Here is a 288,358-nt window from a genome sequence, read left to right as displayed (position 1 = left end):
GTTTTCAGAGACTCCTCAATGTGCTTTTCCACGTATGACGCCAGGAACTCAGCACGGTCAACGTTCGAATGCACGGTCCGTGTGCCGACGACTTTACAGTGCTGTCGTTACACCGTGTCAAATGGCGGCGGAGCGGAGCACAGAGGGTAGCAATAGCTACGGACGACCGAGGGCTGCATACCATGTGTCAGCTATGCGATCAAAAGTATCCGGACACCTGGCTGAAAATGGCTTACAAGTTCGTGGCGCCCGCCATGGGTAATGCTGGAATTCAATATGGTGTTGGCCCACCCTTAACCTGGACGACAGCATCCACTCTCACAGCACGACCCCGTACACAGACGCCCCGTCGCGAGGACAGAAACCTCACGGACGTGGCAGCAATAGGCTGCCCGGCGGATGAGCGGCGTGCTAGCGGGTGGGTCACGCCACCGCCACCTAGAGAGAAGCTGCCATATAACGCTAAAAGTATTTCAGAAATTAATTATTTTTTACGGAACAGATTCTGTAAAACCGTTTGACAAAGATTTGCAGGCCGTGCGTCTCGATTCTTTCAGCGCAGCGCCAAGCCAACCCTGGCCCGCTTTGTGTGACGACACAAGAGCGCGCTGCGGCCTTCTCTCTAAAACGTGGTGGTGGACGCGCAGCTAGGCGGTATCAGCGTGGGGTGCGGCGCGAACATGTCGGCCGGCAGGCTTCCCTCGGGAGCGGTGTGGGCCCGAATACACTCGCGGGCAGCAGGATAGGCAACGAGGGGGTCCACTAAGGACAGCGAGCCTATGCCGTTGATGAGGACGCTGGAGCGGCACAACACGGCGCTTGTTCCTTGCGGGCGACTGTGAAACAGCGACACACTATGCATGGCAACAGTTGACTACGCACAACACGACACCACAGAGCATACAGGTAAGAAGAGAGGACTTTCCCGTGGGGAAGAACCGGACGGCACGTGCCTTGAGCCCCCATACCTTGGGTACCTACCACACCTATAGTTCAATTCTTTTATCTTGGCGGGTCGCGCATGCCCGCCCAGACGCGGGAGATTGCTGCGTTGCCAGTTGCAAACGACGCACGCGCCAAGAGAAGCAGCGCCATAGTATAGTAGAGTTCGCAAACTTACGTTTAGAGGGGAGCGCGCAATTTATGAAGTAAAGCCACCACGGCCGCATTAACCCTTCCGCTGCTACAGAGACGTGCCCCTGCATTCCGCGCTGTGCGCGATTTTGCCATCACTGCACTGCTCGCCTGTGCAGACACATGGTGTTCCGACTGCTTTGACATACTTATCATTCGATTTCACAAAAACTATTTGGCCCAAAAATTTGATTTTTACACATCTTCTTGACTGATACCTTCCCCCCATAAATGACTTAATTTTGTTTCGATGTTCAACGCAGTCATTGTCCAGCATTAAATGTAGTAAATCATTGCACAAAATTTTGAAGAGTTTGCAGAGGCATAAGTCCAGAGCGTATACTTTCCATATGGTCGATTTTAGTTGCCACAATGTTGAGAATGAAATGTCGACAAGAGACCAAAATTCCATATAAAATTTACTGTATAACAATATCTGATTTAATTTAAGTACCAGATAGGTGTCGTATGTAATATTGGGAAATATTCCATCTTTAGCGACTGTAATAAAACTTATTTATACCAGAGTCATTTAGCTTTTTTCTAAAATGTTCTGATTAAAACAAATTTGGCGAAGTACACAAAACTGAATTGTGGACGTAATAAAAAATAGAAACTAGAATATATTGCCAGTGAGGCGCAGTGCACAAACAATTTGTGTTTGTCACAACAAACAGCAAATACTTGCCAAAACAATAAACATAGATCAGTCGACGAAAACATTGAATATGATGTTGCCAAAGCAGCGAAGCAAAGAATTGCGTCAGACAATCAAGTAGCTCGGTAACGTACGAGCCGAAATTCTGCTCTAAATAATACTTTTAATACTGTCGCAAAAGAATACATCTCAATATGAATAGTAAAACAGCGACTGCGGAAGAGAAGATATACAAACAAAACACATAACATGAATATTGTATGTGTGCCTTTTCACTGATTTTAATTGCTGTGAAAGGAAATATTGGAGGACAAAATTAGAAAAACCGAAAACAAAGCACTAGAAATTTCAAAAAATTACATTGAAACATATAAAATTCATGAAGTACCGCACTTCGATATTGTTTATAAATAAAGAAAATATTTAGGATAAGATTTTGAACTCAGACCCTTTTGCTTAGTAGCCAACCACCATAACCATTACACTAACGCAGCTCATCGTTTGAAAGTTGTCCTGGAGGATTCTAAAATATCACACGAAATACCGACAAATACTATCGGTATGACTATAAATTATTCACGTTTCGTGGAAGTACAATAGGAAATAAACAATTACTGCTGTTCGTTATTGCGAAAAAGCGGTTCGTGAGAATGATACAAACACCTTTCCTTGCTATCGCCAGAATTAGGAGGGTTATTGTATAAAGAATGCTTTTTCCAGACTTTGTATCAAAGAAAGTCTGCTATCAAGACATTGCTTTTGTTCAATTACTTTATTTATGACTGAAAGTTTCTAAAACTGAAGACAATCGTCCGTGCTCTGCACTGCAGTCGAACTCTGGCAACGTCGTTCTCTGTTCATTGACTGACTGTGTTTTGTGACGTCAGATGCGCAGAACGAACCTATACTCGGCCGTCATCAATAATGACGTGCACTATAGCGCAGCATCAATCTCTTTGCTGTCTTCTCTGCGTCTGCTTGTTTGCCCATACCTCATCTCGCCTTTCTGTAGGGTATGGTTTAGATAAGTTACTTTTCAAATTATGGTAACTGTTCATTTTACAAAAGCTGACAGCATAAGACGGTACTAAACTTTGTTTACGTATAGACGAGGCCGATCGCTCGACAACACACAATTCACGCCACTTGAAACAGTGTATCTGATTATTTTCTGGAAATTGTCTTAGATGATTAATTGTGCCATTTTATGCTCGTAACATGCTTTTCTTCCTCTTGAATTTTACTATTCTTTAATAAAATTGGAACTGAAATTCAAATAATTTGAAAGGCCGCTGAAACGCTCCATTACAATCATGTGATGAGCTCGCTACTCCTGCTATTATAGTGCTAATTAACAATCATGTCTTATTTCGGAATTTACGTTTCGAAAAATGGGTTACAAATTGTGTGTAGTGCCATACTGTACAAGTACATCTATAAAAAGTTATCGAAAGTTATGGTTGGATGCTGCAGAGAATGAGAAGATGCGTATAATGTGGTTGCACTGTACCAGCAAATTGCCAGCACGCCGACGCAGAAGTTTACTAATTTGCACTGTGAAGTTAGCCTTAACTTACCTTCGAGGTATGCTCTCCCACTATTACAAAGAAGGATAGCGTCATTCAACGAAATTAAATTCGTAGTGAAAATTGTCGTTTTACCTAAATACACCTCAATTATTCGGTAGCTCAATTGTTAGCTCAGTTGTATGCAGTCGAATTTTATACACACATCAAAAAAAGTTTGCATCACCCCAGTTCCCAGAACTACTGAAGATGGACGATGATTGTGGATATTGTATTACAGTCCCTTTGACTGTTCAGAGATGTCATTAACCCGCCCAAAGATGTAAAGAACCATGCATGAACAGTGCCTATTAGACGGAGGGGGGCCGACTGCCCATCAGTTTGAATCATTCCACAAGGAAGGAGGAACATAGCTAGTTTTGTCTGTAGTTCAACCATGGCTAGATGGTCAATACCGCTGTTCGATCGCGTCCGCATTGTTACTTTGTGCCAGGAAGGGCTCTCAAGAAGAGAAGTATCCAGGCGTCTCGGAGTGAACCAAAGCGATGTTGCTCGGACATGGGGGAGATACAGATAGACAGGAACTATCGATGATATGCCTCGCTCAGACGCCCAAGAGCTACTACTGAAGTAGATGACCGCTGCCTACGGATTATGGCTCGGAGTAACCCTGACCGCAACGCCACCATGTTGAATAAAGATTTTCGTGCAGCCACATGACGTCGTGTTACGACTCAAACTGTTTGCAATAGGTTGCATGATGCGCAACTTCACTCCCGACGTACAGACATGCTCAAAAGTATCCGAACGACCTGAATTGCATTTCGCATGATTCGAATGCAACCCACATAACGCAGCTGTCTAGCAGGTCCTCTAATCGCTCCTTGGTACAGTCGTTTGACTATTGAAAATGGTTCTAACAAGTCACCACTAGAAGACACTACTCTGTATCGCAATAACTCAAGATGTAAAGTAATACTACGACACTACAAACATCGGGAACACATTATCACAGGTAAGACTATCCTTAGGGGTTGTAAACTCAAATTTGTTACAATAAATGACATACCTGAAATCTTACCACTCTCATTATTACGTCAGATAGGTAATGCACGTAGTAAATTCGTCGTATTCATGATTTCCTCAGTAAAGTAACATACCGTACTTATTATTTAACATAAAATGACATTAAAAACTTAAGTTATTCACGAGCAGCTAGTTGAGAATATGTATGAACTTCAAATGACATGACGAACCGCCTCGTTCTGCATATGGATTCAAACCCTGGCCATGCACACTAAGCAAAGATTTCGTGACTGACGAAAACTAACAGTCTTGTCTGATCAGGCATGTAGAGAGTGATATACCTCGATTTTAGACAGTATCAATTAGCAAATAACATCTTTAAATTACATAACGCAAACATTTTTAACGGTCGCAAATTAATACCCAGCACCTATTCTCCCTGTTAACGAACTACGAGAGATGTTAAATATTGCTTCTTAGCAACTCACTTACTTGAAATGCCGTGAGGTAAAGCTTTGTGTTTGACAGGGATTCGAACCCAGAACCTAATCAGATAGATATCGAAGCACAATCAACTGTGACATATCGCACTTTCTCGGCAGTAGCTAGATGTTTTAAGTGAAATGACGAGACGAAACATTAATTTTTTTTTCTTCCCAGGACTCCAATCCAGCACCTATCGCTATTTTATTCCAGAGAAAACGAACGTTAAATATGGGTTTGTTGCACCAGCAGCGACATGTGAGCATCTTTGAACTAGAAATAATATGACGAAGAGTTCAGTGCTGACTGGGAATAGAGCTCCACGCAAATCGTTGTTGACTACACACAAAGAGACGTCAGCTACCGAATTTTTCTCCACCAGCTGCTCGGAATAACATTTTGAACTTACAGTGATCTCGCAAATAGTTCTGTGTCTCACTGGGAGTGAAAAACGTCGAATATCGTTAGTGCTGACAACGAATGAAAATACATCAAACACCGAAATTATTATCCACCAGCAGATAGGTAAACAACAAATTGTAGCCAAAGTGTATTGTCACGAAGGGAACAAGTTCCACGTTAAGGGCGGTATGAGTTTCATTCCTACTTCAGAACCAATTTTTTCGACATACCGAATCTCAGATAAAAGATGGAATAAATGTCTAGTGTTACTACATAGCCGACCGCGGTGGTCTCGCGGTTCTAGGCGCTCAGTCCGGAACCGCGCAACTGCTACGGTCGCAGGTTCGAATCCTGCCTCGGGCATGGATGTGTGTGATGTCCTTTGGTTAGTTAGGTTTAATTAGTTCTAAGTTCTAGGCGACTGATGACCACAGATGTCAAGTCGCATAGTGCTCAGAGCCATTTGAACCATTTTTTGATACTACATAGCGTTTGTTTCGTAACTAGAAATAAATAACTAGTATAAGAAAGTTTACCGGTGATAGAGTTTCTACATGTCTCCACTCTAGACTTTATTGTGGCTCAACCTATATCTTCTTCACTTGGTGTAGCCAGAAGAGAATGGAATCAGTCACTCTCTATCTAATATCACTAACTGAAGTTGGAACCAAACCCAGGCCGCAGATATATGAACCTATCATCAGCCCAACAGACCACCAAATCCTCTTCTCAGTCGCTCATTTTTCTATTATAGCGCCGTTGTGCCACACTGACTGAGAATTCTGACACACAGGCTCCCTGTATCAATTTGCAGCATGTGCACTTACTTGGTTGACCAAATCACCATGAACTAGCTGCCTCGGCTACGCAGTGCATACATTCAAATTTATTTTGTAATCACCAAAATAAAATCACGTAACTGCCACCAACACAGAACTGCCAACAGTGTAGGATGCAGAAATTTAAATAGGAAGTGTTCCTTTCCATTTGAGCTACTCTATTGCGCTAGCTGTTTGTTGACATCGTGAAGTGCAAAAGAAAAGGTATAACTGTTTGTCTCTCATAAGCATTGACCTGGCGATATGCATTATCTCACAGCACTGTGGAATGCAGGAGTTCTGGAAGAATTGTTGTTGACTTCTGGAGCTGTTATAGCTACGTGTCATCTAGTAGCGTAATGGTAAGTAGCGCGCACGGTAGATAAGACGTCGCGAGTTCAAGTGCATTTACTGCTATATTTTTTAAAACGCAATTGTGCTGTCTGCTAAAGTTATCAATCTAATGGAACTTGTAACATAATTCCCTTCACTTCTCAACCCAAAATAGTCGTTTGAGGAAAAAGGGCTAACTTCTGCGACATTTTGTTCATTTCAGGTTTAACCGTCAGCTAGACAATAGATGCATCTCGAAACTTTTGTAATATGTATGGGTAGAGCGCATCGTGCCAAAATACATTGGAAAAGTATTTTCTACATTAGCTGTCGTCTGGTAGTGGCATTTTATTCATCTTCAAACCTTGTTTGACAGCTTTAACTCAGAACAAGTTTTCTACATGCATGTAATCGATATACAGCATGTGCCTTTTCAGACTGTTATAGATAACATCAGGGAATTCGCATACATCGTTGACGATTAATTTCTCTCTCATGTTTACTATTGTTTTAACAACACTAAAGGAAACTTTACGAAAATTGTGATCTATATTATAAGAAATGTAATCAAACTTCTAACAATAACCTTACGACGAAAGTCTGTTTTAATAAAACTGAGTATCTGTACACAAGCATGCCTCTATCGATACGAATTGGTAAACTGCTACTCACTTAGATTTTGATTGGGTCTGTGTTTAACTGGTATGCTGTGTCAAACTCAAGAGGTATGCAAGTGTGGCATTTCATAAATAAAGTTATGTATTCCTAGAAACCCAAAATTTGCTTGTCATCAGTGGAAAGAGGCGTTACCTGTTGTGCAGCATTGTAAGTTTTTCGCCATTGCACTATGAGACGAAAGTATTTTCTTGCGATTGCCTTATCGATGTTTAATCTGACTACTGTAGTTCTTTCACAGAAGGGATAAAAACGCTTCACTGAGCGAGACTGGAACTGCGAACCATAACAGACGCTATTTCACAAGTCAGCACGTTACCACATAGCTAGCGAAGAAGTATGGGCCTTCGTTTCCTCTTACAAGACTAAGTTTGGGTAGAAGTCGTAAACCGCTTTTTGAAGGACGAGATTAGTTGCGATTTCCACGTGAAACGACTTTCCACGGCTGATAACCGTAAATTTACAATCTTTTGTTACACCTCAAGCGACAATACCTCAGATCATTCAATGAAAATGACAGGTAAAATCAAGTGAACTTTGAGGCTTAATTCCGTGGATACCAGGAAGTAACTCGTCCATCACAGAGTTGCCAAACATACATTGCCTTGTTGCCAAATCTTAGTTACAGTACCAACAGGAAGAAGACGAATCGATGTGATCTTACAGCGGGCTGGGAAGTGAACCACAGCTGGTGTCTCCAAGTCGCGGCTGCAACGGCTTGGAATACGTAATGCGTCTGATTCGCATTTCTGTATCTAGGTTTAGGGACTGGAGCATAGTTACTAATAATACTCTACTATTTCTTTCATAAGTTTACTCAAAACTAAGGAATTCATTCACAGACGTCTTCGTGCCTCGCCGATAGTCGAGCACAACAAACAAATAAAAAAAAAGAATGTGTGTGTGTGTGTGGGTGTGTTATATATATATATATATATATATATATATATATATATATATATATATATATATATATAGTTCCACATCATTACGAAATATCGTATTCAAGATCTATGAAGCAAGAATTAATCTAATGTAATGTAATCTACTCATATCTTATTGATGAGGCATGAAGAGTCATGAATTACCGATGTTTTTGCCAATACCAGTAAAAAAACTAAACTTGAAAATAATAGACGACAATTTTTGTAATAAACCTGGACTTCTGTCAAGACCCTTTCGTCCCTTTTAATTAACCACGAAAGATGTCTGATATACCTCTATTCTGCAGTAACAAAGTGTGCATGCATTTGAAGATGAAGTACACGATGTGAAGTGCTATGACAGAGATACGAACCCAACACGGTTCTTTACCTGTCTACGGAATCCTTTTCATGTTAATATCAAACATAAGCAATTACTCGTAGATTACATTAAAACTAAAGTAATTGATGAAGACGTTACTTGATAGCAAAAGACGCGCTGCCTTTCTTCATTTACTTGCGCCTAGAAATGGCTATCGAGTACTACCAAACCAAAAGGCAAGAGATCTTACTGCTTTCCGATATACGTCACTGTCAGTTCTTCCATATGACTTGGTCGACATGACCTGTTTCAAGTTGTGTATGACAATGTTTTAGAAAATCAATTGTTTTCCTTTGCAATAAACAGAAAAATTTTCATTATAAGCTATCCAAGTACAAAATTTTTGCAATATTAGTTCAAATTTAACATTCGTTTCTATAATGTAGGAAAGTGTTTCACAGATGCAAAACTCGCATCCGTCTCATTGATCTTACACTTAGTCGCTGACCATAAATTCTAAGCCGGCTGGATTGGCCCAGCGGTTCTAGGCGCTACAGTCTGGAACCGCACGACGGCTGCGGTCGCTAGTTCGAATCCTGCCTAGGGCATGGATGTGTGTGGTGTCCTTAGGTTAGATAGGTTTAAGTGGTTCTAAGTTCTAGGGGACTGATGACCTCAGCTGTTAAGTCCCATAGTGCTCAGAGCCATTTGAACCATAAATTCTAGCTCAGAGTGACAGCACTTTAAGTAACCTAATGTAGCGAAGACTGTTTGCCAGTGCTCTTTCTCACCGGAAAATACGCAATTCAGTCATTGGGCTCCATAAGTACACTGTAACAGTTTCTGTTTGAATGCAATACATACGGACTAGAATTTAGTGGTCCTCTCTCTTCCACTTATGTAGACAATATTCCTGACCTAAACAGGCCCTTTATCATTACCGGCCCTGGGCACTGCAACATCATACTGACAAAATTAATGTGCTTATACTGACAACCTGACAGTTCTCTTTACCTGATTTTGTAATCATTTAAATAAACCAACATGACCTTCCAGTAGGAGAAATTTCGTCCCTCTTTTTCTTCTGTGAAATTTGTCAGTAAGCTTTTTGCCTTCCAGCCAGCGAAATGTGGCACAGTACGGCCGGTAAACGATTCACAAACCACGATTTAGTGCCGTTAAGACGATTTCTTTAAACATTGTCGTAGCTGAAGGAATTTAGTTTCGTCTTAAATCGTCTTAAGCAGCAATGTTCACAGACATCTCAAATAGGAAAAAGCTCATTATCCAGGTACAAAGGTTGTAAAACAAACTTCCCACAGTTTGTGTCAGGTTGATCTTTTCGTCTGATAGCACTGCGTAAGCATTTTGTATATGAGGTATCACAAGTAGTGTTTCTGTAGCTGTGGGAATCATTGGTTGAATACGAGTTTAACACCAATGGGTACAGTATTGCTAAATATTCAAAATGATTATCAACCTAAGTCTGAGTGCATCCGCAAACTGAGGCGAATTTATAATATTGAAGCTAGACTGTGTATCCCTGGTTTCCGTGAGTGGGCATTGAAAGGCGTTTACACACACGTATACAATACTATGAATACTTGGAACGCTATAGTTAACGTTGCTCTCATAAACTACTTTTGTTTTTTAATTCTTCTAGGTCTTCAGCGTGCGTATGTGTTGTAGATACACTCTTAGAGCAAAAAATTGACCGCCGAGTCGTTCACGTCAAGGTACTATTTCGCTGCACCTGTCCGCCGTAGCGGCGGGCAGTAACTGCCAGCCGTAACTGCTGACCGTCACTGCCTGTGTATTTCGTTGAGACTGCTGACCGCAGCGGCCTCGCCACTCAGTGAGTTACCTCTGTGAAAGGAACACGCACGGAAGTTCGCAACGTGGATGCTAACACTGTTCTAGGTTTCTGGTGGACGAGGAAGAAGAAGAGGTAATTATTGCAATCCTTACAAGATCTTCTCCCCAGAGCATTTTCCAAACACGGGAAAGTGAAGGAATTTATGCTAACTTAGTAACGGTGACTTGCGAAACGATGAAGAGAGGTTCAGAAATTTCTTTAGACTCAGTTCGATTTTGTTTTAAAGTCTGGTAAAAGAAGATAATAGCAGGAACCAGTGCAGTGCAAACTCCAATAGAAGCCGACGAAAAAGTGGCAGTGACTTTACATACGTTTTCATCAACAATGGTTTAAAATGGATAATTTTGTATCTCTATGAAATAACATAAATTTGTATTAAAATAATAGGTTTATTTGGAAACGACTCAGAGCCTGTACAGTTTGTTGTCTATTTTTACATTATCTTTACACTGTGTTTACATTATGATTAGTAATTATTTTCAAAAGTAGTATCACCTGCTTGTGGTTCGACGTTTATTAATGGGGTGAAAGTGTACGTATCGTCTCCAACCGATGAAGTTCGTTCGAAAGGGGATGTAAGGGAAGACGAGCCGGAAGGACTGCTGCTGATAGGTAGTGGCACAAGAGATGATTCTGAAGAACTGCCAAGTCTCGTAACATAGCTTCCATTAACTGACATCAAGATGTCATTTGTTACAGTAGGCGACGAGGCATTCCGCTTGCGAAAGCATATTCTCAAGACTTACACCCGCTCGTCTGCCCAGCAAGATAAATCCAAAGCGACCTTCAACTATAAACTGTCACGAGCGCGTCGAGTTTCTGAAAACGCTTTAGGTCTTTTGTGTCAGGTATTTCGAAACTTCAACCTAACACATGTGATAAACCCGTTACAGCTTGTTGCTGTCTACACAATCTCCTCAGGGACGCCTATTTAGAAAAAAAGAGGACGAGATTTTTATGAACTTGACCATGACGTGAGTTTACCACTGAACATTATTCCCCTGCCCCGAACAGGGGGATTCTACTTCTGTGAACATATAAATCAATGATTACAACCCGGAAAAGAACTAAGGCACAAATAAAGGAAATAAATTATTGTTACTACTCGTAACGACTATTGTTGTAATCGTTTAGTGACAGAAAGAATGAAGTATTGTTGTAGCCTCCATATTGTACAATTTGTCACAGTAGGGAAAAAAACATAAATAAATGAATGTCAACATGCAAAACACTTACCATCTTTTTTCATTGCTTCTCCTATCTTCTTCCACACCTTATCCTTTGCCATCACATTTCTGAAATCTGTATGCTTATGATCATACGGTATAGAGTATCTGCTCACATACTCCACTAACTGTTCTTCGTCGTCATCGTGAAAACCTTTCTTCGACATACCGCGTCGTTGATTTCTGCAGTCGTCGCACACATAGCAGTCGCGGCCCAACTGCTTGACTGCTTCTGCAGCGGCAGTCGCAATGACGTCACGACCGCTGACTGCCGAGCAGTTACAACGACATATGCTCCGTTGCTTTACCTAAGAGCAGTAGTCAACTGCCCGCAGTCAATGCCGGCCGCTACGGCCGGCAGTTGCAGCGAAATAGTACCTTAAGGTGGGCAATACAGTCGTGCTCCTCTCAGAATCCTATGTCCGGCAATATGCTCGATCTGGCAACATTGTAGACTGAGGCACCTCCCAGAGGAAGTCTTGACTTCAGTCTTAGTAATTTATTCTTGACTACGACCGTAGTCTTGAAGAAAAACCCGAGACTAGCTAATACGACGTATGGTAACTAAAAGCACACGTCGACTCTGGCAAATTGCTTGTTTTGAGGTCTATACCTTAATTAATGGAGAAGTGAACGCTATTCACAAGTGATATTTAAAATATTAAATTGGATTTAAGGCAAAATTGCCCATATTTGAAGCTACCCAGAGAAAAAGTAAGTTGCTAGAGCCGCAGTTAGCAAATGTCTGCAGGGAGTTCCTAATTGCTACTGTGTAAATTTAACATAGAGGCCCTACAGTAATCAATAGATCCATTGTTCATTTCCTTCATACTTATCACCCTGGCATGTGAGTCTTAAGTGAAGAACAATATTGAAATTCATATCGCTGATGGGCGATTCGAATTTCTTCAGAGCTGGTATTGCGAAGCAGCTTGGCAGTCAGAAAGCCAAGATCTATGACCGTTAACACAACTTACTGAGTCGAACTACCTCAAGGATTTTATGTGTAAAAGTTTTCTTCCTATTTCGATACAGAATTTTTTCTGGAAATTCGCAGCTCCATAAAATATATCAGAAAAAAGCTCGCATACGCTGGCCCCTACCACGGTTAGAACTGACGACTGATTGAACCATTTTGACCCCGAGACACGGGCGGTACCACCGGGCTACGGACACACTGCTGCCTGTACGCCACTCTCATGGTATTTGTCGCTCAGCCTCATAACGCATCGTGAAAGATAATAAAAGTTGTCACTTATGTGGAGAATAGCATTTCTTTAGGCAAAAAATTGAATTTTCTGTTTCAGTGTCTTACTTTACATGAGGATTATATAGCACGAGTCATTCAAATGGAAAGGGAATATCAAGTGAATATAGCGAGTCAATTCAGTACCATACGCGGAAGCGATTGCACTGTCACAGTGTTGCCTAATGTTTGTGACAATGTTGCCAATTCTCAGTTGTGCTAGGAACAGCTCTGTAGCGGTATGTGAGGAGAATCCCCTCCTCGTGTCATAGGAGGATATGGAGAGGAGGCGCGGGGTTTGATTAATATGCAGCGTTTTCTCCTACCAGTTGTGTCAAAGATTCAGGTGTATAATCTTCCATCACGATTACAGTTTCCTACAAAATATATACGAATAAAACATTTACCTTGTTACTTTGTGACAAAAGATTATTTCAGTAGAATAAAAAGACTTTAGAAATAACTTGTGCCCACCTCTCACAAAAGTAAGATAACAAACTCTTTGCACCTCGAAATCGATTGCACCTATGTGCACTCTTGTAACGCTTAAATAAGTCGTCTTAACGGCACTGAATCGTGGTTTGTGAATCATTTAGTGGCCATACTCTGTCGCATTTCACTGGTTGGAAGGCAAAACGCTTACTGACAAATTTCACAGAAGGAAAAGGGGGACGATATGTCTCCCACTGAAAGGTCATGTTGTTTTATTTAAATGATTACAAAGTCAGGTAAAACGAACAGTCAGATTGTCAGTATAAGCACATTACTGTTGTCAGTATGATGTTGCAGTGCCCAGGGCCTGTAATGATAAAGGGCCCGTTTACGTCAGGCATATTGTATACAGAAGTGGAAGAAAGAGCACCACTAAATTCTAATCCGTATGTATTGCATACACACAGAAACTGTTACAGTGTACTTATGGAGCCCAATGATTGAACTGCGTATTTTCCGGTGAGAAAGAGCACTGGCAAACGTCTTCGCTACATTAGGTTACTTAAACTGGTGTCACTCTGAGCTAGAATTTATGGTCAGCGACTAAGTGTAAGGTCAATGAGTCGGACGCGAATTTTGCAACTATGAAATACTTTCCTACATTATAGAAGCGAATGTTAAATTTGAACTAATATTACGAAAATTTTGTACTTGGATAGCTTAGAATGAAAATCTTTCTGTTTATTCCAAAGGAAAACAATTGATTTCCTAAAACATTATCTATCATACACAACTTGAAACAGGTCATGTCGACCAAATCATATGGAAGAACTGACAGCGACGTATATCGGAAGGCAATAAGATCTCTTGCCTTTTGGTTTGGCAGTACTCGATAGCCATTTCTAGGCGCAGTAAATGAAGAAAGGCGGCGCGTTTTTGTTATCAAGTAACGTCTTCTTCAATTACTTTAGTTTTAATGTAATCTACGAGTAATTACTGATGTTTGATATTAACATGAAAAGGATTCTGTAGACAGGGAAAGAACCTGTTCTTGGGAAACTACTTCTATAGTGACCAAAAGGCAACAAATGATCTTCAAGTACAGTGTTCCAGCAGCGGTATGAAGAAAATGATAGTAATAATGGCGGTAATAATCGAATTATCCGGTAACTTCACACTTCACTGTGCATTTTCTCGAACTAAGAAATTTGCTGAATTTGTGAAAATTTCATAATTGCTTCACATCGAGGCTATGATGCCTAGAAGAGTCTTTACATCCTGCTGACATGAGAATAGCATAATCTCCACGTCAGAAGCTTGCTTCTATCTAACTATTTAATAGACTCTCGTTTTTTCCACCGTGACTAATTTTGTAGGCTAAGCACATCATCTGTTGCAGCACACCCCTGGGACTGGAGAATGTTGCCACAATGGTCTGGCGGAACGAACTTCACAGGTGCAATGCGTGGCTTCAGGTATTTACTTTTGAGAGGCACAAACAGATGTACTTTACCCCTGGTAACATCAAGAGAACGTCGTTATAATCCAGAATCCGCATTAAACATCACGTTCCTATTACCAACTGGGCAGAGCCGGTTTACGTTGGGAAATGACATAGCGGAAGTCATGGTAAACAGAAATACAGTCACCAGTAAACTTACTTACATTAGAAAATTTTATTTTATTTGATGAACCGATAGCCATTTAAAGGAACAGGGCTCTTACTTTACTTGATTGAACTAGAGACGTTGAAAAATGTGGCACTGGACTGTGACTCGAATTCCTATCTTCTCTTTCGAGGATCTGAATCTCTCGGAACAGTATAGTTCAATCATTTTGTTCCTTTTCTCAAGACTGCAATCTTCTCCAGGGTTCCTTCAAAGGTAAGTATGTGGGTCCGAATCCTAATCCAGTACAAAAATATTCATAATTTCATTCCAAGCCCTACACGAGCACACCGGCCTGTTAGTGAAAATTAACGTACATTTTAATGTTTTTTCATGTGTTACCAACAGTCGCAATAGGTATCGTTATTTCTGGTTAAACACGCACACATCTTACTATTGGTGAGTAAGCAACTGATACTTAAGCTATGTTCGTGGAAGGCACGGTAGGTGTGCAGTTCGATTGTCGCACAAATGTTTGTATCCTTATTTTAGATTCAAACACCTAGAAGCTGGTAAGAAAAACCAATACGAAACATTTGATTGTACTTAGTTAGCAACCCGATTATGTGTTGGGTTCGTATCTCCGTCACAGAACTTCACATCATGCACTTCATCTTTAAATACATGCACACTTTGTTACTTCAGAATAGAGGTATATCAGACATCTTTCGTAGTTAAGGCCTGGCCAGACAGAATCCGGCCTGCCGCTGCGACTGACGGCGCAGCGGTGGGCCGGACCCGTCAGAGGCCAGGGACGCCACACAGAGGGGCCGAAACCTTAAGCTTGCATCCGTAGCGCGACTGTCTTGCGTTAGACGATTTGGAATCTTCACGCGGGACACGTTATCTTTGTGCAAGTTGTTTTTTTTTTTCAGTCTTAAATGATGATGATGATTTTAACTGCAGAAATGAGTAGCTTGCACTAGCGATACGAAATGGCACTAAGAAGAGGAGATGTTGGGTGCACGACATTGATAGCAAGAGAGAAAGCTTAGAAGATTACCATCGTCTGTGTATTGATCTAGAGTCTGACGAAGATAGGTTCTTCAAATATTTTCGTATGTCGCGAGAATGTTTCGAGGAAATGCATCGTCTGATAAAATGGGTAGCACCGAGAAGTGCACAACGAACTAGAGAAAGCCAATTGATACAAGGCACAGACAAGCCGTTTGTTTGAGGGAAGTTTTACCGTTTGTGGCCTCTTTGTGTTTGAAATAGAAGTCATATAAATTATTCCATTTTAGTTTTGCTGTATCATATGAAAGGTACGGCTGAAGAAATTGCTATCCCACAACGTAGTTACGAGTGGAGTGATAAATTTATCTGCTGTGTTTACGAATACAGCAAACGATAGTAACATCTAGTTCCGTATGTCCCGCTAGAGAGAACTTTCTACCTAATAGATTGTTTTGTTTCATTGTATTCATAACATTGTCATTGAATTTAAACAAACGTATCTTTGGTCGTTAACTTATCTATTCGTTCTACCGGCATAATTGATTTTAATATTTTCCAGATATTTGACTACAGGTGACAGTCACCAGAGCATAGCTTTTTCTTTGCGGTTAGGACGTTCAACAGTCTCAGATATTGTGAAACAAGTGTGCCAGGCAATTTAGACTGTTCTACAGCCCAAGTATTTTACTACAACAGAGATGTGGAAGAAACCTGAAGAAGGATTTGTATAACTGGGGTTTCCGAACTGCCTTAGAAGCATAGACGGAAAGGCAATCAGGTTAAAATGCGCGAAGGATAGTGGATCCCAGTTTTTTTGCTAGTTCTCCCGGCGATTGTTGATCCATACTACCGAGTTTACAGTAGTTAATATTGGAAGTTATGGACGTCACAGTGACAACACTATTCATCTTTCTATCAAGAGTATATCGAGGATAAAAGTATTCTACCTCCAAATCAGGATCGCGTGTATCATACAAAAAGTTGTATTCTCTCACCTCCTCTATAAGTCTTTCTGTGTCCATGATGCATGCACTACGAGCTGCAAGACAAAAACCGCCACACGCCGTTGCTTCCAGTGTGACCACAGAGCAGTTGAATGCGCCAACAGAGGCAAGCAGCCGCTCCGGCTTGCGGCGAATCTGTAATCTGTGACAACCCGGCGGCGGCAGGTGCGGTAGACCGGCTGCCGGTGCGTCAAAGCCGCTCTCTGTGTGACCGCCGGCGTACAATAACGAGCGATTCAAGAGTGCGGCCTGCCGGCTGCGGTTCAAGGCCACAGGCCGGACGGCCAGGCCGCATTCTGTCTGTCCAGGCCTTTAGTTAACAGGGACGAAATGGTCTTGATACAAGTACCGGTTTATTACAAAAACTGTCGTCTTTTATTTTCAAGTTTAGATTTGGTTACTGGTATTAGCAAAAACTTCGGTAATTCATGACTCTTCATGCCTAGTCATCAATATGATATGATTAGATTACATTAATTAGATTAATTCTTGTTTCATAGATCATGAATACGATACATCGTAATGATGTGAAACATGTCATTTTAAGAATGATTTCTTTACATACCAGGATTCAATGTCCTTACAATTTTTTACTCTCTCATTCTTTTTGACTTTTATCTCTCTCTCGCTCTTTCTCTCTCTCTCTGTCACACACACACACACACACACACACACACACACATTCTTTTTTATTTTTATTTGTTTGTTGTGCTCGACTATCGGTGAGGCACGAAACCGTCTGTGAATGAATCTCATAGTTTTGAATACACTTACGAAAGAAATATAAAAAGAACTATGAGAGTTACTGATTTATGATTCTTAGTTTGCAGTCAGTTCTGAGTATTATTAGTAACTATGCTCCAGTCCCTAAACCTAGATACAGAAATGCGAATCAGACGCATTACGTATTCCAAGCCGTTGCAGCCACGACTTTGAGACACTTCCCAGCCCGCTGTAAGATCACATCGATTCGTCTTCTTCCTGCTGGTATTGTAACTGAGATTTGGCAACAAGGTGATGTATGTTTGGCAACTCTGTGATCGACGAGTTACTTCCTAGTGTGCACGGAATTAACCCTCAAAGTTCACTTGATTTTACCTGTCATTTCCATTGAATAATCTGAGTTATTAGCGCTTGAGGCGTAAATACTTTCGGCTCATAGTGCAATGCCGAAAACTAACAATGCTGCACAACAGGTAACGCCTCTTTCCACTGATGACAAGCAAATTTTGGGTTTCCAGGAATACATAACTTTATTAATGAAATGCCAAATTTGCATACCTCTTGAGTATGGCACAGCATACCAATTAAACACCGACCCAGTGAAAATCTAAGTGAGTAGTATTTTACCAATTCGTGTCGATAGAGGCATGCTTGTGTACAGATACTCAATTTATTAAAACAGACTTTCGTCGTAAGGTTATTGTTAGAAGTTTGATTACATTTCTTATAATATAGATCACAATTTTCGTAAAGTTTCCTTTAGTGTTGTTAAAACAATAGTAAACATGAGAGAGAAATTAATCGTCAACGATGTATGCGAATTCCCTGATGTTATCTATAACAGTCTGAAAATGCACATGCGATTTATTAATTACATGCATCTAGAAAACTTGCTCCAAGTTAAAGCTGTTAAACAAGGTTTGAAGAAGAATAAAATGCCACTACCAGACGACAGCTAATGTACAAAATACTTTTCCAATGTATTTTGGCACGATGCGCTCTACCCATACATATTACAAAAGTTTCGAGATGCATCTATTGTCTAGCTGACGGTTAAACCTGAAATGAACAAAATGTCGCAGAAGTTAGCCCTTTTTCCTCAAACGACTATTTTGGGTTGAGAAGTGAAGGGAATTATGTTACAAGTTCCATTAGATTGATAACTTTAGCAGACAGCACAATTGCGTTTTAAAAAATATAGCAATGAATGTACTCCATCACGAGACATCTTATCTACCGTGCGCGATACTTACCACTACTCTACTAGCTGACATGTAGCTATAACAGCTCCAGAAGTCAACAGCAATTCTTCCAGAACTCCTGCATTCCACAGTGCTGTGGGATAATGCATATCGCCAGGTCAATGCTTATGAGAGACAAACAGTTATACCTTTTCTTTTGCACTTCACGATGTCAACAAACAGCTAGCGCAATAGAGTAGCTCAAATGGAAAGGAACACTTCCTATTTAAATTTCTGCATCCTACACTGTTGGCAGTTCTGTGTTGGTGGCAGTTACGTGATTTTATTTTGGTGATTACAAAATAAAGTTGAATGTATACACTGCGTAGCCGAGGCAGCTAGTTCATGGTGATTTGGTCAACCAAGTAAATGAACATGCTGCAAATTGATACAGGGAGCCTGTGTGTCAGAATTCTCAGTCAGTGTGGCACAACGGCGCTATGATGGAAAAATGAGCGACTGAGAAGAGGATTTGGTGGTCTGTTGGGCTGATGATAGGTTCATATATCTGTGGCTTGGGTTTGGTTCCAACTTCAGTTAGTGATTTTAGATAGGGAGTGACTGATTCCATTCTCTTCTGGCTACACCAAGTGAAGAAGATATAATGGCATTGTAGTCTGAAATTCACAATAAAAATTATATTCCCTCTCTACCAAGGAGGCGTTAGGTTGAGCCACAATAAAGTCTAGAGTGGAGACATGTAGAAACTCTATCACCAGTAACCTTTCTTATACTAGTTATTTATTTCTAGTGACGAAACAAATGCTATCACTGGACACTTATTCCATCTTTTATCTGAGATTCTGTATGTCCATAAAATTGGTTCTGAACTGGGAATGTAACTCATACCGCCCTTAACGTGGAACTTGTTCCCTTCGCGACAATACCGCTTGGCTACAATTTGTTGTTTGTTCAAAGTGCAGTTTCCTCAACACCTCCACATATTGCGCGTGCACTAAAGATTACATTATGTATTATCAAGCTCTACCATGAGAACATCTATCTGCTAGTGGATAATAATTTCGATGTTTAGCGTATTTTCATTCGTTGTCAGCACTAACGATATTCGACGTTTTTCACTCCCAGTGAGACACAGAACTATTTGCGAGATCACTGTAAGTTCAAAATGTTATTCCGAGCTGCTGGTGGAGAAAAATTCGGTAGCTGACGTCTCTTTGTGTGTAGTCAACAACGATTTGCGTGGAGCTCTATTCCCAGTCAGCACTGAACTCTTCGTCATATTATTTCTAGTTCAAAGATGCTCACATGTCGCTGCTGGTGCAACAAACCCATATATAACGTTCGTTTTCTCTAGAATAAAATAGCGATAGGTGATGGGTTGGAGTCCTGGGAAGAAAAAAATTAATGTTTCGTCTCGTCATTTCAGTTAAAACATCTAGCTACTGCCGAGAAAATGCGATATGTCAGAGTTGATTGTGCTTATTAGGTTCTGCGTTGGAATCCCTGTCCTATACAAAGCTTTACCTCACGGCATTTCAACCAAGTGACTTGTTAAAGAAGCAATATTTAACATCTCTCGTAGTTCGTTAACAGGGAGAATAGGTGCTGGGTAGGAATTTGCGACCGTTAAAAATGTTTGCGTTGTGTAATTTAAAGTTGGTATTTGCTAATTGATACTGTCTAAAATCGAGGTATATCACTCTCTACATGCCTGATCAGAAAAGACTGTTAGCTTCCGTCAGTCACGAAATCTTTGCTTAGTGTGCATGACCAGGGTTTGAATCCATATGCAGAACGAGACGGTTCGTCATGTCATTTGAAGTTCATACATATTCTCAACTAGCTGCTCGTGAATAACTTAAGTTTTTAATGTCATTTTATGTTAAATAATAAGTACGGTATGTTACTTTACTGAGGAAATCATGAATACGACGAATTTACTACGTGCATTACCTATCTGACGTAATAATGAGAGTGGTAAGATTTCAGGTATGTCATTTATTGTAACAAATTTGAGTTTACAAGCCTTAAGGATAGTCTTACCTGTGATAATGTGCCCCCTGATATTTGTAGTATTGTAGTATTACTTTACATCATTGGTGTTTTCTAGTGGTGACTTGTTGGAACCATTTTCAATAGTCAAACGACTGTACCGAGGAGCGATTAGAGGGCCTGCTAGACAGCTGCGTTATGTGGGTTGCATGAGAATCAGGTGAAATGCAATTCAAGTCGTTCGGATACTTTTGAGCACGACTGTAGATGGCGAGGTTCATCTTTGCAACCACGACACCATGCAGTGCATTGCAGATGGGCCCAATAACATACCGAATTGATCGCTCAGGATGGGCATCACGTTCTGTTCACCGATGGTTGTCGCATATGCCCTCAACCAGACAATCGTTGGAGACGTATGTGGATGTAACCCGGTCAGGCTGAACGCCTTAGACACATTGTCCAGTGAGTGCAGAAAGGTGGAGGTTTCCTGCTGTTTGGGGTGGCATTATGTGGGGCCGCCGTAAGCTGTTGGTGGTCCCATGACCATGGAAGGCGCAATAACGGCTGTACGATTCGTGAATGCCATCCTCCGACCGATAGTTCACCCATATCGGCAGCATGTTGTTGTTGTTGTCTTCAGTCCTGAGACTGATTTGATTCAGCTCTCCATGCTACTCTATCCTGTGCAAGCTTCTTCATCTCCCAGTACCTACTGCAACCTACATCCTTCTGAATCTGCTTAGTGTACTCATCTCGTGGTCTCCCTCTACGATTTTTACCCTCCACGCTGCCCTCCAATGCTAAATTTGTGATCCCTTGATGCCTCAAAACATGTCCTACTAACCGATCCCTTCTTCTAGTCAAGTTGTGCCACAAACTTCTCTTCTCCCCAATCGGTAACATATTGGCGAGGTATTCGTCTTTATGGACAACAATTCGCGCCCCCATCTTGCACATCTTGTGAATGACTTCCTTCAGGATAACGACATCGCTCGACTTAGTGGCCAGCATGTTCTCTTAACGTGAACTATAGCGAACATGCCTGGGATAGATTGAAAAGTGCTGTTTATGGACGACGTGACCCACCAACCACTCTCAGGGATCTATGCCGAATCGCCGTTGAGGAGGGGGGCAATCTGGACCAACAGTGCCTTGAAGAACTTGTGGATAGTATGCCACGACGAATACAGGCATTCATCAATGCAAGAGGACGTGCTGCTGGGTATTAGAGGTGCCGGTGTGTTCAGCCGTCTGGACCACCACCTCTGAAGGTCTCGCTGTGTGATAGTACAAGGTGCAATGTGTGGTTTTCATAAGCAATGAAAGGGGCGGAAATGATGTTTATGTTGATCTCTATACCAATTTTCTGTACAGGTTCCGGAACTCTCGGAACCGAGGTGACGCAAAACTTTTTTTTGATGTGTGTAATATGAAGTCCATAGATCGCTTGTTCGATTAACCCGAAAGAACATTTTAACTTATTTGTAAAAGAACTCGACAGTCCTCTCATATTAAAACCAAATCACAATTACAACATTCCACCGCACCAATTAGAAACGGAATATTATTGTGTTTTCTTTACTGCTTACTTGCGATTGCATTTGTAATTGCTGCTTACGCATGTCACATTCAGAAAGATATTTTCTATTTGATGTCACCCCACAGTTTTTTCTTTGTTAGAAACAATGTTTTTACCTTCCTACTGTCCAGCTAGGATCCCTATTGTTTGAACTTAAAAGATGAAGTAACTCTGCTAAACTCACAAACGATGCACTCCATACGTTTGTGTCACCTGCACGCTTTATATCTCTCCACATAACGTCATCGTCTTGCACCTCGTACTGAGGGAGTATGGCGCTTGTCTCTTCACTGCTAGCAATGCTTTCCAAAAAAGTGATTTGCTTGTTCGCTAATGCACATATCCTCCACCGAGCGAGGTGACGCAGTGGTTAGACACTGGACTCGCATTCGGGAGGACGACGGTTCAATCCCGCGTCCGGCCATCCTTATTTAGGTTTTCCGTGATTTCCCTAAATCGCTCCAGGCAAATGCCGGGATGGTTCCTCTGAAAGGGCACGGCCGACTTCCTTCCCTGTCCTTCCCTAATCCGATGAGACCGATGACCTCGCTGTCTGGTCTCCTTCCCCAAAACAACCAACCATTTATCCTCTGTTGTCCGTTTCTCAGATTAAGACTATTGCGAAGCTATATACACTGAAGAGCCAAAGAAACTCGTACACCTATCTAATATCGTGTGGGGCCATCGCGAGCACGCAGCAGTGGTGCAACCCGACGTGGCATGGATTTGACTAATGTCTGAAGTAGTGCTGGAGGGAAATGAAACCAGAATGCAGTAGGGCTGCCCATAAATCCGTAACAGCACGTTGCAAGGCGTCCAAGATGTGCTCAATAATGTTCATGTCTGGGGAGTTTGGTGGCCAGCGGAAGTGTTTAAACTCGGAAGAGTGTTCCTGGAGCCACTTTGTAGCAATTCTGGATGTGTGGGGTGTCGCATTGTCCTGCTGGAATTGCTCAAGTCCGTCTGAAGAACAATGAACATGAATGGATGCAGGTGATCAGACAGGATGCTTACGTACGTGTCACTTGCGAGAGTCTTACCTAGACGTGTCAGGGGTTTCATATCACGGGTACTGTACATGCCCCACACCATTACAGTCTCCACCAGCTTGAACAGTTTCCTACTGACATGCTGGGTCCATGGATTCATGAGCTTGTTTCCATACCTGTACACGTCCATCCGATACCATTTGAAACGAAATTCATCCGACCAGGCGACATGTTTCCAGTCGCAACATTCCAATGTCGGTGTTGACAGGCCCAGGAGAGGCGGTTAGCTTTGTGTAGTGCTGTCATCAAGGGTACAGGAGTGGGTCTTCGGCTCCTAAGCGCATATCGATGATGTATCGTTGAATGGTTCTTTTTCCAGCCGAAGTGATGTCGAAGATTTTATTTTTTATCGGATTCCTGACGTTCACGGAACGTACGTGAAATGGTCGTACGGGAAAATCCCTATTTCATCGATGTGCAGGCTGATGCGCTATTCGTTGTGCCACCGTTCGCCTACTAGGGGCAGTGTGTTACACACTGGAAATCAGCACGAAGTTCTGCGAAGAATAATTTCATTGTGCTTTGAGCCGGAGCTCATGACTGATAGTCGACAATTAGTTATAATATACGGACCCATTTGCAGAAGTTCTACAATTCCTCAGTTTTTTTAGCGAGTTTAGTGATGTTGCAGGGAGCAGGAAAAAGAATGTCCTTCGTTGCACATATCGCCGCTCTAAATGGATGAGCCGGCCAGTGTGGCCGAGCGGCTCTAGGCGCTTCAGTGTGGAACCGTGCGACCGCTACGGTCGCAGGTTCGAATCCTGCCTCAGGCATGGATGTGATGTCCTCAGAAGTTAAGTCCCATAGTGCTCAGAGCCATTTGAACCATTTTTTTGCAGAGAAAGTACGTAAAAACATCGTAACTTCCGCTAACGCTCCTATAGCACGCATATCTACATCTACATCTACATCCGTACTCCGCAAGCCACCTGACGGTGTGTGGCGGAGGGTACCCTGAGTACCTCTATCGGTTCTCCTTTCTATTCCAGTCTCGTATTGTACGTGGAAAGAAGGATTGTCGGTATGCTTCTGTGTGGGCTCTAATCTCTCTGATTTTATCCTCATGGTCTCTTCGAGAGATATACGTAGGAGGGAGCAATATACTGCTTGACTCTTCGGTGAAGGTATGTTCTCGAAACTTTAACAAAAGCCCGTACCGAGCTACTGAGCGTCTCTCCTGCAGAGTCTTCCACTGGAGTTTATCTATCATCTCCGTAACGCTTTCGTAATTACTAAATGATCCTGTAACGAAGCGCGCTGCTCTCCGTTGGATCTTCTCTATCTCTTCTATCAACCCTACCTGGTGCGGATCCCACACTGCTGAGCAGTATTCAAGCATTGGGCGAACAAGCGTACTGTAACCTACTTCCTTTGTTGTCGGATTGCATTTCCTTAGGATTCTTCCAATGAATCTCAGTCTGGCATCTGCTTTACCGACGATCAACTTTATATGATCATTCCATTTTAAATCATTCCTAATGCGTACTCCCAGATAATTTATGGAATTAACTGCTTCCAGTTGCTGACCTGCTATTTTGTAGCTAAATGATAAGGGACCTATCTTTCTATGTATTCGCATCACATTACACTTCGCTATATTGAGATTCAATTGCCATTCCGTGCACCATGCGTCAATTCGCTGCAGATCCTCCTGCATTTCAGTACAATTTTCCATTGTTGCAACCTCTCGATACACCACAGCATCATCTGCAAAAAGCCTCAGTGAACTTCCGATGTCATCTGCCAGGTCATTTATGTATATTGTGAATAGCAACGGTCCTATGACACTCCCCTGCGGCACACCTGAAATCACTCTTACCTGTGCCCTTTTCCAATCCTTTGGAACGCTTCGCTCTTCTAGAGACCTACGGTACACCGCTGCAAGGAGGGGGGCAAGTTCCTTCGCGTACTCTGTGTAAAATCGAACTGGTATCCCATCAATACCAGCGGCCTTTCCTCTTTTGAGCGATTTTAATTGTTTCTCTATCCCTCTGTCGTCTACTTCGATATCTACCATTTTGTCAACTGTGCGACAATCTAGAGAAGGAAGCACAGTGCAGTCTTCCTCTGTGAAACAGCTTTGGAAGAAGACATTTAGTATTTCGGCCTTTAGTCTGTCATCCTCTGTTTCAGTACCATTTTGGTCACAGAGTGTCTGGACATTTTGTTTTGATCCACCTACCGCTTTGACATAGGACCAAAATTTCTTAGGATTTTCTGCCAAGTCAGTACATAGAACTTTACTTTCGAATTCATTGAAAGCCTCTCGCATAGCCCTCCTCACACTACATTTCGCTTCGCGTAATTTTTGTTTGTCTGCAAGGCTTTGGCTATGTTTATGTTTGCTGTGAAGTTCCCTTTGCTTCCGCAGCAGTTTTCTAACTCGGTTGTTGTACCACGGTGGCTCTTTCCCATCTCTTACGATCTTGCTTGGCACATACTCATCTAACGCATATTGTACCATGGTTTTGAACTTTGTCCACTGATCCTCAACACTATCTGCACTTGAGACAAAACTTTTGTGTTGAGCCGTCAGGTACTCTGTAATCTGCTTTTTGTCACTTTTGCTAAACAGAAAAATCTTCCTACCTTTTTTAATATTTCTATTTACGGCTGAAATCATCGATGCAGTAACCGCTTTATGATCGCTGATTCCCTGTTCTGCATTAACTGATTCAAATAGTTCGGGTCTGTTTGTCACCAGAAGGTCTAATATATTATCGCCACGAGTCGGTTTTCTGTTTAACTGCTCAAGGTAGTTTTCAGATAAAGCACTTAAAAATATTTCACTGGATTCTTTGTCCCTGCCACCCGTTATAAACGTTTGAGTCTCCCAGTCTATATCCGGCAAATTAAAATCTCCACCCAGAACTATAACATGGTAGGGAAATCTACTCGAAATATTTTCCAAATTATTCTTCAGGTGCTGAGCCACAACAGCTGCTGAGCCCGGGGGCCTATAGAGACATCCTATTACCATGTCTGAGCCTGCTTTAACCGTGACCTTCACCCAAATCATTTCACAATTCGAATCTCCGTCAATTTCCTTCGATACTATTGCACTTCTTATCGCTATAAACACGCCTCCCCCTTCACTGTCCAGCCTATCTCTGCGGTATACATTCCAATCAGAGTTAAGGATTTCATTACTGTTTACGTCTGGTTTCAGCCAACTTTCTGTTCCTAGTACTATATGGGCGTTGTGACCGTTTATTAATGAGAGCAGTTCTGGGACCTTTCTATAGACGCTCCTGCAGTTTACTATTAGCACATTAATATTGTTATTCCTTGTTGCATTTTGCCTACTCCTGCCTTGCCGCGTCTCAGGAGGCGTCTTGTCGGGCCTAGGGAGGGAATTCTCTAACCCAAAAAATCCCCATGTGCACTCCACACGTACTCCGCTACCCTCGTAGCCGTTTCCGGCGTGTAGTGCACGCCTGACCTATTCAGGGGGACCCTACATTTCTCCACCCGATAGCGGAGGTCGAGAAATTTGCACCCCGGCTCTCCGCAGCATCGTCTGAGCCTCTGGTTTAAGCCTTCCACTCGGCTCCAAACCAGAGGACCGCGATCGGTTCTCGGAACGATACTACAAATAGTTAGCTCTGATTCCACCCCGCGAGCGAGGCTTTCCGCCTTCACCAACTCCGCCAACCGCCTGTACGAACTGAGGATGACCTCTGAACCCAGACGGCAGGAGTCATTGGTGCCGACATGAGCAACAATTTGCAGTCGGGTGCACCCAGTGCTCTCTATCGCCGCCGGTAGGGCCTCCTCCACATCTCGGATGAGACCCCCCGGCAAGCAGACAGAGTGAACACTGGCCTTCTTCCCCGACCTTTCCGCTATTTCCCTAAGGGGCTCCATCACCCGCCTAACGTTGGAGCTCCCAATAACTAATAAACCCCTCCCCCCGTGTGCCTGCTCGGACCTTGCTGAAGGAGCAGCCACATGTCCACTCACAGGCAGAGCGGGCGATGCCACACGGCCAGCCTCCACATTGACCCTCCGCCTCGTGCGCCGCGAAAGCCGCTGAACCCGCCACTCCCCTTGGGGAGAGGGTGGCCCAACCGCGCCCGGTACCCGCGAAGATGTCTCGACAGCAGGGACAGTGGGTGAAGCATCTAACACCTGGGGTGCACCATGCGGCGCACCAGACTCCCCACTGCCGCTACACTCCGAGGCAGCAGCCTGAAGACGGCTGACCGCGGCCATCAACACGCTCAGCTGTTCGCGAAGAGTGGCCAGCTCCTCCTGCCTCCGTACACAGCAGCCACACATCCTATCCATCCTAAGAAATCAATTTACTATAGAGTGTTAATCAACTTTTAATTAGACTGCTAATTCACTAAAGGCGGTTGATTATTGACTAAACTGTGATTGCTAACCACTTCTTGTAGAAACAAGGAAAATAGCACTACCTGTCTCTGGACGGTATTGAAAACAAACACTAGCACTACTAGCACTATGGCTGACTAAAGGGACTTTCTGACTGTATTCAAAACAAACACGAGATCTATGGAACACTTAATAGCACTCTACTATTAAAGCTTCCTAAAAGCAAAAACACGCAGAAGAAGAAGTGACAAGTAAGAAAAATACAGATAATACTTAAATTAAGGTAGCTCGCTGCACAGCAGACGTGAAGCAGACGGCGGTGTCGTCACCAGAGCATCAGTTAATAAGGGAGTGTATTCGTTTGCTTAACCAGATACTGATATTTAATGCTTTTTAAATTTCAATTACATAAAAATAACACATATTTTGTGAGAATATTGACCCTAAGTGCTATTTAAATGTTATAACCAATCAGTATAAGAACGATCCGAAACATATTTACATAGGAAAATAGCCTATTGTTCAGTCACATTATAGTCATGGTGCTTCACTACTTTTGTGTATTCTTGCGTGTTAGTGTCTGCTGAAATCGAGGCATCACGCAAATGTACATTATCGAAGAGTACACTCAGATGGCAAAGTGTTGATAAATAATGTAGTTCATTCTGTCGAGAAAGAAAACAAAGAAGCTAGCTTCGTTTTAAAAAATGTAAAAATAGAACGTTCCTGGTTGAGATGGAGGACATTGTAGCATGGCGTTTTTTTTAGAACAATTAGAGAAAACGAGAAAGGTGAAAAGAAATCTAAGACTGTGATCTGAACCTCAAGTCCAGTTATTAGGTCGTAAAACAGCAGTTTTTATTTCGTACGCTTCTCTGTAGAAGAGTATACTAATAGCAAATGCATTACACGTTAGCTTCAGTTGTTAAATAGTTTTATTCTTAGTTCCCTGTAGAAGAAAATATTAAAAGCAATATACTATTGTCTCTTACACGCACAGCTGCATTGTTCGACCACAAAAAAGAGTTTATTTTCATATTGTTTATTTCGATGTTTTTCTGTAGAAGAATATGTTAACAGAATGCATGTTTGTTTCATTTGCTGCACGCACACCAAGTACAGTTCAGAAAACGTGTTACATTTTGGTAGAGCGCAGTTATATCGGTCGTACGTCCTTCAAAACAACCAAAGCACAACACAGTTCGCGGCAGGTTCGGCTGGAACGGCAGTTGTGAAGTGAGCAGGTGATACATAAATGAGCGCATAAATGCAGTACTATAAGTAACGTTGTGAACTTAATAATATGGGTAACTTTTTTTCTGAAATCGGGTAGTATAGGCTGTAAAAACATACGGTGCGCATGGCTCATGGTGTCTATTCATTTTCATTAAGTTCCTCTTTAACTTGCAGCTCTAGTTAGTACCGGCACACTGTAAGAACAGAAACGTGAGGCATCTCCACACTCCACATAGCAGCCGGCAGTAGCTACGCGTGTGCCTCGTAGGCGCCGACCTCGTCGTGAACAATCTCCAATATACTGGGTGATCAAAAGTCAGTATAAATTTGAAAAGTGAATAAATCTCTGAATACTGTAGATAGAGAGGTACAAGCTGACATACATTCTTGGAATGACATGGGGTTTTATTAGAACCAAAAAAATACAAAAGTTCAAAAAATGTCCGACAGAAGGCGCTTCATCTGATCAGAATAGCAATAATTAGCATAACAAAGTAAGACAAAGCAAAGATGATGTTCTTTACAGGAAATGCTCAATATGTCCACCATCGTTCCTCAACAATAGCTGTAGTCTAGGAATGATGTTGTGAACAGCACTGTAAAGTATATCTGGAGCTGTGGTGAGGCATTGGCGTCGGATGCTGTCTTTCAGCAGCCCTAGAGATGTCGGTCGATCACGATACACTTGCGACTTCAGGTAACCCCAAAGCCAACAATCGCACGGACTGAGGTCTGGGGACCTGGGAGGCCAAGCATGACGAAAGTGACGGCTGAGCACACGATCGTCACCAAACGACGCGCGCAGGAGATCTTTCACGCGTCTAGCAATATGGGGTGGAGCGTCACATCGTACGCTCTAGCAGGTGTTTATAAGCCAGGCTGGGGATGATGTGATTCTGTAACATTTCGACGTACCTCTCACCTGTCACGGTAGCAGTTTTGCTGTCCAGCGCAATCTATCGGACATTTTGTGAACTTTGTTTTTTTTTTTTTTTGTTCTAATAAAACCCCATGTCATTCCAAGAGCAAGTATGTCAATTTTTACCTCTCTTTCTACATTATTCCGTGGTTTATTAAGTTTTCAAATTTATACTGACTTTTTGACCACCCGGTACTTGCAGTGTGCTTAGCTGAGTGCCGGCACGCTAGCTCAGCGTGTCCATCAGAGAGATGGCTGCTCTCTGTAATCAATAAAACTGAGTGAGGGGATCAGCAAAGAACATCGGAGATTTTCTTTACTCGTGGACTGGGTGTTGCGTTGTCCTCATTATCATTTCATCCTCATCATGTGGCCCCATGTGGCGTCGACTGAAGTAAGACTTGCACCCGGCGGCCAGACTTCCCTGGATGGGGCCTGCCGGCCAACAATGCCACACGCTCATTTCACTTTTTCCAATATACCTCACGTATTTTCTAGAGAATGGAAGGAGGTATGACTCCTTCCACCATTAAAAGTAATTTCGATGTGGTAGCTCACATTTTGTACACAGCAATGCTGAACATAAGCACCAAACGTGAACTGGGCAGCGACTACTTTTCTATACACGAAGGTGAGTCAAATGAAAACCTTAAATTTGTAATAACAAATCGAAATTCCGCGCCGTTATCCTCTAAGTTGGTAAGCGTGCTACAAACAGCGTGCAGAATGAGCTGTAGGTGGCAGCATAGTGTAGATGCACACGTACCGTCGCAGTATCAGTATAAAGATGGCCGTCTCACTTGCGACTTGCACCAGGGAAGAACAGCGTTCTGTTATTCGGTTTCTGCGTGGTGAAGGTGTGCAAGCTATTGAAATTCATCGACGAATGAAGGTTCAGTACGGCGATGCATGTTTGTCACAGCAGCAAGTCTACGAATGGAGCAGGAAGTTCACAAACGGTGTGACTTCAGTGGAAGATGTTCCTCGTCCGGGTCAGGCACGAGTCGTGACTCCACAGAACATTGCAGCAGTTGAAGCCATAGTGAAGGAAAACCGCCAAGTGACACTGAATGACTTTGCAGCATGTTTACACAACATTGTGCATGATGTGCTCCAGTTTGACAAAGTGTCTGCAAGATGGCTGCCATGGCAGCTGACTCCTGAAATGAGAGAATGACGTGTTGATGCTTGTGAAGAACTTCTTCGGCGCTTTGAACGAGAAGGTGATTGTTTCCTTGCAAGAATCGTTACTGGGGACGAAACCTGAGTTCACTTCCACCAACCGGAAACGAAGAGAGCGAGCAAGGAATGGCACCATTCTTCATCACCAAAACCAAAGAAGTTTCGAACAGAACCATCAGCAGCGAAGGTTATGTTGACTCTCTTTTGGGGCGAAAAAGGTGTCATTTTTTTAGCATTACATGCCTAGAGGGACCACTGTCACCAGTGCATCACACACAGATCTCCTAAAAAATCATCTGCGGCCTGCAATCAAATCAAATTGACGTGGATTGCTGTCAGCAGGTGTCCTTTTGCAACGTGTCAATGCAAGGCCCCACACTGCCGTACAACAGTTGCAACAATCACAGAGCTGCATTTTGAGTGTCTTTCTCATTCACCATACTCACCTGATTTCCATATGTTTGGACCACTCGAAGACGCAATGGGAGGAAAGAAGTTCCGGTCTGATGAAGAGGTACACCACGCAGTGCATGAGTGGTTGCGCGGACTACCAAAAGAATTTTTTTCTGAAGAAATTTATGCACTTTGTAAGCGCTGGAGGACTTGCATTGAGCATGGGGCAAATTACGTTGAAAAGTAATACAGCTTTGTACCACTTCTGCACAATAAATAATATTTTTAAAAATATTTAAGGTTTTCATTTGTCTCACCCTTGTATGTGGGGTGTTGTACTTTGACGTGTCACAATAACTATGGACAATAATGAAAACGAAACAAGTTCATTATCAAGCTGCAATGTATGGCTCCAAGATGCGGAGAAAATATTTTCCTACCGAATAATTTCCTCAAAATCGAATCAAAAATATTGCATAGTGGAGAACACGCGCAAGTCACAAAACAGTGGTTTTATTTTTTTACGAGAAAAGTATAAGTTTTACTGAGAAATTAACAGCTGTGATGGACGTGGTTTTGCTTCATCTACATTAAGCAATTTTTTAAAGGCAAATGGGATGATTTGAAATTTTAGTCCCCCTGTATCGTGCTTAGAGCGATATCCACCTCAGTGTTTCTGGGTACCCAGACGGATACCGGCCGGTGTGGCCGAGTGATTCTAGGCGCTTCAGTCTAGAACCGCGCTACTGCTCCGGTCGCAGGTTCGAATCCTGCCTTGGGCATGGATGTGTGTGATGTCCTTAGGTTAGTTAGGTTTAAGTAGTTATAAGTTCTATGGAACTGATAACCTCAGATGTTAAGTCCCATAGTGCTCAGAGCCATTTGAACCAACACAGAGGGATGGGGAATTTTGACAAACCTTGTGCACCCCAAAGGCCATTATATTTACTTCTCTGCTCTGTGCAGGGTAACACACCCCGCAAACGCGTCCCTCCTGGGGAGGGGCAGGCAGCAGGTTGGAGTCTGCCTCGGGTATTAGAATACGCCAACGTGCTGTGGTATCCAGCATGCGACAAAATAACAGTGGCGAGTACTTCTGACCAGTCACACAACAGTGACGTGGAACCAGTTTTGATGCATACCCTTCTGACCGAACGGTATGATCCAAGGTTCTGATACCAAATTTACAGGGGCGCATGCCTGAGACATGGAGGCGACCCGTGTTAAGGATGGGACAGTGGGGTGTCGGAAGGGATAGCTATTTGAAATGAAAAAGAAAAATTCATTGAACTTGGGATCTGTATTCTCAATAACGGAGTGCACTGGAGCTCCTCTTGGGGAGTGGAAGTTACGGGATGGCTGCCAGATTAAGAACTGGGTGTTACTACAAGAATTAGAAGCAGGAAAAGTGGCGGTTCAGGTCTACGCAGCCAGTGGCCAGTCCTGGCTAGTGCTGACAGAGGCAGGCGGCACTGAAGTCTAGAAATTAAGAGAGATAGGTGCTCTAACTGAAGTCTGGATTACAAGAGATATCAACGACTGTGTTCTGCTCTTCAGAGCCGTCCATCGATCACATATGTGACCCACATCCTGTACCAGTTACCTGCTAAACTTATGGCGTGAATTCGCCATCAAATTCAACGGATACCTGAAGGCGTCTCTTGTCAGCGGCTATTGAAACTTAATAGTTTTTACTTCAACTGCTGAGTGAAACATCTTAATAAAAATTTTAATTAAACTGCCGAATGCTTATCAATGTTCTTAAGCTGCTGAGTGAAATTCAATTCAAGTGTCTCTTTGCTTGTCTTTATCATTTCAACACTGACCTACAGAATTTGCTCAAGGAAACAGAAGTCAAACTTGTCTCATTCATTACTTACCCTCAATATTCAAGGATAACGCTATCTGACTGCTTTAAAATTAACTCAGAAGAATGGCCCTGAATAAGAAGAAATCCTAACAATAACCTATTCATTTCATAAGTCACTTACCTCGCAAAAATCTTCATTACCCGAACTACAGCAATGCCGCAAGCACCAATACTGCCATCTAAATAAAAGATTCTATCTAATGAAGGCTCTAACTGCTGATAGGCATGTGGTTAGCAAAGGAAAGATTTTGTTGCATAGCAAACAATGTATTTACCTTAAGAATGTGACAACCAGTTCAAAAATTATATAATCAGCAGTAATAAATCTCAATGACGGATATACATTCAAACCGTCTGCTCGTGCTAATACTGCAAACCTCCAACACTGCTAATTATTAACTTCTAACCTCCATCACTGATGACTATTCATTCCCAAATTCCATCACTGCTGGCTGATTACCACCAACTCCCATCACTGCTGGCTGTTCACCTTCAATAGTCCGATCAGCCACAGAGTCTCTTACAGAGTGCGCACAGCGCTGTCAGAGTTATTAATGCAGTCTATTGCGCTGCCAACATACAGACACATAAACAGAGTACTTACACTATAACTATGAGTGAATGCTGAAAAGTAATGCCTCCGATTTTTTAGTCAAAACTTTTAAAGCTTAAATGGTTATTAATGGGTCAATGGTTATCTGGACAGTGATTCGAAAGCAGAAACTGGGGGAAGTTAGCTAATTTGAATCTCTACAGTCTACTGTAAGTTTCGTGCGACACAAATTTTTTTGGGTCGCCACCTAGTTAAATTAAAATTGGGAAAACGTCATATAAGAACTTAATTAATCACTGAATAGGTAATCATAACTAATGTGTTAACATTAATAAAATGATCCAAGTGAATATGTGGAATGAGCATGTGGGAACAATTTGAGCCCAACCGTTAAATCAAATAATTCAGAGCTATCAGGAGCTTAAGCCTCGACAAAAAAATAAGATAACCATACAAAGTCTACAAATATAAGGCCTGTCCTTAGCACTTCAGAAACCCCAGGTGGGATATATTACAATAACCTTACAAAATGGAATGGGTTTGTCTGAGAAACAGTCATCACAGGTTCGCGGGTGAGCTTCTGTTAAGATTGGAAGGTAGGAGACGAGATACTGGCGGAAGTAAAGTTGTGATGATGAGGCGTGAGTCGTGCTTGGGTAGCTCAGTTGGTAGAGCACTTGCCCGCGAAAGGCAAAGGTCCCGAGTTCCAGTCTCGGTCCGGCATACAGTTTTAATCTGCCAGGAAGTTTCATATCAGCGCTCACTCCGCTGCAGAGTGAAAATCTTATTCTGGAAACAATAATTACAATTTAACATAGTTTATTAAAATAAAACATCATATTAAAACTTTACAAAAGAATTTCAAACTATGATTTGTCGTTGCCTGTTGCTTAATTAGTTACCTCACTTGTATAATTATTATATTCGGTTCAGAATGGCTCTAAGCAGTATGGGACTTAGCATCTGAGGTCATCAGTCCCCTGGACTTAGAACTACTTAAACCTAACTAACCTAAGGACATCACACACATCCATGCCCGAGGCAGTATTCGAACCTGCGACCGTAGTAGCAGCGCGGTTCCGGACTGAAGCGCCTAGAATCGCTCGTCCACAGCGGCCGGCTGTAATATTTTACTGTGATGAACATACAATGTCTCCATTCTTCGAGCTCCATCGTTCAAAATGAAGTGAAAATGAGGGACGTAAATGCGCTTTTCACGGATTAACGGTATTATTGCAGTAACTGGCAAAGTGCGGCGAACTCCATCAGTCGTTTGGCCATCACGAATTGTCGTGTTCCATTCCTTTAGCTTGATGTCGTTACGGTCTTTTCAATTAAAATAGAGGAAGAGGAAAGACAACTGTCTTTGCACATACGTTTGTAGTGAGATCTGAATGTACAGCTATAGTTGCAGCAGTATACGACTAGTGAGACATCATAGAGAATGTGAACATTCTTTAGAACTCCATGGTTACATTGGACGACGTTTACAACTAGACTTGGGATAGTTACTGTCTCTGAACCCCTGGAGGAAAGAACAACACTTCTCCAGACACTTCCACATTCTACAGTATTGCCAGATCGTGCATAGCACCTGACAGAATTCTGAGGGGCGATCGACTTTATTGGCCGCCATAAGTGAACGACTCGGACTCCTGCGGCCAGCCGACGATAATTTTTTTTGTTTAAGACTGTAAGTTGGCGGCAAAAGAATCGTTCCGCAATCAGCCTCAAACGCTGGGTCTCTAAATTTTCTCGTTTGTCGATAGCGTTCCTCGTGAAGAGTGTCGCTTTCCCTCCAGGGATTCCCATTTGGATTTGCGAAGCAGCTCTGTTCGAACCTACCGGTAACAAACTTAGCACCCCGTCTCTGTGTTGCTTCAATGTCTTCCTTTAAGCCGTCTGGTGCGGATCCTAAACACTCAAGCAGTAGTCTATTCAAAACTAGGTCGAACTGGCGCCCAATATGTGTCTCCTTTACAAATGAATTACATTTTCCTAAAATTCTCCCAGTAAACCGAAGTCAACCATTCGCCTTTTTCACAACAGTCCTCACATGCTCGTTCCATTCATATCACTTGTAAGGTGTCAGCCAAATCCAACACATTCCATGAAAACCCTGACATGATAAGCAAATCCGGCAGTATGCCACATAGCTCCGAATAAATCCTGACATTAAATTAACCAAAGTAACACGATCAACGAGCGAGCAAATGGAATACCACAGACTAACACAAGAACGCCTAAATGTATGTCATAAATTCCCACCATGAAACAGACGCAGTTCCGAGGGGAGAAACGAGAACAGAAGCCGAGAGCAGAACGGTGTTAAGCTAGAAGGCCCTACGATAAGAGACCGACACCCACATCGTCAGCTGACTGCCAGGACCCCCCCCCCCCCCCCCCAGCCCATGTTAAAAGATAGAGCCCTCCAGAGATAACACTAAAAGGGCGCACCAGCTGTAAGTTCTAGCGTGAGACTTTTTCACGTCTCTGTTACGTTGCAAACGTTAAAAACATTGCCCCACTACGAAAAGTATAACGTTTCTCCTTGGATAGACAGAATTTTTGTGGGCGGAGCTTAAGGTTAACATTGAGACACTGGTTGGTCAGTTCGAAATACAGCCAGATACCTTTTTTTTTTAAACCAGCTTCGCTAAATTGTAGTAAGGAGAAGTTAGGAGGTTGTTGTTTCCGAGAAGGCGATGTGTGTGGAGCTGCGCCGCCCACCGCCCCCTGTTGCTGCCTAACCAACGACAAGGAAATGAAAGCACGCGATGCCGCATGAGAGCGCATAAGCCTTCACTCAGAACTGCAGAAGTCTCATCTGTTACACCCCCTTTTTACGTACTACTAGTGTCGATCGTCAATTAAATCTCATGGTATTCACATTTGCTACTTGAAGTAAAAATCTGAAACACGATGATTTTTCTGTTATATAATTATTGAGAAGCCTCATCAGCCATTGTAATTTACGACACGTTAAATAAGTAATTAAAGATAATTGAGGGTCACTGTAGACCATTTTGATAGTTTTCTCTTGTTATGAAACTTAACTTAAACCTAGATTATAGATGTGATATGGCATAGGTCATCCTTCGATCCATTGTAGAACTTGGAAACCCATTCAAGGAATATTCGTTCACATTTTTGTTGAACGCAGTTGGTTTTTATCATCCTGTATTAAAACATTGCCTTTTATCAATAGTGCAGTTTATAAACAATGTTTTGTGAGTAGAATAAAATTTACAATGGTAAACTTAGCTGTTTTTTCGACGTTATTTTACCAGCTAACTAAAAATAGGAAAACCTTGAACCCCTTCCACTAAACTTAGTTAGTATTAAGATTGTTTTATAGGGAGTGCAGTGGAGCTGACGCTGAAAGCATTAAGTATTTGATTATATCATCGCTAGTCTCACTGAACTCGTCTGAACTCTACATGTCATGTGTGGTCTGGCGTCTCCTTACCAGCAACAGGTGCCAGGCTCAAACTAGACAATTCCCTAAAAAAGACGCTCAGAGCGTCGCTGCGCGAAAGTGGTAGGGAGACACGACTTAGAACAAACAGACACCACGCAGAATGTTAGACACTTTGCAACTTTACGCCGAGATACTTAAACAGCATGATTGCATCAACGAGGGCACAACTAATGCCAGCAGGCCGGAGTGGCCGTGCGGTTCAAGGCGCTACAGTTTGGAACCGCGAGACCTCTACGGTCGCAGGCTCGAATCCTGCCTCGGGCATGGACGTGCGTGATGTCCTTAGGTTAGTTAGGTTCAATTAGTTCTACGTTCTAGGCGACTGATGACCTCAGAAGTTAAGTCGCATAGTGCTCAGAGCCATTTGAACCACAACTAATGCCGTATCCGAACATTACGAGTTAGTTTTTCCTACTCATCCATATTAACTTACATTTTTCTACATTCAGAGCCAGTTGCCATTCATCACACAAACTGGAAATTTTGTCGATGTCATCGTGTATCATCCTGCAGCCACTCACTCATCTTATACATCTCCCCGCACAACACAGCAACATCAGCAAACAACAGCATATCACTACCTACTGTGACCATCAGGACATTTATGTATATAGAAAACAGTAGTGGCCCTATCACATTTCCATGGGGCACGATACCGCCGTTCCTGATGAACACTCGCCGTCGAAGACAACATACTGGGTTTTATTACTTAAGAAGTCTTCGAGCCACTTACATATATGGGAACCTATTCCATATGCTCATACCTTGGTTAACAGGCTACAGTGGTGTGCTGTGTCATATGCTATTCGGAAACTGCTGCTACGATTATACATACCATGATAAGGACGGGAACTCGACTAATGTTGTACCGGCCACAGAAATCATTCAGCGTGTTACCCATACAAAACCAAATAATACCTTAGGTCGTACTTCACTACGGACTATAGATAAACAAGTAATTACGAAAAAAGGTCAAATTTCGGAATATCAAATGTTACGGCATGTTTGAAGATATCAAGAGAAACGTAAATAGAATCAGTGCATCAACCACCAGTGTTATGGAGATCCAGCTTTTATTTATGCAGTCTACTTTTGCCTCAGTAAGAGGTTAAATCATGCAAAGGGAATAACAGTTCCACGGAATTCCTTTGGAATGTATTCGTTCTAGCAAGAGTTTTTAGAGTGCAATGTAAAAAGAAGCTAGGCAGAAAAATAATGTTGAACCAGGATAAGATTTGTTCTGATCAAAGGAACAAAAGGTTCAAAGTAGATATAAATATGGAAGATAGTTAACCAAACTGATAGAAATGGATAAAATTCAGGATGAATTTTATTGAAGTGGAGGGGAATATTATACTACAAAATCAGTAAGGGACCTTGAGAGAAAATTTTTTTCTATGTTCGAACAGTCGGCGCAGCTCAATCACGTGGAAGTGTCGCCAGTCGTTAAGCGTAAACTTTTCAATGGGGCAGGAAGGCAGCCATCTCGACACTCTCAAGAGAGAGTGCGCGCAATTCAGTAGAAAATGATTAGAACAGTGCAGACCGAACCACCTTCTTCACTCCCATAACATTACAGGAGAGACTCGAGGTAGGACGCAGCAGTGTCTAGGTCTAGTTTGACTAAGCAGTAAGGCCCTGTTAAAAACTTTTAAGCAAACTAAGCGGAAATGAAGACCGCTGACGACTCAGGAAGAGCAGAATCAATTCGGTCATTACGAATGACGTCGTAGTGTAGAACCTCACTTCGGCGACATAAGTACTTTATCCCCATTAGCTTTTGAGACTTGATCAGTACGATCGATGGCATTCATGCCGTTCACATTCGATTCCTTGCTTATGTTCAAATGTGAGTAAATTCCTAAAGGACCAAACTGCTGAGATCATCGGTCCCTAGACTTACGCACTACTTAAACTAACTTATGCTAAGAACAACACACGCCCGAGAGAGGACTCGAACCTCCGGCGGGAGGGGCCTCGCAATCCGTGGCATGGCGCCCCTAACCGCGCGGCCACTCCGCGTGGCGCTGCTTGTGGTACGGTAACATCTAGTGTGTGAGTCTTGCACTTGCTGCTCTACAAGACGATCATCGATCCGAAGCCACAGCTGACGGGGTCCAGAATCCACTATTGACTTCAAACAGCGGTCAGTGCTGATGGGTAGCCCGAGGACGACACCAGTCCAGGGCAGAAGCTGCCGTAAACTCTGGCCTGGCCTGGCCAATTTCAGCATCCAGCATGACTACAGGGCATCTGACATTGCGGTCCATCTGAGGGGACGAGTGGACTGTGATCTGTTAGAGATGTGTACTCGCCGAAACGATCTGTGAATCAAAACACAAACGTCATGGTCAGCGCCATCTCCACGCAAAGTTGCCATCGGGGCGTGACTACCTCACCAGAGGGCGGAAAAACCGCCGCATCAGTGTGTCATCAACTTCCACCCGAGCTGATGCAGCGTCCTCGGCAACCGTCAGTCCGTTACTGGATTCAGTAGATTCTTCTCCAGATTATGTAGCCGCCAGTGGACTCAGAAGGACTTGCAAATGTTATTCTAAAATCTGTCGAATGCATATCCTTAATTACACTTGCATCTGGACGCCAAACGAGTGCTCGTTTTGAGCATCTTGTTCGGTCTTTATCAGTACCAGCAGATCCCTTTCCGTATTTCTAGTGCACCTACCATTTTAAAAAGATACTAGGAACAAATGATTCGAGAGATTCCGTAATTTTGTAATTATTTCGATGACATAATCATCACGGATTCTAAAATCGGTGAGTATCTCGAAAACATATTCCTTAAGTTTATTTGCCTTACATAAAGCTGGCGTAAAGTGCAATCTCTCGGTGAAGCACCTAGGTGCATTATAAACAAATATTGTGTACTTCGAACCAAACACCATGTATAGGCCACTTACGACACGCTCTTGCTCTTGAGCTTAAAAGAACTACAGTTTTTCATGGGAAGGGCAAACTACGAGGTTTACAGAGAATGCGACGACCACTCAATGTTCTCCATGATAAATGGACTGGATTCATTTGATGCTCGCATGCAAAAATGCAATTTGCACTTTTAAACACTTTGTTTGGTGCCCTGTTACCACTGGAGACTTTCGTTTCTAGCCACGGCTGCTTACTAGCATGGTATCGACGCCACCTCTTCACACTGGGAAAAAGATGGCTCAGAATACTCGATAACTTTCATTCCCAAAATGTTAAATAAGTTCAACTTTACTATGCCCAGACTGAGAAAGAGGCTCTCATGGTATTATTTATTCAATGAGCAAATTCCACACATCCCGTTACGGTGTGAAAGTCTACATAGTGACCGATTACAAGCCTTCACTAGCTTTATTTGGATCGCGCTCGTAGTTTCTTGCCAAAGTGCACAGTTCTTACACTGATGGGTTCTCTTTTTTGTCTGCAGATCGGTATTCTGTCGGCAGCTCGTGGTCTCGGGGTAGCGTTCTCGTTTCCCGGACACGGGGGTCCCGGGTTCGATTCCCGGCGGGGTCAGGGGTTTTCACTTGCCCCGAGATGACCGTGTGCTGTTGTGTCGTCTTCATCGCCCCCATTACGGTCGGAAGAAGGCAACGGCAAACCACCTCCATTATGACCTTGCCTAGTACGGCGGTGCGGGTCTCTGTCAAGAAGCATGGGACTTCATTTCCATCGGTATTCTATCGCACAACACCTGACAGGCCAGGAAGTGGGTGCAGATGCTGTTTCCTGGCTCCTGGGCATCTCTTAGGCAAAATTAAGCCAACAGGAAGTAATGTGCTTCCACATAGACTTGGATGCTCTTTCTGGTTTTAATGATTTTCCAGACATTATACAAGACCCACCACTGCAACAGAATTTCAGAAGGGCCCCACGACGCATGAACTTGTTAAGTAATTATAAGCCGGCCGTGTATGTGGCACGATGTTCCAGTAGATGTCAACCGCTCGGCACAGATTTATCAACCTCTTTAACCTCTTACATCAAAAAGTAGTTGTGTAACATCTGGACACTGTAACAGAAGGAAAAAAGTGACGCAAGAAGAGAGGGAAATTAAAGTTCTTGCTGCTGTTGCAGTTGACCCACACATTTGTTTCCGTGCAATCGCTCGAGTAATTGGCATGGCTCAGGCAAGTTGTTCTATGCATTCTCGATAGACATAGGTTCCATTCCTATCATACCTCTCTCCATCAAGAGCTGCATGGAAACGTTTGTGGGAATTGTGTTAACTTCTGTGCATGTGCATTACAACGGAATACTCTAGATGTATCATTAACCTTGTTTAATGGTGAAACCACATTTACTAACCATGGCCAGGTAAATCGCCGAAATATGCACTATTGATCTGTTGACAATCCCTGTTGGCTTCGTCAGGTAGAACGTCAGTGTCCATGGAGTGTACACATGTCGTGTGGAATAGTGAACCATCAGCTCTTAGGCCGTTTTTCGTAGATGGAACACTGAACATGCAGAAATATTGCATCGTCCTAACAGACCATTTTCCAAGATAATAGAAGACTTTCCTGTGCAGGCAGACCAGGAGCAACCTGTGGTACATGATGGCTGTTCAGTCCATAGAGCACGAAAAACTACTGATGTCTTCATAGATTGTTTCCAGATCATGATGTGTTACTCCAGCCTGCTCGGACCTCTCCACTGAAATAATAAGACATGTGCAGCAGTCGTTACATGCCTGGCTGGAAACATGTATTGCCATTGCCTGTGATCATTCTGAGGACATCCTGTGATGGTGAATTATCTCGTTACTGATTAGAATCCACGTAACTAGTGCCTGCACTCGTGTTGTACTTTATAGTGTACTACCACATGTATTATATTGTATGCGCCAACAATCTTGACACTCGCCGCCGTGGCTGATTGGAGCGACTGTAAAGGCATTTCCCATTTACCGTCACTCCCATCATCCACCGCGCCGAATGTCAACTTTGTTTGCGCGTTCAGTACGAATGTCAGAGTGGGAACTTTCCAAAATACGATATCTCGTAAACGACTCACACTACAATCCTGCAACGAACATCACTGACATTCTAACTTACCTACTTTTAGTCTGCTAACGTCAATAGACATTGTCCATTTAAAAAAGTGTATATTTGCACAAAAATAACTTTATAAATATTATTACTATCTGTTGATTGGGCAACAGTACAGGCCCATGACTACCAATCCATTCATTCAGTAACACATTTCATTTCCGAAAATATTTGCTGTGCAAGTTTTAGGTGATTCACCCTATATATTTGCATGCAACATTTCGGCAATATTTGCGTTGCAAGTTTTAGGTGACTGTGTGTGTGTGTGTGTGTGTGTGTGTGTGTGTGTGTGTGTGTGTGTGTGTGTGTGTGCACTACTTATCCAGATTTAGTCCTTTAGTGCACGTATTTTTATATGGCACGTTTCCATAGCTAAGTCTCGAATACTGTGAGATGAAACTGCATTTGTAAATTTCTCGTCTTCGAAAGAATTGCTAGTAGTAAGGTATCGTAGTGCAATAGATAAGTGCTGACTTCGCTGAACTGCGTCTCTCATTGTATTAATTTGTTTGTTGATGATGGGGATATGGTCAAATAAAGAAATGTAACTGGAGGATGTGTGTATTTGGGGATGGAAGGCCAAGGGGACAAATGCCTATGTGTGGGAATTCTAATGATTAGGTAGAACCATTTCTAGCGACGTATTAAATGTTGGACCATCAACATAAAAAAATGTGCGCTAATTTTTTTTCATTCAATCTCCTTCTCTTGACAAGCTTTTCTACTGCTTGAACCAGTTTTTCATTTATCTTTTTTTCTGCTTACAACAAAGAAGAGCAATTACCACAGAATTAGTGTTTTTATCGTCTACCATTCCAAATCACAGTATAACTGCTCAATATCATTGACAATATAACTCACAAAATTATTGAGTGCACTAGAGAGAACGTCAGTAATATTGCACAATATGATTGGCCATCTAGGGGCCGTTTAATTCTCAAATGGAAAACTAGTATACTTCTCACTTGGAAAGGAGCCCACGATCCTTTACCCAACGATAAACACATTTTTGCATCATACACTTGAACGTAGTCAAAGTCGATTGCCAAGTGCCACTAGCGCCAAGTGAAAGAAGTGTCAGTTAGTTGAGTCTGGGTGGAGTTCGAGTTTGGGAGTCACAATGTGGAGACAAGAGCTACATGTCATGTCCTACCAGCTGAGTGAGTCCCCACCGATGTGGATTGACCCTCAGCAGAATATTACCAATTCATGACGTATGATATCCCTGACAAATTTTGTACAAAGGTTTTCAGTGTTACGTATATTCGTTCACATCAACTGGGCTGGTCACATCTTGGACTGCAGTGAGGATTGTGTGTGATGACCATTGTTAAGCGTATGATGTAGCATTAGGAACTCTGACCTGTGCTGAGATTAACCATAATCAGAAGTGTGAGATGAAAGTAGTATCTGCTTCATACGAGGTCTGTTCAAAAAATTCTGGAACATTCGTAATTTCGCGCCGATGGTATGTTGGAGCGAAATGCAGTTGGCATCCCTACACACACCTGTGTAATACCGGAAGTTTCATTGTTGTATGTCTGTTAGTAACTGTTCAGTGTTATATTGAGTAGGACGTTGTGTCGCATAGTTTGCGAATTTCGAGATCGCTGAGTTAGAGGAGCAAGGCATCTGCAGCAAATTTTGCGCCAGACTCAGGAAAACCTTTACAGAGATACGGCAAATGAGGCGAGAAACCTACGATGATGAGTGCTTAAGCCGTATTCGGTGTTACGAATGGTTCACACGGTTTAAAATTGACTGGGTGGAAGTTAAGGATGACCGTCGTTCAGGACGCCCTCCGATGTCTACCGACAAGGCTCATGACATGAACGTCAACGAAATTATGCTCGCCAATCAAAGACTGCCTGTCTGAGAAATTGCAGAAGAAAACAACATTTCAATTGGATCATGTCATGAAGTCCTGATACTGCATCTTCGAATGCGTCGTGTTGCCGCCAAGTTCGCCCCACGGCTCGTGAGTCAAGACCAGAAAGACCGCCTCACAGTCTCTGCATATCTTTTGGATTGCATAAATGAGAACTAGATGTTCCTTAAGAGAATCGTAACTGGTGACGAGACGTGGGTCTACTGTTATGATGTCGAGACCAGGGTTCAATCTTCACAATGGGTAGGAAAAGGTTCTCCAAGCCCAAATAAAGCTCGTCAGGTCAGGTCAAATGTTAAAGCCCTGCTGATAGTTTTATTTGACTTTGAAGGATTAGTTCATCATGAATACGTGCCACAGGGACAGATTGTTAATCGATTGTACTACCGGAAAGTGTTGCGACGCCTGCGAAAAAATGTGAGAAGGAAACGGCCTGAAATGTGACGAGACAATTCATGGCTTTTGCGTCACGATAACGCACCCACACATTCATCTCTGTTGGTGAGCGACTATTGCACAAAAACGAAATCACTGTTCTGCCTTATACTCCGCATTCAGCAGACCTACCCCTGCAGACTTTATTTATTTCCAAAATTGAAAACCCCGTTGAAAGGACGAAGATCTGCAACGATAGACGAGACAAAAAGGAATTCGCAGACGGCGCTTCGCGCGATCCCGTAGGAGGCGCACCAACAACCATGCGTAGACGGTCAATACCGCGGTTCGATCGCGTCCACATTGTTACTTTGGGCCAGGAAGGGCTCTCAACATAGGAAGTGTCCAGGCGTCTCAGAGTGAACCAAAGCGATGTTGTTCGGACATGGAGGACATACGGAGAGACAGGAACTGTCAGTGACATGACCTGCTCAGTGGATGATCGCTACCTCAGGATTATGGCTCGGAGGACCCGTGAAAGCAAAGCCACCATGTTGAATAATGCTTTTCGTGCACCACAGGACGTCGTATTACAACTGCGCGCAGTAGGCTGTATGATGCGCAACTTCAGTCCCGACGTCCATGGCGAGCTCCGTCTTTGCAACCACGACACTATGCAGCGCGATACAGATGGGCCCAACAACATGCCGAATGGACCGCTCAGGATTGGCATCACGTTCTCTTCACGGGTGAGTGTCGATTATGCCTTCAACCAGACAATCGTCAGAGACGTGTTTGGAGGCAACCCGGTCAGGCTGAACGTCTTAGACGAACTGTCTAGCGAGTGCAGCAAGGTGGAGGGTCCCTGCTGTTTTGGGGTGGCATTATTTGGGGGGCAACGTACGCCGCTGGTGGTCACGGAACGGCTATACGATATGTGAATGCCATCCTCTGACCGATAGTGCAACCATATCGGCAGCAATTTGGCGAGGTATCCGTCTTCATGAACGACAATTCGCGCCCCCATCGTGCACGTCTTGTGAATAACTCCCTTCAGGATAACGACATCGCTCGACATCGCCAGCATGTTCTCCAGACATGAATCCTATCGAACATGCCTGGGATGGAACCACCAATCACTCTGAGGGATCTACGCCGAATCGTCATTGAAGAGTGGGACAATCTGGACCAACAGTGCCTTGATGAACTTGCGGATAGTATGCCACGACGAATACAATCAGGTATCTATGCAAGAGGACGTGCTACTGGGTATCAGAGGCACCGGTGTGTACAACAATCTGAACCACCACCTCTAAAGGTGTGTGGCGGTACCACATGCAATGTGTGATTTTCATTAGCAATAAAAAGGGCGGAAATGATGTTTATGTTGATCTCTGTTCCAATTTTCTGTGCAGTTACCGTAACTCTCGGAACCGAGGTGACGCAAAATCTTTTTTATGTGTGTAGTAAAACCTATTGGCACTGGTTTTTGCAAAATCCTTTAGCATTTTGTGAACATTGTTTAGTAGCCACCCTCCGATGAGAAACTACGCCTGAAACAGGTAAATCTGTTTACCACTTATCTGTTAGTTTATGGTCACATCAAAATTAAAGCCAGGCTGCTGTTTCGGTTAACAACAATCTTCTTCACATTAATCAGGAATTTTTCATCTCGGCTACTGTGCTTGGAATTGGTTCTTTGGACTGAACAATAATCAGTACTAAACAGTGAAAGGACGATTGCAATTTTCGGTGAAGACTAGACTACAGGATACCGAATTTTACCTAGCTGCCGAGTTTCATCAAAGCGATGTGCGAAATGGCAGCTGCAAGTTCCAGATGAACAGTAATAATCCGACACAGTAATGTTTCATCTTGGCTCATCGTCAAAGGTCCGATTTTTGCTGAAGAATAGATAACAGAACGGAACATTTCGTGTATTTTCTGCATTTCATCTTGCCTTGTCCGAAATGGAAAGTATAACGTACTGTAACGTAATTTGCAGAATCAAAACCCTGGAAAGAAACAATATGTTTTGACAGTCCAGTGCAATAATGTACTGTATATTATGGACAAACTTGTATTCACAATATCAAGCAGGGTTAATAGTGCGAAAGTGAAAGCGAGAAAATCTCCGTGAAAAACTGTGAAATTCAAGAGCAAAAGCAAGACACTGTGAACATTATCGCAGCCAAATTAAACAAGATTTCGTTACGAAACTTTTAGGAAAGTGTTATATTGCGATTTTAGGTCTGAAATTGGTTTTTGAACTGTCAAAATCAGTTACTTTTACATGGGCCCGTTAAGTGTGATACACACGCGAGTTCCGACAAAGACGCATTTGCTGAGTTACGTCACACACGCTCGTGGGTCTCGGACATAGACCACACATAACGTAGACCGCGCGTGTTCCTATATCTGCCGTATGAAGTCTTGAAACCAAAATCTAAGTCATGTGAGTAGGAGCGGAAAGCCGAGTTCCTGTCATTACGCATTGTATGATGTGGAGCTAACAGTTACAGTTTCCCTCTTTTATAGCTGAAATCAAGCACTGATTTCGACAATTCAACGAACTGTAGTACTACTGTTTCACGTGTGGTAGTGTAGTTAACTTAATTTCTCCGATATTCCCAATAATAAAGCAGTGGTTATCGTTTATGCATGTAGTCAAGTTAAAACGTATAGACAGTTATTTTAACAAGCGACAGGATGATTGTTCTTTAGTGAATACTTGTTTTTTTCTTTTTTTGCACTGTGAATTCTTGTAGTTCATCGCTTCCACAGGAGTGGAAGACAAAATAACAATTTCGAACACTGCATTAGTTTTCTAATATGTGTAAATTACTTAGTAAGCTTTTGTAGGAAAGGAAATTCGTTTATGTGCATAATGTCAGGTATTTACACTAAATAAACACGGATGTTTTCTGACTTTTGCTTAATCCAGTAGACATACCGAAACGATATCAAGATAGGGAACTTAATGCATTGAAAAATGTTGATTATACTACTGTAGTGAGATAGATATTAACGATATGTCGTCTCAAAACCTTAGTCGTTCAGCAAGTTTCACATGGAAGGACCAACATCCATCCTAACTATCAACTTATGGAAATACAAGGGTCATTCAATAATCAAGGAGACAAACTGGCCTGGAGAAAAAATCGTTTATTTTTACAAAACAATGCTTGTTCTACTTTTCAGCATAATCCCCTTGAACATTTATGCACTTGTTCCAATGGGCTACAAGCTTTTTTTATTCCAGCTGCAAAGGACTCTTTATTTTGATGTTTGAATCAATTTCCCACAAACTTTTTCACATCCTAGTTGTCCTGGAACCTCTTTCCATCTAATGCCTCCTTCAGTGCACCGAACAAATGTAAGTCACTAGGTGCTAAATCAGGACTGTAAGGGGGGCGAGACAGTACTTACCAGTCCATTTCGTCGATGGTTTCACGGATTAGTTGAACAATATGAGGGCGTACATTGTCTTGCTGGAGAATCACACCTCTCCTCTGAGTTCCATGACAACTCTCTCTCATGGCTGGCTTCACCTTGTTTAAAAGCAAATCCGAGTAGTATTGGCTGTTCATTGTACGCTGCTCTTCGAGATAATCATAAAAAACTGGACCTTCAGCATTCAAAAACACCGTGAACATGACTTTTCCTGCTGATGCTTGGATCATGAATTTTTTCTTCACAGGTGAGATGGTCTGCTTCCGCTCCTTGCTTTGTCTATTTAATTCTGGCTCATAATAGTGAACCCAAGTTTCATCACAAATTAAAAATTTGTTGAGTAAGTGCTTATCCTCTCTTTCATAACGTTCCTTTAGCTCTTAACCTAGTTTCCTTGTGTAGCCACGTCAACTCCTTTGGTACCCAAGTTGCACATGTTTTGAAGTGCTTCAGCTTGTTACAGATAATGTTATGAACTGTACCAGTACTAACTTGAACCTTATCAACTATCATTTTCACAGTGACACAGCGGTCAGCATGAGTAATGTCATCAATTTGACTTTCAAGCGAGGAAGTTGAAACTGCAACTGGTCGGCCAGAATGGTGTTCGTCAGACACTGAGTTGCGATCATTTGTGAATTGCTCTACCCACTTGTAAAAATTTGCGCTATTTGCATAACCTTTACCACAAACTTGAGTCGTTACACAGTATATATTCACTGGTTTCTCGCCTTCAGCAAGTAAAAAACGAATTACAGAACGATGTTCAACTAATGTGGACATTTCAAGTGGACTCGCCACCTTGAAATGTATTTTTGAGGTTATACCAAAACTATGTTGATACATCAGCTGATCAGGGCTCATGTCAGTGATCTGAACTTAAAGCCATAAAAGTACCAAACTTGCCCTACCTACAGTTATTTCCCAGACCAATTTGTCTCTTTAATTATCGAATGACCCTCTTACCTGTGCAAGATTGTTAACGTCATTCACTTACACATTTGATATTTGCGTCACTTTACTTATTCTATAGGACACAAAACAAGGATAATCTGAGCATATGTGAAGGTCTTTACCTCTGCATTTAGTAAAAAGCACAATGTTTGATCTGTAACAAAAATGCCATACATTGTGCACTATAAATGTGTAATGGCAAGCTCGGCTTCGTGCCCCGATTCGTGTGATTAATATGTTGGTTTCAGTAAAATGATGTAATGCACAGTCTATGTTATATAACGGTCTATAGTATCGAGCGCATGGAGCAGATGAGTCAAAGAGTAATGTTTAGGGAGATGACGCCACACACTTTTTACAGCAAAACACGCAAGGAAATTGGAGAGAGTAGAATGTCGAACTCGACATCTAGTGGCGAAGTCTCGAAAACATTCAGCAATGCAACCTGATCGCAGTCTGGCGGACAATGACAACTGCAGCTGCACTAGGTGGCCAACCATCGAATTTCGACCAATAAGCCAAGTAACAGACAGTTCAGTGGGTGTTGCACATGGCTCACAGCAACCAGCTAACATCGCGACTAGCTAGTTGTAAAGAAAACCATGTGACTTCATCACATCTCAAACATCGAGTCTTTTGCTAGCGTCAATGGGTGAGTGAAGGCGATCTGCTGGCACAGTAATAAACTACATTACGCTATCTTCAGCATATAAGTGACTTAAATTAAATTTTGCGTTAATACAGGTAAAAGTATATAGCATTTTCAATATTTTTCAAAATATTTCTCTTTAGTATAGTGTGTCAGTATATGGATATTTACATCAAAAGGACGATAGGAGCTGCACGGTTTTGAATAATTGTAAATCACAGGTTTATATCTGTTACTAATTTCTGATTTGTACCTTATTTCAATGTGTTTTGTAAAATTGTGAGTGCTGCTATAAATGTTTGATTTTGTTAGGTGTGTTCTTCTTACTGTCATTCATGGTGAAAGTTATTTTGTCAATTTTGGGTTACATAGTGTTGAAAAGAAAGGTTTATTTAACTGATTGCTAATTGGGACGAGTTTTGGATTACCAATGGTCCTTTAATGGTAATTATCAGTGGAATACAATTAGTCACAATATTGTCTGAACTAGAACAACAGACTGAAGCTGTAGTAGCTGGGAAAAAGGAAGTGGTGCAAGGAGATAGAAATGATCCAGGAATCAAAAGTTGGGGATTGTCAGTTTAAAACACATTAGGTCATTCTACCAGGCACCCTGAGACACCAATGAAACCATTGAGAGACAACCTGACATCGATGGGGAGTAATCACAAATAGCTTCGGCAGCAATCACAAAGTTATTATGAGAAAATAAAGAGCATAGGGCATGAGAAATAAAAGGAAGTACAGAGAAGAAATTACAAGAAAACATAAACAGACTGCAAGAAGAAGATAAGTGGACAAGGGAAAACAAAGAAATCGTGGTGATATTATGAAAAAGTGAAAAGAAGAGAGCACAGGAAAATAAAGAAACCAAAGAGAATATAGAAAAGACACTACAAGAAAATTTGAAGGAATTCTGGGAACAAATGAACAGAGGCTTTGATGAAAAAGATAACAAAATGCGCAGAAGATGGATGAACTCCACAAAGATCTTTATAGGATCAAAATGTGGCTAACAGGAAAATCTAACGATGGTGTTATGGGAGTAAGACTGAAATACAAGTAGAGATTCAGGAAACTAAGGAACTTGAACTGGCTATGGATTTGACCGAAGAAATAGCAACACAAAGGCAGTGTGACGATCAGCAAATCAGGCCAGAGATTAACTATTTACAAGAATGTATACAGCTGCAGTAGAATAAAACTAAAGAAACTGAAGGGAAGATTAACAATGAAACTTTGATAGTGAAGGAAAGTAATGTCACTGCAATAACAGATAATGATAACATGTACATCCAGTCCAATACAATGCAGGAGAATAAAGTGAAGGAGGCAATCTACCCAGTGATATGGTTAAAATAAATATTCACTATGTCCATTAAAAGTGAATACAATATCCAGTAAAAAGTAGACAGAATGGAATGTAATATTTTCACATGGGAAATAAAGAAGAAAGAAGAAGTTAATGATTATTGTCATGTTGAATGGGAGTTTATGAAAAAGGCTAGTCCAAAGTTTATCAAAATATAACACAAAAGATTACTATATCACAAATTTTTTAATGTGTGTAGGGGTAACCCAGACAACAGAGTAGAATCAAAAGAGGACATAGGGAACCAGTGACTCTTTTGTTGGTATACCCAGGTGTGACTGATAAGCTCCCAGCTGGGCGAGACTTTATCTGCTGTTTCAAGTTTGATTCCTCTTCCATCATTCTTATCCCTTGACTTAAGAGAATTGTAGGAATTATTAAGTAGATTAAGCAGCGATTGTCCAGACATTTCATTTATGAACAATTTAGTAAAACTTGTGATACATTATCCCTTACTATAATGAAGTCAGCATTAAGGTAGTAATTGAGATATCAAAGAGTTCATAATTTGTGTATTTGCTAAAAATCAGACTGTAAAAACAGTTGTGCCAGAAAGGATAGAAGCAAATGGCATAACTGAAAGGAACAATGTATTAAAATCTTGAGCAAGGCTAAATAGTATCAATAGAGAATTCTATGTAAACTTGTACATATGTTTCAGGAGTCATGAAAGAGCAGAGGAACAGTAATGAAATAGTTTAAGATAATAGCTGCTGATTACAACAAATAGTAAAAACATGTAAATTGACATATAGATAAGGAGCTACTTGTTTATATGAATAATGTGAAGTGCAGGAATGTTTAATATGATGAGAATAATAATGGGTAGAGAAATCATGGAGCATGGCGGCATCTTTGTGTATTTATTGAGGTGATTAAGTAGAATTAATAGATGTTGAAGGAGTATATAAGTGAAAGGAGGATGATATTTAATTTTAGAGGTGTATATGTAATGGAGATTTATGTCAATTGAAGGGTATACTGAATATGGAATATTAAATATTTTAAGAGCTCATGATTGAACACTGTCATTTTTTTCAAATAATTTGTCTTATTATTTTTTATATGTATTGTAAGCTTTGATGAGATAAGTAAGGTAGTGACAGAAAGAGAATTACTCAAGAGAAGCAGGGGAATGATGATTTTGTGATATAATTAGCTGTTGACATTAGTAACTCACACTTTTGTATTGTGTTTCAAAAAATACAGCGTTAGCACAATTTAGTGGATAGTGTGTACTGATGTTTCTATGTTTCAATTATTCGTCAACATGATAAAAAATATGTAATATCTTATCTTCAATATTAATACCAACTGCTCAAATACAGAAACGTAATCTGTGTTCTTCCGAAACTATTTCAAGACAGTCATATTAGTTATAAATTTATATCTGAAGGGTTTAATAGAAATTAAAGCGCGGTCACTTATCTGTATAATTTGTTGTACTGAAATTATCTTTTGCCAAATATGCTTCACGCTAATATTTTGTTAAAGACAAGAATAGAACATTTTATGAGGGTGAAATAGTGCTAATAGTATGGACGATGAAAGCTTTGCTGAAAGGATGGCAAACCAAAAGGGTAGTTGAACTAGGTTAAGTGAAATAGTGATGCTAGGATTAAAGGAAAAAACCTTGATGAAAGGATGGCACACCAAAGGGGTAGCTGAGATAGGTTACACAAGAGTATTTTTGTGCTGTGAGACAGGAAAAGTAACGAGCAATAAATATGTGTCTGATGGCTCACAAAAACTGCTGAAAAGGGTAAGTCTTTATCATTAACTACAAAAGAAAATATTTACTACTTTTTCCTAAGGCAGAATTTCTAAGTCATTTAATGTAAAACAAATTTCTGTAAAATATTTACTATTTTTCACTAAAATATATTAAATTTTTGTATTTATGTTTGTAGAGGCAGTGCACTACCGAAATCAAAAGAATTTTGTCAGATTATTTGTAATGTCATTGTTTGTTCTGGAGTTTAATGTTATTTACTCATTTTGTAATCTGTAATAACTTTACTGTTTTTTGCCTACAGCTAGAAAGGTGTATTTTAAGGCAGGAATGTAAGGAGTCTTTGATTCCGTCACCCAACGATAAATACATTTTGCCTCACACTGATTGATGGTAGTAAAAGTCGATTGTAATGAGCCAATAGCGCTAAGTGAATGAAGTGTCATTTAGCCGAACATGGGTGAAGTTTGAGTTTGAAAGTCCTTCGAGTCAGGGCGAAGATATGTGCTATGTGTTGTGTCATACTGGCTGAGTGAGTCCCCACCAACATGGGCTGACATTCATCAAAAAATTACCGATTCGTGACATATGATATTCCTGACAAATGTTGTACAAAGGTTTTCTGTTTTCCATGTATTCATACATTCACTTCAGCTCCGCTGACTGCATCTTGAAAATGGCAGTGAGAATTGTGTGTTGTGACCTTTGTTACAGTGTGTGATATAATACTAAAAATTCTGACCTGTGATGGGAGTAACAGTAATGTGACACAAAAGGCGTGTCTACTTCATGCTATGTCTAAACAGAATATATAAGTCAAACAGAAAATGTCTTGGCACTGGTTATTGCGAAACCCTTTTTCATTGTGAGAAAATTGCTGAGCAGCCGCCCTCTGGTTAAAAAGTACCCTGAAATAGCGAAGTCCGATTAGCAGTGATCTATTAAATTGCAGTCACATCAAAGATAAATTTTGGTCGCTGTTTCGGTTAATAAGGACTGACATCATATTAACTGGAAGCGTTGATTTTGGTGTGGGACAGTGTGAGGAGGCTAAATCGTCTCATCATCTGTTCATAATTGACTGCAACACAAATCTTCGATCTTTGATTGATTCCAGAACAGACGTTTATGTACTGCCAGCGACGCTATTAGATAGCAAAAACGTTCAGAAATGGGAACTTTAAAACGTAAACGGTTCCATCACACACATGTAGTTAACATCTACCAAACCTTCAAGTAGGGCTTCAAAGAAGATTTCCATGGCCTTGTCGTCTTGCAAACATTCGTCAGCCAGTTACTGGTACCGATTTTTTTAGTTATTATGGTGTGTTACTTCAGGGTAAGTCAAAGAAGTTGCATAATTGACAAACTTTAATCATTACTACAGGTTCTGCAGATGTATCCAATAAGAGATCAGTAGTTTTGATTGATCCAGAGCAAAAATATCAGACTTCAAGACAGACACTCGTCACTAAAAAATTGTTACCAGCAAAACTTGTATTTCAGAAGACGATCAGCCTTGGTATATGTCGTCCTTCGAAAAGTAGGAACTTATTACTACATTCCTGTTGCGCCAGATGATGTACATAAAACAGCTGTGATTATATCATTCAGCTTTTTAGAATTTTCGAAAGTGCCATTTGGTTTTTGCAGTGCAATCAGACACACCAGCGATTTATTCAAAGAATTTTGAACGATTTGTCTTTGCTTATTCCTATTTATAAGATATTTTCGTTTTTTCAGCATCAGATGAAGAACACACGAGTATAATGCATCTGCAACAACTTCTTCAATGGCTGGCTAAATATCGTCTCGACATTAATGAAGGTAAACACACTTTTCGAGAGAGAGATACCACTTCTGGTTTATCGTTTTTCATCTCAAGGTACTTCATCATTAAAAGAGAAAGCGAAAATGATCGAAGTATTTCCTCATATTAAAACAGTAGCAGAAGTATGGTGTTCTTTAAGAGTGGTGAATTTCTACAGATGCATGTTACCACAAACTGCAGAATCCGACAATCCTTATTTAACTTGTGAAGAAAGCACAGAGGAAAGATAAACGTCCTGCCACAGGGACCAACAAATCATTCAAGAACTTAAAAGAAGAACTTTCTACTGCAACTCAGCTTGCTCGTCCCTCAATAGCTCTTCCCTTGATTTAGATGGCTGATGTTTTGGACTATGCTACAGTGCTTCTTTACACCAGTTGCGAGAAGGAACCCTGGAACCACTTGTGTATTTATGATGTCTGCCACTGACACGCAACATATCTCTAGTATCTATGTTGTGAACTGTTGGCACTATATTTAGCAGTCATACATTTTCGATATCTTCTCGAAGGCAAATAATTTGCGGTATTCGCAGACTAGAAGATATTAACATTTGCCTTTAAACAGCGCTCAGGGAAAGCAACACCCAGCCAACTGTGCCAACTGCAATTTCACAGTCAGTACACCAGAGAAATATTACACCTTTCTGGAGGAGAGAATTTTCTTTCCAAGACATTCTTAAGAATGTCAGACATCATGTTGCCAGCCAGCATTTCATATGAAGATATTGTTAAGGAACATTGCAGTAACCCAGAACTGGCCAAAGTGGCAGTAACCCAGAACTGGCCAAAGTGAAGAATTCAGTCTTATGTTCCGTATAATTTATAACAATATTGTTGTCCAATGGGTTAGATCTGCTTAGTGATAATTCTACAGGTAATCTCACCTCGTATGTTCATCCATCCTATCAATGATAAGTCTTCCATACACCACCAGACTTAGGTCTCCTGGTATCAAAGTCACAGTGCTTCATTTCTACATCTACATCCATACTCTGCAAGCCACCTGACGGTGTGTGGCGGCCTTCATTGAAATGAGGTGCAAAGCTTTGGGCAAAAACATGTACTTGCTGTCAATGAGCAAAAATTTCAAAACACAGTCAGTCTTGTGGAACTTTCAGTGAACTTGATAATCGCTTCTTGCATATCCATTTTGATCTATTGGGACCATTACCTTGCTCCCAACGCTTTGACTATCTCTTAGCAATGACCAACAAGTTTACACGTTGGTCAGAGGCAGTTTCCCTGCAGGCAGTTTCCTTCTATTCTGTCGAGGAGCTCCTGGAAGATCTAAAAAATTAAGCAAATTCCTGTGTTACATTGTTGTTTTTCTTTATTTCAACTTACTTGTCACCTGAATATGATTTTTATATTTCATTTTATCTGTTTCTAATATCGTGTTATAATTTCATGTATTGACTTGTTCCATGGTCATGGAGACTTCTCCTTAATTTGGTCCCACAGAACAATAAATAAATAAATAAATAAATAAATAAATAACATGATGCCAGCATTCTCCTTTCATCATGGAGTCAATGTTTTGGAGTCCCAAAAATTGTCACCACCGACAGAGAATGGTAGTTTCATTGCCAATTGTTTACTCACATCATAAGGGCACAAGGTTTACCACATCAAAACACTGCTTACTATCTAGCAATGAATAGCAAATTTGAACAGTGGCATTCCGACATCAAGGCAGCACTAAGAGCCGAACTTTCAGATGACTCGGTCGACAATTTACCAGCAATTTTAAATAGGTCTCCATGCTTATTTGATTCCACAATATAACACTACCACTGCAGAAATGGCTTATGTCATGATGACTAGACCCCCAGCTGATTTATTTGATCCTAGAGCAGTGAAGTGTAACATTCCAAATTTCATTGTCGACTTGAAGCAGCATGTGGCGTCACTTAAACCAATAAATGTTAATCATCATGCTACAACATTCGTTTTGATCCATCCATCCTGAACTTATCATCTCTTCACATGTAATTGTAAAACATAATGCACAGAGGAAACCTTTCCATCCATGATGGACCATATGTAGTACATAAATGCTCTGAAAAACTTTTTGTTGTTGAAAGACATTATCGTCAAAAGACTATATCCATTCACAGACTCAAACCAGTCTTCCCGCTGAAGAATGTGGATCCCAGATCATCCACATCAACTTCAAGTAAACAAACAGCTGCAGTCATCAAACATCCAGTGTCATCAGCCAATCCAATGAGTTACACATTCTGGTTGTACAGTGCACTTTCCAAAGAAATACCTCAAGATTGTCGCTGGGTAGGGAGCAGTAGTATGTGGCTGTAATTGATGCCACGAAATATAAACTCAGTGTAAAATAACGCTACACATAGGAGAAGTTGGTCTTTGCTTCTGTTTATCATTTTCCATTGCAACATGACTGTAAAAATATATGTGCATTTACTGTAGTGTTGTCTTGTGGTGCTAAATAAATAGTTATTTTCACGAGAACCAGAGTACCTATTATCTTCTTTAAGACAACTACTGAACTCTGCTCCTTCACAAAATGCCTTTTATTTGAGACACAATATATACTAACGGAAAAGAATTGCAGCCAAAAAGGAGTTGTGCAACATAAACGAAAGTTGGTAGTGGTGTTTATACATCTGAAAGATGATTTATATTCAAATTTCACGTCAGTTGCGTAAGAGTGGCGCTAGCAATGTCACTATGTGGATGCAAATCTGATTTTTGTTTTAAATTCCCACTGTAAAGATCGTGACTGTTACTTACTTTTGGAATAGGACGTGGTAAGTCGATGTTAGCCAAGAATGCTTTTAGGGCAACAAAGACGCCATTATCAGCACCCCACTGAGTATGACTGAGGTCAGGTAATAGGGCGACAAGAAGCTTGGTGTTCCTGATGCCATATTGCAGAAAGACTTGACAGGAATATAGCCACTGCACATGTTTGTTGGGCGGTAGCTGTGACGAGAATGTGGGGTCCCAATAAGACTGTGCTCCTGATGGCCATGTGGCATTACTGAGAGGGAAGACCATCATGTTTGGCATATAGCTCTGGCCCATCACACTGCATCTGTATCAGCAATTTGTGCAGCAGCTGGCACCACAGTGACACAACGAACTGTTAAAAATGTATTACTTCAAGAACAGCTCCGAGCCAGATGCCTTGTAGCACACATTGCACTGACCCCAAACCATAGTCATTTGTGATTTCAGTGGCGTCAAGCAAGAGCTCATTGGAGGGTAGGGTGGAGGTCTATTGTGTTTTCTGATGAAACTTCGTTCTGCCTCAGTGCCTGTGCTGGACACGTGTTGATTAGAAGGAGGCCAATTTAGAGTCTGCGACAACCTGTCCACAAACTAGACAGACAGGCTCTACATCTAGAGTTATGGTCTGGGTTGCGATTTTGTATGACAGCAGGAGCTCTCCCATGGTTATTGCATGCACCTTAACAGAAAATTTGTACATGAATCTGGTAATTCAACCTCTTGTGCCGCTATTCATGAACACTATGCCATGAGATGTTTTACAACAGGATAACGCTGGCCATATACCGCTATCGTAACCCACCATGTTCTACGGAGTATCGATATCTTGCCTTGATCTGCTTGATTAAAAGATGTGTCTCCAATTGAGCTCATAGAAGGACATCATTGGACGACAACTCCAGCATAATCCACCAGCGGCACTAACTGCCCATATATTGACTGACCAAGTGCAACAGGCATGGAACTGCATCACGCAAACTGACATCCACCACCAGTACAATACAATGTACCCACATATGCATGTTTGAATTTAACATTCTGGTGGTTACAACGGTTATTAATGTACCAGCATTTTACATGTGTAATCTCTTATCTCACACTTACATTAACCTGTGATCTTGCAATGTTGGTCATTTAAATATGTTCTCTAGACAAATGTATTCCCGAAACTTTATTCAAAAATTTTTATTTCAGCGATTTTTTCCCCTCCTGACCTCCTCAGATTAATTTCATCCAACAAATTATGATGATATACTATATTTTTATGAATAGTATTTGACCTGTGGGACAAGAATATTACATCTATCTGGACACAGTAGACTCACCAATGTTGTAGATCAAGCAAGGAGACATGAGTAGGCACTTTTACCTATAGGTCTACAGGGTGGATAAGAAGTCATTCGCTGGTTTAAATGTCAATAAAGTTTGTGATAGTTGATATTTATTAATGAACATTGTTGTGTTTTTTTACAGGATCTCTGAGAATACCTTGAACGTCCATAGCATATTCTTATGCTGAACGACTAGATGGCACGATTGTTGACTTTACAACAACGCGCCCAGGTCGCCTTTCAGTTTGAAATATGATGATGTATAGTCCTTGTTCAGCGTTTATGGTGATGTTTTCATGGGACTCATGCCACACTCAAGACTAAATCCGTTAGGAATTGTCACACCAAGCTAATGACAACAGGCTCCGTGCAATAAACCACCAAGAGGACAACTTTCAGTGGCGTGATCACCAGAAAATGTAGCGGCAGTGAAGGACATTTTCAACTCCAGTCCTGGTAAATCGACATCCTAGACAGCTCCTTCAGTGGACTCAGCAGGCGCACTGTGCATGTTAAAGAAGGACCTTAGCTGGAAGTACTGGAAACCCCATTATGTTCAGGAGTTATCAATGGTGGATTATGACATGTGGATGGAATATGCTGTCATGGCACAACCCTTGGCTGGATTTGTTCAAGAACATTATTTGGACTGATGAGGTGGTGTTTCATGTTGGTAGATTCGTTAGTCGACAGAGCTGCCACTATAGGGCAGAAACAAATACAGAAATGGCAGTTGAGATCTCAGGAAGTCTACCAAAATTGGCAATATGGTGCAGTATGACAAAATCTTGTCTCATTGGTCCATTCATATTGCGAGGCACCATCAACAGCAATCGATATCGACAGGTGCTGAATGAATATGTGCTTCTTCTGATACAGCTGTGGGATGATGTAACAGATATACTTTTAAAAAAATGTTCAAATGTGCGTGAAATCTTATAGGACTTAACTGCTAAGGTTATCAGTCCCTAAGTGTACACACTACTTAACTTAAATTATCCTAAGGACAAGGAGGACTCGAACCTCCGCCAGGACCAGCCGCACAGATCATGACTGCAGAGCCTTAGTATACTTTTTCAGTAAGAAGGATCACCACATCATCTTGCCTGCATTGTTCGTGACTGGTTGGACGAAAACTTTGCAGGACGTTGACTGGGATGGCGAGTATCCAATGAATCGCCTCTGAGAAGTCCCGACCTCATACCTTGCAACTTCTTCTTGTCGTGTTGGGCCAAAGAAGAGATGTACCAAACAAATCCAAGCATCCTGGATGTGACAGAGGAGAAGACTGCAGCTGTCCTCGGAAATGTACCTGGGACTTTCCTGCGCAAGTCAATTGATGACATTCCTATACATTTATGTTGTTTGGTCAACAATGCTGGAGCATATTTGGAATTGTAGTGTAATACACATATTCTCATGCTTCTAAGAACAGACTGCATCTTGTACAATTAAAACTTGGGAGTGACATCTCACTCACCCTGTACCTCTACATTGTCGGGTATTCAACGAAAGTTATCCAAGTCATGGTATACTTAATTCAGCTAACTTGGTGAACAAGTTAAAAGATATGCAAATCCCCCCTAGTGCCAAGTTGGTTTCTTTTGACATAGAAACTTATTCACGAAGACACGTGTTCAGAAGTACCTAAACATTCTCACAGATGTACTAGATAAATCAGGAGTTAATACTGTTGTCCCAGTTGACATAAGGTTAGCATACAGGACCCTGTCTAACACATAAATATTTCCATGCCAATGGCAGGATATGCAAACAGTTGTATGGTCTAGCTGTAAGACGCCCCCCCCCCCCCATCCAATCACTGCTGAAATGTTTATGGACACTCTTAAAACACAGTATTTGGAAAATAATCCACTCTCTTCCAAGGTTAGGTAGTGTTTTATGTATGTTGTTGTTACAACAATGTAAAATTCACAGTGGAGTTTGGAGGTAAATGTATAATTTATTTAGATCTAATAATAGACATCAATGACTGTACTCATATTTTCAATACTTATAGAAAATCCACCAACACAGATTTGGTAATACCAACCAATTCTCATCACCCAGTGACCGATAAATATGCTGTCTCTCAAGCAATGATGCCTCACCTAATATCAGTCCCCTGAGTGATGACAGCTTTCAAATGGAGTTAATACAGTGAAACAACTAGCGTCAAACAATGGCTATCTGCCTACTTTATTGGACCCCATAATACACAAAAACTAGAAGCAACAGGTTTTCGTACTTCTTTACCCTGTCCTTAACCCACCACTTCAAGAACGCAACAAATGGTGCACTATTCCCTACCTAAGAAAAGTATCACTGAATGTAGCCAAGAAGCTTAAATCCAGGAATGTAGAAACATAATTTTGCATGCAAAACACTGTGGACAGTTTTTGACCAGTGGTAAAGACAGCTTTCCAGCTTTGGAAAAGAGTGGAATATATAAAATTACTTGTAGCTGTGTAAAATTCTATGTAGGTCAGTGTGGCAGGGCAGCGTGTTCCCACTTGAAAGAACATCACAAAATTCGAAATTTAGAAAAGGAGACTCTAATTTTGCATTCCACCTGCTTAAAGAAGGCCAGATTTACAAGGTGAAACATGAAGTACTACATCACATCCATAAAGGAAGGAAAATGTACTATCTTGAATTTTTGTAAATTAATAAACACATGTCCATTAGCCCAAGCTTAGTACTGAATAACCAGACATAGTTCCCTTAGTCGCCACTTATAACTACAGGTACTACTCATATTCCCACCCAGTCCATGTTGCAAATTACACCTCTTATTCACGTGTCCCATTTTCCTTTACTTAAGTTACTATAATTTTTCACGTTGTGTTAAAAAATTGTATGTTGTATAATCACAGCTGCTTCACTCACCTAATTAATATCACTATAATACCTTATTTCTCTGTAATTTAGGATCTATTAAAAGCAAGAATATTTTGTTCAGCCACATCTTTGGAATGTGTCACCAAAGTTCTTCTATGTGAAACTCTTGCAACTTGTCTATAGTTCATTAGTTACTATGACAAATATTTCTTCTTAATTAAACAGTCTTGCATCACATTTACAATGAATTAACCCCCTTGTTTTATTCTTAATTCTAACATTAAAATTGACGTCTCTGAAAGTGGAGATACTTTAGTTTAAAATCTATGATCCAACAAAATTTCACTATACCACATACTTACATTTGTACCTGATTATGACATAATGGCAGAAAACCAGTTGGTGTAGCAAATAATAAATATTATAGAATATTACACCAGTGTTGTGCGTATCTCATTCATAATACAAAATGCTAAAATTGCAGTTTTTGATACCAGTGTTTTGAGAAATTTGGGAATGTTTCCCGTCTGAAGAACTAAATTTGATCGGAAGAACATGCATTTTACTGTATGTAAAATTACTGACAGATGTCCACAGAATGTTTCTAATATAAATTAGTCTGATACCTGAATAACTGAGTAAAATTCCAAATTTCATGAGGGGGCAAATGCCTCCTCTAGTCCCCACTTATGGACGCATATTTTTACATCAATACTTTATGAATTAGTATAAACTGTGCAACAGAGTATACTTTTTAATATACTATATATTCACAGATGGAGTGTGGGAAGAGTGGTTACTGTATCAATTCACATCTGTGCCAACTTTCATTAGTCTGATTTCAAGGTTTTTACCGTTTGTGCCACCCTTCTATGTGTACATCTATATCTATACCCCATGAGCCATCTTGTGCTGTGTGACAGAGGGCAGTTTATGTACCACTTTCATGTCCTCTCTTTCCTGTTCCAGTCGCGAATATTTCATAAGGAGAACGACTGCCAGTAAGCCTCTGTGCAGGATCAAATCTCTGTGCAGAACACCTCTCTTGCTATGTCTGCCACTGGAGTTCAAAGATCTTATCTGTTACGCTTTTGTGCTTATTAAATGAACTTGTAACAAAATTTGCTGCTATTCTTTGGACCTTCTCTATTTCCTCTATTAACCATGTCACATATGGATCCCATATTGGTGAGTAATATTCAAGTATTGGTCGAATGAGCATTTTGTATGCGACTTCCTTTGTTGATGAACTACATTTCCAAAGGATTCCTACAGTGAATATGTCTGGGATCCGTCTTACCTGTAATTCAGTTCCACTTCACATCGCTCTGTATGCATACTCCAAGATATTTTATGGAGGTAACTGCTTCCAGTGATTGTTTTACAATTGTGTGATCATACAATAAGGCGTCTTTCTATCTTTGTATTCGCAATACATTACGTTCATGTATGTTGAGGATCAACTGCCATCCCCTGCACCAGGTGACAATCCTTTGCAGGTCTTACTGCATTTCTACACAATTTTCCATCATCATGATTTCTCTGTATCTAATAATGTCATCTGCAAAAAGCCTCATTGTACTTGTGACGTTATCTGGTAGGTCATTTATATATATTGCGAAATATAATGGTGCTATAACACTCTCGAAGTCTGAAGGCTTCCCTCCATTTAAAATGAAATGCTGTATTCTGGTTTCTAGAAACTCACAGTCAAGTAGTTGGTCTTATATTCTGTACATTAGTAATTTGTTTATAAGACACAAGTGCGGAATTGTATCATACATACATACATTAATACTTATTCCATAGATCATGAATATGACATTTCTTAATGATGTGGAATACCTCACTTCAACATAAGTTTTGTTTACACAAATAATTAATTTTTTTAAAGTTACTACTTATATCTAAAGGTTCATCTAATGAGTAATCGTAGAAGGAGTTGTCATTCAGCAATTCTTTTAAATTGTTTTTAAATGTTGGTTGGTTATCTGTCCAACTTTTAATACTGTTTTGCATATGACCAAAGATTTTTGTGGTAGCATAATTCACCCCTTTGTGTCCTAAAGTCAGATTTAACCTAGCACAGTGCAGATTGTCCTTTCTTCTAGTGTTGTAGGTATGCACTTGGCTGTTATTTTTGAACTGCGAAAGGTTATTAATAAGTAATTTCATAAGTGAATATATGTATTGCAAAGATACTGAGAATATCCCGACTTCCTTAAATAACCATCTGCAAGCTGATCTTGGGTAGGCTCCAGCTATTATCCTGATTACAGACTTTTGTGCAATGAATACTTTCTCTCTTAATGACGAGTTGCCCCAAAATATGATGCCAATACATAGTAGTGAATGAAAATCGGCATAGTAAGCTAATTTACTGATATGTTTGTCACCAAAATTCGCAATAACCATAATAATATAAGTAGCTGAATCTTACTGTTTCAGCAGATCATCGATGTCTTTCTTCCAATTCAATTTCTCATCAGTGCACACACCCAGAAGTTTTGAATATTTTGCCTTAGGAACAGAGTTGTGTTCATAATCTATATTTATCAGTGGTTTTATGCAATTTTCTATACTGAATTGTATATGCTATGTTTTCTCAAAATTAGTGAGAGTTCATTGGCAGAGAACACTTAATAATTTTCTGAAAGGCATTATTAACAATTTTCTCAACTGATTCTTGTTTGATGGGTATATTACTATTCTTGTATCATCAGCAAAAAGAATCAGCTTTGCATCTTTGTGGGTGTAGAGCGTCAAGTCACTAATACATACTAATAAAAATAAGCGACCCAAAACTGAACCTGGTGGACACCATTCTTGGTACCTCCCCAGTTAGAAGACTCTGCTGATTTTTGCTGACTATCTGTACTATTAATTTCAGATTTCTGCATTCTTCCATTTAAATATAAATTAAATCATTGGTGCACTGTCCCACTCATGCCATAATACTTAAGCTTATGTAGAAGAATTTCATGATTCACACAATCAAAAGCCTTTGAGAGATCACAAAATATCCTACTGGATGATGTTATCTGTTGGGAACAAGCTTTTAGCACTCCATTGGAATTGCCATCAATTCCATGTAAGCTTTTACTTTTGAGTGAATTTTGTTATTTTCATAATTTCAGTAGGAGGTGTGAGTTGAATTTCAATTTATCAAATTACATAGGTATTGCCTCTTCCATATTCTTCCTTGCATTTTCTAATGAATAACTGGATCCTATTTTCTCTTCAACACTTAAAATATGTTTATTAAAATGTTTTCTACTTCTGACTTCTTGTTAAGAAACTTTTCATTGAGTCTGATAGAAGTACAGTCTTCCTGTGGGCTCAGTTGTCCTGTTTCCCTATTAACAATGTTCCAGATTGTTTTAATTTTATTATCTGATGTGCTGATCTCGCACATAGTGCACATACTTCTGGATTTTTTTAAATAAAATGCAGTGCAGTTTCAAAATGTTTAAGAGTTTCTGGATCATTACTCCTCCCTTTTCTGTTTGCAAGATATTTGTGTCCCTTTAGTAAGCCATGGCTTTTTAGATGGTTTCTTACAATTATATTTCATTGTTTTCCTAGGAAAACTGTTTTCAATTATACTCACAAAAGTGTCATCAAATAGGTTAAAATTTAAATTAGCATCAGGTTCCCTGTACACCTCATCCCAGTCTAACTGTTGCAAGCTTTCACTAAAATTTTCAATTGTTAAATCATTAACTGAATGCACTAATTTGGAGGACTGTTTCGCATTACTGTATGGAGCTACCCCATCATATACTGCAACTAGCTGTGTATCACGATCATACAGACCATTCTTGACAGGAAAAGTTTTTATTTCATTAAATTTATCTTGGTCTATAAAAACATTATCTATCAGTGTGCTGCTTTCTTGTATGACCTGAGTAGTAAAATCAACAACTGGTGTCGATTTGAAAGAACCAAGTAATACTTCAAAGTCAAGCTTTCTGTCAGGCTGTTTTAGAAAATCTACATTGAAATTCTCACAAACAATAATTTGTTTCCCTCTGTCTGACGGATAGCATAACAAAGAATACAAGTTTTTAAAAAAGAGCTGTAAATTTCCCAATGGGGACCTGTGCACACCTACAATTCTAAAAGTAGCCTTATTTGGTTTCAGCTCAGCTGCACATGATTCTATATGTTGCTGTACACAAAATTTTTTAGTTTCCAAATTTTTCGTGGTATGACAGATTTTAACATATTTGGCAACTCCAGCTCTCTTCATAGTGTTTCTACTTACAGTGCTGAAAGCTTATATCCACACTACATTTACCATTTCCATACCTGTGACTATATGATGTTCAAACAGGCATAGTACATATAGTCCACCCTCAGTTTCTAAATCTTCTAAACAAACAAGAAGCTCATCTACTTTGTTTTCTAATGCCCAAATATTCTGATACAATATACTAATATTATTTTCCACTGTACTGTTGTGAGAATCTTATGATATACTAACCTTATTTTTCACTGTACTGTTATGAGAATCTTGTAGTATTTTAAAATCTTTAGTACCTGGATCTCTGAGCTTCTCACTAAGCTTAATTTCAACCGAAATTGAATTTTTAGACTAAATGTTAAATTATTAGACTAAAAAGGAAGTACTCCCACGAGTTTTAGTCCCAACCCCTCTAAAGGTGATGCTATCATTCCAGTCAATTTACCCTTTCCTATGAGATGCAGGTCATGTCTTATGAAGTCCCACCTACAAATACCATCAACAGGAACAAAACCTATGCCTGACAAAGTAGCCGCTTGAAGCATCTGATCTAGCTCCATACTGACACTCCTGACAGAGCTCTTCAGTTGGGGCCGATCACAGTGTATGAAAGCAGTAACCAAGTCAACAATTGTATATTTCGTTGCAGGTGCTATTTTTACCAGGTCACACTCAATATTTTAGCCCTGATCCCAATCAACACTGTTTCCCACTCCACTCACTATCACGACATGATCTTGCTTTGTAAACCCCTTTCACAATAATCCTGCATCCTCTATCAATTGGCTATGACGTGCTCTGGGCTTGAAAATACTTGTGACTTGGTACCTGTCACCTAATTTTTCGTGCAAGATCGGGCCCACACCTCTTCCATGGGCACTACCTAACAATAGAATTTTCCTCCTACTTTCTACTTTTTTTGATACATACTGACCCTCCATACAGAGCTGTTCAATTGGGGCCAACCACACTGTATGAAACCAGTAACCAAGTCAATAATTGTATGTTTCGTTGCAGGTGCTATTTTTAACATGTCACACTCAATATTGTAGCCCTGATACCTAACAACACTGTTTCCTGCTCCACTCACTATCACAAACATGATCCTGCTTTGTAAAACCTTTTCACAATAATCCTGGATCCTCTATTACTTGGCTATGACATGCTCTGGGCTTCAAAATACTTGTGACGTGGTACCTGTCACCTAATTTTTTGTGCAAGATCTGTCCTACACCTCCTCCATGGCCACTACCTAACAATAGAATTTTCCTCCTACTTTCTACATTTGTTGATACAGTTGGTTTCCTAGTGAAAGTCTGATAAGTGCTGGCTACACTTACATCTACTTTATCCTCTTCATTAGTTGACTGACGCAACAAGGTAAATCTGTTGTTTGTGCCAATGATGAAAGAGTCAGAAACTGTTCTGTTTCTGTGGCCCTGTTCCTTGGTATTACTTCCCACCTGTCTTTGCCCCCCTTAACTGCTCAAAGTAATTTTCATATAAGGTATTCAAAACAATTTCACACCACTCCCTGTGCCTGCTATCTGCCCTAATCACTTGAGTCTCCCAGTCCTTAGATGGTAAGCTGAAGTCTCCATCTTGTACTACAATATGCCGAGGAGATTTATGTGAAATGTTCTCCAAGTTTCCATTCAAATGTTCCTCCGCTGCTGCTCCTGCAGCAGGGGTCTATAAACGCATCCATGACCATGTTTGATACACCTTTAACATTTGTCTTCACCAAAATTATTTCGCATTCCGTGTCATTACAACTGTCACAAGATGTTATCGCATTTTGTATGGCTAAAAACACACCTCCGCCACTAGTGTTAAACTATCTTTGCGATGTTTCTAGTGCGCCTTTTTAATTGGACATAGTTTAGATCCCATGTACTAAAGCAAAAGGGAGCATGTATTCCTAAGTGGGGTCTTTTGTAGGCAAACTGCAGTTTCACAATATTATACTTTTACATCGAAACTTGCTACTTGCCCTACCTATAACTGAGATTATGTGATATTTATTTTCAAATCTTAGTGTACTGGATTATATCGTCTATTTTAATAAATATTTCAGTCCGTCTCAATCTAATATAAGAATTTATCTGCAATACATGTTTAATGTGTTTTGAACGTTTTCTTTTTCTACTGATTTCTAATGTGTATCCAGCGTAATGAAATATCGAGTTGTATAACAATGCTAGTTATCCTTAAAATTTACAAATTCTTTAGGTCATCTTAGTTCACTGTCATCTAAATTTCAACAATGACAAATATTTCTGTCGTTTATGAGTAATGAAATAACTATATCTGAATGGGTTTAGGGTGCTGACATACTGCTATGGAATAAGCTGTGGTGTCAGAGACATTAGAATCTGGATTTGTATCGTGCGACTTCAGCACAGTTTGTGTTTGATAGACTGCTGTAGAAACATGGCGGAATTTTCAAATGGGTAACGTAAAATTATGAGTTACTGATTATGTCTTGCTGTAAAGGATCATTAAATTCCAAGTTTTGAGCACGTTAAAGTTGTTTCTTCTCACCTATAACACCGAAAGTCTGTGAAAATTTCCAAATTCATTTGCTAACAATAGAAAATAATTCCCAACTCCAAACAGTCTGCGCGGTCGCGAAGCTGCCGTATTGATCAGTTTGTATAGACACATCTTTAGCAGAGGGAGGCGTTCTGTCCGTGAAATTCTTAGCAGAAATAAACATTTTATTTATAGGACACTTCTGTGGTGTTTTGATACCATTTAAAAAGTCGAGAAATAAGTGAATTTTCAAATATTTCAGAATATTTCGCTCTATATTTCGGTGTTATCGGTATGAACCAAAAATGGGAATTGTTCTTGGGTTGTCGCTATTAACGTGACACGAAAATAGGACTAGAAGATGAAAAATCCACCAATTTTTATTTTACGTTTGCTCAGTGTGTGTTCGAATTTTACAGATCACCCGCAAATGTGGTTTGGAATACACCGAAGACTTTAACAAGGAGTGAACGGGTAATCTTATGACAGTTGTTTTTCCTTTTGACGCATGAAACAGGAAAAGTTGTGTTGCAAATAGATGAACGTAGTTGGGTTTCTCTTTTCAGAAAATACTGAAGTGGGATCAAAATGCCACAGGTCGTGGCATCAGAAAGATAGCAGAACATGGCTTACAGTGCTATCTTTCGCCAGTAGACAGAATAAGGTTCGTATTGTTGAAATTCTTTTATACTTAGTATATAAACTAAGACAATGTATGTTCTTCGCTAATTTATTGATAATGAGTAGGAAGAGAAGTGAAAGCTGAGATGTCTGAATATACGTGTAGCCTGCCTATGAAAGGAAATTCGTTTGGTTTTTCTGACTCGTTTTGTGCTGCAAAGGAAGTGTGTATCTGAAGTGTTAATGTAGGCGATGCTGTTGTAAGAAGTAAAAATACTATTTGTTGATGTTAAGCATTCTTCTTGATCTAATGATATATGAACGAAGTGAATGCATGTGTCAACATAATTTGATATGCCCAAAATCTTGCTCTATTGTGGATGAAGTATACACAAATGTAGAAGGGATTTTTAACGTAAAACAGCAGGAGAATAATGAAAAATGAACTCTTTGACTTCCACATGTTTCTCCATCTTTGTGCAGTGTGCTTTGAAATTCAAGATATGTTAAATGTAAAATTCCTTCCTCTAGTATTTTGAATGTGCTGCCAACTAACTGCGTATTTGTGATCCCAGGTAAACACTTTGACCCCTAGGGTAGTCATTCAGCAGCTGTCTCTCGGGAGACACTGATGTAATTCTAGAGAACTGTTGGTAAAGTGGTGTGATCCTGTGTGAAGTACACAGATGATTTTGAGTAAGTCTCAGTTCCTTTCCCGATCATGCTCCAAAGCACATGTCAACATTTTTGTGAATGACAACATTGAGGATGAAGATGTATAGTGTTACAGAAGGTTAACCATTTGTAAACTGAGTGTTTGAATAATTGTTGCAAAATATGCTTTTCACCATTAAAAGTTGCTGCTGATCACATTCAATAGACAGCTGAAACCATCTACTGAAATTGTCTTCCATGAGCATGTAGTTGTTGATTGGAAAGTCCACTGCTGCAGTTCAACTGTATCTTTTAGTTACACTGAGGAAAATATTGTAATTAATAATCTCACATTTTACTTCACTGAAAATCCATTGACATTGATGATGGAAGTAAATGGCAAAGATGGTGGTTGATTTTAGGTTTTTGACGAAAAGAAATAGTATTTTGCGTACCCTGTAAGAACTGTATGTGGCACAAAGTACAGTTCTGTGATCAGATGTAATTCATTGCAGCAAACAAGTGTCAAACCGCAGAAAAAAGTAGACAGTTCATTTTCTATGGTAAAGTGGTGTTGAAGATGCAGACCCTAATTTGTAAAAGGAAAAGTTTCTTTGAACTAGTGAACTATTCCACTCTAATTCAGAGTTAAGTCATTAAAAAAAAGTATCTTTGCGATCGAAGTTTCAGTGCATCGAGTGATGGGAACCGGTGGCTGCCAGTTGTAACACTTCCTCAGGTCCCACGAAGTTATCACCTGTTTTGTTGGTTCATGCTGAACATTGGAAAGCTTTTCTGGATACACATTGACAGCCCACATCTGTACAGTCTGTAAAGCACAAAAGTATTTTCTAACTTCCTGGACTGGAACCCATGCCTGTTTCGGGCAAGTGCTCTACCGACAGCTATCCAAGCATGACTCGTGACCCATCAACTCGGCTTTATTTTTGTCAATACCTCTCTCCTATAGTCCAAACTTCACTGTGTACCTTCTGGGACTTCTACTGCTAGAAGAAAGGAATCAGAGCTGTGACAATGGGCCATAAGTTGCACTTGATGAATAGCTTAGTTGGTAAAGCACTTGCTTGCAAAAGGCAAAGGTTCCAGGTTTTGGACCAGCACACAGTTTCAATCTGTCAGGCAGTTTCAAATCTGGAGTCACTCTATTGCTGAGTGATATTTCATTCTGGAAACAGTTTGTTTTTCTAGCTGAGGAAAGGACAAGGGCCATAAATTAATTCAAAACTGGTATAGGCATAATCCATATCACTTCAGGCGGGGGGGGGGGGGGGGGGGGGTTACGTTGATATTCTCGGATGTTATTGAATTTAGCATATGTTAAAATTCAGGAATAAGGAAGAAATGCATATTTTTTTGTTTCCTCAAAAAAAAAAAAAACTTCCTGGTACAGGCTTCCAAAGATGACACTGCAAACACCATTTTGAAGACGCGAATTTCGGAAATTTTGTTAAAAATGCTGTACCTCTGTAACAGGTCTAGATTTTTTGTTAGGTGGTTTTTGTCATAGCTCTTTTACTAACATGTGTTGAATTCTATAATTTACATTTATTTTATTTATTTATTTTTTTTTTTTTAATTTCAGCCCAGTAAAGTTAGATTCTCTCTGACGGAGAGCTTCCACTTTTAAGTTTGACAGGTTTTATTTTAACATTTTTTTTACTTTCAGCGGTAATGTATGTCTTCACTGAAGTTGTTTCCTACTAATCTTTTTGTTACAATTATTATTTTTATTTCTAATCACTTCCTTTGTTGCAGTTATTTCTTATCACTTCCTTTGTTGCAGTTATTTCTTATCACTTTCTTTGTTGCAGTTATTTCTTATCACTTTCTTTGTTGCAGTTATTTCTTTTCACTTTCATTGCTGCAGTGATTTTTCACTTTCATTATTGTAGATATTTCTTAAACTTTGTTGTTGTTTCCTGTCAGTTTATTTGTCGTGGTTGTTCATTGCAGATTACTGTATTGTAGTTGTTCGGTACTAATTTGTTTACTGAAGAGGTTTCTAAGAAATCTGAGACCATCCAGTGAGTTTTGTGTTTTGTGAGGAATTTGCCAGTTGACACAGTTGCAATGGACTGTTTGAAATGTCTTCTGACTGGGGCCTGGGGAGAGTGAAGTGTTCTGATTATTTGCATATCCATAAAAGAGTGATACATATAAGACAAGCAAAACAACCAGACTTTGTTCTGGTTGGGAATACATGTTCTCATTTGAAGACTGTTTCAAAGTGAAGATGTTTCCAGTAACAACTTCTTGTGTTCTAAATGTTTTGACAGAATAACAACAATGATAGTGTCTGAACAAGATGAAGCCTCCCATGGTGCAGATGATGCAGATTTTGCACCAATAGAGGAAGAATTAAATACCATGAATCAGTGAACTACAGAGGTAGGTGTTAGCCCAGACAAGATACCGTGGTCAGTGAAGTAGTCATAAGCTTTATGCATCAAGAAAGTGCAGAGAAATTACTAAAGCTATGGCTGAATACACTACAACAAAACTGACCACTTTATTCAAGGTAGAAATTCCATCTTCAGAAGAAAATGAATCAAAGCACTCTTTCACCTCTTCCCAGATATTTTTCACAAATATCAATTCAGCTGTTGAATATTTTGCATCTTATAGTGAAAAGGTGCAAGTTTTAATTATTATTCCAGAGAAATTTTCAAAAAACAATTTTGAACCATGTTCCATCAGTATCAGTGTGTGGCAGACAAATCAAGAAATGTGAGGTCTGTAAAAGGAGTCTTTCAAAGACCAGATCCCTGTTATGGTCATCCTCTAGAAGCAGCTCAAGTTCAAATAGTGCAGTCATTTTATCTGGAAGATAAAGTGAAGAGGTACAAGACTCACAGTATTAAAGAAACTTTTGCAATTTGTAAGAGCAACTATACAACTTCACATACTGGAAGATCAAAATTTTATACACTAAGACTTAAGTAGGTAGTTCCACATCCACATAGAGATGTCTATGTGCGTACTATGCGAATTTTGAACTTTGTGTGGTATCTTTGAAGAACTTAACTGGAGCACTTGACATATGACACCTTGGTTGGGCATGTGAAGCCATTAGTAGCCTTTGTCATAAAGTGAGAGACTTGTTTGTTTCAAGAATGTAGTGACTGCCCTGGAAAAGGAAGACTGTTGCTGTGGTCGCGACGCATCGGTTCTTGGGACTGGTGTTCGATACCCGGTTGACTTGGCTGCCCCATATTAGGCAGCTGAAGCAAACATGCTGGCGGCACTTAAACGCTCTCCGTTGCTTAAGCCACACCAGGTGGGGTGCCGACCGGTCCACCCTCCTCCACCTATATCAAGCGCTGATCCAGTCCCGCCTTGATTATGGGTGTGTGGCGTACGGTTCTGCCTCGCCTTCAGCATTGCGATTGCTGGATCCCATACACCACTGCGGGATCCGCCTCGCCACGGGAGCGTTCCGGACAAGCCCCGTCGACAGCATACTTGTGGAGGCTGGTGTCCCTCCATTGCGGTTCCGGCGTGACCGCCTTCTGGCCGCCTATGCCGCGCACGTTTATAGCATGCCAGGGCATCCAAACTACCGTCTCCTGTTCCCGCGCTCGATCGTCCATGTTCCAGACAGGCGGCCCCGGTCAGGGTGTCCCATTGCGGTTCGCCTCCGGGACCTTCTCCGTGGCCTTGACTTTTTTCCTCTGCCGCCTGTTTTCCGGGCCAATCTCCGTCTGCCCCCGTGGAGTGTGCCCCGACCGTGCCTTCGGCTCGACTTGGCACAGGGTCCGAAGGTCTCAGTGCCTCCGGAGGCCCTCCGCCGCCGCTTTCTTTCCATCCTGGCCGAGTTTCCGAACGCGGCGGTGGCCTACACCGACGGTTCGGTGGTCTCTGGTCACACTGGTTACGCTCTCACTCTACGGGATTATTGTGAGCAACGGTCATTGGCAGCTGGCTCCAGTGTATACACTGCCGAGTTGGTTGCCATCTATCGTGCCCTAGAGTTTCTCCGCTCCCGCTCAGGTGAGTCCTTTGTCATCTGTAGTGACTCCCTGAGCGGTTTACGAGCTCTTGACCAGTGTTTCCCTCGTTCCCGTCTGGTGATGGCCATCCAGGAGTCCCTCCATACTCTCGTCCGTTGCGGCCGCTCTGTCACCTTTGTTTGGTCCCCGGGTCACGTCGGCATCCCGGGTAACGAGCGGGTTGACGAACTGGCGAAACAGGCGGTCAGTTCCCCGGCCGTGGAGATCGGTCTTTTAGAGAGTGACGTCCGATCCGTATTGCGGCAGAAGGTCCTTGCTGCTTGGCGTGATGAGTGGCGCACCCTGCCCTCTCCCAACAAACTTCGGGCAGTGAAGGAGACAACCAGTGTGTGGCGCTCCTCCATGCGGGGGTCTCGCAAGGACGCTGTCGTCCTCTGCCGGCTCCGCATAGGACATACCCGGCTCACGCACGCGTATCTCTTGTGCCGTGACGACCCGCCTCTCTGTCGCTGCGGATTGGCCCTGACCGTGGTACACGTCTTACTAGACTGCCCACTTTTAACTGCCCTCAGGCAGACGTTCGCGCTGCCTGATACACTCCCTGCTCTTTTAACCGATGACTCTACTATGGCTGACTTAGTTCTCTGTTTTATTCGAGCAGGGGGTTTTTATCATTCAATATGAGAGTCCCTTTTTATTTTTTTTAGTGTCGACTGTGGCTTTTGGCCTGGGGTTTTAGTTTGTGGTGTTTTAATGTGTCCCTTGGTTGTTGGCCTTTCCAGTTTTATTTTCATGGTCGGCCAATGACCGTCGCACTCTGTGTGTCTTTTAATCTCTTTTCTCTGGTCTTCGTCTATGTCTTTCTTGTACTGTGTCGTCCCTTGTCGTCTCCGTTATGTGTTTATTGCTTGTTGGACTTTTCTTCGTGTATTATTATGGTCGTGGAACAAGGGACCGATGACCTAAGTAGTCTGGTCCCTTTAACCCCCACAAACCAACCAAGTTACAGATACTTGGCCTGGAAGATGTAGCATATAACTCTGCAGAAATTAAATATGCGATGGGAGGAAAATAAACTATTTAAGAAAACTGTTGCCTTTGACAGTTTCATTGATGAGCTGGGTAAATGGTCAGTGAAAGCAGTAACATACCAGCATCAGAGGAAATTGCAGCAGCAACACATTGCAGAAGTGAAAGGGTGTGTACAGGCTGAAGAATTATGTTTAGTGCTTCACTGTGATTTTACAGAGATCTGGTCTATAATTCTCCCACATGAAGTACAAGGGTATCATTGGAATAATGACCAGGTTTCAATTTTTACAGGAGTGACATATTTACAAAACAAGACCACAAGTGTTCCAATTATAATGGATGACACAGGACATGACTTAACCCATGCAAAATTCTTCAGCTGCAAATGGGCAGAGAAGATAATCATTGTTTCTGATGGTGCTCCTAGTCATTTTAAAAATCGTTACCAGGTGTTTGAATTGAGTAAGTCGCTTGTGCCAAATGACTGGGTATACAGTGCTACTGGTCACGGGAAGGGGCCTTTTGATGGTGTAGTAGACCTGCTGAAGCACCATTTTCAGAGCAAATACTGCTGTGATTCAGAATGTTGAGGATTTTACGAGAATCATGAAATCTTACACATCCACAGCCCTCATTCTTTTATACAAAAAGGAAATAGAATAATTCGGTGTGCAGAAAAAAAAAGAATGGTCCAAACTAACTACTCCTGTGAAAGGAATTCAGAAGACACATTTTTGGACTCAAAGTGATGGGCGAACTCATATTGCATGCACTTTAAAAAGCAAGAAAGAAGATATTTCGTTAATTTGGCCAACACCTCAGAAACAGCAGGATAATATTCAGATTCACGACCTGAGAATGGGGATGTTTGTGGCATGTGTGTATGACTGACTTGTGGATTGCAGAGATTATAGACATCAGTTATGAGTTAAATGAAATTGTAGTGAACTTATGCTACCACATGGACCAGCTGCTGGATATAGGTTTCCAGCTGAAAGACAGCAACAATGCCATCAGTGCTCACTTTCTGTTCACAATGTTTCAAAGATCTTAAGTGCTCCAGTTCATATTGGTTCAACAGGAAGGCATCACCCTATATCAAAGGAAGGTAACTGAAGCAGCAGAACACATTTTTAGTTCATTGACTGGCTAATTTCAGTACAAAACAGAGTGCACAGAAGTTGTATAAATTGAAACCTTTAAGTCTTTGGACCTTTCACATACATTACAGGACCATTTAAAATGCTTGAAAAATGAGTCTCTTACTCATCTTTCAAAACTAAAATTATGTTAAATAAGGCTAGATTTTCATTTTTATAAGCCTGTTATGTGATAATGTGACCTAATAAAAGAGATTTTATGTATGGCAAAATTTCAGTTTATAAAACCTGTTCAACCTAGAAATGGAAGCGCTCCTTTTCAGGGAATGGTACTAATCAACTGGAAAAAATCCATACATTATAAAAAAGTTCAGAACACTTTTGTTGGCAGAAACCTACATAGGAGAAAACAAAAAAATACGTGTCCCTTTCTTAGTCCTTCATTTTAACATATGCTAAATTCAATAACTTGTGAGACTACTAAGGTAAGAATTTTTCCCAGCCTACCAGAATTGATATGGACAGTATGCCTGTATAACTTTTTATAGTGACATCATGAGACTAGCAAATTCAATCATAGGTTTAAGGATGTTATACCACTTTTGAATAATCTTATCTGCCTATACACAAAGGTATGCTGCAAAAGTAATATCACAGACTTTGTCCTCTGAATGCGAAAATATTGTGTTGACAGAAATGATCAGGATAATAAAATAAGGGGAGACCGCCTGGAGAAATATGGATGTTAGCTATTTCTGTGCATTGTTAGTGTGGAATAACAGAGAATTATTTTGGAGGTGGTTCGATGAATCCTCTGCCAGGAACTTGCATGTGATTTACAGAGTAACCATTAGGTTTTTGTGGGTAAAGCAAACCAAAGACTAAAATTTACTGGCAGATTACTGACAAAATGCAACAGTCTACTAAAGAGGCAGACTACATTACACTTTTATGTCCTCTTCTGGAGTATAGCTGTGTGATGTGGGATCCACATCAGCTGGGATTGATGGACAGAAAGAAGGGCAACTCATTTTGTGCTATTACAAAATAGGGGAGAAAGCACGGTGGATATTATGTGTGAATTGGGGAGGCAATCATTAAAACAAAGGCATTTTTCATTGCAGCAGGATCTTCTAATGGAATTTCAGTTGCCAACTTTCTCCCTAGAGTGTGAAGATATTTTGTTGGCACCCACATACATAGGTTGGAATAATCATAATAATAAAATAAATCAGAGCTCACACAGAAAGATGTAAGTGATCTTGTTTCTGCATGCTGTTAGAGAAGTGAATAGTAGAGAAATAGTTTGAAAGTGAAACTTTCGGGCAGATTAAAACTGTGCTGTAGAAGGTGAGGTACTCACAAAATTTAAGCTGTGAGGACAGGTTGTGTGTCATGCGTTGGTAGCTCAGTTGGTAGACCCCACGAAAGGCAAAGGTCCCGAGTTCAAATCTCAGTTCGACACACAGTTTTAATCTGCCAGGGAGTTCCGTTATCAGCGCACAATTTGCTGCGGGGTGAAAATTTCATTGTAGCTTGAAAATGGTGTGGTGAACCCTCTGCCAAGCACTTAATTGTGAGTGCGGAATAATGATGCAGGTTGAGGTACAGGGAAATACTCAAGACTATGCAATACCATGTATGGTGAGTGAAGAGATGAGTGATCAGTTGAAGTTTCAATTTCTACTCAGAAAATATTCTGAATGTCAATTAAAACCAATGTTATAGTGACGCAGGAGTCCACAGTCGAAATAAGTTTTTGAATGACAATCTTCTGTTGTGACTGTAATAATTTGGACTAGAATATTCTTTTATTTTGTTATTTTTACTGTTTGCACAGTTTGTCAAGTAGCCATTTTCAAATATATTGCCTAACTAGTCAAACGGATATGTTCGGTTACAGTCCAAATTTACATAAGCCATACATTGTTAAAATGCATTTGGGTGCCTGTGCTTCAAAAGAAACATGACACCATTGAAGTAACATACTGCTTGCAAGTGTAATAGTGTTCTGCATTTTAACATTGTATAAGAAATGTAAGTTTCCATTTTAACCTAAATGCATGTCTGCTTGTTTATACCATACACTTGAAATTGGCTATACAGTAAAAACTGTGTAGTAGTGAAATAGACAAAATGAAAGGCTATTCTAATTCAAATTGAGGCAGCCACTATGGTAGATTGTTATTCATGCAGTTAAAAGTTGGTAGTATACCTTTACCATGTATTTGCTGAGGAAATTAGTGAGCTGTACCAACCGCACAAATTTGAAACAAATGTTGAACCACTCAACATTAAGGTGGTTAAGCAGATCAATGTGGCATACAAACTAGTTTATTGTTTGAACATGGTTGAAGTGTGATTAAAGTGATGTGTAAAAAGACATCACATCTAATAAAATAAAGAGCCTTTATTTACAATCAGGCTTTGAAGCAAGCACGCTCTACCTTGTGACAACCTGTATTAAATTCTAGGAATTAGCAATGCTTACATTTTATTTTAGTTGCACAGATGATCAGTTTCAGGTACAGCAAGGTCACTGGTCTCCTCAAGGGTCCGTAGCTTGTATAATTGTTGTGAATGTGTGGGGTTGTCATCCCTACAGTCACACGCCTGCTGAGAGTTTATCAAAAGCATCCATGAGCAATAGGGACAAAAGGAAACTTCTGACAGATAAAAACAATGTGCTGGTCCAGGACTACAACCTGAAACTTTGCATTTAATGTGCAATTCACCTGCCCACTAAGTTATTGAGGCACAGCTCATGATCTACCTCACAGCTTTACTTTCTTGAGTACCTATTTCCTACTTTCCAAGCTTCACAGACCTTCTCCTGCATTCCATGCAGGACTAGCATTACTGGAAGGAACAATATTGTGGAGAATATGGAATTGTTTTGTAAATGAATGTTGTGGAGTGCACACTGGGAGGGCGAGTCAACAATCATGGCTCACAAAAAGCATTTTACTCAGTACAGCTTCAGTGCTCATTAAAGAATAAACATGGGGTATCAAATGAAATTGATGATTGTATTGAAGATTTCTCAGTGGGGAAGTTACACCATGTTATCTTGGATGTTGAGCCATCAACAGAAGCAGATATCATTTCAGCTGTGCTCCAAGAAAGTGGGTTGAGACCCTTGCTGTTCTTGTTATATGTTACATATTAATAACTGGCAGGCAATAGTAACTGTAGACTTTTTGCAGGTGGTACAGTTATCTATAAGAAAGTGTGGCAGACTTCAGTTCACTGGTAAGATACTATGCAAATAGTCATTCTTCAAAGGAGATTGCTAAAACCACTTGTGCGACCCATCCTAGAATATTAAGTGTGTGGAATGCATGCTGTATAGTACATTCTGTGGGCCTCAAATGTGTACAAAGAAAGGTTTTGAACTGGCATGCCCTTGAAGAGAATCAGCAACTATCAAGCAAAAGCCTACTTACAGAGTTTGAACCACTCCTGTAGGGACCGAGAAGACAAGATTGAACCAATTACAGTGCACACACAGGCATTTGAACAATCATTCTTCCGCCATTCCATATGTGAATGGCACAGAAAAGGTAATACGTGGGACAGTGGGAAGTACTCTTGTCACTAGCATCAAAGTAGCTTGTAGAGTATCTATTTCAGTTTAAGGGCTTATAGAGCAAATACTTGGTCCAGTATGGATATTGTTTGGGTGTACTATGTGACACTTGTTCATACATGAAACACTAAAAAATTTGGTACATAAAATGCAGTAGCGGCTCACGAGCAAATATCTACATATAACTTCCTACATAGAGGATTCACAAATCTGGTCAATCAACTGTAATTTAGCACTTGCAAGCACTAGTTTTCTTATATGAGGGGAATTAAAAAATGATCTGCAACATAGCTATACCTTTTATTACAATACAAATAGGACATGTGCATTAGTATCATTTTTCAATTTAGTCCCCTTGCTAGCATACTTGATGTGTTGTTGCACAAGTTCCTGGTGCCTTCACTTATTGTCCAAGGCGAATTCAAGCTCTGTTAGTTCCTCTTTGAGTGGACCAAACAAGTGGTAGTTGAAAGGCTAAAGATCAGGACTATATGTAGGATGAGCTATTACTTCAAACTTGAGTTTCTAGAGCATTTCAGCAGTGTGGGCAATGGTATGTGGACAGGCATGGTCATTTAACAACACAACACCTTTTGACAGTAGTCCTTGGCATTTGCTTCAAATTGCAGGCTTTAGCCCGTCAGTAAGCATCTCACTGTAATGCACAGTGCTTATTGTTGTGCCACTCTCCCGATAATGTTCCAGTATCGGGCCTTGCACGGAAAGGGGGGGGGGGGGGAGGAAAGGTGAAGATCAATTTTCCTGCGAATGGTTGGATTTTGAACTTTTTCCTGCTGTACAGTTGTGGTTGTTTCCATACTCTGATGTTTACTCCCCATTTCACAATGGTGGATCCATGTTTCATCACCAGTGATAATTCTGTCTAAGAAGCCCTCACATTCATTATAATAGTGATCCAAATGTTTTTTTTTTTGCAGGTATCCAAGTGAGTTTCTTTATGGACCCATCTTGCACAGACTTTATGAAGCCCAAGTCTGTTGTGGATGATTTCATAGGCAGAACCGTGACTATTTTGCAGATGATGTGCCCTTTCATCAATAGTCACATGTTTGTCTACCAGAACCATGTCACCTGCACACTCACTGTTGTCATTTGTGGCTGTGGATGGTTGTCTGCCTTCTTCCTCATGCATTACACTTGTCACCATTTTTGGATTTTGTAGTCCACTCATAGACACACTGTTGTGGCAAGAAACTGTTCCCATATTTTGCTGAAGATCTTTGATGGCTTGCAGCCTCTGATACATCTTCCGACCACAAAAACTGGATCACCACTTTTTGCTCCTCTTTGGTGAAAACTTCTCTGTGGTGCCCATGGTCTATCTGCAACAAAAGGAAGACAAAGGTAGGAATTAGAATCAAAATTTCATAGCAGGACCACAATAGCATAACAATAAAATAAGAGGCCAGAGGTCAGTATGAATAATGTAAGAAGTTAAATCAACAGTGCGGATAATTTTTGACTTACTCTCATACAGTCAGACAGTATACACAGTGAGATAAACTATTATTCTTTGGAAGTCTGAAGCAAAATAAAATGCGTTTCTACATTTATCATTGGGATAAGTCTGAGGCCTATTTATTTCAGCACAACACATGTAAAGCTGGGGGAACTGTTATTGCTTCATACTGCTATTGCGTAACTGTAATGAAGTTGATGTTCCCGTTCTGTATGAGAATGGTGGTTTTCTGTAGTTTTGATTGCTCACTTTTGCAGTCAAAACAGAGGGATGATATGCATTGGCACTTAGCCAATCCAGACATGTATGAATTGGATCAGCGCCTTCCTACTCGTTTTTTCACTGGGATTCACAGTGTTAACATTGTGTATGCTATGGAATTCTAAAATGGGGCTGCATCCTACTGTTGGCAATTAATTTCCATTAGTTGCAGCCAATTGGGTGATAGTATATGATAGCCAGTGGGAATTATTGAATGTGATTTCTTTTGGCAAACTGCAACTGATCAGTTATTGATATCTGAGAGCTGTAAGAAAATAGATGTGGTGACACTGACAGGTGGCATAGCCCGAGGCCTAGTTTGGGTTGGAATGTGAATACTTAGTTGTGAGTTCAGAGTTGTCAAATCTCAACATGAAAAAATGATTGCTGTTATAGATTGATGTTTAGCTTAGGCCCAGATAAACATTCATCTTTACAGTAACCTAACTATATGTCTTATTTCTGATTTTGCTGGAAATTTTAACCCGATAGAACAAAATGCCAACTGAGCCAGATGCAGCTGCCTGCCCTGTTTCAGAGGATCATTCTCAGCCTTCAAGGTCCGGGCAATCGCAGAGGGTGGGCTTACTGGTAGTTGGGAGCTCCAATGTTAGGCGCGTAAGGGGGCCCCTTAGGGATACGGCGGCTAAGGAGGGGAAGAAATCCAGTGTGCACTCCGGGAGGAGTCATTCCTGATGTGGAAAGGGTCCTTTCGGATGCCATGAAGAGCACAGGGTGCAGCCAGCTGCAGGTGGTGGCACGTCGGCACTAATGACGTGTGTCGCTTTGGATCTGAGGAAATTCTCTCTGGATTCCAGCGGCTATCTGATTTGGTGAAGGCTGCCGGTCTTGCTTACGAGATGAAGGCAGAGCTCACCATCTGCAGCATCGTTGACAGAACCGACTGCTGACCTTTGGTGCAGAACCGGGTGGAGGGTCTGAATCAGAGGCTCAGACGGTTTTGCGACCGTATTGGCTGCAGATTCCTTGAATTGTGCCATAGGGTGGTGGGGTTTCGGGTTCCGCTGAATAGGTCAGGAGTTCACTACACTCAGCTGGCGGCTACACGGGTAGCGGAGACTGTGTGGCGTGGACTGGGCGGTTTTTTAGGTTAGAAGGCCTCGGGAAAGTGCGGGATGGGCTGCAATGTCAAAGGGTGCTTGGCAATTACAGGACGTGCTTGGATCAAGAAACAGTCGGAATTATAGTTTAAATTGTTGTAGTTGCGCTGGAAAAGTCCCTGAGCTTCAAGCGCTAATAGAAAGCACAGAAGCTGATATTGTTATAGGTACAGAAACCTGGCTAAAGCCTGAAATAAGTTCTGCAGAAATTTTTACGAAGTCTCAGACGGTGTTCAGGAAAGATAGACTAAGCAGAATTGGAGGTGGAGTGTTTGTGTCTGTCAGTAGTGGTTTATCTTGTAGTGAAGTCGAAGTAGATACTCCGTGCGAATTGGTATGGGTGGAGGTAATACTTAACAGCCGAATTAAGTTAATAATTGGCTCCTTCTGCTGACCCCCAGACTCCGATGATATAGTTGCTGAACAGTTCAGAGAAAGTTTGTCTCGTAACAAATAAATAACCCACTCATACGGTTATAGTTGGTGGGGACTTCAACCTACCCTCGGTATGTTGGCAAAAATACTTGTTCAAAACCGGTGGTAGGAAGAAAACGTCTTCCGAGATTGTCCTAAATGCTTTCTCCGAAAATTATTTCGAGCAATTAGTCCACGAACCCATGCGAATTGTAAATGGTTGCGAAAACACACTTGACCTCTTAGCCACAAGCAATCCAGAGCTGATAGAGAGCATCATGACTGATACAGGGATTAGTGATCACAAGGTCATTGTAGCTAGGCTCAATACCATTTCTTCCAAATCCATCAGAAACAAACGCAAAATAATTTTATTTAAAAAAGCGGATAAAGTGTCACTAGAAGCCTTCCTAAAAGACAATTTCCATTCCTTCCGAACTGACTATGCGAATGTAGACGAGATGTGGCTCAAATTCAAAGATATAGTAGCAACAGCAATTGAGATATTCATACCTCATAAATTGGTAAGAGATGGAACGGATCCCCCGTGGTTCACAAAAAAGGTCCGAACGCTGTTGCAGAGGCATCGGAAAAAGCATGCAAAGTTCAGAAGAACGCGAAATCCCGAAGATGGGCTAAAATTTACAGACGCGCTAAATTTGGCACGTACTTCGATGCGAGATGCCTTTAATAGGTTCCACAACGAAACATTGTCTCGAAATTTGGTAGAAAATCCGAAGAAATTCTGGTCGTATGTAAAGTACACAAGCGGCAAGACGCAGTCAATATCTTCATTGCGCAGTGCCGATGGTACTGTTATCGACGAATGTGCCGCTAAAGTGGAGTTATTGAACACAGTTTTCTGAAATTCCTTCACCAGGGAAGACGAATGGAATATTCCAGAATTTGAAACACGAACATCTGCTAGCATGAGTTTCTTAGAAATAGATACCTTAGGGGTTGCGAAGCAACTCAAATCGCTTGATACTGGCAAGTCTTCAGGTCCAGATTGTATACCGATTAGGTTCCTTTCAGATTACGGTGATACTATAGCTCCCTACTTAGCACTCATATACAACCGCTCGCTCACCGATAGATCTGTACCTACAGATTGGAAAATTGCGCAGGTCGCACCAGTGTTCAAGAAGGGTAGTAGGAGTAATCCATTTAACTACAGACCTATATCATTGACGTCGGTTTGCAGTAGGGTTTTGGAGCATATACTGTATTCAAACATTATGAATCACTTCGAAGGGAACGATCTATTGACACGTAATCAGCATGGCTTCAGAAAACATCGTTCTTGTGCAATGCAGCTAGCTCTTTATTCGCTCGAAGTAATGGCCGCTATCAACTGGGGACCTCAAGTTGATTCCGTATTTCTAGATTTCCGGAAAGCTTTTGACACCGTTCCTCACAAGCGACTTCTAATCAAGCTGCGGGCCTATGGGGTATCGTCTCAGTTGTGCGACTGGATTCGTGATTTCCTGTCAGGAAGGTCGCAGTTCGTAGTAATAGACAGCAAATCATCGAGTAAAACTGAAGTGATATCAGGTGTTCCCCAGGGAAGCGTCCTGGGTCCTCTGCTGTTCCTGATCTATATAAATGACCTGGGTGACAATCTGAGCAGTTCTCTTAGATTGTTCGCAGATGATGCTGTAATATACTGTCTAGTAAGGTCATCCAAAGTTGCAAAGCGATTTAGAAAAGATTGCTGTATGGTGTGTCAGGTGGCAGTTGACGCTAAATAATGAAAAGTGTGAGTTGATCCACGAGTTCCAAAAGAAATCCGTTGAAATTCGATTACTCGATAAATAGTACAATTCTCAAGGCTGTCAATTCAACTAAGTACTGGTTGTTAAAATTATGAACAACTTCAGTTGGAAGAACCACATAGATAATATTGTTGGGAAGGCGATCCAAAGGTTGCGTTTCACTGGCAGGACACTTAGAAGATGCAACAAGTCCACTAAAGAGACAGCTTACACTACACTCGTTCGTCCTCTGTTAGAATATTGCTGCGCGGTGTGGGATCCTTACCAGGTGGGATTGACAGAGGACATCGAAAGGGTGCAAAAAAGGGCAGATCGTTTTGTATTATCACGTTATAGGGGAGAGTGTGGCAGATATGATACACGAGTTGGGATGGAAGTCATTACAGCATAGACGTTTTTCGTCGCGGCGAGACCTTTTTACGAAATTTCAGTCACCAACTTTCTCTTCCGAATGCGAAAATATTTTGTTGAGCCCAACCTACATAGGTAGGAATGATCATCAAAATAAAATAAGAGAAATCAGAGCTCAAACAGAAAGGTTTAGGTGTTCGTTTTTCCCGCTCGCTGTTCGGGAGTGGAATAGGAGAGAGATAGTATGATTGTGGTTCGATGAACCCTCTGCCAAGCACTTAAATGTGAGTTGCAGAGTAGTCATGTAGATGTAGATGTAGACTTCATTTATGAAACATAGAGAATTAAGAATGAGCATTCTGATTGTCAACCGGCACATGATACGTTGTGTTCAGTTCCTACCATTCATTGCACCAGTAGTTAACAACAGGAATACATAATGTAGAAACTATGGGTACAACATAAGTGCACTTTCATTACGTTAACCCCCCACCCCCGGGCTTGCCACTCTTTGGTGGGTTTGTGCTTGGCTGCAACGGGCCCCCGCCTTTGCAGCATCTTTTCCCTTTCATGCTGCATGTTTATCCTCTTGCTATTCTTTTTCCCCTCCATTGGGGAACCTGTCTGGGGCGTTGTTGGGAATGATCCACACTGTCCAGCTGCTGACATATGAACAGGCTCGCCACTGTTATTCGTCCCCTTTTCCTTTCTTTGTTTCTCTTCTCTTTTTCCTCCGCTTCAGTATTTGAGGTTCGTCTTTTCTTCGTCTTCCCTGTGCTCTACTGACGGCCGGCTCATGCATTTGACACACAACAGGTGACTGGGTAACGTGTAATTTCCAGCACCAGGTCGACAGGTAGGGTTTGCACGTAACCCGTGGTAGAAGCCAGGCCCAGGGAGGGGGCATTGCCTGAGCTGCTACCTTCCCAACCAATTGGCCCCTCTGTCAGGTGTGACCTGTGGTGGGAACAGTCACCTAAGGCGGGTGTACCCCCGTGTGAAGGGGTCCCCCAGTTGGAAGCAGCGCGTAATGATTCGAAGACCCTTCCAGCTGCCCCATGGTTCCTTGTGGTTTCACTACTGAAGACGGTCAGTCCTATGCCACAGTAAATCTCTATTATTCAGAAAGGTATTGATGCAATTGCCAGCCCTGTGAAATCCTGCTCTCTTTTGCTTTTGGTGACTACTTCTGATTCTCAAGCACAACTACTGCTTGCCGCCTCACTTCTCCATTGCTATCCTGTTCGTGTCGAGGCCCATACAACTCTGAATTCTTCCGTGGTATTATGTACACTAGTCTATTAGACGGTCTGGCCAAGGCTGAAATCCAATCATACTCGATCAGGGTGTCATTGCTGCCACCTTTGGTAGTGTTGCTATCATCCAAGATCAAAGCAGGCTATGAAATTATCGCAGTCTGACCTTACATTTCGAACCCAATGCGCTGCTACCAATGTTATCATTTCAACCACTCTAGAACATCTTGTAGACACCCAGCCAAATGTCTAATCTGTGGTAGGGATGTGCACAAGGGCGATAGTCAGCCTCACCCTCTTCACTGTATCAACTGCAGTGGTAGCCATGCTTCCTCCTCTTGGGATTGTCCCATGTGTCTTGATGAGCCAGCTGTCCAGGAGGTCCAGGTAAAGGAAAAAATGCCTTACCCAGTCCCTCCCAAGTTATTGACTAGTCACAAACCCTGTGTTCACCCGCCTGACACTTATAGTTCTGTTCTTGCTCCCTCTCGCTCCAAGGAGGACATTGCCATGCAGACGTGCAACCTAAAATTTAGCTCTGAGGTTCTGAAATTGCCCTGTATCAAGGTAGCATTGCCATCCCCTCGTCCAGCTGTGCAAGCCATCAAACTCTCGCCTCAAGGGGTGAAGCCGCCACCTAGACATCCGGTAGGCCAGAAAGGACAAAACAGTACTCTCGTGAAGACTTCCCATGTTCCTCCAGCCAACCAGCATTTGAGTCTTCCCCTGCCAACCGGAAAGGCTCGAAGAAGTCCAACAAAGGCAAACTGTATTCTCCTTTGCTGACTTGGAAGATCCTCTTTGCCGATATTGCCATGTGATACCTTAACCCGGCCAGTCTTCGTATTGCCACTGTGCACCGCCAACCGTTTTTCTGTGTTAGACTCTACGGACCGACAGCACAAGTAAGCCGATGCTTTTGTGGGCCTCATGGAGCAGGATCATCCTTATTCTGTGCCCTGTAGCAGCGAGTCTTCGCAAGTTGTTGCTCGGCAGCTGCCAAGGTGACACTCCTTCATTTCCTCCTCATCATGTATCTCCTCTAATGTAACATTAACGGCCTTTGGTCCCACAAGTAGGATTTATGGCTACTTTTAGCATTGCAGCATCCCCTTGTAGTCTCTGTTCAGGAAACAAAATTGCATCCTTAATGACCGCTTTGAGCTTTCATATTTCTTCCCATTTTGTTTTGTCCTACCCCTTGAGGTCAGCATTTCATCCCATGGGGGCATCATGCTGCTCATATGGGATGATGATCATAGTCAGTGCATCTCTGACTACCCATTTTCAACCTGTCGCAGTTTGCTTTATCCTTCCTCACCTGACTTTTTCCCTTTGTACCGTTTATATCCCTCCATCATCCGATGTCAACAGGGCAGACTTCCTTCAGCTTATTGGGAGCTACCTCCCCATTTCTGCTGCTCTGTCACTTTAATGCGCATCGACCTTGAGGTTCTCCCAGAACCTGTCAGAGAGGTGTCCTCTTGGCTGATCTTCATAATCAACTCAACCTTTTCTGCCTTAACACTGGAGCACCCACATCCTTTCTGACTCCTCACACACCTATTCCCATTTGGACTTATCCTTCTGCACTGCCCAGCTTGGCCATCGTCTTGAGTGGTCCGTACTTTGACGCCTACACGAGTGACCATTTCCTAAGTGCTATCTGTTTGCTGACTACTACACCTACTGCGTGCATGCCCATATGGCAGCTTATTAGGGCTGACTGGCAGCTTTACTCCTCCCTGGTGACCTTCAAAGAACAAGATTCCTCCAATTGTGATGACCACATGGAATATCTCACAAATGTTATCCTTACTGCTGCAGAACATTCCATTCCTCGCACTTCCTCTTTATCACTCTGCGTCCCAATCGCTTAGTGAAATGAGGTACGCCGCAATGCAGTTCGTGCACGGAAATGTGCTTTGCGTGTTTTTTAACTGTCGTCCTGCATTCATTATAAACGGATGCATGGAGTGTCGTCACATTCTTTGGGGTAGCAAAAAAGCTAGCTGGATTTCATTCACTAGTTCTTTTAACAGTTTCACCCCTTTCTCTGTCCTGTGAGCCAACCTCCAATGGCTCTCTGGGACCAAGACCCGTTTGCCAATTTCTGGCTAGCAGACAATGTCATCGTGGACCCTACTGCTATCTCCAACACCCTGGGCCTTCCTCCATTACAAACAAGTGGAGGAGGCTCTTCTCAGAATTGTGTGTGCTAAAATGCCGCCTTTATTATGAGGGAGCTAGATCATGCTCTCACTTCATCCCGATCCTCTGTCCCAGGGTAAAATGCTGTCCACATTCCGATGTTGCAGCACCTTTCTCTTGCGGCAAACACTTTCTGCTTAATATGCACACTGCATCTGGGCAGAGGCCACATTTCCCGGACGTTGGCATCATACCCATACCTAAGCCCAGTAAAGACAAAAACCTTCTTTCTAGCTACTGCCTCATCTCTCTCACTAGCTGTGTTTTCTTTTGTGTTTTTGCCGCATGTTGGTGCCGCAGGACCGTTTAGATGTGCTTGCCATGGGAGTATTTATTACACATGCTGGATGTCCTTTAGTGTGATGGTGACACTATTGATATGCATGCCTCCGACAGGGTCATGATGGTGGAGCTCTGGAAGTGCAGGTCGGTCTTGGAAGTCGTGGGTGATCTCATGCACAAGGCACTGGAAGGGCAGCTTGCAGATGAGCAGCTCTGTGCTCTTTTGGTAGTGATAGATTTCTCGCAGGGCGACTGTGGGCGGCCTGTGGTGGTGGGACTTGATTTTGCACGGCGTCTTTCTGCCGGTGGACTTGAGGGCTGTTTGCTTTATGTGGGCCATCGTGAGTGTAGTAGTGGTAGCTAGACAGAGTGGAGCGGCATGTAGGTGTGTGCACGACGGCATATGATTCACACCTGGCTGATACGGTGGCTAGAGTCTCACAATCTACTAATGACTGTGCAGTGTGGATTTTGAGCACACTGTTCTGCAGTTGACCATCTTGTTACTTTGTCCACTCATGTCATGAATGGTTTTCTGCAGAAATCCAAGACTGTGGCTGTGTTATTCGATTTGGGGAAGGCATATGACACATGCTGGAAAACTGGTATTCTCCGTAGTCTTTACACGTGGGGCTTCCGTGGCCACCTGCCCCTTTTCCTTCAGGAATTTTTAAGAGATCGAGCATTGTCCTCTTTGCTATCGCCATTAACCCTCTAACAGCCTGTTTCCCACCGGGCATCTCCGGCTCCCTTTCTGCTTACAATTTTGCCATCTGTTGCAGTTCTCCACAGACCTGTCTCACTGAGTGCTGTCTGCAGTGATGTCTTGATCATCTTTACCCCTGGAGCATTGACAATGGCTTTCGTTTTTCCACTGACAAAATTGTCTGTATGAATTTCTGGCAGTGCAATTGGTTTCTCGCACTATGTTTACATCTTGAGCCTGTTGCTCTTCCGTTCATTGAAAAAATTCCTGGGGCTCAAGGCTCGAGAGGGAGCACTCTTGGTCCTTTCATGTGTCTTACGTGGCAGCTTGCTCTATGCTAGCCCTCAATGTCCTACATGTCTTCAATGGAACTTTCTGGGGTGCAGATCAAACCACTCTCCTCTGTTTGTACTGGTCCCTTGTCCGTTGAAACTGGGCTATGTGTGCTTCGTTTATGCGTCCGCACGTTCATCCATTTTATGCCATCTCAACACTATCCACCATTGTGGCATCTGTTTGGCCGCTGGCATGTTTTACATTAGCACGGTTGAGTGTCTGTATTCTGAACCTGCTAAACTACCACTGTCTTACCACTGTGACTTTCTCTTCAGTAGGTATACATGCCATTTGTCTGCCATGCGTGGCCACCCATCGTATGCCTCCTCCTCCAATGATTCCTCTGGTCACCAGTATGGAGCACGTTCCTCTTCTCCGTAATCTCCTGGAGCCCACTTTTGGCACCTGCTGCGGCAGCTTAACTTCACATTACCTGCACTTTTCTCGGTGGGTGTGAACCCTTCACCACCTTGGCTTCGTGAAGTGACCTGTATTAACCTTGGCCTTCATTCACTTGCTAAGGACACTACTCCAGCCTTGCTCTATCGTCTTCTGTTTCACCACCTTCACATGGAACTTCACAATAGTACTTTTGTGTACACCGCTGGCTCTCGTACTGACTGTGTTGTCTGGTGTGTCCTTGTCATTGGCCCCATTGTGTTTCAAAATCGGCTTCCGGCACACTGCTCAGTATTTACAGCTGAGCTCTTCGTCCTGTATCAGGCCACGGAGTACAGACTTTGCAGTTGTCCTCTGCTCAGACACTCTCAGTGCCCTTCAAAATCTATGTGCGCTGTACACCGCCCATCCCCTAGTGCACCGGGTCCAGGAAAACTGTTACTTGCTCCCTCTTGGTGGTGCCAGTGTGATGTTTATGTGGATTCCTGGTCATGTTGTCTACCAGGAAATGAGGCTGCTGACACTGCTGCGAAGGCTGCAGTCCTCATACCTCAGCCCACTACTTCCTGTATTTACTCCAGTGATCTCTGTATTGACATCTGTCAGGAGGTGATGTCACTTTGGCCTCGCCATTGGTCCTCCCTTCATGGGAATAAGCTCTGGTGTATTAAGCCTCTCCCAGTGGCTTGGACGACCTCCACTTGGCCATTGCGCTGGAGGAGGTCATTTTAACTAGGTTGCGCATTGGGCGCTGCCTAAGTTTTAACTGTCCACCACTTCCTGACGGAATGCCCATTTTTAATTGTTCGCATTCTCCCCTGGGTTTGGTGTCTCAGGTATTGGCTGTTTTAACAAATGATGTGTGGGCTGTTAGCCGCGTTTTACTTTTTACCCATGTGAAGGCCATTTAATTTTTAGTTCTAAACATCTGTTTCTGTATGGTGTCTTTTGTAGCCCTTTCTCCAAATCTTGAAGAAGGCATATATCTAATGCTGCTGCTACACTTACTGCTGGGGTATTATTGTGGTGTCCAGACATGGCACATCAGACCTCTAGTTTGGAAGATACAGCAAATGCAGGTACAACATGATATGGAAACTGGATGTCCTGCTTGACTAAAATATCAGTTAAATTATATACAGCAGAGGCAAGCATATTTTGATGTGCAGTAAGTGTGAATTTGGCTTAAACTTTCTTTGGTTTCAACTTAGAGCAGGTGGGCAGGTGGGGGGCATAGGTGGGCAAACAGTTCATGTATGGGCAGACAGGGATCTGCTTCAAAATATAAGCAATTGTATGCCTCTGCTGAGCACCTGTGGGGATGGGTAAGTGACTTGTGTGCATAACAGAACAAGGCAAATGTATGGTGGAATAGGGCCACTTAATGGATAACCAGTGCTAATTGCACCTGCCCACAGCCAAACTGATTGGTGGTTGCAGATGCCCATGCCTGTGGGGCAACATTTAAACAGCCTCACTTGGAGGGTCGCAACTCAGAAACATGAAACACAGTGATCAAAGAAGTTGAAAGCCTTACTTATAGAGCTCTGTTGTCACTCAATGTGCTAGTGGGCTCTCCTTTGTTTTAAATAAAATTTTGTGGGATGTTTTACATAATTTCATTCTGCACAGTAAGTATGATGGATAATAAAAAGAAATTCAGTTCTTTATCAAGTACAGATATAAGACTGTAAGATAGGCAACGCCAAGTTTTTTTCACCTAATAGTTAAAAAAAAAAAATTTAAACACGGCTGAAGCAGCAACTGTTGAAAATCTTCACGGTAAATAATATCCAAACAGTTGCAGCATAAAGATTTATTGAAATCCTTGGCCGCAGTTTTGGTATATCTAAATACGAGGGTAATCCCAAAAGTAAGGTCTCTGATTTTTTTTATAAGCATATAGACCTGTTTATTTCTGCAATGGTTTAAATCAGTTTACAGCTTGAACATCTAGCTACTTTTAGACATAATCACTGTTTCTGTCGATGCAGTTTTGTAGATGCTGTGGCAGTTTTTATAAGCCCATGTCATACTAGCTCACTGCCATGCTGTTCAGAAAGTTATGAACCTCTTCATTCACCTTGTTGGAGTTGAATCGCTGGCACCACAATTAATACTGACAGGTACTGTGAGACTCTGAAAAAACTCAAAAGGGCGATTCAGAACCGGAGAAGAGGAATGTTGAGCAAGGGTGTACACATTCTCAAAGACAGCGCTTGCGCACACATCGCTCAGCAAATCGTTGCTCTCCTGCAACAGTTTCAGTGGAACATAATCAGCCACCCACCTTATAGTCCTGACTTGGCACCCAGTGACTATCACCTATTCCCTTTGTTAAAAGGACATTTGGCTGGAAAGCGATTCAGCTTCGACGTTGAAGTCAAAGAAGAGGTTCATAACTTTCTGAACAGCGTGACAGTGAGCTGGTATGACATGGACATACAAAAACTGTCACAGCATCTACAAAAATGAATCGACAGAAATGGTGATTATGTTGAAAAATAGCTAAATGTTCAAGCTGTAAACTGATGTAAACCACTGTAGAAATAAACAGGTCTATCCACTTATAAAGAAATAGGGGACCTTACTTTTGGGATTATCCTCCTATACCTTCATGAGAAGCAAAAATACACCTGAACAAGATGACACCTTCATTAGCAAAAAACTTGGCAACATAACTGAGATAGAAGAAAAACCACTTATAGCTTTAAGTAACCATGAAAATTACCAAAGTAATTACAAACACAAAAAACTTTGACACTTACTACAATCACATCCTGCAGTGGAGGTGCATAAAACAACCGTGCCAAAGCACGTCGTCAGTAGTTAAAATTAAAATATCACCTCTATCTGTACTGCATAATTATAGAGAGATGGTCGATGTGAACACGTGTACAATTCCACATTTGCTGAACATCTATCGAATACACCACGTAAACTGGATGATCTAGAATTGCTACACAAAGTAAGGGCTACAAACTGGATATGTTCGAAGAATTAGAAATTTCCCAACACCTATCTCAAAAAGGAGATTTATTCTTAACGCACAGGTGCAGCTTAGAAACAACATTCTTTTGGTTAATTTCAAACCCCTTCTTGCTCTAACATAATGTAGACTGGCTGACCAGAAGCTAGTTTTCTTGTCTGATGCTGGTGAGATGCTCATTTCCCGTTTTGGGATTTTACGTATTTTTGATGATTGTTGTTTTCGGTTTTTGTTGTGTAGGTGTGGTTTAAATGATTCTGTTATGTTTTTTATTCATGACGACAGATGGTTTCAATATAATACAACATTTGGTTCGTTTTCTCTAGTACGTATCCTAGTCTTTAATTTGCGTGAGATTCTTGGGCATACCACTAGTGCCCTATTTCATTAGATGTGTTCCTTAGTGCAAGCTTCATCTGCTTGACATATTTTCTATTGTATTTAGGTGTTTTAAATGGTTCTGATATGTTTTATTTATCAAGACTGAGGGTTTGAATTAGTATAATTTTTAAATTTTTCATGCGCGTGAGTATATATCCCTGGGTTTTAATGTGCGTGAGTCTCTCGTGCATACCACACATGCCCCCTCTCTCGGTGAAACTGTCAGCCCTAGTGCTTCCACACCCTCTTCATGCTAGTTCACAGGCTAAGTACTGATAATATGCCCTGTTTGCATCGACCACCTTTTCGTAACTATGCCTTACAGATAGAGGTAATGTTTTAATTTTTACTACTGACGACGTGCTTTGGCATGGTTGTTTTATTTATGCATCTCCACTGCAGGATGTGATTTTAGTAAGTGACTAAAAGTTTTTTGTGTTTGTAATTACTTAAAGCTGTAAGTGTTTTTTTCTTCTGTCTCAGTTATATTGCCAAGTTGTTTGCTGATGAAGGTGTCTTCTTGTTCAGATGTATTTTTGCTTCTGATGAAGGTATATTTAGATATTCCAAAACTGTGGTCAAGGATCTCAATAAATGTTTATCCTGCATCTGTTTGGCCGATATCATTTATCATGAAGTAAAAAAAAAGTCTAAGTATTTCATATCGGCTGGAACACTGTCTCTCAACACAGGACAAGCATTTGGTGAGCAGTACAGAATTCAAAGAGCTTTGTCTTTGGCAGTGAAAGGTTTAATTGTCAAAGGGAGAAATCACTCCTGAAAACTGAAAAAGTACAAATAGATGGGATGTCTGGCCAGTGCTAGCCTTCAGGATTGAAATTTCAATGCTGACAATAGACATCTTAAATGTATAAAAAGGGGGGGGGGGGGAACTATTTGGGTGCCACACAGCCTGGGATCTGAGTGAGCAGGCTCTCCTTCCCTAACCTAGCAATCCCTCCTTCATGAGGAGGAACAACTAACAGTTCCAAAAGCTAGTTACAGTTTCTCGTATTTATATTTTTTTTTAGCAGTGCTGGAATTATGCCTCTGTCCAACAATTCTGTTTCCATGTAATTTTACAGACCTATGATCATCTGTTTTACAGATATTGCAATAAGTTGTCGAGAAGGAAAGGGATCAGATTCTAGAGGAAGATACAGATGCAAGACTGCCCAACCCTGTAACTCAGCACTTCGTATTCCAGTCCTGTCACAGGCTTATCCTCTGTCATCACAGGCTGGACCACCTGTGAAAGCAACCATGTCATTAGCAGCTCTGCTGCAATCATTGCACAGCTTCTTATATTGATATGACTACCAACCAGCTGTCCAGAATGGCCACTGACAAACTATGGCCTAAAGCAATGTGGACCATCCTGTAGCACACAACGTGCAGCTGAACATAACATGATGAATCTCAATGGTTGCTTCACAGTTCAGGCCATTTGGATCCTCCCCTCCACCACCAGATTTTCTGAACTGCATAGATGAGTGTTGTCCTTGGAACATATTCTCTGCTCCCAGAATTATCCCGGCCTCAACTTACAATCACCTAATGTTCCCACACTATTCACACAACGGTTTCTGTCTCTTCAGTCGTATCACCTCCCTATACATGTGCTATCATTCTCACTGTGTGCTGCTCTCTGCCAATGCGCCCACCTCCCTCTCCTTTCCTCCTTCCTCCTGTGGGTCTGGGGTTAGAATAGGTCTGAGGTATTCCTGCCTGTCGTAAGAGGTGACTATAAAAAGTCTTACACGTTGCAGCCTTTATGTGATGGTCCTCTGTAGGGTTTGACCTCCGTTTTTAAAAATTTTCCTGAAGAGTGAGCCAGTTGGGGAAGAGCGGGTCCATGTGCTGAGTCCTATCGCATCCTTTGTCGACGTGGATTTGCACTTCTGTTCATTCTCCATCTGTTGGGCGAAGTCACCTTCCTGGCTGCGTATTTTTCCATCAACTATGCAGTATTGTTTTCTATGTTGACGATAATGGACTTGTTTGCTTGGTTGCACCTGATATCCAACAAAGTAGCCAGTCCCTTGTGGTGGGGCCGCAATCTACCCTGTTGGTTGTAACCCCCTGACCACACAGGGACCACTCTCCTGATGCCTGCCTCGTTTACTCCCCACTTATGCCGAGGAGTAGATGCCTGTCACCCAGAGGCATCGGGATTCCTGGCAATGGCCATCCTGCCAGGTGGCCTTTGCTGTGGCTGGGTGGCGCCCGTGGGGAGAGGCCCCTGGTGGGAGTGGATGGCATCAGGGCGGATGACACGCGATGAAGCATAGTATATCATCTCTTGCTGGTGGTGAAACACCAGCAGTTTCTAAGCGTTCACGGGCTCAATTCAACACACAGAAGAAAGATCCCAAATTGCTCCCCTCCGTGGCCACACCAAGGGAGGAATGTTAGGCTAAGGAAGGCAGTGGCTCTTACTTGCCCTGGTACCTTGTATGTTCGAGAGCTGATGGGGAATCTTTCTTGACAATGAAGCTTCAGCTATTTGTTGAGCATTTAGAGGAAAAGTTTGGGGAGGTGGAGGGCTTGTCCAAAATTAGATCTGGGTCAGTCTTGATCAAAACAGCATCCTCTGCCAAGTTATGGGTGTTATTCGCTTGTGATATGCTGGGGGATGTTTGTCACCATCATGCCCCATAAGAGCTTAAATATGATCCAGGGTATCATATTTCACATGGACCTTCTTTTGCAGTCTGACGATGAGCTGCATGCCAATTTAGAGTGCCGAGGTGTGCATTTTGTTCGTGTCCCCCGGGGTCTGAGGGATAATCAGTTTGCCACCAGTGCCTTCATTTTGGCCTTCGAGGGTGATACATTACCTGAGAAGGTCAAGGTGATGGGCTTCCGCTGTGATGTAAAGGCCTATATCCCTCACACATTGTGGTGCTTTAAATGCTGTAAGTTCGGCCATATGTCTTCCCGCTTTACTTCCAGTGTCACATGTCGAGATTGCGGACGCCCATCACATCCCAATACTCCATGTGCCCTGTCTCCTGTCTGTGTCATCTGCGGAGAGCACCATTTGCCTTGCTTGCCTGACGGCAAGATTCTCCAGAAAGAAAGGAAAATCATGGCGTACAAGACCCTGGACCAACTGACCTACACTGAGGCAAGACAAAATTTGAACGCCTACATCCTGTACGTATGACATTGTCTTACGCCACTGCTGCAACAGTTCTTGCCCCATGAGCGCCACCAACCCCCCTCACCTTTCAGAGCCGGAAGACTACACCTGCCGCCCCTCCCCCACTTCATGGTAGGGGGGGGGGGGCACTTCCCTCCCTGTTGCTCTTGCACCACCTACTTCAGGAGAACCACAACCCACTATCATCCCCCCCCTCAACCATTGGGTATATCATCCCCACTCCTGTGCCAGAGTAGCAAGTATTCTTCAGCTCCTCTTGCTAGGAAGGGGTCCCTTGGTTCACTCCTTTTCCAGGTTTCTGCTAGTGGGAAAGATGACACCCGCCACTGACTGAAGAGTCCAAAAGCAGAGCTGGTTGCAGGGCTTCACACTTGTACTCAGTCCCAGAGACTGTGTCAGTCATCCAGGGAAAGCCAAGGAGCAGTGAGAGCAACCCAAAAATGAGATCCCCAACACCAAGGCATTTGCTGTGGCACCCACACCACTGCTACATACAAGCTGTGCGTCTGCAGATGAGGTGGAGATTCTGGCGGCCGCTGAGGACCTAGATCACATCGGACCCTTACACAATGGATATAGACTGCTCAGGAAGTAAGTCGGTGGCGGCAGTTGACCCTGAGGTGTAAACTGCCCATTGAATGTTCCATGCCTTGCCAGCCTCACGATGAAATTATCCTCCAGTGGAATTGTGGCTGTATTTTCCACCACCTGGCTGAGCTATGGCAACTGTTCAGCTTTACACCTGCTTTCTGCATTGCCCTCCAGGAAACCTAGTTCCCGGCAATGAGGACACCTGCCCTCCGCGGCTATAAGGGATCTTACAGGAACCGTAGCGACTATAATTGTGTGTCAGGTGGAGTTTGCATTTATGTCCTACACTCAGTCTGTAGTGACACTGTGCCCCTTTAAACCCCTCTTGAAGCTGTGGCTGTCAGAATAAGGACGATGCAGGAACTAACTGTCTGCAACGTATATCTTCCTCCAGATGGTGCAGTACCCCTGAATGTATTAGCTGCACTGATTGCTCAGCCCTTGCTCAGCCCCCTAAACTTTTCCTACTTTCAGCAGATTTTAATGCGCATAACCCCATGTGGGGTGGTACTGTGCTTACTGGCCGAGGCAGAGATGTCGAAACTTTACTGTCTCAGTTTGACCTCTGCCTGTTAAATACTGGGCTGCCACACATTTCAGTGTGTCCCATGTTAGTTGCTCGGTCATTGATCTATCAGTTTGCAGCCCAGGACTTCTCCTACCCGTCCACTGGAGAGAACGACGACCTGTGTGGTAGTGACCACTTCCCATTTTCCTCACTGTCCCGATGTCAGATCCATGGATGGTGAAACTTTCACCACTGCTGCCACCGTTTAATCTCTCCACACAGCACCATCAGTGTGATAGTTGAGCAGGTGTCTACGACAATCGTTCCTGCAGCAAAAAACACGATCCCTTGCTCTTTAGAAGCACAGTACCACCCCACATGGGGTTATGTGCATTAAAAAGCAAGGCTGTCCCTTGGTGATCGCTGGAAGTCACTGAAGCAAATAATGAGCATAGGTGAGCTCTACACTGGTATAAGTGGCACCATTCCCTGGAGCACCTCATAGCCTGTAAACGGCTCCATGCCCACGTTTGCCAACTTACCAAACGACAGAAGCAGTAGTATTGGGTCAGATATGTCTCAACCATTGGGTGCCATACGTCACTTTCTCAAGTCTGGGCAAAGATCAAATGTGTTTTCAGCTACCAGACCCCAACAGGTGTTCCTGGTGTTAACATAAATGGTGTGTTCTCTACCGACACAAACCTGATTGCTGAGCACTATGCTCGACCCTCCGCATTGGAGAATTACCCCACAGCCTTTCGCACTGTCAAATGGCGGCTGGAAGGGATAGTCCCTCTCGTTCACTGTACACCCCAGTGAATATTATAACACCCCATTTACAGAATTGGAGCTCCTCAGTGCCCTTTCACATTGCCCCGACACAGCTTGTGGGCCAGATCGGATCCACAGTCACATAATGAAACATCTCTCATCTGACTACAAGTGACATCTCCCTAGTCATTTTCAACTGGATCTGGTGCAATGGTGTGTTGCCATCTTAATGGTGGGAGAGCACCATCATTCAGGTGCTCAAATCCAGTAAAAACCCACTTGATGTGGATAGCTATCGGCCCATCAGCCGCACCAACATTCTTTGTAAGCTGCTGGAAAGTACGGGTTTCTGCAGTTGGGTTGGGTTCTAGAGTCACGTGGTCTACTGGCTCCATGTCAGGGCAGCTTCCACCATGGACGCTTTACCACTGATAATCTTGTCTCTCAAGTCTGCCATCTGAACAGCATTTTCCAAATGCTGACACCTGGTTGACAGCTTTTTTTGTTTGCGAAAAGTGATGACACGTCTTGGCAACATCATATCCTTGCCATATTATACGACTGGGGTCACTAAGGCCTGCTCTAGATTTTTATCCAAAGTTTCCTGTTGCTTTGCACTTTCCATGTTCAGGTTGTTGCCCTCCATAGTTCCCCCAGTTCCAGGACAATGGGGTCCTGCAGGACTCTGTATTGAGTGTATCTCTATTTTTAGTGGCCATTAACGATCTAGCGGCAGCTCTCAGGCTGTCCGTTTCACCCTCTGTATGCAGACAACTTTTGCATTTCGTATTGCTCCACCAGTACCGGTGTTGCTAACCGGCGTCTGCAGGGAGCTGTGCTCAAGGCGCAGTCGTGGGCTATAGCTCATGGTTTCAAGTTTTCGGGTGCAAAGTCTTGTGTTATGCACTTCTGTTGGCGTCGCACCATTCGTCTGGAACCAGAGCTATACCTTAATGACGATCCACTCACTGTAGTGGAGACATATTGATTCTTAGGACTGGTTTTCGACACTCGATTGACTGGCTTCCTCACCTTTGTCAGCTTAAGTGGAAGGGCTGGCAGCACATAAACGTTCTCCGCTGACTGAGCAACACCATGTGGGATGTAAATCGCTCTATACTGCTGCAGCTCTACAGAGCTTGACTATGGGAGTGTGGTTTATGGTTTGGCGGCACCTTCAGCGTTGTGTTTACTTGACCCAGTGCACCACTGTGGCATTCACATAGCGACAGGAGCTTTTAGGACAGGTCCAGTGACCAGCGTCTTGGTGGAGGCCAGAATCCCTCGATTGCAGGTTAGGCATGCACAACTGCTGCCCAGCTACGTTGCAGACATTCATGGTTCTCCTGCACTTCCAAATTACTGTCTCCTTTTCCCACCCACGGCTGTTAATCTCCCACATCTGCGACGCAGGTCAGGACTTACAGTTGCAGTTTGTGTCTGATCTCTTCTTTCCAAACTGGAGTTCTTGCCGTTAACACCTATACTTCTTTTCCTGTTTTGTCCATGTTGGTTGTCTTTCTGTCATTCTTCTGGTTCTTCCTTTTTCCTGTTATTGTGCTGTCCCCTTTCTTTTCTTCTTTCCCCTGTGTAATTATTTTACTGGGAAGAAGGGACTGATGACCTCGCAGTTTGGTCCCTTCCTCCCTTCTTCCAGACAAATAAATCAACCAACCAACCAACCAAACTACCTACCTTTCCTCCTCTCCATTTCCCCTGCTTCCCCACAGCCTCCTGAGGCTGTGTGGGGCAGCCTTATACTGCCCCTCCCCAAGTCAGCACTCTTTCTCCACCTGTAAACTGCTATCCCTCCCCCTTGTGTGACCAATTCCTAATTGCTGCCTTCATTCTGTGTAACAGCAGCAGTCTGATTAAAGAAGCCAGATATGGTGATTTTGTGTGTGTGTGTGTGTGTGTGTGTGTGTGTGTGTGTGTGTGTGTGTGTGTGTGTGTGATGTGCCTGCTTAGGCGTGCCTCTCTCTCTCTCTCTCTCTCTCTCTCTCTCTCTGAAATTTGAGATCCTCGCAAGTGTTCAGGTTCAAAGCAGTTCCAGTGCAATGATACAGCCGCCCATTCTTTAATTTGATTTTCCGTGTACTACAGTTTCATTATAGTGCTGGAGCATTTAACTGTTTCATTTCATTCTGCTAGGCTGATATCTTGTTCCCACACAGAGAAAAATCAGAAATATTTCTTTGTGGTAATATTTGTCATAAAGAATATGTTAACTTATGATGTTCTTTGCACTTTAAGGATAGGGAAATATGAAAGAGCTGAAGCACTTGGATGGACTGGATGGAAAAACTCTTCTTTTGAATGCAACCAGAGCTTTCCACGTATAAGTAAGCCGCGTATAATCAGGGACGAGATCAATCTTGACACTCCACTGAAGAAAAAAATGGAGCGCATCAGAGGTATGTGTAGTCTTTCATCATAACTTATTAAGTTTAACACATTATGAAACAATTATTATCTACCTTATGTTTTATCCTTTACATTTCTACTTTTTTCCTTGTTTTTATCCTTAGTAGATATGTTATCTTTTCCACTTTTTGTTTATTATTGTGTCTTGTTGTATTATTAAGATTTATTTTGACTTAGTGATCTGTCTTTTTGTAGTTCCTGTGATGCTGCACATTGTTATTGAGTTTCTTGCACTCATGTTAAAATCACTGAAAATTAGTATAAAATGCTTTTGAATGTAATTGCAATTGAGTATGTTTAAGTGTCGCCTTCCTACTTTCTAGTCTAACACAGAAGGAAGAATTTGTTTCAATGTTTGAGCATGTGAAGTAACACTTCCTGTGGCTTGTCAAAACAATATAAATGGAAATAGCTAATTCAGTGATCAAACTGAATATTAGTTGGAATGTTTCAGTGCTTTAACAGTCTTAAATCTTAGCAAACACAGGTGTCACCTGCAGGGGCCACAGTGACTGCTGTAATTGATGTACAGATAAACCACCAAAGGTCGTGTATGTATTGACATGAGCATCCTCTCCTGTATTCATTGCTCTGGTGGCACATGTTAGAAGTTTGTGATCTCTTATGTTTCATGCTTCACAATACCCCATTTTCTTGCTTTTGTCAGGTGAAGTTATATGGTGTTTATGTTTGTCTGATGAGAAAAAAAGTTAAATAGATTGAGTAAAGGATAACTTGTGGTGATTTTACTGTATATTAATCTCAGTTCTATTACTATAGGTTTACTATTTCCTTCTCCTGCCTTTTAAACTGGCACATTCAGTTGTGTATTGGGAGGTCAGCAATTTGAAAAGTAATGCAAACTACTTTGAAGTTGTTGATAATATCGTGCAACAGGTACTATGTAAAATGTTAATGGCAATTGGATATTTACCTCAGACTTTTATGTCTGGCTTTTCACTTGATTATTTAGCCATTGAGTTTTATACATTTACGATAAACTGTAAACAAGTAACTAATTTTCATACTTTTCAACCACACAAACAGTTATGCTTTTGCTCTTGTTTGACAATCTGCTCAGTAATAAAATAGTTTTTTATATAAAGCCCTTATATGCTCCCACATTAATACTACATACACATTTAACGATCTGGCAGATTGCCGTACATGAATGTAATGTGTGCAGCCCATTGTAAGGAAATTAGGCTGGGCACACAGGCGTTTAGGACAAGCCCCATTTCTAACCTCTGCAAAGAGACTGGCAAGTCATCACAATGTGTGTCAGTGTTTCTCATTGAGTGACAAGTATATAAAATTGTTAAATAACTCGGGTACCTGCATACCACATAGCTGCTCACCCACCCATTGAGTGTGTTTTTATTTATTTTGATTGAAACATGAAATTCTGGAATATTACAATGTAAATGTCAAAACTAAATGTGTCAAAATCGTGGGATATTAAACATTAAACAAAGATGTCAGTATCAGCTGGTGATTTGGTGTGATGTTCCCAAGATTCCATTGCATTGGATGCATCGTATGTTTCTGGTACTCCCACTTCTAATGGGCATCTACAAGTGACAATTGTCTTCCTCTGAAAGTGACGGTCTGTAGATGCCTTGCCTGGGCTCCGCATATTGTGGCAGCTGGGAGTCGGAAGCATGTTGGGGAGAAGTTTGTTCCAACATTAATGCTGTAGCCGGCCACTGTGGCAGAGCGGTTCTAGGTGCTTCAGTCTAGAACCACGTGACCGCTATGGTTGCAGGTTTGAATCCTGCCTCGGGCATGGATGTGCGTGATGTCCTTAGGTTAGTTAGGTTTAAGTTGTTCTAAGTTCTGGGGGAGTGATGTCCTCAGATGTTAAGTCCCATAGTGCTCAGAGCCATTTGAACCATTCTATGCTGTACGTATAGTACATCCATTATCATGTTTACAAGATTTTGTAAAATGCAGTTTCCTGCAGGTCCCGTGACACAGTTTGTCTCCTTGTACTGTGTATCATTTTTACACATGAGGATGGGTTCACCAGTAATTGATTTGTTTTTAGAGAAGCCTGATGTGCTACATGTTTCCTTCCATTCTTATTTTTCCAATGTATTTTTTCTGCCGTCACATACATGGATACATAGTATTATTTTTATTGAGGGATGGAGGGGGGGGGGGGGATGAGGTTGGTTCTTCTGGATGTGTGAAAACTGTATAGGAAGACCGTTGGAGTGTGAATCTTCCTTGTTTGCTGCCAAGATTTGAGTTGGAGTGCGGGCCTTACTTCTGGATTACTGTAAGGATTCTTCTTGAATAAAGTTTGATTTTGGAACTCGTGTTAGAGACTTACTTCATCAGAAAGTATTCCAGCTCTGTGAATGAGCATTTTGAGTTAACTATTTTTGTGTGGTGGATGCTGATCACTTGACCTATGTATATACGGCCTACGTATACATAGGGCGTGCGAGCTATTGTGTGTGTGTGTGTGTGTGTGTGTGTGTGTGTGTGTGTGTGTGTGTGTGTGTGTGTGTGTGTGTGTACACCACTGTTAAAGAAGAATAGCTACACTGGTAGTTTGTTCGCAGTACTATACATTTAACAGAAGATATGTAGATATAAACACATGTTTGATGAGGAAGTCAGTTGTGAATATAAGAAATGACAAATTGAGAGATTGTTAGTCATTTTAGTGAAAAGTGACACCATGTCGATACTGGATACAATGGTTTAGTTGTGAATAGACAGTACTTCCAAATGTGTTGACGTCCATGTAGTTTGATATATGATCATATTTCACTATGACTCAAGTGAGAACAGTGATGAGGTATTTGACCAAGTCTTAATGTAATTGTTTGTAAACGATGAAGTTCTTGGTGATTCATGCAGAGAAACCTTTTACTGGTTATGAGGAATATTATTATTGTGTGCCCTGGTTGAAGTGAATCACTTCTTTGGCCTATTAATTATCCCTATGATTGTTTCACTTCACAATTTTTTGAGAAAAAAGTGTAGTTTCGTATCTTTGTTTTATAATGTTCTAGATCAGCACAATTTTAAGGTCAAGGAGGGTGACTCCATTGGCTGCTCAACTCTCTTCTGTAATCATGATTTGCTTACCAGATATTCCACAACATACAACTCTTGAGTTCTACAGCTTGTCCACAATAAGTTGAAAATTCGTGCTGTTGGGAATGGCAGGAGGTGTGTCATGCACCTGCATTAGGTGGGAGGGAGAGGAGCAGTGAGGGGAAGACTGCATCAGTAATACTTCATCCCTAGGAACAGCTTAATATTGCCAGTTCCCAGAGAAAAATGAATATCTTTCAACTAACACCATTCCATTTCTGGCAGCACCAGCAAAATTGTCAGGCTGTTGTGGACATTCTGTACATAGTTCTGGATGCACTGGAGATGATAATTTGCTACCATAGAAAGAAGTTTCTCAGCTGTTCCCATTTTTAGTACTCTTTGGGCCATCCAATAAATGTACCCAGCAGACTAAACAATAATAGCAAATAATTTAGTGGAGTAGGTTTGTCTCCCAATCATCTGAGAGTCTTGAGGTGACTGTACAATACAATGCAAGAGGCATACAGTTTTGCACAGTAGTAACAAGTGGTCCCAGGTGGAGCAGCTTCTATCTTTCCATTTTGTCTCAGAATTTCCTTTTACTACACTGCCTCTTATCAGTTACTATTTTCTACAAAAACAAATCCCCTGTGATGGACTAAGTTTCTAGTTGTTGAGGGCTGAGGCCTCCCAGTTGTTGACATTAATGTGGTAAATTTTCGTGTTGGCCTTGATTACATCTGTATATCATTTCATCTAACCACCCAAACATCGTTTGACCACTGATAACTCAGAGTAAAACACTTGTTTGTGTTTGCAATTATTGGGCATGCAGACTGCAGTCTATATCTCCTACCCACCTTAGCTGGAATTTTAAAACCATTGCTTCTGCATTGGTTGTATGTGCTCTTCAAGGATGCTGATATTTGTGTGTCTATCTCACCTTATTGTATGCAAAATCCTACTTGGTTGTCAATGATGATATTTTTCCAGCCATTTCACATGCTGCCTGATCAATATCCAGGATTCATATCCATAACGCAGGGATGGAATTACTGATCTGTGTTGCAGCATTGAGAGTGTGGTTGTCAGATACACAGATTGTAGTCTGGCGAAGGATGCTCTATATTTCCATTGGATGAGAGGATGCTGGCCTGTGTGGCCGAGCGATTCTAGGCGCTACAGTGTGGAAGCGTGCGACCGCTACGGTCGTAGGTTCGAATCCTGCCTTGGGCATGGATGTGTGTGGATGTCCTTAGGTTAGTTAGGTTTAAGTAGTTCTAAGTTCTAGGGGACTGATGACCATAGATGTTAAGTCCCATAGTGCTCTTAGCCATTTGAACAATTTGATGAGAGGATGCTGTGAAGGTAAGGAAAGATGTTAACAACTTGAGGACTCACTTGTTGGTGGTGACAATGGAGTTTCTTTGTCCTCCCTGAGGTGGGGGTTGGTGAAGGACTTGTGTTTTGCTGGTATTGAGACCTATCTTTTTATATGCTGCGGAGGAGCCATTCAGGAGTAATACTAGTTTTTCTTTGCACTGAGCTGCAACTGCATCATCATCAGCATACTATAATTGAAATAATGCTGCTGAACATGTTAAGAGTTCTTGCTTTTAGATGACTCAAATTAAAGGTTTCCAATCCATTCCGGAGGAAGTTCGTCTTTGACTAACTGCATGATAGCTGCGACATGGAAGGAAAATAACATGGGGCAATCATACATCGTTGTTTAGCACCGGTATTGTTATGGAATGGCTCACCAACAAGGTCATTACCAGTGACAGTTGCTGTCATATCTGTGCAGAGCAATTTCAAGATGGCAATAGATTTCTGTGGGAAACCATAAAGAGCTAAAATCTTAGATAGAGCTTTCTAGTTTACAGAATCAAATGCATTATTAAGTTCAATAAAGGCAATGTCAAGAGGTCTATTTTTTCCTGTCTTTTTCTTGAAGCTGTGAATATCATGTGTGATCCTCTAGAAGGTCTGAAGCCGCACTGGTTCTCTGGTAGTAATTCCTCCAATAAGGGCATAACACAGTTAGGGTAATTAGCTTTCCCAAAGTAGGCAGCAACAATATTCCCCAGTACTTATTGCAGTCTGATGATCACATTTCATAAATGTGGAAACAACCAAACTATTTCTGAAATCAAGAGGCATTTCTTCAGTGTTTCAGATTTTAACAATCAGTTCGTGTCCCTCATCACCTTTTTTTGAGAGCTTTTGTCAGGACCAGTGGCCTTATGTTGCTTTGATATGCTTTGCTTTGCTTAACTTGATTAGTATTGTGGAGAGCCAAGTTGTTCTTGATGGGTGTTTGTTCTTTCATGTCCTGCACTTTTTCATCAATAACCAATTCGTGATTCAGATGTTCAAAATGTTCCTTCCACCTATTCGTGATGGAGCGTTGATCTTTTAGACGTGTACGCTTGTCATTGGACCAGGGGTGGTTGAACCATAAATTGGTTTTGTTGCTTGGAAGAACTGTCCCATATCTTTGTCTGCAAGATATCGCAGCCCTCATTGTCCGCTATGTATCCTTCAGTGCGTGGGTAGTTCTTTGTACTTTTACCTTGGCAGGAGGAAAGGCTGGAGTTCATGTAATTTTCAGTGCTTCAATTTCTTCCTCATTTTCATCAAATCATTCCTAATGTTTCCTAGCCTCGTGCCCAAATGTTTCTTTTTAGGCGCTCAGGAAAGTGGCCTTAAAGTTCTCTCATTGTTGTGTTACATCATAATGGCATTACGTAGACAGTGTCTGATGTTTTGTAAGGCATATTCTGACTTGCCAAACATTTCAGTATCTAATGTGTTTCTACAGTTCTTTTGTTTCCTCCAGTAAGCAGATAGTGACAAGTACGTGATGGATCTCATAAGTTGATGTGATGCGTCCAACAATAGTCGGCTCCTGTCATCACTTTAGCAATGAAAACGTTCTGTAGATCGTTCTTGCAGACAATTACTCATAATGAGATGCCAGTGCTTCAATCTAGGTTGCTGCCATGGTACTTTGAAGTGATCCTCTTGATAAAAGCTGGTTTGGCAACTGTTAATTCACATTCAGTACATTTTGGGAGGATACTAAAACCATTGGAGTTTTCCCTGCCAATTCCCTCCATACCACTGACACCACTACGCACATTGTGTTCTGTACCCCCCTACCCCCTTTTTTTTTTATACATTTGGTAGGATGTCATCCATATCTGATAGTTTATGATTAGCTTTTTCGTCAGTATGTTGGCCCACTTGCCAGTTGTCTCAATGTTCCCTGAACTAAGCTTCTCAAGATATACCCTTGATGAAGGTTGTGATATACCTCATGTTGCCCAAGCTACACAATTCTTACACATTCTAGTAATGTGAGACGCTGAGCCATTGCATTTTTCATGCATACAGGAGCTGCCCAGTCGTAAGGATCCTGTCCCCGCCATGCCCTTGCATGCTCCCACAAACAACCTTACACCTTCCCCCCATCACTACCTTGCTATCCCTCCCCTTTCCTACCATAGCCACCTCCTTACTCCCACCACCCACAGATTGCTTTTCTCATCAGCTGCAGTTGTTGTGCACAGTCCAGCCTCAGTGGCCAGAGACAGTGTTCATTTGTGTGACTTGTGCTTGTATGAATGTGTGTGTGTGTGTGTGTGTGTGTGTGTGTGTGTGTTTTTTTTTTTACTTTTTTTTTTTTTTTTACTTCAGAAGAAGGCTCCTTCGGCCGAATGCTTAAATGTGCCTGTCTGTGGCTCAGCATCTTCACTATATGGTGAATAATATTGTTCTAATTGTAATTTACTTGCGAATATGTGTTATGTTAGTGGGCATTAATCATACACTTCTGTAATTAGCAAGTGTTCATTCTTTTCTTGTATCCATGGTCATCTTTCTCACGTTTCACTGCCTGTCCTTGGAGAATAAACACCTTTTCAGAACAATGGCCTGGGACAGTGGCATCATAAACATCAGTTCTATTATAAATTTCATATATCTAACATTATTATCTGCCTGCAAATCATGTCTTACAGTTAACTCTATTTGACATGGTATTTCTGATACTCTGTCATTTGGGTGTGTTCTTCCCCATATTGAAAAATTATAGTGCAACTGGTCCCTCTCGTCAGAAACGGAAAAATTGAACAGTTCATTGTGTAAAGCATGTAAAAATAAAGTGATAAACGGAATGCTTTGTGTTAAGTGTAACTACTGGTGGCACGAAAAGTGTGCCAAAATTAACTTAAAATACGTCAGTGATTTAATTTTTTAATTTTTATTTTTTATTATGGACGTACCTTGGCTGTTTACATTTCAAGATACTTCAAAATGATATTGGAATGTTGAAAAGGAAAATCTCAATTTTAAAACAAGAAAACGATAAACTATTATAAGAAAGAGTTCCATGTGTAAGAAAGCTGTGGAACAAGGACAAATAACATTGTGTTAATCCGTGTGAAGACATCATCAGAAAGCCAGTAAACAACAAAACTATGACTCCAGCTAAAGAAAACAATAGATTAGCCAGAGAGAAACAGTCCAGTGCATGTGAAAGCTGGAAAATGGAAACAAAACAATACCATGGAAACTTGTGCACATGTGTAATCAGTATTAACGATCGAACTTTACGTCTCATATCAGATGTGCCCTGCAATGTACAGATAACCTCAGTAAGCCAAAATTCAGTACATAAATGGAAATGGAAGTCTGTAACATATACTAAAAGGAAAGGCAGTGGCTCAAGTGTACAAAGAAATGAAAATGAATTCCTATTGATAGGTGATTTGTTACTGAAAAATGTCTCTGTTCAATGACGCAAAATTGATTTGAGACCTGGAATCGGAACACAACTAAAAAGCTATCTAAAAGAATATGGAAAACTCAAAACAACATACTGCAAAAAATGAACTTACGCACAACTATAGTGGTGTGTTAATACATGCCGGGACAAATTCGATAAAAATTAACAGTGAACAAGAAACTTGATTCGTTCAGCCAGAAGTGTCTATCCAGGTTCCTGGCTCATAATCAGTGGAATAATAGAAAGAAGATCTGTATGTGATAAATATGCCTGCAAAATAAACTGTGCCAGAAAAGAAAAGTGTGATAGACTTGGAGCATTGATCATAGATCCAAATAAATTCCTAAATGAAAACTGCCTGGGAAAGGATGAGGTAACTTAAATAGATTGGGGTCTCTGACATTAAGCAGGATGTTTACAGACAGTTGCAAAATAATAATAATAATAATAATAATAATAATAATAATAATAATAATAAACAAGGGAAAATAAAATGGCTTGATGGGTGTGAAAAAGTGGATAAACCAACAAAAAAATAGAAGTATGAGTATCATCTAAAAAACGAGGGAGAGCAGAGTATAGACCTGGATATTGGTATTGAGTGACTTCATCATAGAATAAATTTGACTTACTGTGTTTAGGTAAACATCGGGCCACTGAAGATGAAATTTCAATAGCAATCTATGTTGTTAGCTCAGTCAAACCATTGGTAACTTAGATCCATCGAACCATTGGTAACTTAGATCTATATTGTTTATGTGAATAACTGAGTTTTGAAGCCACTGGTATAGTCATAAGTGGTATGCAACAAATAGCATCATTGTACAGGTCTCCCAGTGATATTAGCAGTGTATTCTTAGAAAAATTGGACATTCTTTTATGTGAACCCAATGAGAACGGATTTACCAACTATGATATTATAACAGGTAATGGTCTTACTTCTGATTGACATGTCAACTGATAAGCGCAGTGTTCGTGATTTGAAAAACCTATTACGACAGTTCAGTCTACTGTGTGTGAACTTTAAACCTACTAGGGAACAAACATGCTTAGACAATGTATTTGGTAACTTTAAATGTGCCCAAGCTCAATGTGATGTAACAATGTTTCTCTTTTCTTACCAGAAATCAGTGTCCTTAATATATGCTAACAGGATCAGCTCAATCGTAATGGTGACATGGCCAATTCAAAAATGGTGATCACTAGGCCAATGACCAATGGAAAAATTGACATGTTCAGGAAAACCAGTGCAGACAGAGATTAGTTCTACCAGAGAGATGATGGTAATCCTTGTTTATCAAATGATGAGTCTGCCAAGATAAATTTTGAATGTTTAACTCATTTTTGCAAATATTTAATGACAGTGTTTCCATTAGAAAATGTAAAGTAACAGATACAGGTTATAAAAAGGCAGTGTCAAAAAAGAAAAATTCATAGTACACTACAAATGCTGTCTGATATGATATCTTGTGATGATGCTTTTAGATATATACAGTAATACTAAGTCTGAAACTATAAAATCTTTGTATGTAAGACAGAGAAAAGACTGTAAAAAAAACAGTTTTTGATATGAAAAATTGACACAATGCCCGGTACATTGAGACTTTTAACAATAAATGCAGACCTGCTTGGAAGCTCATAAAAAGTGTTGCCAAAGAGTCACATAAGGTCAAAATGAATCTCTCCGCAAGAGTTTAATGATTATTTTATTAAATCTGTGAAGGAAGTACATAATGGCATCAGTAAACCTGATAAAAGTCCATCAGAACTCTTAGAAAAGAAATATATTATGGGACACTGTGCAATAATATTCTCATTTTCTCTGAGGTTACACCTAGTATTGTATTTAAAAAAGTAAGGAACTTTAAGTCATCAGATAGTGCTGATATTTATGACATGTCTTCCAATTTGCTGCAGAAAGTCATTGATTCCATTGTTTATCCCCCCGAGTCACTGCATAAATAAATGTTTACCAGAGGGATACTTTCCAGAAGAGCTAAAATTATGTAGGGTGTTTCCTGTGTATAAAAAGGGTGACTGACAGCCCTCCACGTTTCAGACCAGTATCGGTAGTTCGTCGTGGCCAAAATAATAGAATACATCATTTACCTTCAGTTATCTGCTCATTTTGAAACACTTGGCATATTTAATGTTGCACAATATGTATTTAGAAAAAAATCAGTAGTAAATGCAATAGACCCTCTAATTAAATATGTCCTTAAAGTGTTTGAGGAGAAGGGATTTGCTCAGGCCATTTTCTGTGACCTGAGTAAAGCCTTTTTGTGTGTAGGACATGACACACTTCTACGGAAACTCCATTTTTATGCCATCACAGATAAAGTCTAAAACTACTAAAGTCTTATCTCCAAAAGTGTAGGCAAGTTGTGCGCACTGACAAAAAAGTCAACTGAGAAACCAAATTAAAGTGGGAGTTCTGCAGGGATCTTTGAGACCATTTTTGTTTTTTATAATGATCAATGACCTACCCTCCTTCATAAGTTCCAACACAGTGCTATTTGCAGATAACACTACTTTCCTAAACTGTAAAATCAATCTAAATAAGTTAAAAGATTCTGTTGAAAATACACTTGCCCAAGCAACATATTGGTTCAGGTCAGATGAATTTGTCCTTAATGAGAACAAAACCAAAAAAAATGGTATTTGGTCTAAAGGACAGAAGTTCTTTTAATGATCCCTGTTATATAAAGTTCTTGGGGGTATACTTAGATGACAAATTGTCCTGAGAACAACACATAAAATGCAACTGTTAAATTATCCAGAGTAAATTACTTAAGATGTCTTATGAAATGTGTACCAACATTTTACATTAAAACATCCTATTTTGCATTTTTTCAAAGTATTATGTCATATGGGCGTACTCTGTGGGGAAACTTGAGCCATGTTCAAAATATATTACTTCTGCAGAAGAAAGCAGTCAGTCATGTTCTCAGCATAAAACACACTGTAAGCCCTTGTTCCGTGAATGTGAAATAATTACTGTTAAATATGTATATACACCAAATTTTAACATATACAAAAAAGAATCCACATGAAATAAAACAAAAATAATATTCATGGTCCCAACACAAGAAAAAATAACTCCATACATATACCAACAAAGAGATAGAGGGGCTGACCTAGCTCAGTACAGCCGATAGATACACGAAACAGAACAGAAAATTTACATTCCTGCTTTCGGAACTTTGTTCCCTTGTCAGGGAGGAGAGAAGGGAAAGTGGATTCAGTTACTCACAACCCAGGCTATGAAGCAACAGGGGAAAGGTAAACAGGGAGGGTATAGTCTGTCTGTAAACTAAAGGGCGAGCACCGCGTTTGGTGGGGGAAGTGGCCATTCCCGGAAGAACACTGCCACTGGCCTACAGGGGCACCCAAAATCTGTTGCTCGTTACCTGTGTAGTGGTGTAGATCGGCATGCAGTGATATACGTCGTTTCTGTTCGTGGGATTTTAGTTGCCAGTGTCAGTTAACTTTGTATACTTACTGATATACTTAGATATCTGGAAGTGATGGGTAATCGCTTAGCATTGTAAGAAAATGTGCAGAATACGAAGAAGAGATGGTATTTGCAGAGTAACAAGCGTTCGATCATCTCTAATGTTAGTACAGCGTATGGTAAAGAGGCGACGCAAAAAGAACTGTTGACTAATATTACTACTCCCAACCAAACGGCTGCAATTCAGGCAAACGTCAGCCGCGTCCAATAGGATGCATAAAGAAGAAACGCGGAAATAAGCCGCATGGTTTACTGGAATCCCTACGAAGGAAATTAATAATTTTGTGAGGAAACCCATCACTATAGACAGTTTCAAAATCACGTAAAATCTTTGATGCTGATGGAACACTAAATCTCTGTCTCGGTCGCTATTCACCCGATTCTAAGACACATTGCTTAAAACGTGTGCGCAATAACTATTGTAAACAATGCTGAAATTTCCTTCGAAACACATACCTTGCTTCTGGACTTCCAAACAGAAAGCTTGACATGCGAGGTGTGCTTATATATTAACTTCTATTTTTTGGTAAGAACTTTATTTGTTAGTATACAGCAATGTTATACTCTTCAAAATATTCCCCATTACATACTACACACTTATGCCAGTGCTTTTTCTAAATCGCGAAACACTTTAGGTACTGTTTCTTCGGGATAGTTTATAGGTCTTCTAACTGCACATTTTTAATCTCATCCATTCTTGTAAAACTGCTGCCCTTTTAGACCCACTTTGAAATGTTTATACCACTTGTATGCCCATGGTTTACTCATAACAAGTTCACCAAAAGCAAAATTCAACATTTCTAAAAATTTCATACATTTTATTCCATTCTTACAACAAAATTTGATACAGATTCTCTAATCTATTTTTATACAAAACAAATAATCGTTGATGCTACCAAAACACATGTAATCTTTTTGACAACTGAGTAAATAGCCAATATGCATAACATTGTACACATACTTTAGAGCCATGTTCATGAAGACAGTGACAAAAAAGTAGTGCAAATCGGAATAACACACAGAATTATAAATTTCTGCTCACTTTTTAAACACTTCATGTTGCAAGAATTGTTAAGTTTCAATACAGTCCTTCAAAGAAAACTTCTACCTTTCAGTAGAAACACAAAGTAAGAACAAGCCTTAAATTATACAGATTGATTGAATTATGTGCGGTTCGTTCTACGAATAGCAGTAGAGGAACATATAGCATATTCACATGAACAGGCATTCGGTTCTATGTTTGTAGTAGAATCCTGACTTCTTATTTTAATATTATTTACTCTATTGTTGTATTTCGAAAGAATCTGTCATCTTTTGTATTCCTTATGGTCTTAATGCATTTGTCTAAAAATAAATGCAGACGAGACGTATCTGTGTAAGGCGTCGCCACAGATTTAAAGCGCGTGCCACGGCAGAGCCGGTACCATGTTGTGAAACAGCCTGTAGAAGTGCCCTGTGACGTAGCTGGGTTGGCAGAGTGGGGACTTGCTCGCTCGCTCTCCAGTTTACCGACAGACCATAGCAAAGATGGAGGCATGCCTGAATCCACTTTCCCTTCTTCCCCTTTTTGCCCCTCTCTCCTGCCTGACGAAGGAACAAAGTTCCGAAAGCAGGAACGTAAATTTTCTGTTCTGTTTTGTGTATCTATCGGCTGTACTGAGCTGAGGTAAGTACTCGCCAGCCCCTCTATCTCTTTGTTAGTATTTGTTTCACATCTTTTTGAGATTTTCCATTAATCATTTAACTCCATACATATGTCACACCATAGATTATCAAAGTCAATAGCTATGAGCTTGTGGGCCATACACTGGGTAATAAGCTTCCGCAGATGGTACAAGACCTCCCAGAGTGTGAATTTAGGAAAACATTAAATAAGTGACTTGTTGCCAACCCCTTCTGTGAATTAAAAGATTTTTTTTAGTGCAACCTGGAACTGTAAATTAACGACAGATATGGCCATACGATTCTATTTGCTAATGTAATGATTATGTTATATACATAAAAATTGTCTATCGTTGAAAAGGCCTAATGACAATAAAATTATCTTACCTTGTGCTGAGGAGGAGGTTGGGAAACTGAGTTTTGTTACACATATAGGCCTAGCTGCTACAAGTTTATATGCCAACTAGCTCTGCAGATGGAGAGATTGAAGAAATGTATGATAAGATAAAAGAAATTTTTCAGGTTGTTACGGAAGACAAAAATTTAATAGTGATTGGTGACTGTAATTATATTGTAGGGAAAGCATGAGAACAGAGAATTGTAGGTAAGTGTGGAGTAGGGGGAAAGGAATAAAAGGGAAGCTGAGTGGTAGAATTCTGCACAGAGTGGAATTTAATTATTGCTGACACCTGGTTTAAGAATCGTAAAAGAAGGTTGTACATGTGGAACAGACCTGGAGACATGAGAAAGTTTCAGATAAATTATACAGTATAATTGTAAGACAGATATTGTGTATCCAGATTTTAAATTGTAAGACATTTCCAGGGGCATATGTGGATTCTGACCACAATTTAATGGTTATGACCTGGAGGTTAAAACCGAAGGAATTGTAAAGAAGCAGGAAATTAAGGAGATGGGACATGGATAAATTGAAAGAACCAGATGTTGAGAGTTTGGGGGAGCATTAGGCCATGATTTGCAACAACAGGAGAAAGTAATACACACAGTAGATTATGAATGGATACCTTTAAGAAGTGAAATAGTGAAGGCAGCAGAGGAGTACATAGGTAAAAAAAACGAGGCAAAGTGAAAATCCTTGGATAGCACAGGAGAGGGAGAATTTAATTGAAGACAGGAGAAAATATTACAATGGAGTAAATCAGGCAAAAAAAGTCTAAACAAATAAGATTGTTGGAAAGTGTAAAATAAATAAGCAGGAATGGTTAGAGGACAAATGTAAGGATTTAGGAGCATGTATCACTAGGAGAAAGATAGGTACCATTTACTGGAAAATCAAAGGGGCCTTTAGAGAAAAGAAAAGCAGCTGTATGAAAATCGAGCTCGGATGGAAAATCATTCCTATGCAAAGAAGGGAAAGGTGGAAGTAGCATATAACGGGTCTGTGCAAGAAAGATAAGCTTGCAGGTAATGTTATAGATACAGAATAGGATGTAGATTAAGATGAGATGGGAGACATGATACTGTGACAATTGTTTGACAAAGCACTAAAAGACCTAAGTTGAAACAAGGTCCTGGGGGTGGACAGAATTCTGTCAGAACTTCTGATACCCTTGACAGAACTAGCCCATCTGGTGTGCAAGACATATGAGAGAGGCAAAATACCCTCAGACATTCAAGAATAATTTATTATTCCAGTTCCAAAGCAAGCAATTGCAGACAGGTGTAAGTATTACTGAAATATCAGTTTAATAAGTCGTGGTTGCAAAAATTAACACGAATTTTTTTTACAGAAGAATGGAAAAGCTGCTAGAAGCAGACCTTGGGGAAGATCAGTTTGGATTCCAAAGAAATGTAGGAACATGTGAGGCAATACTGACCCTAAAGCTTCTCTTAGAATATAGGTTAAGGAAAGACAAATCTAAATTTATAGATTTTGTAGGCTGAGAGAAAGCTTTTGATATTGTTGACTGGAAAGCTATCTTTCAAACTCTGAAGGTGGCAGGGGTAAAGCACAGGAAGCAAAAGGCTATGTATAACTTTTACAGATACCAGATGACAGTTAGGAGTTGAGGGGCATGAAAGGGAAGCAGTGGTAGTGAAGGGAGTGAGACAATATTTTAACCTATCCCCGATGTTATTCAATCTGTACATTGAGTAAGCAGTAAAGGAAACCATAGAAAAATTTGGAGTAGGAATTAAAGTTCAGGGAGAAGAAATAAAAACTTTTATGCTTGCCAATGGCTGATGCCATTGTAATTCTGTCACAGCAGAGGATCTGGAAGAGCAGTTGAACAGAATGGACAGTGTCTTGAAAGGATGATATAAGATAAACATCAACGAAAGCAAAACAGGGATAGTCGAATATAGTCTAATTAAATCAGGCAATACTGAGGCAATTAGATTAGAAAGTGACACTTAAAATAGATAAGTTTTCCTATTTGGATGGCAAAATAGCTGATGATGGCCGAATGGCAAGAAAAGCATTTCTAAAGAAGGTAAATTTGTTAACATCAAATATAGATTTAAGTATTAGGAAGTAATTTCTGATGGCATTTGTCTGGAGTTTAGCCATGTACGGAAGTGAAATGTGGACTACAAAAAGTTTAGACAAGAAGAGACTATAAGCTTTTGAAATGTGGTGCTAGAGAAGAGTGCTGATCGGTAGATCAAGTAACTGATGTGGCGGTACTGAACAGAATTGGAGAGAAAAGAAATTTATGCCACAATGTGCCTAGAAGCAGCTATAGGTTAACATGAATTAACATGACACATTGTTACATCAAGGGATCACCAATTTAGTACTGGAGAGAAGTGGGGGAGGGGGAGGGGTAAAAATCCTAAAAAGGGACCAAGAGATGAATAAAGTAAGCAGATTCAGAAGGTTGTAGGCTGCAAGACTTATTCAAAGATGAAGAGGCTTGCACAGGATAGAGTAGCATGGAGAGATGCATGAAACTAGTTGTCGGACTGAAGATCGCAATAACAACAGCTGCCATAATTTACTTAGAACATATAACAATAAATTAACTTGGATTTAAAATCCTCCAGTCCCTCCCTTGGGAAAACATTCTTCATACAGATCATACACATGTAATTACATTACTTTTCCTATGTGGTAATGCAGAGTAAGATGGTTGATATGGAAAATAACCATTATGTGTAATCCAGCCCAGGCGTGTTCAGGGGGTGGCTACAAGAGCACAAGTGCTCACACTTGTTCGTGCCATGAGTCGTGAGGGCTCTTGATAAAATGTGGCTGTTGGACATCAGACATTGAGCACTTGCTGGCACCTGGAGATTTCTGCAGTTCTTGTTCCGTCACGTCTCCACGCATTGACTTTGGATTATGGTCTGAAGATGGTTCGCCTTTGGACTGAAACTGGACCCCAACAAATGTGATTTGTATGACGTGGACTGTTTTCGTAAATTCGATTGTGAAATTGATCGATGTTTTCCCAAAATGTTTTCGAAAATATGTTATATATGTCGATGTCAATTTATACTTGTGGGTCATTCCACGTCAAATCAACAAATGAAACCATTGTTTTCAACCTTACCCTCTTGGATTTAAATGAAATTAAGTATGCCTATAGTACTACAAATTAATTTCTTCACATTTTTCTGATAAAAACATACCGAGTAATGAACTTTCAAAAATTGAAAAAATGACACGTTTCAGAGTTAATCACATAATTTCACTACAGCTGCCTCACAACAAAAGAATGTGTAGGTCACTTTCAACAATAGGTGAAAATTGCTGACAATATTAACCAGAGATAAAATACTGAATAGATTGCAGATAGTAACACCAAAGAATCATTTTATATTTAATCTGTAAAATGAGAGATGGCTTCCTTTTTTTCTTTTTTCCTGTGGTTTTACAGCTATTAATAAATAGTTAGCAGTAAAGTTTAATAAGCAGTTATTCCTTTCAAAAGTACAATTTGTGGACCATGTAACAAAATGTAACACTGTAATATTTTCATGTGTAGCAAAATAATAGAAATTCACCTATCTGACTGTGATTTTGGAGAATCGTGGTAAACATAAAATTGCTTTTGATAGTGATCCCATGCTCATCCCAAGTAGAAACTATCTGAATATGTAGATGTAAAGTGTATCTTTCACATATATTTTTTTCAGAATTTAAAAAATTTAGTTTTTCAAAATTTGATAAATTCAACAAAGTTGTTTTTATAAACAGTGTGTGTGTGTGTGTGTGTGTGTGTGTGTGTGTGTGTGTGTGTGTGTGTGTGTTAAACTAATGATGTTTGGTGTCATATAAAAGCTCTTTAAAAGAGCATTCCAATGAAGTAAATTTTATTGCTCTAGCTTAATTAGAACAGGAGTTATAAAGAAAACAACATTGTTCCGCGAGTCAAAAATTTGTCACTTTTCAATTGTTGAAGGTCAATTACTTTGTAACCTTTTTTGTCAGAAAAATGTGAAAAAATTAATTTTGTCATGATTTATGAATAATATATGCATACTTAATTTAAAAAAAATCTGAGTGTCAGGTTGTAGCGCTTGTTGATTTGACATGGAATTAGCCTTGCCCGAAAACTATGAATTGAAACTTTGTCCACAAACAATATTCATCATAAGGCTGCATCATTTGTGACAAATATCGTGTTTCATACTAGCTGCCCCATGTTTTTTGCCTCACCAATTAAAAGAAATGTAAGTTTCATTTTATTGTTACTTTTTGTCTGTGCAAAGAGCTTAGGAAAGAAATGTGCCACAAAAACTATCAATTAGCCACCAAGAAATGATCAATCTTGGCAGAACTATTAGTTTCCATAGAATATACGTGTTGACACTGCCTTGTCCCTATTTCCATCCCATCCTCTTCGCCTTCCATTACTCGCCATGAGTTTGCCAGTTTCTAACTGCCGAGACATGATTGTGAGCCAGCTCGCAAATCGGTGAACAGGCATGATATAGCCTGCCTCCATTCCTGTATGAACTGTGATGTAAAACTGAATTTCAATTTGTAAATAGTTTTATTATCTTATTCTTAGTAGTTTTTAAATTAAAGATACAGACTCACTGATGCCTATCTCTTATGACAGGAGATGGACTGAACACGTGCAGCTTCTCAGCTGGGAGATGCCGTGGATCATTTTCAATGAGCCGTTTTCCAGAGTCAAGTGGAGCAAAGCTGGCCCAACCTGTCAGTGATGCTGCGTGCAACACACGACCTTTGCAAGGCATAAGTGATTCAGCATGGTCATTTAGCAGTAGCTTCATCAGTGCTGTAGGAGGTGTTAGCACTAGTTATCCCATTGCACCCATGAATCCAAATAAAGCTGTTTTCACAATCGACATGAAAACATCACAGGTAAAAAAAAGAATTGTATAATAAGGAAACATTTTCAAAGTATAATTCTACCTGGTATGCCTTTCATAATTCTTAGTCACAGGGGGATTAAAATGTTGTTTTCTTAAGTTGTGCACTTGCACAAGTTTGCATCTGAACGGATGAGAAAGCTATTTTGACTAAATGTTGTAGTTTTCAGTTCTGATGGAGCAGCATTGTTTAAATGATTGTAGATGTAGATTTAAAATGACATAGATTGCATTCAATAATCAATACAATTATTGTGCATGCATTTTGTGACTGTTCTAGATTCTGCAAAAGTGGTAAATGACTTTGCCTGTGAATGCTGAATGGAAGTAATAGTTACAGTATAGTTTGTGATTTAGACTTTTCATGTTTTCCTCAAGTGATGAGATAGTTGTATTTCTGTATGCTATTTCAACACAACTTATGTACACCCAGATAGTCAACATGTTTCCCACACTGGCAATATTTTTGTGCCAGACCCACTTGTCAACTTACAAAAAATGCCCTTTACTTATTTTAAATTAATTTTTTTGTGTTTGTAATGTAGTTTGTTAACAAAACAAATTGTATCTGAAAAATGAATTTAATTGAATTAAAACGGATAATTATCCAAAACAAATTGAGATTATTAAGTAATTACAGTTGGCTATTTAGAATGCAATTTAGATGCACAGAATTTTTTCTACAGTCAGAATTGTCATAACATCACGAGTCTCATTAATGTGTGTGTTTTAGTGTCTCTAGTTCACATGTGATCTTAATTAGGGAGTTTATTATGGGTGTCTTCTTCTTGTTTGCAACAGTTAGACATTCTGTAAATAATTCAGAATGGAGTCAGTCACACAAGTGCTTGTAACTCTAGTGAATACCTATTGATTGCAGTAAAAATAAAGTTTTGTCATAATTTATTGACATTTCTTCCAGGTTTTCAGGAAGTTAGAGATTCTTTTATTTTCTGCTTTCACTAGTTGTTTCAACCCGAGATAAGAGGACATGTATGTTTGTGAAAAGGAAACAGGAAAAAGTTTAGTGTAGTATTGTGCTCTTAGCCAACTTTGTTCAGTAACAATATTATCTAATTTCTTTGGCAGCAATGGTGGTAGTTGCAGAGACAGTAAAATTTGCATCTCCTGTGGAGTCAAATGCATAAAGATAGAAGTCTCTCAGGAAATCAATCGTGTAAGTGGTGAATTTTGCTATGCCTTACACAGCTGGTTTCCTGGGATACTTTTATCAGGGTCACCTTGGAGGTCATAACCTAGCAGTACATGGTATGTATATGGTAGCAATGTCAGAAGCCCATTCAGCTGGATATTCTTGTTCTAACACATACTTTTTCCAGAAGTCGGTGAATAGATTTCCAAAGTAATCAACACATTTAAAACAGTTTCTAAGATCTAATATAATTGGATAGATAAACAAAATTTACCCACCAACTGGCAACAGAAGAAAACACACACAGAAGGTATGGAAATTTCATAACTTTTGGGTGTGTTTTCTCCTGTAGTTGTTTCGTAAGCAGTTTTTTTTTTGTGTGTCCAGTTATAAAAAGAAAGATTATTTTTGTTGATATGTTAGTTTCTAAGGATTGACGTTTATTGTGTTCCCCAAATATATATTTGTTGGATAAGCCATATAAGAATGAACACAGTTCTGTTAAACTGAAACATTAAAAACCAGTTGGTAGTGAATTTGTTCTCATTTATTTTTCCTCTAAAAATGCCTTAGCAGAAATTAAAATGATTATTGTGTAGATTACTTCCTCTGTCTGCATTCACTTGATGAAGACAATATATTTTCCATTTTATTTTCAGATTCTTGTTGTAAATGGTGTTGCTTGCAATCTTCTGGGATATAATCCTGATGAACTGTGTCAGGTTAAATTAACACAGCTCTTGTGTGGGCGACACAAAAATCACGTCACTGCATTAGCAGAGGAACAGCTGGAGTTGAAGGACGGGAATATGGTGTTTTTGAGTGGGAAAGTTGTGAGTTAGTTTTTTCTTTTCTTTTAATGGAAACAATTTGTTTTGGTCTTTTTGTTGGTGTTGTGAAATTTTCAATTTTAGTTGCTATGTAACTTTTCATTTCTTTAGGTTGAAATGGTGACGAAGGATGAGAGAATTGTGCCAGTATCATTGTGGCTGAGGAAACTAGAAACTGATGCTAGATGCCTGGCTGTAGCTGAACCTGTAGAAAGGAGAGTAGCAAATGTAAGTTGCCTTCTATGCATATTATAAATTAAAGTTCTCTGGTCCATTTTTCTGCCTGTACGCGAAGACTAATCTCAGGATATACTGTTGGGATTTTGACGCAGTTTTCAATAATAGATAAACAAGGTAACGAGGAAGGTTTGTATATATAATTTATCATCACTCTACCAGACAGGCGGTCCAGCCATTGATAATTAGTGTTTCTGTGCAAAGCTAGAGAGGATTGCTACTTAAATAATTTTATAGCTACTACAGATTTCATGATATACACTGATGCATATGATTGCTGCCTGTATTTCTTCCTGTCTCTGGATGCCCCACACATTGAAAACTTGGCATGATGCACCACAACTAAAAGAAGATGGTTTCAGTGTGTGTGTGTGTGTGTGTGTGTGTGTGTGTGTGTGTGTGTGTGTGGACAAAGGCCATTTGCTGAAAGCTTTAAGTGTGAAAATGTTTTTGTTGTGCCTATCTGTGACTCAGCGACTCCACTAAATGGTGAGTGGCAGCATTCTTTCTCATAATATTGTTACAGTCCATTCTGGATTTTCCATTGTTTGAAAGAGAGAGTAAATATTTTCAGTGGATGATTGGATCCAGGACGCAGCCTGTACCTTGGTGGACTGATGAGTGACGCTCAGCAGTCAGGGATAAATGCGCAGCTCTTCAGCTATTTGAGTACTGTCCAACAGCAGACAACATCCCAGCTTTTCAGGTCAATAGAGCCGAGGCTTGATGTGAAATTAAGGAGAGTAGGAACAGGTCATGGAAAGCCCCATTCCACTTGTTCCATAGCAGTATGAAGACATTAGGACGACCTTCGGTAAACGCATCATTTACCAATAGCAACAGTGCTGAATCAAGGGTGGCTTCAAACAACACGCAGAGACATGACTTAGGCGATGGCAGAGCATTTTGCAAAAACTACTGCCAATGTCAGCCAGGATCTGGTGTTTCGCCACTATTGTGTTACTGTAGAGAGAGGCAAATTGCACTTCAGATCCAACAGTACTGAGTCCTACAACTGCTCTTTCCCCATTTGGGAGCTGGAATCAGCACTGTATAAGACTCATGACATTACATCCGGTCATGACCAAATCTGGTACTGCATGCTTCAACATTTGCCTATAGTATCAAATGAAAACCTACTCGAATGTTTAAATTTCATGTGATAGACAGGTCACTTTCCCAACTTTTGGAGAGAGACAATTATGATAGTTCTCCTTAAACCACGAAAGAACCACACCTGTCTGACTCATTACTGTGAGCTGTATAGGAAAAACCCTGGAGAGAATGGTAACTGTCATCTGGTCTGGTTGTTAGAGACAGTGCAACTCCTTAGCCACTCCATGTGGATTCCAGAGATTCAGTCCACTGTCGACAACCTGACTGTATTAGAGGCAGCTAATCAGTAGACTTTCCTATGACAACATCACTGTCCCAGTATTTTCTTTGATATTAGTAAGGGATACAACACTACTGTGAATCACAGTGTTCTAAAGCAACTTCATCAATGGGGCTTTTATGGCCACCTCTCCATTTTCATACAATCTTTCATGTTGAAATGGTTTTTTGCTTTCCTCCGTGGTGAAACACTAACAGATTGTTTGGATCAGGAGACTGATGTCCCTCAGGACAGTGTTTTAAGAGCAAACCCCTAAGCCGTAGTCATAAACAATATCACATTTGTGGTAAGGAGTCTTATACAGTGCTCCGTATTTGTGGATGATTTTGCTGTTTTCTGTTCCACCTTTAGGGTTGCTACGACCACTTGCCAGTTACAACTTACTGTGTAGAAATTAGAAGAGTAGGGTTCAAAGATGGGTTTTCATTTTTCCGCGTGTGCGTGCGTGTGCGTGTGCGCGCTCGCGTGCGTGTGTGTGTGTGTGCGCGCTCGCGTGCGTGTGTGTGTGTGCGCGCTCGCGTGCGTGTGTGTGTGTGCGCGCTCGCGTGCGTGTGTGTGTGCGCGCTCGCGTGCGTGTGTGTGTGCGCGCTCGCGTGCGTGCGTGTGTGTGTGCGCGCTCGCGTGCGTGCGTGTGTGTGTGCGCGCTCGCGTGCGTGCGTGTGTGTGTGCGCGCTCGCGTGCGTGCGTGTGTGTGTGCGCGCTCGCGTGCGTGCGTGTGTGTGTGCGCGCTCGCGTGCGTGCGTGTGTGTGTGCGCGCTCGCGTGCGTGCGTGTGTGTGTGCGCGCTCGCGTGCGTGCGTGTGTGTGCGCGCGCTCGCGTGCGTGCGTGTGTGTGCGCGCGCTCGCGTGCGTGCGTGTGTGTGCGCGCGCTCGCGTGCGTGCGTGTGTGTGCGCGCGCTCGCGTGCGTGCGTGTGTGTGCGCGCGCTCGCGTGCGTGCGTGTGTGCGCGCGCGCTCGCGTGCGTGTGTGTGTGCGCGCGCGCTCGCGTGCGTGTGTGTGTGCGCGCGCGCTCGCGTGCGTGTGTGTGTGCGCGCGCGCTCGCGTGCGTGTGTGTGCGCGCGCGCTCGCGTGCGTGTGTGTGTGCGCGCGCTCGCGTGCGTGTGTGTGTGCGCGCGCTCGCGTGCGTGTGTGTGTGCGCGCGCTCGCGTGCGTGTGTGTGTGCGCGCGCTCGCGTGCGTGTGTGTGTGCGCGCGCTCGCGTGCGTGTGTGTGTGCGCGCGCTCGCGTGCGTGTGTGTGTGCGCGCGCTCGCGTGCGTGTGTGTGTGCGCGCGCTCGCGTGCGTGTGTGTGTGCGCGCTCGCGTGCGTGCATTTTAACCGTTCTTGTCATGTTTTTAACTACAGTTCTCAGGAGTAGACAGGGAACGTCTGCTCCAGTTTTATAGGGCTTTCATGCATTCACGGTTAGACTATGGTTGCACATTGTGGATCAACGAGGCCTTCATATCTGAAGATCATTGATGGTATCTACCATGAGGCGATTAGACTGGTAGCCATGGGTGCGTCCAGGATGAGTGCCATACCCAGTCTCTGTGCTGAGGCTGGTGAACCACCACTTAACTATCTGACAACAACTCCTCAGGGTGCGTCAGGTATATAAGTTACTCACAGCTCTGAATTTGGCTGCATACCGTAGTGTTACTCGTCTGCCTCTGGAACATGTTTTCTCCAATCGTCCATGAATAGAAAGGCCATTTGGGATCTGCATGCGTCATGTGCTGCAGTGACTTGTGTGGAGCAAGTACACCCTAAATCAAGGGTTTTAGCAATCTGCCACCCTGGTTACTGTTAGGCCCAGAATAATTGCAGATATAGTGCAGTACAGGAGATGTTGCACTCCTGTATGTGTTTTTAAAACATTATTTATGGACATTTTAAGTGTGTGTCACAACTTTACATCTGTCTGTACAGATGTGTTGAAATGGAGTATTCCGTTGGTTGCTCTGTTGTTTTCCCTGATTGTGTCCTCAAGGTATGATTGCCTCAACACTTAACTGAATTCGATGCTGAATTATACACTGGCACTGGAGCAGGTGAGACTTGATTTGAGTACTAAATTCCAATTCTCTGTGTGCCCTTCACTCTACTGTGCTTGTATCTAGCAGATACAAATAGTACAGAATATCCAGGACACCCTCCTCCAACTACAATGGCTAGGGAAGGACGTGCCTTTCTGCTGGTTGCCAGGGTGTGGTATTACGGGGTATGAAAGGGCACCTGTAGCAGCTAAGGAGGCATGTCGCTATCCCCATACATTCTACCTTCTCACTGTTGAGGTACAGAGTCTTGTGTCGATGGGGTGTTGAGTGGCTGAAAGTGACAGACAATAAGCTCCGTCTAGTAAAGTGCACAATGTGGCTGTAGCGTACCTTCTTCCAGCTGTGTCAATGGGACAAGGTTCTCCTTACTTCTCTTCGCATAGGCCGTAACCCTGAGATGCATAGCTTCTTGCTCCGGCAGGAGGACTCTCAAATATGTGGTGCTTGTGTACAGATCACTGTGGGCCACATTTTATTAGACTGCGTTTAATTTTCAGACCAAATGGTAGCAGCAGATTTGCTGACAGATCTGCAGTCTATTTTAAGAGATTTTTCAACGAATGTGGTTAGTTTTAAAATTTTGTGAATTGTCCAACAGGTGATCTTCATGTTTTGGCAGGGTGACTGGCTCAACACACTTTTAATAAGTGATCAGCTGGTCATCTTTGCCGATGCTGCTGTTTTAGCTCCTCTGTCGTTTTGTGTTTTAATACCTGGTATGCATCTTTCACCCTTTGTATATTGTCTTAAGATGTATACGATAGAGTGATTGTGTTAGTGAATGCGAGTGAAGTGGAAGTGATTGCATGAGTGAATGCGAATGAGATGGAAGTGCTTGCATGAGTGTTGTTTTGTAGGTTTCATTGTCACTATGTGCAACGATTTCAGTGATTTTGTCCACATTATTTTCTTTCCAGATGTATCAAGGTGCTGATAACTTCTCCATTTAGCACCCACAAAGTCGAAACACGCACTCAATGATTCTGGTATTGGCAATTCGACAATAGTGGGCTTCAGACATATTAAAAATAATATTGATCATAAAGTTGTCATCCACCCACTTTTTTTGTGGGATGTCCCAGAATTTGAAGTTGTCCAGTAACCTGAGTAAAGGGACTTCGGACACATTTTTATCCCGTCTTGTGCCAAGTTTGCAAATATGTGAACGAAGAGGGAGAATGACTTCTGAATATCGTCTCCCTATTACTGTACACGATTCAAAATACACATTTGCCTGTTAAATTAGGTATTATTGTGTAGTTAAGTTGTGAGTACATTCACATCCTGTTTGAGCATTTTAGAATTAAAAGGGATTGGTGTTGGGAAAGATCTTTTCTCCGTCTTCTAACATTACACATCATTTGTCATGTTTGTTTGGAAGAAGGAGGTCAAGAGATAAGGCTTCCAACAAAGATGACAGAAAACAACTTCACAGCAAAGTGTGTGATTTGTCCCACCATGTTTTCGATAAAATTTGAAGGAAGAAAGCTTTAAAAAAACACATTCTCAACAGCAATGTCATAAAAATAAAACAATTATAACTTTCCAGAATGAGATTTTCACTCTGCAGCGGAGTGTGCGCTGATATGAAACTTCCTGGCAGATTAAAACTGTGTGCCCGACCGAGACTCAAACTCAGGACCTTTGCCTTTCGTGGGCAAGTGCTCTACCATCTGAGCTACCGAAGCATGACTCACGCCCGGTACTCACAGCTTTACTTCTGCCAGTATCCGTCTCCTACCTTCCAAACTTTACAGAAGCTCCCGAGTTCGAGTCTCGGTCGGGCACACAGTTTTAATCTGCCAGGAAGTTTCAATTATAACTTTATTTGTGAAGAAACATACTTTTGAAGAAGTTGCCACGATACTCACTGAAGCTGCATTTTTTATCACAGTGTAAAAGGTGGTCTTAGCTACAAGCGATTGGCTTGCCAAATATAATTACATCATTCCTTTTTTCCAGACAGTAATGTTGCATCTAAAATTTCATAAGGGGCCCATGCAGATGATAGGCACGAATTGTATGTTGTTAGCATTATATGAAATGACCAAAATTGCTCAAAGACATGACAGCAGAGCTCGCTAAAACTTCTGTAGACTGTCTGGCCAATAAGAAAGCAGTAGTTACGTAGTGAACAGAGCGTCAGCGGAAATATCCAAATTGCAATCTGGGTGGAAATCGATGAGAACATCGTGCTCTCTCTTCCATGATTTTTTTACGCAGGCTGTATTGAAACGAATTGCATGCAAGATCTGGCTCGCGGGCTGCCAGTTGCCCACCCATGGTGTAAAGGAACAGAATCTGATAAAAGCATGGAATGAAATTTTGGTTTTGGTGGAAAGTTCTCTTCACATTGAAAATGACTTATGTTCGAAATGCTCAGTATGTTAAAAGAACTCAGTTGCAGTGAATGTGCAGAAGACTTTCAAGAATGGATAAATGTTGATGGTGCAAATCCAGGGCACCAAATCGTGCAGGATAGCTAAATTGCGAATGTAGTCACTGATAAAGCTGATGACGTCACCATATCATCAACTAGTGGTCCAGAAAATGAAGATGACAATATACGAGCTGTTTCTGAAGCATTTGTTTATTTAGATACTGCCTTGAGATTGTTTGAAGTTAAAGATGAAAGCAACCAGTATCACATACCTGTCTTGAAAAAAAATTGCAGTTAACTGCTCATAAGCAGGTAGGCTTGCTTAGAGGGGCCAAGATGAAGACTTTTTTTAAAGCATTAATTCTATACACATATACTGTGCATGCAAAATATGAATTACATACATTTCGTTCACTGGGATGCACAACAAATGTCACTCTGTTACCTGCTTTTGTAATAGTAAGAGGTTTACGTTTTTATAAATATGTGTAGGTTTTATTAGTAAAGCAAGATATGCAGTATGATTATCTGAATTAACTGGTGTCCTGAATGCCCACATCTCCCAGTTATTTTGGGTAATTAACACTTTACTTTAGTTGACTAATTACATTGTCGATGTCGAAGATGAAGTTGGTTGTGTGACAGTGTTCGTAATGTCTGAAGTCGTCCAAAGATAACATAGTATTTTTTTATAAGTGAGATATGATACACAATTTAACTCACAAAATACAAGAAATTAAAGTACTACTTTAGTACAGAATTAGTACTTTAATTTCATTTATTTTGTGAGTTAAATTGTGTATCATATCTCACTTATAAAAAATACTATGTTATCTTTACTTTGGTACAGAATTCCTCCCCCCAAGAACCATGGACCTTGCCATTGGTGGGGAGGCTTGTGTGCCTCAGTGATACATACAGCCGTACCGCAGGTGCAACCACAACGGAGGGTTTGTGGTACCTGAAGAGGGGCAGCAGCCTTTTCAGTAGTGGCAGGGGCAACAGTCTGGATGATTGGCTGATCTGACCTTGTAACACTAACCAAAACAGCCTTACTGTACTGGTACTGCGAACGGCTGAAAGCCAGGGGAAACTACGGCCATAATTTTTCCTGAGGTCATGCAGCTTTACTGTATGATTAAATGATGATGGTGTCCTCTTGTGTAAAATATTCCAGAGGTAAAATAGTCCCCCATTCGGATCTCCGGGTGGGGACTACTGAAGAGGACGTTGTTATTAGGAGAAAGAAAACTGGCGTTCTATGGATCGGAGCGTGGAATGTCAGATCCCTTAATCGGGCAGGTAGGTTAGAAAATTTAAAAAGGGAAATGGATTGATTAAAGTTAGATATGGTGGGAATTATTGAAGTTCGGTGGCAGGAGGAACAAAACTTCTGGTCAGGTGACTGCAGGGTTATAAACACAAAATCAAATAGGGGTAATTCAGGAGTAGGTTTAATAATGAATAGGAAAATAGGAATGCGGGTAAGCTGCTACAAACAGCATAGTGAATGCATTATTGTGGCCCAGATAGACACAAAGCCGATGCCTACTACAGTAGTAAAAGTTTATATGCCAACTAGCTCTGCAGATGACGAAGAAATTGAAGAAATGTATGATGAAATAAAAGAAATTATTCAGGTAGTGAAGGGAGACGAAAATTTAATAGTCATGGGTGACTGGAATTCGTCAGTAGGAAAAGGGAGAGAAGGAAACATAGTGGGTGAATATGGATTGGGGCTAAGAAATGAAAGAGGAAGCCGTCTGGTAGAATTTTGCACAGAGCATAACTTAATCATACCTAACACTTGGTTTCAGAATCATGATAGGAGGTTGTATACATGGAAGAACCCTGGAGATTCTAAAAGGTATTAGATAGATTATATAATAGTAAGACAGAGATTTAGGAACCAGGTATTAAATTGTAAGACATTTCTAGGGGCAGATGTGGACTCTGACCACAATCTATTGGTTATGAACTGTAGATTAAAACTGAAGAAACTGCAAAATGGTGGGAATTTAAGGAGATGGGACCTGGATAAACTGAGAGAACCAGAGGTTGTACAGAGTTTCAAGGAGAGCATAAGGGAACAATTGGCAGAAACAGGGGAAAGAAATACAGTAGAAGAAGAATGGGTAGCTTTTAGGGATGAAGTAGTGAAAGCAGCAGAGGATCAAATAGGTAAAAAGAAGAGGACTAGTAGAAATCCTTGGGTAACAGAAGAAATATTGAATTTAATTGATGAAAGGAGAAAATATAAAAATGCAGTAAATGAAGGAGGCAAAAAGGAATACAAATGTCTCAAAAATGAGATCGTTAGGAAGTGCAGAATGGCTAAGCATGGATGGCTAGAGGACAAATATAAGGATGTAGAGGCTTATCTCATCAGGGATAAGATAGATAATGCCTACAGGAAAATTAGAGAGACCTTTGGAGAAATCAGAACCACTTGTATGAATATCAAGAGCTCAGATGGAAACCCAGTTCCAAGCAAAGAAGGGAAAGCAGAAAGGTGCCAAGAGTATATAGAGGACCTATACAAGGGCAATGTACTTGAGGACAATATTATGGAAATGGAAGAGGATGTAGATGAAAATGAAATGGGAGATACGATACTGCGTGAAGAGTTTGACAGAGCAGTAAAAGACCTGTGTCGAAACGAGGCCCCGGGAGTAGAAAACATTCCATTAGAACTACAGATGGCCTTGGGAGAGCCAGTCCTGACAAAATTCTACAATCTGATGAGCAAGATGTATGAGACAGGCGAAATACCCTCAGACTTCAAGAAGAATATAATAATTCCAATCCCAAAGAAAGCAGGTGCTGACAGATGTGAAAATTGCCGAACAGTCAGTTTAATAAGTCATGGATGCAAAATACTAACGTTTATTCTCTACAGACGAATGGTACAAGCTGACCTTGGGGAAGATCAGTTTGGATTCTGTAGAAATATTGGAACACGTGAGGCAATACTGACCCAGCGACTTGTCTTAGAAACTAGGTTAAGGAAAGGCAAACCTATGTTTCTAACATTTGTAGACTTAGAGAAAGCTTTTGACAATGTTGACTGGGATACTCTCTTTCAAATTCTGAAGGTCGTAGGGGTAAAATACAGGGAGCGAAAGGCTATTTAGAATTTGTACAGAAACCAGAAGGCAGCTATGAGATTCGAGGGACATGAAAGGGAAGCAGTGGTTGGGAAGGGAGTGAGGCAGGTTGTAGCCTATCCCGATGATATTCGATCTGTATATTGAGCAAGCAGTGTAGAAACAAAAGAATAATTCAGAGTAGGTATTAAAATCCATGGAGAAGAAATAAAAACTTTGAGGTTCGCCGATGACATTGTAATTCTGTCAGAGACAGCAAAGGACATGGAAGAGCAGTTGAACGGAATGGACAGTGTCTTGAAAGGAGGGTATAAGATGAACATCAACAAAAGCAAAATGAGGATGATGGAATGCAGTCAAATTAAGTTGGATGATGATGCTGAGGGAATTAGATTATGAAATGAGACACTTGAAGTAGTAAAGGAGTTTTGCTATTTGGGGAGCGATATAACTGATGATGGTCAAAGTAGAGAGGATGTAAAATGTAGACTGGCAATGGCAAGGAAAGCGTTTCTGAAGAAGAAGAGGTGGGCTTACTGGTAGTTGGGAGCTCCAGTGTTAGGCGCGTAATGGGGCCCCTTAGGGATACGGCGGCTAAGGAGGGGAAGAAATCCAGTGTGCATTCCGGGAGGAGTCATTCCTGATGTGGTAAGGGTCCTTCTGGATGCCATGAAAAGCACAGGGTGCAGCCAGCTGCAGGTGGTGGCACATGTCGGCACTAATGACGTGTGTCGCTTTGGATCTGAGGAAGTTCTCTCTGGATTCCAGCGGCTATCTGATTTGGTGAAGGCTGCCGGTCTTGCTTACGAGATGAAGGCAGAGCTCACCATCTGCAGCATCGTTGACAGAACCGACTGCGGACCTTTGGTGCAGAGCCGGGTGGAGGGTCTGAATCAGAGGCTCAGACGGTTTTGCGACCGTATTGGCTGCAGATTCCTTGAATTGTGCCATAGGGTGGTGGGGTTTCGGGTTCCGCTGAATAGGTCAGGAGTTCACTACACTCAGCTGGCGGCTACAAGGGTAGCGGAGACTGTGTGGCGTGGACTGGGGGGTTTTTTAGGTTAGAAGGCCTCGGGAAAGTGCGGGATTGGCTGCAATGTCAAAGGGTGCTTGGCAATTACAGGACGTGCTTGGATCAAGGAACAGTCGGAATTATAGTTGTAAACTGTTGTAGTTGCGCTGGAAAAGTCCCTGAGCTTCAAGCGCTAATAGAAAGCACAGAAGCTGATATCGTTATAGGTACAGAAAGCTGGCTAAAGCCTGAAATAAGTTCTGCAGAAATTTTTACGAAGTCTCAGACGGTGTTCAGGAAAGATAGACTAAGCAGAATTGGTGGTGGAGTGTTTGTGTCTGTCAGTAGTGGTTTATCTTGTAGTGAAGTCGAAGTAGATACTCCGTGCGAATTGGTATGGGTGGAGGTAATACTTAACAGCCGACTTAAGTTAATAATTGGCTCCTTCTGCCGACCCCCAGACTCCGATGATATAGTTGCTGAACAGTTCAGAGAAAGTTTGTCTCGTAACAAATAAATAACCCACTCATACGGTTATAGTTGGTGGGGACTTCAACCTACCCTCGGTATGTTGGCAAAAATACTTGTTCAAAACCGGTGGTAGGCAGACAACGTCTTCCAAGATTGTCCTAAATGCTTTCTCCGAAAATTATTTCGAGCAGTTAGTCCACGAACCCACGCGAATTGTAAATGGTTGCGAAAACACACTTGACCTCTTAGCCACAAACAATCCAGAGCTGATACAGAGCATCATGACTGATACAGGGATTAGTGATCACAAGGTCATTGTAGCTAGGCTCAATACCATTTCTTCCAAATCCATCAGAAACAAACGCAAAATAATTTTATTTAAAAAAGCGGATAAAGTGTCACTAGAAGCCTTCCTAAAAGACAATTTCCATTCCTTCCGAACTGACTATGCGAATGTAGACGTGATGTGGCTCAAATTCATAGATATAGTAGCAACAGCAATTGAGATATTCATACCTCATAAATTGGTAAGAGATGGAACAGATCCCCCGTGGTACACAAACGTCCGAACGCTGTTGCAGAGGCAACGGAAAAAGCATGCGGTGTTCAGAAGAACGCGAAATCCCGAAGATGGGCTGAAATTTACAGACGCGCGAAATTTGGCACGTACTTCGATGCGAGATGCCTTTAATAGGTTCCACAACGAAACATTGTCTCGAAATTTGGTAGAAAATCCGAAGAAATTCTGGTCGTATGTAAAGTACACAAGCGGCAAGACGCAGTCAATATCTTCATTGCGCAGTGCCGATGGTACTGTTATCGACGACTGTGCCGCTAAAGTGGAGTTATTGAACACAGTTTTCTGAAATTCCTTCACCAGGGAAGACGAATGGAATATTCCAGAATTTGAAACACGAACATCTGCTAGCATGAGTTTCTTAGAAGTAGATACCCTAGGGCTTGCGAAGCAACTCAAATCGTTTGATACGGGTAAGTCTTCAGGTCCAGATTGTATACCGATTAGGTTCCTTTCAGATTACGGTGATACTATAGCTCCCTACTTAGCACTCGTATACAACCGCTCGCTCACCAATAGATCTGTACCTACAGATTGGAAAATTGCGCAGGTCGCACCAGTGTTCAAGAAGGGTAGTAGGAGTAATCCATTTAACTACAGACCTATATCATTGACGTCGGTTTGCAGTAGGGTTTTGGAGCATATACTGTATTCAAACATTATGAATCACCTCGAAGGGAACGATCTATTGACACGTAATCAGCATGGCTTCAGAAAACATCGCTCTTGTGCAACGCAGCTAGCTCTTTATTCGCACGAAGTAATGGCCGCTATCGACAGGGGATCTCATGTTGATTCCGTATTTCTAGATTTCCGGAAAGCTTTTGACACCGTTCCTCACAAGCGACTTCTAATCAAGCTGCGGGCCTATGGGGTATCGTCTCAGTTGTGCGACTGGATTCGTGATTTCCTATCAGGAAGGTCACAGTTCGTAGTAATAGACGGCAAATCATCGAGTAAAACTGAAGTGATATCAGGTGTTCCCCAGGGAAGCGTCCTGGGACCTCAACTGTTCCTGATCTATATAAATGACCTGGGTGACAATCTGAGCAGTTCTCTTAGACTGTTCGCAGATGATGCTGTAATTTACCGTCTAGTAAGGTCATCCGAAGACCAGTATCAGTTGCAAAGCGATTTAGAAAAGATTGCTGTATGGTGTGTCAGGTGGCAGTTGACGCTAAATAACGAAAAGTGTGAGATGATCTACATGAGTTCCAAAAGAAATCCGTTGGAATTCGATTACTCGATAAATAGTACAATTCTCAAGGCTGTCAATTCAACTAAGTACCTGGGTGTTAAAATTACGAACAACTTCAGTTGGAAGGACCACAAAGATAATATTGTCGAGAAGGCGAGCCAAAGGTTGCGTTTCATTGATAGGACACTTAGAAGATGCAACAAGTCCACTAAAGAGACAGCTTACACTACACTCGTTCGTCCTCTGTTATAATATTGCTGCGCGGTGTGGGATTCTTACCAGGTGGGATTGACGGAAGACATCGAAAGGGTGCAAAGTAGGGCAGCTCGTTTTGTATTATCACGTTATAGGGGAGAGAGTGTGGCAGATATGATACACGAGTTGGGATGGAAGTCATTAAAGCATAGACGTTTTTCGTCGCGGCGAGACCTTTTTACGAAATTTCAGTCACCAACTTTCTCTTCCGAATGCGAAAATATTTTGTTGAGCCCAACCTACATAGGTAGGAATGATTATCAAAATAAAATAAGAGAAATCAGAGCTCGAACAGAAAGGTTTAGGTGTTCGTTTTTCCCGCTCGCTGTTCGGGAGTGGAATAGTAGAGAGATAGTATGATTGTGGTTCGATGAACCCTCTGCCAAGCACTTAAATGTGAATTGCAGAGTAGTCATGTAGATGTAGATGTAGATCTAGTATTGAGTTAAGTGTTAGGAAGTCGTTTCTGAAAGTATTTGTATGGAGCTTAGCCATATATGGAAGTGAAACATGGACGATAACTAGTTTGGACAAGAAGAGAATAGAAGCTTTCGAAATGTGGTGCTACAGAAGAATGCTGAAGATTAGATGGGTAGATCACATAACTAATGAGGAGGCATTGAATAGAATTTGGGAGAAGAGGAGCTTGTGGCACAACTTGACTAGAAGGGAGCGGTTGGTAGGACATGTTCTGAGGCATCAAGGGATCACCAATTTAGTATTGGAGGGCAGTGTGGAGGGAAAAAATCATAGAGGGATACCAAGAGATGAATGCACTAAACAGATACAGAAGGATGTAGGTTGCAGTAGATACTGGGAGATGAAGAAGCTTGCACAGGATAGAGTAGCATGGAGAGCTGCATCAAACCAGTCTCAGGACTGAAGACAACAACAGTACAGAATTATAGTAAATAACTGCCACTTGTTATGAAATACATTTAAATTGCTGCAGGAAATACAAATTCACATTTTAATCTGCACTTTTACGGGCGTACAGATAGACATGTTAGTTTTTCACTTTACATCTGTTGCTGTGTTCTCTCCCATGTGTATGTAGTGACATACCTGTGACACCATGAGTAGGGAACACTGCATGGTGGATCTGTCAGTGTGATGTGATTAAAGTTACCTTTGATTGTTCTTCTGATATGGTTGCCTTTTAGTTTTGTTCTCATGGTCTTGCTACTCTGTACCATGGGTGTGCATGAACTTTGACTTCGTATCCAGGCAGTACAATGCTGTAAGAGGGTGTCTCACTACTTTCAATTACTGAATGACAGACATGTATTCAATGATAGTCTTCTGTATTGTTCAAACTATTTAAATCAGTTGTGAAGACTGATCCAAAAATCAGTAACTCATAAACTCTCACACATCGATCAAGGTGTCTGACCATGTCAAATGCAACTCAATATTTAAGATCTACAATCTTCATTTGCTTTAACTGTTTACATTGTAGATTGTTGATTTTCCCTGAAGTACTCATGACCCCTTCACAGGGTGTCACCAAGGCAAAGATGTCAACATCCAGTAAGTGCTAGTGCACTCACCACGCTTGCCCCTGCTATGTTACATCACTGCATACACACCATCTGCACAGGTCACAGGTTGGCGGTGTGCACAGTGGATTGTTCCCACTATATAAAATGTTCATTAGAGACACGGCCATCTTCCACTAATGTGAGCATCCTCAGTTTAGCACATGTCATTCTCATGAATAACCCATATTACACTAAACTTACACGTCTTGAAAAATATTTTTACCTGTATATTGTTAAATTTATAGATGTAAAAAGTATACTTTTGAAATTATTCTGTAAGCTTAAAGAATAGGCAAGCAGAGTTGATTGTGTTTTGACTGTTTTGCCCAAATAACTAGAAGAATCCATGTTAATTAAATTTGTTTTGCTAATTTAATAAATTTTGCCAGTTTTTCTTCTGTTCTGCAAAAATTTCTAATTATTCCAAGACCTTTAGCAAAGGGCTGTTAGCAACATTGTGGCTAATTTTCATGCTATCTTGACTCTCACCTAAAGCATGGTTAGTTTTCTTCAATTGTTCACCAAATGCTTTACAGTTGGAATTTAATTGTGAGTTCTTTATCACATGCTTTAAATGGTCTTTTACTTCGACCAGCATACATGCTCCGACAAGTTTGATCATTTTAGATACTTCTCGACAGTTGCCACACAAACTTGAACATTTGTTGTACTGTGACCCCAGCTTCTGTATTTCATCATCAAATAATGGCGATGCCTTGTGCTTCAACCGGTTGTTGACATCTTCCTTGTGCTCATTATCAACTATGGAGTGCTGAGCAGCCAGCTACACCTTCATCTTGGAAAACAGATGAGTCACATGTGCCAAGTCCAGCATATGTGGAGGATGCTGAAAATCTCCAAGCAAATAAGTCTGAAGATTTCCTTAATTAGATTTGCAGTTTGGGGTTGCTTCGTTAATCATTCCACGTCGTTTAATTTTGGATCGACCTTCGGAGTTTTATAATAGTCTCATGATAAACCTGAGGTATCACAGTCTTCTTATTTGTTATTCCCGTGAAATCTGTTGTCAAACTTCCTTTATGATACTAAAAAAGTGCAACCTTAATTTTACCATTTGACAGCATAGATATTATGCTACCACTGTGCACAAAACTTCTGTGATGATGTTAAAGAAGGTAGTCTTTGAAATCTCTGGCGCATCTCAAAAATGTTCAGAAATTGTAAACTGATGTCTCACATGCACAATTTCCTCAATATTTTGCACAAGTTAATCAGTCACATTGATTGTCTTCCTGAACAACTATCATCATGCACTTGTATGCATCCAACCTTGAAATTTCTGCACCACTCCCTCACAACACTCTGTCACATACATGTTACATAGTTGACAATGAACACACCTGCCAATTTTCCTGATTTCAGTGGGAGAGTCCTGATTTTCCACATATTATTCCACCTCCTGATTATTCCATTATTTCTCTTAATTTTTACTACTTATTATCCAATCTAAGATATTTGTTTTGAAAACTCGCCATTTCGGGTTCCCCCACCCCACTCCTCATCCCCTCAGTGTTCAGAATTCGTTTGCTCTGTAGTCAATGTTAATCAGTTTACATATCAGAGCTTGTAGACATCGAGAAGTCGCGTGCAACCTATATATCATTAGTTATTTCTCCTCTTCTTCTGTTTCCATTTTTGTTTTTATACCCAATATATAGCTATGTGATGTCAGAGAGAGAAAGATTAAAGTCAGTTGTATTGGGTTGTTACAAAAGTGAGCCCCTGGCTTTTTGTTAATTTGTATCTCAGATTGGCAGGTATGGATGAATCATGGCAGCATTGACACTTTCTGCATGCAGGAAGTGAATGACAGTAGGGTGCTCCAACTGGTGGGAGACAAAGCAGTACTGTCCATTTCAACCACTCACTGTTTGCACACTGACAAGTGTACCAGAGCACTAACTGACATGGTGTGAATTTCAGTCTCATCCTCCAACCACAAAAGCTCAATGAAGGTAAAAGCATTTGTTTATTTGTAATTCACTGGGAGGTTAATTTATGAATAATGCTCCATGTCAACCAAGTTTGCCAAACAGATCTCACAAGGATAGGTCCCGAGCAGTACAAATGACTTTTTGAAACTATCTACACGGTGGTGTAGGTTAAGATCCCAGGTATCACACAGTGCAGCCATTCACCCTCGTGGACCCTTGTTTGCGACTAGTTCATGAAATAAAAATTCGGAATTTTGTGACACTTGTCAGCATTAAAAGAGAAGTTACATTGCATGATGTGGTTGTGTGGTGTAATAGATACGATAACAGCTTCAATTTGCAGGAGGCTGTCAGTTCGAATTTTGTCAGGTGCACATTTTTTTTAAATTTTTAAATCATCATCGAACTTACTTCAACCATTATTTTTATTCAGTTAATGGTTGGTTTAAATGTAATTTTTTTTTCTCTCTCTATTCATTTGTCACATCATTTGGATCAGTATATGAACCTTCTCATTTGTTTCATTTTTTTCTCTACATCACTTTTTCCAATCGGAATTTTTGTGGATATGAATTTAATTATATTTATTTAATATAATATTCAATTATTTGAAAATTCTGATCCATCAATTAAAAAACAAAAGGTGAAATTATCTATTTATATTTGTGCAATGGTGTCAAAAATGTATTTTTGTTAAGAGATTAGCATTTTTTCCATGCTAATCATCATACAAACATTTAAAACATAACATAAATACTTATTGCACTATGGACAAAATAAAACAGATGAAAGTTTAAATGAGTCAGGTTTATAAGTAATGCGAAATGCAGGCAAAATGAGAAATAGACATAATGAACACAGTAATGTGGACAAAAACACAGTGTTATAAAACTAAAGAAATTTTAAAAACACATGAATAAAGGTTTCAAGTGGAAAAAGAATGATAGGAAGAAAATGAGAACAAATGAAGCAGTTGATAGTATGCTTAAAATTATGTGACAAAGGAATGGAATTAAAAAATTACATTTGAACCAAACAACTGAATAAAAATAATGGTCGGAAATCTATCGTATAGATAGTTTCAAAAAGCCAATCACACTGCTGGGAACTCTTAAATAGTGGCATATAGGTGGGGGGACAAAAGTATGTAATGGAAACTGATTTATAATTGCTGTTTGCATAATTAAGAAAAAACTTAATTGAAATAAATTGAGAGGTACACACATTCTGGGTGAACTTCTAACTGGTACTAATATCAACAGACCTTCAATGTCAATACATTTAAGATAAATATTCATTATTTAAAGTTATGTACTTCTTCTCATTAGTTCCATTGTGCATAGAGCGGATAATGACAATGACAATGCTGAATCGCCCCTCCATTGCTCACGCAAATTCCTCGTCTCCTTCAAACATCCTGATGCAGGATGATGAACAGACAGATGTGATTAATCCATTATATATTAATATACGGTTGGAATATTGTGTTTGAACAATACTGGCACGGCAGAAATAGTCATTTGTCCACCCACTACACCTTATAGAGACAAACAGGTGCAGATACAGAAATTAATCAGTTGAAGACATCTCTCTTCTTTTTTTTGTATGAAAGCATTATCTCTGGCACAAAGAAATTCATTAATTCACGTTTGGCTTTACATGTACAAAAAGAAAAGAATGAAGAAAAAATATTATCTATTAAAATTGCCCCCAACTGTGCACTGATGTCCTACGAAGGTGCACAGTGTCTGAGCTTATTTACCTTTTTGAGGGTTGATAACCCTGGCTGGTATGGGTATACCCTTTTTCAGCCATTGGAGCTATCCTGTATGGTTATCAATTTGTGTTGGCATGTCAGATTTTTTTTAACATAAACATACATAAGATTTTTTTCATAACAAAGTGCTTGCTGTAACCACATAGCCCCATTGTTGTCAGTCATTATCTGCACAGTGTTTAGCTTGCAAAGCATGCACTTGCAGGTCAACATGCGTTACCGAACCAATTCATTTTCACATGTTTAGTACAAACCCAGAAAGCCCGTGTCATGCGCTTACAGTAGCTTTCACTGCACAAATTTGTGTAGCTTGTGTTTAGCGGTGTGATTATTTGTGAAATCTTCAATGCGGTGACAATTGGTTTCCATATCAACGGCCCGAGGAATTTCACCTCATCAAAAAGGTAAGTTTCTTGCCACTTTTACAATGTTGTTGAGCACAGAAAATTTGTTACATGAAGTGTTGCCATCTTTAGTTTATCACGCGCACACCCATGTATATCACACACACACTTAACACTTTGCAGCCAGGTTTTGTATGTTCTTGCACTTTGTTTTTGAGCATCTTTCATACAGTCACATTATATAAAGTTTCTGTAGTGTCCTTTCACATGCTATACACATAACATAAAAAATAAAGATAGAATTACAAAATACACTTATCGCATTCATTTGCTGAAATACCATTATTGTCGCTTATATACATTGTAGTATGGTTGTCATTTTGCTTTAGTACATTTTGTTAAATTACAATTTTGTTACAATATTTGATTCCAATTTTATTAGTACACGTAATACTCTTGTTTGGTTGTACATTCTTCCTGTAAAATTCGTACAATAATAAATTCTGTTTTCTCTTATGGCATAAATTGACATCCATTTCATTTCAATTTAAGACACCTTTTTGATGGAGCATATTTATTAATTCCAAAGAATTAAAGAAGTAAACAATAGTTGTTACAATAGATATCATGCGCCACTCAGATAACTACACATTGCCACTTCTTTCTAGCACTCTCCAGGAAGGATCTACACACTACAGGGTTGAGGAAATTCCTTGGAAACGCATTTATGTGCTAAGTTAAGTCTTGTTACTAAACTTAACTGTGATCTCAAAAACAAAATAGTTTGTTGTTTATAAACACAACTCAAATTTGACGATAGCAATCGTATCAAATACTTTTTCAGTGTTTAAAAGTGCAGCTCAATATTTACTTGTTATGTTCATTATATAAAGGATAACCATTTCATGTGCTGAGCTATACAGAGTTGTATCATCAGTATGTATGTTAACGTACAATGAGCATGAAACATTATCTGCATGAGTAACAAACTTGCATAAAAATTTCAATGTAAATCCGGTGTGTGATGCTTTCATGGGTAGTCAACACTCACAGTAATTTGGTTTAGACCCCTTGATTATTTGGTAGTGCTCAATCTTAGTTCTGCATCATGATATGTGATGTACTGCAACTGTTTTCGTCTTCACATGCTTTGACACTATCACATTCATACGTATCGTAAACTATATTTATCTTGCGGTGTGGCCCTTCTTATTTTTAGATGGTACCTAACACTCTACAAGCATTTATCTTCCTTCATTTTAGGATGTGTTGGTGCATTGTTCCCTGGAAGAAAAACTTAGTACTAACTTAAACCAAATCTTCATAGATAATAATAGACCAAATAGTGGCTCTATGGCTACTAATACCTTTTTCATATATACAACCATGTATTCATTCACTTCAGTGTGCAGTTGTGCTATCACAAAACTTATTGCATGTCATTTGTGCATCTTTCCTTACCTTATAAACCTGAAAGATAGTGCGTTATAGGTGTGGTGTGACCTCCTATTCAGTTTGCCACTTATACTGTGCTTGCTTGTTTACCTGCAGCAAGTCTTTCCTAGTCCATCAACTATAATTAGTGCATGTATTCTCAATACTTTAATGTGTAAATATTACACATACATGGATATAATGTGTATAGTATCGTAACTTCAGTAAATATCTCGTAGTTTAGGGTCCCGTACTGTGTATATAATCCTTTACCTTATATTTATGTGTGTGTATTGTGTAGATAGGTCTGTGTCCCTGTTTATGCAATATGCTTTACAAATGCTAGTGCAGGCTGTAGCTCATAGGGTTTATTTGTTTGTTTTTGGTGCTCCAACACTCCCAGATACACACTCCTGGAAATTGAAATAAGAACACCGTGAATTCATTGTCCCAGGAAGGGGAAACTTTATTGACACATTCCTGGGGTCAGATACATCACATGATCACACTGACAGAACCACAGGCACATAGACAAAGGCAACAGAGCATGCACAATGTCGGCACTAGTACAGTGTATATCCACCTTTCGCAGCAATGCAGGCTGCTATTCTCCCATGGAGACGATCGTAGAGATGCTGGATGTAGTCCTGTGGAACGGCTTGCCATGCCATTTCCACCTGGCGCCTCAGTTGGACCAGCGTTCGTGCTGGACGTGCAGACCGCATGAGAAGACGCTTCATCCAGTCCCAAACATGCTCAATGGGGGACAGATCCGGAGATCTTGCTGGCCAGGGTAATTGACTTACACCTTCTAGAGCACGTTGGGTGGCACGGGATACATGCGGACGTGCATTGTCCTGTTGGAACAGCAAGTTCCCTTGCCGGTCTAGGAATGGTAGAACGATGGGTTCGATGACTGACTGGATGTACCGTGCACTATTCAGTGTCCCCTCGACGATCACCAGAGGTGTACGGCCAGTGTAGGAGATCGCTCCCCACACCATGATGCCGGGTGTTGGCCCTGTGTGCCTCGGTCGTATGCAGTCCTGATTGTGGCGCTCACCTGCACGGTGCCAAACACGCATACGACCATCATTGGCACCAAGGCAGAAGCGACTCTCATCGCTGAAGACGACACGTCTCCATCCGTCCCTCCATTCACACCTGTCGCGACACCACTGGAGGCGGGCTGCATGATGTTGGGGTGTGAGCGGAAGACGGCCTAACGGTGTGCAGGACCGTAGCCCAGCTTCATGGAGACGGTTGCGAATGGTCCTCGCCGATACCCCAGGAGCAACAGTGTCCCTAATTTGCTGGGAAGTGGCGGTGCGGTCCCCTACGGCACTGTGTAGGATCCTACGGTCTTGACGTGCATCCGTGCGTCGCTGCGGTCCGGTCCCAGGTCGACGGGCAGGTGCACCTTCCGCCAACTACCGGCGACAACATCGATGTACTGTGGAGACCTCACACTCCACGTGTTGAGCAATTCGGCGGTACGTCCACCCGGCCTCCCGCATACCCACTATACGCCCTCGCTCAAAGTCCGTCAACTGCACATACGGTTCACGTCCACGCTGTCACGGCATGCTACCAGTGTTAAAGACTGCGATGGAGCTCCGTATGCCATGGCAAAATGGCTGACACTGACGGCGGCAGTGCACAAATCCTGCGCAGCTAGCGCCATTCGACGGCCAACACCGCGGTTCTTGGTGTGTCCGCTGTGCCGTGCGTGTGATCATTGCTTGTACAGCCCTCTCGCAGTGTCCGGAGCAAGTATGGTGGGTCTGACACACCGGTGTCAATGTGTTCTTTTTTCCATTTCCAGGAGTGTATCTGTCCAGCACGCGCTTGCAGTTTGTTGACTAGCTTGCTCCCCAATGTGCATGTGCTGCGTTGCTCTGATACCACTTCCGTCGTGGCAAGTTATGGATTGCATTGCGCGCTACCGTGCATTTCACAAATTCATTTCTTTGTTTACATCTAGGCCACATGCAAGGCAATGTGTTGTATTTAGAGTAATGTCATCTCTAGACACACACAATTCTTCCTTGTTACATCCACTCATCTTAGCGTTTACACATTTGATATATAAGGAAAAAAAATTCCTTATCAGCTATCAACATCAATTTTGGAATGTGATTTCTCAGCATCCCAAATTTAATATTATTATACAACTTAGATCGTATACCTACCTTGATCGTATCTGATTAAGCAAGTGTGGAATGAGCTCATGCTCCCACTCTCCTCCAAGATCAGTGAATACGGGCCTACCGTGACCAGTTAAAGTTTTTCAGTGTTGTGGTGGCATCGGTCTCTGGGTTAGGCATAACTTCTATATGGACTGTTGGTGTTAAATTACGCCAATTGGTATCCTGTGAGGCTCTATACTGAAATTCTCTTTGCCTTTGTTCATTATACGGCATATGTGCATTACTTTGCTGGCCGAATTCTGCTGCCTGTGGATTATTCGGCTGTCTGGTATTGTTTTGTTTGCCACGCAATCTGCTGAGTATTGCCAGTAGTTTTTGTTTGTACATATTGCATAGGCTGGCCATACGCTACTTGCCTGTTGTAGTTGTTTTTGTTAAATTTTTGCCCATTTATTTTATATTCGCCTTTGAATTTACGGCTGTCTCTATTGCCATTGTGATTACCTTAGCATTACCATAGGTCTGTATCGGGTAAGGTTGCCATCCGTTTTGTACTACGAATCCGTTGTTTACTTGTTGATCCATAAATCTGTGGTGCTATGTGCGTGTTAACAGGTTTGTATTGTACTGGTCTCTCTTCATATATCAAATCTATAGAGTCCAGTACAGATAGAAAGTATTCGGTGTCATGTCCCGGAACGGTAATGAGTTTTTCCTTAATGTGGGCAGGAAGATTGCTCTTTAAAATTTTCAGCATGTCTACTTGAGATACCAGCTTCGTCCAGTATTATTCAAATATTTTTCAAAATAGCCCTTTAAGCTTCCATGTTTAATATTGAATGGAGCTGGGTTGAATACTTCATGCCTGACCCTCACTTGTACGGCCTTAGACCAGTATTTATCCAGAAAGGCTCTCAGATTATTCATAGTAGTGACATCGTTCCGCCATGTCTGTAGCTGATAGCAGAACATCACCCTGCGTGTATCTAACAACAAATCTAATTTTCTGCTTCGGTCCAGGTACGAGGTAAAAATTTCAAAATGCTCTGATAAACACCGAGGGGTGTGTTCTTTTCCCATCAGAGATAAATAGCAGACATTGTCGATGCCTAAGTAATCCCTAATCTGCAAGTAATGTTGAAAAACACGCTGCACTGTCAATAACAGGTCTGTTTATGTTCGCTTGTGGTGTAGCCATAGCAACTGCATTTACTTGACAGTTACCGGTGCCTGCAAATGTTGCTACATTCTGCAACCCCTGCTATTTTCCTCAGACAGGCTAGCTCTGTATTGTGGGTAACCAGTGAAAGTATCTAACTTTTCTAAAAGCATGGGTTTGTTTCCTGTTAAATATTGTTTTGTAATGTCAGTAGTTTTATCAATGCTGCCTTGTAACCTTTTGTCTGTTTCCTTTAAACCTGAATTGATTTTAGCTAGAAATTGACTTCCTTTCTCTTTTAGAGCTGCTTCTACAGTATCTACATAAATTTTACACTCTGACACTACCTTTTTAGCAAGTGTGCTGCCCTTACCCAGCATCCCGGCTTCTCCTTTTTCAGTTATTTGCTTTACAACTGCACATCAGTTATCTCTCTTTCTTGGCAAATTTTGACTCTAAACTTAACTGGTCTACTCTTAGACTTACCTTTTGTACTTCGGTAGGTGAGTTAGTGAATACACCTTGCAGCTCTTCGACTGCATTCCTCACATTTTTAATGACACATCCTCTTGGGATTGTGTCTCCTGAATTTGAGAATATGCTTCACTGAGGTTTTGTAACTAGCCTGCAAGTTGTTCCTATTTATTGTCTACTGGTGATACTTTTTCTATTACCATATTTATATTGTGGGACATAACGGTAATTATTTTCTTGTTCAGTTGTCCCCCTAGCTCTATCGACTTCCTAACTAGTGTGTCCAATAATTTAGTGCATATAGTGTTGGTCACCTTACTGAACTGTTGACTTACATTATTCTTCGAATCGTTAAATTCCTGATTTTGAAGTTAAACTGTTGTCCTATACCTTTAAGTTGCTGTGTTATACTTTGCTGAAATTCCTGTTATGCAAACTGTTTTGTTAAGTGCAGGAGTTGTCAAATTGTGGTCGTCACTAGTATTTACGGTGCTTTTACGAACTGTTTCCTGTTCGTGAGGTTGTGAGCAAATAATCAAAGGAATTTTCTCTGTTTTGCGCTTTAGTTCCACTTTTTGAAGAAGGGGGGGGGGGGGGGGGAAAGGGAAAAAAATTTTCCTGGTGAGAACTGAGAAATGGTCTCATCTAGCAACATCATGATTGGTTATATTACCAGTGTCATCATATTTTAATAGCGGGATGCCAACCTCATTGTTTTGGTAGCCATTGGCCAGTTAACGAGTTGCCGCGTTTCCTTCAACTGTTGCCTAGCTCAGATTTCCGACACCTTGGCACATTGCATTTTGTAATGGTTTCAACAATGGCCATTTCCTTTGACTGCCTTGTGAGTAGTGTTTAACTAAACTACGAAAAAAAAAAATTCAAAGTGAAATTTTGTCTGTGTCAGTACTTTTCAATTAAAATAGATGTAGTTGTGTATTCACTAATAAAACTGATTATCTGACACAGTCTTATAGAATTCAATGACGTATTTTGTACTTTCTACATCTACATCTACATGATTACTCTGAAATTCACACTTAAGTGCTTGGCAGAGGGTTCATCGAACCACAATCATACTATCTCCCTACCATTCCACTCCCGAACAGTGCGCAGGAAAAACGAACACCTAAACGTTTCTGTTCATGCTCTGATTTCTCTTATTTTATTTTGATGGTCATTCCTACCCATGTAGGTTGGGCTCAACAAAATAATTTCACATTAGGAAGAGGAAGCTGGTGACTGATATTTCGTAAATAGATATCGCCGCCACGAAAAATGTCTTTGCTTCAATGATTTTCATCCCAACTCGCGTATCATATCTGCCACTCTCTCCCCTATTACATGATAATACAAAACGAGCTGCCCTTTTTTGCATCCTTTCCATGTCCTCTGTCAGTCCCACCTGGTAAGGATCCCACACCGCGCAGCAATATTATAACAGAGGACGAACGAGTGTAGTTTAAGCTGTCTCTTTTGTGGACTTGTTGCATCTTCTAAGTGTCCTGCCAATGAAATGCAACCTTTGGCTCGCCTTCTCGACAATATTATCTATGTGGTCTTTCCAACTGAAGTTGTTCGTAATTTCGACACCCAGGTACTTAGTTGAATTGACAGCCTTGAGAATTGTACTATTTATCGAGTAATCGAATTTCAACGGATTTCTTTGGAACTCCTGTGGATCACCTCACACTTTTCGTTATTTAGCGTCAACTGCCACCTGCCACACCATACAGCAATCTTTTCTAAATCGCTTTGCAACTGATACTGGTCTTCGGATGACCTTACTAGACGGTAAATTACAGCATCATCTGCGAACAACCTAAGAGAACTGCTCAGATTGTCACCCAGGTCATTTATATAGATCAGGAACAGCAGAGGACCCAGGACGCTTCCCTGGGGAACACCTGATATCACTTCAGTTTTACTCGATGATTTGCTGTCTATTACTACGAACTGCGACCTTCCTGACAGGAAATCACGAATCCAGTCGCACAACTGAGACGATACCCCATAGGCCCGCAGCTTGATTAGAAGTCGCTTGTGAGGAACGGTGTCAAAAGCTTTCCGGAAATCTAGAAATACGGAATCATCTTGAGGTCCCCAGTTGATAGCGGCCATTACTTCGAGCGAATAAAGAGCTAGCTGCATTGCACAAGAACGATGTTTTCTGAAGCCATGCTGATTACGTATCAATAGATCGTTTCCTTCGAGGTGATTCATAATGTTTGAATACAGTATATGCTCCAAAACCCTACTGTAAACCGACGTCAATGATATAGGTCTGTAGTTAAATGGATTACTCCTGCTACCCTTCTTGAACACTGGTGCGACCTGCGCAATTTTCCAATCTGTAGGTACAGATCTATCGGTGAGCGAGCGGTTGTATATGAGTGCTAAGTAGGGAGCTATAGTATCAGCGTAATCTGAAAGGAACCTAATCGGTATACAATCTGGACCTGGATACTTGCTCGTATCAAGTGATTTGAGTTGCTTCGCAACCCCTAAGGTATCTACTTTTAAGAAACTCATGCTAGCAGCTGTTCGTGTTTCAAATTCTGGAATATTCCATTTGTCTTCCCTGGTGAAGGAATTTTGGAAAACTGCGTTCAATAACTCTGCTTTAGCGGCACAGTTGTCGGTAACAGTACCATTGGCACTGCGCAGCGAAGGTATTGGCTATGTCTTGCCGCTTGTGTACTTTTAAAAAAAATGGTTCAAATGGTTCTAAGCACTATGGGACTTAAAATCTGTGGTCATCAGACCCCTAGAACTTGGGACTACTTAAACCTAACTAACCTAAGGACATCACACACATCCATGCCCGAGGCAGGATTCGAACCTGCGACCGTAGCAGTCGCGCAGCTCGAGACTGAGCGCCTAGAACTGCGAGACCACCGTGGCCGGCTGAACTTTACATATGACCAGAATTTATTCGGATTTTCTACCAGATTTGGAGACAATGTTTCGTCGTGGAACCTATTAAAGGCATCTCGCATTGAAGTCCGTGCCAAATTTCACGCGTCTGTAAATTTTAGCCAATCTTCGGGATTCCGCGTTTTTCTGAACATCGCATGCTTTTTCCGTTGCCCCGCATCAGCATTCGGACCTGTTTTGTGTACCATGGGGGATCAGTTCCACCTCTTACCAATTTAGAGGTATGAATCTTTCTGCTACTATATCTTTGAATTTGAGCCACATCTCATCTACATTTGCATAGTCAGTTCGGAAGGAATGGAGATTGTCTCTTAGGAAGGCTTCTAGTGACACTTTATCCGCTTTTTTAAATAAAATTATTTTGCGTTTGTTTCTGATGGATTTGGAAGAAATGGTATTGAGCCTAGCTACAATGACCTTGTGATCACTAATCCCTGTATCAGTCATGATGCTCTCTATCAGCTCTGGATTGCTTGTGGCTAAGAGGTCAAGTGTGTTTTTGCAACCATTTACAATTCACGTAGGTTTGTGGACTAACTGCTTGAAATAATTTTCTGAGAAAGCATTTAGGACAATCTCAGAAGATAATTTCTGCCTACCACCGATTTTGAACAAGTATTTTTGCCAACATATCGAGGGAAGGTTGAAGTTCCCACCAACTATACCCATATGAGGGGGGTATTTATTTGTTAGGAGACTCAAATTTTCTCTGAACTGTTCAGCAACTATATCATCGGAGTCTGGGGGTAGGTAAAGGAGCCAATTATTAACTCAGTTCGGTTGTTAAGTATAACCTCCACCCATACCAATTCGCACGGAGTATCTACTTCGACTTCACTACAAGATAAACCACTACTGACAGACACAAACACTCCACCACCAATTCTGCCTAATCTATCTTTCCTGAACACCGTCTGAGACTTCGTAAAAATTTCTGCAGAACTTATTTCAGGCTTTAGCCAGCTTTCTGTACCTATAACAATATCAGCTTCTGTGCTTTCTATTAGCGCTTGAAGCTCAGGGACTTTCCCAGCACAACTACAACAATTTACAACTACAGTTCCGACTGTTCCTTGATCCAAGCACGTCCTGTAGTTGCCATGCACCCTCTGAGATTGCAGCCCACCCCGTACTTTCCCGAGGCCTTCTAACCTAAAAAACCGCCCAGTCCACGCCACACAGCCTCCGCTACCCTGACCTATACAGCATAACCCGAAACCCCACCACCCTATGGCGCAAGTCAATGAATCTGCAGCCAACATGGTCGCAAAACTGTCTGAGCCTCTGATTCAGACCCTCCACCCGACTCTGCACCAGAGGTGTGCTTACGTGCAGTTGAGATGCATGGCTGTTGAGGTGGAACAGTTGTTTTGGGTAAAACCTGGGGAACCTGCTGCACTTCAGTTGTGTAAGGCTTACCTAAGCATGTGGGGCTCTTCTAGGTGGATTTTGATTTCCCTAGCTGCATGTTGGACCAAGATGCAACCCTCAAAATTTTCTCCTCCTCCTCCTCCTCCTCCTCCTCCTCCTCTCAGTGGAATGGGTGAGATGCTGGTGGGTATCAACATCCAACAACAGTTCTCATGTAGTCAGGCCTCCTGACTCTGATTTTTTGGAGCACTTATCGTAATAGTATCAGAATTCATGCTACTGGTCCGGATGTGTTCATAATAGTTAAGAAAAAAGGAAGCAGCTTCAGAAAGTCGCGACTTTTTATATTTAAAAGGGTTTCAAAAAGGCTCACCTTTTTACATTTAAAAGGTATTGGAGGACATTGCTGGGCATTTAAAAGCTGTTCAATGATTGTGTAATGGGACACTATTGCTAGAAACATCCAGCTCGCAATAAATAAAAACCTCCAGAAAGCTCAGTGTCACGGGGAGTTTGCAATAGAAACTGAATTGTGCAACACAAAGTTGTTGTTGACTTGCAGGAATCGGGTCGACATTCCCAGAGAACAACTGAAAACTGAGTGGATCCAAGAAGGCATTGTTGATGCGCAAAACATAAGGAAAAGGATGGATGGCGATTTTGTGAAATCAGACGTTTTTATTCTACTTCTCACAGTATGAAACTTCCAGACTATGTCAAGGCAGCTGTTCTTCACCTAAGCTTATGGCCTAATGTCCTCAACCCAATGAACTGTTTCAAATGCCATCACTTTGAGTGCCTTACTCTTATTTGCTGGGAAGAAGGTGTGTGTGGTAAATGTGGTCAGGTTGTCATTGACAGTCCTCCGATGTGTGTAAATTATTCTGGAGATCAAACTGTCTGGAGTAGGGATGAGAATGTCATCGTTAAAGAAAGGAAGATACAGGAAATTAAAACAATGAAGCACATGTCGTATAGTGAGGCAGATCTATAAGGCTGTGTATCTCCCCTCCCCTCTCCTCTCCACCACTATCTCCGTTACCTCCTTTGCCTCTGTTCTTAAACCCCAGTTCAGAAACTACTGCTGCTACACAGACAGAGGTTTCTAACGTCAGCACTAGTACCTGTGTTTGTCAATGCACTTGTGCAGCTGCAGTTAACTTTAATGCCTCTTCCCAAAACATCAGAAAAGGTCGTAGTTGCTGACGTTGTGGTGCTCCCTGCTTCTCCAAAGGTTGTATCGTCCAGCTTTGCCACTACCACGTCTACTGTTGTGGCTTTGAAGTCTTCCCAGGCGAACAGCCAAAGTCCAAGGCAAACAACCAGCTGCTGACAGGTGGGAAGTAAGCAGTCTGTTGATACCAACATTGCTCTCACGGACATCAATCATGATTTGTCTTCAGAGCTGATGTCATCCTAGGGCACTCATCTCACCCTGAGGCTGAGCCTTCACTCACTATGAGCTCCCCTCTGTGTGGAAAGACAAGATGGAAGTGCAACCCTCATGACAAAAATGGCTTCCATACTACAGTGGAATGTTAATGGGTTCAGGACCATATGGAGTTACTGAAACTCCTATTACAGGCATGCCCTCTGTGCTTGTGTTCGCAAGAAACCCTTTTTAAGGCATTTGGTGCACCTGTACTATGAGGCTAAAACCTTCAGTGCAAGGATGACCTGACCTGCGAAAGGGCCAATGTAGGGATTACTCTGTTGTCAATAACACTCGCCACTCTTCTGCTCTCTTCTGCTTGGTTACTGACATATAAGCCATAGGCATTGCAGTTCATGTGGGTAAGAAGACTACTATTTGTTCACTTAACTTAGGTATGCAGGATGCAATAGACACTGAGACTCTCACAGACCTTATAGAATACCTCCTCCAACCAATTCTTATACAGGGTTTTTCAATGCCCATAATGTATTATGGGGCTTGAACTATATTTGCGGTAGGGGTTGAGTCTTGGAGAACCTCCTGAAGTCTCAGGAGCTGTGCTTCCTCAACACAGACAGTCCCACTCATTTTGTGGTCAAGACTCTGCTCAGTGGGAAACAATTGTTGACCTTCATTCCAGTGACCACTCCACACTGTGGGTGCACTTACTGGATGGAACATCTCGTGAACAGAAGCCACCGAAATGGATGGTCAGCAGGGCTAAATGGATGCTGTTCAGCCAGCTGGATGTGTTTGAAACTGGAGCAGTGTGCAGGAATGAGTGGACCACATCAAATGAGTGATCCATATGCCACTGACTTACCCATCACAAAGGCCTCCATTCATCTTAGGAGGCAGCCTGTACCGTGGTGGAATCATGAGTGCCACTCAACAATCCGGGACAGGTGTGCAGCTCTTCAGCAGTTTAAATACAGCCCAGCAGCAAACAATGTCACAGCTTTTCGAACTACAAGAGCCAAAGCTCGATGCGAAATTAAGAAGGTTATGAGAAGCACTGCTCGACTCCATCAACTGTTCCACTTGTTCTGCGAAAGTCAACAAGAGGATTTCCAGTGAACAGTCATTTACCAGTAGCAGGATTACTGAAACTGTGGTGCCTCCAAACAGCACCTAGAGATATCATTCAGACAATGATAAAGCATTTTGCGAAAACTACTGCCAATGCTAGCAAGGAACCTACATTCCACTGTTACCATGCAGTTGTAGAGAGAGGCAAGTTGCACTTCATATCCAACAAGTCTGAGTCTTACAACTGCTCTTTCTACATAAGGAAGCTGGATTCTGCACTGTCTGAGACTCGTCATATTGCACATGGTCCTGACCAAACCTGGTACTGCACGCTTAGGCATTTGTCAACGACATCACAGGAAATCTTCCTCGATTGTTTTAATTTGATATGGTAGACATACCAGTTCCCCATCTCGTGGAGAGAGACAATTATGATCCCGCTCCTCAAGCCAGGGAAGGACCACATGTGTCCAAGCAGTTACTAGAGTGTCACCTTAACGAGCTGTGTGGGAAAGACCCTGAAGAAAATGGTTAAGTTATGTGGTCTGCTTAACAATGTGCATTCCATATGTTTTGGTCCATTGTCAACAAACTGGCCCTGAGGAGTGGGCTGCAAAGAAAGGTTTTCAGCTTCGTGCAGATAAATGTGTCTGTGTATGTGTTCATGTTCATTTTAATCATTCTTGTCATTTTTAATTTACCCGATTTGCGTGAGGGGGACACCATTCTACTAAAGACGGAGTGAAGTTTCTGGGCGTCTTTTTCACTTCAGATTGTTGTGGTTATCACACTTGTGAGGCCTGAAACCCAGAACCCAGAAGGCAATGAATGTTTTGAAGTGTCTTAGACTCAGGTCTTGGTGAGTGGACAGGTGTGTGATTAAGTGGGTGAGACTGGGAGTGAGTGAGTGAGTGTGATTTTGTCTGTTTGCATTTTAGTTCCTTTAATTGCCTACTCTATACTTTAACCACATTTGTCTTTAACTGATCTTTTTATAGACACTGATAACCTCAATGCTGAGTGCCCCTAACCCACAAACACACACTACATGTGCTCAAATAATATGGACATAAAATTTGTTCCCTTGTCTGTCAATATGGCAGGACTCCCAAAGAGCAATACCAAGTGATTCACAAATGCTTGTCACAGTCTGAGAGAACTGTTTTAAATACTTAAAATGGCAACGTTTTCCTTACTTCAACAGCGTGCAATTATTCGTTTTCTGAATTTGCGTGGTGTGAAACCAATTGAAATTCATCGACAGTTGAAGGAGACATGTGGTGATGGAGTTATGGATGTGTTGAAAGTGCGTTCATGGGTGCGACAGTTTAATGAAGGCAGAACATCGTGTGACAACAAACCGAAACAACCTCGAGCTTGCACAAGCCGGTCTGACGACATGATCGAGAAAGTGGAGAGAATTGTTTTGGGGGATCGCCGAATGACTGTTGAACAGATCGCCTCCAGAGTTGGCATTTCTGTGGGTTCTGTGCACACAATCCTGCATGATGACCTGAAAATACGAAGTGTCATCCAGGTGGGTGCCACGAATGCTGACGGACGACCACATGGCTGCCCGTGTGGCATGTTGCCAAGCAATGTTGACGCGCAACGACAGCATGAATGGAACTTTTTTTCATCGGTTTTGACAATGGATGAGACGTGGATGCCGTTTTTCAATCCAGAAACAAAGCGCCAGTCAGCTCAATAGAAGCACACAGATTCATTGCCACCAATTTTGGGTAACTGCCAGTGCTGAAAAACTGGTGTCCATGTTCTGGGACAGCGAGGGCGTAATCCTTACCTATTGCTTTCCAAAGGGCACTACGGTAACAGGTGCCTCCTTCGAAAATGTTTTGAAGAACAAATTCCTTCCTGCACTGCAACAAAATATGTGCGGGAAGGGCTGCACGTGTGCTGTTTCACGAAGACAACGCACCCGCACATAGAGCTAACGTTACGCAACAGTTTCTTCGTGATAACAACTTTGAAGTGATTCCTCATGCTCCCTACTCACCTGACCTGGCTCCTAGTGAGTTTTGGCTTTTTCAAACAATGAAAGACACTCTCCGTGGCCGCACATTCACCAGCCGTGCTGCTGTTGCCTCAGCGATTTTCCAGTGGTCAAAACAGACTCCTAAAGAAGCCTTTGACGCTGCCATGGAATCATGGCGTCAGCGTTGTGAAAAATGTGTACGTCTGCAGGGTGATTACGTCGTGAAGTAACGCCAGTTTCATCGATTTCGGGTGAGTAGTTAATTAGAAAAAAAAAAAAAAATCGGAGGCCTTAGAACTTGAATGCACCTTGTACAACACTTTGAAAGAGGTGTTTGGGAATAATGTAGTGGATCATAACACAGTATCATATTGGTTACTTGTTTCCGGGAAGGTGGGTGAGCACTGAGGACAATCAAAGGAGCGGAAGGCCATCTACAGCAACAGGCTACACCTCTCAGGTTATTGTTAATGACATTTCGAAAGAGAATCAATGAAAATCATATGTGGCCTGTCACTTCAGTTAATAGAATAAAAATTGAAAAGTTACAGATGGGAAAAGGTGTCGCGAGATGGGTCACCTGACCTGAATAAAAAGCGGAAAGCATGTCAAAAGAATTGCAGCATAATTGTTTCAACATTATTGAACAAAAGGAGAACAGTTTCTGAAAATGATTGTTGCAGTTGATGAAACAGGAATACAGGATTTTGAACCAGAACTGAAGTCCAAGTCATCACAGTGGAAAATGTTTTGATAAATTTCATTAATCTTCCAGTGATGTGACCTGAGTAATCAGACAGCTCTACAATTAAGGTGCCCTGTCTCGAAAACAGAAGTTGCCAAACTGTTGGGGAAACTGTTATAAGCAAGAATGGAGATTATATTGAAGGCCTGTAAAAATATTTTGTAAGATAAATTGTTTTCTTCAGTTATATCTTAAGTGTCCATAACTTTCGAAATATAAGGAATTTGAATGTTTGTGGCCCTTTTGCCTCTGTGAAAGGCTTGTATGCTATCATGGCATTGGGCACTGATAATATTTTGAATATTACTAAATTTTCAATTTTACTAAACAATTCCCAAAAGGAATTTGGCAGTACAATGTCTTTGGATATGGAATCTGAGTGTGTGGCCTACTATATACAGTCAGTATCTTCTCTCTGTGCTTCCTCCATCTCTGCAATGAGTGCTTCATCTGCTTGCATTACATGAATCATTCTCCTTGAGACATCAGTGTTGTGAAGAAGTTTGCCTGATTTGTGATGTATGTCATAGTCACATTCCCAGTTTCAGTGCTCAACATTTTAATCAGTTACTAAGATAGGGTGTCCATTCGTTCCGTTTTTCCCAGGACAGTCCCGTTTTTTACCAAAATGTCCCGCTGTCCCGAAAGTTTTTTTGGAGACGCTCAAATGTCCAGTTTTTTTAATGATTCCGCTTGGCTAGAGTATTTTGCGCTACTGGTTGTTTGACTTGCTATAAACTGCGCAATTATTTGCGCTAGGAAGTGTGTGATGACTTTCAGCATACCTCAAACATGTACTGAACTGTCAAAAATCGCAAGTAATTTTAAACGCACTATAGGTTACGAATAACAACGAAGATTCTTCTAAATCGATCCACTGAATCGGTCCTTTCAGTCCAGAGATACTCTGCACCACTGATACTTGTTCTCTGGCTTTCGTCACCACACTGGTAATGTTTTGCTCTGTGCAATCACTGTTTCATTATGCCAAAACGAAAGTGTAATTTTAACATATAAAAAGCGAGTTTCCTTTTACCACTGGTAGTGGAGAAACTGCAGAATGTACTTTGTGCAGATCAAAATTTGCTGTTGGTCATGGTGGAAGGTCTGACATTGTGAATCACATTCAGACGAAGAAACATCGCATGAGTGATCAAACGAAAAGAGAAAATAAATGCATGAGTGACTACTATGTAAACTTAAAATCAGTAACAGAAATGGATAGGCAGTGGGCATCACAAGAAGCTACGTTTGCATACCACAGTGCAATGCATAACCGCAGCTTTAAGTCAATGGACTGTACTACAGCAGCTGTTAAAAAACTTTCCAATCCTAAATTCACATGTGGACACACAAAATGTAATTCAATCATTTCAAATGTTATTGCACCATATGCAGCTCAGTAGGTTTTACACGAACTGAAAAGTGCTAGATTCATTTCTGTAATGATTAATACATCGAATCATCTGGATTTGAAGTTGGTTCCTCTCCTTATCAGGTATTTTCACCCTGAAAATGGCATCACGGTGAAAGTGCTAGAATTGGTTAATTTAGCTGGGGAAACTTCGGATTTACTTCAGAATTCTGTGCTGGAGGTTTTAAACAAATGTGATCTTGAGGGAAAGGTGATTGCAGTTTCTGCAGACAGCACTAACATCAATTTTGGTGGTAAGCAGAGGAAAGGAAAAACAATTTCTTCTATAAACTGCAACAGAACACAGTGAATAATATAGTAGGTGTTGGCTCTCCAGCACATGTGGTGCACAATTCCTTACAAACTGGCACAGATTGCCTACACATCGACTGCCAATTAATTGTAAATAAAATCTGCCAGCATTTCCACATATTTACAGTAAGGGTTGAATCTCTGAAGTCATTCTGTAAGTTTACTGAAACTGAATACAAAACTGTACTTGGGCACAGCAAGACAAGGTGGCTATCATTGCTACCAGCATTGGAAAGAATTGTAGAGATATTTCCTGCTTTGAAATCATATTTCATTTCCCTTGATAAGTGTCCTGTTATCCTTAAACAATTATTTGATAACCCTGTGCCTATTGTTCTTCTACATTTTCTTGTTAGCCAGCTAAAACCTTTCTCCACAATAATTAAATGCATTGAGAAACAAGAAATCACAATAGTGGAAGTTTATCAAGAAATAAACAAATTATTGGGCAAATTACAAATAGAAAATCTGAAAGATTTCTCACATCCTTCGTACATGAGACTCTAAGGTAGCTGGAAGAAGAGGGTGGAATTACTATAGAACAATTTCATATTTATGCTGACATCTTCTATGACTCTTGCATTGAGTATATTAAAGAATGGTGTTTACCATTTCTCACACTTTTAAAGCATTTGACTGGGTTAATACTGAAAGGGGGGAGGAGCTACAGTGGAAGGATATTCAGGACTGTTGTGTTCTTGTTAAAGTATTGTACCAAATTTTCCTGTTGATGAAGACGAACTGTTCGATGAATTTTCATGTGCACGGAACTTCATAAAAAGTGAAGGAGGAGACAAAGAAAGTGTTAGTGCAACGTGGTGTAAAATATTTGCTTATTTCAAAAGTAAAAACATTAACATGAAAAACATGATTCATTTGGTGGAGTTTTATGTAGCAATTCCTGGGTCAAATGCTGCTGTGCAACGTGTGTTTTTGTTGCGTGCTCTTTGTGGTCAGATGGAAAAAAACAATGAAAGTTGAAACAGTGAGGGCCTTGCTCATTGTCAAAACACACTTTAATGGTGTATCATGTACTGGCTTTTATGATAAGATTTGAAACGAAAATGCACTTCTTGATAAAGTACATAAAAGTGAAAAGTACGGTGATAGTGTGGCAGAATAATTGTAAAAAGTGATTTGGGATCATCTGAGTGCACGTTGTAAAGGTAAAATTGTATGTGTATTAAATTTAGTCAATACAATATTTATGTCCTGTTTTTTTCTTCATTGTACCAGGTTTTTCTCTAATTTATTTTAAATGTCCCCTTTTTAAATGAAAATAAAATAAACACCCTGTACTAAGATCTTTCAGATTCATGAACCTTAAAAGGGCAGCATGGTTGGACACCATGGTGAACTTTCTGCCGTGTACAAATAGCTTTTAAAATAATTAAAAAATGGAACATCCAGGCTGGAATGTAACATTAAAATAATTAGCAGCAACAGGGTGTCTACGACCCAGGACAACCGGGAGATCCTGGAATTTTTTCATCTGGGAGGAAACTGGGAGTTTTTCGTTTAAGTTTTCAGTTAATTTTTTGTAATTCTGACTGGTAAGAACCGATACTCTAACAAAGGATATTACTGTATCCCGCTACTGCAGAATAATACTGCAGCATTAAAACATGAACGGGAGGGAAAAAAAAACGAAAATGAAACTTAAATTGCAAAGGAAATGCGCCATATAAAATAAGTGCTCGTACAAGCGGCTGCCAACAGTAGAATGTGTCAGTCTTTTTAGTACCTTCTCCCGCTTCTGGCTACAGAAATGTGGCTGTTGGCTATCCAAGTAGCAGTAGCAGCAACCACCCACATGGTGCCTGGAAAAATCTTACAGGCGCGCCCAAGGTGTCAGATCACGCGTGCGCAGCAGGCCCATACCTAGTGGGGGGTGAGGGCAAGCCGGGGTATCTGAGCCGGGTGGCAATTTCGTGGGGAGGGAAGAAATTAATATTTTTGAGAGAAAAATCCTTGTTTCACAAAGCACCTAGCGTCCAGCGCACGTCTGTCTATCAATGATTAATATGCCAGAATGAGATTTTCACTCTGCAGCTGTGTGTGCGCTGATATGAAACTTCCTGGCAGATTAAAACTCTGTGCCCGACCGAGATTCGAACTCTGAACCTTTGCCTTTCGCGGGCAAGTGCTCTACCAACTGAGCTACCGAAGCACGACTCACGTCCGGTACTCACAGCTTTTAATCTGCCAGGAAGTTTCATATCAGCGCACACTCCACTGCAGAGTGAAAATCTTATTCTGGAAACGTCCCCCAGGCTGTGGCTAAGCCATGTCTCCGCAGTATCCTTTCTTTCAGGAGTGCTAGTTCTGCAAGGTTCGCAAAAGAGCTTCTGTAAAGTTTGGAAGATAGGAGACGGATACTGGCTGAAGTAAAGCTGTGAGTACCGGACGTGAGTCGTGCTTTGGTAGCTCAGTTGGTAGAGCACTTGCCCGCGAAAGGCAAAGGTCCCGAGTTCGAGTCTTGGTCGGGCACACAGTTTTAATCTGCCAGGAAGTTTCAATGATTAATATGATTTTGAAACACACCCTTGCTGGTATTTGAACACATTCTAATTGATTTCTGAACGAATTAGTCTGTTTTTGAATGTGTGCATATTGTACATGATGTCTCTGCCAACTGCAGACAAAACGTGACGTAGTTATACGAGCTGAGCGGAATAAAACCGAACAGGAGAATGTCAACTGCTGCTTGTTTTGTGTTTGATTCGGTTTGCGAATGTTCAGCGTTGTTATACTCACTAGCGAAGTCCATAGATTCAGACCACCAGAATGAAAATAAACGACTAACAGGTAAGAAAGATTACGTATTATCTTCTCGTTGTATCCAAGAAAGTGAAATTTTGACAGAAAATTTTTGGCCAGATCGTTACACCAGACAGGGCCAGTTGCAGTCCATTCTGGAAGTAGTAAGTAGTGCGGGAAACGCATTGTACGAACTCTATAATGCCTAACCGGTGAATAATCGCTGGATAACTAAACACCAGGCGAACGGTCTACCCAACGGGAGGCCTTAGCCACACGACATTTCATTTTTCACTAAACCGGTGATTGTGGCAGGGTTAGTAAAGTTAACCGGAGAATGAGTTTTGACAGTGGTAGGAATAATTACAGAATTAGTGATGACAAGACTGTTTGTTAGAACGAGGAAGGAGAAGAAACGGGGACATCATACAGATTATGGAAGAATATAAAGATTCCAAATTTATACAAAAATTTCGTTCTGCTACTTTTCGGTCTCTTGCATGAGAAACTGGAGCGCATGAATGAAATGTGAAATTATTTCCCAACGTAAAGCTTTTTGCTTATAGTATGCCAAATAGGTATTTCGTATTGGTACTAAGTGAATTTATTGTCGTATTATAAAAATGGTCATTATTGCCAAAACAGTGTCGCTTATTTGGTGTGTGTTAAAATTGATGCAATATCAGAAAGGCCTATTTTGTTTTATCCGGAACACAGTGACTAAATAGACGTTATCAGACCGAGAAACCACTCCAGTCGTGGGTACAAATTGTAATAAATGCTTTTTCAGTATTAGACAACGACAATTACATTTTTTAATGTAGCAGAAATTTTGACGAACTTTGATAAGGTAATTTTTTTCGCCGGAAGGAAAGAACGCCATGTGAAGTTGTACTAAGATGAGAGAGAAAAAGCGCTAGGATCTAAGAATGGAAGAAATGTGTACTGTCTCTTGTCGTTACTGGTTTTAGGTATCCCATATTTAATTTTATGTTGCACAGAAGAGCAAGTTATTAGCTAATAGGCAATAGAGTGTTCAGATTTTCTGAAGAGTTCTTGTTCTCCTGGTCACAAATAATCCTATCCAGTATTAATTGCGAAGGGTTGTGCAGAATGTCAAACCGGCTGACTGGGAGCAGGATAGTCATTACAGGACATTTCAATTTCCACTGTCATGAAATAGTTTGATGGCATCCATTACAAAATAAATACGTTTGAGTTCTATAGAGCGAAAAGAATGTTGTTTGAAGAGGCGCGGCCTACACTGCACACTTTAAGACCAAAGAATGCGTTTTTTTTTTCTTTCGTTCTGATGCGCAGAGCAGTCTGAGTTATAGGAGGTGTCTCCACATGACTCGTGTTTATTTTAGTGATTTTTCTGTTTGCTCTTCGTTTACTGCTCTCACGTCAAATGAAAACAAGACGGATTCCTGTGGCTGGGAGTTATTAAGTGAATTAAAATATATTCACGTAATTACGGAAGGCTAAAATATGTTACTAGTTTCAGATTTTATTTTATTTACACCTTACTGACAGTCAAGCATTAACTGCCTTGCAGAACAATAAAGTTATTTTTGTTGGTTACCTAAAGAAATTTGGCCTTTATTAGGGTTTCCTGCTGAGGCATTGAAGGCATTGAAACGAAGTGTTTAATTCCACATTATTGGCTAGTTTCAACTGTTTGCCGTGTTTCAAGTGCACGTCTTCATCTTCTAGCACTTATTGCATTATGCCATAACAAAGAACCAAACATGACATAATACAGTACTGGTACTCGAAGAAAATTTACGCCCCGAAAACTACACTGAATAGTTTCATATCAGGTCGAGGCCTACGTCATTGGAAATCGGACATACGGATGTCCACTGTAAGATTAGATTAGACTAATACTTGTTCCATAGATCATGAATACGACACTTCGTAATGATGTGGAACGTGTCAGGTTAATGAAAGATGTCTGTACAAGATGTTACAGTACACAAAATATTGCATGACACTAATGCTTAAGTTAGTTTTATCCCTCCCTTAATTTATATCTAAAAATTCAGCCAATGAGTAGGAGTAGTTGTCATCTAGAAATTCTTTTAATTTATTTTTAAATGTTGGTTGACTGTCAGGCGAACTATGCGTTTTAGTACAGTTCACGAAATTCCGACGCCCTTGGAGTATCCTCTCACGTCTTGTTTCTTTTATGTCAAGAAGTAAGATGCTTTTGATGTTTTACACGTACGAACATTAGGGCTTCCTACGTCACTTTAGCTGCTCGAGTGCGGTGAAGCCTCCCTCTTATCTGGCGCTGTCTGGCAACTGGTGAAATGAATCTATTTCTAACAAGTCACGGAAAAATATTGCGAACAGTTATTAGAAAAGCGTTATTTTCAAAGTAAATTTCCTTTTACGGAAGAAGAACTATGAGCGAGAATGTACTATGAATTTCCTACATCAAAGAGCGTTTGCTCTCTTTTAAAAATCAACTCTTTGATGACGAGCCATTTAGAAGAATTTTATTGCCCAGAAGATCAGAGATTTACGTCGGTTTTAAAAATTTTACTGGTATATTTATGTGATGTACTTTAAGGTGTAACATGCGCTAAACAAATCAACATTACATGTGAAAGCTTAGCGTCTCTTGTAGCTTATTAATTTTCTAGACAAATATTATATGCGAAAGCTTTGCTTTTCTTGTAGCAACACTATGTATATTAATTTAAACCATTAAATTTTCCTGCTGTTGGAATTCAAATTTATACTTTCGTGATACGAAAATATGCAGGGTACATGTTGCTGCACATCAAAAATCTTTCCAAAACGTGTTTTTTCGCTACGAGTTTCATATTCTAAAGTGCCGGGAAATGCTACACTGCTGTATAAAACCATATCCATTCAAAGGATATGTTTTACAGTTCCGAGGGAAAGTATACTGTCACTTAACACAGAAAAAGTGTATTTTCATCCGGGAGAAAATGAATTTTTAACCAGGAGATCCAGGAAAAATCCAGGAATTTTTTTCCTTGTCCGTGTATACACCCTGATCAAATACCAAAGCCAGTGTCTCCTTTCCCATAGTTTTGTTACTAACTTCAGCCGTACCAAGTTGGTGAGAAGGATAATTATCATATTGCTGTCACGAAATGCAGCCTACAGCAAAGTCAGAGCTGTCACATTACAATATGAACAGCTTTTCAAAGTCAGGGTATGCTATTAAGAGAGAAATTGTTAAAAAATCTTAACTTCTTGCATAGCAGTTTTGCATTCTGTAGACCATTCAAAGGCTACTCCTTTCAGTAGCCGCACTAGAAGTTCTGTAGCACTGTCGTATACAAAAAAGAAAGCAATATTTCGCCACATGAAAAGTTCTGTAACTCTTTGACATTAGTAGGAGTAGCAAAATTGTCTACAGTTTCTTTCTGCCATGCATCTGGTTTTACTCCAGCGAAGCTTATAATTTGTTCCAAGCACTTAAACTTGTGACTCAAATGGTCGCTTTGTAATATTGACAACACATTCCTCATTTGGTCACTGTGCTCCTCAGTGGTGCAAGAGAACACTGTTATCTAGGTAAACCAAACATGTTATAGGTTTCAGTCCTTGCCGTAGCAAGAATGTAAATCTTGGAAACTGGCAAGTGCATTCCTTGGACTAAAGGGCATCCTTAGTCATACAGTCCAGAAGATGTTACGAAACCAATCTTTGGTCTGTCTTGAGGATCTATTGTAATTTGGTGGTGGCCTGATTTCATGCCTAAGGTAGTGAAGAATTGCAATTTCCAAATCTTTACAGGTTTCATCGATGCTATGCCCAGTTTGTCAGGGGTAGTGACCTTATCTACCATCCTCATATCCACACCCAGGTAATAGGTTCTCTCACCATTGATTGATATCTTAGCTACAACCAATAGTGGTGACGGCCAGATGTTAGTGGATGCTTGTATAAATTGTGCATAAAGTTGTTGCTGGATATTTTCTTCTATGAGAGATAGTGGCAAAGAATTCTGTATGGTCTCTCTACTATAGGTCTATCATCTATGGTTGTAATTTCATGGTAAATGAGGCCATCAGCTGGAAAATATTGCCTTTGCTCGAACAACCAAGTGTGTTCCTCCAAGACCAGGTAAAACAGATGCTGTTCAGACCCAGTTAAATGTGATGCCTTTCCTTGCAACCTCTGTTTAAAGTGTGGTGTGATTATGTAAACTACTTTGACAGGCAAAGACTTCTGTTGTCGGTTTTTTTCCCCTATAGGGAGGGACCTGGGGGTGGGGTGGAGATGTATTTCATCACTGATTGGTTTCTGCCTATTGTCCTGTACTTTTCCATGGGCTATTGTAATATTTCTCACTCCAAAGTTATCCAAACATATGGGGATACACTCCCTTAAATTTTTCATCTCTGCATTGCAAAGTTCTCACTTTGCGCGGAGTCTGTGCAAAAGTTCCATTAATACCTCGGTTTATGTTGTCACTGAGGGAATCTTTCTGAAGTGCTGTTTATTGTTGGAGGGGTGATTGCCTTTAACACCAAGATGTATGGTGAATAGTAATTTCAGGATAATTGTGTCCTTCCCCAGAGTTCCTCATGCCTGTAAGGTGCTATTGCCATCATAAATGATGAATTGCTCTGCCGAATTAGACAGTAAGGGACCTGTAGGTCAATCATGCCCTGGCACTGGCACAGAACATGTATTCCAAGATGGTTTCAAAATCCTGACCTTGCTTCTTCGTAACCCCCATTTTGTACCAATATTTTTTTCCATCACCAATTTAACTATTTCCCAGGGACCCTTGACTGCTAGTGCAGCAGCGTGATGACTTCAGCCAGTGCTTATCACCAGGAGGTGGGAGAACTAAGCTTATTTGTGCTCACATGTACACACAAATTTGTTCTAGATTTCCTCACATAGTGCCAGTCACAGTGACACTTAGCAACTCTTTTACGCCATGAAAGTTGATGAGTTACGCTTTTAATGGTAAAGTGAGTTGGCTGCACTTGTCATCCTGTCATTTCCCTGATTAACTCTTCTGCTTCCATTGTTATTGGGAGGCCTGCTGTGTAAGTGGGTTTGTCTATTCTGTGACTGCAGACAGTACATTTGTAAGTGTGCACTCTCTCAACAATTAGGTCAGTAAGGAGCCAAACATTTATTGGCCATGTGGGCAACTCACATCGTCTGCAAGCAGTACCGCTAGGTGGCACGCAGCGCAGATCATCTCATCTCATTTTTTTCACGTTGGCACAAATAGAAATTGCCTTACTTCTCAGGCAACAGTGCGAAATGAACCACTTTCATAGAGTGCTTGGAGAACCAGTCTTATCCCTATTACCAATCAGTGGCTGATACTGCTAATAAAAACATTAACCATTCACTTACACCTACTGCAAAATCTGGTAAACACACACACACACACACACACACACACACACACACACACACACACACACACACACACGGTATTTATCCACGTTAAAGGGATACAGACAGTGCACCTAGGAAAGTCATTGTCCGTATGTAATTGGCTGCTATGGCCAGAGTTAAGAGTTGATCTTAGAGAGAGGCATATGTTAACAGATCGGAAGCCAGAAGCTAGGAGAGCGAGTTGTATCTGCCATAGCTCTCAGGCATTCGCATCCAAGACCCCCTCGTGATTCTTCCCTGCACTCGTATTGGTCGAAGATTGTGATCAACACACATCTAAGGCATCCCCCTGTCAGCAGTCATCACTGTAAAAAACCCTGTTTAGTCAAGCAGCACGTACTGGAACTGTGGAAAGGCTGTGGGTGGTGTTCACAGCAAGCAATTTAGAGCATAGAAGTTAATATTTAAAAATAAACATTTTAAAATAACTTGTCCCTATTTCCTCCAAACGGGTGGCTCCTGCAGATGATCTGCCAACACACGAGCATCTTGCATGGGAATTCCCAGTCACTTCTTCTTCTTTCTTACAAACAGTGATGTTGTCTAATTTTTAAAGTTTCAGCATGCATATTTTTGTTTCAGTTATTCTTGTGCTTCTATGATTCTCCTCCTAGTAATTTTGTTCACTCTTCTATATTCATCTGGGTTTGATTTGCAGCTTCTTCTTGATCCATTAGCTATCTTTAGTCAGTTATCCATGACTTTCTTTTTTTGTTTAGATTGCAACACATTTACATTTACATGATTACTGTGCAGTTCACAGTTAAGTGCCTGACGGGGGGAACTTTGAACTACCTTCAAGCTATTTCTATTGTTCCACTCTCGAACAGTGTGCAGAAAAGCGAACACTTAAACCTTTCTGTATGACATCTTATTTCTTTTATTTTATTACGATGATCATTTCTTCTATGTAGGTGGGCACTACCAAAATCTTTTTCCATTCAGAGGTAAAGTTGGTGACTGAAATTTTGTGGAAAGACCTGGCTGCAACAAAAAACACTTTCATTATAATGGTTGCTATCACAACTCTCATATCATATCCATGACACACTCTAGTCTATTTTGCGGTAATAAAAAGCGAACTGGCCTTCTTCCAACTTTTTCTATGTTCTCTGTGAGTCCTATGTGATGCTTATCCATTACCATGCAACAATACTCCAGCAGAGGATGGACAAGAATAATGTAAGCAGTCTATTTAGCAGACATGCTGCATCTTCTAAGTGCTCTGCCATAAAATACAGCCTTTGAGTCACTTTCCCCACAACATTATCTATGTGACTGCTCTCATTTAAGTCATTTGTAATTTAAATCTTAAGTGTATAGTCGAATTGATAGTCTTTAGATTTGTGTGATTTATTATGAACCGAAATTTGGCAGATCCCTTATAGTACTTCTCATTATTTAGAGTCAGTTACCACTTTTTCATCATACAGATGTCTTGTGTAAATCATTTTGCAATTGGTTTTGATCTTATGATGGCTTTATGAGATGTTAAATGACGGAATCATCAGTAAACACTCCAGTGGGCTGCTCGGATTATCTGCTAAATTGTTTGTGTTGATTAGAAAGAGCAGAGCTCCTGTCACACTTCTTTGGGGAACCATATATATCGCTCCCATTTTACTCGATGACTTTGTCAATGCCCAAGAACTTTGACCTTTCTGACAAGATATTATAAATCTAGTCACACAACAGAGGTGACACTCCTTAGACACAATATGATTAGAAGTAGCTTGTGAGGAACCACGTCAAAAGCCTTCTGGAAATCTAGAATCATGGAACCAAATTGAGGTTCCCTTTCAGCGAATACAGACCTATTTGTATTTCACAAGAATATTTTCTGAATCCATGCTGATCATTTGCCAGGAGACCATTTTCTTAGAGAAAACTCATAATGTTCAAATACAGCATATGACCCAAAATCGTAAATTCTGGTCAGTTGTAATTGATTGGATTACTCCTTTTTCCTTTGCAACTTTCCAATTGTATATTATGGCTAAGTATGCAGCTATTGTATCAGCATACTCAGAAGGGAACGTAATTGGTGTTCTGTCTGGTTTGGAAGACTTACATTTTTTAAGTGATATAAGCTGCTTTGCTGTACCATTGATATCTACTTCCAAGTTACTCACGTTGGGAGCTGTTAGCTGTTCTCAGTTGGAATTCTGGCACTTTTTTTTTTACTTTGGTGAAGAAATTTTAGGAAACAATGACTCCATTATAGTGGCAAAGTCTTGCTATGACACTGTGAAGGTACTGATTGTGTCTGCTGTTGGTGTACTTTACATATGACCAGAATCTCTTGAATTTTGTACTAGATTTTGAGACAGTTCCATTGTGTAAACTATTAAGTCACTCACATTGAAGTCCACACTAGGTTTCAAGCTTCAATAAAACATTGCCAATCTTGGAGATTTTGTGTTCTTTTAAATTTGTAATGCTTTTTTGTTGCTTCTGCAACAGTGTACTGACCTGTTTTGTGTCCCATGGGCACTCAGTACTATTTTGTATTAATTTATATCATATCTCTCTGAATTAGCGTCTATACTATTTCTTTGAATTAAGACACTTCTGGTCTACATTTATATATTTAATTTGGAAGGAGTGAAGCCTCTCTCTTAAGAGGGCATCAAATGAAGTGTTCCCTGCTCTTTTTAATTAGACATATTTTGCATTTATTTTTGATGAGCTTGAATGTTACAGTATTGTCTTGTTACAGTGGCCATGTGGTCACCAGTCTCTGCATCCATCATTGTGCTCCCTATTTGTTCAGGAATTTTTGTTGGGGAGAGGTTGATGGTTTCTTTCACATGAATTGGTAACTGTTTCTTCTATCTTTATAAAATCCAGATAGTGCTCTGAGGTGTAAGATAGTGTAATTTTAACATTGCATTGTCGTAGAGGACCAGCAATTATATTTTATTATTTATGTAGTTTCTGGTTACAGTTTCATACATATTCCTTAACAGTTAAATAGTTTTGTTTTAGTCTGTCCCTTGTCAAACCATTCCCTTCATTTTTATCATATGATTGTACAATAATTCCAGTGTTGTATGAAAAAGCTTTTTTTTTGTTGTTACAGAGCACATTCCAACTGTCTATCTTTGGAACAGTTGACTTCCATACACTATGTCAAACTAAAAACTACTGCTGTCTACATATAACAAAGCTTATTTGATGTGAAGTGATCAATGGGGAATAAATGAACACAAGATAGTAAATGTTTGCAATTGCATTTCCAGATTGTGATAGACGACAGGGGTTACATTATATCTGCTGACACAGAGGCTGGAATTATATTCCAGTATGAGGAAGAGCAACTTCAAGGGACAGACATTTCCAGCCTTATACCATCTCTCAAAGTGCCTTGCCCCGAAGAGGTCATGCCAAAGGTAAACTTTTAAACTTCTCTTTGTTCTTTGTTGTGTGTGTGTGCACACGTGCATTTGGGGGGGGGGGGGTTATATAATAACAGGGAAGAAAGAAAGAAAGATAGTGAGAGATATACACTATATGACACTAAGATGATTACAGTCCTTAAATGCTTGGTACTGCTCTCCCAGTTTGGGGACATGAACATGTTCATTTTCAAATTATTTCTTGTTGGTCCTTAAATTTGTTTTAATTTCTGTTTTTTCAAATATTGTGAACAGCAAGCTATATGATGGGTAAATTTCAGTGCATATACAAGGTGTATAACTTAGCTTCCGCTGTTACCGGATAGGTGGCGACAATGGTAAGTAGCGGTCAAAATAAATAGATCACAGATATCAGGCAGTTAGCTTGGACCTCGGTCAACATAGCCTCATTCAAACATTAGTTGATTTTTGTCTGCGTCGTAAAGTTGTTCTTGATTGAAAATGTCAGTTTGCGAGCCTAATTCTTGTCATTTGCGGGTGGTGTTGCTGTTTTGTTTCAATATGAAGAAAACATTGGCTGAGTATCATCGAATGCTCTCAAGTACGTATGGTAAAGACACTATTAGTGAAAGAACGTGTTGTGAGTGGTTTCAACGCTTCAAGAATGGTGATTTTTAATCTCATAGACCAGTGTAGTGGTGGAAGAGAAAATGTTTTCAAAGATGCAGAATTGGAGACATTGCTGAGTGAAGACTCACATCAGACTCGAGAAGAAATGGAATGATTAGTGGTAGAGACAGAGCAAGCCATTTCAAAACATCTCAAGGCTATGGGCATGATTCAGAAAGAAGGAACTGGGTCCCGTGTGAGACGTTGAACAGCGTTTTTGTGTTTGTAAACAGTTGCTTCAGAAGCAAAAACGCAAGGGATTTCTGCATCACATTGTGACTGAGGGCGAAAAATGGATTCATTATGATAACCCTAAACACAAAAAATCATGGAGATATCCTGGCCATGCTTCCACGTCGACGGCCAAACTGAATACTCACGGCTCCAAGATCATGCTCTGCATTTGGTGGGGACCAGCTCGGCATCGTGTACTATGAGATGTTAAAACCAAGTTAAACAGTCACAGGTGCTTGTTATCGAATGCAATTAATGCATTTGAGCAGAGAATTAAGACAAATGGCCTTAATACAGCGAGAGGCACGATAAAGTGATTTTGCAACACGACAGCACTCGGCCCCATGTTTCAAAAGGGGTCAAAACATACTTGGAAACATTAAAATGGGAAGTCCTACCCCACCTGCTGTATTCTCCAGTCATTGCTCCCTCTGACTGTCACCTGTTTTAGATCAATGGCACATGGCCTGACTGACAAACACTTCCCATCTCATGAAGTCACAAATTTGATCGATTCGTGGATTGCTTCAAAAGATACAATTTTTCGATGCGGTATTCGTACACTGCCAGAAAGATGGGAGAAAGTAGTGGCCAGCGATGGAAAATACTTTGAATGATACATGTGTAACCAATTTGTTTCATTAAAGCCTCAAATGTTGGGGAAAAAACGGCAGAAGCAAAGTTGTACATCTTGTAAAGTTTCTTGTACTCTGTTTAATTGTACTTTTCAACACTAGATCACTATACTAACTTTAATTTAATGGTCATTTATGAAGCAGATGTCATTAACAATTATTGCATTACAGGAAGTAAATGTGGTATCACTGAAGTAAATGTGGCATCACAGAAGCAAGTGTATGTTTGTAGCATTAAATGAAGGCTTATAATTAAGAAAACTGTTCTACTTGCATAGCTTTTCATGGAGCTAAGAAGGGAACATTTAATGAATTGCAGCTAAATGTGTCAGACAAATACAGTGAAATGTATTTTGTTTTTATTTTTTTAACTTATCAGGACTGCCACAACTTCATTATGACTGTCTACTCCAAAGACCTATTTCCAGGAGGCAAGCTAAAGAAACTCTGAACTGTGGAAAAACAGATATTAATGCGTGAACTGGATTTAAAGAGAATCCATATTGGAAAGATTCAAAAAGCTCTCCATACTCAACTGTATTCCTAGTCCTGAAGATTATGTAATAATGAGGACTACGAGGCAATAACAAATGTCAGTAGGTCCACAAATGATTATTCTGATGCATCATGGTGGTGATGGAAAAAATAGTGAACCTTCCCCAAAAAAGACCTGTAACTGTATTAGGGATATGACAGCTTCAGCTGTATTTGTAGGTTTTACTTTATTTGCAATTGATTTCTGTGTCACATTACACCATCTTCAAACCCCTCTCTGATAACAGGTGATCTTGTGGATACTGGGTAATCATCATACATCCATAGTGAGTACAAAAAATCTATTTCCAATATGCTGAACTTTCTTTAAGGTGGTGTAATGTATTATCAGCATTGATTGCAAATGGAATAGGACCTATAAGTGCAGCTGAAGGCATCATACCTACCACATAAATACACAATGCATGACCAAAAAAGTGAAGCACCCAGAAGACATTGTCAGATGTCAGTGTAGCTTCATACATGCAAACACCATTGCCAGGTATGTAAATGATTATAATTGCAACTCCCTGTGATATATACAATGGCCACCAGAATGCATCAATGTTGTTTGTATTAAGTGTTCTTGCAAGACCTGGTAGTAAATGTAATGGTTGTGAACAGTGTCGGATGTTGAGTAAGCATTTTGAAGGACAGGGAGATGCCATATTGTTGTGCAACAAAGCACACCTCACATATGCACATGACCATTATCTGTGGGTGACCTGAACAGCCTGTGTGTGCGTGCGCGCCCAAACGTTCTTTTATTTTCTGATGAAGGCTTTGGCTGAAAGCTTACTGTGTAACAGTCTTTTCTGTCCGTATGCAATTTGATGTCACCTTTATGGTGTGTAGTAATTTATCCTTTCCATAATTGTAGAAGTGGTCTTAGGTTAGATTTAAAACTTGCTTCACTAATTTATCAGACACTTAATATTATTGGGCAAATTATCAAAAGTTTTTGTTGCTGCATTTTTTAGTACCTGAGAGTTTTAATAATGGACAATAAAGGTCACTTTTTTCCTCTTAGTGTTGTAGGTATGGACGTCATACTCTTCTCAAATTGCCGTGGATTATTTATTACAAATTTCATTAGCGAATGTATGCATTGTGATTGTGCAGTTAAAATGTCTAATTCCGTGAAGAGTTATATATGTGATGACCATGGGTGAACACCACATACTAATCTTAACTGCTCACCTTTGTGCAATCAGCACTTTCTTTGTAAGTGATGAGTTGTTCCAGAAAATTATTCCACAATACGTCATTGAGTGGAAATGTGCAAAATATGTCAGGAGGTTAATCTGTTCTGTTTCTGTTGAAATTATACAAAGCATTCACTGAGGTTGACCTCTCACCCGTGATAGAGTTGGGATATCATTCCAAAGTCTGGCAGGCAGTGAAAAACTTTCCGAGGGGCCAATCGTAGGGCCTCTCTGATTCGTTTGATGAACAGGTTTCGCGCGTTATCTGTGGCTGACGATGTCTCTGAGCCAGATGCAGTCGTCTACCATGTTCCAGAGGAAGCTTCTCAGCCCGCAAGGTCTGGGCATTGACAGAGTGTGGATTTGCTGGTAGTTGAGAGCTCCAACGTTAGGCGCGTAATGGGGGCCCTTAGGAACATGGATGCAAGGAGGGGAAGGAAGCCAGTGTGCACTCCATGTGAATTCTGGGGTGAGTCATTCCAGGTGTGGAAGAGTAGAGGGTGAAGCCAACTGTAGGTGGTGGCTCATGCCGGTACCAATGACGTGTCTTGGTTTCGGACAGCTAGTGAAAATGGTAAAGACTGCCAGTCTTGCTTCCGAGATTAAGGTGGAGTTCACCATATGCAGCATTGTCGATAGAACTGACTGTGGTCCTTTGGTGCATAGCTGAGTGTAGGGTCTGAATCAGAGGCTCAGGCAGTTCTGTGACCGTGTAGGCTGCAGATTCCTTGACTTGCGCCATCAGGTGGTGGGTTTCTGGTTTCGCTTAATAGATCAGGAGTCCACTACACAGAGGAGGCAGCTACATGGCTAGTGGGGACTGTGTGGGAGGGTCTGGGCGGTTTTTTAGGTTAGAGGGTCCAAGGAACAACAGAAGGGGCGTCCATCTAAAAGTGGGCAGGTATAATACAATAAAGTCATTGTAGAAACAATTGGTATTGTAGTTGTAAATTGTCGTAGCTGTGTTGGGAGAGAACCAGAGCTCCAAGCCCTAATAGAAAGCACTGAAGCTCAAATAGTTGTAGGTACAGAGAGCTCACTAAAGCCGGAAATAAGTTCAGCTGAAATTTTTTTTGAAACAAATGAAGTGTTCAGAAAGGATAGATTGAATACAGTTGGTGGTGGAGTATTTATTGGTGTCAGAGGTAGTTTGCCTTGTAGAGAAATTGAAGTAGATAGCTCGTATGAAATAGTGTGGGTAGAGGATATACCTGACAATCGGACTGAACTGTTAATTGGATCGTTTAACTAAGGGTACCTCGTACCACAACAAGCATCTTCTCTCCCTGTTCCACTCCCAAGCAGAGCGAGGGAAAAATGACTGCCTATATACCTCTGTATGAGCCCTAATCTCTCTTATCTTTGTGGTCTTTCTGCAAAATGTAAGTTGGCGACAGTAAAATTGTACTGCAGTCTGCCTCAAATGCTGGTTCTCTAAATTTCCCCAGTAGCAATTCACGAAAAGAACACCTGCTTTCCTCTAGAGACTCCCACCCGAGTTCCTGAAGCATTTCCGTAACACTCGCGTGATGATCAAACCTACCAGTAACAAATCTAGCAGCCCGCCTCTGAATTGCTTCTATGTCCTCCTTCAATCCGACCTGATAGGGATCCCAAACACTCGAGCAGTATTCAAGAATAGGTCGTATTAGTGTTTTATAAGCGGTCTCCTTTACAGATGAACCACATCTTCCCAAAATTCTACCAATGAACCGAAGATATCCCACTTCATATCGCTCTGCAGTGTTACGCCCAAGTATTTAATCGATGTGACTGTGTCAAGCGCTACACTACTAATGGAGTATTCAAACATTACGGGATTCTTTTTCCTATTCATCTGCATTAATTTACATTTATCTATATTTAGAGTTAGCTGCCATTCTTTACACAAATCACAAATCCTGACCAAGTCATCTTGTATCATCCTACAGTCAATCAACGACGACACCTTCCCGTACACCACAGCATCATCAGCAAACAGCCGCACATTGCTATCCACCCTATCCAAAAGATCATTTATGTAGATAGAAAACAGCGGACGTACCACACTTCCCTGGGGCACTCTAGATGATATCCTAACCTCCGATGAACACTCACTGTCGAGGACAACGTACTGAGTTCTATTACTTAAGAAGTCTTCGAGCCACTCACATACTTGGGAACCAATCCCATATACTCGTACCTTAGTTAGGAGTCAGCAGTGGGGGCACCAAGTCAAAGGCTTTCTGGAAGTCAAGGAATATGGCATCCATCTGATACCCTTCATCCATGGTTGGCAAGATATCATGTGAAAAAAGGGCGAGTTGTGTTTCGCAGGAGTGATGCTTTCTAAAGCCGTGCTGATGCATGGACAGCAACTTCTCTGTCTCAAGGAAATTAATTATATTCGAACTGAGAATATGTTCGAGAATCCTGAAACAAACCGATGTTAAGGATATTGGTCTGTAATTTTGAGGATCCGTCCTTCTACCCTTCTTATATACTGGTGTTACCTGCACTTTTTACCAGTCGCTCGGGACTTTACGTTGGGCCAAGAGATTTGCGATAAATGCAAACTAAGTAAGGAGCCAATGCAGTAGAGTACTCTCTGTAAAACCGAATTGGAATCCCATCTGGACCTGGCGATTTATTTATTTTCAACCCATTCAGCTGCTTCACAACCCCAGGGATGTCTATCACTATGTCCTCCATACGGGAATCTGTACGAGACAAATGGCGGTGTGTTTGTACGATCCTCCTGCGTGAAAGATTTCTCAAATGATAAATTTTAAATTTCAGCTCTCATTTTGCTGTCTTTCGTTGCCAGGCCAGACTGATCAGTGAGTAACTGGATGGAAGCCTTCGACCCACTTACCGATTTTACGTAAGACCAGAATTTCCTTGAGTTTCCAGCAAGATCTATTGCTAAGGTATGACGGTGGTAGTGGTTGAATGCTTCGCACATCGCTCTTTTTATAGCAGCACGAATCTCTACTAACTTTTTCCTGCCCTCATTCTCCCGGTCTTTCTTGTACCGCGAGTGTAACTGTATTTTGGTTACCTTTACTTAGCAGCAGATTCACTCCTGACAGAATACTTGAAGTACAACCAACCCAGTGACTGCTATAACATTATTTGTATCTTACTTATATTGGATGACAGTTACTGCTAACAGATTTCTGCTAGCCTGTTATTTCAGTGTTATATTATAACCTCCCACATTGTACAAGCTCATTTGCTTGACACACAAAATTTAGTGGCAGTTTCTGCAGATGTTTTCTGATTATTCTGAAGCTGCGTTGGTTCTTGTAACATATGGGAAAAGCAGTACGCGTTATTCTTCTTGGGTTTTCTGGTGAATGCTAAAATCAGTTTCAGAGAATATTTCAGTGGTCTCCTCCCCCAGCATCTTCAAGGGAGATGCTGTTGCTGAGTCGTGGCAAACTGATGCCAGCAGCAGAGACAATGATCTTATATAGTCCACAGAAAATGTGCAAGATGTACGTCAAAATCTATTGGTGCTTTCTCCAATATAATGTGTAAATACAGGTTGTAAACAGTATAAGCTGCCAAAATTGCACAGATAGTACATTTTGGTGTGTTTGACAAAAAAGTTTAATGAAATATCGTATCACGTTCTGTATTTTTGTATTCTTAAAGGACAGATATTTGTAGGTTTGTAAGTAGACTCATTCCTGTTTACATTGTCAACTAATGGCACACGACCTTGTTTGTGTATTACCAACATGAGCACAGCAGTCGGAGAAAGGCAACAGAGGAGCCAGAGCAGAGTAAATATTGGATGTGTGCAATGATGCAGCGCAGTGGCTATGTACTACCGAAACAAGCAAATTAAACAGTCATTGGGTTATCAAGAACGTGTAATTTGTTTTACATAAATAATCAGTTAAGTACAATCAGATGTTTTCTCTTCTACATCATCATAATACTGGAGGTCATGGTTGTAAAGAAAAGCTAATATAAAATAAAATGTGTTTCTCTTAGTGCAAAATCAACCAATTGCCATGTAATTTTTTGAACATCAATTACAACCAACTGTTTTCTGTTTTTACGACAATACCATAACAAAAATTAAATTTCAATTATTTTCCTTTTCTACAACAGTACCGTAATGAAAATGAAACCAAAATTACTTTGTTTTGTGTTCCACCAGTACTACAATAAGTGTTCAAAATGCTGCCGTTTGATCCGACAAATGCTTCATTACAGCAAAACCAGTTTCGTGGCACTTAGTCACATACATGCATATTTGCATTCGTGATACTGGCAGCGTCTAAAATTCCCAGCGTAAGTTGTCCACATTATATATTTTGAGTGTAAATCAGTTCCTTCATATGACCTCAAAAGTAAAAATCCAGTGGATTTAATGCAAGACTGCGCACTGGCTGTCAGCTTGAACCAAAATTTCCTATCCATCGCCCTGGAAATTGTCTATTCAAAAACCTTCGTATTCTGTGGCCAATGAGGGGTGGAGTAGTCACATTATGACTTATTGCTAATGGAATATTTTCCAGTAAATATGGTTGCAATGTCTCTTCTAGAAACGTTCGGTAATTGTTGCCAGTCAATCGAGCAAGTAAAACTTAAGACCCAATAACGTAATACGTCAATTAAATCTGCCCATACATTCACAGAAAAGTGGCACTGAAAATGTGTTGCTACTACTTGGCGCGGTTATGGAATTTAGTTATTCTGTTGCAAGTGAAACACGCTTAATCTCCTGTTGCAAGTGAAACACGCTTAATCTCCTGTTGCAAGTGGAACACGCTTAATCTGTGATGAGCAATTACACAAAATCATGTTGTGCACTTCCCAACAAAGACCTCTCTTGAGAATTCTTGTCAGAGAGGGAAATCTCCTGTTTTAAAGAGCAATGAATTACAGTGTGTGATATACTCATTTGGCGGACAGTGCTTCTAGTTATCTGAGCAGGGTCTTCATGGATGTGCCCCAGAATTTCTCAGCTTCCTACGTATGTTCTATGCTTTGTCAGCCAAATTTGCCTGTGTTTGTGACTCATGCCTAGTACATGCAGCAGTAAGTAACACGAACCGATTGCTGACGTAAGTGTACATGTGTTTGGGGAGGGGTGGTTGTTGTTGTTTTTGGGGGAAGAGACCAAACAGCGAGATCATCGGTCTCATCGGATGAGGGAAGGAAGTCGGCCGTGCCCTTTCAAAGGAACCATCCCAGAATTTACCTGGAGCGATTTAGGGAAATCATGGAAAACCTAAATCAGAATGGCCGGACGCGGGAGGGGTGGGGTGGAGCAGACACCCCGTAGTGTTTTGTGTTTTGATACTGTTCAATGAATTCTCCCAGTCTACTGTGCATTATGTTTCCACAAGTAGTGTGTAGTCTGTGTGAGCTTTCCAGTGTCTAATTTTCCAAAGACATTTACCAAGATGAACTTTCTTTTTCTTCTTCCTTCCATTTTTCCTCCATTGGACAACCATAGGAAATCGACAAACAAGTTACTAGATGTTTTAAATAGATTACTTGTGTTCTACTAACAGGATTTTTTTTAGAACCTTATATTGTTTTATTCTATATCACCACCCAGTAGTAAAGGCTGGAAAGAATAAGTTACTGTTGTGGAAGACTATCATAACTTCTGTAGCCAAATCTGTTCTTATATAATATTTCCCTCAGTGACAAGGTATTTTGTATGTTCTATCCTTCCTAAGCCCAAAATTTTGGCCAGTGCCCAAGGCACATTCTTGATATCGAATCTGTTGTTCTTAGTTCTCCCAATTCTTGAACATATGTTCCCAGCAACTGATCTAAATTAATCTTCAGATGCCGCCAGGGATGACCAAAACTCTAAGATACAACAGGTCTGTTTTTTGAAATATTCAATCTGCTTAAACACAGACTGTGTTAAGTTTTTGGTATCAAAGAGGATATGAGCTTCGTTCCAAAGTCGTATAAAGTTTCCATCGCATTTGTACAGTGGATGGCAGCTGGTCACTTCTGTTGACCATCACATCAAAAATTGGGAGCTTTCCATCACTTTTTAGTTTGATCATTAATTTGATGCTGAGGTTAAGGCAATAAAAATGTTCTTGTCAAGAGTTGGAACATCTGATACGTATGGCCAGATCACGAACATGTCATTAGTGTACTCCAAACAAAGATTCGTTTTAAAATTGCTGTCTTCAGTGCCCAAGACTTGAAATATTTTTTGAGCCATATCTTTACGTGTTTGCATTAGTTTAGTAATGCTTAGCAACAGCATCTCTTCTGAAGATGGCAGGCAGCAGCTGGACCACTGAAATATTGTGTCAAGTAGATTTTTAGATCTGCCTGCAAACCCAAGAAGAATACCACAATAACCGTTTCTTGCATTAGATGTACTGTTTCAATAAGTTTTTTCCCCTTTCTTTCTCTCATACTTCCTACATGTAGAAGACATTATGCTATCATTCCAGATGTGAAACAAACAATAATAATAGTAATAGATTAATAGTTTCAAAGCAGTCTTTGGTTGTCATCTCATACTATTTTTCAAACTGTTGCTGGTTTGCTATACAACAATGTTTAAAAGGTTTCAACAACTTTGAGAGTTTTTGTGGTTGCAAAGCCTGCATTGTGAAGCACTTCTGCATGGCAAATTAGAACATAAATGAGTTGTCTTATGTTTTGGAGTCGAGGTGTTCAAACAGTGTATTGATTTGATTTCTCTCTGTATTTTCTTCATAGTTGTTCAATAGCTAGTAATGTTTTAAATAAATTAATTTTAAGGAAAAAGTATTCTCACAACATTTTTTAAATTTTGTTGTAATCTTCTGACATTATGATGCTAACTGAAACTACTTAGTATTCTGCTTCCCCCAACTCCCACCCCACCAAAAAAGAAAAGAAAATCTGTAATCAGACCTCTACGGGTAACTAAAAAGAGAGAATTTGTAAACGGGAGAATATATGACCAGGTAGAACTTCAGTAACATTTTCTGAAAGGGAGCAGGAGGGGTGACAGAAAGAACTTAACGATGAAAGAAGAGAAAAGTCTGCTATTGGTAAATGAATACATTGCTAGATCAATATTCAAACGTGTTATTTGCATTGAAAGTGGAGCCTCTTCTTTCAACTTGTAAAATTAAAGTAAGTCTGTTACAAACTTATTTATTTTACCAACAGTTAGTATATATTTGAGGATTTCTTTTACCCTTAGGATGTCAAGAAGCAGAAAGCCACAGGACGTACCCGAGAAGGAGCGACATTCCCTGTATGTATTCGCATATCAGAAGAAGCGAAAGGAGATGGAGAGGCAGACAGTGGGATCAGGAAATGTTATAAGCTCACTATATGGGTATGTTGGATTGTAAGAAGTCTACTGAGATGTATAACATTGGAAATAACATAATTTATTGGAATGATTTATTTGTGTGTAATTTTGTTTTCAGGTGTTTGCAAATATGAGTGGCTTAGTTGTATTGGCAGAAGATGGGGTAGTGGAGAGCTGTAACCATCATTTTACTCACATGATGTTCGGGTACCCACAGTCTGAGCTAATTGGACAGGTAAAATTTCTTCAGTTCAATTTACCTAACTATAGGACGATCCCTCACCCTTTCTTTGGGGGGGGGGGGGGGGGGCAGGCAGGAGAGTCCCTTCAATAAAGTTTTATTTTTAGTGTAATATGACTAATCTAAATTACAAACTTATTTACTTTTTTAGATATAAAGTATCTGACAAAAAAACGTATGGCATTTGGTGATCGTCCAAATTTTGGTAATAAAAGTAGAAACGAAATAAACAGAAAGAAGTGATTTACATTAATTTTTATTTTCAGTTTCTTTTTTTGCTTACTATCTAAGTGAGTAGTGTATGGCACTACTATTTTTAACCACCATGCAGGGGAGCCTTAAAAGGCCAACTTGCAACAATTTCCATTGCGTGAAGTTGTGATGTTATGCCATTGGGAAGTATTTCGATGTTTGTGTATGTGTCTAGCAAACAGATGTACTATTTTCTTAGACTGATTATATTTCACTGCCATGTAAGTTGTTTTTCCTTAAATGCTGCAGGAAGTTGCCTTCATTGCTAATCTCATGCTCATACTGAGCAACTTGGTGCTCAACTTCATGAAACCTTCCTTGCTTCAGTCCCCTGAAAGCTTGGCCAGTAGGGGTGGTGTTTTTTGATTTGTGTGTCATCTGATGCAGACTACGAACATTAACTTCTGTGTTAAACTTATTTCTTGCTGCACAGTTGTTTCATGCTCTCTGCTTCATGAATCACCATTAACTTAGTGTTAGTGTCTTATTGTATTTGTAAACTGTGAACTTCTAGATCCTTGTATCTCAACAGTCAGAGTTTTGATTTGCATACATTATCAGTTGCTAAAATTTACAGTTCTGACAGTGTATAAGGAAACTGAACATTAACAAAATTATGTCCTCTCTGGCTCCTTACAGCTGAATCGTAAGAAACTCTACCACTTCAGGCTAACACTGGGAAATCAATAGTGCTGTAGAACAGTAGCAGCTGTAGTGCTGTTCGTGTTGTGCCTTGTTTAAAGTGTTCTGTGTGAAAATACTGTTCTTGGCATTGATTAATCTCCTCTAGAAACATATACTGCTATTCAGTATTTGTGCAGTTTTAAAATCATGTCACTTTCACCTACAATTGAATTCAAACAAATGGCATTTTAAACATAAGATGTACATAAAAAGCAAGCTGCATGGTATAAATTTCCAAGACTGGCAGTACAATGAAGTTTGCTGCTCACTCAGCACTCCCCTACTTGCGTTTCTCAGCCAAGCTGGTGCCGCTGCCCCCCCCCCCCCCCTCCCCCCAACACTTCTAAATTCTTCAAATTAAATTTGAGCAGGAACACAAGTGCTGAAATTTCATCTGTAAATGTAAGAAGGCCTTTACATTATGCTATTATAGCACCTTAAACATTGACCTTGGGAACAACAGTTTATTCTACGAATGTAAGACAACCCTGTATTTTTCAAACAATGAATTTAAGAAAGAACCTTGTCAGGTTAAATTAAGGTACTTTTCTGTCCTACCAAGAGAACAACATAACCTCAAGTTTACGAAAAATACTGCAAAGAAACATGGGGCCAGATAAAAATGCAAGAGCTGACCTAAGATGTGAAAACAAATTTCCTTTCATCTCAAAGAAAAAAGTTAACCCACAATCAATATAAAAACAAGGCCTATGTGCTCTAATTGTTTCTGCTGAGCTTATAGCGAGTGGCAAGATGATTGTACATATCAGCAGTTTTCCAACATTATTTTAATTATTCTAATGCTATCGTGCATGTGGTTTATTTTTATCTCTAATTTTAATCTTTGTAGGTAGTACTCATGTGTTACGGTCTACAGCAAAGACATGCCCAACTCATGTAATATAAATGAACTAATGCCATTTCTTCATGAAATGAGCATGAGAAAACCATGTGATCCAGCAAACTGCACATTCGGTGCTGACCCGACAAAAAGGATTAGAGTAAGGGCTAAGACCTTTCTGAAGAAAATTTTCTTATTGTCAGATTTTATCAACAGGCTTATTCCTCACAGATTATATGCCTTCTGAAAATGTATAGAGATGAAATTCGTCTGAAGTCTATTCATTAGCATTCATATCGTATTGTGTATCAAAACAAGTTACTACTCGCAAATACACTTCTTGGGTTTGCCACCAGATTGCGTTTCACAAATCTCATAATATTTCATCAAAATAGATATTTGCCATATTCAGACAGTGGTGGTTGTTGTGTTCAATGCTGCCAGACACAACATAACTATCTTGTGGCAGTGTCTGGTTACAGTAAGTTTTGCTGCCAGGTGAGTATCACCAGTTGAATTTTGCGGCTGTGAAAATAGTAATAACCATTGCCTCAATAAGTTGTTTTAATGGAATATTGTGGGATTTGCACTGTTTTATCTGGTGGCAAGCCAAAGAAGTGTTTTTGTAACACATCCACCATTAAATCCTGAAAGTCAAATTTTGCTACTCGACTCACTATTAGGCCAATGTGCACATCGCAGGTATTCAGCTGATTTCATACACTGATTAGAGAGATTACATTAGACTGAATCTGATGTTCTAGTAAGTTTTTATGTAGACACTCTTCACTCACGTTCCTCCATCAGTTTCCTCATGGGTAGTTAGGTTTGGTGTTTCAATTACGTAACCTTTTAAACATGTATTGACATCCACTTATATTTTTTCAGTGTCCAGTTGCAGTGGAAAGCCATTTGTTACCTAATGTTGCTAATATTTTTATGAAAGATTTCAGGAAATGTAGTTTGCGATTGGCGGCATTGAGTCCTGCATGCCTCTTAGTTATGTAGATGATACTTTCATTGTTTGGCTTCATGGTAGTGAAAATTAGTGCAGCTTAGTAGAGCATTTGAATTCAGCCCGCCTACAGAGGTTTCTCATTTTATTGGTACCTTGAAGATGATAGGGTGTTAACTTCACGAAATATTGTTGACTGTCTATGATATTATGTTGCTGAATTCTCATAATTTATTTGAACATTAGTCTTCTAGTGCCATTAATATAATAAGAAGTATTGATGAAAAATTTGCCACCTGTAAAAACTATGCATTTACTGAGATTTAAAATGTGTAGCTGGTTTTGTTGTTGCAAAACTAATCCAAGACAGGAGCACAGAAAGAAGAAAATATAAATGAAATTCCATTTGTAGCATCGACCTCATCTCGTAATCTGCTGGTTTGAATTCTGGAACTGATACCTCAGACCACTGCTGCTGTGAAAAGTATGTTGCTGAAGGGACTGACAGACAGAGACAGAGGCTTATCACCTCAACTTCTGAATGGGGTGAAATTTCCAGAATAAAATCAGAACAAATGTTCTGAAACCATTTGCAATATAAAATACAACGAAGCAACAGCTGAAGATGGAATTGCCATAGAATAATTTGAAACTGTCAGATGGAAATTGACTGCAAACATTAAAATGAATAATGCAAACATTATGGTTAACAGAAGAAATTCCAGACCATTGGAAGCGTGTATTAATTCATCCTTTCATCCTTGACATAAGAAAGAAGATAAACCTATGCTGACTTCTGAGAGGAATTGTATTAGTGTTACCAGTTGCATCCAAGGTCCTTTCTAAAGTGCTACATAATAGATTAGAGAGGCAGGTAGATGGCAAGATTGAACTGTATCAAAACGGTTTTCGAAAGAGGTGGTCAGGTATGGAGTGTATCCTGAGTCTTAACATAATCATCATAGAAGAAAGGATGGTTTTCAATATTCTGGATTAAATCTCACTTTGGGTCAGAAAGGGTTGAATTATGCTGCCACAAAAATCTATACTCCTGTGCCAAATAGCATTAAAAGTCTGATAGATAGCCAACCAACATTTAAAAGCGAATTAAAAGAATTTCTGAATGACCACTTTTTGTGCTCAATAGATGACTTTTTAGATATGAAATAGTAACTGTAAAACTAAATTTAAAAAAAAATTGTTTAAAGAAAACTTGTGTTACAGTGACACGTTCCACATCATTACAAAATGTTGAATTCATTCTCTGTGGAACAAGGATTAGTGTGTGTGTGTGTGTGTGTGTGTGTGTGTGTGTGTGTGTGTGTGTGTGTGTGTAAAAAACAAAGTTGATGTGACTTACCCAATGAAAGCACTGGCAGAAGGTATACACTTGCGCGCGCGCACACACACATATCCATCCGCACATACACACACAAGCAGACATTTGTAAAGGCAAAGAGTTTGGGCAGAGATGTCAGTCGAGGTGGAAGTACAGAGGCAAAGATGTTGTTGAAAGACAGGTGAGGTATGAGCGGCGGCAACTTGAAATTAGCGGAGGTTGAGGCCTTGCGGATAACGAGAAGAGAGGATATACTGAAGGGCACGTTCCCATTTCCCCAGTTCTGACAGGTTGGTGTTAGTGGGAAGTATCCAGATAACCCGGAGGGTGTAACACTGTGCCAAGATGTGCTGGCCGTGCACCAAGGCATGTTTAGCCACAGGGTGATCCTCATTACCAACAAACACTGTCTGCCTGTGTCCATTCATGCGAATGGACAGTTTGTTGCTGGTCATTCCCACATAGAAAGCGTCACAGTGTAGGCAGGTCAGTTGGTAAATCACGTGGGTGCTTTCACACGTGGCTCTGCCTTTGATCGTGTACACCTTCCAGATTACAGGACTGGTGTAGGTGGTGGTTGGAGGGTGCATGGGACAGGTTTTACACCGGGGGTGGTTACAAGGGTAGGAGCCAGAGGGTAGGGAAGGTGGTTTGGGGATTTCATAGGGATGAACTAAGAGGTTACGAAGGTTAGGTGGAAGGCGGAAACACACTCCTGGTGGAGTGTGGAGGATTTCATGAAGGATGTATCTCTTTTCGGGGCAGGATTTTAGGAAGTCGTATCCCTGCTGGAGAGCCACATTCAGAGTCTGATCCAGTCCCGGGAAGTATCCTGTCACAAGTGTGGCACTTTTAGGGTTCTTCTGTGAGAGGTTCTGGGTTTGAGGGGATGAGGAAGTGGCTCTGGTTATTTGCTTCTGTACCAGGTCGGGAGGGTAGTTGCGGGATGCGAAAGCTGTTTTCAGGTTGTTGGTGTAGTGGTTCAGAGATTCAGGACTGGAGCAGATTCGTTTGCCACGAAGGCCTAGGCTGTAGGGAAGGGACCGTTTGATATCTAATGGGTGGCAGCTGTCATAATGGAGGTACTGTTGCTTGTTGGTGGGTTTGATGTGGACGGATGTGTGAAGCTGGCCATTGGACAGATGGAGGTCAACGTCAAGGAAAGTTGCATGGGATTTGGAGTAGGACCAGGTGAATCTGATGGAACCAAAGGAGTTGAACTTGGAGAGGAAATTCTGGATTGTCCTTCACTGTGAGTCCAGATCATGAAGATGTCGTCAATAAATATGTACCAAACTTTGGGTTGGCAGGCTTGGGTAACCAAGAAGGCTTCCTCTAAGCGACCCATAAATAGGTTGGCATACGAGGGGGCCATCCTGGTACCCATGGCTGTTCCCTTTAATTGTTGGTATGTCTGGCCTTCAAAAGTGAAGAAGTTGTGGGTCAGGATGAAGCTGGCTAAGGTGACGAGGAAAGAGGTTTTAGGTAGGGTGGCAGGTGATCGGCGTGAAAGGAAGTGCTCCATTGCAGCGAGGCTCTGGACGTGCGGGATATTTGTGTATAGGGAAGTGGCATCAATGGTTACAAGGATGGTTTCCGGGGGTAACAGACTGGGTAAGGATTCCAGGCATTTGAGAAAGTGGTTGGTGCCTTTGATGAAGGATGGGAGACTGCATGTAATGGGTTGAAGGTGTTGTTCTACGTAGGCAGAGATACGTTCTGTGGGGGCTTGGTAACCAGCTACAATGGGACGGCCGGGATGTTTGGGTTTGTGAATTTTAGGAAGTAGGTAGGAGGTAGGAGTGCGAGGTGTCGGTGGGGTCAGGAGTTTGATGGAGTCAGGTGAAAGGTTTTTTTGGGGAGCCTAAGGTTCTGTGGATTCCTTGAAGCTCCGCCTGGACTTCATGAATGGGATTACCTTGGCAAACTTTGTATGCAGAGTTGTCTGAAAGCTGACGCAGTCCCTCAGCCACATACTCCCGATGATAAAGTACCATGGTCGTGGAACCCTTGTCAGCCGGAAGAATGATGATGGATCGGTCAGCTTTCAGATCACGGATAGCCTGGGCTTCGGCTGTGGTGATGTTGGGAGTAGGATTAAGGTTTTTCAGGAAAGATTGAGAGGCAAGGCTGGAAGTGAGAAATTCCTGGAAGGTTTGGAGAGGGTGATTTTGAGGAAGAGGAGGTGGGTCCCAATGCGATGGAGGACGGAACTGTTGCAGGCAGGGTTCAATTTGGATTGTGTCTTGGTGAGTTGGATCATTAGGAGTGGGATCAGGATTATTTTTCTTCGTGGCAAAGTGATATTTCCAGCAGATACTACGAGTGTAGGACAGTAAATCTTTGACAAGGGCAGTTTGGTTGAACCTGGGAGTGGGGCTGAAGGTGAGGCCTTTGGATAGGACAGAGGTTTCGGATTGGGAGAGAGGTACAGAAGCAAATAACCAGAGCCACTTCCTCATCCCCTCAAACCCAGAACCTCTCACAGAAGAACCCTAAAAGTGCCACACTTGTGACAGGATACTTCCCGGGACTGGATCAGACTCTGAATGTGGCTCTCCAGCAGGGATACGACTTCCTAAAATCCTGCCCCGAAATGAGATCCATCCTTCATGAAATCCTCCCCACTCCACCAAGAGTGTGTTTCCGCCGTCCAGCTAACCTTCGTAACCTCTTGGTTCATCCCTATGAAATCCCCAAACCACCTTCCCTACCCTCTGGCTCCTACCCTTGTAACCGCCCCCCGGTGTAAAACCTGTCCTATGCACCCTACCACCACCACCACCACCACCACCACCACCACCACCTACTCCAGTCCTTTAACCCGGAAGGTGTACACGTGTGAAAGCACCCACGTGATTTACCAACTGACCTGCCTACACTGTGACGCTTTCTATGTGGGAATGACCAGCAACAAACTGTCCATTCACATGAATGGACACAGGCAGACAGTGTTTGTTGGTAATGAGGATCACCCTGTGGCTAAACATGCCTTGATGCACGACCAGCACATCTTGGCACAGTGTTACACCGTCCGAGTTATCTGGATACTTCCCACCAACACCAACCTATCCGAACTCCGGAGATGGGAACATGTCCTTCAGTATATCCTCTCTTCTCTATATCCGCCAGACCTCAACCTCCGCTAATTTCAAGTTGCCGCCGCTCATACCTCACCTGTCTATCAACAACTACTTTGCCACTGTACTTCCGCCTCGACTGACATCTCTGCCCAACTCTTTGCCTTTACAAATGTCTGCTTGTGTCTGTGTATGTGCGGGTGTGTGTGTGTGTGTGTGTGTGTGTGTGTGTGTGTGTGTGTGTGTGTGTGTGTGCGCGTCCTTTTTTCCCCCTAAGGGAAGTCTTTCCGCTCCCGGGATTGGAATGACTCCTTACCCTCTCCCTTAAAACCCACATCCTTTCGTCTTTCCCTCTCCTTCCCTCTTTCCTGAAGAAGCAACCGTTGGTTGCAAAAGCTAGAAATTCTGTGTGTGTGTTTTATTTATTGTGCTTGTCTACCGGCGCTTTCCCGCTTGGTAATTCTTGGAGTCTTTGTTTTTAATATATTTTTCCCATGTGGAAGTTTCTTTCTATTTTATTTAACTGAGTACCAAGGTGCATGCTCTGTGTCAGTATATTTGTAGTCCTCAAAAAGGCATGTGACTCTGTTAATAGAACATCTCTGTTTGAAGTATTGGAAGAGTTTAGTGTGGATGGTAAAACTACATACATAATTCAACAAACGCTAGTAAACGCAAAATCTAAAGTTAACTTTTTGGATAGATATCAGAAGTATTGAATGTGTGGGCAGATGTTAGACAAAAGCTGGTGCAATCCATTATTCTGTTAAATTGTATTCTTGGAAAGGTGATTTGAGAATGGGAAGAACAGCTCAGAAAGACTGGAGTAAATGACTTGATGCAATTGGTCTGTGATCCTCAAACTAACTTAAGTCAGTATTTAGTTTTTGCCCTCAGTGTTGCAATACTGTCTGGAGACACAGCAGTTGCAACAAGAAAAATTAACATTTTGAAAATACAGTAATGGCAGGAAAGAGTCATTCTAAAATATTATACAAAAATTAAATATATGGCAAATATAAAAACAAGCTCCAAATTTCCTTTAGAACATATTACTGAAAAATTGACTCATTAGGTTTAAAGCATCTCAGAGCAAAGATGATGTAAATGCCCTATCATTTAACTAAATATGTGAATGATAAAAGAACTCTCTCCTCTTTAATTTACAGTATTATATTACTGCAGTAAAACCTGAACCTTTGTATGCAGCCAAATGCCTGGATTTCACTAAGACTAAGTAGTAGAAAACAGGGTAAAGAAAGAGAGGAAAAATTCTAAGAAAAATACTGTGGCCAGTAAAACACAGTGATGAACACAGGAATTGGAGTAACAAATATATCTGGAGGAAAATAAAACAGCCAAATGTATCCCCAAAAAAATACATTGTATTACAACGAAGTTAAATGGCTATCTGATTTGAATGCGAGGGGGCAGGGGTATATGAAAAAGAATTCTTGAAGATGTCAGCTGTGAGAATTTCCCTAGAGCAAATAGCTCCAAGAAATCAGAACATGTCTGAAAGAGATGATAGAATATGAAATTCTGAATGGAGATACATTTTTGAAGAGTAGTGTTAGATTCTCATCCCAGATAAAACTGAGAGAGAACTCGAACAATGTGCTCAGAAGTTAGAAACAACTGCATTATGACTGAATTAAAATTTATTGGAAACTGGAAAAAAGGCATGCTGCTAGAGAGATATCAACAGATTGAAGCAGCTGGAGAAAAATTGACAATCTCAACTGAAAACGTTTCTTCAAATGTTCTCTACAAAATAATATTCCCTGCTCAACAATTGAGAGGTATAACAAGTGCACAAATCATACCAGAGTTCATTTTCGGGCCTACAGGAATTTTTCCCTGTATGAAAGTGAACAATTAATATGTTAACTTGGAAGTGTGGTCATTGCTGTGCTCTAAATGTGACTGGAACAAAAATTGTTTGTCTGCTGCTCAGTGCTTCATGTGTACTGTTGTGGTATAGTTGTTAGCATTCTATGGAGGATTTTCGTTATTATATAATAACTTTGTGATAGTATTGAAAAAGCTGACTTAATACCTTTTGTGAGCTGTTCTATTTTCCCCATAGTACTCATTATTTTTTATAAATTTTTAAATATTAAATGTTTGTTTAATTTAGTTATTTCATTTTTCACAGAAAATAACTAACATCATTCCAAATTTTTGTGAAGATTTGGAATATCCAGGCCCTTTGCAACATCTGGATGGTGCGAAAGATGGTGATGATGACAACAGCAACTATGATTCTGCTGTTGAAAATGTGGATCCAGATAGATCATGCAGTAGCAGTGCAGTTTATGAATCAGACTGTTCCGCTGTCTGTTCTAAAGACTGCAGCAATAGGGAGAAGCTAGAATTAAAAAATCTTGCAAGCTGTGATAATATTTTTTCAATTAATGAAAACAAAGACATTATCAATGGCAACAGTAGCACTGATATGCCAGAAGTCATAGATTCCTTAAATAGGCTTAATTTGGGACTAGTGAATGACATATGTGGGTAAGTAATTAATGTTTTTAAGCTTTGTTTGGTATTGTGTTTATATTGTGCTTATCATTTTTTGTGACATTGTTGCTTTATAACATTTTAAATATGGGTAGATTTGTAATAGATTATTGTATGGCTTTCGTGTATAGTGGTCAGTGTTTCTTTCACAAAATGTCTTAACTGATTTTCAAAGCATGAGTTGTGATCATGTAGCTCTCAGAAGTCCTTATCTAGAAAATGGGACAAGGTCATTTAATCTTCTCTAAAGGCAAAAGTATTTAATGCTAGAAAGCTACTACTACTTTATTCTCTGAACTACCACATTATACATGTGGATTGCTTACTGCCCACGTATAAAATAAGATATTTTACCCCATTACATCTTGTTTGTCCCCTGCAGGTAAAACTACACTGTTGTTGCTGTCAGTACCAATACAAAAGAAGTAGTATGACCAAAATTTTTTCATTTATAAGCCATTTAGAGCTCAAACAGTGGAAAGTTCACATTGGAATATGAACTATATTATGAAAAGGATAGATTGCTAATCCCTGTAACAACGAATCATTGAGTTACAGATAGGCACAATGAAAAGACTGTTACTCATTGAGCTTTCTACAAAACCACCTTCAGAAAAGAAAACATGCGCGCGCGCGCGCACGCACGCACGCACGCACGCACACCTTATGCACATGAACGAAAGCATCAATCTGGATGGCAGGGTACTTGTAGTAGGGGAGAGGAGTCAGTGCTGCCTGGCAGAATGTGCAGGGACTAGGTAGCAGTGGAACAAGTCTGCCAGGTGCAGTGTCAGGAGGCTGTGGGGGAGGGAGGAAGAGAGGAACCAGAGAGGGTAAAAGGAGAGGAGCAGAGAAAGCAAAAAGACCGGAGCCTTTCAGTGAAAGGTGATGTGAACTGGGATGAGGTGTCAGGACAAGGGGGCAGAAACTGTTGGATGGGAGGTGTGGGGACAGTAGGTGACCATAAGTTTGAGATGGGATACTATCAGGAGTTGAGAACGTTTTGTAGGGATAACTCCCATCTGCACAATTCAGAGAATTTGGTGGTAAAAGGGAGGATCCGGATGGTCCAGATTGTAAAGTAGCGATTGAAATCAAGTGGGTTATGTTAAGCTGCATGTTGTGCAGCTTGTGGTCTATTTTGCTCTTGGCCGATTTGGCTGTGGCCATTCATCTTGGTGGTTGGTACTCAGACTAATATTAAAATCTGTGCAGTTGTTGCAGCAGAGCTGATGTGACATGACATGACTGTTTTCATAGGTGGCTCAGTCCCTGATGGGATGGGTAAGCCTGTGACAGGAGTGGAATAGGAAGTACTGGATGGGTGGATTTGGCAGGTCCTGCACCTGGCCTTCCACAGGAACATCATCCTTGTGAGAAGGGGTTAGGACGGGGAGTGGCATAGGGATGGACTAGGATGTTGTGGATGTTGTCTGGGCAATGGAACACCACTTTAGGAGGAGTGAGAAGGATCTTGGATAGGATGTCCTTTTCCAGAGCATGATGATAGATAATCAAAGCCCTGACAAAGGATATGGTTCAATTGTTCCAGTCCGGGGTGGTATTGGGTGATCAAAGAGGCACTCCTTTGTAGCTTATTCTTGGCAGTGGTGGGAATATTTGGAATATGTGGAGCATGGTTTATGAAGAGCTCTATGAGACCTTCAGAATACTATGTACAGGATCTGTCCGTCACTGCAGATAAGCTGTCCTGCGGTGGCTAGGAAATATGGGAGGAATTTTCTTATGTGGAAAGAAGGGTAACTTTTGAAATGGAGGCACTATTGGTGGTTAGTGGGTTTAATGAGGACAGAAGTGTGGGTGGCACCCTCAGAGAGGAGGTGGTAAGTTTCATGCTGGATTGAGGAAGATCAGGTGAAGCAGATAGGAGAAAAGGTGTTGACATTGCAAGAAAAAGAGGAGTGTTGTGGCCCTGAGTCCAGAGATGAATATATCAGTGGACCTGTGCCAGACCGTGGGTTTGGGCCTTTGGGAGTGTAGGAAGGTTTCCTGTTGGTGGCCCATAAACAGGTTGACATAGGAGGTTGCCTCATGGGTACCCATGACTACTGTGGACTTGAGACCATGTTCCTGTGGAAGACTCAGAGGCAAGATCTGCCCAATCCACCACCCAGCACTTTCTATTCCAGCCCTGACAGGCTTATCGTGGCATTAGAGAGCAGCTGTGTAATTCACCAGCTCTGCTGCAATAATTGCACAGCTTTTTATGTTCGTGATTCTGACGTTCATTGGTTGACGGGACTCTTGAGTCTGTCTCAGTTCTACATGTTGCCAGCTGTTACTGCTGCCCACTACGCTTCCAAACATAGTGCAGACGCGACTCATGCCTCCTAGTGGCTGAGAGCTCACTGTACAAGTCTTTTTGTTGTGTCTGTTTGTAATCTTTATGCGCATAACAATCTATCTGTTCACATAGGTACTCATAGTTAAACATGTGCTGTACATATTGATGTAGTGTTACTCGAGTAGTAGGGTGCAGTGGTTGTGGTGGTAATAGCATTCAGTCCAACATTGGTGTGGTGAAGCTGTCCAGTATAATCTATCCTGCTCAAATATCTGGTTAACTAATGTAAATGCATCTGAACCACCTTTGGCCTACCAATACAATTTTTACCCCATTCCTCGCTTTTCTTCCCCCCCCCCCCCCCCCCCTTTCACACACACACACACACACACACACACACACACACACACACACACACACACACACCACACACACTCTGAGCCAAATATCTTCTGAAGGTAGATTCGCTTCTGAGCAACGAGTCTCTCTGCTCTTGTCAACCTAAAAATTCATAAATAGTAATTATATACTTCTTATCCCTTTTTCCATGATGAAATACTGAACCAAATCTGGAGTGAGCATTAACTTCTGTCTCTTGTTTCGAAAATATGATCAGTAGATCTATCTTTTGTTACTTACAAATTAAAATAACAAAAGATAGATTTCAATCATGAGCCAAAGATATTGTTCACCTGAGAACAGTCTATTTCATTTTAGATATATTGCTGAAATATCATGGAAATTACTTTCCTCGTTTTTTCATAAATATTCAGTGTCTTTCTTACTCATATCTCTTTGCCTTAAACATAAATGTTAAATTAAAATCTGTCTGTGATTAACTCCCAAGGAACTAAAACCTAATCTTAATCTAATGTATCTTAATATAAGAAATATTTAAGCTTTCTTATTTTCTTTGCCATTTATCTTCAGGCTTTGATCTTTTCTTAAAGACCATAAGTGTTCATTAATACATACATTAACTACGGAATGGCAGGTCAGAGTTAATTTTTTTTAATGTTTTGATTGGTTTTGTTTCCAAATTAACTGAAACTAGCCACGTGTTGTTGGGGCTCAGTCTGGTTAAATGGAAAAGAAAGAAAAGAGAATGCATACACATTTCTAACACACATGGAAACTGGATGTATGTCCTAATCTCTTCTCCCCGTTTCTCTGTCCATGTCCTCCTCGCCGCTCTTCCCATCACCTCCTGCCTTTCCCCTCTCTCTGTCACTTCCTGCCTTTCCCCTCCTCCCCCTCTCACTGTGGATCATCTCATTCCACCTTTTGCTTTCCATCTTTGTTTCCCCTTTTCTCTCCATCTCCTCATTCGCTCTCTCTATGTCTATCATCTTCTCCCCTCTCTCTCAACTTCCTTCTGTCCTCTCTCCCTGTCCATTTCCTCCTTTCTGCTTTCTCTGTCCATTTCCTCCTGGCATCAACTGCTTCAACACTGGGAGGCCAGAAAGGACAAAAGGAACACTCCCACAAAGACTTGTTATGTTTCTCCAGTCAACAAATATCTGAGTCTTGATCTGCAACCACAAAGGCTTTAAAAAATCAAAGACAAATGGCCCTCTCCTTCCCTAACTCGGAGATCCTCTTAAACAGTGTCACCACGTGATACCCTCACATGGCCGACCTCTATTTTGTCGGTGCACACCATCGTTTCCTGCCCATAAATTTCCAGGCTGATCCAGAGAGAATACTGACCCCTCTGTCAATGTCGTGGAACAGGATCCTCAAACCTTTGCACCCTATAGCAGTGAGTCCTTGAAGGCTGACACTCAGCAGCTGCCAAGTGCCGTCATTTGTTCCCTCTTCCCCTTTCCAGATTATTACTCTCCTCTAATGGAATGTTTGCGGCATTACATCCCATAAGGAGGAATTACCCACCAGGTTAGCCGAGCACACTAACACGCTGCTTCCTGGATTCGGGTAGGCGCGCTGGCCTCGGATCGAATCCACCCGGCGGATTAACGACGAGGGCCAGTGTGCCGGCCAGCCTGGATGTGGTTTTTAGGCGGTTTTCCACATCCCCCTAGTTGAATGCTGGGCTGGTCCCCACATTACGCCTCAGTTAAACGGCTCGCAGACATCTGAACGCTTTCGCACTATTCCATGGATTACACTAGTAGCAGTTAGGGTACACTAATTCCTTCCCGAGGGGTACGGGGTGGTGGCAGGAAGGACACCCGATCACCCTTTCAACTAACATTGCCACATCCGATTAACCATGCCAACCCTGCATATCCGCAGGAAAAACTGCACAAGCAAAAGAAAGAAAAGAAAGAATCCCATAACGAGGAATTGTGGCTGCTCTTGGAAGATCAGCGTCCCCTTGTTTCCTGCCTCCAAGAAACAAAATTGCATCCTTGCAAGCACTTTGACCTCTCACATTTCCTGCTGTGCTCTTCATTCGTTAGGTGAGTACTGGCTTGATAACCCTGAGGTTCCTAAGCTGGGGACTGGTAAGCACTGCCAGTCTCCTGTTACTGTAAGCTCTGGGCATGCTTCAACGACCACTGTACAGCGCAGCAGTCTAATGGTGTCACAGGGAATGGGGACCGCAGCTTGACTGCTGATGAGATGCATGGCTGTTGAGGTGGGACAGTCATTGGCAGGTAACCTACACAGAACCTGCCGCTCCTCAGGTAAGGCTTACTGAGGCAAAGGGGGCTGTGTCAGAGTGGACCCTTGTTTCCCTAGCTGCTCAGATATTATGGATATCGACATAGCTGAACTTAAACAGGAATGAGCATTACAAGAGGTAGTGGACGTAGATCAAAGGATCCATAGGAACAACGGGGAAATTGAGAAGACTGCCACCATCATTGTGACCTTTAATTCTCCTGATCACATCATGGCAAGTTTCCTCCAACTTAGGGTTAGGCCTTACATACCTAATGCTATGCGGCACTACAAATGCCAGCACCTTGGTCACACAATGCTGAGTTACGGGGATGAAACAATCTGTGGAAAAAGTGGAAAGGCAGCCCATGAAGCTGGCATTGACTGTCCATCTCGAACAGTCTGTGTTAACTCCTCTGGGAGCTACCCAGTCTGGAGCCAAGACTGCCCTGTTTTTGCAGAGGAACGAAAAATTTAGGCACTAAATGTCACCAAGCGGATCCCCTATGCTGAAGCCAAAAAGGAATAGAAGACGATGAAATCTCCTGTCTTTACCACTTTTTATGCATCCACTGCGCAGAAACCTGCTCCTAAGGTCGACGCCTCGACGCAGATGTTGTCCAGTGTACAATCATACACCACCAGCATGTGTACATGCCAAGACAAAATGACTAAGGATAAAGCAACCCAAGCACACGCCACAGAAAAGACCAGCAACACTGCTGTAGTGTGTGTCAAGAAGGCACACAACAAGCAGAGTGCCTCTCACCACCTCCCTTCCCGCTCATCCTCAAAGGGACAAGGTACAGGGAAAGGTTCGTGACGTTCGGGTCAAAAGCTATCCCGAGCACTATCGGCTGTCATTCTTTCATGTCTGACTGATGAGGAGGACAGTGTGGAGTTAGATGCCTCGGATCCAGGCAGCCCCTCTACTCCCCCTCGCTCTAGAAGTGTTTCACCTCTGTGGTGCAAACATAGGAGTAAATTAAAACCACATAGACGAAATGGCTCCCATCCTACAGTGGAACTTCGTCTACTATCTCAGGGTAGAGTACTGTGTCTGTGTCTCCAGGAGACTCATTTCCATCAATCGCTCACCCCTGAGCTACGAGCCTATGTACTCCACAAAAAGGACAACCTGAGTGAAGAGATAGCTAAGGAGGGATAGGTATTTTTGTCAGTACCAACTATCACTCATTGCCTCTCTCCCTTACAACAACTTTAGAAGTAGTTCCCATGTCAGTGCACATGCATCATCCATTGATGATTTGTTCCCTTTACTTGCCCCCACATGATGCACTTGGTAAAGAGGCCCTAACCGATAGCTCCCCTGCATCTTCATCTTCTGTGATGATTTTAATGCACACAATGTTCTTTGAGGCTCTGCAACTACCTGCCCCATGGATAGAGAAATTGAGAGGCTTGTCTTGTCATCATGTGCATACTTGTTAAATGCAGGACAGAACACTCACTTCTACACAGCAATGGATCGTTCTCTGCCATTGATCTCTCACTTTGCTCTCCAGCTCTTGCTCACACTGCTCAGTGAGAAGTGGTCAATGACTTGCACGGAAGTGATCACTTCCTGATCTGGATTCACCTGCCAGATGGGTTGGAACCCAAAAGGAAACCACCGCGATGGGTGCTCGGTTGAGCCAAGTGGATTATTTATAGCCAGTTGGCCTGGTTTGAACTTTGTGCAGCATCCATTCTACAGTGCACGAGATAACAATGCAACCTGTCCCTTGGTGGAGTGGTGATTGCCACTCTCCAATTAGGACTAGGCATGTGGCTCAGGGTAGGTTCAAGTATCGGCCAACTCCAGAGACTCTTGCAGCCTTTCAGGTGGCGAGGGCGAAGCGTTACTGAAGAGAGAGCAAGAAGAGGTCACGGCAACAGTTCCTGAATGCCATTAATCGTTCCACTGAAAATTCTGTTGTGTGGGAGACCATCAGGAGAATTTCTGGGAGAAGAGTCAATTGCCCCATGGCTGTTGAAATCGGGAAAGGTACTCTCCAAACCAATCTGCAAGACATTGCCCAGACTATGGCGGCGTATTTTGCCACTGTTACTGTAATAGCCAGTCAGGATCTAGGTTTCCAGTGCCGTAGAGTGGTTGGAGAGAGGTGTAGTTTGGACTCTCGATCCACCTCTTGATGAAGATCACAACTGTCCATTATCTACTTGGGAGCTGGATTCTGCAGCTCGTGACACATCTCTTGGTCACGACAGAATCCACTGCGGTATGCTGCAGCACTTCACAAGGTGAAACAAAGATATCCTCCTTTTTAATGATGTTTGGACATCAGGCCACTTTCCTGACTCGTGTTGCGGGGCAACTTTAATTCGTCCTTTAAAACCTGGAAAATATTGTATGTGCCCAAGTAGTTACCATAGTGTTGTCCTCACTAGCTGTATGGGGAAGACCTTGAAGCAGATGGTCAACCCCCACCTTGTCTGGGTCTTAGAATCCAGACAACTCTGTAATCACTTTCAGTGTGGGTTCAGGAAGTATCTCTTCACCTCTGATAACCTTGCTTTCCTGGAGACAGCTATACAACAGGCTATCCTACACTGGAATCACCTTTTAGGTGTACTTTTTGACACTGAGAAGGCATGTGATACTACTTGGAGGCAGCTCGTACTGGAGCCGCTTCACGAATGGTGTTTTTGTGATTGTCTTCCCATTTTTATCCAGTCCTTCCTCTCGCCACAGTATTTTAGATACGGAGTTGGTGACGTCCTATCTGATCACTTTAAGCAGAAGAACGGTGTACCTCAATGTAGCATTTAAAGTGTGTCTGTCTTTGCCGTAGCTATTAATAGCATTACATCCATAGTGCAAAGTTCTGTCCAGTGTTCCTTATTTGTGGATGATTTCTTTGTGTTTTGCTCTTCTTCAAGCCTCACAACAACATGTCAGTTGCAACCAACTCTTCGACATTTGGTATGAATGGGTGCAGAAGAATGGCTTTAAGTTTTGCATCAAGAAGTTTATTATTGTATTTTATTTACACATCAAGTTCCGTAGGACCAAACTGAGGAGCAAATCTCGGAGGTCGTGGAACGTACCAGCACATAATTACAACGTAAAAGTAATAACAGATAAAAATAAAATATTTATGAACCCAAAGAAAGTCAAGCCATACGTTTAAGTAAAATCAATCAACAATATAACATGAGAATCAGCTTAAGCTTTCGAGGAACTCCTCAATGGAATAGTAGGAGTGATCCATGAGGAAACTCTTCAGTATTGATTTGATAGCGTGTGGGTTGCTGCTAAGATTTTTGAATTCTTCTGCTAGCTTATTGGAAATGGGTACAGCAGTATATTGCATACCTTCCTACTCAAGGGTTAAGTAAGTCTGATCCAGATGCAGGTTGGATTCCTGCCGAGTATTAACTGAGTAAAAGTTCATTATATTTGGGAATAAGCTGATATCGTTAACAAGGAACGAATGTAAAGAGTGGGTGGCTGTGGGAAGCCAATGTCAAAATACCCAGGCTAGTGAACAGGGATCAATGAGGTTTGCGAACTGTCACTAGTTATTGTCCGAACCGCCCGTTTCTGAGCCAAAATATCCTTTCAGAATAGAAAGAGTTACCCCAGAATATAATACCATATGACATAAGCGAATGAAAATAAGCAAAGTAGACTGACTTTTTTGTCAAACAATCACATACTTCAGATACCATTCGAATAGTAAAAATGGCAGCATTAAGTCTCTGAACTCCTAGAAATTTGAACTGTTCAGTTTCACTAATAATATGCCAATTCTGTGAAATTAAAATGTTGGGTTTTGCAAAATTGTGTACTAAAAACAGTAAAACGCGAGTCTGATTGTGTTTCAGTGTTAGTTTATTTTCTACAAGCCGTGAACTTATGTCATGAACAGCACCCTTTGAAAATGAGCCAATGTTGCACATAACATCCTTTACTACCAAGCTAGTGTCATCAGCCAGCAGAAATATTTTAGGGTTACCAGTAATGTCATATCATTTATATAAATAAGAAACAGGTGTGACCCCAAGACTGATCCCTGGGGCACCTCCCATTTGACTGTACCCCACTCTGACCCCACATCACATCACAGCCATTCTCAACATTGTGAATATTGACCTTTTTCTGTCTTATTGAAGTAAGAGGTGAACCAATTTTGAGCTACTCCCCATATTCCATAATGGGCCATCTTCTGGAGCAATATTTTGTGATCAATACAGTGAAACGCCTTAGTTAAATCAAAAAATATACCTGGCATTCGAAACCTTTTGCTTGATCCATCCAGTACTTCACAGGGAAAAGAGAGTATAAAATTTTCAGTTGTTAAACCTCTTCTAAAGCCAAACTGTACATTTGATAGCAAATTATGCGATATAAAATGATCAATTATCCTTACATCATAGCAGTTTCAATAACTTCAGCAAACACTGATGGCATAGAAATAGGACTAAAATTGTCTACATTACCCCTTTCTCCCTTTTTATAAAGCGGCTTTACTACTGAGTACTTTAATTGTTCGAGAAACAGACTATTCCTAAAGGAAAAATTACAAATATGGCTAAGTATGGGACTAACATGTGCTGCTCGGTACTTTAATATTCGGCTAGGCACTCCATTGTATCCACGAGAGTCCGTAGCCTTCAGTAATTTAATTATTGACTCAATCTCCCCCTTGTCTGTATCACGGAGGAGTATTTTAGACATCAATCTTGGAAAGGCATTGGCCAAGGGAGTTATATGCTACCCTGTAGAAACTAAATTTTTATTTAGTTCACCAGCAACGGAATACAGTTTTTTTACATACACTCAACAAGGAACTTCTTAAAAAACAGCCAGCCAATCTATATCCTGGTAAAAGAAGCATCTGAATTGTCAAATTATTTAAGTGGTGCTCCGATATACCAATAATTTGGGAGTCAACATCTACAAGCAGTTCACTAACTTGATCTCTTATACCTCTTATATTTTGTTGAAATGCGCTAACCCTTCCCTACTTGGAAACATGACGTCCTCCGAAGGTGATTCCGTAGTTAGAGGGACTTCCTTTAAGCAGGTATACCTATCAGCTGACTTTGTTCTAAAGAAGGTGCAGCTCTAACACCAACTACTACAGGAATTTGTCCACGAGTGATCCCACCACAACCCACTATACTGTCATCTGTAAGCTTTGACAGCCTCCCCTTCCCATACCTATTGAGGTGCAGGCCATGCCTAGTGAAACCTGATCTACTGATAGACTCAGCTGGCACCACTGCAATGTGCCTCATGCCCTCTGCCGTCAGTGCGCTTCCAGACCCACGTTAACATGCCTAACGGCTGCATTAAGATGAGGCCAATTATGACACTGAAACAGTTGCACGAAATGCACATTTAATGCCACCAGTTTGAATAGCTATCTTTCCCATGTCACCACCTATATCATATTCTCCGTCCCTATCAAGCCTATTCCCTGCTCCACCTGCTATCACTAAGTGATCCTCCTTCGTAAAATTCCTACATAACTCCTGTATGCTGTCACCAGCAGAGCCAACCCTGCACAATGCTAGTGACCTGGTACTCACTCCCCAACACTTCCTGCAACTGCTGGCCGACACCTCTACCATGCGAACTCCCTAGCAGCAGAACCTTCTTCTTTCTGTTACACTTCGCAACTGACTTGTCTCCTAATTTCTAAGGACTGCTGCATGTTTCCTACACCTACAGCTACAAAAGCTCCTCTCCGCTCAACTCTTGACAGCTGGTCAAATGTATTGCATATACCCAAAGTACAACTGTCTGAATACATCCTCCTCTTAGCTGCCTTCTTGCCAACTGCCTGTTCCCATTCCCCAGCACCCTTCACCCTCCTCCACCTATCTAGTTCCTCCTTCGCGTATTGTAACTGCATCTGAAGGGCACATATCGTTCGCTCTTCTATCAACTTATGTCTTCATTCCCACAAGAGTATCTCACTATAATGCCCCCTGGCTTCCCCATTGCCCCCCCCCCCCCCAAATGAAAATACTTTGAACAAATCCCACACCATAACCCATTACTCACAAACATACGACAGAGCCAACACTTCTCACTCATGGTAAAATTTTACAATTACTGAAAAAACAAAATGTCTACTTTATTAGAGTTCAGTTACACCAGTAGAACTACTTATAGGACTAACAGTAGCAGTCTCTAAACTCTCTCTCTACTAAGAAAGCAATGACTTCATTAATACTACTAAACTAATACTGATACCAACAAAACATCACAAAATTTATTAGCTAAAACCAAATATTCAAGTGGCCACTGGAACATTCAGTGAAGTTAAAATGGTGAATAAAAATTTTACTGAAATATTTCACTAGAAACAATAAGAAATGTAAGCCAAAAACTACCTCACGAAATTTACTAAAGGCTTCCACACACGGAAAACTCTAAAAAACACAGTGAACGAACGTTTCCAAAAGTTTATTAACTCATTATTTCATCATAAACAGGACAAAACACTGTTGAAAACTATTAAATTTAATAACTGTATAACAGTGCACAGACAACTTTGGCAGTACTATGTGATCAAAAGTATCGGGACAACCCAAAAACAAACATTTTGCATATTAAGTGCATTTGCTACTATCTACTGCCAGATACTCCGTATCCGCAACTTCAGTAGTTATTATACAGTGTGAGAGTGCGGAATGGGGCACTTCACAGAACTTACGGACTTCGAATGTGGTCAAGTGATTGGGTGTCATTTATGTCATACGTCTGTGCTCGAGATTTCCACACTCCTAACCATCCCTAGGTCCACTGTTTTCAATGTGATAGTGAAGTGGAAATGTGAAGGGACATGTACAGCACAAAAGTGTACATGCCGACCTAACCTGTTGACTGACAGAGACTGCCAACAATTGAAGAGGGTCATAATGTGTAATAGGCAGACATCTATCGTGACCATCGCCCAGTAACTCCAAACTGCATCAGGATCCACTGCAAATACTAAGACAGTTATGTGGGAAGGTGAGAAAAGGTGGATTTCATGGTTGAGCGGCTTCTCATAAGCCACACGTCACACTGGTAATTGCCAAACGACACCTGCCTCAGAGTGTAAACACTGGACAATTGAACAGTCGAAAAACTGTGTGTGGAGTGACGAATCATGGTATGCAACGTGGCAATCATATGGCAGCTGCAACCACACAATTTTAAACTTTCGCGAGTTGACGATGAGGGACGCTGTCCTTACTTTTAAAGACACAGTGAAGTTTCTGGGGCTCATATTTTACTTTAAGCTTACATGGTTACCACATCTTAAGAATCTGAAACGCGATCACTTAATGCTTTAAGTATTTTACGATGTCTTAATGTCTTAGCCACTGTACATGGGGAGCAGACTGTCAGTTTTGCAATCTCGGCTCAATTTTGAGTGCATCAAGAAGGGATTCGTTTGGCCTCCAGGGCATTCAGATCAGGCCCTATATCAAGCCTCTTCGCAGAGTCTGGTGAACCGTCACTTCACGTCAGGCGACATCTACTTATGGTGCACGAGGCGTGTAAAACCTTGTCCACACTATACACACCTGCCTACTATACTGTTGCTCAGCCTCCACTGAAAAGGCTTTTTTGCAACAGGCAACAAGAACCTATTGGATTCTTGCATAGGATTGCGTTCTAGAAATGGGTGTGGCTGGTCTTCATATTTTACATTGCAGTGGCAGCAGATTTCCACCTTGGCTTCTCTGGAGGCTCAGACTTATTTTAGATCCCCCTCCAGGTCTGAGGGTATTCCTGCCTGTCATAATATGCATCCTAAAAGGAATCGCACACGTTTTGGCCTTTATGTGTTGGCCCCTGTCGGGTTTGACCTCCATCTTTCTAAATGTTCCCGAAGAGCGAGCAGATTGGGGAAGGCCGCCTTATGTGGTGCATTGCATCCATCGTGCATTGAGATGTTTAGCCCACTTTCTCATTGTCGCATTGCAGTCCCGCTCATTCTCCATTGCTTGGGCGAGGACACCTTCCTGGGTGCATTCTCCACTATGCAGTGTCGCTTTCTGTGCTGATGATGACCATGGACTTCTTAGCACCTCATATCCAGCAAGGTAGCCAGTCTGTTGTGGTGGGGCCACCATGTACCGTGTTGGTTGTAGCCCCTTGACAACTCAGGGATCACTCTGCTGATGCTTGTGCCATTAACTCACCACGTATGCCATGGAGTAGATGCCCACCTCCTTGGGGCATCGGGACCTTCGGCAATGGCCATCCTGCCAGGTGGTGTTTGCTGAGGCTGCGTTGCACCTGTGGAGAGGCCCCCTGGTCGGAGTGGGTAGCATCAGGGCGGGTGACATGCCATGAAGCGAAGTACGTCATCTCTTGCTGGTGGTCTGCTGCCAGCAGTCTCTTAAGTGGGTAAAGCCTAACTTCAGTGCTAAGAAATATGACCCCAAATTGTCCCCCTCCATGGCCACACCATGGGAGGAATGACTGGCTAAGGATGGCAGTGAAGCTCATTCGCCCTGGTACCTTGTTTGTACGAGAGTTGGTGGGGAATCTTTTGTGTCCATGAAGCCTCAGTTTTTTGTGGAGCATTTGGAGGACAAATTTGGGGAGGTGGAGGGCTTGTCCAAGATGCACTGTGGGTCATAAAAACAGCATCCTCTGCCCAGTCACGGGCATTACTCGCTTGTGACAAGTTGGGGTGGTTTCTGTTACCATCACACCCCATAAGAGATTAAATATGGTCCAGAGTATTATATTCCATAGGGATCTTTTGTTGCAGTCTGACAACAAGCTGCGCACCAGTTTAAGGCGGTTAGGTGTCCATTTCATCCGGCGCGTCCATCGGGGTCAGAGTGATAATCAGGTTTCCATCAGCACCTTCATCTTGGCCTTAGAGGGTGACACATTGCCAGTGTAGGCCAAGTTGATGGTCTGCCGCTGTGACGTCAAGCCACATATCCCCTCCCCCGATGCGATGCTGTAAGTGCTGGAAGTTTGGCCGTATGTATTCCTGTTGTACCTCCAGAGTCACATGTCGAGATTGTGGGCTTCCAATACTCCATGTGCCCCCCCCCCCCCCCCTCCCCCTCCCATCTGTGTCAACTGCGGAGAGCATAATTCACCTTGCTCGGCAGACTGCGGGATTTTACACAAAGAGAGGAAACTCGTGGAATATAAGACCCTGGACCAACTGACCTACTCTGAGGCTAAGAGGAAATTTGAGCACCTACATCCTGTGGCTATGACCACATCTTACGCCGCCGCCACAAGAACAGTTGTCTCCCCATGAGTTTGTCGCATTCCTGTTGCCTCTCAGAACCAGAAGATTACACCTGCTCCCTTGATGATGGGAGGCATTTCCTTCCCTGTTGGTCCCGCACCACGTACTTCAGGAGCAGCACCTGCCCACCCTGTCCCTCTTCTCCCCCAACCATCGGGGATATTAGTCCCCACTTCAGAGCCGGAGAAGCGTAAATCTTCTTTGGCTCCTCTCGCTAGGAAGGGGTCCCTTGGGTCACTCCCTTCCCAGGTTTCTGCTAGTGGGAAAGATGACACCTGCCAGTGGCTGAAGAGCCCAAAAGCAGCTGGTTGTAGGGCTTCATACTTATCTTCAGTCCCGGAGACTGAATCAGTGAAGTTCTCCCAGCTAGAGAAACCCAAGGAATAGCGAGAGAAATACAAAAAGGAGGTCCACAAGACCAAGGGAATTGCAGTCTCTGCGTCTGCGGATGAGGTGGAGATTCTGGCATCCGCTGATGACCTAGATTTCACCGGACCTTCGCACACAATGGATATAGACTGCTCAGGCAAAAAGTCGGTGGACCTGCAGGTGACCCTGAGGTGTAAACGGCCTTATTGAATGTTGCATGTCTCCCCAGTCTCACGATGACGTCATCCTCCAGTGGAATTGCGGCAGTTTTTTCCACCGCCTGGCTGAGGTATGGCAACTGTTAAGCTTTACACCTAATTTCTGCATTGCCCTCCAGGAAACCTGGTTTCCGGCAAGGCGGACCCCTGCCCTCTGCAGCTATAAGGGATACTACAGGAGCCATAGCGACTATAATCGAGTGTCAGGTGGAGTTTGCGTTTATGTCCTAAACTTAGTCTGCAGTGAAACTGTACCCCTTCAAACCCCACTTGAAGCTGTGGCTGTTAGAATAAGGACGACACAAGAAATAACTGTCTGCAATGTATATCTTATTCCAGATGGTGCTGTATCCCTGAATGTATTAACTGCACTGATCGATCAACTCCCTAACTTTTCCTACTTTAGGAGATTTTAACGCCCATAACCCCTTATGGGGTGGCACCGTCCTTACCGGCCGAGGCAGAGATGTCAAAACTTTACTGCCTCAATTCGACCTCTACCTCTTAAATACTGGGGCCACCACACATTTCAGTGTGGCTCATGATAGGTATTCGGGCATTGATTTATCACTTCGCAGCCCAGGACTTCTCCCATCTATCCACTGGAGGGCACATGACTATCTGTATGGTAGTGACCACTTCCCCATCTTTCTGTCACTGACCCGGTGTCTGGCCCGTGGACACCTGCCCAGATGGGCTTTAAACAAGGTGAACTGGGAAACTTTCACCTCTGCTGTCACCGTTGAATCTCCCCCACGTGGTAACTTGGATGTGATGGTTGAGCAGGTGACTACAACTACTGTGGCAGAAAAGATGATCCCTTGCTCTTTAGGGTGCTCCCAGTGATAGGCAGTCCTTTCCTGTTCACTGGAAGTCGCTGAGGCAATTAAGGAGCCTCAGCAAGCTCGACAGTGGCATAAGCAGCACCCTTTGCTGGAGCACCGCATAGCCTGTAAATAGCTCAGTGCCCGCGTTTGCCAAATTATGAAATGACGGAAGCAAGAGTGTTGGGAGAGATATGTCTCAGCCATTGGGTGCCATACGCCACCTTCCCAAGTCTGGGCAAAGATCAGATGTGTTCTTAGGTACCAGACCCCAACAGGTGTCCCTGGTGTTAACATAAATGGCGTGTTCTCTACCGACACAAACATGCTTGCTGAGCATTATGCTTGAGCCTCAACGTTGGAGAATTACCCCACAGCCTTTCGCACTGTCAAACGGCGGCAGGAAGGTAAAGTCCTCTCGTTCAATACACGCCACAGTGAATCCTATGATGCCCCATTTACGGAGTGGGAGCTCCTCAGTGCCCTTGCACATTGTCCTGACACAGCTCGTGGGCCAGATCGGATCCACAGTCAGATGAGTAAACATCTCTCGTCTGACTGCAAGTGACATCTCCTCATCTTCAAACGGATCTGGTGCGATGATGTGTTGCCATCGTAATGGCGGAAGAGCACCATCACTCAGGTGCTCAAAACTGGTAAAAACCCACTTAATGTGGATAGCTGTCAGCCTCGCCAACATTCTTTGTAAGCTTCTGGAATGTATGGTGTGTCAGCGGTTGGGTTGGGTCCTGTAGTCACGTGCCCTACTGGCTCCATGTCATGGCAGCTTCCGCCAGTGTCACTCTACCACTGATAATTTTGTGTCCGTCGAGTTTGCCATCAGAACAGCCTTTTCCAGTCGCCAACACTTGGTTGCCGTCTTTTTTTGAGTTATGAAAAGTGTATGACACCACCTGGCGACATAATATCCTTGCCACATTATACGAGAGGGGTCGCCGAGGCCTGCTGCCAATTTTTATCCAAAATTTCCTGTTGCTTCATACTTTCCGTGTCCAAATTGGTGCCTCCCATAGTTACCCCCATATCCAGGAGAATGGGGTCCTGCAGTGCTCTGTATTGGGCGTGTCTCTATTTTTAGTGACCATTAATGGGGTAGCAGCAGCTGTAGGGCCGGCCGCCTCACGTTCTCTGTATGCAGAAGACTTCTGCGTTTTGTACTGCTCAACCAGTACTGGTATTGCTGAGCGGCTCCTGCAGGGAGCCATCCGCAAGGCACAATCATGGGCTCTAGCCCACAATTTCCATTTTCGGGCGCAAAGTCATGTGTTTTTGCACTTCTGTCAGCGTTGTACTGTTCACCCACATCCAGAACATTACCTTAATGAAGATCCACTCACTGTAGTGGAGACATATTGATTCTTAGGACTGGTTTTCGACACCCGATTGACTTGGCTTTCTCAAGTTCATCAGCTTAAGCGAAAGTGCTGGCAGCACCTCAATGTCCTCCACTGCCTGAGCAACACCAACTGAGGTGCAGATCGGTCTACACTGCTGCAGCTCTACAGAGCCATTGCTCAATCCCACCTTGACTATGGGAGTCAGGTTTGTGGTTCGGCACCATCCTCAGCATTGCATTTACTCAACCCAGTGCACCACTGTGGCATTCATCTAGCAACAGGAGCATTTAGGCCGAGGCTGGTGACAAGTGTCCTGGTGGAGGCCAGAGTCCCTCCATTGCAGGTTAGGGGTGCACAACTGCTGGCTAGTTACATTGCACATTTTCGTAGTTCTCCTGCACATCCAAATCACCATCTCCTTTTTCCACCCAGAGCAGTTCATCTCCTGCATCGGTGGCCCAGGTCAGGGCTTCCAATTGCAGATCGTGTCCGATCCCTTCTTTCTGATCTGAAGTCCTTGCTATTACCACCTATACTTAAGGTCCATTCACGTACACCTCCATGGTGTACACCTAGGCTGCAACTTCGCATGGACCTTTCACTTGGCCCTAAGGACTCATTTAACCCCACAGCTCTCTGCTGCCACTTCCTCTTGGTTCTTGACATGTACCAAGGCCACAAAGTGGTTTACACCGACAGCTTGATGGCTGATGCTCATGTTGGCTTTGCGTATGTCCATGGAGGACATATTGAACAGCATTCCTTGCCCAATGGCTGCAGTGTTTTCACTGCCAAGCTGGTGGCTACATCTCGTGCTCTTGAACACGTCCGTTGATGCCCTGGGGCGTCCTTTCTTCTGTGTACTGACTCCTTGAGCAGCTGACAGGCTGTCGACCAGTGCTGCCCTCGTCATCCTTTGGTAGAAACCATTCAGGAGTTTATCTGTGCCTTGGAATGATCCAGCCGTTCAGTTGTGTTGTCTCGACCCCAGGTCAGATCAAAATCCCAGGCAACGAACTTGCCAACATTCTGGCCAAACAGGCTACACATAAACCGCTTATGGAGTTCTCTGCAACTTACTTGCGTTCAGTACTACACCGCAAGGTTTTGCGTCTTTGGAAGAGGAAATGGCATAACCTCAGCATGCACAACAAACTTCATGTCATTAAGGAGACTATCAATGTGTGGCAGTCCTCCATACGAACCTCTCGCAGGGACTCTGTGGCTCTCTGCCGGCTCCGCATTGGCCACGCTTGGCTGAAACAGGGCTACCTCCTTCGCTCTGATGACCCACTTCAGCGTCAGTCTGGCGCCCTGCTGACAGTGGCCCATATCTTGGTGAGCTGCCGTTCTGTGGCTGCCTTGCAGTGGACTCTACAGTTACTGGACTATTTGCGATTAATTTTAGCTGATAACACCTCATTGGCTAATTTAGTTTTACGTTTTATCTGCGAGGGTGGGTTTTATCATTCTATATAAGTTTTAGCACATGTCCTTTGTCCCTTTGTGTTCTCCACTCTAATGCTTCTAGGGTGGATGTTCTAATGTGTCGCGGAGTGGCTGGTATTTCCTTTTTATTAGTGTGGTTGACCAGCCACGGTCATCTGATCTCTTATTTTTACCATTTCTACCTGTTTCTTGCTTCTCTCTGTGGTTTTCTTTTCCTGTTTTGTCCATGGTAGTGTTGGTTGTCCTGTTGTTCTTCTGGTTCTTCGTTTCTCCTGTTATTGTGCTGTACATCTCCTTCCTTTTATTCTTTCTTTGTGTAATTATTTTACTGGGAACAAGGGACTGATGGCCTCACAGTTCGGTCCCTTCCCCTCTCCCCTCCCTTCCCCCTCTCTCCCCCCACCACTTTTAAACAAACAAACCAACCAACCAACCAGACTTATTTTAAGACTTCACAAATTTAAGAAAAATGGTACGTTAGATTTTACATTTCAGTCTCTCACAGTAGTGTACACTGATGGTTCCAAACAAGGGAATTCCCTTGGCTGCTGTGTTGTGTTCCCTGACCATGTCAACAGGGTTTCGCCTTCTTGACAAGTTTATTGTTTTCTCAGCGGAGCTCCACACGATCCTGAAGGCACTGGAGCAGATGCGTAGTAATCGGGGCAAACATTAGAGTTGGTCCGGCTGATATATGACCAACTGTACTTGCCCCAATGACAGGGTAAGCTGATATTCTGCTGCGTGCCAGGTCATTTAGGGGTATGGGGAAATGAGCAGGCCGATCAGGCTGCCAAGCAGGCGCGCAGAGGACAGGATGTGGCACCGTGTTCTATTCCCTTGCAGGCTGTTGTTTCTGCACTACACAGGAAGTGCATGCAGTTGTGGGATGATGAATGGCTGGCAGAGGTGGCCAATAAGCTGTAGTTGGTGAAGTCAACAACCTGGCTATGGTGTTCCTCCTGCCAGTTGCTCAGACGGGAAGTAGTTACCCTTGTGTGTCTCACACTTAGCTTTTTATTACGGCAAGAGGATCCCTCGTTTTTTGATGCTACTGGTGTGCACATCTATCTGCCATACTTCAACGGAGTCCATTTTATATCATGATGCAAGGGCAGAAGCAAATATTGGTGGGGATCTGCCCTCTATTTTAGCTGATGATGAGACAAGTGTGACTAAGGTTTTAAAGTTTTGTGATATGTCTGGACTCTGGTGTAAACTTTTAAGCTGGGGATTTTAGTGTGTTGCAGATTAGCTGGCTTCCGTCTTTTTTTGTTCTTGAGGTCAGCCAGCCACATTCATCTGTCATGTTGTTTTAGCTCCTTATATCACTTTCTTCCTGTGTCGTTAATGTTCTACTATTGACTCACTACATCGTTCCATGGTTCTGTGTGTGTACGCTCATAGTTTTCCAACTTTTGTTACGTGTATTGTACGTCCTATTTTACCTTCCTGTTTTGTGTATTTTATTGACACTCATCTCAACATGTCCATGTCCGTCTGCTCCGTTTCCTTCAGTAATTTTTAAAAGACAGGATGCCTCAAGACACCTTCCTGAATGTCGTCTACTTTGCTGTAGCCATTAATTCTGTTATGGCCAGTCTTCCACTAGGCATGTCCGATTCCCTTGTCGTCAACAACTTTGTGATGTATCACACTTCTGCCTGGACTTGCTCCTGGAGTGGCATCTTCAGCAATGTCTCAAACATCTTTAATCATGAAGCATCGACAACATCTTTCGCTTTTCCACTGACAAACAGTTTGTATAAATTTCTGACTGTGCAATTGGTTTCTTCCACCATCTTTATAGCTTGGGCCGGTTACTCTTCCATTCGCTGAAACTACAAAATTCCTTGAGCTCATGCTTGATAGGAAACTTCCTTGGTCCTCCCATGTGTCTTACTTGGCCACACGCTGTACCTGGTCTCTCCATGTCCTATGTGTCCTAAATGCTACTTCCTGTGGAGCGGATCGGGCCACCCTCCTCCATTTGTATCACTCCCTTGTCCATTCATAACTGAAGTATGAATCTTTCATTTATTCACCTGCATGTCTGTTCACCTTATGCTGCCTTAATACAATGCACCATCGTGAAAACATTTGTCCACTGGTGCGTTTTTCGCTAGCCTGGTTGAGTGTCTCTGTGCAGGAGCTGTCGATCTTCCGGTGTCATACTGGCATGATGTTCTCCTTGGAAGATACACATGATATTTGTCTGTCATGCCTGACAACCCATCGTACGCCTCCTTTTCCAATTATTCCCTCAACTGCCAGTATGGGGCACATCCCTCTTCTCTGTTATCTCCCTTTCAGTAACGGCTTCCAGAACAGTACTCAGTATTAACAGCAGAGCTATTCGCCCTTTGTCCAGCTATCTAGTACATCTGTTGACAAAGGCTTTTTAATTGTGTCATATGCTCAGATTCTGTCGATAACCTTCAGAATCCTTGTGTGCTGTACACAGTCCGTCCCTTAGTGCAACAAGTCGCTTCCACTCACTCACTGTTGAGGGAGCTGCTGTGATGTTCGTGTGGGTTCCTGGTCACATTTGCCTGACAGGAAATGAGGCTGCTGCCAAGGCTGCAGTCCTACCTCAGTCCACTAGTTCTTCCATCCCTTTGGCTGATATGTGTTGCCGTCTGTGAGCAGGTGGTGTCACTTTGGTCACCACTGGTCTTCTCTTCATGGGAACAAGCTCCGGGTAATTAAACCTCTCCCAACACCTTGGCTGAGCTCCTCTCAGACATTGGCAGGACGCGCTGTTACCACCTTTGGCCTGAATGGGCAGCTGTTGTCTGGGCTTGGTGATCCACCCCAGCACTAGTCCTACCTTTTGCTTTTCTTCCTCCTCCTTCTCAAGTGTTCTGTTCGACTGGTGATCTTCCTCTGTTTTTCTGTGCTTCTCTCGCCGTGTTTTTTCTGTGTATTGTTGAGTGGGGTGTCTCTGGTAAATGGCACGTGTGTTGCCCATTGCACTCTTAGCCTTTCGGGGCCTCCAGCATCTCCCTGGATGGTGTACTTCACCCGCCTTTCTTCTTTTCCTTTCCTTTCCTTTCCTTTCCTTTCTTTTCTCCATTCTTGTTCCTTTTTCTCAACTTTGATGACCTACAGTAGACCTTGGTGTTTTCTTTCTTTGGGTTTGTTCCAGCTAGGAGGGACTGACACTCGCATATTTTGGTCCCTTTAATCATTAACCCAACCAACCAACCTCCCTACCTCTCAAAGCTACACACTCATGTTCTGTTCTGTTCTTTACCCATATTTCACTCAGTTGTTGCTAAAACTCACTGTGAAACTATCCAAGTCTCATCGCCTTAACTACCTGCCATTCTACAATTTCTTCAGCTTTAACATGCAAATCATTAGCAATAAATTGTGGTCAGGATCACCATTTGCCCTAGAAAAAGTTTTGCAGTTGAAAATCTAGTTTCAGAACTTTGTCTTACTATTATGTAATCTGTTTGAAACCTTCTAGTGTCTCCAGGTGTCTTGCTTATATACAGCTTTCTTTCATGATTTTTGTAGCAATTATCAACAGTATTCAAATTCTGCTTGGTGCAAGATTCTGCCAGGAGGCTTCATCTTTCATACCTCTATCCCAATCCATGCTGTCCTACTACTTTTCCTCCTCATCCTTTTTCAACTGCTGAATTCTAGTTCAACATCAATATTAATTTTTTTGTTCCTCAACTGAATAATTTCGTTTATTTCCGTATATATTTCTTCAGTAACTGTTGAAGTAGACATATAAACTTGTACTACCGTGTTATCTTGGCTGCTATAATACATTATCAATACTGTTTACAGTAGCATACTTGCACTAATATTTTCTTATTCATTATTAAATTTACTCCTAAATTATCCCTATTTGATGTTGTGTTGATAACGCTATGCTGGCCTGACCAGGAGTTCTATTCTTCCTACCATATTATGTCACTAATTCCCACTGTATAGATCTCTAATCTACTCATCTCTCTCCTTAAATTCTGTAACCTACCTGCATGGGTAAGGGCTCTAATGTTCTGTACACCTAGTCATAGCATGCCAGTTTTGTTTCTCCTAATGACAACAGTCTCCTGAGTATTCCGTGCCCTGCAATCTGAAAGGGGGGCTATTTTACCTTTGGAATATATTATGCACGTGGATGGCATCATAATTTATCCATGCAGTAGAGCTGCATGTGCTCAGGAAATATGTCACATGTGATTTTCATCTCGCTTTCAACCATTAGCAGTGCCATCATAGTGATTACATGTTGGCTAATGTTAAAAGGCCAGATTGGTCAGTCATGCAGTCAGTCATCCCTGCAGCAATTGGAAACTGCTGCACCTTTTCAGGATCTTTTCTGGACTCTCCACAGATACCTCTTTGTGGTTGAATCTACGGTATGGATATTGGTGCCTTGGAGGCAGGCAAAGTCCTTGGTCGTTTGGCTCTTGAAATCTCCTGACCAGCAGCAGGCTTCTTAGCTATAAGCACAAATTAAGATTTTAAGTGATATGGTTCATAAGTTTTTAGTTCTAAGTTACAAACACACATTTTTTCATTAGTCCAAACTGAGACAAAAATAATTCTTGGTGTTGCCACAGTACCTCTCTCAACTCTTCTTTTTAATACTTTGCAAGTTACGTTAACTTACCTAGCTATTTACTTGAATATTCATAGCAGAGTTATTCACATCATCCTAAATCTTCTTTTCTTGAAGGCCGCTCAGTCATTACTTTCATTCCTTCTTTCACACTAATAAAATAAAGGTCTGTGCTTGCAGCACCTTCATGAATTTTATCTACAGTTCTTTTGTGTGTATAAGTCCACAGCTACTGTGAATTTCTTGAGGGGGAAATAATTTTCTTCATAAACTGTTGTTTTATTTTGAAATAACATATTTACTTCATAATTTAGTGGTTAACAATTATGGAAAGGATAATTGCTACTCACCGTAAGGTTGATACATTGAGTTGGAGACAGGAACAGCAAAAACATTGTTACATATTAAGCTTTAGGCCAAAACCTTTCACAGAAAGAATAATGCACAAGCATCCACACAAACAAGCTTACCTCACACACATCACCTCTACCCTGGCTTTTCAGGCCAGACTCAAACTGACATGTGTCAAGTGAGAGAAATAGTTTGTAGTGAAGTGGGGAAGGGGGTGGATAGAAGTATACAGGTGGGAGAGGAGGAAACAGTTTTGTGTGGTGGAGCATGCAGCAACAAGAGGTGATAGACAAGGCTACCTGGTGCAGCATCAGAAGGCTGTGGGGGAGGGAGAGGAGGAAACAAGTGATGCAGAAAGGAGAGGTACAGAGAAGGGAGAAAGATCAGTGGGTGCATTTGCAGAGAACAGTGCACAATGAAGGTTGTGACATCAGTTGGTAGGAAGTGATAGGGCAGAAGGGGCAGAAACTGTTACTGTAGGTTGAGGGTGAGATGGGAAGGATCTGGGGTAGGATGTTACTCAATAATGATAGACAATCAAAGCCCTGACAAAGGATGTCGTTAAATTGTTCCAGTTCATGAGTTTTATTGGGTGATGGGAGTGAGCACTCCTTTGTCACTGGTTCTTTGGGTGGTGGCAGTATTTGGTATATGTGACGATACGGCACAGGAAAACTGTTTGTGCAAACTGAATCTCTGAAATTGAATCCCTTTTCCTCCTCGTGAATGCCTTATAGCATCCAGATTCTGCCTAACTGATTTTTTCAGCTTGCCACCTACCCTAGAACTCCCTTTTAACAGTGCACTAAATCCGAAACAATCATAGAACATTTGTTACCTTCCCACCAAAATCCTCATCTCCATACAAGTATCAGTACTTTCTGAGACCTCACCTTATGTTGGACCTACTTTACTTACAGTCACTGCAGTGGAACACACCTCTTTGCCACCAGCCCCCCAATCGAACTCAATCCAATCCCAACACTGAACCCTGGCTCTCCCACTTCAAAAATATACCCAGTTGTGATCCTCCCCCCTTCCACATAACCATCCTCTGGTCACCTTCCAGGAATTTCTTATGACCATTATGGACTCGCCATCCTTCCCCAGAACATCAACCTTGCAGCAGAAGGGAGGACAGCCATACAGTGTCAAAACAGATCCTCGCCTATTCACTCTCTCTACAGAAAGATTCAGCCACTGGCGTTATGGATCACAGTGACTACCTTGCCTACTTGACTGACTCCTCCACCTATAAACCCTGCCATAGTGATCCCAGCCCAGAAGTCCAAATAACCTGTAATCCCTGCTTAAAGCCATAGGCCATTCCTAGAACATCTACACTGAATCTGTTTCCCTCCTCACCCCCATGGTACCCGCACACCCACCTTCTTCCCAACAACACTGGACGCCCCAGTGTTGCTGGTATTGTGCCCCCTCTGAAAGAATTTCAGCCCACGTTGACAGCCCAGTATCTGAGTATTATATATTCTTGACTTAAGAAAGGAAGTTTTCCTTTCTTTAAGAGCTGATTAAGTAATTGTTTTTATCGTGGAACGTTAAATACTTCGCACTTTTTTGTCATACTGATATTGCTTCTGTGTTTTTAGATTTTTTGATTGTCGTGCTGTTGTAAATAAATGTCAATATTTATATCTTAATGAAACTCTTGTTTATTTGTTATGTGAATTGTTTTATATTGGTTAATGGTATAACAACAAAGAAATAATTACATTTCTTATTGAGTTTAATATTATTGCATATTTCCTTTGTTTTCAGAGAAGCCAGACCATCCACTGTAACTGTGGATGACCACAGCATTTTCCCTGTTAATGAGTCTATTTCGGACATTGGATCAAATTTAGTCCTTAATGAAGCAATGAGAAAAGAAAAAGTTGTGCCTCCATGTACCCTGAGTTTACCTGCAAGGGATCAAAATGCTGTGACAGATGCGGAAAACAATAGTGATAATGGAGAGTTAACTCCAATTGTGTCACCACATATGGATTTCATGGAGGAAGAAGACAATTTTCAGACTGCCTCAGATGATGAAGATAGTATTGAAATTCTGCCAGCAGTAATAACTGAAGCATGCATTCATCAGAAAGGAGCTAATTTGATTGACTCCTGTCAGGGCACATGTAATACTCCAGCCCACATAAGTTATTCAGCAGCAGTACAAAAATCAGCTAATAGCTTACAACTTAATGTATCAAGTAATGAAGCTCTCCCCGTCTCTGAGAACAATTTCAATGTGATAAGTATCGAAAATGTTTGTAGGTGTAATGCAGAAGGGGAGATACATGCGGATTTATCGGGTGTTTCCAGATCAGTAGGAGGAGAATCAAATCTGTGCCAGCAGTGTCCAAAAATATTTGACCCGGCAAATATTCCGTGTGATAATCTGACATCCACCCCAGCTACAGGAAAGAGGTTTCTGAGAAGAGTTATCTCAAGAGATGCTGGCATCACTCATACAGAAGTTGTGAAGCAAGTTGAAGGACAGCAATTTCCTGATGGGAGTTATTTTGGATATGGCAGGCATAAGGATGGATCAAATTTAGGTGAGAATGTTTGCATTAATATTTAGGTGATAGATTTCAATCTTACACCCCCATTACTAAGCTTTTGGTTTATTATTTTACAGATATTGTATATCGTGTAAGAGCAGTGGTGCTGGTTTGCGGTCGTCTTGTGTACTGTGTTTGGATTTCTAGAGATCCTGAAGAAATAGCTGAAGGAGGCAGAACTTGTGGCAACCTCACTTTGACATCAAGCTTCAACAGTACTGTGGACAACTCACTGGGACAGGCTAGTAATAGAGTAATATCAACATTATATATCCAATCCCAAAGTTCCCCACAATTCACTTCATATTCATTTATTGCTAAAGGGTTAAGTATTCATCTCAGTGACATCCTTGGGTTCCTTTATGTAATTTATCTTTGTTTTATGTGCAGTGGATACAAATCGTGTCCTATTTTGTCTCTGTGGGGCAGTAAGTTACCTTGGAGGTAATATCCGTGATCAGCCTTTCTGTTGCACCATAAACCTCTGTCCAGAGACTTTATTCATCTCTGTTTCTGCAAAACATTTTTCATATGAGATTCAACCACTTGAAATGTAACATTGAGTCCATTTCAGCTAACACAGAAAGTCATCTTCCAGGTTCCACAAATTTTGAACTATTGTACAATTTTCTATTTATTGGAACCTTAGGATCGTGAAGAAGGTCTGAGGCATTTTCTCTCTTCATTCCTTCGATAATTTCTCTTCATTCCTTCGATAATTTCTCTTCATTCCTTCGATAATTTCTCTTCATTCCTTCGATAATTTCTCTTCATTCCTTCGATAATTTGTCTTCATTCCTTCGATAATTTGTCTTCATTCCTTCGATAATTTGTCTTCAGGATCATTTAAACATAACTAACAAAATTCCGCCAGTTTTCTTTGAATATTTTTACTAGCACGGATGTTATTTCTCACCAACATCTTGCCACAATGGTCACACAGGTTCCTGTCACATCACCAGACTTAAGCCGTGTCAGGCTGGGCTAGCACTTGGATGGGTGACCATCCGGTCTGCTGAGCACTGATGGCAAGCGGGGTGCACTCAGCCCTTGTGAGGCAAACTGAGGAGCTACTTGATTGAGAAGTAGCAGTTCCGGTCTTGTAAACTGAGATACGACCGGGAGAGCGGTGTGCTGACCACAAGCCCCTTCATATTCTCATCAAGTGACGCCTGTGGGCTAAGGATGACACGGTGGCCAGTCAGTACTGTTGGGCCTTCCAAGGCCTATTCGGGCGGAGTTTTTTTAGTTTAGACATATTTCTCCCCAGCCTAAGACCTGTTCCACATATTTTTGTATGTCCTTAAAAAAAAGTCTATTCCCTTTCAAATTCTTTTAAATATGTATATTAGAGGGGAGGGGGATTTTTTGCCATTACTCATGAAACCAACTACGTGTGGTTGATTATCTTAAATGTGCCTTTGGGCTGGATAGTGCCACTTTTCTAGAATATAATCTTCTTTGTGGCTTCAAAGAAATCTTCTTTCATGTGGATCATTCCTTTAACAGAAACAGTTTGACTTTCCAAAACCTGCTTCCTGTAATATCTTACTTGCTCTTTGTAAATGTAGGTCCTAAGCTATCATAATATCAGTCAAAAACACTCAAAAAATTCTGTAAACCATTTTGTTTTTGTTTTAGTGTGTCATTGGTTTTGAGATTTAGTGTATCGCTCACTTAATTACTACTTGAAATTCGGCAGAACACTCAAATATATTCATTAAGTGCCCATGTATCAGAGGGAGTGACCTTACCCATTACGCTATCAACTTAAGTTTATCTTACTATTTTCAGAAAGGAACTTCTGGAAATGCTGTAGATAACACAGAATTTTTGTTAACATTGTTTGATGAGATAAGTAAGAAATATAATTGAAGACAAGAGTTGGTGCAACTTTGTGATGGATTTTTTTTTAATTTTTCCGCCATTATCTCTTATTTAAATGACATGATGCTTCTAGAAAAGTTCATAAAGCTTCATTATATTCTCAAACAGGCAATCAGGTCATGCGCCCAAACTAATATATCACATTCGAGAACACGTTCAGGTTCAGTGTCAGTCCTGAGTCAGTGTGAAGATGAACAGACGTCAGGTGAATATGGTGAACGATACACAACATTGCAACAAATTGGTAAGGGCGCTTATGGATATGTAAAGATGGCATTCCGCAATGAAGATGGGCTTTTAGTAAGTTTGCCTTTGAGTATAATTCTTTTTATAAAATAATTTGTTGTTATATAATTGTCAGTTTCATATAATTTTGTTTCTCTAGGTTATTACAAAATTCATACAGAAACATAAAGTCCATCAACAGTCATGGGTTGAAGATCCTAGCCTGGGATCAAAAGTTCCACTTGAAATTAGTTTGCTTACTACATTAAACCATCCAAACATAGTAAGTTTTATATAACTTTTCGTAAGTAAAATGACATTTTTCAATTGATATGCATTGTGTTTACAATTATTGTTGTCTGTCAGCCAAGTAAGCTCTTGCTTTGTACAGATACTGTATTTTCAGTTGGAAACAGGTGCCATGAGCGACAATCTTTTAAAAATGTAACAATGGCAGCAGAAAGATGCAAGCAGACTGTTCACACAATTTTAGATGACTCATGACTACGCACTGACTAAAACACAGGGTGACTCATACTTTGATACTCACAAGTCACTCATCAAAACCTGTAGCGTACTTCCCACTGACCTAGAATCAAGAAATTTGGCATGAAGCAAGATCCCACGGTACCAGTAAAGGAAAGAATCAAAATTGTTAATTTGCTTCTTGCACTTCTCCAGATTTTTTTTTTTTTTTTTTCCTCCCCACCCTTCTGTTTCTGATAGTCACAACGTACGAACATTTGACCAGGTCTGCCAGCTAAGTAACACTTTTTTGCTTGGGCTCATTGTTCATTGCCACATGTTAAGTGATCTGTCAATGTGCCACAAACCTGCCTACAGAAGAAAGAACACAATGTATGGAACATAATGAATTCTCTCTTTAGCCATCAGGTTTGTCTGTTCCCACTCAATTTAAAAGAGCAGTAGAAACCGTATCTATCTCCCTCTCCCTCCCTCCCTTCCTCTGTGTGTTTTGGGAGGGGGGGGGGGGGGGGACATGCATGGGGGTGCAGGTATGTGGTGGAGAGGGAAGGATACATTTGGAAATCAGTGCCTGCCTTCAGTCTTTGTTTATTGCATATTACTACAGCCCGAATTTCACGTAATATCAGATTAAAAAATATGTACATGAGTATGTCATGGAGTAGTTATGTGTAGGATCTAAAATTTTATCTTTTTGTTAGAAGTTCACTGGTAGGTTATTCAAATATCTATGTTAATTCTTAATCACTTCAGTTCTACTACAGAGTGTGAAGTACCAGTGTCTCCTGTTCAAGTATTTAAGTCACACTGGAATGGGATACACAATTAATGAAAATATGTTTTATAAATAGAGGAAGATTGCTTAGCTTTGCAAGAAGTCCACAGTGCATATTTATCAAGGGGAATTGTGATAAGAGTAATGTTCACTATTAAATAAAGTAGACAAAGTAACATCGTTTGAATATCAAGTGTTTTATTTAGTTTACAAGAAACTACACCACCCACTCACTTGGTTCAACATCAACCTTCAGAACTGCATCTTCCATTGTTTCCACAGCCTCCAGTAGAGCCATATTTGAAGTCTACTGTTTCGTGATACTGTGGGGAAGCCAACTGAAGAGACTCGTGATGTATGGAACTGAACTCAGTGCTTTAAAACTGTCGAATGCTAACAAAGATTCACTCACAGACACCGTAGAATCGGAAGAATTGTTCTCCATCACTGATTTCCCATTTTCAAAGTGTGTACTGTAGAAAATCATAGCTTCAGTTCACGTTGCCCACCTTGTTATCACTGGCTCTGGAGGCAGAGCTATATCAGGTAGCCGCTGTTTGAAGTGTTGTACATAAGGACATCTCCTTCGTTGCTGATGTAAGTGTATTTACTTCTGAGAATTACTGCCTGTCTCTGCCACTTGTTTCAACTCAATGAGCCATAAATGTTACACACAGTAAATTTTGGATAAAATAAATTGTGCAATTTCCCTGGTTTCAACATGTATAGAGCTGCATCTGTGCACACCAGCAGGATCCTCTCTTCTGTACCATTTGGCCATCATACCTTAAGTCCATCATTAATCACACTATAAGTTGTTGAACAATTAGTTGCCTCTAAAGGTTTTCAATAAACTAAATAGGGTTTACATGCAGCCTCATTCCAACTTGCTCACAGGTAGATTAGCCATCAAATGGCCCGCAGCATCCGTTGTCTCATCAACAGATTTGCAAATGTCAGCCCAGATTTTTTAATGATACATCAACATAGCAAGTTACATTGTTTCTATAAGAAATGTTTAAATTCATGTACCTGAAGTTTGTTCCGGGGTATGTTGCCTGCAACTGGTGCAAAATGCGGTTCTTTGTTAAATTGTGTAGGCTGCCCCTGCAGCTGTGTAAGAAGAACAGTTTATTTGAATAAATCTATTGGTTATTCCTAATATATAGATTGCTTTGTAAATGTTGTTTAGTTTTAGATTTCATCATACATCCTATAGCTTATCACAAGTTTGGCAGTGGATTGTTTTACATCTAAATCTACACACTGCAAACCACCATGAGGTACATGGCAGAGTGTGTGTCCCATTGTACCAGTTATTAGGATATCTTTCCATTCAGTTCATGTATGGAGTGCAGGAAGAATGATTGTTCAAATGCTCCTGTGCGTGCAGCAGTTATTCTAATCTTACCTTCATGACCCCTATGTGAGCAATACATAAGGGGTTGTTGTATATTTCTAGAGTCATCATTTAAAACTGGTTCTTGAAACTTTGTTAATGAACTTTCTCTGAATAGTTCACGTTTGTCTTCAAGAGCCTTCAGTTCAGTTCTTTCAGTATCTCTCAGACACTCCCACAGACTAAGCAAACTTGTGACAATTTTTGCTGCCCTTCTCTGTACATGTTCAGTGTTCCCCCGTTAGTCCTATTTGGTATGTGTGCCACATATCTGAGCACCGTCTTCCTTGTTTATGAAATAAAAATTACATGGCCTCTAGTCAGTTGAGAGGTAGCCCTTTTAATCCAGAAAGAATAAGAGTTATGGCTAGATTTTTCCAACTCCTCAGCACATACAAATTCCCTTGGGTTTAATATTTAATTTATTTTATTTATTTATATTTTTTTGCAAGCACTTCATAAAGGGTTTTGGTACTAATATATGACCACTACAGGATCTGCTGCAGGCACACAGCAATTTTTATTGGAGGAGGGAGAATAAGAACCAGGAAAGCTCACTCTGTGTCCCTTGGTAATTGCCACAATTAACCTCAGTTGTGGTGCTGTACAATGAAAGTGCCGAAATATTAGTTCAAAATTGAGACAGAATTACTATTGAGGCCCAAATTTTAGTACTTTTGATAACACACAAAGAACTTGAAATATTCATAACTTTCAGGTCTCTTAGTTCATTCCTTCAGAGGAATTCGATTCACAGTGATGCTAACAATTCTGAGACAAGTATTGTCTAGTGCAAATGTAAGAAGGTGCTGAAAATTATTTGCTTATATCTGTATAGTACTTTCAAAGATGTAAAACAATCAATCTGACCAAGAAAGGATCCCTTGCTATTATTTGTGCTATCTGTAAGTTCCATTCATGATTATCACTAGAACAGAAGGTACTAGATAAGGGCTTAGGATATGTCAAGATACACAGTGAATGATATCCTGATCACTGTTGTACGAACAAATATAACTGCTGATCAAAGTAGAAGCATACATTTCCCAAATCCATAAATGCCTTACAGAGGGAATAAGCGATAATAGAATAACTCTTATTACTATCGGAACATTTTATAAAAGAAATCATGGTCCATTGAGATGAATACAGTTGTTAGGCCGGTTTAGAGCCAGTCATCCTGAAGTACTTCATTGATAGAACATCTTGTCATCTCAGGTTCATCAAGACTTTGGACTGAACTACACACAAGTTTAGCTACCAAAAAGGACTATTTAAGACTAGCCTAAAGGATTTATTGATGGCCATTCTTCTACTCACAGACAAATATCTTAGTAAAACATACTAGAGTATTAAATATTATTAACATCAAATAATATGTAGACATCAGATATTACTTGACACATCTTACAAGGGGACTCTGTCTTCTCACCATCACAGATTTTATACATATTTATGGTATATGAAGTGCTTGGCCAGAAGTGAATGTGACAGAAATGTCAGCTTCAGATGATCAGTCATTTAGAAGAATTAACATTTTTGCCACATCACAAGCTATAGTTTCCAGGCAGCAGTTGGCATACTGAAAAGAGTACAGAATAATAATACAAGGTTTGTTAAGTTAAAGCCCTAGGTGCAGTTATGTTATCCTGCAAATAAAGTGGAATTAAAAAGGGAAATTGATAGGTTTAAGTTAGATATAGTGGGAATTAGTGAAGTTCGGTGGCAGGAGGAACAAGACTTTTGGTCAGGTCAATACAGGGTTATAAATACAAAATCAAATAGGGGTAATGCAGGAGTAGGTTTAATAATGAATAAAAAATAAGAGTGCGGGTGAGCTACTACAAACAGCATAGTGAACGCATTATTGTGGCCAAGATAGACACGAAGCCCACGCCTACTACAGTAGCACAAGTTTATATGCCAACTAGCTCTGCAGATGAAGAAATTGAGGAAATGTATGATGAGATAAAAGAAATTATTCAGGTAGTGAACGGAAACGAAAGTTTAATAGTCAAGGGTGACTGGAATTCAAGAGTAGGAAAAGGGAGATACGGAAACATAGTAGATGAATACAGATTGGGGGTAAGAAATGAAAGAGGGAGCCGTCTGGTAGAATTTTGCACAGAGCGTAACTTTATCATAGCTAACACTTGATTCAAGAATCATAAAAGAAGGTTGTATGTGTGGAAGAGGCCTGGAGACACTGGAAGGTTTCAGGTAGATTATATAATGGTAAGACAGAGACTTAGGAACCAGATTTTAAATTGTAAGACATTTCCAGGAGCAGATGTGGACTCTGACAACAATCTATTGGTTATGAACTGTAGATTAAAACTGAAGAAACTGCAAAATGGTGGGAATTTAAGGAGATGGGACCTGGATAAACTGAAAGAACCAGAGGTTGTACAGAGTTTCAGGGAGAGCATAAGGGAACAATTGACAGGAATGGTGGAAAGAAATACAGTAGAACAAGAATGAGTAGCTTTGAGGGATGAATTAGTGAAGGCAGCAGAGGATCCAGCAGGTATAAAGACGGAGGGCTAGTAGAAATCCTTGGGTAACAGAAGAAATATTGATTTTAATTGATGTAAGGAGAAAATATAAAAATGCAGTAAGTGAAGCAGGCAGAAAGGAATACAAACGTCTCAAAAATGAGGTCGACAGGAAGTGCAAAATGGCTAAGCAGGTATGGCTAGAGGACAAATATAAGGATGCATAAGGTTATCTCACGAGAGGTAAGATAGATACTGCCTACAGGAAAATTAAATAGACCTTTGGAGATAAGAGAACCACTTGTATGAACATCAAGAGCTCAGATGGAAATCCAGTTCTAAGCAAAGAAGGGAAAGCAGAAAGGTGGAAGGAGTCTATAGAGGGTCTATACAGGGGTGATGCTCTTGAGGACAATATTATGGAAATGGAATAGGAGGTAGAAGAAGATGAAATGGGAGATATGATACTGCGTGAAGAGTTTGACAGAGCACTGAAAGTCCTAAGTTGAAACAAGGCCCCGGGAGTAGACAACATTCCATTAGAACTACTGACAGCCTTGGGAGGGCCAGTCCTGACAAAACTCTACCACCTGGTGAGCAAAATATATGAGACAGGCGAAATACCCTCAGGCTTCAAGAAGAATATAATAATTCCAATCCCAAAGAAAGCAGGTGTTGACAGATGGGAAAATTACCGAAATATCAGTTTAGTAGCCACAGCTGCAAAATGCTAACGCAAATTCTTTACAGTCAAGGGGTATGAAAGGGAAGCAGTGGTTGGGAAGGGAGTGAGACAGGGTTGTAACCTATCCCCGATGTTATTCAATCTGTATATTGAGCAAGCAGTGAAGGAAACAAAAGAAAAGTTCGGAGAAGGTATTAAAATCCATGGAGAAGAGATAAAAACTTTGAGGTTCGCCGATGACATTGTAATTCTGTCAGAGACAGCAACGGACTTGGAAGAGCAGTTGAATGGAATGGACAGTGTCTTGAAAGAAGGATATAAGATTAACATCAACAAAAGCAAAGTGAGGATAATGGAATTTAGTCTAATAAAGTCGGGTGATGCTGAGGGAATTGGATTAGGAAATGAGACACTTAAAGTAGTAAAGGAGTTATGCTATTTGGGGAGCAAAATAACTGATGATGGTCGAGTTAGAGGGGACATAAAATGTAGACTGGCAACGGCAAGGAAAGCATTTCTGAAGAAAAGAAGATTAGATGGGTAGATCACATAACTAATGAGGAGGTATTGAATAGAATTGAGGAGTTTGTGGCACAACTTGACCAGAAGAAGGGACCTGTTGGTAGGACATGTTTTGAGGCATCAAGGGATCACCAATTTAGTACTGGAGGTCAGTGTGGAGGGTAAAAATCAAAGAGGGAGACCAAGAGATGAATACACTAAGCAGATTCAGAAGGATGTAGGCTGCAGTAGGTACTGGGAGATGAAGAAGCTTGCACAGGATAGAGTAGCATGGAGAGCTGCATCAAACCAGTCTCAGGACTGGAAGAAGAAGAAGAAGAAGAAGAAGACATAATGCTCATTATATTGTATTTATTAATATTTTCATAAAAGGAGAGGCAAAGGAAAGTTTGGGATTGCAAATAAAAAACAACATACATGCAAACATCGCATAAAAAAATAATTTCTTTATTATTTTACAGTTGCTGAGTTACACATGCTGATGCGATATTCATTGTAACAATAAGGGAAGCAGTAATTTTCTTGGCATCTTGTACATGTTGTAAATGCTGTTTTTTGCAAGTACATGGTTCTTTTAAAGTTGTAGAAAAACTAACTTCATTTACATTCATAAAATGTTCTCTGTTATCATGCAGTTTCGCAGCACAGCACGAGTAATGCATCAGTTTGCCAAATAGTGGTGACAATAACTGGTGATGTGCAGTGAAATGTATCTTGGAGTCTCTTCGGGGTGTGATTTCCCTCTCTCTCTCTCTCTCTCTCTCTCTCTCTCTCTCTCTCTGAGAGAGAGCAGTTCTGAAGCTTTTCGATCAAATTATTTACCAGATGATAAAAATAGATGTCACAAGATTGCACTAAGAAGAATGCAATTTGGGAGAATCTCTTTAATACCACATGATAGCATTCCAAAATCATCTTTGTAAATTGTGTGGATTTATTGTCCTGGCTGTGAGTCTGTTAACAGAATAAATTCGTTCTGTGCACCTAGGTCTTCATCACATCAGTCAAAAAGTTTTTATAAAGGCTGTTTAGAGTTTCTCAAATGTTGATGAATTTTTTGTGTAATCATCCATTGTTTCTTGAATCCTCTGTCCAAAATTTTGCCTTGCCTTGCTTTACCTCTCCTTTTCATGCATTCTATGAAATTATTGGCAAATACAATATACAGGATGTTTTGCTGTATGTGTAAAACTGTCAGATCATTGAGAAGTTTCCTAACAGTTAAAGTTTCAGAGTTAATTTCATATTCCAACATCACCAACAGAATGACAGCAGCCTCCTCCTGCAGACAAATGGCCTTGTGAAATTTTAATAATGCATTGACAGATTCCATGGTTGCTGAAAATTCCAAAGAAGCCCTTCATTCGATGAAAAAGCAAAAAGAACTATTGCCTTCTATAAAACAAAGGAAAAATCAATATTTAGGATACATTACAAGAGGAAAAAGATTCCAGACATTAAAACTCATAATTGAAGGGAAAATTAAAGGGAAAGGTCTGTTGGAAAACAAAGGAACTCATGATTGAAGGACATTCAGAAATGGTACAATTGCACATCAGAAGATACCTTCCATGCTTGTAACATCACATCAAGAACTGGCTACAAGGACTGCCAACTTGCATCAGAAGAACGTGTCTTAAGAAGAATTCACAGATATTCTTTCCATGTACATTGAACGAAAGGATTGTGATCCAGTACTGCCTATTGTGAAATTTGTGTACTGTGCAGCTAATAGTGGCATACCACTTTTTCTGCTGGAGTCATGGTTCTGTGACAATAGTGAGTACCTTGTTTCCATTTCCAACCAGTGATACTAAGGATGACTGCCTAACAGCTCATCTACAGACTTGGGGAAGCAAGACAACTAGATTGCATTCATACATGGGATGCCCATGTGGGTGATCTGAGAGTGTGATAACAAAACAAACTTATCAATAAGCCAAATTCTGGGTGACTTAATATGGATTTGTAGCCCCCATGTGAAACGTTTATCAGAAAAACTCTAAAAACCTATGTGGCAACTGAAAATATGTCGGCCATTGTCTACACATTGAACACCACACAGCAGAAGAGCTTCATTTGATTTCAAAGTATGAATGAGAAAAACTGTGGGATATTGGGTCTGTGACATTGTGTGGCAGTAGTCTATTTAACTGAGGTTGAAAATAGATTTTAATATGGATATGCTGGAGGAGTGGACTTGATAAGGAACTGTTTAATTGGATTGGATTGGTTATTATAGCAGACTGTGTGTGAAAATGTACAGACTATGTGTGAAAATGTACTGACGACATCAACAGTTAGTCTCAACGACTGTAATTTTGACCTTTATGAGTGACACTGATACATATTTGTTGACTTGAAATTGGCTTGGAGCTGTTGTTTGTCCAACAATAACTTTCAGAGAGCAAGATTTTCCTGGTTAGCTAGAGATGTAACACTACCGATTTCCATCTGCCTTGTTTCTGTTGCTGTGGATGTGTGTGTGCTGCCTACAACCTTATGGTAAGCTATGATGATAGTGTTAGTATGTTGATGTTGAACACCCTATGATAGAGAAAAGTGCTGAAAATGATCCTGGTGCATACTGTTACAGGTGGGTAATGGCATAGGATGTATGATGTGGTACAAAGCCTAAATCTCTTTGAGTGGTTTACTAACTGCCTGTACCACTTTGAATGATTTTACAATTGCTGGGCCTTGTCTGCTGTAAAATCTTCTAGTTTCACTATATTGTGGTGAACTTGCTGACAGGGAGAGAATGGATGACATTGTGGCTGAGGATCTCCATGTAGGACTGTTGATATTCAGGATTTGAAAACACAAAATGGCCTTTCAGAACTAAACTACTAAGATCACCAATACATGCCTGTTAAATGATCTCCATATGCCACTAGTGTAATTGTAGTGTGGCTGCAACAATGTGGCTTATCTTAAAATAGTTTAAGTGGAGCAGGCTACAAATTTCATCAAAAGAATGAATAAATTATTTAATGACACTATTGAGAGAGAAATCAGGCAAGGAAATTTTTCATTGTTTCCTTAATCCATTTAATGCAAATTATAGGTTGATTCATTCCCAAAGGATATGACTGACTCTCTCTCCCGTCCTTATAGAGACAAGCTTGTGTTACCACTCTAGTGGCCTTGTTATCATTGAGACAATAAACCTTAGTCTTCCTTCTTTATTCTCAAAACTTTTCACAGCAGCCCAAGACAAAATTTTCAGATTCTTAAGAGGGATAAATGAAGTATTGTGTGTTAATGGAACATATCAGAACCATCTTTGATTTACTGGTGGCATTGTAGTTGATTTACTGGTGGCATTGTAAGTTTTCCATTGTAGGAACATTAGTCCCTACATAACGTCACAGGTGTAGAGACAGTGTGGTGTGGGTGAATCTCAGTTTTCTAACAAGCATACACAGCCGCTAACCATTTGACATGTCCATAGCAACATGTATCCGGGACCAAACTTTGCATTTGTTGCATCAAAGATAACGCCAGAGCAAGGTTAAGCTGAAGGAAACCTACCTAGATGCAGAGCTATTGCCTTGGTCCTATTAGCCAGCGATTGAGTATCCAGTTGCAAGGCAGAACCAAGAGCGTTGGGTGGAAGCGACAAAGGTGTATAAGGGAAGAACTTCATTGCATTACCTGATACCTGTAGCGAGATAGACTCAGCTGGAACAGGGCCAAACTGCTAAAATTGATGTGTGGTGAAGGGCCATCACAGCCTCAAAGGTGCACACGCACACTTCAAAAACAACTGGAAGAATTTAACATTGCAATTATGATGTGTCAGATTCATAGAACCAGTGGATTTATTTGGTTTGCAACAGTTTAAGATGATTAGATGTACATGAAAAGAAATAAACAGAAGAGTAAATATGGCCTGGAGTGCTTTTAGTACTCTAGAGTTTTCAAAACTGAGCTACCATTGTACCAGAAATGGAGAGACTACAATTAGTGTGTATTATCTATGTTAACATCTGGAATGAGATGTTGATTTCTATTGTGAGAACTGTTCAAAAACTGAGGTGGCTCAGAAGCAGTACAGTAATGTGAGTTGGGAATTGCTAGGAGAGCAGACAAATGAATCTTGGAACAGACTAGAAGTGAAAGACTTAATTATAATTGTAATGCAGTGATTCGTTTGTTTCTTCATTCATTCGTTGTATTGTGTAGATCCCATCAAGGAAACCTTCTGGGATGTGAAATACGCAAAGTATATGTATTAATAAAAGAGAGGCAATTAACAGCAATCTGACACTACACTATATAGTGCTAAACAAGCTTACACCAAAATATAGTACAGTAAAAAGAAAAAGAATGGAACGGGGGCGGGTGAAATATATTGTTAGACAAATAGATGGAAGATAGATTAAGTAGTTCCTTTGTTTGTTTCGAAGGTACAAGAAAAATTTGAGAAGTTGATCTAATGTAAACTGGTAGATTATATTAGAAAACATACAGAAGCAGTATGGATGCAATTTCTGTAGACCCTAATTTATGGAAAGGTGGCTGCCAAACTCTTGCCAAAAACAAAGTTGACGACCCAGTGGTGCAACATGCAGCTGAGAAAACTTGCGAAATTTAAATGGCTACTTTACAACCTGGGCCACCTGGATGCATCCCTCCACCACCAGCTTCTCTGAACTATGCATATGGGTGCTATTCTCACTTTCGTAATCACCCTGGCCACCATTTATGGTAGCCCATGGTCCCCACACCATCCACCCAACAACTTCTCGTCCCTCCATCGTGTCACCCTCTCCTAATTCACATTTCTATGTCACCTTCAGCGTGCACTGCTTCTGACAACTACACATCTGGCATTCCTTCCTTCCCACATTCCTAGCTAGCAAACCGGCTGCCTCCCTCCAGGCTGCTAGTCATCCATCCCCAACCCCTCTCCATGGCGCTCGCGAACACACACACACACACACACACACACACACACACACACACACACACACACACACACAGAGAGAGAGAGAGAATGTGCCCCTAGCAACTACTTGTCACTCCTGCTTGTCGGAGAGCGATATCCTTTACTCCTGAAGTATTTATATTTTACTGAAACTTCACTACAGTATTATCACACACAATATCTTATACTAATTTTTCTTTGTGATTCATTTTTACCTATGTTAATTTTATGTCTAAATCGTTGCATCGCCAATAAAGTTTATTTCTGTTGTTTCATAGTTAACTTTTAGTTGATGTTATCTCATTCTTTTCTTCTGTTTGTATCAGTATGGTCTGTATTTACATTTATGTTCTAGGTTAAAGTCCTAGATGTCTTTGAAAATACAAAATTTTTCCAATTGGTTATGGAAAAACATGGAGCAGGGATGGATCTGTTCGAGTTCATTGACAGAAAACCGTATCTTGATGAGACACTGAATAGTTACATCTTCAGGCAGGTAATAGCAGGAACCTTTAAAAATGTAGAAATTTTTATAACAGTGGTGATATATTTTCCTGTGGTTTTATGTGTTGCCTTCCTCTTTTTTTTTTTTTTTCCAGATAGTTTCAGCCGTTGACTACCTTCATTCTTTACAAATACTACACCGTGATATAAAAGATGAGAATATTATAATAAATGAAAAGTTTCATGCCAAACTAATTGATTTTGGATCAGCAACATTCATGAGCGAAGGACGTTTATTTTCCACATTTTATGGAACAGTGGAATACTGTAGTCCAGAAGTGCTTGCAGGCAATAAGTAAGAGCATTTGTGTTCCCAGAAGAATATGAAAATGGGTGATTTCTCATAGTTGTAGTACTCCATACTGATATTTAATTGATTCCTTCTTAGACCTTTTTAATATTTCTGTGTTCTGTGTTGTGATTCAGTGGGTTGATTATTTTTTTGTGATTTAGAAGATAAATTAGAATCAAAGACTGCAAAGCTGACAAATTCAGGAGACAGTTACCTCCTTCAATGAGTTTTCACTGGTGCCGCTGCTCACTGTGTGGTTTCAGTTGCCTGAGACTGCAGTTTTGTGTGTGTGTGTGTGTGTGTGTGTGTGTGTGTGTGTGTGTGTGTGTGTGTGTGTGTGTGTGTGTGTTTATTGTTGACGAAGGCCTTAATGGCCACAGGTTTATTTGTGACAGCCTTTTTGTTGTGCCTATCTGCGACTTGCATCTCCGCTATATGGTGAATAGCGACTTTCCTTTTCATAATATTGTTACATTCCATTCTGGATTTTCCATTGTTTAAAATTTATGCTATAAACTCATAAAGAATTTACTTATCGAAGTACTGAATTTCATATTCGCATCAATCTCCCCTCTTTCTGGCTACTTCTGATCGTTCAGATGCTCTTCTCTCTTTATGAAGTAGCTAGTGAATTTTCTGTGTGAATTCTGCCTGTCCTTTCAGCAACTGATTGCTCAAAAACTGTTTATCTTATTCAATAGTAATGCTAAATTTTTGAACATTCTCTCTTTTTGCATATGAATGTCTGATGATCATCCAGCATACTTCTGTAGTTGTTTGTTAGTAGAAATGTTCTAATTTTGATAAGACGTTTCTCAGTTCTTGGTGGGAATTTGTATATTTTTCTCCAATATATCATCACATCTCATACAGCTAGTCTGGCACTTTGAGGAACAGTTAATTCACACATCCACAGATTGTAAACAAAAGCCTGTAACGTTAATTTGACAGATAACTTCCAGAAATTTCACTGAAATAGCTTTGATGTAAATAAATTTTCTCTCATAAACAAACTTGTCCTTAACTGCAAGTGCTATCTTCCCTTGAGAGTGAGAGGCTACTGGCCAACTGGTGTGGTCTTATTACGTTGTTAAAAGTCAAGGCTCGCACTGCCCTCTGCCTGGCTTGGGTTCGTTGACTCATCACATCTTCCAACTAGTGCAATCTGTGATATGAGAAAATATTCAGTTAATGAGACTGGCGTAAACAACTTGCTGACATTAGGTAATGAGGCCCTTGGGCCTCTTTCTCTTCATCCTGCTGAGACCAAATTTCACACACTTCATTTCTATGTGGAGTAGAACCAGATTTATTTATTTATTGCTTACAATCTGCTGTGAAGTAGTCACAAAAGAAAAAATAGTTATGCTTTATGCTTCTGTTTCTGAAGTTGTGAATGCTCTGTAACATTTAGGCAGGTGTTACACTGCAGCAATTACAAATTTTCTACCGGTTTAGTTACTATAAAATTTTTGGTTGTATGTATGGTCTGAAGGAGATTTTTATTTACTATACTGTACTTGAAGAGAAACAAGTCTCTATGCATAGTCAGCTGCAGCAAACAGGTGGTGTTATGTGATTTATTAAATAATTTAATTTGATCAGGCTGCATAAGATAAGTAACATTAATAAATTAGTTGAATGATATTATTTTTTCTCGTAAATTTTTGTTTTTTGACAAAGTAAAATGTGATTAAATTTGTGTCTTCATAATTGTCTCATCAACATGTCTGTTAATTTAGCTGCAACTGCTAGTTGTGTGTAAGGGTCCCATGAGATTGGAGGAACGTGTGATGTCCCTCAGTTCACTGCTTTCTTCGTTGTTGCCTTTCTTAATGTAATTTTGAACACAATAATACATTCACAGTTTGTTTCTAGATCTCAGTCTTCTTAAAGTAACTGAACATCAACTGTAGTGTCTGTCAGTCTGTTTGAACACTTTAATCTCCAAAACAACTAGAAGAATTTAGAGATGGTTTTCACAGGTAACTTGAGTGTATCTTGAGGCAATATATAGGCTTTATTTTTATCAAAATCTGTTCATAGGCAAAAAAGATATTGTAAGTTAAAGTTTTAGGAATCTGCACAGTAGTTATAATGACAGTGTAATATACCACAGAACCAATGCACGAGACTAAGTTTTTTACCTCAGTGGCTGAAGTATTTTCAGGTCAGTGACAGAATCAAGCACCACAATCTTATCCTTACAAATTCAGACTGACATTGAGTTTACTTGGCAACAATGTACGGCCTTATTGGTTATGCTTTGTATATTAAAAACTTAACAAAACTGCTTTGTTTCTTTCAATAGGTTTTATTTGTATATGACATCTTGGCTAGGAAAAACAAATTTGTTGACAAAGTGATCCTAAAAGTGTTCCGTTTCTACCAACTAAGGTACAGAACCCTAAAAAGCGAATGTATGCAGAGGCCCTTTTTTAACTTCTGTTGTGAAGCAAGAGCAGATAGTTAGTTCATAATAAAGAATTTTTTGGTAATAATTTAAAATTGTGTTCTAGAATGTATAGCAAAAGATACCACTGTCCTCCACAAACAGTAGGCTAGTAGGAGTTGGAAAGATTTCTTGAATGACATAATAGGTAGTGTGCTGGTTGTAGTGCAACCGACATTTTATCATGATTTTAAGGGAGATTTTGTTACAATAAATTTCAACTGCACAACTACACATTGCATTGGAATGAGTGACAATGAAGATATAATGTAAAGAAAAAAAGCTGGCTACTTTTCTTACATTTAATCTGTTATGTCATGTAACAAGTACCATATTTTTGGGTTACTCCACAAACCAAGATGAAGTTTTTAGAATCGAAAGATTGTAATAAGTGTCATTTGTGGTGAAAATTCAAGAACACCAATCTTCTTGCCTCTTGACGTGAGAGCCCACGATGAAAACTGATTCACTTTAGAAACAAATGTACACACATGTAAACACTGAATGGTATGGTAAAGGACACTACACAAATTAAAACATGTCATATTGACTGCTATCTGTTTTTGATTGCTGCCAACTTAAGCAATCTGTTGATCTATCAGTGCTGGCTCTTTCGAAGCATTTCAAATTATTGTATTGTGTGAATCAATTGAAATATAAATAATGTAACAGGTGTGTTGAAACATGTATGTGTCTATAATGTGTTTCCAAGAGTCCTTGTTACGTCCATGTCTTAATTAGAAGAGGAGGAAAGATAAAAGTTTAACATTCGATTGACAGTGCAGTCACTACAGACAGGTGTCTCATTTATACTATAGCTGCTGATCAGTACAAAGCAAGTGGATCCATGTGTTGCCAGTACTTATCAAGATATAAGCAAACTTCCCCCCCCCCCCTCTCTTTCCGTCTTGCAGCCCTTCTAGAAGTATAAGGTGTCATTCTTTCTCTGATCCTCACATTTCCTTGAACCGTATTTTTTCCTTAGGCGGATGAACAGAAAAAAGACTGCATATTGACAATAGTATCAGTTGTTATACAAAAACTTTTCAAGGTCTGCTAATTAGAGATTGTGAGCTATTGATAGTACTTAGCAGGATTAATTTTTATAGTAAAGAAATATATGAAAGAAAGTGTAGACAGTGAGGGAACTCGAAGGATTTTTTTTAAAAAATGCTGTAATGCATGAGAGCCTGGAAAATAAGGGGGAGTTGGTCACTCTTACTGACCTGAGAAAGATGGTTTCAATTAGAGGTGGGCAAAATTTGTTCTTTTCAGGGATGGGAAATTATAAAACTAACTGTTGTCACTTTTTCGTAATTTTAACGCAAACAAAAGCTTCAATACAATATAATTTACAGCTGTCCAGCCGTAATAGCCTTTGCAGCAGATTTTCTCAAATAACTAGGAATTACAGTGTCTGATAACACCTTTTGAGTTTGTAACTTATAATTTGGCCAAAACAAATTTAGGAATTTTTCTATATTAATTTTGTGCATCTAATGCTGTAATTTCATCTAATGTGGTGGTCTCTATGACTCTGAGATTTAGTTATCGATTGTTACAAATAAAAATTGATTGTCATGAAGGCATCACGAAAGAAAATAAATCAGTATCTCACTCAGATGCAGATGACAGTGGCAAGCTGGATACATACTGAAACCCACTCTGACTCCTTCAATAGATAACTTCTGCTATGGAAGCATACATTGGCGAGGGCGATTCACGAGAAAGAATTTCTTGAGTTCCTGCAGAAAGATCATTGGTTAATTGCAATCTTGATTGGCTTCCTAACCCACACAATTCCAAAGGTGCTGTTGAATACCTGGACTTCAGACAACTTTTCAGGTTTGGTGAGGAACGAAAACAACAGGAAGTTATGTGCTGACAGTTAAACCATTACACTTTACTTTTTTTTTATCCAGTTTCGATAAAATGTTGCCTTATATTGACTGAACATTTTCTAGGTAAAGGTGATGTAACTGACTTATCCTGCAGCAATGAAAATATGTGTGATGGAAAAATTAAAATACTTACTTTTCAGAGATAAATTTAAAATGGTAAACAGAGTAGTTTTTCTGATTTCCAAAAGGGCATGATGATTGGCCTTTGGGCCAACAGCGGAAGCATTTTCGAAACAGCCAAGTTTGTAAACTGTTTGTGTGCCCCTGTGCTTAAAGTATACCATGCATACCAAAATGGTGTGACAGAAACAGATGCTGAGGCACTCTAGTGCACCATGCGCAATACATGACATGGGTGTACAATTAATGTGGAATTGTGCACAGGTGAACAGATGTGCAACTTTAGATCGACTGACCGCCAAGTTGAACCAATGGGCTACCAGCAGTGTCTCCTTAATGGCTGTTCAATGAACATTTCTGCATATGGGCATCCACAGCAGACACCTGATTTATACACCCATGGTGACTGCTGTTAAAGGGCAACGAATGCTGGGATTTGGAAGCCAGTACCATAAATGGGTGTCCACTGAGTGGCAACAGCTGATCTTTTCAGCTTAATTATGTTTTATGTTCCCTTAGACAGGTGGCACTTGGCGTGTGTGGTCCTCAAACAGTCGCTGGAAGGATCCAGGCTGGAGGAGGGAGTGTTATACTCTGGGGAATGTTTGTCGTTCTGGAAGGTACAATGGATCAACAAAAGTATGCATCTATCCTTGGTGACTGTATTGATGCCTACATGCAGTTTGTTTTTCCTTGACACTGTGGCATCTATCAGCAGGTCAATGCAACCTGTTGCACAGCTCACAGTGTACGTGTGTGGTTTGAAGAGGAGGGGTTGACCACCTTACTCCCATGGCCATTTAACTCCCTCGATTTAAAAACTAATCAAGAATCTGTAGGACCACCTTGAGTGGGCTGTTCGCGCCAAATCAAGAAACCTAGCACAGCTGGCTGTGGCACTGGATCCGACGTGGCTCCACATCCCTGTTGGTACGTTCCAGAATGTCATTGACACTTTTCGTGCATGTCGCACTGCAAAAGTTGCTTACTCAGGATTTTGACCGGTGGTCACAGTGGGTTGATGAATAATCCTGTAGAGTGCTGGGACTCTTATGAAATAATGAAACAGCATTCAACTAACAATAATTTATTGAAGTTTTACAGTCCTTCCTTCTTCCTCATGGCGCTACCTAGCAGCAACTGTGCTGGGTCTGCAGTGCTTGAAAGCACGAGGTGACATGTCAATGTTCAGCAAGGAACTTGCGGTGCACAGGTTTCAGAGCATTCCTTTACATGAAGCTTGCATCCCTATAGGTGTTCTTATGAATCTCTAAGGGAAGTGACTACATTTAGCCACATTACAGTACCATTTTCTGTCTGTTGTGCAGTGTTGTCAAAGTGCAGGATCAGTCATTGCCTTCAGTCTTGCAAAGTCTGATGAAACTAGCTCCCAGTTTGTTCGTACTATGGGCCTCCCATGTTGACATTTGGTCACAACGCTGTTGTGTAACTAGCAGATGGTGCCCCACTTTACGATGTCTCCACCAGTTCTTAACAAAATTTTATTCTTGCACTTACTGTTCTATGTGCAACAACAGATACCTTTTCTTGCTGCTGAAAGGCAAATGTCTAGCTTTGAGTCACAGTCTAGCACAGTGTTTTAATCTGCCTGCTCTTGTTGATGACATGCAAGAGGAAATCCTGGGCCTTTGAATTACACTCTGAAAATAAACTGCAGCCTTCTAGTGCAATCAGATTTATTCTTCATCTTTATATTAAGTTGAGTAAGAGTATGCAGCACTATTACTTTTTTTCGAGTTTGTTTTATGTGATTCTCAGCACCAACAAATAGGGTTTTTAAGTTCTTACATTATTGAAAAACAATGCTCCACAAATTTTGTTTTACTGACAACTTTTGCTAGTCAAATTTAGTGAGCATACTGTCACTCTATACAAACTACATAGCAAATGTGAAGGAAAAGTCTTCCTTTGTACATGAAATTCATGTGGGCTGTAGATGACAGTGTTGGCAGTTCTGAAAGTTAGTTCTTTATTTCCCAATATGTTTCACTCTGTAATACAGACAAAATTAATGTAAACTGCCTTTCATCACAAAAGCCTATGAACATAAAATAGGTAATGTTTTTATGAGGTTGTGCTGAATGAAGTACAAGTATCTTAATTTTGTGGAGACTTAATAGGGCTGATGAAATGCGCCATATGTTTGTCCATGCATACATTTCTCTCTCTCTCTCTCTCTCTCTCTCTCTCTCTCTCTCTCTCTCTCTCAATACATTGTTGATATATGCTTCTGTGAGTTTTGCTCATAACTTTTCAATCATAGAAAAGTTACATACATGTTTTACTCACATTTTTAGGTATGAAGGTCCAGAACTGGAAATGTGGTCTCTTGGTGTAACACTGTATGTTATGACATTTGGTGAAAACCCTTTTTTTGACGTTGAAGAAATTATGAAAGCAGAATTGCACCCACCTTCATCGGTTTCAGAAGGTAATTTACTGCAGTTTCTTAATTTCATCCAATTATTTCATATAATGACCCTGATGATAGCCACAATACTTCCAACTTTCAGAAGTATCATAACAGAAATCTGCTAATAATATTAAAATTGCAGGGTTCTTAGAAATGTCAGGAAATTTAAATATTTTCTTTTGTCTTGACTTTCCTCACAATTACCTGTGGACATTACTGAGAGGGAGTTAACATAAAAACTATTTCATGTTTGGAAATATTTAATTGAATAAGGCAAATATATTTTTTGTGTCTATTTCTTTAGTACTAGATTTGTTAACTTCATTAGTTTCAGTGTTAGTTTTTTACTTCTGTGCGTGTTTTTGTTTTGGGCATGAAACACGTAGCAGCAAAGATTGTTCCAAAATTGTTGAATTTCGACCAAAAATGACGTCACATATACATCACTCAGGAATTGCTGAATGAAGTCGACAATGATCCATAATTTGTAAAGAATGATATAACAGGTGATGAAACATGCATATACAAGTATCATGTCACAACCAAGGCCCAATCATCCCAATGGAAACTGACTAAAGAGACAATGCCAAAAAATTTTGACAAGTTCGATCATACATGAAGGTTCTTCTCACTGTTTTCTGTGGCTACAATGAAATAGTGCATCATGAGTTCCTGTCTCGTAGTCATATGTTCAATAAAATATAATACCTGGAAGTTATGTTCTGTTTGCGTGAAGCTATCTGAAGAAAACAGCCACTTGTTGAAATGATAGTACAGTAAGGCTCCTGCACACATCTCAATGCCTGTTCGTGGTTTTTTGGGCAAAAACAGAAAACCCTTATGTTGTCTCGGCCACTGTATTTGCCGGACATTCCCTCCCTGTGGCTTGTTTCAATTCCCGAGGCTGAAGAGAACCACGAAAGGATGTTGTTTTGCCACCATTGATGAAATAAAAACAGATCTGCTAAAGGACCTTAACATGATAACAAAAAGTGAGTTCCAGACGTGTTTCCAAGATAGGAGAAAGTGCTGTGGAGCTACTTTCTCTGATGATGCCTTTATTTTCCTAACAGCAGTAAAGTAAGTTAGTAAGTTGATAAGGAAACAACAATCCAGGCTGCAGATGACAATTAAACTTTCAAAATATCTGAATAATTTTCAACAACGTGCTATTATTACAACAGATGAATGTACTTTTGATTGCTAGAAGAACCATGGACATAAGAGGCAGTGATAAATGGTAGAGATTGACACTAGGATGAGTGTGTTATTTATCAAGAATCCAAAATAATTTATTTTCTGATCTTTCTCTACATATCAAATATTCAGATAATAAATATTAATTTATTATTTATGGTTAAATTTTGTTCAGATATCTTACTAGAGTAAGTGCGTAATCATTTTGAAAGTTCACTAAAATCACCGTGAGAAGTGTTACCCTTGAAGCAAGTAAGTTGAAGCAAGTGCACTCGATGAAAAAAGTTACTCCACTTAAATGGATGTAAGAATTAACACATTTGAAGGATACTATCTCAAAGGATTTGAATGCCAATGTGGTTCCAGGCTCAAACCTATGGGAAGACTGGGCTTATAGCAAAGCTCAGAAACATTCTTTCAATAAAAGATAAACATTATTAGAGCCAGGTTAAGTTTATTCTTACAGGTAAATGTGAAGTTACAAAGATCTGGGTCGGGATATATGTGCTGCACTTCTTAAAGATGGCTGTTCATAAACTGAAATGCTTTATAACCAAAGCAAGGGCTATTGGACGGTATACTATAGTGCTTTCAACCAAATTCCACAAACCAACCACATAGGTCTCCCCATTGGTTTTCTCATTGTGGCTGGGTACAGTGATCCCTATGAACGAACCCTTTGCTGTTGTTGATCAATGCCTCCATTCCATTGTCTGTAACCTCCCATCCTACATTCAAGACACTGCTTATTTCCTTCCCCCACCTTTCCGCAGTTCCTTTCTCATCACTGCCAGACTCCTTGTCAGCCACTGTGGATGCAATGTATATATACCCTAACATTCCCCATTTCCATGGCCTTGTCAGCCATAGAAAACTATCTTTCCCAACTTACATTTAACTCACCGCCTCTTTCTTAATCCTTGTAGCCAACCACACCCTGGCCCACAATTATTTTCAAAGGCTAAATTTGTAAATAAATCTGTGGTACTGCCATGGATACTCACATGCCACCATCCTATGCCAACCTATTTATGACCCATCTGGAGTAATCATTCACATCAAGTCAACACTTAAAGCCCCTTATCTGGCTCAGATTCATCGCTGACATTTTCATGATCTGGACCCATAGCAGGGACCTATTGCCAAATCCGCTTTCCTGGTTGTTCTGAACTCTACGAGCCACCTTTTTAGATGTTTGATCTCCACCTCTCTAATGGCTTCTCAAATATATTTGGTCAAATCAAGCACACCAATCAACAGCACCACCTCTGCTTCCACAGCTGTTACTTGTTCCACTTCAAAAAGTCTCTTCCATACAACCTTGCCAGCCATGGATGTTGCATCTGTATTATGAGTTGTCGAAATATACTGATAACCTTCACAGTGCCTTTGACAGGCAGTGTTGTATCCAGCTCATCCCAGGTACAGATCTCCAATGCCATCTCCTCCTCTGACACGAACCCTGTTAACCAGCCACCAATCAGCACTCCCGACTCGACCACTATCACTCTGGCCTTGAAAGCTCAATCACATCCTCCACTACCATTCAGCATCTCTCGTGCTCTGAGATGATGAATATCCTTACCAAATTCCTATCCACATCACCCAAAGTAGTGTTCCACCACCCATCCAACCTCAAGAGTATCTTTGCTCATCCCTGCTCCCAACCCTGCGTGCCATGGTTCGTTTCGTTGTAGTTGACCCAGGTGCAAGACCTGTCCTGTACACATGTCCACCACCACCTACCACAATCCAGTTACAGGTATCTTCTCTCCAATGAAAGGCAGGGCCACTTGTGAAAGCAGCCATGTTAAATACAAGATACAATGCAGTTACTCTACATCATTCTATGTGGGCGTGACAAGTAACCACTTACACGAATAGCCACTGCCAAACTGTGACAGATCACGAACTTGATCCGCCAGCTGCCAAATGTACTATGCATCACAACACTAATGACTTCAATAACTGCTTCACTACACAGGCCATTGGGGTATTCCCTTCCAGCACAAGTTTTTCTGAACTACTCAGGTGGAAATTCTCTCTCCAGCACATCCTGCACTCTTACAATACTCCTGCACTAAACCTTTGCTAACTAATTTCTCACTACCTCACTGCACCCTTTCCCTTCTCTCTTCTGTCCACACCATACTCTCTCCATTCATATCATGTACAGCCTTCTCCCACCACTGCTCCCGATCCCCACCCTCTCTCTTTCTACCCGTTTCCCTTACTCCCCTCTCCCCTCCTCCCAGTCTTCCTCACCACCACCACCACCACCACCTTCTTCTTCTCCTTTCCTTCCTTCCATCTCCCCCCCCCCCCCCCCCCCACCTCTCCTTAGTAGCCTTTATATGCTGTTACCCTCTGAACTACTACTTTTAATCTTCTTGTGCTGCCACTGACTCATTTGGTGAAAGACCTGCCTAACTGAAGCGTCTGACCCGCTCCTTGTCTGGTGGCTCCTTACCGTACCTGCTTCCAACTTCCATCTACCCAGGCAACTACTTTCAATAATCTGTTTTAATAACTAGTCTTGCTGCTACCATCAGCATGTATGTTTGAGTGTCTGTGTGGTTACATGTGTCAATGTGTGTCCTTTTACTAGCAAAAGAGCAAGAACTTGAAAGCTAACATTAACTGTTTTCTATTACGTGTTTCTGTACACCACATACCAGTCTTTTATAGGTGAGTGATTGACTTTCCCTTATGTTATGTAATAATTGAAGAGTGTTTAACAGCACAAAGGTCAGAGAAAAGTTCTTAATAGAGAAGCTACTGTTAAATGTATGATAATACTCCAACATCAAAATTATTGCAGTGAAAAGGGTGGTCGTAGAGTTACGGAAACAGTTAGAATGATGATACATGCACATGCCAATGTGCCATAATGTGTTGAAGCTGATTTTGTCATTTCAACCCCATGTATTTATAATGGGTTAGGATTTTATGAACCCAAGTCTACCGCCTTGTGACTTACTGACACTGCAAGAAACCTATTATGATACAACTGCATCTAATAGGATCTGGTTGCTGTACTAAACCTGTAAAACAAAGAAGATACGAGACACATCAAAGAAATATGAAGGAAGTTTGACTGTCTGTGACATTGTGGAAGGTTGTTATAAGTGCTCAGTTGGAATAATACTTTAATCAGGCTGAGAAATATCATTTGCAATTAAAGGTAATTGTGGCTACCTCCCATCAAGAACTTAAGTCTGATACTGATGTTTTACGTAATTATTACAAAGTCACTCTAATGGGATGTCATTGGAAAGAAAATAAGTGGATAGCAGTTAATGGACCAGTTTACACTAAGAGATCCTATTAATTTTCAACAGTTTATGAAGAATCGTGATCGTGCAAGATTGTCAATGGAAGGATCCAATGGATCAATAAGAGAACTGAAAAAAATTGTCACAGAGTTTCAGAAGATCTGTAAATGGCTTTAGAAAAGAAAGAACTACCAATGGTTTGGCTGATAAATTCTAGATTTCTAATTTATTTATTTTTCACAACACAGATTTGTCAATTATCACACTTATTCCTGTGCCACATGCAGCCACTACTGGGAGTGGCTACAAATGAAATCTTGAATCAATGTTCAGCTTTGTCATTTTAAGCACCACCTTAATGGTGTAAAGTTAAGCACTTCATAGTTGAAATAGAAAATTCAGCGGCTATGTAACTTCTGATGGTTAAGGAAATAAGTACTGTGTGCAACTATAAATTAAACAACGCATAGAACTTCTGAGGGAGAAATGGGTCCCTTGTGACAATATCTGCCAAATAATAATAATAGTAATAATAATGGCAGTGGACTGCAAGTGGTATGGAATGTGGAGTGGAAGAAGTGAAGAATAAGTTGACTTTGTTGTCTTTTTTACCTTTGACAAAGATTGTGTTCTTCCATATGAAAGCCAATCATTCTTCTATTGTCATCCATCTTAGTCAGATTGGCTCAGTTTACATCAGCAACTCCAAAACATCATTCATTTCAGTCCATAATTTTGTAACATTTCATAAATAGTTTCATAATGTAAATATTTTTTATCTTTATGAATGCATTAAAACATTCTTGTGATACTGAGAGATTGGGGCTTCAGTAACTGCATAGTGTTGTCAGTAATATTATGAGTAAAATGTCTTAGTTTAGTGTAAAAAGTTTCATCTGCAAAAAGAAAGAAAGCAAAGAGAAAAAGAGGATTGTAAATAGCTGTGAAATCAAAATCTTCATTCAAATTTCCTCTGACATGTCCATATTTGACATATAGAGGCTCATACTGGTAACTCTTAAGAATTACAGTTCATTGTGCAGTTTTGTGTATATACTTTTATATACAGAGGAAGAATAATATCTTTACAAAGCATAGAAGGCCATGCAAACTGCATTGACAGTCATACATTTGCTACATTGGACATTCTGTATAGATACATTAATTGAGCAAGGAGTATAGTTTCTAAAAGTTTTTTTTTTTCCCCCCCATTCCTATAACTCATGTCCTCTGTCAATGCTGCTTCAAACATTATCAGATGAAATGTTCAAGTGTCATTTGATAAGTTTTTAAATGATGTGGTTTCCTGCAAGCAGTTCGCTGAAGAGGAAAAAAGACTTCCACCAAACATTTTACTACTTTTTAGTACCACAATACCACATTACCCATTGCCAACAGTGGTGGTTTTTTCTTTTTTTATATTATAACCCAGTAACTGTTGCGCTTGGGATTGTTGCTTGTTCCATCTTCAATCAAGCATGTACATGCCAGTGAGAATCACTGCACATTCAAGAACCTTGTATTGTTGTGCAAGACACAGTGCCATATGTTTAGTGTGGGCTTGGCTTTAGAAAAAAGTGCAATATTAAGTAACTGGAGACTCCAAGAAAGGAAAAAGAATCGTATAACAGAGCTACATATAGAAATAAAAAGAGCTAACTTCTTGGCAAAATTTCATGCACTCATATGGATGGGTTTAGCTGCACAAAATAATAATAATATAATAATAATAATATTGAAATTGCATCAAACTACTGTCAAGAAGAGCAAACAGATGGGACATTGAATGGATACACAACTCAATAGGCCTAAATCTTTGAAGTGAGCCCATTGTAGGATTTTGGAACATGTTTTATGCTTGTGTATTATGACACTAACATTTTAAAGAACATAATTCTTATATAGGAAAACAGCAATCTGTAATTATTATAAAAGTGGAAGCATCTTGATCGCTTGACTTTCTTAATGGTGACTGGTTTCGATCTTTATATCAGATCATCTTCGGGCCTACAATAAACAGGAACTGATATGAACATATAAAGGACGAAATCATATATTCATATAGCAGTAAATAACGCTTACATAGCATGAATGTCTGCTGGAGGCGGTGGCGCATGGCAATCCTCTTGTCTGTGGCTGGTGGTGTACTGCAACGTGAAGAACATCAGCCGCTAATTAAATACATGAAGCCCCACCCACAGTCTCCGGCATTACGTCATGAATAGCCAGTCATGTAAGTTGCATTTCTGCTGCTTAAGAAAATAATGTGGTAGTTACTGTAAGTCATTATTACCATCTATAGGACTTATAAAACACGTTAAAATCTTATAGCTTATAAAATGTAGTGTAAAAAGGTAATTACTGTGACCTAAACAGTGTGGTCCTCTATCATGCACTATTATCTACCAACGCAAAGATGATGGCAAGGACGCCACTGTAGTAACCGAGGCTACCTACTTGTTTTCCTAGGGCCAAAGATGATATATGTTCATATCAATTCCTGTTTATTGTAGGTCCGAAGATGATCTGATATATAGATCGAAACCGGTCACCATTAAAAAAGTTAGCGATCAAGACTGCTTTCAATTTATTTATTATAACATTCCTGGAAAGCAAAATTTTCTTTCGTAGGAATCGGCATGTGTTTCAAAAATAACAACTTTTTTGTACCCAACTCGCTCTTTTTACTCATGAGGCACAGAAAGCAGTAGATACCGGAAACCAGGTTGATGCTGTGTCCCTTACTTCTGGAATGTGTTCTATATACTTCAACACTGCCACCAAATGAACAAAATATAGGTATACTGAATATCAGATGAGCTGTGTGATAAAATTGAAGAAATCTTGTGTATATAACCCAGCACGTTGGCCTCAATAGAGAGAAATCTTCAGACATAATAGTAACTTCAGGTGTACCCAAAGGAAGTATTGTAGGATCATTACTTTTCACAATACATATAAATGATATAGTGAATGTCGGAAGTTTAAGAGGCATCTTGTGGATGATGCTGGTGTAAACAGAGAAGTTGTAACACTAGAAAATTGTAATGAAACACAGGAAGATAGGCAGATGATTGATGCTTTATGCAGGGGCTGGCAGTCGATACTCGTGATAAATGTAACGAGTTGCACATAAATAGGCAGAGATATGCATTATTGTATGATTACATGACTACCTAGTAATTTATGGAAGCAGTCAGGTCAGTCCCACAAAACATCTAAGAGTATGAATAAAGAGTGATTTAAAGTGAAATCCACATAAAACGAATTGCCAGAGTGAGATTCATCGGAAGAACTTTAACCACTGTTAGTCCTATATTTGAATATTCCTTGTAAGTCAGAGATCTATACAAGATAGGATTGATAGAGGAAATAGAGAATATCTAAAGGAGAGCAGAGAATTTTATTACAGATTCATTTAATAAGCACAAAGGTAGAGATGCTCAGCTACCTCCAGTGGCACACACTGCAAGAGAGGCATTCTGCATTACTATTAAAATTCCAAGAGCTCACACAGAAGCCTTACCAACAATTGTTTCTCCCATGAACCGTTCACAACTGGAACAGAAGACAAGAGGAAGTGGTAGTGATACATAAATACTCTCCACCGAGTATAGATGTAGATGTCTCAAATGGCACTTCATATTAAACCACTGTGTTTGGCTTCTTCCTGTGGGAATAACAGGAGGTCGATTAGTTACATACTGAAGAGAAAGGAATCAAGTCAGTAACTTAGTTCCTTACTCCGCTGCACTTGGCGTCATGCCAGTCGACTGTACCGTCAGTGAGCTTGTACTATGCCACCTTCAAACTAGATGCCGTTGCCACTGGCTTGCAGCAAGCATGCGCAGAAAGTGTAACACAACACTAACTTGGCATCCCCCTGTGGGTCCGGGGGTTAGAATAGGCCCGAGGTATTCCTGCCTGTCGTAAGAGGCGACTAAAAGGAGTCCCTCCCCCTCAAGGGGGTAGTTAGCACCTGCGTCCGGAGACGGACAGTTTCACGACCTATATTTCTTCTCCTTGCCTTCTTCTCCTTCTCTGGTCTCCGCTTCGGCGTTTGAGACAGTATGTCCTTTCTTTCCCTCTCTCCTTTCTTTTCCCTCTTCTTCCTTCCTCCCTGTGCGTGCCTGAAGGCCGACCCACGCGTTTGCATGCGTAGCCGGTGACGGGGTAACACATAATTCCCCGCCCTGGGCAGACAAGTAAGGCACGCACGTACCCCCTGGTAAAGGCCAGGCCCAGGGAGGGGTGATTGCCTGAGCTGACACCTTCCGACTGTGCCGATTGGTCCCTCCGTCCGTTTCTCGGGAGGTGTGACCTGAGGTGTGAACAATCACCTAAGGCGGGAGTGCCCTCAGGGAGGGTCCCCACAAGGAAGGAGCACACCATCGGAGACGCTGGCAATCATGGGGGATTCCTCTGCAATGGATTTCTCTTCTTCTTCTCTCTCGACTTCTGCCCACAAATGGAAACTTGACCAGCCACCAGTGACAAAAGTACTACCGCCTGCCCCACAGTTCCTCGTAGTTTCTCGATCTGAGGACGGAAAGGATTTTTCCTCTGTCAACCCTTTCGTTATCCAGAAGGGCATAGATGCCATAGCCGGATCTGTCAAGTCTTGTACCAGGTTGCGTAATGGTACCTTGTTACTAGAAACTGAGAGCACCTTTCAGGCACAAAAACTGCTTCGGGCCACACTCCTGTACACATTCCCTGTCCGGGTGGAGGCTCACCGCACTTTGAATTCGTCTCGTGGAGTGGTCTATACTAGATCACTCGACGGATTGACTGACGAGGAGATTCAGTCTTTCCTCGCTGAGCAGGGTGTGACGGCTGTCCATAGGGTCATGAAAAAGGTCAACAATGGCCTTGTACCGACCCGGACACTTTTCTTGACCTTTGACAGTGTTCAGCTGCCGTCACGCATCAAGGCGGGCTACGAGGTTATCTCTGTTCGCCCCTATGTCCCGACACCTACGCGCTGCTACCAGTGTCAGCATTTCAATCACACTCGCGATTCTTGTTCCAATGCGGCTACATGTGTGACTTGTGGCAGGGCTGCCCATGAGGATGACTGTCCACCTCGTCTCCTCGTTGTGTGAACTGTTGCGGTGACCATGCAGCGTCCTCCCGCGACTGTCCCGCCTACAAGGAAGAACGCTGTATCCAAGAAATTCGGGTCAAAGAGAGAGTCTCCACCTCGGCTGCTCGCAAGCTATTCACTAGCAGGAAGCCCACGTTGCTCCCAGCGGGGAAGTACAGTACTGTCCTCGCCTCTCCTCGGACTAGCAGGGAGATGGCGACGCAGACATGCGATCTGACCTTCAGCACTACGGTTGTCCGTTCGGCCAGTGCTAAGATCGCCCGGTCGACGTCTCCTCTTCCTCTCGTTGCCCCTCCGACACAAGCACCTTCATCAGCTTCTGCCAGGACGAAGACCCAGAAGTCACAAGCACAGGCCTTCAAGAAAGAACCGTCTCGTGCAGACCTTCTACGTACCTCGAACCCTCAGCCATCGACCACTCCTTCCACAAAACGGCCTTCCAAGAAGGCTCATAGGAAGCACAGTTCTCCTTCCCCGCCACGGCGCATTTCTCCTCCTGCGCCCCCTAGCGGTTGCCGCCCCAGGCCGTCAGCCATTTCGCCTGGCCGCACCGCTGGTAGCCGAACATCTGGCCGTTCACCAGCGGAGGAAGCTCCCCCTTCTGGCCATCTTCCCAAGATGGCCGATGAACCTCTAGAACAAATGGACGATGACTGTCCGCCTCCTGCTAGCGGCGATAGTGCTCGCTCGAAGCCGGGCCCTCAGCGGCCTTCTCGATGACCCCTTCTTGCACCTTCTTCTCACGATGGCACTTATTTACTGGAATATTCGCAGTATTCGTTCCAACCGAGAGGACTTGAAATTGCTGCTCCGCTCGCACCGTCCTCTCGTCGTAGCCCTCCAGGAAACGAAGCTACACCCATGCGATCAAATTGCCTTGGCACACTACACCTCTGAGCGTTTTGACTTACCCCCTGTGGCAGGTATTCCGGCTCATGGAGCAGTTATGTTGCTGGTCCGGGATGATATCTACTATGATCCCATCATATTGCACACCGGCCTGCAGGCAGTTGCCGTCCGCATTACTCTCCCCAATATTACATTTTCCATCTGTACCGTTTACACTCCATCGTCGTTTGCCGTTACCAGGGCAGACATGCTGCAAATTATTGCTCAGCTCCCTACACCATTTTTGTTAACTGGAGACTTCAATGCTCACCATCCTCTTTGGGGCTCTCCAGCATCCTGTCCAAGGGGCTCCCTGTTAGCAGACATTTTCAACCAGATCAATCTAGTCTGCCTTAATACTGGCGCCCCTACTTTCCTTTCAGAAACCTCTCTCACCTATTCCCATTTGGACCTCTCTGTCTGTACTACCCAACTTGCATGCCGGTTTGAGTGGTATGCGCTTTTTGATACATATTCGAGCGACCACTTCCCGTGTGTTATCCATCTCCTGCATCATACCCCCTCTCCGTGCTCAACTAGTTGGAACATCTCCAAAGCAGACTGGGGCTCTTCACTTCCAGGGCGACCTTTCAGGGTCAAACCTGCACAAGCTGCGATAGTCAGGCCGCACACCTCACGGAAGTCATTCTCACTGCTGCTGAATATTCCATCCCTCACACTACTTCTCCACACCGCGTACCGGTCCCCTGGTGGACCGCAGCATGTAGAGACGCCTTACGTGCTCGTCGACGTGCTTTACGCACCTTTAAACGCCACCCTACAGTGGTGAATTGTATCACTTACAAACGATTATGTGCGCAGTGTCATCGTATTTTTAAAGAAAGCAAGAAAGCCAGCTGGGCTGCTTTCACAAGCACCTTCAACAGTTTTACTCCTTCTTCTGTTGTATGGGGTAGCCTGCGCCGGCTATCTGGCACTAAGGTCCACTCACCAGTTTCTGGCTTGACGGTCGTGAATGACGTCCTTGTGGCCCCTGAGGATGTCTCCAATGCCTTCGCCGCTTTTTCGCAGAGGTTTCGAGCTCCACTCATTACCCCCCTGCCTTCCTCCCCCGAAAGCAGGCAGAGGAGGCTCGGCCACCTAATTTCCACTCCTCGAATTGTGAAGACTACAATGCCCCATTCACCATGCGGGAACTCGAAAATGCACTTGCCCTGTCACGGTCCTCCGCTCCGGGACCTGATTCTATTCATATTCAGATGCTGAAGAACCTTTCTCCTGTGGGTAAAGGTTTCCTTCTTCGTACTTACAATCGCATCTGGATTGAGGGACATGTTCCCGCATGCTGGCGCGAGTCTATTGTTGTACCGATTCCTAAGCCAGGGAAGGACAAGCACTTGCCTTCCAGTTATCGACCCATCTCGCTTACCAGCTGTGTCTGTAAGGTGATGGAGCGAATGGTTAACTCTCGGTTGGTTTGGCTGCTCGAATCTCAACGCCTACTTACCAATGTACAATGTGGATTTCGTAGGCGCCGCTCTGCTGTTGACCATCTGGTTACCCTGTCGACCTTCATTATGAATAACTTCTTGCGGAAGCGCCCGACCGCGGCTGTGTTCTTTGATTTGGAGAAGGCTTACGACACCTGTTGGAGGGCGGGCATTCTCCGCACCATGCATACATGGGGCTTTCGCGGTCGCCTCCCTCTTTTTATTCGTTCCTTTTTAATGGATCGACAGTTCAGGGTACGTGTGGGTTCTGTCCTGTCAGACACCTTTCGCCAGGAAAATGGGGTGCCACAGGGCTCCGTTTTGAGCGTCGCTCTCTTCCCCATAGCGATCAATCCAATAATGGATTGCCTCCCAGATGATGTATCAGGCTCCCTTTTCGTGGACGATTTTACCATCTATTGCAGCGTGCAGCGTACATGTTTCCTGGAGCGCTCTCTTCAGCGTTCTCTTGACTGTCTTTACTCCTGGAGTGTCGCCAATGGCTTCCGTTTTTCTGCCGAGAAAACGGTCTGTATTAACTTCTGGCGCTACAAAGAGTTTCTCCCACCGTCCTTACGACTCGGCCCCGTTGCTCTCCCATTTGTGGAGACAACAAAATTTTTAGGTCTTACATTTGACAGGAAACTTAGTTGGTCTCCACATGTGTCATATTTGGCTGCCCGTTGTACCCGTTCTCTAAATGTCCTCCGTGTTCTCAGTGGCACGTCGTGGGGAGCGGATCGAACCGTCCTACTTCGCCTATATCGGTCGATCGTCCGCTCCAAGCTGGATTATGGGTGCTTTGTATACTCCTCTGCACGGCCGTCCATCTTACACCACCTCAACTCCATACAACATCGGGGTTTACGGCTTGCGATCGGATGGTTTTATACTAGTCCCGTCGAGAGTCTTCATGCTGAAGCTGGTGAATTGCCACTCACCTACAGGCGCGATATGCTGCTTAGTCATTACGCCTGTCGGCTTCTGTCAATGCCCGACCACCCATCGTATCGTTCCTTTTTTGACGACTCTCTTGACCATCAATATGGGTTGTATGTCTCTGCCCTGCTACCCCCTGGAGTTCGCTTTTGTCGTCTCCTTCAACACCTTGATTTTTCGCTCCCTGCAACCTTTAGAGTGGGCGAGAGCCACACGCCACCTTGGCTCCAGGCTCAGGTTCGCGTTCACCTTGACCTCCGCTCGCTCCCAAAGGAGGTTACCCCCGGTTCAGTATACCACTCCTGTTTTGTCGAACTTCGTTCGAAGTTAATTAATATGACCTTCATTTATACGGATGGCTCTAAGACCAATGACGGGGTCGGGTGTTCTTTTATTGTCGGTGCACAGAGTTTCAAATACTAGCTACATGGCCATTGTTCGGTCTTCACAGCTGAGCTCTTTGCCCTCTATCAGGCTGTTCTTTACGTCTGCCCCCACCGACATTCTGCTTATGTCATCTGCTCCGATTCTCTGAGTGCCATCCAGAGCCTCAGTGATCCGTATCCGGTTCACCCTTTCGTGCACCGGATCCAACGCTCTCTTCAGCAGCTGGTGGACGACAGGTCTCCAGTTAGCTTTATGTGGGTTCCTGGCCATGTCGGTATCCCTGGGAACGAAGCTGCTGATGCCGCGGCCAAGGCTGCGGTCCTCCAGCCTTGGACGGCTTCTTGTTGTGTCTCTTCATCAGATTGTAGCACGATCATTTGTCGGCGCATTTTATCGCTGTGGCATGCCGATTGGGCTGCACTTAGGGACAACAAGCTTCGGGCCTTGAAACCTCTTCCCGTAGCTTGGACGTCCTCCTCACGTCCTTCTCGGCGGGAGGAGGTCGTTATGGCCCGGCTACGAATTGGACACTGCCAGTTCAGCCATCGCCATCTGCTGACGGCAGCGCCGGTTCCGTTCTGTCCATGTGGGCAATTGCTGACGGTCCGCCACATTTTAACGTCCTGTCCGGATTTTACTACGCTGTGTCTTGATCTTGGCCTGCCATGTACTCTGGATGCCTTTTTAGCGGATGACCCAGGAGCTGCTGCTCGCGTTCTTCGTTTTATCAACTTGACACACCTGTCTAAGGACGTTTGATTATGCTGTAGTTTTTTAGTCCTATGTCTGTTAATACGTCTTTTATAGTGTTGTTCCTTTTAGTTGCTGTTTTAACCTTGTGCCTCGCGGTACATTCCTAAATTAGTCAGGGCGCTAATTACCATTGTAGTTGTGCGCCCTAAAACCCGTTGATGTGTCATGGTTATTGTTAATTGTTGTTGTAAGTTATTGAATGCTATCTTTCGAAATGTCTCCCAAATGAAAGTGAAACGAAAGTGAGCACAAGAGGAAGAGAATCAAGGAGGCTAGAGTTAAAGGGTTGCCATATAATGACTACAGTGGGAAAGCAGTTCCTGGAAAATCTATTGGTACTGTTTGCAGGTAATGTATCAGTACTGACATTTACCCATTCTACAAGTTCAGTTAATACAAATTCCATAGAATGTGCTACATGCTTTGTGGTTACTTGACAAGTTCCAGATGCCGAATGAAATGTTTCTAACTTATCAGTGAGGATGATCGCTTCGAGGTACTTGCAAACTTTTTAAACATGGAAAAAAAAGTCAGGATATTTATCTACAAGTGTTAATTGTGGCAGGCGACATCACAAAAAGGAGGCCAAGAAAAGTTGTCAGTGACATCAATAGCATCAAGAAACAACATTCCTTTATTTACTATGCCCTTGTCAGTGGTAGAAGAGTTCGTGTCTGCAAATGTGCTTATCTCAGTCTTCCTCCTGTATCACAGGAACTTTTTTTGTGTTTGCCAGTTGTTAATGGACAAATTCCTAAGGGCACGTGTGAAACAAATCTAAGTATAAACAAAATTTCAGAAAATGTAATAAATTTTATAGATACCCGCATCACACCTTTCCCACTCAAAGTAACGCATTATGCTGGGAAGCAAATGAAATACCTAAATGCATGCCTCAATATGAAAATTATGCATGAAATGTTCCTTAAGAAGTATCCAAAAGTAAATGTGAAGTACGATTTTTATAGGAAACATTTTCGTGAAAATTACAATTTTGCTTTCAGTTGTCTTCAAATTGATGTATGTGGCAAATGTGAGGGACTTCAGGCTAAGTTAAAAAGTCACATATCTCTGACAGTAGTAAAACAGCTGCATAACTTGAGTTGGATATTCACAAGCAGCGCAGCAGGACATTTTATAAATTCAGTCAAATAAGAATGTATGGTCATGGATGACATTGTTGGACTAGCTTTCGACTACATGCAAAACTTGCCTCTGCCAGACATCGCAGTGCAGGAAACCTTCTATTTACACCGTAGTAAAGATATGCATTGCATTGACAGACACTGACAAATTAAAAAAATCTCCCACCGATTTCCCCGAAAGAGGTCACCCGTTTTGCTAGTGACTGTGCGTTTGGAACACTGAAGAGACAAAAATGGAAATGTACTGAGTTTACAACTCCACAAAGAGTATGAGGAAATTGTAGCAAACAGTATTCCTGAAGTTACAGTTGTTATGGTGGAAAGTGAAGATACAATGGACTTTGACACATGGTAGCCTCATTATACCAAAAAAGGGGGGGGGGGAGGTTCAGTCTAGGGAAACAGCACATCCCAACACATCCCAAGGTGCCTCATCAAGAAAAACAAAAGTTTTCTGTGGCAATATTCAAAGAATTTCATAATGAAGCAATAAAACTGATGGTCATGACTGCTTACTCTTCCATAAACAGCTGTGTCAGTCACTCCTTGAATCTTGCAAAAACTAAATTTGGTTTGTTTCAAATTGGGTTGCAAAGGCTACATGACAGAAGGAACTATTCATAACTTTGAATTCTATGAAGTTGTTATTTTCGTGTTCAGTTGAAGGTAATTTTCCATTAGTTAATCAATAAACTTGAGTTTTAGACTGGAAATGTGTAATTTTGAATGTGTAATACTCACAAAAAGTGCTAAATTCCCTTGTTGACAGGAGAAAGGAAATATGTTGTAAATGTATAGTTTTTTTTCCTTTTTTTCCCAGAAGATACTTTTTTGAATACATGAAAATTATTTTCATTCACAGTATGTATGATTAGTGTGCAACAAATGTGGAAAATTTCAATACAATCTCTCATATAGTTTCACAACAAGACAGTTTCTTGTCTCTCCTTAAAAGTAAGAAAAAGTGACATAGTTCCTTTCTCCACCGAGCCATTCTATTATACCACCACATTCTCAGACCAATTCAGTTATCAAGAGAGAAATGAAGGCACTCAGACTCTGAAAACAGGGTTGTGCACAAGGCTTGATTGGGATATTCTTGAATTTTATTCTGTATCTTGAAGGACATGCTTAACTAGATTCTTCAGTGATATTCTAGATGGTGGGAATAGCTATCCAGAATTAAAGGTCACTCAAACTAGAGCAATACTCAATCCTGAAAAACCAGTAGATGATGCAACAATGTAGGAAAAATATAGATTAGCACTTACCTGTAAAGGTGAAATGTTAAGTTGCGGACAGGCACAATTAAGACACTTATACAAAGCTTGCGGCCATGGCCTTCATCAGAAAAAGAGTTATGCACGCCAAACGTATACACAAGCAATCCTGTAAGCATTCTAGTCTCTGTAGACGCTGCCAGAGAGCATTCCTCTCCCCACCTGTACACTACTATCACTTCCCTACTCTGCCCCCCTCCAGATTGCTGCTCCCATCCCATGTGATACTTGCACTCTGCTGTGAGCTGCTGGAGTTGGTCATGTGTGCATTAGATGTGATTGCTTGTGTGTATGAATGGTGTGTGTTTCTCTTTTTCTGAAGAAGGCTGTGGCTGAAAGCTTCATGTAGGTGTCTTTTAATTGTGCTTGTCTGCAACTTAACATATCGTCTTTACAGTAAGTAGCTATCTATCTTTTCCTATGTTGTTGACATGCCTGCTTAGAGTTGTCATTGTTCAACAGATGATACCTTAAGATATGGATTCCTGACTTTACTCAGCGTCTTTTTCAAACTTCTGGAACACTTAAATACGTGATTTATTTCCAATATTCATCACAGTTGTAGTAAGTCATCTCTTTGTGGCAACTAGTTCCTCACCATCACGTCCATTTTCAAATCATCCAAAAGTAGTCACCACAAACAGAGGACTGTTACTGGAACTGTGACAGGTACTGGAAAAAAAAAAAAAAAAAAATTCACTCAGGTTGCCGGTTCTGTCCTCCATTTTATTGGAACTTAATAAACTTAAATACATATCAGAGTGCAGGGAATAATAAGCAGAGAAGCACTAACATACTGAGGTCTACTGTACAGGTACTAGAATCAACATCTTACATAGCCATGATTGTGAAAGAAACATAATGTTGTTTTAGTTTTATTGACCTATGTACCATATGACACTTTATAGTTGTATGGAAATTGTGGTTCAGGTCAAAAGGAGTATAGGATGCGAGAAGAAAACTGACCGTATGTCAGTTACTGCTTATTGTTCGTTTATTGTCAGGATTGAGTGCAGCACAGACAAATCATTCACAGTAAAGAATGATTTACCTGAAGCAGGTTCTGTATTGGGTCAAATACTCTTCAGTTTCTGTACCAGTGACTCCTGACACCATTATTGACAAAGTGTGGTATGTTGCTGACCTAACATTAACATTCAAACTAACACACTAGGAGGAGAGGGAAACACCCTCTTCCAAGGACCATTCCACTGAATTTATATTGCAAGAAGTTGAGCTCTCAAGTCAGAAGTAAGCACATTCCACTTGAACAATAGAATAGCAAGGTAGAAGCTCATTTACTGACTTACAAAATGTGTTGGGAAGTACCAGCAAGAAACCTGAGACATAAAACTATGCCATGAAGAAATTAGCTAGCACATTTGTGGCCAAGCGATGCAGTTACTCTGTGTACTACATGTCTTATCTTAGTAGACTCAGTTGCTGAATATTGTGCCTCAGTTGAACAATTGCCACTCTACTAACAACATGAGCTTCCAGCTTCACGAATGCATGAGAAATACTGCAGAAAGAATGAATCTGTTCGTGTGTTGTGGATGAACACTATCAGTAACACTGCACATCCACACTTTGGGTGGCAGCAAGCAACAATATCAGAATTGAAGAAGTTAAATCGCTCTAGCCATTCACAAAACCACTCAGCCTTTTAGATCCTAAACAACATTCCTCCAAACTGATTAGTGCCCAATATTGAGCTCTTCCACAATATCACTCAGTTAAATAACAAAGTTTCAATTTGAAATGAAATGTACAGACTAGACTCAGCTAAGGAAAGGCTATGCTAAGTGCCATGTCTGAAGTTATAAAGAGAATTTGTAGTTTTCATTAGTGACTGCAGTTCAAGAACACTAGGGTGCATGGTCAAAGATTGTCCTCTGCAGAAATATACTGGAATGCTCCAAGACTTCCAAAACTGTTCCTTTAGCGCTCAACAGGCTGCAGATGCTGGTTGTAGATCTATGTTTCTATAGTTCATAGTGTGGTTTTATTTCTTTAATTGCTTTTATTCTGCCAAACAAAACTAAAGTAGCGTCAAACTGGAAAAAATAAGACTTTATGTGAAATCAGTATCTTGCATAGCACAGAACTTCAGCATCAGTGAAAAAATATTTAGTTTACTACAAATCTTTATTATTTTCAGTACAGGTACTTTATATATCTTTAAGATTTACATAAATGATGAAATTTTCAGTGTATTTTAATAGTAAACCTGTTATAGAGCTTATGGAGCTTCTCCACTGGATGCTGGAAAAGAATCCAAGAGAACGTTGTACTGTGAAACAGCTTGTAGAACATCCTTGGATCAGTAAGGAAGTTGACATGACAGGATACAATTTTCAAGACATTGTCTCTTGCTGTAAGTTCATTAAGTTTTGTGTATGGGGTCTGTTCATTAAGCTCACTTATTATTATTATTATTATTATTATTATTACTACTACTACTACTACTACTACTACTACTACTACTACTACTTAGTGATATTTGTTACTTTGTTGTTGTCCCCTCTCATTTTATTAATTCTCCATCTATACTATAAGATGCAGGGTTGCGATATTTTTACATTGCTTGTGATAATGAAAAGCATTTTAACTTGTGTGTTTTCTTCCAACAGATCCTCAAGAAGCACATCCTCCTGTCTATTATTCAGAATACAGATGTGATTCCGCAAATGATTCATTGTCAAATAGGTTTCCAGTTACAGAATCATCATCTGCATTGTTGTCCAATCATGAAGATGATTCCAATGCTGATGATAGAACAGTTGGAAGCTCAAACTCACTTGGTAGCCTGACAACTGTTGAAAATTTTGGAACTGAAGAGGATGTTATTACTTCAGTGACAGGTATGTTATTAATACACAGTAGAAAATGAAATCTTAAGCAGAGATGTGTGAAGAGGAAATAAACACTCTCTCAAATTAATTTCAGTACAAGAGATAGCAAGCTTCTGTCAGCCCATCATCAATACTATTTAAAGGTAGTGTAAGCATTTGACACACAAATGCACTGTGCAGTACTTCATGTGTCTTAGCTAGCTCTTGATTATTGCAATAATGGTAAGATAACAACAATACAATGGCTCCTTGCCATTGGCGATATCCATAAGTATGAGTGAAGTCAAGATGTGCTCAGCTGAGGTGTTGTGATAAGCATAACTGGCACAAGGTGGGACAGGCAGATGGCCTCATGACGTTGCAGTATTTGGTGGCTGTCTACTCAGAAGCGTTAGTGGGAGAGGGTGATTGTACGACCATGCAATGACAGGAAGCATATGAGGTGCTGCACGAGACTTGCATCTTGTAGTCAATGAAAGTGGAAAGGATTCAACTACTGATCAGTTCACATCATGGTTAAACAAACCAAGAATATTGTACACTATTGTTAATTGGTATACTTGCTGTAGGATCGATATCAGAAGTCTCAGGATAGAACAGATGGGAGGGATTCACGATAGTAAATGAATGGGTTAGAGCAGCTTGTGTTTATCGCTCGCAGACCTGTGGTGGCTACAGTATGGTGCCATCTGATGAATTCGTGTGTTCACATAAGAGATGTCATGGTGTGCCACTGGGCATTCTGGTCAGTGTCTTTCAACAAGGAACTGCCCCATTAGCGAAACAATTTTTACAAATTATGATGATCACCACCATACATTTGATTTCTTCTACTAAAAGTTGAGATTTTACACGCATACAAAATTTTTCCCCCATTTATAATGGAGATGGAAAACATTGCACATGACAGTGCAGAACACCAAACACTGACACACTGCTTCCTGTACCCACTTATTATGAATTAAATTATCTCCACAACTTAAAAAATTGGTCCCCACGAAGGGTGGACCAGTCGTACTGAATTTTTATGAATAGGGGTGTCCAGTATTCTTTGAGGTACATTTTGGATAATATAGTGTATGTTACAACCATACCTCTGCCCCCTATACCATTGAGACGCATTTCACAAATTTAATTTTTTTGAAATACCAAGAGGTGGTCATAATTCATGAGGCAGCTTCGACCCCAAATGCCACGTGGATAAATGGAATAAAAAAAATAAGGAACACTGACTAACATATGACAATGATCACACGAAACAAGAGGTCGCATCCCTGAGAGGAAACACAGCTGTCAGGGTGTAGCAAAATTGTATAGTAAAGGCATATAGGTACAAACTAAGTGCACATAACACGCAGCCAACCAATGGAAAGGTTCCGACAATCTTGTGGAGTGTTAGGCTTAACTCCAACTCAGTTACATTCCCCCTGCTCTCTTTGGGTGGGGGGGGAGTGCAAACTATATCCTGTAGTGGCATGATTATGACAACAATATACCACTTACTTTACTCTTTATATGAGTTTTCTTCACATAAATCACAGTGAGATCATTTTGGCATATTGCCATTGTCAGGTGTTCCATAAATACGTTATTAGGTGATAGTCTTGATATTGTAAACTGTACCCTGTGATCATAAATGTATTATTCATTCAATTGGTGCTTTTTCCCTTGTGTGTTACTGATTCTGCCATATACTATCTATATCGGAAATCGTATTTAGACTTGGACATTAGTTTTAGAGGTACTGCTATATATGATTTTTAGATATAGATTGATCAGTTTCTGTGCAGTATTTCCCTTGTGACAATCACCTATTAAGTATTTGCAGAACACCTGACACTGGCTATATGCTGAAATGAGCTCATTGTGATTTACGGAATAAAACTGATACGAAGAGCAGTATATTGTTACTGCAGTCATATCATTACAATAAGGAATGCACCGTAGGAGCAACCACAATGAAGGGGTATCTGTTGAGAGGCCAGACAAACGTGTGGTTCCTGAAGAGGGGCAGCAGCCTTTTCAGGGGCAACAGTCTGGATGATTGACTGATCTGGCCTTGTAACACTAACCAAAATTGCCTTGCTGTGCTGGTACTGTGAACGGCTGAAAGCAAGAGGAGACTACAGCTGTAATTTTTCCTGAGGGCATGCAGCTTTATTGTGTGCTTAAATAATGATGGCGTCCTCTTGGGTAAAATATTCCGGAGGTAACATTGTCCCCCATTCGGATCTCCGGGTGGGTACTACTCAAGAGGATGTCGTTATCAGGAGAAAGAAAACTGGCATTCTACAGATCGGAGCGTGGAATGTCAGATCCCTTAATCGGGCAGGTAGGTTAGAAAATTTAAAAAGGGAAATGGATAGGTTAAAGTTAGATATAGTGGGAATTAGTGAAGTTCGGTGGCAGGAGGAACAAGACTTTTGGTCAGGTGAATACAGGGTTATAAATACAAAATCAAATAGGTGTAATGCAGGAGTAGGTTTAATAATGAATAAAAAAATAGAACTGCGGGTAAGCTACTGCAAACAGCATAGTGAACGCATTATTGTGGCCAAGATAGACACAAAGCCCACACCTACTACAGTAGCACAGGTTTATATGCCAACTAGCTCTGCAGATGATGAAGAAACTGAGGAAATGTATGATGAGATAAAAGAAATTGTTCAGGTAGTGAAGGGAGTCGAAAATTTAACAGTCATGGGTGACTGGAATTCGTCAGTAGGAAAAGGGAGAGAAGGAAACATAGTAGGTGAATATGGATTGGAGGGAAGAAATGAAAGAGGAAGCCGTCTGGTAGAATTTTTCACAGAGCATAATTTAATCGTAGCTAATACTTGGTTCAAGAATCATAAAAGAAGGTTGTATACATGGAAGAATCCTGGAGATACTGACAGGTTTCAGATAGATTATATAATGGTAAGACAGAGATTTAGGAAACAGGTTTTAAATTGTAAGGCATTTCCAGGAGCAGATGTGGACTCTGACAACAATCTATTGGTTATGAACTGTAGATTAAAACTGAAGAAAATGCAAAAAGGTGGAAATTTAAGGAGATGGGACCTGGATAAACTGAAAGAACCAGAGGTTGTACAGAGTTTCAGGGAGAGCATAAGGGAACAATTGACAGGAATGGGGGAAAGAAATACAGTAGAAGAAGAATGAGTAGCTTTGAGGGATGAAGTAGTGAAGGCAGCAGAGGATCAAGCAGATAAAAAGACAAGGGCTAGTAGAAATCCTTGGGTAACAGAAGAAATATTGAATTTAATTGATGAAAGGAGAAAATGTAAAAATGCAGTAAATGAAGCAGGCAAACAGGAATACAGACGTCTCAAAAATGAGATTGACGGGAAGTGCAAAATGGCTAAGCAGGGATGGCTAGAGGACAAATATAAGGATGTATAGGGTTATCTCACTGGGGTAAGATAGATACTGCCTACAGGAAAATTAAAGAGACCTTTGCAGAGAAGAGAACCACTTGTATGAATATCAAGAGCTCAGATGGAAACCCAGTTCTAAGCAAAGAAGAGAATGCAGAAAGGTAGAGGGAGTATATAGAGGGCATATACAAGGCAATATACTTCAGGTCAATATTATGGAAATGGAAGAGGATGTAGATGAAGATGCAATGGGAGATATGATACTGCGTGAAGAGTTTGACAGAGCACTGAAAGATCTCTGTTGAAACAATGCCCCGGGAGTAGACAACATTCCATTACAACTACTGACGGCCTTGGGAGAGCCAGTCCTGACAAAGCTACCATCTGGTAAGCAAAATGTATGAGACAAGCGAAAGTCTCTCAAGACTTCAAGAAGAATATAATACTTCCAATCCCAAAGAAAGCAGGTGTTGACATATGTGAAAATTACCGAACTATCAGTTTAATAAGTCACAGCTGCAAAATACTAACACAAATTCTTTACAGGCGAATGGAAAAACTGGTAGTAGCCAACCTCGGGGAAGATCAGTTTGGATTCCGTAGAAATGCTGGAACACGTGAGGCAATACTGACCTTACGACTTATCTTAGAAGAAAGATTAAGGAAAGGCAAACCTGCGTTTCTAGCATTTGTAGACTTAGAGAAAGCTTTTGACAATGTTGACTGGAATACTCTCTTTCAAATTCTAAAGGTGGCAGGGATAAAATACAGGGAGCAAAAGGCTATTTACAATTTGTACAGAAACCAGAAGGCAGCTATAAGAGTTGAGGGGCATGAAAGGGAAGCAGTGGTTGAGAAGGGAGTGAGACAGGATTGTAGCCTTTCCCTGATGTTATTCAGTCATTGAACAAGCAGTAAAGGAAACAAAAGAAAAATTCGTAGTAAATATTAAAATCCATGGAGAAGAAATAAAAAGTTTGAGGTTTGCCGATGACATTGTAATTCTGTCAGAGACAGCAAAGCAGTTGAACGGAATGGACAGTGTCTTAAGACGAGGATATAAGATTAAGATATACAAAAGCAAAATGAGGATAATGGAATGTAGGCGACAGGGTGATGCTGAGGGAATTAGATTAGGAAATGAGACACTTAAAGTAGTAAAGGGGTTTTGCTATTTGGGGAGCAAAATAACTGATAATGGTCGAAGTAGAGAGGATATGAAATGTAGACTGGCAATGGCATGGAAAACATTTCTAAAGAAGAGAAATTTGTTAACATAGGGTATAAATTTAAGTGTCAGGAAGTCATTTCTGAAAGTATTTGTATGGAGTGTAGCCATGTATGGAAGTGAAACATGGACGATAAATAGTTTGGACAAGAAGAGAATAGAATCTTTTGAAATGTGGTGCTACAGAAGAATGCTGAAGTTTAGATGGGTAGACCACATAACTAATGAGAAGGTACTGAACAGAAATGGTGAGAAGAGGAGTTTGTGGCACAACTTGACAAGAAGAAGCGACCGGTTAGTAGGACATGTTCTGAGGCATCAAGAGATCACAGATTTAGCATTCGAGGGCAGTGTGGAGGATAAAAATCATATAGGCAGACCAAGAGATGAATACACTAAGCAGATACAGAAGGATGTAGTTTGCAGTAGGTACTGGGAGATGAAGAAGCTTACACAGGATAAAATAGCATGGAGAACTGTGTCAAACCAGTCTCTGGACTGAAGACCACGACAACAACAACAACAACAACAACATTACATTATGTTCCCTTATGCACAGCCTGAGAGTGAACATTGTACTTCAAACAAACAAAAACCTGGAATGATCAAATTTAACTGAATACGTGTGTGAAAAAATGGGCTAACCCGAGTTCTTAAAAAAAGGAGAAAAGGTTTTTTTGTAAATGAGGCTGCAGAAATTAACTGGTTATTTTATTCATAATTTTTAAACAGAAATTCACACATAAACAACCAGTTAATGTTTCTGATGAGTCATATGATTTATAATGCAACTTAACTTGAGAAATAACAACTTGTACATAATCAAACATCCACAATCAGAAATTCCCAGTAAATCAAGTGACAGTAGTCATTAATGCTGTATAATAAGTTTAATGTATTTTAAATGAATTTATTCTAAAAAACAAAAAAACAAAAAACAGTTATTAATTAACAATTATCAGTGTTATCAAACAATGCACTGTCATTATCAGAATACATGCGTTAGATTTAACACAGATTAGGTTGTTCTTCAGAAACGATTTTTGCAGGGGTGCCTAAAACCTCTTTTATGACTTATTTATTCTACCTTCCATCAGATGGCATTAGTATACACTTCATCCAACTTGCACAGACCAGTGTTTAAAACAACTCTTCTCTCATTGTTGAGGCAGCATTAATCTGTGTGCATGAGAAAACTTGGTTTGCTGAAAATGGATAATCTGTAAGACCTTGTAGTTAATGAGTAAGTCTAACTTCTCAGTGCACATATGCATTACAGAAATAACTCTTCACGTGCACTCAGAATGTCATATTAATGCAGTAAAGGATAATATGGTATTCGCATGTGAGATACAACCTCAGTGACTCTCTCTTCAAGCACTTACTTCTTGGAGAACATTATCTTTATGCATACAAAAGTCAGATAAATCGTTTTCTGCCTTTCTGCCTTCCATTTATTCAAGGCAAGCCTATAAAATATGGGATCCAGCTCTGGTGTGCAGGGCCAAGTAATGGGTATTTGACATGTCTCGAACCATCCCAGTGGCTGGTACCGTGTCGGAAAAATATGCAGACAGTGCCTTGATTGTGAAATAGTCATTACATGTCTACCAGTTGAAAGTGCTACTTTGTAGATTGTATTTATTTACTTCATTTCATCTTCAGTGCGACTTTTTGGATGTAGGAAATACTCAAGCAAAGGGTACAATAAGAGCCAACAGAATTGGTTAAGGTCATAATGTACAGATGGGGGGGAGGCGGCGCAGTGATGCATTAGACTTCAGATCTGACAGTTCAGCCAATATATTAGTGGCTCCAGGGAATAACATCACAATCATGACAGTGGCAGCAAAGTCTAATGCCATCAATGCAACTCATCCAGTAATACGTCGGCGGTAAAGATGGACAGCAATTCAACAACAGGGAGTCATTTACCACTACAAGTTTATGGCTGGAATTGATAGAGCTGACCAAAATATCTCGCTCTCTATAGCTGTTGTTACAGCTTGCCGTGCAGATTTGCCACTAGATGTAGTTCGAGGAAGAAGAAGCAACTTCACTGTTACCAATCTCAGAAAAAAATCCAAAAGACAGTATAGTGTACCACTTCATGTACCCAGTTTCATACTGTTCCATACAAAATAGTAAGACTGCATTGATTTGATGCTTAAAATGTGACACTTGTGTTGAGTGTGTGTCTATATATATATATATATATATATATATATATATATATATATATATATATATATATATATATATATAGAGAGAGAGAGAGAGAGAGAGAGAGAGAGAGAGCCGAAGTCCTTCCAGTAGGCTGGGATATTTTTCAAAATCCATGCAAGTAAAAAATGTAAAACTGTTATGTAGGTATAATTTTTTACTGTAATTGATTGATTTAAGTTTTCATTCAAACGGGGGAAAAAATTGAGCTGCACCTGGGTTAAGGCTCCTAAAATACTCATGGTGCACTGGTGGAATATGATTTAATAATTCCTCTAAATCTTTTATCTTGTCACATTCTAAAAGTCTTGGACCATCATATTTGAGGAAAAATTTCAAACTAGCAATAACCATAACACAGTTATTAGGCTTGGAATATTTTCTGTCAGTTTCAGATTTTCACTGACTGTACTAGTCTGATTAACATGATAGTTCAGTTTGCTTCTAGTTCATTCTTTTTGTGACCATTTGTCTCAGATGAAATGTGTAACATAATCAAACACAGAAATGTACCTCAGGACTTTCTTTTGTTTTCTTGAGTCACATGATATGGGCATCCACTGATTACACCAAAAATTGCTATAAAAGCCTTCTTCACTGACAATAATCTTATAGACATTGGTTGTCTGCCACCTATTCCTCCCTTGATCATCAGTATACTTCATCTTAACAAGATTCATATTCACACATCCAGTTATACATGGATTTTGAAGATTGTGGTTACTTAGATTCCGGAAGTCAAGAAAAAACTTCTCATTTGTGTCTGCAGTTACAGTGTCAAAGCATGTTCTCACTCGAGCAAAATCTAAACCTTGTGATTTTCGCATTTTTACTACACCCTTAGCATTGTTGTACTCTTTACCATTGTTTTGCTCCTCCTCCTCACCTTCTTTGTGTCCATTATGTAGATTATGCTTCCTCTTTTGATAATTTTCACACTTTCTTCAGTGCTTTCCATTTTTGACACCCACCATGTTTACTATTTGTATACTGTACTGAATATGTCAACTGAAACTTCAAATGCTCTAAAACATGGTTCATAAACTTATTTGATTAAAAGCCTTATATTTCATGCTCACACTTTCATTAATCCCAGTATAATCTACCTCTGCCATCAAAGATTTTCAAATTCTGTTAATTAACTTTCGTCAGTTTATCATTTGGCACAGTCTTGACTATCCTACAACTCAGATGTTGAGCCTGTTTTTGCCATCACGGAAATCATATCTAGAGACATCTAGAGACACCGTGCTATTCGTCCACGAGACTCAGAGGGCCTTAGACACGGGTTCACAGGTAGATGCCGTGTTTGTTGACTTCTGCAAGGCATTCGATACAGTTCCCCACAGTCGTTTAATGAACAAAGTAAGAGCATACGGACTATCAGATCAATTGTGTGACTGGATTGAAGAGTATCTAGATAACAGAACGCAGCATGTTATTCTCAATGGAGAGAAGTCTTCTGAAGTAAGAGTGATTTCAGGTGTGCCGCAGGGGAGTGTCATAGGACCGTTGCTATTCACAATATACATAAATGACCTGGTGGATGACATCGGAAGTTCACTGAGGCTTTTTGCAGATGATGGTGTGGTGTACTGAGAGGTTGCAACAATGGAAAATTGTACTGAAATGCAGGAGGATCTGCAGCGAATTGACGCATGGTGCACGGAATGGCAATTGAATCTCAATTTAGACAAGTGTAGTGTGATGCGAATACATAGAAAGATAGGTCTCTTATCATTTAGCTACAAAATAGCAGGTCAGCAACTGGAAGCAGTTAATTCCATAAATTATCTAGGAGTACGCATTAGGAGTGATTTAAAATGGAATGATCATATAAAGTTGATCGTCGGTAAAGCAGATGCCAGACTGAGATTCATTGGAAGAATCCTAAGGAAATGCAATCCAACAACAAAGGAAGTAGGTTACAGTCCGCTTGTTCGCCCACTGCTTGAATACTGCTCAGCAGTGTGGGATCCGCACCAGATAGGGTTGATAGAAGAGATAGAGAAGATCCAACGGAGAGCAGCGCGCTTCGTTACAGGATCATTTAGTAATCGCGAAAGCGTTACGGAGATGATAGATAAACTCCAGTGGAAGACTCTGCAGGAGAGACGCTCAGTAGCTCAGTACGGGCTTTTGTTAAAGCTCCGAGAACATACCTTCACCGAAGAGTCAAGCAGTATATTGCTCCCTCCTACGTATATCTCACGAAGAGACCATGAGGATAAAATCAGAGAGATTAGAGCCCACACAGAAGCATACCGACAATCCTTCTTTCCACGTACAATACGAGACTTGAATAGAAGGGAGAACCGATAGAGGTACTCAGGGTACCCCCCGCCACACACCGTCAGGTGGCTTGCGGAGTATGGATGTAGATGTAGAAGGAATTGTGTGGGCTGTATTACATCCTAATGTGATAGATCGGGGTTAGACCAATGTAAAATTTGATAGTTTCTATACCCAGCAACAAATGACAGCACATTTAATTTATTTATTTATGTATTTTTATTTGTTGTTGTTGTTGTTGTTGTTGTTGTTGTTGGATGTTAAGCTTGGTTTTACTGCTTAGGTCTCACATGTAGGTGCACATCACTAAGAAACAGAGTCCCCCATATGAACAGTTCATGCACAACATGGAGGTCGGACATGTGCCTCAGGTGACAGTTTTGGCATCTGGGCATGTCAGCTCGGGCAGGCAGTGGTGGTGGTGCTCACTGCCCACATGGCACCTGCCCATTCTAGTGGATGGGGAAATGTTACACACAGCCTCACCTCCCTGTTATCTGCAGGTGCTCTTTGTTTGTGTGTCATTAAATGCCTGCATGGCTGACACGCCATGGTGTACTGCATATAGAGATAAAATTACAAGAGATAAAAGTGGTAGAGAGCAGTGATTATTGGTACCTTGATAAAGGAAAAACCAAACCTTAATAATGGTGGACACAGAGCAAATGTACATAGAAGTGAAGTGCTTCCGGGAGCATACCACAAGAGTGCAGGATATGGCTAGACCAAGTTATTGACAGAAAAACACTGAGATTTCATCCAGACATTTAGAGAGGACTGTGTGATCAGTCTCGTGATAGTAAGTGTAACGGTGTCTGGAACACAGACATATCTGGGTCATGATGAGGCTGAGGATTCTCTTGTTTCAATAAGCCTTTGCAGAATTTTGCTTGGGTTGCATTGTTTCTGTGGTTACAACAGGCAGGGGCAGCATTGCTTTTCCATAATAAGATTTCAGGATTATAGAGTGGCCTGCCAGCTGTATTTCAGCCCTCACCAGGTATATCAAACGCTTAGTTTGGTGTGACCATTCATAGGATGTAGAGAACTTCATTGTCTTCCCCTTCATAATCAAAAGATTTCGCAACAGATGACATGGGGACATCATTGCTCCTTTATCGCCTCTTTGAACCTGCTTTGACATAATAAAGTAATTATTCTGCTTCACCTTTATACAAAGCAATTTGAAGTCAGTGAGCTGAACTTTTCCCTTCACCCAAACCAATGCCCAGCAGCAGTTTATCTAATTAAAAGGGGGAGCATATGGGATGTCCAGGCACTACCTCACAATATGTATGCATGTATAATTGATTCATGAATTCTACTGCTATAAGCGGACAAGGCATGTGGCAGATAATGGTCCCAGTCGTCATATGTCTTTTTCATTTAATAACATAACATTTGGACAATGGTTTTATGAGCACATTCAACACAGCCATTGACCTTAGGGTGTAAAGGGATGGTTCTCCATTTCTTACTTCTTAAAAGTTTGCACAGCAAGCCGACATAAACTTTGTTCCTTGGCCTTGGCCACAATTTCATAATATCCATGGCTGCAATTCTGGATGGCCTAGGTACTCCTCTTAAGGTTTGCAGCAGACCCTCGGCTGCATTTGCTCTGCATTTTGTGCGCGTGGAAGGTGTGCTTATGTATTTTTTCATGTTTTACTATGGGAGCCTTAATGCTACATTTCATTGAACAATGTTATGGTGCTGAAGTGCTGCCTTAGGAGTCAGTAATCAATTTGTGAGGGGAGTTTTGCAATACAGATAATATTTGGGAAAGTTGTAACAATAAGGTTCTCTCTCTCTCTCTCTCTCTCTCTCTCTCTCTCTCTCTCTCTCTCTCTCTCTCTCTCTCTCTCTCTCATTACGTACATCAAAAATAGGTATGAGAAGAAATCAGTGAGTGAGTGTAGGTGCCTTTTAGGATCTGTCGGATGCTTATTATGTTGTCTGATGAGAATTACTTATTTTGAAATTCATGAGTGTCATCCCATGTCATGCACTTATAGACCTACTTAACAACATGCAAAGCAATAGATATTTTCAGATCTATTCTGAAAATGACAGAAGTATCATATTTAAACTATATGATGCTTCATCTCCAGGATCTGTTTGGGCTTCCTTCCTCTTCAATCTGTACACATGACTTCACCAGAAACATCTTCAAGAAAATTCATTTGTGCTGAAGGCATTTGCTTGGTGGCCCAAAGCTCCAACTTTTCTGATTCTCAAGCCTCATTTCAAGAAATGGTGCCTCCACCTAAATCCTCAGAAAACAGTTTTATCTGAATTTCACCTACACATTATTCAGCAAATTACAAGCCAGTCAGGGGCCAAGTCTTGCCGTACTGCAGTACCTTGGAATAACATTAGATACAACTTTAATTTACAAACATCATCATTCAAATGTAGCTGTTAAACTCAAAACAAAAAACAGTTCTTCAAAAACCTGCTGATACCTCATGGAGAGCTAATACTCATGTTCTAAGGTCCACAGCCTTAGTCACATCATAGTTTGTTGCGGATTACTCCTGCGCAGCCTGGATCAATAGTGTTCACACTAGACGATAGATGTACAACTCAGTCAGAGAAGGCAATACTTATGGGATATATTCAGGGTACAAACACCATTCAGCTTCCTGCTATCAACAATATCCCACCTCAGACCTAAGGAGATCAGATCATCTGGAAAAACATTCAGAGGAATCTTTAGCTACCTGTTCACTGAGATATTGCACAAGTAGAATGCCAGCGCTTGAAATCTAGAAAACCATCATGGTGCTCAGCAAAAATCCTAGTTGAGTCATCCTTCAGTGACAACCATTCATAGAAAATCCAGTGGGTATACTCATCAGTAGTCAACAAACATCTGTTTGAGAACCCTTCCATGTGTATACAAGAATTTAAGTGCCCAGAAATTAATGGAGGATCAGGAACCAGATTTGAACTGGACAAGGCAGATGATGTTATCTAGTGCACATTTGTCCACAAATTGTGTGCATGTAGATATTATATTTATTCTCATTATACAATAAATAAATAAAAAATCCAGTGGAGTGGCATACTGCTGGCAATCAGCATCCTGTCCCTGACAAGGAGAGCTTCCCAGCAGTGGTATTGACTTTTCGAAAACACCTTTAGAGTAATGTACGTTAGCATCCCAGGTAATCACACCCTGGTGCATCCTCATTTTCGAGTCATCAGCGAAATAAAAGTTCGGAATATTACATGATGCTCAATAGCTTTAAAAAAAAAAGTATTGTAATATAGACAGGTTGTGTAGCATGGATTGGGTAAGGGTCTTGTATGCAGAAGATTTCATCAAGTGCTGTATATTTTTTAATTTTTAAATCTTTAGCAAAATTATTTTAATTATTATTTTTATTCAGTAGGTTTAAATGTAATTTTTCTTTTCTCTTCCTTTCTCGCATTCTCGCATTGTATTAATCATCGTATCAGCTTTTTCATTTGCTCTTATTTTTCTTCCTATCACTTGAAATCTTTGTTCATGTGATTTTAATTAATTTTACATTTTATGATAATATCATCATTTATCATCAATGTTACTGCATTCATTATTTCTATTCCTCATTTTTCTTGAATTTCATTTTACTTATAATTCTTCATTTTGTTTATATCTTCATCTGCATTACTTTGTCCATAGTACACTAGTAATTCATGTTTAAAAGCTACAGATTTTATCTTTTGTTTTCTAACTGATAGATTGGCATTTTCAAATGTATAAACATTACAAATATATAAATATAATTAAATTCACATTCACAAAAATTCCGAGTGAAAAAAAATTATAAAAATTATAAAAAGAAAAAGAATAAATGAAAAAGTTCACATGGTGATTAAAATTATGTGACAGAGGAACAGAAATAAAAAAAATTACATTGAAACCAATTGAATGAAAATAATGTTCAAAATTATTTCAATAAAGATTTAAAAATAAAATAAAAATTAGGGCACCTGGTATATGCATATGAGGCCCTTTCTATTAAGTCACACAACTTGGCTGTACTGCACTACTTTTTAAAAGCTATTGTGTGTCCTGTGAAACTTCGAAAAAAATTTTCATCAATTACTTTAAACGAGGGTCCACTAGGGTGAGTGGCTGTCGGGCGTGATACCTGCAACCTTAACCTACATAATCATTCCAGTGGTTTCAAAAAGTTGATCCCACTGCCGGGAACCTCTCCGTGTGAGCTTCTATCAAGTCTGTGGTAAGCACCTCATATGCTTGCACTATATGGCCGTTATTATTTAACACATCTGCATTTTGATGAAGTTTCAAGGTTTATGACACATTATAGTCGTTCTCACTCAGTTTCAAAGCCCATCGCATCAGGCAACTATTTGTGTCCTTTAAATTTAATAGACACTGAAAACCTCCACGGCCAGTAACTGCTGTAAACTTCCTACCACACAAGTACCATTTAAAATGATTAACATCAAACATCAAGGCTAATAATTCCTGCTCTGTTGGGCTCTACTTAATTTGAGTTAGCGAGAGGTGTAACCAGTTAGTTTCCCTTTGCCATCCTGTTCCTGACTTGGAATGCATCCTACACCGAAATCGAATGCTAACATTGCAATTTAGATGGTTTCTCAAAATCAGGGTATATCAGCAAGAGAGAACGTGTTAAAACATCTCTGACATGCATCATAGTCTTGCATTCTGCAGTACATTCAGAAGTACTAATATTCTCACCAATTTTGTCAATGGTTTAATTATTGTAACATAATCCTTGACAAAGTAACGATAAAATAATTCACGAAGTCCAGAAAACTGTAATTCCTTCACATTAATCGATGCAGGAAAATTGTCTGCTGCTTGTGTTAATCAAATATCTGGTTTCACCCCACCCGAACTGATGATATGACCCTAGTAACTGAACCTGTGACTTGGGAAATGAACATTTCTCCAATTTTAAGTTTAAATTTGCCCCTTGTAATTGTGACAAGACACTTGTTAGCTGGGAAAATCCAATTGGATAACTTTCGACTGGGGTTTCTCAAGACAATCAGTGACTTCTACTTGGTGCAGAAGCTTGCTCCCAGTCTGCAAAAACTTTGACTAGTACTGAAAGAAAAAATTCGAGTGGACTTGAGTTTTTACATCTCTGTGGAAAATTTTGTTGTCCAGGGGATTCACAAGGAAAAAATTGCTGAATAAGAGAGATTTCCTGCCAGAGTATCCAGACATTATTGACTTGTGGTTACATTTTGCTGTAGAAATAAAACTTATTAGAGGAATATCCACAGAAATATTCTATCTGGATGAAATTTTGATAGAAAGTAATATTAATGTTGGTAAATGTTGGCAGAAGGACGTTATTGGTGTAATGAAATGGGAAACCACTCTAAAAAACTTATTACCTTAAGCTTATGATTGAGGAAGGGGTTCATCAGGGAGGCCCAACTAGAATTCTGGACTAAATCCACACAAGCTGATTACCTTGGTCAAATGAATTGTGGAGGCTTTGAAAGGTGGTTTGCAAACTGGGTTCTCCAAAAGTCTTCCTACAAAGTCAGTCATTGTGAAGGATAACACTCCATCCTATAACAGACAGGTGAACAAAACATTTACTCCAAAGTGAGGATGTTGGAATGGCTGCAAAAGAGATGTGTTGACTGTAGTGAGAGTATGAGGAAGCAGGCCCTGTTTGCTTTGATGTGAGAACATAAACTTGCTAAAAAATGGGTGTTATCAATGACATAACTAAAGTGAAAGACCACACAGTGGTCTACTGCCACCCTATACTTTGATGTGGTAGAATTGGAATGGGCAAAAGTAAGAGTGTTTAGGCAAGTGCAGCATTTCAAGGGACATATCCAAAGACAATCTGTTTAAGATTACAAGTGAATCCTTTGTCAGAAACTGCTGATGACTGAGAAGGTACTGCAGAAAGAACCGGTCTGGAGGAAAATTACTCAAGGTGTGAAAGTGTTGTTGAATTCGTGGTAGATAAAGTCTTGTTGATACTGCTAAATGGGTTAGTAGCTATGATAATGAATCATGTACAGACAAGAAATATAACGAGACTGATCTGTTTGATTTATATGTACGTACAATTCAGTGTTAAATATTTGAATATATGTTCAGAATTTTACTCATTCTCTTTTTACTGACACAGTGTAAGTTTCACTATTGTTTCTTTTTAATTTCGAATTGTCTGTGAGAACTGATACAGAATTAGTAGCAACAAGTAACAGCATTCAACACACAATTATCAATTTCGATTTTGCGAATCCTGTAAGCTTTTATTGTGCCCACGTCTGTTTTCACTTTCATAGACATGCCAAACATAGCAGTTGACAGTTGTTACAGTGCCAGGTAATAGATGAGACTGTCAACAATGCTTGGAGCACAAATTGTATGTGAACACAAGTATGCTGCAAGCAGTGCATGACATTAGTGCAGTGTGTTCCCCCTGCATGCCTCTCACTCCTCGGGAGCCTATGTGTTGGGAGTCAGCAGATGAAGCTTGATTCCTGTACTCCTTGCATCTCCTTGCATCATCCCCCCCCCCCCCTCCCCAGTCTCCATGCTTCAGCCTCTTCTAATAGTACTTCATTACTCGTGGTATCTCTTCCTAAAAACTTCATCTGCACAACTTTTGATCCTTTCTTCTCCAGCCTCAAACACATGCAACCAACATCACGGATAATGTGTAGAAAAGCTGCTATATCTTTGGAGGCTTCCCTGACAAGGAAGGGATAAAAGTTACTGTGGTCGCTATGATAGGCTGAGCATTCAATTTTCCTGTACTGTTGACAATTGTGAGCTTAACTGTGCTAACTTCTCCTTTAAGAAGAGAATTTTACTTATCGGTATATCCAGCTGCCCCCGCACAGCCTTAAGGCTCATCACTACTGTTCTATTTCTGCAAGCCCATGGTGGGTATTTTTCTACTTAGCAGGGGGAGGGGGCTTACTTAGCAGGGGGAGGGGGCTTACTTAGCAGGGGGAGGGGGCTTACTTAGCAGGGGGAGGGGGCTGAGCACTGTGGCTGACAGGACACAACAACATAAAGCATCAAATTGTTCCATTGTGCACACAAGGTCTGCAAAGAAAATATTTTGTTTTGCTGTTGGTCACTGATGTTCCCTCAGTTGTTTGCTACAGTACTTGTTACAGGAACACTTACAGTAGTCTCCTCAATATGTGGCACATGGAGAGCGGCAACAGAGGCTGGCCATAGTGGGTGGTATGCAGAGGGCAATAATGGATCTGGGCAGCTAGGGGCTGCAAGCAAGTGGCACCCTTGAGGCAGTGACGAGGCATGAGGGTGGCCATGATGTCAAACGTAGAACTCTCTAGTGCAGAAGATATGCATGCAGCAGTCAGCTCTGGATGACACTGTATCACAAAAGGAGTGCTCCTTTGTAGCTGGACAGTGGGAAGTTGGTAGGGTAGGTAACAGGGAAGACAAAGCACAGAAGTTCTGTTTCTGGACAAGGTTGGGAGGGTAATTACGTTCTGTGAAGGTGTCAGTGAGCCTCATAGCAAATTTGGAGGGGTCTGCTTGTCACTACAGCTGCAATGACCATGGGTGGGTAGGCTGTACGGAAGGCACTTCTTGGTGTGGAGTGGGTGGCACCTTTTGAACTGATATATTGTTTTTGTGTAGATCGGAACCTAGAAACATGTGCTTGTGAGTTGTTACTGTAGAATACTACTCTAGCTATTGTAACAGTTTTCAGATCCCTTATAGGAAATTTTAGCTTTTAATGAGAAATCTAGGTGCATTATTGAGCTATACGTCAGATAGCAAAAAACGTTTAGTAGTTTGTGTGGAGTATTCAGCGCAGATTTCTTAAGATTCTGACAGAAAAAATGAAATGGAATCATTATTTGGCTGTTTCCATTTCAGTGGTAAATTTCTCAACTTACATGCAGGAAGCTAGCAGAACCCTGATAGATAATATTTTTATACAGTGCTCAGACTGAAACAATGTGCACACAGTTGTTCATGTGCTGTCTGATTATGATGCACAATTAATGGAAATAAACAATGTTGCACCTTACAACTCTGAGACTTGTTCATACAGAGCAGTTGGGCTTATTAACAGAAACAGGATACTTTTTTTTAAATAATAACCTGAAAAAATAGTTTGGGATGAGGAATGTATATAAAAAAAAATGCTGATACGAAATTCAGTATACTTCGTAGTAAATTTGTGTCAATATTTGCAAGTAGGATCCCGAAAAGGGTATGCTGAATGTCCATTAAGATAACAAGTAAGACATGGATAACTAAAGGGATTAAAATTTCACATAAGAAGGAAATTTATAAAAAGTTGACACAAACTCAAGATCCAAAGTTACTTGCATTCTATAAAAAACATTCTAGTACTTTAAGGAAAGTCATTAAAATATCAAGAAATATGTAGACTGTGGCAGAGTCTAATAATGCAGGTGATAAGATTAAAACTATATGGGACATTGTGAAATGGGAGACAGGACAACCAGACTGTGTACAAGAATAAATAACAATTAAACTAAATGAAAATGTTGAGAGTTATATTTCACAACTTGCAGATGTTTTTAATGACCACATTATAAATATTTTAGCAAAAATATGTATTTGGGGGGGGGGGGGGGGGGGTGTTGTAATGGAATTTTAAACAGAATTCTGAAAAGTTGTTCTGACTTAGCAAGTGATGCATCACTGGCACAGAGAATTTGTCCAGATTAAATTATGCTATTGTTTGCTTGAATTATTCAGCACAATTTTTTGGCATTTTGTTAAATATAATTCATATTAGTTGTGTGTAAAGCCATTCTTTTTTTTAAAAATGAGTTTTTCTAAGAGTGTAAAATGATCTGTATAATCATATATCCCTCCCCCCATGAACCATGGACCTTGCCGTTGGTGGGGAGGCTTGCGTGCCTCAGCGATACAGATAGCCGTACCATAGGTTCAACCACAACGGAGGGGTATCTGTTGAGAGGCCAGACAGACGTGTGGTTCCTGAAGAGGGGCAGCAGCCTTTTCAGTAGTTGCAGGGCCAACAGTCTGGATGATTGACTGACCTGGCTTTGTAACAATAACCAAAACAGCCTTGCTGTGCTGGTACTGCGAACGGCTGAAAGCAAGGGGAAACTACGGCCGTAATTTTTCCCGAGGGCATGCAGCTTTACTGTATGATTAAATGATGATGGCGTCCTCTTGGGTAAAATATTCCGGAGGTAAAATAGTCCCCCATTCGGATCTCCGGGTGGGTACTACTCAAGAGGATGTCGTTATCAGGAGAAAGAAAACTGGCATTCTACAGATCGGAGCGTGGAATGCCAGATCCCTTAATCGGGCAGGCAGGTTAGAAAATTTAAAAAGGGAAATGGATAGGTTAAAGTTAGATATAGTGGGAATTAGTGAAGTTCGGTGGCAGGAGGAACAAGACTTTTGGTCAGGTGAATACAGGGTTATAAATACAAAATCAAATAGGTGTAATGCAGGAGTAGGTTTAATAATGAATAAAAAAATAGAACTGCGGGTAAGCTACTGCAAACAGCATAGTGAACGCATTATTGTGGCCAAGATAGACACAAAGCCCACACCTACTACAGTAGCACAGGTTTATATGCCAACTAGCTCTGCAGATGATGAAGAAACTGAGGAAATGTATGATGAGATAAAAGAAATTGTTCAGGTAGTGAAGGGAGTCGAAAATTTAACAGTCATGGGTGACTGGAATTCGTCAGTAGGAAAAGGGAGAGAAGGAAACATAGTAGGTGAATATGGATTGGGGGGAAGAAATGAAAGAGGAAGTCGTCTGGTAGAATTTTTCACAGAGCATAATTTAATCATAGCTAATACTTGGTTCAAGAATCATAAAAGAAGGTTGTATACATGGAAGAATCCTGGAGATACTGACAGGTTTCAGATAGATTATATAATGGTAAGACAGAGATTTAGGAAACAGGTTTTAAATTGTAAGGCATTTCCAGGAGCAGATGTGGACTCTGACAACAATCTATTGGTTATGAACTGTAGATTAAAACTGAAGAAAATGCAAAAAGGTGGAAATTTAAGGAGATGGGACCTGGATAAACTGAAAGAACCAGAGGTTGTACAGAGTTTCAGGGAGAGCATAAGGGAACAATTGACAGGAATGGGGGAAAGAAATACAGTAGAAGAAGAATGAGTAGCTTTGAGGGATGAAGTAGTGAAGGCAGCAGAGGATCAAGCAGATAAAAAGACAAGGGCTAGTAGAAATCCTTGGGTAACAGAAGAAATATTGAATTTAATTGATGAAAGGAGAAAATGTAAAAATGCAGTAAATGAAGCAGGCAAACAGGAATACAGACGTCTCAAAAATGAGATTGACGGGAAGTGCAAAATGGCTAAGCAGGGATGGCTAGAGGACAAATGTAAGGATGTAGAGACTTATCTCACTAGGGGTAAGATAGATACTGACTACAGGAAAATTAGAGAGATCTTTGGAGATAGGAGAACCACTTGTATGAACATGAAGAGCTCAGATGGAAACCTAGTTCTAAGCAAAGAATGTTGTTGTTGTTGTTGTTGTTGTTGTTGTTGTTGTTGTTGTGGTCTTCAGTCCTGAGACTGGTTTGATGCAGCTCTCCATGCTACTCTATCCTGTACAAGCTTCTTCATCTCCCAGTACCTACTGCAATCTACATCTTTCTGAATCTGCTTAGTGTATTCATCTCTTGGTCTCCCTCTACGATTTTTACCCTCCACACTGCCATCCAATACTAAATAGGTGATCCCTTGATGCCTCAGAACATGTCCTACCAACCGATCCCTTCTTCTGGTCAAGTTGTGCCACAAACTTCTCTTCTCCCCAATCCTATTCAATACTTCCTCATTAGTTATGTGATCTACCCATCTAATCTTCAGCATTCTTCTGTAGCACCACATTTCGAAAGCTTCTTTTCTCTTCTTGTCCAAACTATTTATCATAAATGTTTCACTTCCATATATGGCTACAATCCATACAAATACTTTCAGAAATGACTTCCTGACACTTAATTGTATACTCGATGTTAACAAATTTCTCTTCTTCAGAAACGCTTGCCTTCCCATTGCCAGTCTACATTTTAGCACCCGACTTAATTCGACTACATTCCATTATCCTCGTTTTGCTTTTGTTGATGTTCATCTTATACCCTCCTTTCAAGACACTGTCCATTCCATTCAACTGCTCTTCCTAGTCCTTTGCTGTCTCTGACAGAATTACGATGTCATCGGCGAACCTCAAAGTTTTTATTTCTTCTCCATGGATTTTAATACCTACACCGAATTTTTCTTTTGTTTCCTTTACTGCTTGCTCAATATACAGATTGAATAACATCGGGGAGAGGCTACAACCCTGTCTTACTCCCTTCCCAACAACTGTTTTCCTTTCATGTCCCTCGACTCTTATAACTGCCATCTGGTTTCTGTACAAATTGTAAATAGCCTTTCGCTCCGTGTATTTTACCCCTGCCGCCTTTAGAATTTGAAAGAGAGTATTCCAGTCAACATTGTCAAAAGCTTTCTCTAAGTCTACGAATGCTAGAAATGTAGGTTTGCCTTTCCTTAATATTTCTTCTAAGATAAGTCATAAGGTCAGTACTGCCTCACGTGTTCCAACATTTCTACGGAATCCAAAGTGATCTTCTCTGAGGTCGGCTTCTACTAGTTTTTCCATTCTCCTGTAAAGAATTCGTGTTAGTATTTTGCAGTTGTGGATTATTAAACTGATTGTTTGGTAATTTTCACATCTGTCAACACCTGCTTTCTTTGGGATTGGAATTATTATATTCTTCTTTAAGTCTGCGGGTATTTCGCCTGTTTCATAAATCTTGTTCACCAGATGGTAGACTTTTGTCAGGACTGGCTCACCCAAGGCTGTCAATAGTTCCAATGGAATGTTTCTACTCTGGGGGCCTTGTTTTGACTCAGGTCTTTCAGTGCTCTGTCAAACTCTTCACGCAGTATCTTATCTCCCATTTCATCTTCATCCACATCCTCTTTCATTTCCGTAATATTGTCCTCAAGTACATCGCCCTTGTATAGACCTTCTATATACTCCTTCCACCTTTCTGCTTTCCCTTCTTTGCTTAGAACTGGGTTTCCAACTTAGCTCTTGATGTTCATACAAGTGGTTCTCTTATCTCCAAAGGTCTCTTTAATTTTCCTGTGACCTTGGCGCCTGTTTCACCACATGTGCAATCTGGATTCTTCCCCCAGACACCATTTTCTCAGAACTCTGCATGTGGGGCCTAGTTCTACAACATGTCCTTGGTTCTCGCCACGCACCTGGCCTTAATTTACATTAATTTCTTCTGTCTCAGCATTTCTTCTCTATAACTACTCTTGGTTTCACTCCATTTTTTTTCTACATCTTTCATTGTCTTTCCCGTCTGATTTTCACCGTCCCCCTCCCACCTCTGTTACATACTATATACTTAGCTTTTCACTCTTATTAACTCGTGCAAGATGTTTAAGCAGTAATCTCTGACTGCATGTTACCCTGTCTTCCACCTTTAAGCTCTCAAGTTTTGAAATCTCGTTCAATACAGTTCCCAACAATCAGTCTTTCTTTTTCATCTTGTATTGTCAGTCTCCCCTGACCCGTAGTTCTGGATGGCTTTCCCAGGGTCTACACATTTTCCTATACCTGTCCAGTCCTTTTCCTTCGCCCCTCTTCCTTCCCCTTCAACCTTTCTGCCTGAAGGATCAGCCACTGATTCCAGAAGCTTGCCAATTACAACCGTCTTTTCTGTGCCGCCTCTTGGTGATTAGATTTTGTATCTATCAAATTAAATAATTTTGTCTATTGATTGTTTTCAGTGTTATACCATCTATAGTTTGGTTAGGGGCAGTATCATTTTCTTTATTTTTGAGTTCCTTGTTCCACTGATTCAAACAATTCATTCTCTTTCTTGATTGTTAAATCATCTCCCCTGTCAAACGTTTCCTTACTGTCCCCACATGTTCCGATTCCAACTTCGGTTCAAAAATGGTCATTTTTGCTAGTTATTCTTCACATGCAAACCAAAATAATCCCTTTGTACATAACTTCAAAATTGTTTCTGAAAAAGATACAAATATATTTGTAACATTTCGTAAAAGCAATGGTTATAGGAAATAAGTGTTATTATTAATAATGTATAAAGAAAGTTAATACTTAGCATTTGGTGTATTGTAAACTACAATACTTCGCACAAATGAGGTATGTTGTGCAGTTCCATTACACAGTCCAAGATGATATTGGGTAGCCAAGAGGTGCACTCGTTTGTCAGTGATTCTTATGGTTGGTAGGAATAATGGAGCTGTGTGATTATATGGCATGGGAAGTTTGCTGTCGTCGTACTGCCTATCAGTGGAGGTCTTTGAGGCCTCCAGCGAACTGGGAAAGGAAGTTGTCCTAATTGCAGATAACGTCGTCCAATGTGGATTGGCCCTGAATCCCGATCATGAAAATATCATATATGAACCTGGATCAGACTAGGGGTTGGCATGTATTGGAGGCTAGGAAAGTTTCCTCTAGACGTCCCATAACAGGTTTGCATGGGAGAGTGCTCTTTATAACTTTTTCATTGACACATTTTGATAACTGTGATGAAATGAGCAAAGTCCTGACTGAGAATGAACGCACTGAAAACTAAAACTTAACTGACTTCTCAAATAGTGACTACTATGCGTTAAATAATGTTACAAAAATGTAAACAACTACATCCCATTTGAATACACATTATACAGGGTGTACATAGTCTGGGAACATTTTCAATTATTTATTGCACAGGAACCAAACATTGTACAGTTGTCACACACATTGCATTTTGAAGACAAACTCTGAAAGTTTTGTTTACAAACATTCGATATGTGAACCATGAGTAACCTGGTAGACGTCAATATTGTAACTGAATGCTTGCCATGCCTGTCCCAGCATGGCATCATCGAGTGTGGCAGTCGCTTCCTGTATTCTCTCACGGAGCTCTGCTACATTACATGGTAGGGGTGGTACATACACCAGATCTTTAATGTGTCCCCACATAAAAGATTCACATGAAGTGAGATCTGGTGATCGGGGAGGCCATTTCACGAAATAGCTGTCCCCTTCTGTAGCACGGCCAATCCGTCGCCATGTTTATGACTAATGCTATCGGCAAATTACCAAACTACGCTATGGTATACATGATAAAAGCTTTCAGGGTTTCTCTTCAAAATGACATATGTATGACATCTGTTCAATGTTTGGTTCTTGTGCAGTAAATAATTGAAAGTGTTCTCGGATTTTATGTACACCCTGTATGTTAATTAAAATTTCATGTGTTACATCGAGATCAAGAAGTGATATAAATATGTTTTCAAGTAACTTTTGTCATTTTCAAAGTTTTTCTATACTAAATTTAATATAAGAAATCTCTTTAAGGATTACTCTACAAATATGCAAATCAGATCTAAGGTTACTGATTGTTTTAATTACTACAATTTACAGGGTCTTCACTGCTATAGTTTCATTATATGGTCCATTTAATTATTTTATGATCCATAGTAAAGCTCATAATCAACAGAACTGTTTACAATTTCAGTAATCAGACTTAATACATCAACTTTCTGGATTAGAAATTATAGTTTTAGCAAAATTTATTTTATAAAGAAAATAGCAGAACTAACTTCCCATTACAGGACATATATTTTATCCAAATATTGTATGAGAAAGAATAATAACTACAAAAGCAATAAACACAAACTTAAATATAAGAGTACATAATAAAAACAGTGTTACGTATCAAGTGATACAGTAAGCATTGTGCATCATGATGCTTTATAAACAGATGTATTGTATACTTCTGTATTCAAGTATCTGCCTGTTAATTACACTATCAATTGAAGGCTATAACAACCTGTTTTTTAATGAGTCCTCATCAGTTACTGATGATAACACAAACTGTTGTCCATACAGTGTGCTCCTTAGTTTGCTGCACATTTTTGTTGGATTAATTTTGGAATGAGTGAATATCTCAAGAAATGATTTCATTTACTTCTGTGGGACCAGTTGGTAGGACATGTTCTGAGGTATCAAGGGATCACAAATTTAGCATTGGAGGGCAGCATGGAGGGTAAAAATCGTAGAGGGAGACCAAGAGATAAATGCACTAAGCAGATTCAGAAGGATGTAGGTTGTAGTAAGTACTGGGAGTTGAAGAACCTTGCACAGGATAGAGTAGCATGGAGAGCTGCATCAACCCAGTCTTAGGACTGAAGAAGAAGACGACGACGACGACGACGACGACGACAACAACAACAACAACAACCACCACCTTATCTGTATTTTGTATGTAGGGTGTATCTTTCTTTTCACTGAAGATGTAACTAATTCACTCATTGGCTTGTTGCAAGTGAACATTTTTTTATGTTTTTTGTGTAGCATAAGATAGTGTAACACGTGTGACTATTTTATAAGTGTCTTAGGACATATGGTATCAGCTATCAATGATTCTTGTGCTCTTATGTTTCAAAATTTAACATATATTTCAATGCTAACAACTCATTTTGTTGCAGAAAATGAAAGGTTAGCAAAAATTCAGGAATCCCTTGGCTGTGTACAAAATATAACAGAGGTATCTGTGGAGCGACTTAGCAAAGTATTACATACGTTTGAAGAGAATTTAGTGGATGTCACAAGTAATATTGCAGCTGTTGAAGGTGGAAACAATGTACCTGAAGCTGAGCATGCAGATGATGATGACTGGGACCCAGATTACTACTATGATGAACAAGATAGTTTTTCTTGAAAGTTGTTGTTTTTATGGTCCTATAATTGATTACTAATTTTTTAATCATAACATTATTTTTAAGGGATTGGAGAGTATCCTATGCATGTTAAAAAGTAGAAAACAAAGAAAGGAAATTTGTGTACAATAAATACTAGACTGATATACCAATTTTATGTACATTGTGATGTGATATAGTATGATTCATTTCTGATTCAAGATGTACAGTTTATTGTTATTACCTCACCAAAGTGATGTGTGACAACTTGATTGTGATCACTTTCTTAATGTGTTTTTGCATGAATAATGAAAGTACCATACAACTACATCAAGTTGATTTCTTTAATAAGTATTGTATATAATGTACAGTTCTTGTTAGTTTGTTATGACCTCCATTTACTACAGATTATCTGTATTGATGGATACATTCTAGTACAAATATTTATGAATTTTACAAGAGACATATCAGATCCACCAATATATATACACTGTTACTGAGTTTTAGTATTTTTGTAAGCCTTAATTTGCATGAGATGCATCCATGTTGATGTTAATTTACATTGTTGATGATCTCTTTTTCAGTATAGCAATCTAGCAAAAGTGGCCTTTTATGTCTTTTGGAAGTCTAAAAGATGACTTGGTGAAAGGTGACTGTTCTTGTCAACCTATCAATACATTTTTTTACAATTTCTTAAAAAGTATTTTTAATTAAATACCTTGTACAATAATTACCCTGATAATAGTTATATAACCTGCAGATGCAATAACAGGCATCATATATGTTGAAATACAGTGTTTCTCCGTTTAATGCCTATTCAAAGAGAATCAATTCTGTTGATTTATAAAGCTTGAAAATTTTTATCTGTTGATTGTTGAAAGACATGTCATTTCTGTATTTTTTTCCATCAGTGAAGTACATTTCGTTTTTTTTATCATGATTTTTTCATTCTTGTACAGAATTGTTGATTTATTTTCTTTACTATTTTTAATTACAAACACCATAAAAACGAAACTGCTTTTGCAGCTACTGGGGATACCTTATCTAATTTGCTTACTCCATTTGGTTGTCTTACAATCACTTGTTCTGTTTTAAATACAAACATTTGATTGTTACTATTCAGATGGGACAAAAAACATAACCTTGAAAGTTCTCTTCAGAAGTAGTTTGGTGCTGTTTCTGAAAAAGGAAATAATATTCTGTGCATAAAAGAGGGCTCTGCTAGTTTACATTAGTTCATTCTACTTAATGTGTCTGTAACACAGTGGACTGACACACACACACACACACACACACACACACACACACACACACACACACACACACACAGTTATCATCATGGAAACTTACAAATTTTTTTTATTTTTTGTGAAGTTATTTTTTCAAGGTTTCCAGGAATACATCCTGCACCATCTATTGTATTTACATCGTAGAGACCTTGTTTATAGAGGATATCCAGAAATTAAGAATACGTTTTGCTGAATAATTACTGTATTCTATTATTTATTGTGACATACATTTGTCACATGTTACGTTTAACAAGCCATTCTCATCAGCCAGCTGTATCACGAAAGACATTCGGGAGCATTTGCATTGCTATAGCTGCAGCAGCGTATGTAGTTCAGTCTGAGAGCTCTGCCAATGAGCTGATATTATGTTGGCGAAGCACAAGTTGCTTGACAAATCCCCAGACAAAGAAGTCAGTGGCTATGAGGCCAGGAGAACAAGCCACCCATATCGTGGTCCTCTGCACGTAATCTGTCCTTCAGGAAACACACCATTCAAAAACAGGATGTGTAGTGGTGGTATGCCCCATCTGCTGGGGTAAAATTTATGTACATGTTCATCCCACACAAGCTGTAGTTACAGTGAGTGTTCCAGCGAATCCAGATACTTTGCCCCAGTGATGGAGTTTTCAGCAAAGAAGAACAGGTCCTAGATTTTGTCAGTGGATATTCCCATCCACAAATTAACTTTGGGAGAGTCTCAGGAATTCCAGGTGCTCAACTGGTGGTGTGTTAGTCCTGACGTCACAGTTATGTGAGTTAAACCTTCCACATGTGTAATAAGTTGCCTCATGACTGAATAGGATCTGGCTGAGGCTGTTGTGATTTCCATCTGCTTAGGCAAACCCTAGCACATGTTGCTACATTCTGCCAAATCCTCATATTCAATTGGTGGTGAACTTGCAGGTGGTATGACTTGTTCTCAGAGCATGTTGAAACAAGTTACATACTATCTGGTGTGGAACATCCAGTTCTGCTAACAATCGTCGCACCGATTTTGTACTGCAATCAGTAGGTGTTCTAATGTCTTAAATTTAGTCAGCAGATGTTGATAGATGGCCTTTTCTGGGCTCATTCTTAACCGTACCAGTACACTTAAACTTGGTCACCATTTGTTGAATTGCCTTATAAGTAAGTCCAGGTTACGGTATTTGCAATTAAATCTCCACCCAATGTCACCCTGTGACAACCTCCGCATCATGTTGGCTATCGACCCCTGCACAGTTAACAATGTGCTTGCTTAGGTACCTGTAACAACAGAACACATGTTTAGTGGTGCCATCCAATCCGTAATTTTCAGCAACAACCACAACTTTTACGTCTATAATGCACCTGCAGTACTTCACTTACCCAGTTTTTAAATTTTTGGTGACTTATGTCTACACTGTGGTAGAATCGTTCTGTTTTGGGATGTTTCAGTTTTTTGTGATCAAGTTATATCTGTATTTTCTCTCATTCCTTGATCATTTCTTAGGAGGCACCTGCTGTTTCATCCATCAGCTCTGCTTGTTGAATGCACTAATATAGCCTAGTCTCGACTTTTATCTTGTTCTCCTCAAATGATGATGCTCGAGGACAAGCCATTAATGACTCACTTCAACATGATTGTACACCACCTCTTAATGTGACTCACACAATATCGGCATTTATACTTACCAACTTGATTCCACCTTATGAAGATTCTGTTCTAAAAATATAATACCACATACAACCTGGCCACAAGAAGTTGATGTATTTTAGTAATTTGTGGTTTTGTAAACTCCCTCTTTCAACTCTGTATTTAAACTGAGACTGTATGGAATTTTAACAGAAACAGACATAAATTTCCCATCAGCAGTAACTCTTTCTTTTATTGCTACTTTTAAATCATGATTATCTGTTTTCTCTCAGCATCAGACATTTCAAACAAAACAACATCGATTACTACACGACAATTAAGTTATTCCAGTTACTATTAAACTCTTTACAAAATCTATTATATATTTCTCCCACCAGTCAATAATTGCATACTAAATAGTTTGTCCGATGCAGATTCTTCACATGCATGTTATTATTTAACTTTTCTACTAAGGTTCTCTCAAGATCACTTGACAAATAATACGTACTGACTGGCGATTGAACCCTTTTTTTTTTTACATTTCTTTTTGATCAAATTATTACTATATTCCTCCAGTGTTGTGCAAGTGGAACCTGAGATAGCTGCTTCATCTGAAAATTTGCATTGTTGTAAAACATTTAATTACCTCTTTCCTAACTAAATCGGAATGTGATTTGTGTCTCAAATTTGGTATATTTCTATCTAATTTGACTTTTCTCTCAGTGATGCTATCATTGTTTCTTTCTATCTTTGCTTTCAAATCAATACCTAACTGTTTTATCTGTGCTCTCAGATCAGTTGACAGGCCAGAAACAACTTTTAAAAATGTCCTTGAAATTCTCTTCTATATTTGTTGTTAATACTGGCACACAGATTAAATAATAATATTTGAACAACACTTCCTCAATTCACAACAAATACCAACACTTGCTTAGGAAATTGCTACTATCATAGAGTGGGGTGCCACAACTCTGTTATGTTGTGAAGTGGTTGCACAACTGTGCCTTGTACTATAAATTGCTTTGTAGTCTACAATTGCCTATTGCAGCTACTCACCATCCGGCAAAGCAATCAATTTCTGTTTCATCATGTAATAAAATTTTCATCTCGTGCAGTGCTGTGGCTTCTAATTGCATGTCATTAGCAACAAATTTCTTCTTACTAATTGCCTTTTAGTGTGTATATTAACATGTGCATTTTGTTTCTTCAATTAGTCATTTGGTTGCCAGGGGCAATGCCACAAGTTCACAATGATTCTTCACAGAAAATTGATAATTATTGTTAAACACTTTTTCTCATGATCTTGTTTATCCATAATTCTCACTTCCCTTACTCTTTGTGGTCTGTATTAGTCTATTGCAAAGTTTAATTTTGTGTTTCACTTCCAGCAACTAACTTTATCCACATACTGCACTTGGGCAACACAAATATGTGGCTGACAGGTAGTGTTGTGGGAATGTTTTTATTTAGTTCTTCTTTACCTGTTTTGTTCTTGACCATGTTATTTTATAAGGCTCTTCACTTACATTGCTGTTAAAAGAATCTACATCACAGTTTTGTACTTCCATGACACAACAGAAATAATCCACTTTGAACCGTCATCACAAATGTTGACTTCTTGTATATATATCATCAAACAAATTACATGAAGACCTATTGTCAGTGCTAACATTTAAAAGAAATTTTGTAAGAGCCTAGTCCCCATTGTGTATGTAGGTTGTATCTATAACCATAGGAATTCTGTGCCTATTCAAAACCACCTGGCAATTGCTGGATCTTCTGTTTTCATGTCTAGGCAGGTATTTCCTCTCTTGAAGTTACTGCTAAAGGCATTTCATGTTGAAGATACACATCATCCCTTGACATGGCTAGCCACATAAAAATAAGTGCCATACAATGTCCTCACTTTTACCTACATCTTGTTTTATAGATATTAGTTCAAAGGGCTCTGAGCACTATGAGACTTAATATCTGAGGTCATCAGTCCCCTAGACTTAAGACTATTTAAACCTAACTAACCTAAGGACATCACACACATCCATGCCCGAGTCAGGATTCGAACCTGCGACCATAGCGGTCGCGTAGTTGCAAACTGAAGCGCCTAGAACTGCTCAGCCACAACGGCCGGCAATATTAGTTGTGAGTATGATTCAGTATTAAGAACACACATGGATATCCATCATTCCTCTGTAGTAATATGTATTGCCTCACTGCAAAATAGGCTTCTCTACTTTATAGACAATATCACAAACCATTTTGTGTTGGCATGTACGTAAAACACATTTTCATATTACCAGTCTTTTCTCTTTTTGAAAGAGAAAACTGATAATACTCGTGGTGATCAATAGCCCAAACGTTCCCTGTGTGATGCTGAATGGCACACACTTGAGCAGCTCGGGCAGCATGGCTGGCTTAGTGTTTGATTCCCAAGCTGGGAGGTGGTGAGTGCTACTGTAAAATAGTTGTGCTTCATCACCCAGTGGCCACTAGGCACTACATTGGAACATCATGTGTCATTGAGTCATGTTAATGGCTTGACCACCTAGATTGCAAGGACTACAGATGTAAAATTGCAGGAGAAACTGTGTGGCCAATGAGATGGAAGGTAGCCCAGATACAGTTCAGTAGGTAACCTTTGAACATACGCCACAACCAAATCGTCAAGCTTGTTCAGGTTTTCCCTTCCTGACTTGTCGTTTTTCCTTGTTGTTGTTATTGTTGTTGTCTTCAGTCTTGAGACTGGTTTGATGCAGCTCTCCATGCTACTCTATCCTGTGCAAGCTTCTTCATCTCCCAGTACCTACTGCAGCCTACATCCTTCTGAATCTGCTTGGTGTAATCATCTCTTGGTCTCCCTCTACGATTTTTACCCTCCACGCTGCCCTCCAGTACTAAATTGGTGATCCCTCGATGTCTCAGAACATGTCCTACCAACCGGTCCCTTCTCTTTGTCAAATTGTACCACAAACTCCTCTTCTCACCAATTCTATTCAGTACCTCCTCATTAGTTATGTGGCTTACCCATCTAATCTTCAGCATTCTTCTGTAGCACCACATTTCGAAAGCTTCTATTCTCTTCTTGTCCAGACTATTTATCGTCCATGTTTCACTTCCATACGTGGCTACACTCCATACAAATACTTTCAGAAATGACTTCCTGACATTTAAATCTATACTCGAGATTAACAAATTTTTCTTCTTCAGAAACGCTTTCTTTGCCATTGCCAGTCTACATTTTATATCCTCTCTACTTTGACCATCATCAGTTCTTTTACTCCCCAAATAGCAAAACTTCTTTACTACTTTAAGTGTCTCATTTCCTAATCTAATTCCCTCAGCATCACCCGACTTAATTCGACTACATTCCATTATCCTCGTTTTGCTTTTGTTTTTCCTATAAGCATTTAATTAATTAAATTTTGTTTATAGAGCAAACACTTTAACCCTCCTACTACCAGGATATTTATTTATTTTTTTCCACTGACAAGGAGACGTCCCAAGGAGTGGGGACTGACTTCGAAAACATCTGTGCAGTTGTGTTGGCTGCCATTCACCCTGGTGGCCTTAGTTTGGAAGTAATCTAAAAGTTTAGCAATTTCATGTGATGCTGTAGATCTTTAAAAATAGTATGATCGCACAGACTGGTGGTGTAGCGCAATGGTTAATGTACATTACCCACATGCAGAAGGTCGTAGGTTCAAATCTCCTTGGGTGTTTTGACATTTATTTATTAATCTCTATCAAAATGATTCTGATCATTATTTTTATTCAGTTGATAGGTCTAAATGTAATTTTTTATTTGTAATTCTTATTCATATCATTTTAATCATATTAACTTTTCATTTGCTCTGGTTTTTCTTCATTTTGTGAGAACTTTTGTTCACATGATTCTTTTATTATTATTATTGTTGTTGTTGTGTAGTAACTTACATCTAATTTCTTCTGTATCATCATTTCATAATCATTTCATATTTTCACCCATGTCAATGCATTCATTATTTCTGTTCCTCATTTTGCTTGTATTTTGTTTTACTTATGATCCCTTCTTTCATTTAAATTTTTATCTGCATTATTTTGTCCATATACAAAAAAAAAATTTCGGCTGCCTGCGCCTTCAACCACGTGGTTACCTCTTTTGGGACAGAAAAGGTTTGATTTTTGTGAATTTCCTGGAAAGAGGCTCTACAATAAACTCTCAAAGGTATTGCCAAACTCTGCACAACCTCAGAAGAGCAATACAAAACAAGCGCAGGGGAAAGTTGGGCTCAAAGCTCTTGCTGATTCACGGCAACGCCCGGGCCCATACGCCAAATGCCACTCGTGAAGTTCTCGAATCTTTTAAGTGGGAGTTGTTTCCTCATCCGCCGTACAGTCTCGACCTGGCACCGAGAGACTTCCACTTATTCCCAGCAATGAAGAAGTAGTTGAAGCGCAGGTGGCCGAATTTTACGACAAAGGAATTTCCAAGCTCCTCCATCGCTATTTTAAGTGCCTTAATTTAAATGGCAACTACGTAGAAAAGTAGTATTTAAGTGTGGCTTTCATCTGTATATAATTTTAAAAAATTAATTCAAATACTTTATTTATTTTTTATTCCAAAACGTAATGTACTTTGTGGATAGCCCTCGTATAATGTAGCGTGTCAAGGAAATTAACATGATACAGGGCATGGGTGTGTGTGTGTGTGTGTGTGTGTGTGTGTGTGTGTGTGTGTGTGTGTGTGTGTTGTCCTTAGGTTATTTAGGTTTAAGTAGTTCTAAGTTCTAGGGGACTGATGACCACAGATGTTAAGTCCCATAGCGCTCAGAGCCATTTGAACCATGATGTCATGTCATTAACATTTAGAATTCGTCCCCGCTCTCGGATACATACTAATGTAGATGTGTCCCACTCTCTACATACATGGTAACATGGAGTGCGTTTGGGGAAGAAATGATCTCCTTGGGGGGAAAAAATTAACTCTTCCCCACCCAGAAATCAGAAAATTGTTTTAACACCTCTTGCCACACACCCCAGGAACAAATCCTACCCCAGAAATGTTATCCCCACCCCAGAAAAACTTTTATTTTTATTACATGTAAGCTCTACAACCATATTACATTATATGTTGCTTACTATGGCTGGCAAATCTTCTGGATTTTGGGCACAGGATCAGCATCCTTAACCTATATATTGCAAGGTGCAGTGTGCCGACACCTTGCAGCACTGGGGAACTAGGGGTACCTTGTTAAAAGCGCTAATATGGCAAGATGTTTTGATTTAAACGTCTTTGAAGTTGCCAGATAAGTAAAAAGATAGTGCTCTTCTCACATCCCTAATGAGACCAGGACATATTCACCTTTTTGTGCTATGATAGGAATGTATTTCATTCTGGGTCCCAACTTCACCATATTTTTGACATTAGACTGACATAGATTGACAACCAATGCAGATTTTTATCATCTTGTGCAATGACTGGCCCAGTATAGATTTTTTATTGTCTTTCAAACCATGTTGTTTGATTTGGGCATCATTAGTCTGGCTATTCTATGGTTATCTAATCTATCTGGTAAGGTTGAACTTGTCCAATACAACCTACTGTGTCCTGAGAGCACACAAGCCTCACCACCACATGAAAGTTGTGCATGCAGGATGTTTTATTCTATTTTTTATTTTTACTATAGTTATTATTTTTAACTTTGATTTTTTGTTTTATTAACTTTGTCTTTTTGGTTACAGAATATATGCAAATATTTTAAAAATAACCATAAATAATACAATTTAGTGCACATAATTACAGCAAATATAAATATGATACTGAACTAAATATTAAATACTGTGCAAAGTTTATGATGATAATATACATAAATAGTTCATATTACATAGATAAATTTCCAATACGACCATTTTACACAGTTAAACTCTGATGTGAACAAGAAAGTAGAATGGTTGTACAAAAGAAGACATGGTCGCGTGGTTAATGCAAAGTACTAGCTTTGAAACTTGGGAGACCGTGTGAATCTCTCCATGTCCACAAACTACTGTTACAAAAGTTTACTTGTCAAATGGTGTCTGGACAGCAAAAGACTGTCTCCTCATTTAACAGCAGCATTAGATTTTACATCATTGTGCTTCTTGAAAGTAGCTGCAAAGCAACACACAAGAACCATGTGGCAACCCTGCGATGAAATAGTATGAAATAACACATAAAGTTAGAATTGACCATTATAACATGTGGAAGTATCTTTATAATGTGTCACAAAGTGCAGGCAACAACGTGCTAGGATAGTCTGGCTCATCTACATCCAACAATTTGATAACCAACAGGAAGAAGCATCTTATGACACTAAAAGAACCAGCTGACAATTTAATTAATTTGACTAAATGACGCCGGCCTTTGTGGCGGTTCTAGGCGTTTGTCTGGAACCGCGCAACAGCTACAGTCGCAGGTTCGAATCCTGCCTGATGTGTGTGATGTCCTTAGGTTAGTTAGGTTTAAGTAGTTCTAAGTTCTAGGTGACTGATGACCTCAGCAGTTAAGTCGCGTAGTGCTCAGAGCCATTTGAACTCTCTCTCTCTCTCTCTCTCTCTCTCTCTCTCTCTCTCTCTC

The 288,358-nt window shown here is 40.8% G+C and overlaps 1 protein-coding gene across 5 annotated transcripts; it reads left to right on the top strand.

Annotated features, from left to right (window-relative positions):
- Window positions 1-67,606: 67,606 nt before the first annotated feature.
- Window positions 67,607-279,895, top strand: LOC126345965 (PAS domain-containing serine/threonine-protein kinase). Of its 5 annotated transcripts, none has more exons than XM_050002147.1 (22): window positions 67,607-67,653; window positions 68,041-68,169; window positions 68,671-68,725; window positions 68,800-68,915; window positions 100,473-100,633; window positions 118,699-118,967; window positions 120,788-120,961; window positions 121,070-121,186; window positions 167,115-167,264; window positions 177,683-177,820; window positions 177,915-178,031; window positions 187,347-187,708; window positions 212,838-213,622; window positions 213,706-213,869; window positions 215,624-215,815; window positions 215,901-216,023; window positions 227,391-227,531; window positions 227,635-227,834; window positions 234,623-234,756; window positions 253,400-253,537; window positions 253,794-254,024; window positions 278,677-279,846. In XM_050002147.1, the coding sequence occupies exons 2-22, from the start codon at window positions 68,150-68,152 to the stop codon at window positions 278,907-278,909; spliced, it is 4,020 nt and encodes a 1,339-aa protein (XP_049858104.1). In that variant the 5' UTR covers window positions 67,607-67,653; window positions 68,041-68,149; the 3' UTR covers window positions 278,910-279,846. The 5 variants fall into 5 exon arrangements, with proteins under 5 accessions (XP_049858104.1, XP_049858106.1, XP_049858105.1 ...); XM_050002149.1 differs by having other exon boundaries at window positions 67,609-67,653; window positions 68,818-68,915; window positions 278,677-279,895; XM_050002148.1 differs by lacking the exon at window positions 67,607-67,653 and having other exon boundaries at window positions 68,064-68,169; window positions 68,818-68,915; window positions 213,706-213,881.
- The last annotated feature ends 8,463 nt before the right edge of the window (window positions 279,896-288,358 follow it).

Source organism: Schistocerca gregaria, chromosome 1, assembly GCF_023897955.1.
Source record: "Schistocerca gregaria isolate iqSchGreg1 chromosome 1, iqSchGreg1.2, whole genome shotgun sequence".
NCBI lineage: Eukaryota > Metazoa > Arthropoda > Insecta > Orthoptera > Acrididae > Schistocerca > Schistocerca gregaria.
This window is presented reverse-complemented; position numbering and strand designations above follow the sequence as displayed.

Coding starts and splice junctions, on each gene's coding strand:
- LOC126345965 (XM_050002146.1), top strand. CDS start 68,150: ATGGCGGAATTTTCAAATGG. Junction 187,709..212,837: donor CTAGTGAATGACATATGTGG/GTAAGTAATTAA, acceptor CTTTGTTTTCAG/AGAAGCCAGACCATCCACTG. Junction 253,538..253,793: donor TCAAGACATTGTCTCTTGCT/GTAAGTTCATTA, acceptor TTCTTCCAACAG/ATCCTCAAGAAGCACATCCT.